The 288,358-nt window shown below is 48.6% G+C and overlaps 1 protein-coding gene and 1 long non-coding RNA gene across 11 annotated transcripts; one reads left to right on the top strand and one right to left on the bottom strand.

Annotated features, from left to right (window-relative positions):
* Window positions 1-61,837: 61,837 nt before the first annotated feature.
* On the bottom strand, window positions 61,838-151,822 carry ST3GAL1 (ST3 beta-galactoside alpha-2,3-sialyltransferase 1). Of its 10 annotated transcripts, none has more exons than XM_060419993.1 (10): window positions 151,605-151,822; window positions 134,540-134,691; window positions 103,728-134,333; window positions 91,164-103,548; window positions 80,093-80,997; window positions 73,304-73,500; window positions 72,150-72,329; window positions 70,965-71,010; window positions 68,941-69,060; window positions 61,838-66,226 (listed from the first exon to the last, which is right to left on the bottom strand). In XM_060419993.1, the coding sequence occupies exons 5-10, from the start codon at window positions 80,390-80,392 to the stop codon at window positions 66,053-66,055; spliced, it is 1,017 nt and encodes a 338-aa protein (XP_060275976.1). In that variant the 5' UTR covers window positions 80,393-80,997; window positions 91,164-103,548; window positions 103,728-134,333; window positions 134,540-134,691; window positions 151,605-151,822; the 3' UTR covers window positions 61,838-66,052. The 10 variants fall into 10 exon arrangements, with proteins under 10 accessions (XP_060275976.1, XP_060275975.1, XP_060275978.1 ...); XM_060419992.1 differs by having other exon boundaries at window positions 103,494-103,548; XM_060419995.1 differs by lacking the exon at window positions 103,728-134,333.
* Window positions 151,823-152,104: 282 nt separating this feature from the next.
* On the top strand, window positions 152,105-169,645 carry LOC132660282 (uncharacterized). The gene is made up of 2 exons (XR_009601705.1): window positions 152,105-155,076; window positions 167,648-169,645. It is a non-coding gene; the product is annotated as an uncharacterized LOC132660282 (long non-coding RNA).
* Window positions 169,646-288,358: the final 118,713 nt, after the last annotated feature.

Genomic DNA, 288,358 nt, shown 5'->3' with positions numbered 1-288,358 from the left:
TGTCAGTGCAGGAGACACAGGTTCAATCCCTGAGCTGGGAAGATCCCACATGCCTTGGAGCAATTAACACCACACACCACAACTATTGAGCCTGTGCTATAGAGCCCGGGAGCCACAACTACTGGGAGCTTTAGGGGATGGTTCCGGTCAAGGCCTGGGGAGGGACTTCAGGGAGTGAGCTTAGGTTCCAGATCCCAGGTGCAAGACTGCTAGAGCCAGGTGTGAGATGACAAGCTCCAAGGGTGATGCCGAGAAGAAAGGGCATAGAAACAGTTACAGAGTCTGGCTGCGAAACCAGCTTATCAGATGGGCATTGGGCCAAAGCAGGGGACACAGCAAAGTCAAGACTCTCAGGTGGCAGCCACATCTGCGCAGGGTGTTATTAGAGGCAGAGACACCCTAGGGGAGAGCTGGGCCTGTGGGAGGGAGCCCACTGGGGAGGGAGGGAACCCACTCACCATGCGGTAGGGGCCCTCCTAGGGGACAGCTGGACAGGAAACTCAGGGACAAGGGGTTTACCTTCCAACAAACCAGAGTTTCAATACAACCCTGCCTCTCAGTGGCCTCAGGACCTTGTGCTTATGGTTTAACTCTTCAAAGCTGCTTTGGCAGCGTCCCAACCCACCCAGGATGCCAAACACACCAAGTCACAATGTTTTAACTAGACATGGCACCAGGGAAGGTGTCTCCACCCAGCCTCTTCCATGGGCTCCCCCAACACTAGATTTTAGAGAGGGACTGAGATCCTGGAGGGGAGCAGGCAGATGACTGTGTTTGTAAAAAGCAGACATATGATTAACTCGGAAGAACGTGTAAACACAGCTTTATTGGGTAGCAATAAAAATTCTGCTTACTTCAAGGAACCAGTTCTTTAAAACTGTAAACCACCCACATTCCTTGTGCCCTGTTCTTCTTTCCTAATTCTCTGTTACACTGATCACAGTATAATATTCAGCTCTGGGTCAGCTACGAATTTATTTTGCTGAAAAACTATCTCCTCCAATTGAAACGTAAGTTCCATGAGAGGAGTGAAGTTTGAGACTGTTTTGTTCATTGGACTCACAGTGCCTGAAAGAGCCCCAGGAACGTGGTACTACTTACTAATAGTAAGTAGTGTCTGACTCTTTGCGACCCCAAGGACTGTAGCCACCAGGATCCTCTGTCCACAGGATTCTCCAGGCAAGAGCAATGGAGTGGGTTGCTATTTGGTGCTTGAAAACCGTCTATTCAATGAGTGAATGGAAGTGCCTTGACAGTAAAACAATGACTAAGCATATAAAGCGGTGCCCCAGGCCAGAGGGGAAGACGAGGTTCGGAGGCTGCCCATCATAAGGGCCATGCATTTGGAGCTCACTATGGGCCAGGCTCTCACCCAGGGGCTTTAGAGAAAGAATATCACCTAGGAGGGCTGTTAGGAAAGGAGAGCATGATCCACTAAGTTCAAGTATCTGGGTAGTGCAGCCCAGGTCTCAGGGAAGTCATCTTAAGCTCAGCTCAATGCCAGGTGAGCATAACTGCTACCTGGCATTGAGCTGGGGAAGAAGGTGCGGGGGGGGGGGGGGGGGGGGGGGGGCCGTACTGGTGAGAGGTCTTCTGGTTTATCTTGTACTCTAGGTGTCTCCATCTGCTTCTCCCCACCTCACCCTGATCCCTTGTTTGGCCTGGAGATAGTCACCGACACTTTGAAGCTGGCTGGTCGCCACAGGGAAACTGGAAGCTCTTCTAGGAGTTCGGTCCATAGGGACTTGCTGAGCTGGAAAGAGGCAGGCAATGCCAGGCGGGTCCTGATGGACGCAGAGTCCTAGACAGAGCAGCTCAGGGCTGCCCGTCTCCTCACTTAGTGCTCCTTGGCGTGGACTGGAACAGTGGGAATCCTCTGGGTTCTAGAACTGCCAGGACCCTGTTCAAAGGACCCTGTTCACCTCTTAGTGTGTGAGCTCAAGCCAGGTACTCTCTCTCTAGACTGGTTTTCAGTGCTCGCACACACACACACACACAAACACACATGCATTTTTTTTTTTCCTTACAGGGTTAATTTGACTATTAAGTAACATGTATGAATGTAATGCTCCCTTTGCCTGCTTTAAACTTGACTTTGAAATATTTTTTTTTTAAATGATCCATACTCAAGTGCTTGCCAGTGATCGTAGGTACTGAATAAATGTTAGTTGGGTGAATGAATAAAGAGTTACTAAACAAACTTGAGCTAACAATATTCATATTTTGCTGTATAAAATTGCAGATATTTTTCCAGGCACTTATAGCTCACATACATACTTTTTTCACTGAAAAGAGACCGTTCCATACACATGATTTTGTAATCAGTTTTATCTTGTAATCTGCAGTAATCATCACTCCAGGGCAATAAATAGAAATATTGTTTAGTGTCATTTTAACAGCTGTGCGATGCTCTTTTATTTTGATAGACCATCATGTATTAAATTGAGCTCTTATTTTGACCTCTTGATTAGTTCCATGTTACCACTTACTATACAACCCAGCAGCAGACATCCTTATATGCCTGTCTTTTATGATATAACTGTTTGTCAGAACCAATTTTAAAGTGATCTGGACAGAACAGAGAAGGAGGGTGGTGAGGATGTCACCTGAGTTTCTGGTGACAGAAAAATAAGGCTTTCTCTTGCCTCAAGGAGTATTTTGGTGACAGGGCTCTCTGTATCCACCATCTCCAAGAAATATTCCTGTGAATACACCAGAAATGCACTCCCCTGTGTCAGCCCCACAGTCAGGGTGGCTGTCTTACCAAGTCCTTGTGGGTGGGGGAGCAGTCAACAAGGGCAGGGAGCCACTTCTCACGTCACCACTGACCACCTAGTGATAAAGCCACTCAGGCCTGAGTTGGAGGCCTGAGGTTGCCAACTTGCTAGCTGTGTGTCTTTGGTGATGTGAATCAATCTCTCTGAGTTTTGATCACCTTATCTGTAAAATGGACGCAATAATAGCACTCCCCTCCTGGGTTGAAGATTCATAGAGACAATGCAGTGATACCCACAGAGCGCTGTGCAGAGCCCTCAGCACGGGCTGAGAGTTTATCTAGAGTGAGCAAGGTGTTACCATCACGAACCAGCTTACAGCCATCACTGCATGCCTCCCACAGTTCTAAACATCATTCTGTTGTAACTCATAGCGTTTTCAATTGGTCTTGAAAATTTGCCAACCTGAGAGAGCAGACCCTGGGGCTGGAGCATCTTTTGGAAAGAAACACTGTTTCTCTCATGGGGATGTCCTCAGGGAGGGCAGAGAGCTTAGGCCTGGACCCTGGTGATGGAGCCACGTGCCCCAGGAACTCAGGGTCCTGAAGTTACTTCACTCGCTGAGCCTCAGCATCCCCATTCATAAATCAGAAGAGCACTGCCTTAGGCCCCAGGCCCTCCTAGCTCTAGCAGCCTAACATTACTTCCCCAAAATGTTCAATAAAATTATCTGTCCCAAAGGCTTGCAAACTACCACCCACAGGCGATATCCGGCCCACCAGCTAAGGATGGCGTTTACATTTTTAGGCAGAAAAAAAGAATAACTTTTTCAGGACAGGGGAAAATGATGCAGAATTCAAATTTTAGTATCTATAAATAAAGTTTTATTGGAACACAACCATGCTCCTTCATTTACATACTGTCTATGTTCTAGCTTCAAGTTACTGAGGCAAAGTTGAGTAGTTGCCATGGAGACGATGCCACAGGCAAAGCCGGAAATATTTACTATTTGACTCTTCACACATAAAGGTTGCTGTCCCCTGGTCTAGAGTTGACTTTTCAGATAACTCACTGTTTTTGGAATACTTTGCATTTTTCTTTCTTTCTCCAAAGGTCACTGCCTCCAAAGACCAAGACATATAGAGAACAAAATAGCACGCATAGACAACTCCTTTAGCTTGCTGCAGCTGCAGGGGCAGGGCCCACAGGAGCAGAGAGCCCACTGGGCAGGTTTTGCAGGCTCTGCCCAGGGTAAAAGCACATGAGCATGGGATGGGCTTGGTGCCACCACCCTCCCCTGACACGCTCAACTTGCAGAGATGCAGTTAAAAAATGCATCTTTGCAAGGCCCAAAAAAGAATCAAAGAAAAATCTGCCCAGTACAGTGGCTAAGCACATGCGCTTGGAATCAGACAGAAGAGAGTTCCAACCCCATTTCTCCCTCTTCACTGTGTGATCTTGGACAGATTATGTAACCTCCCTGAGACTCAGCTTGTGTATTGGTAAGATGGGAAAAGTAGTGTCTACCCATATGAGCCTTTTAGGAAAGCCGTAACAAAGTACCATAGCAGCCGTGAAATTGAAAGACTCTTACTCCTTGGAAGGAAAGTTACGACCAACCTAGACAGCACATTAAAAAGCGGAGACATTTCTTTGCCAACTAAGGTTCGCCTACTCAAGGCTATGATTTTTCCATTAGTCATGTATGGATGTGAGAGTTGGAGTATAAAGAAAGCTGAGAGCTGAAGAATTGATGCTTTTGAACTGTAGTGTTGGAGGAGACTCTTGAGAGTCCCTTGGACTGCACAGAGATCCAACCAGTCAAACCTAAAGGAAATCAGTCCTGAATATTTATTGGAAGGACGGATGCTGAAGCTGAAACTCCAATACTTTGGCCACCTGAGGTGAAGAACCAACTCACTGGAAAAGACCCTGATGCCGGGATAGATTGAAGGCAGGAGGAGAAGGGGATGACAGAGGATGAGATGGTTGGATGGCATCACCGACTCAATGGACATGAGTTTGGGTAAACTCCAGGAGTTGGTGATGGACAGGAAGGCCTGGTGTGCTGCAGCTCATGGGGTCGCAAAGAGTTGGACACGACTGAGTGACTGAACTGATTTTCTTATGACTTTGGAGGCTGTAAGTCTAAAATCAAGGTGTTGACCGAGTACTCTCCTGAGCCCTCTCTCTTTAGCTCATAGGTGCTGTCTTCCCCTAGTGTCTCTGTGGTTTTCCCTCTGTGCCTGTCCGTGTCCTAATCACCCCTTCTCACAAGGACTTCAGTCATATGAGATTTGAATCCACCCTAATGGCCTCTTTTCAGTTTAATCACCCGTTAAAGGTCCTATAGCCAAATATTGTCACATTCTGAGGTTCTGGAGGTTGAGACTTCAACATACGAATTTGGGAGGGACAAAATTCAGCCCATGACTCTGACTTATAGAATGCTGGGAGGACTGAATGAAATTAGGAATGTTTAGCACAGTTTCTGGAATATTACTGAGTCTTTAGTAAATGTTAGCTCTAATTTTCGTTAATGTTAATTCCTATTTTTGCTGGCATGGTATTGGCTCTCATTGCCAGCTCTACCTTGGCAGCAGCAGAGCTATTCCATTGGTTGTGGAGAAGGAGCCCTAGAAGGACCTCCTTAGGGTCAGAGCATCTCTCCAATGGCTACCCAGCAGCCCCACTGAGTACAGACCTACTTGTCCACTTACTGCACACCTCTAGGGGGCACTGTTCACATTACTGTTACTAATGACTTGCGTGTTGATTAGGACAATTTCAGGGCTTCTTTAGTGGTTCGAAGGACTTCCCTGTTGGCTTAGATGGTAAAACGTCTGTCTACAATGCGGGAGACCTGGGTTGGATCCCTGGGTCGGGAAGATCCCCTGGAGAAGGAAATGGCAATCCACTCCAGTACTATTGCCTGGAAAATCCCACGGACAGAGGAGCCTGGTAGGCTACAGTCCATGGGGTCGCAAAGAGTTGGACACAACTGAGCGGGTTCACTTTCACTTTCTAGTGGTTCAGATGGGAAAGAGTCCACTTGTAATGCAGGAGATGGATTCAACCCCTGGGTTGAGAAGATCCCCTGGGAGAAGGGAATGGCTACCCCCTCCAGGGTTCTTGCTTGGAGAATCCCGTGGACAGAGGAGCCTAGCGGGCTACATAGTCCGTGGGATCGCAAAGAGTTGGCCATGACTGAGTACACACTGTGCCAGGTTTTCTGACAGGGATCGGAGGACAAGGCGCTTTTTCTCAAGTCCTCCTGAAGTCACCATGTGGCCCAAGGCACCATTGCTTTCTAGCCTGACAACATTTGGTGGAAGGACACGGCGCAGAGACCAGAGCCTGGTGCGCTAGCAGGCCCTTGGCACATTTGTGTTGGATAAATGCACGTCCAGAGCACCCCTCCCTGACATTACACAGCGTCTAAACAGTAGGCGGCCAGGGACGTTTTCACATTTCTGTCTCTGCCCTGATGTATTCCAATCACTACACAGTTTCTGGCACACAGTAGGTGCTCAGTAAGTATTTGTTGAATGAAAGAAATGAACTAATTAAAGCAGCCATTCTTTCGTTTCACTGTATACAAGTCTTCGGCTCATGCCATAGGGTCTAGCGATGGGGCTCAGCATGCATGTATTGAACACCTACTGTGTGCTGGCTACTAACTCACTCATTCCAGCCTTTCCTCTTCATCCTGGTTCTCACCATCACAGCCCTGTGGGGTGGATTATGTGGAAAGAGAGCGGGTTGTCAGACAGTCCTCTTCAGTCCTCTGAGCTCCAGCTCCTTTTCTGCCAAGACTAGTAGATGATGACTTAGCTGAGTGCCTGGCACATAGTAGGTGCTCAATAAATATCATGTTCCTTTTCCCCTGCCCTAAGATGGCTGGAATAATTCTACCATTTGCCCCAGAGCTTCCTGTTTGCCCCTGGAGCTTCAGAGATGATGAAAGAGCAGAGCAGGGAAAAGGGGAAGTGAAAGCGAGACTCCACCCTGGCCCATGCAGCTGGACCGTGGTCCCTCAGCCTCCCAGCCGAGTCCACCCAGGAGTGTCTGGAGAAGAAGGCAGCTGCTTCCACCCCCCTAAACTCCAGGATGTGTCAGGCCTCACCAGCAGAGCCCACCGCGTGCTGCAGCCGGGGGTCACAGGTGGCTTTTGGGAAGCCAGGCCCCAGGGCCACTGTGAGCACTGCCCGGAGCTCTGGCCTGGAGGAAGCACGGGGCGCCCAGGGCCCAGAGCTGAATGGGCCCTTTCTCCTTGGTAACAAATGCAGGCCTTGTTTGCAGGTTTGTTTGTGTATTTGTTTCCCCAGGCTGTTTCTGTTCTCCGACTCTTCCCACAGGCTCCGGCCTGGGGCAGGCACCTCCCTGAGCTTTGAGATTTCCAGAGCATTGCTCATCTCTCCCCAGGCCGAGAACACCTGGGGGTCCTAAGAGGAAGGGGGGCCTTTCCCCTTCGTTAATGGGCTTGAGAAGACAGTGTGCCCACGGAGGGAGGCCTGACCTCTAGGAAGCCCTGACCGAGGCCGGGGCGCCATTCTGGGGGTTTGGCATGAATTCTCACTCCAGCTTCCCACCCCCTGTGTTGGGCATCCTTGGCCGTAATTCATGGACTGTGTCACCACTTATCTTGAAACCCTTCAAGGCTCCGTTTTTTGGCCAGAATGGGGAGCTCAGAGTACAGAAATTGAAACCCGGTGGGGCTCCTAGGCAAGGGAGGTATTCTGTTCAGACTCCATGACCTTCCTTGAGTTCCAAGGAGCAGGTTCCAGCAGTTGCTGGTGGCTGAAGGGAGGGGATGTGAGGGGGAGGGGCAGCCTAGAAACAGTAGCGCAACCGTGAAGCAGAGTTCTGGTTCCCCCTCAGGGACACACATAATATCTTTGAATTCTTCTACACAAATAAAACCCAGCAGACGGAAGACGTCAGCATTCTTCAGTCCAGAGAAGACCACATGAGGTCATTTTAAAGGAACCAGAGACGTTCATCAAGAGACCATCTGAGGGGCACTTCCCGGGTGGTTGAGTCCACCTGCCAATGCAGGAGATTCTGATTTGATCCTTGGTCCAGAAAGATCCCAGTAAGCCCACATGCCGCAACAACTGAAGCCCATGCACCCTAGAGCCTGTGCTCAGCAAAAAGAGAGGCCGCGGCGGCGAGAAGCAGGTTCACTGCAGCTGGAAGGAAGTCCTCACTCGCTGCTACTAGAAAAGGCACACAGCAAGCAGCGAAGACCCTGAGCAGCCAAAACTAAAAGCTAATATTAAATAAAAACTGTCCGAAAAAAAAGAGAGATTACCTGAGGCCAGATTAAAAGAGCGCAGGCCCTGCACACACTCTAATCTCATCAACGATCCCACCCTTGCTGTTGCTGTTGCTGCTAAATTGCTTCAGTTTAGTTCAGTTCAGTTCAGTTCAGTCGCTCAGTCGTGTCCAACTCTTTGCGATCCCATGAATTGCAGCACGCCAGGCCTCCCTGTCCATCACCATCTCCCGGAGTTCACTCAGACTCACGTCCATCGAGTCGGTGATGCCATCCAGCCATCTCATCCTCTGTCATCCCCTTCTCCTCCTGCCCCCAATCCCTCCCAGCATCAGAGTCTTTTCCAATGGGTCAACTCTTCACATGAGGTGGCCAAAGTACTGGAGTTTCAGCTTTAGCATTATTCCTTCCACAGAAATCCCAGGGCTGATCTCCTTCAGGTTGGATCTCCTTGCAGTCCAAGGGACTCTCAAGAGTCTTCTCCAACACCACAGTTCAAAAGCATCAATTCTTCAGTGCTCAGCCTTCTTCACAGTCCAGCTCTCACATCCATACATGACCACAGGAAAAACCATAGCCTTGACTAGATGGACCTTAGTCGGCAAAGTAATGTCTCTGCTTTTGAATATGCTATCTAGGTTAGTCATAACTTTTCTTCCAAGAAGTAAGCGTCTTTTAATTTCATGGCTGCAATCACCATCTGCAGTGATTTTGGGAGCCCCCCAAAATAAAGTCTGACACTGTTTCCACTGTTTCCCCATCTATTTCCCATGAAGTGATGCGACCAGATGCCATGATCTTCATTTTCTGAATGTTGAGCTTTAAGCCAACTTTTTCACTCTCCTCTTTCACTTTCATCAAGAGGCTTTTTAGTTCCTCTTCACTTTCTGCCATAAGGGTGGTGTCATCTGCATATCTGAGGTTACTGATATTTCTCCCAGCAATCTTGATTCCAGCTTGTGTTCCTTCCAGTCCAGAGTTTCTCATGATGTACTCTGCATATAAGTTAAATAAGCAGGGTGACAATATACAGCCTTGACATACTCCTTTTCCTATTTGGAACCAGTCTGTTGTTCCGTGTCCAGTTCTAACTGTTGCTTCCTGACCTGCATACAGATTTCTCAAGAGGAGGTCATGTGGTCTTCAGTGGTGTTCAATTCTGTGCAACTGCATAGACAGCAGCCCACCAGGCTCCCTCATCCCTGGGACTTTCCAAGCAAGAACACTGGAGTGGTTTTCCATTTCCTTTCCAATGCATGAAAGTGAAAAGTGAAAGTGAAGTCACTCAGTCAAGTCCAACTCTTCACGACCCCATGGACTGCAGGCTCCCAGGCTCCTCCGTCCATGGGATTTTCCAGGCAAGAGTACTGGATTGGGTTGCCATTGCCTTCTCCTCCCACCCTTGAGCTATCACTATAAAACTCCTCACCAAATCCTCCTAAGTTAGGACACGCAGTTTTTTAGGACAGGAGCTCCCTGTGTCCCCTTTTGCTTCAAAGCAATAAATTGTTTTCTGTTTCACCCAAAACTATGTCTCTGAGATTTGACTCAGTACCAGTGTACAGAGGCCAAGCTTGTGGCATCAAGATCTTAGTGTCCTTCTAGCTGCAGTGGTTGAATATGAAACCAGATCTAGCTGTTCTCCTGCCTCTCACCTCAAGTTAGGACCCAGATTCAGCACCTGGACTGCCCCTTTGAGCTCCCAGCTCCTTCATTTTTTATTTATTTCCACTCCATGGATACTGAAATTCTCCCAGTTTCCCCAGGGCTTCGCGTCCATAAAACGAGGTGGCAACACACAGACCCTGGAGTGTGTGGTCTGGATGAAATGAGTTCCTTCTGTGGAAGCCCTTAGGTCACTGCTTGGGAATAGATTCCAGCTGTTCATGTTTCTTCACCCTCAGAAGCATGTTTCGGGGGGAGACTTCCATTTTATAGATCACTAAAGTAGAGCAATTAGGTAACCGGACCAAGGCTTCACTCCTAGAAATTAAGAGTGCTGGTGCTGGAATTAACTCCTTCTTAGAAATGCTCCACCCCCGGCCCAGCCTGGATGGAAGCAGTGCAGGGAGAGGGAGGAGGGATGAGTCCCCAAAGCCCAAAGCTGCAGAAGGCCAGAGGGCAGAGGGCTGCCAGATACAAGGGCATTTCCAAGGAAGAGCTGCTGTACTCGCTGACTAGTGAACTCCAAAGGAGTGTGTAGGAACTGCACCTCCTCTCTTGGTTTCCATCTAAAACCCAGGCGTCAGGCCTCCCTGGGTAACTCAGGGGCCACAGATCCTTGTGAAGGGCGTGGGGAGGGGTCACTGTGGCCCAGACAGAGCAGCACTGGAAACTCTTCCCCTACATACCTTTCACTTCCACCCAGGGCCGCAGAGCTGACTCCTATCAGTCTCTTCCCTAGCCTCAATCCCAGCCAACAGTGGAGCGCGCAAAGCAAAAGGCCTCCGGATAAAGAGTGATCCACCAGGGCCAAGGCGGTGCCTGTCCTTGAGCTCGCCCTGAGGTCTCATCCAAATCCAAAGGTGGTACCCAGGGAAACAGATCAACCAGCCAGGGTCTCCCCAAGGGGGTTCTGCAAGTGTGATAACCCTTCTGGGGTGAGGGATGGGGTTAAAGGGTGGAGAATATGTGTGATGGGGAGACCAGATCAGGTCAGCATAAAGCACACCAGACGGAATCCTTGGACCTCTGCTTGGTATTGTGGCAGGTCTTGGGCAAGTCAACGAGCCTTTTGAGGCCTCTGCAGCCTCCTCCATGAAAGAAGGCCAAGATGCCCAATGGGCCAGGCTCACTTTCCGTCTTTCTCCAGATCACACTCAGCTCAGAGCTGGGCACCTTGTCTCTATCACCGCTATCCCCAGGGCCCAGGCCACCCTGGCTTCTGGGAGCTGGCATTCATTGATGCTATTGAATACACTGTGTATACCAAGCATTCCATGTAGACTTTCCAATTTCACACTCCCAGGCACCAATATGACCTCCATTTCACCAGTGAGAAAGATGAAACTGAAGAGAGGGAGTCGCTTGCCCTGGTCACCAAATCAGTTAGAGGTGGAGTCATAATTCAGCCAAGCAGAACAACTCCAGAATCTGCCAGCTTCACCAGCATGCTACTCAAGGGCTGCATGTGCCCCATGACTGGAACACTCAGCCCAGGCTGTCGAAAGGATTGAATATATAAAGAGGCTAATATAAGACCTGGTATATAGGAGAAGCTCAATAAATCAGATCTGCTTGAATGAAAGCAGTGCCTGGCCCTGAACTGCTGGATGCTGGATATATTCACCAAGTCCATGCATCCTGAGGGACCTCGGATCCAGCCAGATAACATCTTTCCCACTGAGAAAGTGGTTGGCTGCCTCCTCTAATTGATGTTTTGTCTGAGTCTAAGGTAGCTCCTTGGAAGGAAAGTTATGACCAACCTAGATAGCATATTCAAAAGTAAAGACATTACTTTGCCAACAAAGGTCCATCTAGTCAAGGCTATGGTTTTTCCAGTAGTCATGTATGGATGTGAAAGTTGGACTGTGAAGAAAGCTGAGTGCCAAAGAATTGATACTTTTGAAGTGTGGTATTGGAGAAGACTCTTGAGAGTCCCTTGGACTGCAAGGAGATCCAACCAGTCCATTCTGAAGGAGATCAGCCCTGGGATTTCTTTGGAGGGAATGATGCTGAAGCTGAAACTCTAGTACTTTGGCCACCTCATGCAAAGAGTTGACTCATTGGAAAAGACTCTGATGCTGGGAGGGATTGGGGGCAGGAGGAGAAGGGGATGACAGAGGATGAGATGGCTGGATGGCATCACCGACTCGATGGACGTGGGTTTGGGTGAACTCCGGGAGATGGTGATGGACAGGGAGGCCTGGCGTGCTGCGATTCATGGGGTCACAAAGAGCTGGACACGGCTGAGTGACTGAACTAACTTAACTAACTAACTAACTAACTAACTAAGGTAGCACCATAAGCACAGCCGGGAGATGAAGGCTGAATTCTGGCAGCATTTGCTGATCTCAAAAGAATTGTTTCCTGATTTACCTTTGGTTCATTAGAATTCCATCTTCTGAGCTCCACAGCTGCAGGGGACAGGGACCAGGGAGCAAGGAGCTTAGAACTCTGGGAGGCTGGGCGGGGTGGGGGGTGGAGCAGTAGGAGTGGTCTCTCTGGGCTTCGGCCACAGAAAAAAGCAACTCTGTTTCCTAGATGTGGCTACCATCTTGGGGGAATGTGATGAGGTGAGGCCCTAAGCTTCCCAGAAAAGCTCTAGGAATAATAATTTGTTGTTCCTGCTGTTTAGTTGCTCAGTTGTGTCTGACTCTTTTGTGACCCCATGGACTGTAGCCCCCAGGCTCTGCTCTCCATGGAATTCTGTCCAGAATACTGGAGTGAGTTGCCATGTCTTTTCCAATGAGTTGCCATGCTATTTCCTTTTCCAGAGGATCGTCTTGGCCCAAGGATACAACCTGCGTCTCCTGCACTGGTAGGCAGATTCTTTACCAATGAGCCTCCTGGGAAGCCCCAGGAATAGTAATAATAATAGTCAATTGTCAACGTCTATTGAGCCTATATTACTAGGCTGTTCTAAGCACTTTGCATGAATTAATTCATTGATAAGATCATCACTATCATTATTCCCATTTATAGATGAAGGAATTATGGCACAGAAAGGTCAGGTCATCTTCTGTAAGTCACATAACAAGTAGGTGATGGAGTTGGATTTGAACCGGGACTTTGGGGTTTAGGGGTGTTTTATCAGAGGAGCCTAGTAGGCTACAGTCCACCGGGTCACAGAGTTGGACACGACTGAGCGACTTCACTTTCCCTTTCACTTTATCACATGTTCTCCCTTGCTGCCTCTCAGTCTTTGAGCCAGGCTTCAAAGAATTTTTCAGTGGTTAAGGGTACAGTCTTACATGGTACACATAGAACAATCTTTGCTGGATTTTTTTTTTCTGAATTTTTCTGGCAATGTTAGATTAGCCCAGAGATGAGAAGGATAACTTCCCCAGCTGTTGAAGGACACGGAGAGGAAAAGCAAAGACCCATCTTATATTATCAGACTTCCCCAGTGGCTCAGACAGTAAGGAATCTGCCTGTAGTGCAGAAGACCAGAGTTCTATCCCTCGGTTGGGAAGATCCCCTGGAGAAGGGCATTGGCAACTCCATAGTATTGGCAACTCTCGAGTATTCTTGCCTGGAGAATCCCAAGGGCAGAGGAGTCTGGTGGACAATAATCCGTGGTGTCATAAAGAATCGGATGGGACTGAACGACTAACGCACTTTCGGCTCCATTATCATGAATTTACAGGTGAGGAAATTGAGTCAGAAGAGCTGAGGGATCAGCCTGAGTTTCCAGCGCGAGTGAGGACTGAAGCTGGGGTTCCTCCCCAGGTCCGGCTGACTCTCCGCCACATCCCCAGGCAAGTGTAGATGCACTTTGGCAGAAACACCAGGCATGTACCAGTATTCAACAGACCTTCCAGAAAAGAAAGCTCCAGCTCATTCTCTGTGCTTCCAGAGGGCAGGGCTAATCCCTTCCTGGAATTTATAGGGAGAAAACCAGAACCCACCATGAAAAAGACTCTCCATGGAGGACAGTTCATTTTTCTCTGGGAAAAGCTTTTATTTCAGGGACAAAACTCTACCTCTGGTGGGATCAAGAGTCCAAGCTTTGAACCCCTGTTAGGGGAGGATGGAGGGATACAATGTCTTCTTTTGTGCTTGTTTCTGTGCTGTCTAAAATTGAAAGTGCTTCAAGGAAAATACCCCCCGGTGTTTGTGTTTTCCCACCCAGCAGGCAGCAGACAGCATCTTGGCTGGAATAATATTATTCTGTAGATTCACCTCCATAATTCCCTCATAAATTCATGTCAATAAAAATCCGAGAGGAGCCCAGTGTTTATGTAAGGCTCTGGTCTTGTCCTTCTCACTCTTAAGAAATTAGATGTGTTAGGAAACAGGAAAAAAATGAAAAGGTGCTCTTTACTTTTCACCTCTGTGTGTTTGTCTAGATGTTTGTGTGAAAAATTAACAAAAGGAACAAAAAAGAAGAAAAGAAAGATTTACGTTGCCAGGAATTGAATGTGTCCTAAAAGGTTGGTGAAGTAAGCCTTGGTCACTAGATAACGCCCATCAAAGGTCTGGAAGTTAAAGAAAAGTCAGAACTCACTGTCTTCTTCTTCGCCTAATGATTTGATTAGGGAATACAGCCCCTCTCAGATCTAGGGTTCTAGAATCATACATGAGTTGTGTTGGGGTTTTTTCCCCCTCCTGAAAGTGGTCTTAGATTACGCAGTGGTCTTGGCTCTGCCACTCGGTGACAGGGACACTTTTGGAAATTTGTGTCACCTCTCTCCATCCTGGACTGCTCCTCTTGCAAAAGAGGAGGAGGAGCCCTCCTGTCCCCTTTGGGATGACTGAAGATGAAATGAGGTGACAGGAAATGCTTGGCGGGCTCATGGTATATGCTAAGATAAGTTAGCTCCTCTCTCCTTTAAAAATCTTTCCCACTTGGATTCTTTTAAATTGTAAAGCAGTGAATTCTCATTATATTTAGCCAGAGAATACAAAAGTCTATTTCAGAGAAAAAGTGAATAATCCTCTTGTGGCGGGGACCATGAGTTGGCTTATCCAATATCCATTCTCCATTTCTTAGTAATAAAGCTTCATATTATTGGGGCTCAACAAAATAAAATACCATACAGTTATTATAGCCAGCTAAAAAACTTCATTTCCCAGCCTCCTTTGCAATTAGGTATGGTTGGTGGGACTTCTGAGATAGATTCCTAAAAGAGCGGGGGGCCATCAGCATCAGCTGCCATCTTGGACCACAGATGGTCTTGGGGGTAGAGGCCCCCAAGGATGCTGAAGCGAAAGATGAAACGAAAGATGATGCCTGAATTGATGACCACACACCTACTGCCACGTTAGTTCTGGACCACATATTTCTGAACTTCTTTTTGGAAGAGCAATGAAACCTATTTACTTAAGCTGATGGGTTTTTGTTTGTTTTCCTTTTTTTTTTTTTCTTCCAGTTTTCTATTGTATGGACCTAGATCTAACTATAACTAATAATTTGTCTTACCTTTCCGCATCTTGACACGAGTGGTACTAGCAATCACATCTTCCTACAAGTTCACTATCACAGCAAAGATGTATGCTTACGCACGCCATACATAGTAATTGCTTAACAATTATATTAAGGTCAAGTTTCCAGGCCAGGGCACACAGAAGTCTAGCATAATTTTTTTCATACTAGGCTATTAAATTGTAGTATGGCTATATCATAATTTATTTAACAATTTTCCTGTTGCTATACTGAGAAGGTTTCTAGCTATTTTTTATTCTCTTAATTTCAAAATAACTTTAAAAGAAAAGAAAAAAATTTTATTTATTGACTGACTTTTGGCTGTGCTGGGTCTTGGATGCTGTTCAGGCTCTTCTCTAGTTGGGGGCCACTCTCTAGGTGTGGTGTGGGGGCTTCTCATTGTGGTGGCTTCTCTTGTTTTGGAGCACCGGCTCTAGAACAAAGGCTCAATAGTTGCCATGCACGGGCTTACTTGCTTCGAGGCATGTGGGCTCTTCCCAGATCTGGGATCAAACCTGTGTCTCCTGCATTGACGGGCAGATTCTTTACCACCGAGCCACCAGGGAACCCCTCTAGTTGTTTTTCAAATAACATAAACCTTGCTGTAATAGATATCTGGTATAAATACCCTCACCATGACGCTTTCATATTTCAGCAGACTGCCAGAGTGGGATGACTAGTTCCTATTCTTTGTAAAGCTCCCCACCCTTCTTCCTTTTATAGATGAGGCAGGAGAGGTCTTGAAAGATGATGTGCCAAATATAACAGCAGGAGACAATGACAGCCATGTCTCCGGAACCCTCCCCATCTTAATCCAAAGTCCACACTCCTGTTTAGCCAGTGCTTGGTGGCAGTGACTATTTATTGAAGGAATATCTACATAATCTTTATGGAAATAGTGCTCTACCAGTATTTGCTTGAACATTTCTGGTGACAGCGAGCTCACTATCTTTCTTTTCATCTTTGGAGGGTATTGCACGTTCTTTCTTATATGGTATTATAATCTGACTTCATGAAACTTCTACTTCCTGGTGTCAGTTTTCATATTTGGTTTTTTTTTTTTTAATGTTGATTTTATTTATTTATTTGGCTTTGCCAGATCTTTGCTGCGGCATGCAGGATCTAGCTCCCCAACCAGGGATTGAACGTAGGCCCCCTGCTTCGCGGGTGTGGAGTCTGAGCCACTGGGCCACCAGGGAAGTCCCCTGGTCTAGGTTGTGACTCCTAGAGAATCTGGTCTACTTCCTTAAAGGACAGATGAGGCTCGCCAAGGTTGCCTTGAGAAAGGAAGTCAAGGTTATCTACCTGGGGCTCCTGATACTCAGATATGCTCATATGTAGCGCTTATGCCATTGATCTAGAAGTGAGCATGGCTTTGAGGGTACAAAGAGGAATGGACATGACCCTGACCTTGACCTGAAGACGGTCGCTCCCCAGGGCTGTGTGGGGTGTTTCTCAGCAGTGAGCCCCGCCCTCTGACAAACAGCTTGGGGATGCTGTGAAAACCCATAGTGCAGGCAACAGGGGCCCAGTGAGGAGCATTAGGAGCTGGAGAGCAGAGCGTTTAGGTGGAGTTGAGGACTCATCTGGGAGAAGCAAATGGCCAAGTAAGTGGGCAGCCTATTCTCAACCAATGGAAGAAATCCCTTCCTCTATAAATGCTGACTTGTTTATCCTGGACAGGTCCCTTTCTCTTAAGCCATCACATTCCCATGAGAGCCTCCAGCTTGCTCTCTCTCCTCCTATTTCTTTCCCTTTCTCTCTCTTTCTGGAAAAGACAACATTGAGAAAAACAGGCTGAAAAAACATGCTCTTTAGGAGCTTTTCCCCTCCTGACATTCCAAGGGAGCCTGTTTGACTCAGTCATCTCAAAGTGGAATCATAGCAAATAAATTTCACTCTAAGATACAGTATAATTCAGTTGCAAAATAAAAGGTAAAATTAATCATTGAAGTCTGTAGGAATTAAAATTTTGTAATTCAATTTATTTAGGCTGTGCTGAGTCTTTGTTGCTGCACGGCTTTTCTCTAGTTACAGAGTGCAGGGTTACTCTCTAGCTGCAGTGTGCAGGCTTCTCATTGTGCTGGCTTCTGTGTTGCGGAGCTCGGGCTCTTGGGCAGGCGGGCTTCAGCAATTGCAGCTCCAGGATCTAGAGCACGGGCTCAGTATATGTGGTGCACACGCTTATTGCTCTGTGGCAACTGGAATCTTCCCAGATCAGGAATCGAACACGTGTCTCCTGCATCGGCAGGTGGGTTCTTTATCACTGAGCCATGAGGGCGGTGATAACGAATCTGTGCCAATACAGAAGACTCAAGAGACACAGTTTTGATCCCTGGGTCGGGACGATGTCCTGGAGAAGAAAATGGCAACCCGCTTCAGTATTCTTGCCTGGAAAAACCCATGAATAGAGGAGTCTGGCAGGCTGCAGTCCATGGGGTTGCAAAGAGTCGGATGCAACTAAGCATAGCATACAGCCATCAGGGAAATCCCCTAGGAATAAAATTCTAGGCAATAAAAGGGGCTGGCCATACTTTCGAGTAGAAAGAACATAATGTCCAAAGTCAACAGGAAGAGTTCTTATATTGGAACCCTACCTTCACTCATGGCTGGGGGTCCTGTCATATCACTTCCTATAATTTCTTTTCCTTGTTGCAGACAGAGGCTAGAATGGAACATATACAAAGGAAGTCTGCAAGAGAGTAAATGAAATAAAATCAACAAAATAACCTCTGTAAGGTACTTGGCTCACTGGTCAGTGTCTATGGACTTTTCCCTTCGTATTCTCATGTGATATTCAGTCCAGTTCAGTCGTTCAGTCGTGTCTGATTCTCTGCGACCCCATGGACTGCAGCATACCGGCCTCCCTATCCATCACCATCTCCCAGAGTTTGTTCAAATTCATGTCCATTGAGTTGGTGATGCCATCCAACCATCTCATCCTTTGTCGTCCCCTTCTCTTCCTGCCTTCAATCTTTCCCAGCATCAGGGTCTTTTCCAGTGAGTCAGTTCTTCACATCAGGTGGCTAAAGTATTGGAGTTTCAGCTTCAGCATTAGTCCTTCCAATGAACACTCAGGACTGATCCCCCTCAGGATGGACTGGCTGGATCTCCTTGCAGTCCAAGGGACTCTCAAGAGTCTTCTCCAGTACCACAGTTCAAAAGCATCGATTCCGGTGCTCAGGTTTCTTTAAAGTCCAACTCTCATATCCATACATAACCACTGGAAAAACCATAGCCTTGAGTTGATGGACCTTTGTTGGCAAAGTAATGTCTCTGCTTTTGAATATGCTGTCTAGGTTGGTCATAGCTTTCCTGCCAAGGAGAGTTCATGTGATATGGCATAGGCACATATGCTCAACACCCTCCCTGTTCTTGCTGGGTGGTCGAGGATGTGTAATGGTCTTAAGAAGGTAATCTGCAAAGACAATGGGTCAGAAAAGGCACCAGACTGCACAGCCTCAGGGGTCTCTTGAGCCTTTGTTCAGATCCGGGGATGCATAGCTGTCCTATGACATTACCAAACCAATGGGTTTGGACTACAGGTTCACTTCTCCTATCTAATGTTTGGCTGGTTGCACCTTCTGTAAGCCAAATGATGATAGGATAAATGCAATCAGTATAGTGTAAAGAAGCCTGAAGTCTTGTCCTGGTTTCGTTTCTAACCACCTGTGTGACCCGGGGCAAGTCAGTAATGTCTCTGAGCATCGCGTTCTTGCAGTGTAGAATGGGGGTTCAAAGCCCTTCTTGGCCCTAGGAAGAAGTCTCATGGTGTCCAACCAGGACTACAAAACACTTCAAAAAATTACTTAGCGATGAGGAAGGGACAGCAGAACATAGTGATTACATTTGTTAATATATCAATTTGGCTGCTGTAACACATAGCCCCAAAGTAACAACAACTTAATGCAGAAATTTAAATCTAATTATCTTTCCCATAAAAGTTTGAATAGGTGGTCCAGGGCTTGTATGGCAACAGTAATCAGAGCTCAATCTTCTTCTGTCTCACTGTTCTGTCATTCTCAAGGTCAAGCTTCCATCTCATGTTCCAAGATGGCAGCTCCTGTTCCACCAGCCCCATTCTCATTGCATTCAATCAGCAGGAAGAAATAAAGGGTTACACATCAGCTTTGCTTTCCTATCCTATGAACCAGAACTTACTCCCATGGCTCAGTTGCAAAGGACTCTGGGAAGTGAATACTTTTGCTGGATATCCTGCCCAGGTAGAAATTCTATACCTCCAAAGAAGGGAAGCATGGATGTTGGAAGCCTCAGTTCCTTGCTTCATGCATCTCCCTGGGGCAGGGCAGGCGGTCTTTAGGGACTCTGAGTCACCTGTGGCTCTCCCCACTCTCCTCTGCCCCGTGAGCATGACCGTGCTACCTCACACAGCCTGGGCAGGTGCCAAGCAGAAGTTCTGTCTTCCCCCGTGAGCTTGGTAAGAGTCATAGCGTTCTCTCTTGCCTCCTCTCCTTGGGTCCGGGGGTCCTCAACTTGAGAATAGAGGGGTCTTTGCCACAGCTGCCCTCAGGGCCCCTGGGGACAGAGGAGAGAACTGAGACCCCTAGGGACAGACCCAGGACCGGGAAGTCGCTGACCAAGCTGCAGACCAGGCCAGGCCATGGGCTCTGGAACTTTCTATCACCTGGGAAAGGACTCAGAGGTGAGATAAGATTTGTCTGGTTCGAGAAACAGAAAGGAGAACAATGCGGCCGAGGTGACCTGGGCACGGAATGAGGTTGGCAGGGGCAGGGGAACAGCCCTGATGGGGGGCTGCCATGGTACCCATAGGAAGATGGTCAGAGGAGGGCCTGCTCCAGGACTGCTGTCCACCAGCGATCTGTCCCTCGGAGGACAGACCCCAGCCACCTTCCCAGATCAGAACCCTCCTTGGAAGGAGATGCAATGAGCCTCTTTCTTCTAAGACACAAAGGGTCACAGGAACTGGCAGGTTAACCTTTTCAGAGGCACAGCCCTCTTTGGACCAGGACTCTGAGAGGATCTCTCCTATAAGAGCCCCCTTCAGTCCCTTCTCCCCAGCAGACAAGGCAACTAGATTCAGCAAGGGAACTTGATTTGCCCAAAGTCACATAACAGCTTAGTAGCAGAGGCCAAGCCCCCATTCTTGGATGTGTCTCCAGGTGTTCGAGCTGTGTGAGCCCAGCATTCACGCTCTCCTTGAAATTCTCCCAGTTCTAAAGCTCTCATCTTAAAAATGAGCAAGCCAGGGCTACCCACCGAGTGTTACTTTGTTGGTTTGGGAACAAAATAATAAAACAATATGTTACATAGACCCTTGTTTTGCTCACAAGCTGAGGTCTCCTGGGGCAGCTTGCTGGGTCCCCCAGAGCTGGTAATTCTGTGCATGAAGCTTCTCTTTGAAACTTCAGGCCAGCAAAAGCCAGAGAGAAGGACAAAACTTTTTGGGGTCTAGGGTATAATGAGGGTGTCTTCTTCCAGCCCCTGAGGAATAGTCTTTGGCTCATGACCCTTGGAAGTCAAAGGAGAAAAGGAAAGATATATCCTTCTGAATGCAGACTTTCAAAGAATAGCAAGGAGAGATAAGAAAGCCTTCCTCAGTGATCAGTGTAAAGAAATAGAGGGAAATACTAGAATGGGAAAGACTAGAGATCTCTTCAAGAAAATTAGAGATACCAAGGGAATATTTCATGCAAAGACAGGCCCAATAAAGGATAGAAATTGTATGGACCTAAGATAAGCAGAAGATATTATGCAGAGGTGGCAAGGATACACACAAGAACGGTGTGAAAAAGATCTTCATGACTCAGCTAAGCACAATGACGTGATCGCTCACCTAGAGCCAGACATTCTGGAGTGCACAGTCAAGTGGGCCTTAGGAAGCAACACTACGGACAAAGCTAGTGGAGGTGATGGAATTCCAGCTGAGTTATTTCAAATCCTAAAAGATGATGCTGTGAAAGTGTTGCACTCAATATGCTGGCAAATTTGGAAAACTCAGCAGTGGCCACAGGATTGGAAACGGTCAGTTTTTTTTTTCTAACTTAAAAAAAGGGCAATGCCAAAGAATGCACAAACTACCACACAATTGCGCTCATCTCACATGCTAGCAAAGTAATGCTCAAAATTATCCAAGCCAGGCTTCAACAGTACATGAACCAAGAACTTCTAGATGTTCAAGTGGAATTTAGGAAAAGCACAGGAACCAGAGTTCAAATCACCAATATCCATTGGAGCATAGAAAAAGTAAGAAAATTCCAGAAAAAACATCTATGCCTGCTTCACTGACTACGCTATAGCATTTGACTGTGTGGATCACAACAAGCTGTGGAAAATTCTTAAAGAGATAGGAATACCAGACCACCTTACTTGCCTCCTGAGAAATCTATATGCAGGTCAAGAAGCAACAGTTAGAACCAGATATGGAACAAAAGACTGGTTCCAAATTCGGAAAGGAGTATGTCAAGACTTGTATATTGTCACTGTGCTTATTTAACTTATATGCAGAGTACATCAGGGCTTCCCTACTGGCTCAGATGGCAAAGCATCTGTCTGCAATGCAGGAGACCCAGGTTCGATCCCTGGGTTGGGAAGATCCCCTGGAGAAGGGAATGGCAGCCCACTCCAGTATTCTTGCCTGGAAAATCCCATGGACTGCGGAGCCTGGTAGGCTCCGTGGGGTCGCAAAGAGTCGGACACTACTGAGAGACTTCACTTTCCTTTACTTTTCCTTTCCAGAGTACATCATGTGAAATGCTGGGCTGGATGAAGCACAAGCTGGAATCAAGATTGCCGGGAGAAATATCAATCACCTCAGATATGCAGATGACACCACCCTTATGGCAGAAAGCAAAGAAGAACTAAAGAGCCTCTTAATGAAAATGAAAGTGAAAAAGCTGGCTTAAAACTCAACATTCAAAAAACTAAGATTGTGGCATCCAGTCCCATCACTTCATGGCAAATAGATGGGGAAACATTAGAAACAGTGAGAGACTATTTTCTTGGGCTCTAAAATCACTACAGATGGTGACTGCAACCGTGAATTTGCTCCTTGGAAGAAAAGCTATAACCAAGCTAGGCATCATATTAAAAAGCAGAGACATTAATTTGCCAACAAATGTCTGTCTAGTCAAAGCTATGGTTTTTCCAGTAGTCATGTATGGATGTGAGAGCTGAGCTATAAAGAAAGCTTAGCGCCGAAGAACTGATGCCTTTGAAAAGTGGTGTTGGAAAAGACTCCTGAGAGTCCGTTGGATAGCAAGGAGATCCAACCGGAAATCAGTCCTGAATATTCTTTGGAAGGACTGATGCTGAAGGTGAAGCTCCGATATTTTGGCCACCTAATATGAAGAGCCGATTCACTGGATAAGACCTTCATGCTGGGAAAGATTGAGGGCAGAAGAAGGGGACGACAGAGGATGAGATGGTTGGATGGCATCACTGACTCGATGGACATGAGTTTGAGCAAGCTCCGGGAGTTGGTGATGGACAGGGAAGCCTGTCATACTGCAGTCTATGGAGTCACAAACAGTTGGACACAAATGAGCGACTGAACTAACTAATATGATTCTTGATTCCAAGGCTGCTTCTGTTCTTGGAGTCCCTTCAGGGGACTGTTCATAGAGGGTCTGTGTCTGACAGAATGAACTTTGGATCCCAGACCTCTACTTCTGCGCTGTGTGACCTCAGGCAACTTGCTTGACCTCTCCTGCATGCCTGGCTCCGGCCTGCACAGGAGTGAAGTCCTTGGGAGCCTATTCCTCGCTCCCCTCTGACCTAGAGGCGGGCCCTTCCCAGTGGTACAAACAGGAACTGAGCCGGCCGGGATGGCTGTGGAAAAGAACTTTCTGGCTGAGAGGGTGTGTTTGTACAGTGTGCTTCTCTGCCCCCAGGGCTCTGGGAAAAGTTCCAGACCTGAGAAAGTTTATCAGATTCCTTTCTTTACCCACCCAGCCTTGAATTTCATGGAAAACAAAACAGAAAAAAAAAAAAGAAGCAGTCTAACATTTGAGTCAGTTACTGCATGGAGCTTAAAGTCTTTCAACGCTGAGTTTCTATACTTGACCATCCACTAAGTGGATATTCTTAGACCATATATTTCAAGCTCTTTGAGCCTCATTTTCCTTGCTTCCTGGGTGCAAAATGGGCACAACAACAGCGAGCCTGCAGGGTGTTTAAGGATGATCCTTCATTCCTACAGAATATGCCACACAGCCCTTGGCCTGGAGCCCATGATCGCAGTGTGACTGAAATACCTGGTGCTGCTCCTGGAGTCCCTCTCCACACTCAGCCTCACCACCTGCTCCCAAATATGTCCATATTCCTTCTGCCCAGAGATATTATTTCATATGGCCAAGGGGACTTTGCAGGACTTCCTTGGTAGTCCAGTGGTTAAGAATCTGCCTGCCAATGCAGGGGACATGGGTCTGATCCTTGGTCTGGAAGGAGAGTCCAGATGCTGTAGGGCAGCGAAACCCATGTATCTCAACTACTGAGCCTGTGCTCTCCATAACAAGAGAAGCCTGTGCACCGCAACGAGAAAGCAGTCCCTGCACGCAGCAACGAAGACCTACACAGTCAAAATAATAATAATAATAATAATAATAAAAGAAAAAGGACTTCAGACAGCATATTAAAAAACAGAGACATTACTTTGTCAACAAAGGTCTGTCTATTCAAGGCTATGGTTTTTCCAGTGGTCATGTATGGATGTGAGAGTTGGACTGTGAAGAAAGCTGAGCACCAAAGAATTGATGCTTTTGAACTTTGATGTTGGAGAAGACTCTTGAGAGTCCCTTGGACTGCAAGGAGATCCAACCAGTCCATCCTAAAAGAGATCAGTCCTGGGTGTTCATTGGAAGGACTGATGCTGAAGCTGAAACTCCAATACTTTGGCCACCTAATGTGAAGAACTGACTTACTGGAACAGACTCTGATGCTGGGAAAGATTGAGGGCAGGAGGAGAAGAGGGCGACAGAGGATGAGATGGTTGGATAGCATCACCGACTCAATGGACATGAGTTTGAGTGAACTCCGGGAGTTGGTGATGGACAGGGAGGCCTGGTGTGCTGCAGTCCATGGGGTTGCAGAGAGTCAGACACGACTGAGCGACTGAACTATATGTGATTAAGCTAAGGGTCTTGAAATGGACTGATAGAATCCCAAGGGTTTTTAAGAGAGAGGGAGAGGAGGAGGATCAGAGTCAGAGATAGGAGGTGATATGACCACGGAGGTGGAGAAAGAAAAGGTGATGCGATTCAGGGCCAGGAGCCAAGGAATGTGGGCGGCTCCTCGGAGCTGGAAAAGGCGAGGGTCAGATTGTCCTGTGGAGCCTCCAGAAGAAACACAACCCCGCCGGCACCTTGATCTTAGACTTCCGAGCTGCAGCGCTGCAAGACCATCAATCTGTGCAGCCTAAAGATAACTGAGATTGTGGTGCTTGGCTACCACAGCCATAGAAAACGAATAGCAACCTTCAAGAGACAAGGATGCCGAGACCCTGTTGCTCCTGGTTTCTGCCCTTTCCCGGTTCTGGGCCTCCAGCCTTCTCTCTGGTTCTGTGAGCTCCCTGACATTCCACACGGCTCATGCTTCCAGCGCCAAGCCTGGCTCTCCGGGGCTCCACCCCATGCACAAGCTGAACGTGTTCTCTGCCACGCGCAGTGTTGTTTACACTCCTGTGGATGATGTTTCTTTGGCCATTTATTTATTTCACATTCTGGTTGACGGCTGTGACTCATAACAGCTGATAAGACATGTGCAGATGAGGATTTGTTGGGACTTGTCTCCAGGGCCAAAAGGAAGAATCCGATGCTAGATGTAACAAAGGAGAGTTTTCAAGTTACTTGAGCTGCCCGTCAGAAAACATTGGCGAAAAACCACAAGATAAAGATGAGTTGGGCAATTTGGGTATGGAAAAAATTCCCCCTGCAGGCTGGGAGGGTTGACTCCAGCTGTCTGAGTTCTGGTAGCTCATGGGTGATGGGGGCCACCCCGCTTGTGACTTTGAGATTTGAAGAGAGCAAAGGAGTGCTTGCAGGTGTGTGTGTGTGTGTGTGTGATATACAATATCCGTGCAAAGACCCCTCCCTCCGGCTCTGAGCTCCTGTTTCCAGGAAGGATTTCTGGTGCTAAGGAGCTGAGCCTCTCAACTCTTGTCTTTGGTTACCTGTTGAATGTTGTATCTCTGATTAGGTGTCTGGTTCCCAGAGGTCAGAGGGAGATTTCCCTTCCTCTTCCAGCCCCCAGCATCTGGCACAAACCATGGACCTGGTGCACAATGAGTAATCAGTAGACATGTACAGAATCAAGCTTTCCTGTCTCTGGCCTCCTCTCCTGAATTCAGCCAGTTCAGTTCAGTTCAGTTGCTCAGTCATGTTTAACTCTTTGTGACCCTATGGACTGCAGCACACCAGACCTCCCTGTCTATCACCAACTCTAGGAGCTTGCTCAAACTCATGTCCATCAAGTCGGTGATGCCATCCAACCATCTCATCCTCTGTCATCCCCCTCTCTTCCTGCCTTCAATTGGGCAATGGCAATCCTTTACATCTCCAGCACTTTCCATTCACCGAAAACTCTTAGGAGGGTCCAGAGGAAAGAACACGTGTCTGAGTTCAAGTTCCCATGTAACCTGAAGCTTGATCTTTGCGAAACCTCTCCCAGTCTGGCTCCCTTCAGCCATGGAGTGGGGTAATAAGACCTTCAAGGGTGGAGAGGAGCAGATTTCAGCAGATGGACCTTGCATTATTGACTCTGCAGTGCCCAGCACTGGGCCTGTAGAGTGGGCTCGGTGAGTGTCCGTTTCTTGAATTTGGGGGACTATCTCTAGAAGTCAAGTCCCCTCTCTTTCCCCATGACCTTCATTTCTTATCTGCATCCTTCTCCCTTGGCCTCCAGTGTCTTCCTCTGAAGCAGGAGGGATCCATCCAGAAGGTAAGGCTGAGCACTTACCCTTCTTTATACCTTGAAGGCTCCCCACAGACCCCAGCCTAAAGGCCCAAATCTCTCTCTTTAAAAAAAATTTTTCTTTCTTTCTTTCTGGCTGTGCTGAGTCTTTGTGGCCATGCACAGGCTTTCTCTAGCTGTGTCGGGGCTACTTACTAGTTGCAGTGTGCAGGCTTCTCCCTGCAGTGGCTTCTCTTGTTGTGGAACACACACTCTAGACTGCATGGGCTAAGCCCATTAGCTGCCCCATGGCATGCGGGATCTTTCCAGACCACAGATTGAACCTGAGTCCTCTGCATGGCAAGGTGGACTTCCACTGGGGAATCCCCTTAAATTTTTTTTTTTTTTTAGTTTACTTAGTGATTCATTTGCTGTGCTGGGTCTTAGTTGCACCATGTGGGATCTAGTTTCCTGACCAGGGATCGAACCCGAGCCCTCTGCACCAATGGTGCAGAGTCTTAGCCATTGCACCACCAGCGAAGTCCAGGGCCCATCTCTTCAGCATGGTTGGCAAGGCCCTTCCTGCTCTGGCCCTGCCTTTTCCCTCCATCAACCTCTTTGCACCCCTACCTCCAGCCACATGGAACACATCTACCTTCCCACACACACTGCGGTGTTTAGGCCTCCATCCCTCCCCTCTGCCAGCCGTGCCAGGCTCAGGCAGGTGGTTGAGAGCAGTGGTTATGGGCTGAGCTCTATTGGAGTCATAATCCCAGTTCTTCCACCTCCTTGCAGGGTGGCCTTGGGTGTGTGACTTAGCTTCCCTGGGCCTCTGCTTCCTCATTGGTCTGATAAGGAAATTAAATACTTCCTCCTGAGGCACAGTGGATGATTTAATGACTTTTTGCAGGTAGAATTTGGAACAGGGCTTGGTATATATACATATATATTATATTATATTATATTATATAATTCCTACTTTACTGCTTTAGCTTGGAGAAGATGTTTCGAGTCTCAGCTCAGATGTTAATCCTTCCATGCAACCTTCTTTGAAGTCTCCTATTATTTTTGTGTTGCTGTCTCTTCCTCCCTTCAATTCTGTCAGTGTTTGCTTGATGTATTTAGGAGCTCATATGTTTGGTGCATAAATATTTATAGTTGCTGTCTCTTCCTGGGGAATTGACCCATTTACCACTATGTTACACCCTTCTTAGACTCTTATGACAGTTTTAACTTAAAGTCTAACCAAGTCTACTCTATTTTGGCTACCATTCAGATGGAACGTCATTTTCAATTCCTTCATTAAATACTTTTCATTTAGAAATTGAGTTCTATTACCAAAATGATGGATTTCAGCAGTCAGAAGTCATCTCTAATCTACTTTTCCATCATTCATAAGAGAATATGTGAAAGAAATTGTCAATAAGCACAAACATTTTTTTCCTTTCTCTCAGTTTATCCTGTCCCTAACAATATTAATTAATTTTAAAAATGAATAAAATGGGTTGATGTAACATCCCCTTGTTCTTGGGTGGTTTTCCGGTAGACTTTGCCATGCATTTCTGGCTTCCTCCCCTCTCTGTCCTCTTGCAGGTTCATTGGCACTGCATCACAATATTCTCATATCTTGAGAGTTCACATGAGGGGTAGACTCCTAAGGAAATAATCTGAGATGAAAAACTAGCCCCGGGTCCCATGTTAGTCACAGAGTGCTTGTTATAATGCAAACCTCTGATGCAGTCTTAATGCCCAACTCTTACGTGCTGAGCAGGCAAGACACAGCTAAACCACAGGTTGAAATGATAGGCAGCCGTAAAAGGCAAGTTTGCAAATATTTGTTCAACACCAAATAAAAGCTCAGGATATGTTAGGTTGAAAGGGAGGATAGACAACTGTAAATATCTAAGTTCAATCACCGAAAAATACATATATCATAAAAATAATCTGAAAGGTAAATTACAGAAACATTAACAAAAATGTTTATCACCCAATGATGGCAGTTCGGCTGTAATTTCTTTCTTCCACATTTTTGTATTTTTTTAACCTTAATGTGAAAGTATGATTTCCAGAGTTGTAAAAGGGAAGAGAAATCTCTATAACCACATGAAAAAGCAGGAAACACAGTTTTGCCCGTTTTCAATTGCGTGGGTGGGGCGTGGTGGAGGTGGCAGCTGGTTTTATGGTTCCCTTTGGTTGAGCTGAAAATGGACATTCGTTCCAGAAAACCCTCAATGGATGGAGAGGGAGGGGCCCTGAGCCTATCAGACCAGTGTGTCTCTTCCTGCAGCCCCCAGATGATCAGAAATGGACATGTTGGCCTGGGGTCAGGGTAAGATCCTATGTAATTCATTGGGACGCACTCAGCCAGCTCTCTCCCCCTGGGGACTCAGTGTGGAGTCAGGCTGTCTCCCAGAGCACCCCCTAGGAGCGAGCCTCAGGGATCCACAGCCATGACCCCCTCACGGATGTGGGGGCACTGTTGTCCCTCCCTCCTCTGCTTCACTCTCCCACCCCTGTGTTTCCTGAGAGCATTTCCCCAGCAAACCACCGACGTGCAAATCCCTGTGACAGTCTAATTCTTGGGAAACTCAACCTGAGACTTGGCATCTCCTGCTGGCTCCCCTGGCATTTTGATCATTCTTTGCTTCTCATAGATCCTACACTAGGGACACATGAAAGGTCAAGGTCTTGTCCCCAGCACTCACCCTAATTCCAGATCTCTGGTGTGCCCTGCCCTCCAGGTGGGGCTAGTGGTGAAGAACCCGCTTGCCAATGCAGGAGGCATAAGAGACATGGGTTCAATCCCTGGGTTGGGAAGATCTCCTGGAGAAGGGCATGCCAACCTCCTCCAGCATTCTTGCCTGGAGAATCCCACAGACAGAGGAGCCTTGTGGATGACAGGCCATGGGGTAGCAAAGAGTTGGACATGACTGAAGTGCCTTGGCACACATGCACACACCCTCTGCCCTGATGTTTGCAGAAAGACCCATCTGTGTTTTCTTTTTTGGTTTTTCAAAACTGGCAGCTAGTATGTCCTTGTTCCCTTCTGCAGTCATTTCCCTGATTCCTCAGGCACTTATCTCTCTGCAGAAGAGGCTCTCAGTTGCTGTCCTCTGCTCTCATGCAATGCCCTCTCCTTTAAGCCAGATGATAACTGTGGGAACCCTCATGGAGTTTGCTGGAATCATTCAGTGTGATCATGGGTAGAGGGACCACACAGAGTGCTAGCATCCACCAGGTGCTTGGTTGGTACCCCCTGGCTGGCTGCACTTCAGCAGTGTGCCAATGTACCTTGCATAGAGTTCCGCAGCTTATTTAGGGCCTGGGAGCAAGAGGGTGACTCAAGGGGCAGCTCAACCTGGTTCTTGTGGGTGGGGAAATATGTGTCACAATAAATTCACAGAAATCATACCATTGGGTGGGTTCCTGTTGGCCCAGAGAAAGGGTCACATTTCACCCACTGGTGGTCAACAGTCAGCTTGGAGAGATCCATGGCTCAGCAGCCATCTTGCTAACAACAACATCAAAGGCAACAATAATAATAAAAACAGTGATTTCTTGACCTAACGACTTTCCATCTCTCATGCACGGGCTTGTACTTCATCTCTCAGTCGTGTCCAACTCTTCACGACCCCATGGACTGCAGCCTTCCGGGCTCCTCTGTCCGTGGGATTCTCCAGGCAAGAATACTGGAGTGGGTTGCCAGGCCCTCCTCCAGTGGATCTTCCCAGCCCAGGGATTGAACCTGGGTCTCCTGCATTGCAGGAGGCTTCTTTACCATCTGAGCTACATAGAAGAAGCCAATACTTTGACAAAGTCATATGTAATCAGCTCTCCTTTCTTTCTTTTCTGATCCTATCTTTTCCTTGTTCCAGGAATGTGAAAAATAAAGTAAAAATAGAGGAGAGATAAACAAGGAAGACAAACAGAAAATATCTAACATTCATAATTAGGGTTTCTGAGAAAGAAAACAGGAAGATGGGGGAAATCATTCACATATATACTAGGCTGAAACTTGCTTAAAATAAATATGCAGATTCAATGGGTAAAGTCTCAGAAAAAAAGTGCCAGAAAATAATCAATGTCAAGATATAGTTACTGAACTTTAATTCTAAGGAAAGGACCTCAAAGACATTCAGGTAGAAAAAGGTATGAGAGGGGCTAAAGCTAGGCTGACTTCTGATTTTTTTTTTCCAGCAGTTTCAACTGCCAGAAACAATGGCAATGAAATTTTGAAGGAAGGAAGTGGAGTTCAAATCCAGTGTAAAATCCAGCCACACTGACTTCTGTGTATAAAGGCTACAGACAGATATTTGCAGTGAAGCAAGAAATTAGAAACTAGAGTATGCATGAACTCTTCTTGGGGGGGAAAAAGAAGAAAATAAGAGAAAAACTGGTTGATATAAATTCCTGTCCCCCGGGTGATAAGCACAGGACACTGACAGGGAGAAGCTCCATAAACAGACCGATGATGAACCTCAAGTTCATTTAAACACCCAAGTGATTCAAAACAGATGCAAGAATTATAGTTCTGAAATAGAATGCAAGTTATATCAAATTTAATATTGAAAACATCACTAATCATATAATAACCATGCAGTGGAAAAAGGAATATTAGAAACATACATAAGGGCACAGACTTCCTTTTTGTCATTTATTCATTCAACAAATATTAGCTGAGCACGTACTATGTGTCAGAACGAGGCAAAGCCCCTGCTCTCATGGACCTGGCATTCTGCTGGGCCCTGGGACAATATTTCCTGCTACTTGCTTAGTTTGGGGTCGTGTTATGAATCCCTTAAGGAGCTGCAGAACCTACCATGCTTGTTCACGCTTTTAATGTCCTCTTTACCTGAAACACTTTTCCTACCCTTCTTCTGCTTTGCTTCATTGGCTCCTACTCAACTTTAAATCCTCGATTTAGGTGTTAACCTCTTCCAGGAAGCCTTCCCTAATCTCACACTCTGGTTGTTTTAAGTGTCCTTCAAAACTGGCTTCCTTGGCCACATCTCCTTCCCCAGCTCCTGACAGTTTTCGTTATCTTGATATTTATCACACTTAATTGTAATGAGGTTTTATTCATCTATCAGTTTTTCTAGAAATTGAGCTACTTGAGACATAGATTATATCTTCTATGTCTCTGCATTCTGACTGCAGTGCCAAGCAGGGAAATAAGTAGTAACTAAATGTTTATTAAATAGATTAGTAGACAAACTGATGGATGGATGGGTGGGTGGATAGATGAATGGCTGGATAGGTTGATGAATGGGTGAAAAATAAAAGAATGGCTAGATAAACAATTCAATGGCTAGATGGAGGGATGAATAGTTGTATGTATGGATGAAAATTTAAGAGTGGATAGAAAAATTAGTTGTATATAGATATGTATGTATGTATGTATGTATGTATGAATGAATGAATTAATTAAAGAAGGGGTGGATGGATTAAAGAAGGGAAGACAGTTGGCTGTATATGTGGATAGAAGGATGGCAGTGGATGAGCTGGTTTCCCCTCATGCCACATCAGGCTTCCCCGGTGGCTCAGATGGTAAAGAGTCTGCCTGCAATGCAGCAGACCTGGGTTTGATTCTTAGGCTGGGAAGATTCCCTGGAGAAGGAAACAGCAACCCCACTCCAATATTCTTGCCTGGAAAATCCCAAGGACAGAGGAACTTGGCGGGCTACAGTGCACAAGGTTGCAAGAGTTGGATATGACTTGGTGAGTACACCACCACCACCATGCCATATCACGCTCTATGACCACATCACATCTTATCGATGTAAACTAGAAACCTACCCATGCCACACAGCGCCTCAATCTTTCTCTTCCATTCTATTGGCTACTTAATAAAGTCTGGGCTCTACAGTGAAGAGCACAGTGAGCCGTATAATGCCCTCTATGATCTGGTTTCTTCTTGCCTCTCTAGGCTTGTGTCTCAAAGTCGCGTCAGCCCCTGACTCAACCAGCACATATTACTTGTGAGCAGCCACCTGCTCTAAGCGAGGATGACACTCAACCATTGGCATGGCCTCTAACTGGCATCTTTCTGCTTTTGCTTTTCCTGCTTCCTCTTCTTGGAATTTCTCAGGATTCTTTTTCATCTCGTTTGTCCCACCACTCCCTGTATAGAATTACACCTCTACATCTGAAACTCTCTAATTTGCTGATTTGTTTACTTGCGTGTCATTTGTACTAGGCTGTGAATTTCTTGAGAAGACAGACCTAAATCTTGTTCAGTTTAGAATAAGATAATATGCTGCTGCTGCTGCTGCTAAGTCGCTTCAGTCGTGTCCGACTCTGTGCGACCCCATAGACGGTAGCCCACTAGGCTCCCCCATCCCTGGGATTCTCCAGGCAAGAACACTGGAGTGGGTTGCCATTTCCTTCTGCAATGCATGAAAGTGAAAAGTGAAAGTGAAGTCGCTCAGTCATGCCTGACTTTTCGCGATCCCGTGGACCGCAGCCTACCAGGCTCCTCCACCCATGGGATTTTCCAGGCAAGAGTACTGGAGTGGGGTGCCATTGCCTTCTCCAATAAGATACTATATTTGGCAACAAATAGATACTCAATAAATATGTGTGAAAATATAACACTGTGATAGACAGACTAATGGCCCCTAATGGTGTTTGGGTCCTTATCCCTGGAACTTGTAAATATTTCACTATACATGGCAAAGGGAAATTTGCAATTGTGATAAAGTGAAGGACTTTTAGACAGAGAGACTATTTATTTTATTTTATATACCATAGTGTGTATACATTAATTCCAAACATCTTTATCCCTCTCCCTGGGCTCTTCAGGTGGGACCAAAGTAACCACAAGGCATCTTGTGGAGATGGAAGAGGCCACAAGAGTCAGAAAAGGAGATGTGATGATAGAAGCAGCTGTCACAGTGAAGTGATTGCTGCCTTTGAAAAATGGAGGGGGGAGGTGGGGGAAGGGATAACTTAGAAGTTTGGGATTAATACATACACACTAGTGTATATCAGATAAAACAGATAATCAATAAGGACCTATTGTAAAACACAGGGAACTCTACTCAATATTCTATAATGACCTATATGGTAGGTTTTTCCAAAAATCATGTACAGATGTGAGCATTGGACCATAAAGAAGACTGAGGGCTAAAGAATTGGTGCTTTCAGATTGTGGTGCTAAAGAAGTCCCTTGGACTGCAAGGAGATCAAACCAGTCAATCCTAAAGGAAATCAAGCCTGAATATTCATTGGAAGAGTATGAAAAGGCAAAATGATAGGATGTTGAAAGAGGAACTCCCCAGGTTGGTAGGTGCCCAGTATGCTACTGGAGATCAGTGGAAAAATAACTCTAGAAAGAATGAAGGGACGGAACCAAAGTAAAAACAATACCCAGCTGTGGATGTGACTGGTAATAAAAGCAAGGTCTGATGCTGTAAAGAGCAATATTGCATAGGAACCTGGAATGTTAGGTCCATGAATCAAGGCAAGTTGGAATTGGTCAAACAGGAGATGGCAAGAGTGAACGTCGACATTCTAGGAATCAGCGAACTAAAATGTACTGGAATGGGTGAATTTAACTCAGATGACCATTATATCTACCACTGCGGGCAAGAATCCCTTAGAAGAAATGGAGTAGCCATCATGGTCAACAAAAGAGTCCAAAATGCAGTATTTGGATGCAATCTCATAAACAACAGAATGATCTCTGTTCGTTTCCAAGGCAAACCATTCAATATCATAGTAATTCAAGTCTATACCCCAACCAGTAATGCTGAAGAAGCTGAAGTTGAACAGTTCTATGAAGATCTACAAGAGCTTTTAGAACTAACACCCAAAAAAGATGTCCTTTTCATTATAGGGGACTGGAATGCAAAAGTAGGAAGTCAAGAAACACCTGGAGTAACAGGCAAATTTGGCCTTGGAATATGGAATGAAGCAGGACAAACACTAATAGAATTTTGCCAAGAGAACGCACTGGTCATAGCAAACACCCTCTTCCAACAACACAAGAGAATACTCTACACATGGACATCACCAGATGGTCAACACTGAAATCAGATGGATTATATTCTTAGCAGCCAAAGATGGAGAAGCTCTATACAGTCAGCAAAAACAAGACCGGGAGCTGACTGTGGCTCGGATCATGAACTCCTTATTGCCAAATTCAGACTTAAGTTGAAGAAAGTAGGGAAAACCACTAGACCATTCAGGTATGACCTAAATCAAATCCCTTATGATTATACAGTGGAAGTGAGAAATAGATTCAAGGGACTAGATCTGATAGATAGAGTGCCTGATGAACTATGGACTGAGGTTCATGACATTGTACAGGAGACAGGGATCAAGATGATCCCCATGGAAAAGAAATGCAAAAAAGCAAAATGGCTGTCTGGGGAGGCCTTACAAATAGCTGTGAAAAGAAGAGAAGCGAAAAGCAAAGGAGAAAAGGAAAGATATAAGCATCTGAATGCAGAGTTCCAAAGAGTAGCAAGAAGAGATAAGAAAGCCTTCCTCGGCAATTAGTGCAAAGAAACAGAGGAAAACAACAGAATGGGAAAGACTAGAGATCTCTTCAAGAAAATTAGAGATACCAAGGGAATATTTCATGCAAAGATGGGCTCGATAAAGGACAAAAATGGTATGGACCTAACAGAAGCAGAAGATATTAAGAAGAGGTGGCAAGAATACACAGAAGAACTGTACAAAAAAGATCTTCACGACCAAGATAATCACAATGGTGTGATCACTCACCTAGAGCCAGACATCCTGGAATGTGAAGTCAAGTGGGCCTTAGAAAGTATCACTACGAACAAAGCTAGTGGAGGTGATGGACTTCCAGTAGAGCTATTTCAAATCCTGAAAGATGATGCTGTGAAAGTGCTGCACTCAATATGCCAGCAAATTTGGAAAACTCAGCAGTGCCCACAGGACTGGAAAAGGTCAGTTTTCATTCCAATCCCAAAGAAAGGCGATGCCAAAGAATACTTAAACTACAGCGCAATTGCATTCATCTCACACGCTGGTAAAGTGATGCTCAAAATTCTCCAAGCCAGACTCTAGCAATACGTGAACTGTGACCTTCCAGATGTTCAAAGTGGTTTTAGAAAAGGCAGAGGAACCAGAGATCAAATTGTCAATATCCACTGAATCATTGAAAAAGTAAGAGTGTTCCAGAAAAACATCTATTTCTGCTTTATTGACTATGCCAAAGCCTTTGACTGTGTGGATCACAATACACTGTGGAAAATTCTGAGAGAGATGGGAATACCAGACCATCTGACCTGCCTCTTGAGAAATCTGTATGCAGGTCAGGAAGCAACAGTTAGAACTGGACAATCCAACAACAGACTGGTTCCAAATAGGAAAAGGAGTACCTCAAGGCTATATATTGTCACCCTGCTTATTTAACTTCCATGCAGAGAAATGAGAAACACTGGGCTGGAAGAAACGCAAGCTGGAATCAAGATTGCCGGGAGAAATATCAGTAACCTCAGATATGCAGATGACACCACCCTTACGGCAGAAAGTGAAGAGGAACTAAAAAGCCTCTCGAGGAAAGTGAAAGAGAGGAGTGAAAAAGTTGGCCTAAAGCTCAACACCCGGAAAATGAAGAACATGGCATCTGGTCCCATCACTTCATGGGAAATAGATGGGGAAACAGTGGAAACAGTGTCAGACTTTATTTTGGGGGGCTCCAAAAATCATTGCAGATGGTGATTGCAGCCATGAAATTAAAAGATGCTTACTCCTTGGCAGGAAAGTTATTACCAACCTAGACAGCATATTCAAAAGCAGAGATATTACTTTGCCAACAAAGGTCCGTCTAGTCAAGGTATGGTTTTTCCAGTAGTCATGCATGGATGTGAGAGTTGGACTGTGGAGAAAGCTGAGTGCCGAAGAATTGATGCTTTTGAACTGTGGTGTTGGAGAAGACTCTTGAGAGTCCCTTGGACTGCAAGGAGATCCAACCAGTCCAATCTGAAGGAGATCAGCCCTGGGATTTCTTTGGATGGAATGATGCTGAAGCTGAAACTCTAGTACTTTGGCCACCTCATGCAAAGAGTTGACTCATTGGAAAAGACTCTGATGCTAGGAGAGATTGGGGGCAGGAGGAGAAGAGGGCGACAGAGGATGAGATGGCTGGATGGCATCACCGACTCGATGGATGTGAGTTTGAGTGAACTCCGGGAGCTAGTGATGGACACAGAGGCTTGGCATGCTGCAATTCATGGGGTCGCAAAGAGTCGGACATGACTGAGCAACTGAACTGAACTGATTCATTGGAAGGACTGATGATGAAGCTGAAGCTGAAGCTCCTCCAGTACATTGGCCACCTGATGTGAAGAGCCAACTAGTTGAAAAAGCCGCTGATGCTGAGAAAGATTAAGGGCAGTAGGAGAACGTTCTCAGAAAATTAGATAGTTAGATAGCATCACCAACTCAATGGATGTGAATTTGAGCAGACTCTGGGAGATGATGGAGGACAGGAGAGCCTGGCATGCACAGAGTCACAAAAAGTCAAACATAACTTAGAGGCTGAAAAACAGCAACAAATATGGGGAAAGAATCTGAAAAAAAAATGGATTATATGTATATGGATAACTGAATCACTCTGCTATACACGTGAAATCATCACAACATTGTAAATCAACTCTTCAGTTCAGTTCAATCGTTCACCTGTGTCTGACTCTTTGCAACCCCATGGACTGCAGCATGCCAAGCCTCCCTGTCCATCACCAACTTCCAGAGTTTACTCAAACTCATGAATGTTGAGTCGGTGATGCCATCCAACCATCTCATCCTCTGTCATCCCCTTCTCCTTCCTAGCATCAGGGTCTTTTCCAGTGAGTCAGTTCTTCGTATCAGGTGACCAAAGTATTTGAGTTTCAGCTTCAGCATCAGTTAGTTCAATATAAAATAAAAATTAAATTCTTTATAAAGGAGGAAGAGGCCAAAAGCCAAGGAATGCAGCTTGACTCCAGAAGTTGGAAAAGAAACAGAAACAAAACTACCACCCCCCAGGAACCTCCAGAAGAACACAGCCCTGCTGACACCTTGATTTTAGGTCATGTCGCACTTAGGGATACACTGTCTTCTTCATTCACCATGCTTACCAAGTGGTGACTTTGTGATCAGTACTAATAATCGCAGGCGTTACCAAGATGCTTGGTCCACAACGGGCGAGCCTCCATGGAGCCCTCAAGTTCATAAACTGTAAGATCCTCAAGTGAAGTGAAGTCGCTCAGTTGTGTCTGACTCTGCAACCCCATGGACTATAGCCTATCAGGCTCCACCATCCATGAGATTTTTCCAGGGAAGAGTTCCAGAGTGGGGTGCCATTTCCTTCTCCAAAGCTTGTGTAAGATCCTAAGCTTGTGTCATTTTAAGGCACTGACTTCTTATTACAGCAGCAATAAGGAAACATCAGAAAAGGAACGGCTAATACATGGGGAAGGCTCCCTGTACCTTCCCCTGCGCTTGGCTCACTGCATCTGTTGTGTCTTTTAGCCCTGGGAGGCTGAGAAGTGACGTGACTGTCACGTGGATACTAAGTGGCTGGAAGGGGTTGGAACCCAGGCAGTCTGGCTCCAGAACCCCAGCTCTTAGCTGCTCCCTTGAATTAAAAGATGCTGGACATCTTCACTGCTGTGACCCCCAGACACCGCAGCTGACCGTGTTAGTGTGGATTCTAAGGAAAAATCTCAAAGGACCTCAGTTCCTTCCTCAATCAGACCCCAGAGGCTGGAATCTCTCTTTCCTCTTTACTTTTCACCTTCTCTTTGCCTGCTTCCGCGAGGAGGAAGCCGATGGCACGAAGGAAAACAGCTGGAGCGGTAGATGGACCTTGCTGTGAGCCAAGCGAGCTGGGAGGCGGTTTGGAGAGCTCAGCCAGGCTGCACCCCTGCCTCTGCCCTGGGGGCCCCAGTCCTGGCCTCCCACTGAGAAGCTGAGGTGTTCAGGTGCCAAGTCGGCCTCGGGCTCCGGCCAGGTGGGCTGTGGCTTTTCCCAGAAATCGTTGCGCTGTGCCAGTCTCCTCCTGGAATCCACGCTGCCCACTGTGCGGGGCGGAGTCTGGCTCTGCTGCTCCAGGCGGCCTGCGTGGGGGCGGGCAGCACAGGGGCTGACGGCGCTGCACCCAGGCCCTGGGTCATCAGGACCCTCTCCTGAGGGCCCTGCACCTAGGCCCTGGGTCATCAGGACCCTCTCCTGAGGCCCGATAGAGGTCTGTGCCCACAGACCCCGTGAGCTCTAAAGAGCAGGGCCAGTGGAAATGTGGGCAGTGGGTATACGGAAAACTCAGCTCCCCTCACCAGCAATCAAAGAAGCATACATCGGTTACCTGTCACACTCATGACGTTAAAAAGGCCAATACTCACGCTTTCAGAGGTCCTGAAACAGATTTGCTAGAAATCAGTATAGGCTTATAATAATTTGAAAGTACTTTCCCAGGTTTCTCAGTAGTAAAGAATCCTCCTGCCAAGCAGGAGACTCGGATTTGATCATTGGGTTGGGATGATCCCCTGGAGAAGGGAATGGCTACCCACTCCAGTATTCTTGCCTGGAGAATCCCATGGACAGAGAGGAGTCTAGAGGGCTACAGTCCATGGGGTCACAAAGAGCTGGACATGACTTGGGGACTAAACAATAACAACAATTATTTTGAAAACTTCATACTCTCTGGCCCACTAATTCCATTTCTAGGGACCCTTTCAAAAGGGAAAGAAGACAAAACATATGAATCGTAATTTATGTAGAACCATTATCATTGCCAGGTTAGATATAAGAATTAAAAAGGGAACAATGCAAAATTCAGATTAGGGGATCAGTAATATTTTGGTAATTCTGAATGATAGCTAGGTAGAAAATCAAATGAAAGTTTTACAGGACTTTAATGGCATGAGAAACTTTTTCTGATGAAGGATTATGTGATAATGAGAAAATACAAACTGAATACATATTGTCTGATTCAATCAGGGTGGACACACACATGCACACACATTTTTAAAAGGATACCCCAGAATGCTGAGCGAGGTTATCTCTGTAACTAGTAGGTATAGCTTTTACTTTCTTTCTTAAAATTATTTTTCTCTTCCAAATTGACGTTATATTAAGTTTCAGCTACTTTTAAATCAGAATAAACACAGGTGTTAGTTCTTTAATCCACATCAGAGATACACTGTCTTCTTCATTCATCATGTTTACCAAGTGCTGACTCTGTGGTCGGTACTAATAAGCACAGGTGTTACCAAGATGCTCAGTCCACAGCAGGCGAGCCTCCATGGAGCCCGCAAGTTCACAGAGACTGTGAGATCTGGGCAACCCAGGGACAAAGAGCCTTCAGGAGCCACCTCTTTTTATAAAAAGAGGCAGGTCTGTCTGTGAGCTCCACTGGCAAACCCATGTTTAACCAACCAGCCCCAGGATGTATCAGCTGACCTCACCTCCGTCCTCTTCACACGTGCCTGCCTGGGAAGGACTCCAGGCACCTTAGGCGGACATTTATATTTTTAGAAACAAAACTGATCAACAGCAGGCAAAAGCAGTGTCTGCCTCCAATTTCAGAAACCCAACTCTGACCTCCCAGGGCGGCATCTCAGACTCCCTCCCTGTCTCATCAGGCAGCCCCATGTCCGAGCCCCAGGCCCTCCCCCTCCTCCTTCCCGCAGTGCAGACGGTCCTCTTTTCCCCAGAAGACCCGACTGCTCAGAATGGGAGCCCGAGACCTGAGTCTGAAGTCCAGCTTCCCCACTCACAGGTTGTATGACCTTGAGCAAATTACTGAGCCTCTTCAAGCTCAGTTTCCTCATCTGAAAAATGGGCGCAAGACCACGCCTCTTTCAAAGAAATGGATTTTGAGTGTTCATCAATTAGAGGAAGTACTTCATGAGTTCTCACTGTGTCCGGGCCCCCTGGTACAGAGGGCAAGAGGCCGTGCTGATAAACCACACTTTGCAAAAGAAGAGAAAGGCCCTGATATGTAGCTTTTCCCAAATGCTGTGCTGTAAACACGCCCACCATCAACCATTTCAAGCTACTGATGGCTTAACTGGTTGGCAAGATTCCTGCATCTTTAACAACCGGCTTTTAGGATCTCGTGAGCTTCTGTACTCTGTCTGTCCTGGGAGGACCCACTGAATCCTGATCTTCATGGGCTCACGGTTTGATGGGGGAAAACCAAGAACAATTACTACAGTAATGTAATATCTTTCTGTCCCACCTGTAAGCTTTGTGATGGCAAAGAATTTTTATTTTTAGGAAACGTTTTCTTACTATGTGATCTTCAGTCCTGGCAAATAGGAAGTTACCTAATAACACATGTTGAATAAATGAACAAATGTCTCCAACAAAAGACAAAATGATTGAACGTTGGGTTAAATGTTGAGATGTAGAGTAATAAGGAGAAAGTCTTTTCAACAGGTGGCCTCTCAGAGAAAAATATATTTAAGAGTTAAATGAAACAGCAATTCTTTTTTTTTGGCTGTGCTGCATAGCTTGCAAGATCGTAGTTTCCTCACCAGGGCTTGAACCTGGGGCCACGACAATGAAAGCACCAAGTTCTAACCACTGGACCTCCAGGGAATTCCCTCAGTCTTTTCTTAATATTTCATGTGTGAAAGTCCAACCTCTCCTGGAACGCTTCCAGCCACGAGGAGCTCCCTGCCATATAGAATGAGGTTTTCCATTTCTGGGGGGCTCTGAGAGTGTGGGGTGAGGTCTGTGGAGTTGATAGGAGAGAAGAGACTCCACCTCTGCTAAGCACCTGCTATATATATGCCAGCCACCCAGGGCACAGCATTCTGTCCATCACCTCCCTGAGTCCTCCTAATGCGGGCATGACTCACTCTCCTCATTTTACACCCAAGGAGACTGAGGCTGGGAGACACTGAGTCACAGGCTTGAGGACACACCACCGGCATGCTCAAACCTGGCTCTCGCCTCGGGCCGCCTGATGCCTGGCGCACAGAGCCCAAGCCCAGCACCACTGGAGTGGGCACTTCCTATGCCACGTCTGCCTGGACAATGCCCCTCACCAGTGGGACGTGCCTCTCTGAGAGGCCCTGACGGCAAACTCAAGCCACCTTGGGTGATATCCGGGGACTGAGGCGCTTATTAGGTGCCCCAAATGCCCTCATCTCTTGGCCTTCTATCCTGTCGCATACTCCTCAGCACAGGCAGTAGAGCTCATGGTTAATGACCGGTCAGTCCTAAAGGAAGTAACCCTAAGTGTTCATTGGAAGGACTAATGCTGAGGCGGAAACTCCAATACTTTGGCCACCTGATGCGAAGAGCTGACTCAAGTGAAAAGTCCCTGATGCTGGAAAAGATTGAAGGCAGGAGGAGAAGGGGACGACAGAAGATGAGGTGGTTGGATGGCATCACCAACTCAATGGACATGAGTTTGGGTGAACTCCGGGAGCTGGTGGTGGACGGGGAGGCCTGGCGAGCTGCAGTCTATGGGGTCGCAAAGAGTCGGACACGACTGAGCGACTGAACCGCAACAGCAAGCACTAGTTGAATGCACACAGGCACGTCCGTCGCAGGGGCAGGTAAGAAAAGCTGGACCCAGAACCTGAGACCAGCTCAGGTCCCAGGAGCTCAACCCCACAGGAAGCCACATGTTCTCAACCATGTCGGTTTGCCCCCAGCCTGGACACAACTTAGCCACTGAATAATGAACAAAGTCCCCAGGGAGACTGGGCCCAGTGAACTGTGTTTAAAAAAGGCAGATATGGAAGCCTCGGGACCTGGGTTACTCATTACATTTTATTAAATGCTGATATCGCCAACCCTCATACATTGGCCAAGGGTGCTAAGTCATCAAAAGGCTGAGGCAGACAAACAAGAGCCTTACTGATTAACCAAGCCCTGCTTTCCAGGCCTGCCAGCTGCTCAGCCTCCCTGGCTGTCTCTCCTCCCGCTGGTCCTGGGGCCTCAACTGCCATCTCTGACCTGGCCCTCACACTGGCTCCAAGTTAAAGACACAAACATTCAACCTGCTGTGCTTAGTCGCTCAGTCATGTCTGACTCTTTGCGACCCCATGGACTTTAGCCCTGCAGACTTCTCTGTCTATGGGATTCTCCAGGCGAGAATACTGGAGTGGGTTGCCATGCCCTCCTCCAGGGGATCTTCCTGACCCAGGGATCAAACCCAGGTGTCCTGCATTGCAGGCAGATTCTTTACCACCTGAGCCACCAGGGAATCCCGCATTCACTGGTAAAATCACAGGTCTTCAAAGTTTTCATGAATAATACCTGCAGAGAAACAGTTAAGTGGGAAGGGAAATGACTGTCAAGAAAAGCAAACAACAGAAACTGGAACGAAATTCTGGAATCTTCTAAAGTCCCCAGGGCTCTGTCTTAGCTGACGGGTGTATGAGTTTACTGTGACTGCTGTGAAAAAGTGCCACAAACAGGAGCTTAAGCTTCCCACGTGGTGCAGTGGTGAAGAACCTGCCTGCCAATGCAGGAGATGAAAGAGAGGCAGGTTCGATCTCTGAGTTGGGAAGATCCCCTGGAGGAGGAAATGGCAACGCACTCCAGTATTCTGGCCTGGAGAATTCCAAGGATAGAGAAGCCTGCCAGGCTATAGTCCATGGGGTTGCAAAGAGTCAGACTTGACTGAACACAAGGCAATCAAATTAACAGGGGCTTAAAGCAACGGGACTTGGTTTTATTACAGTTCTGGGGGCTCAGATGTCCAAAATGGGACTGTGTTTCTTCTGGAGGCTCGAGGCGAGAATCATCAGCTTGAGACTGCCCAACATTTCTCGAATCAGAGCCCACATCACCCTGCGGCCCACATCTCCATCTGGGACTCCGTCCCTCCTGCCTCCTTCTTCTCAGGACCCTTGTGACCACCTGAAGCCAGCTGGATGATGCAGGATGGTGTTTCCATCTCAAGGTCCTTAACTTAATCACATTTGCAAAGTCCCTCTCACATAAGGTAACGTGTTCCCAGATTCTGGTTGCCAGCATGTGGACCTCATTGGGGAGGGGGCCATTACTGGGGGGGTGAACAGTGGGCTTCCCTAGTGGTTCAGTGGTAAAGAACCTGCCTGTCAATGTAGGAAACATGGGTTCGATCCCTGGGTCTGGAAGATTCCCTGGAGAAGGAAATAGCAACCCACTCCAGTATCATTGCCTGGGAAATCCCATGGACAGAGGAGCCTACAGTCCTCAGGGTTGCAAAGAGTCAGGCTTGACTTAGTAACCAAAACAGCAACAAATATCAACAGTGGGTTTGCACTCTCTTTGCAATAATCACATTGTCCTAAGGACATCAGGCTTCCCACTGACCCACACACAGAGGCATCCCAGAATTTTCTTGCTTAAGGGATTGTGTGCCAGGGCTGGGAGGAGCCCTCCCTCAGGGTGACAAGGTGCAGCTTGTTCTGGGGGGTGACACTCATGCTGCCAGGCATCACCGCCTCTGGGCACATTCTCACCCTTGGATGCCGATGCAGCTCTGGCTTCTATTTTCAGCCAGGGCTCCTCTCTCAGCCTTGACTTTGGAACCAGACTTGGCCATGCCAAGGTCAAGAATAACTGGACAAATTACTCCTGCCTCTGACTCTCTGTTAATGAAACACCAATGCCATCCCCTCCCCAAAGCTGTTGTGAAGACTGGAAATGGCGAACTTCAGTTCAGATCACTCAGACACCCGTAAAGGTCTCCTTGGACTTTGGAATGAGGATAAGATCTCTGAAGAACAACTTGGATTCTGGCATCCCCTACCTGACATGCTCCAGAAGCTTCCAGAAGCACTTAGATTAAGATCAAGCTCTCTCCCAAAATCTCCAGGAACCACGTTGTCCAACCCCTGCCCACCTCTCTCCTCTTGACCCAAATCATCCCCACCAGCCCGCTTCCGTTTCCTTAAATACATCAAACCCACTTCTGGGATTTGTCTGTCTTCCCTAACTCTCCAGCACAGTTTTCCCCATCTCTCCAGCACAGTCTTCCCCAGCTAAGTGAGCCACTGTCTCTCGCCTTTGGCACTTAGCCCAGATCCCATCTCTTAGGGCAGATCAGAGTCGTGTCCCGCACTTCCTCCCCGTCTGAGCACCATGCTTCTTTCCTTCATCACACGTGTCATGTTCCTCCTCCTCCCGAGCACCGAGCTGGACCACACCGCCCGCCTCCCTTGCAGTGAGGCATGGTCACGTGACCGTCTTTGCCGCCAGTGGCACGTGTGTGGGAGTGATGCCCTCGGTTACATCACTCAGTTATACAAACCTCCTGCATGATCCTCGCTGCTCTCTCTGTCCCCGGCTGTAAGGCCAAGTACAGAGCATCCAGTGAGGACTAGGAGGTCCTGGCAGATGGGGATATAGGGGTCACATGCTAGTGAAGACTTCACCTGCTAATCGGAGGAGCCCTGATAAACACCCACTCCAGATTTCTCCATGAGTAAGAAAGAAAGTCCCATTGTTCTAAGCTGCTGAGATTTGGGGTTGTTGGTCAACCCTGACATTTTTGTATCTGCTTCCTTGCTGATTGCCCATCTCACTGAAAGGTCAGCTCCAGGAGCACAGGGTCACCGGCTGTCCTGGTGCCTGTTGTCTCAGCTCTGAGCACAGGGTCTCTGACACAATGTAGGTGCACAAACTAAGCTTTTTTGGGATAAATAAATACATGAGTTGTATTTATGTTGAGTTGTCGGATATTATGAGTTGTCAAGCTGCCCTGACTCTGCTTTCTAAACACTCTATGGAAATCCAATGCCCACCTCAAGCTTTTGCAAATTCTCATGGACTTGGGCTCAAGGGTTCAGAGTTTTGGCATTTTGCTCCCCTTTCCACTGGCCTATTTAAGTCTGAGTGTCTTCATTCCCTCGTATTCAGTTTGATAAGTCAAGCATGGAACCCCGTCTCTTCTGTGCACACACACACACACACACCAGCCCAGGGTGTTTGTGGGTACAGGATATTTGACTAAAGTTAGAGGGGGACAGAGGACGACATTCATCCCAGGGCAATGCATGCAGCAACCAAATGAAGTCAACAACCCATTTTTACCGCCCAGGTACCCTCCCTGCCGTATCTCTCTATACGCTATTCTCACTGCCCGGCCCTTTCCTGGTTGCCTTTCCCCTCTTCCTCCTCCCTTCTCTGTCCTTGGGGCAGATTGTGCTTTTATCCCCAAAGCATTGCAACACCATCTTTTGCACTCCCTTCAACTCTGTGACTCACCATCCTCCGGTCGAGAGGTGAGGTCTCTCTCCATGCCCTCTTGACTCTGAGCAGGTCTGTCTGTAACTGCTTCATCCTGATACAAGAGGGAAGTCATCTTCGTGACTTCTGAGTCCAGGACCTTATAGGCAATGCAGCTTCTGCCTTGTCCCCTTGGACGCCTGCTTTTAGCAACCTGCACTGATATGTAAGAGATCCAGCTCCCCTGGGGCCACCATAGTGTACAGAAGCCCTGCCCACATGGAGACGCTGTGACGCTGGCTCTGGTCGCCAGCCCCAGCTGAGGCTGCACCGGTCCCAAGTCGGGGAGCAGAGGTGCCTTTTGATGTTCTCGGCTACCTGATGTTGAGACAGCCCATTCAGCCGAGTCTTCAGCCACTTTTCTGTGCTCCACCCCACTTTCTGACCCACAGAATTCATGAGCATAATAAAACTGTGGTTTTCCCTCATCAGGTTTGGGGGTGCTTTGCGCTTCGGTAATAGAGCAGATCTCCCTTCCCAGGTCTCCCAGATGCTTAAGGCTTTTCCTAAGCATCCTATTATGTGCATGCAGTTATTTCTGACTCTTTGCGACCCCATGGACTGTAGCCCACCAAGATCCTCTGTCCATGGGGTTTCCCAGGCAAGAATACTGGAGTGGGTTGCCATTTCCTACTCCAGACAATCTTTTCAACCCAGAGAGCAAACTCATGTCTCTTACATTTCCTGCACAGCAGGCCAGTTCTTTACCACTGAGTCACCTGGGAAGCCCAAACATCCCATTAGCCAAGGCTTTTATTGTCCTAGTCTCTGCCCTCGGGGTCTCTGATTCCACCCTGAGTGGCTTGTTAAGGTGTTTTCGTAAACAACACATATGGGATGTGTTCTGATGCCAGCAATTAAGATAGCAAAGTGTTTTTATCTCTGCCAAGTTTCTGAGTGCTTGGCATCTAGAGATGCTGAATTAATGTTAGTTTTGAATTCAGTCTTCTTTGAACTCCTGGGGAGCTGGAAGAGGAATGGAAGGCTAGGGTAAGGCGGCAACTTCAGAATTCCAGAAATGTGCCCCTGGGTCACGCAGGATTCAGCATTCAAATCAAGCAGGATATAGCAATGAAAGAGCCCTTACCAGGAAGTTTAGTAGAGGACATTTAATGCAGCCTGCTAGGTAAAACAGTGTAGGAAGATTTGAGAGGCCTCACATACAAGGCTGCCAGATAAAATACATGACGGCCAGTTACATTTAAATTTTAGGTAAACAAGATTTTTTTTCTCCATATAAGTATGTTTCATGTGATATTAGGGAAAACTTACTTATACTAAAAAAAAAAAAAAAGATGTATTGTTTATCTGAAATGCACATTTTTAACTGGGCTTGCTGTATTTTCATTTCTTAATTCTGGTGAACTCTACTCACAGGGGACTTTGAGGCCTCCTGGAGGTTGGCAATAGGAGGAAGCGTTCCTTCCTGGGGCTGAGGCATAAAAAGGAGGGGCTATTCCCAGGGCCCAGGGGTTGATGCTGCCCCCTGGAGCTGGCACCCTGGCAGGGACTTCCTCGCTGGGGCTGAGACCAGAGAGGGCATTTTGCCTCTGCAAAGATGCTGCTGGAAGCAGAGGGACAAACAGCATAGCTTCCTCCTTCTTCCCCTCCTCCATCCCCTACCAGTGCCTCCTGTTGGCTGAACCCAGCTGGAAGTCACTGGCAAGTGAGCCTGGGAAGTGTAGTTTGCAGGGGTCAGCCCTCTGGGCCACAAGCAGAGCTGACAAAGGAACAGCGTCTACACTCTACAGTTCACCATGTTTATCAAAACACGTTAGGCTTCTTTTACCATTTCTCGAGCTCTCACAATGTTCGTGGCACCATATTAGGCAATTCTTAGACCGCATATCTTTCCATTCCTGAGCAAATTATGAGGAAGACACAATTCTTTTCCACATTTTACGTATGAAGACATCGAGGCTCGGCGAGATTAAGAAATTGGCCCTACGCGACAGGGTCAGATCTTTGCTATATCAGCAGGAGGCACTTCAGTCCTGTGGGCAGGTTGGGGGAAGGATGGGAGTCAGAGAACCAGAGCAATATCAATTCATCATAGACTCTATGGGTCTGGAAGGGGCACCATCTTGATTTACATCCATTGGCTTTGGTTAACACTGTACCTGAAACATCTTATTGTTATTTGTTGTCTTCTAGTCACTAAGTCAAGTCTGACTGCAGTCCCATGGACTATAGCACAACAGGTTTTCCTGTCCATCACCAATTCCCAGAGTTTGTTCAAACTCATGTGCATTGAGTCAAAGATGCCATCAACCATCCCATCCTCTGTCATCCCCTTCTCCTCCTGCCCTCAATCTTTCCCAGCATGAAGGTCTTTTCCAATAAGTCAGCTCTTCACATCGGGTGGCCCAAGAATTGGAGTTTCAGCTTCAGCACCAGGCCTTCCAATGAATATTCAGGACTGATTTCCTTTAGGATTGACTGATTTGATCTCCTTGCAGTCCAAGGGACTCTCAAGAGTCTTCTCCAACACCGCAGTTCAAAAGCATCATTCTTGCTCTTCCTAAAGACGGCTAACCCATTAGTTCTTCAACACCCCAAACTCAAATGTTGGCAGCCCAACATAGTAGAAAACAGCAGAATGTCATAATTAAAAGTCATTAATTGAACTTGGAGTCAAAGGGCCAATTCAAATCCTGGCTCTGTCATTTATTAGCTCTGTGACTTTGGGCAAGTTACTGAAGCCCTCTGTGTCTCTCGTTCTTCATTTATAAAATGGGGCTAATGATGATGACAAAGACAGTGGTGACAATGATAATGATGTTGTCTACATTGCAGATGGCATTGCTGCAGGAAGAGTCAAGACTGCCTCTACGAGTAACTTTCCAGCAGCAACCCTGCCTGTAGATATGAATGTTCAATGAATTTATCCACGAGGGACACCCATATAGCATCTAGTCCGTATCTGCACCCAATAAACACTGGCTATGGTTATATTTATTATAGAATCAACTAAGTGTGGGACAGTACAGAAAGCTAAAACGTGAAAGTGAAAGTCAGTCCTGTCTGACTCTTTGCGACCCCATGGAATATACAGTCTTTGGAATTCTCTAGGCAAGAATACTGGAGTGGTCAGCCTATCCCTTCTCCAGCGGATCTTCCTGACCCACGAATCAGACTGGTGTCTCCTGCATTGCAGGCGGATTCTTTACCAACTGAGCTGTCAGGGAAGCCCCTAGAAAGCTAAAGCCCCTGTGAACTGTGTGGTGAGCGAGGTGAGAAGTGGGGGGGAAACACACTGTGTTAGCAAGCTGCCCTGCATGCTAATTAGGGTCCCGTTGTTATCCCTGGGGGGGTGCAGAGGACAGAAAACACCAGCTCTGGCTGGAAAATAAACATGAGGACTGGGAAGGAGTTAGTCTTACAGGAAAGGACCCCAGAGGAGGGGATATCCAGGGTGTGGGCTTGGAGGAGAAGCAGACGTAGGAGCTGTGGGGCGGGGAGTGGGCGTGGGGTGGGGTGAGATGTGGCGCAGGAGGGCAGGCAGCAGAGAAAAGGGCAGAAGGGCTGATGCAGTGGCAGAGGCTGGAGAGGCGGACAAGGAGCATGGGTCTCACAGGAACTCTGGCTGAATTCACGGGAGGAAGACTTTCCAGTTGACAGCTTGCTTGGGCAGGGAGGGCAGGAGGGTGGGAGGGAGCAGGCTTGGTGCCAGGTCAGTCCCTGTTTTCCATCCCCGCTCAGCCATCCCTGGGTTGCACTGAAGCTGTCAGGACAGGTCACTTACACAGAGGGTCCTGGGTCCTGGTCCTTAATGAATGCCTTCACTTGGATCCATTGTGCACATGAACAGAGACATCCAAGCCTAAAGAAGGAAAGTGATGTGCTGTGGGGCCCCAGTGAGTCACTGCGTGTCCCTAAATGTGGAGCTGGTGGCCTCTCCTACTGGCTCTATGCAAGGATTTTGACGTGTGATTGTGGACGTGAACGTATAAGCAAAAAGAATCTCATTGGATAAGACCCTGATGCTGGGAAAGACTGAAGGCAAAAGGAGAAGGGAGGGACAGAGGATGAGATGGCTGGATGGCATCACTGACTCAATGGACATGAGTTTGTGCAAACTCTGGGAGATAGTGAAGGACCGGGAAGCCTGGTGTGTTGTAGTCCACAGGATCACAGAGAGTCAGACACGATTTGGTGACAATTTAGACCCTATTCCAGGATCTGGAATACTGCACAATATTCCTGGGGGCCCCTGATCTTAGCACAAAGTGTCCCCCTGTTCTGTCCATCCCCTCTCCATCCCAGGTGGATCCTTCCAGGTGGTGTGTCTTGGTCCACAACTCTGCCAACCTGAGTCTTTGGCCTTGGGACAGCCCCGTGCATCCCTCAGTATGCCGTGGGCTCTGAGTCTCATCGAGGGTCAGATTAGGGGAGAACTTCTGGGATCCGGACCCCCAAGGCCTTTTACTTTATAGCCAAGAGGACCAGGGTCAAGGGAGAGACAGGGGGATCCTATGGGGTCTCCAGTGGGTCGGGAATGATTCAGGGAGGGCTCTCCTACATTCTCACTTCTCACCCATCCTCCACCTTCTGCTTCATCTCTGCCATTTCACTGCCCACCCGTCCCACCAGCATTCTTCCATTCAGCCAGCACTGACCAAGCACCTGCCAGGCACAGTGAGAACACGAGGAGCCCTCTGCCTGCCCCTGACCAAGAGCTGCCCAGGGGGCGAGGTGGACAGGAAGGCAAAGAAGCAATTTGCTGTGGAGTAAGCATGTTCCTCTGAGAGCAGAGGTCATCCTGGGGGCTCTGGAAGCCTGGTGAGACATGAGATGTGGACGCCAGGAGGCAGGGGGCGATGGATGCTCCAGACAAAGCTGAGAGGCCAGCTCATGACTTTCCAGCAGCCCAGAGGCGATGCATGGCAGCCCTGCCAGGAGGCTGCAGAGCTGGAGGTCGGGGGCTGGGCTGGGACTGGGCCTGGGTCATGGGGCAACCTGGTTTCCCAGGGACTCAGAGCCCCAGGAGTATGAATCTGACCAGAGGCATTGCCTGAGCAACCCGGCTCTTTCTAAGCTTCCCACTCTCAGCTGTGCCTACGTGCGTCAGGACAGAGAAAATTCCACAGTTGACTCAGCGATGACCTGGAGAGGCTGCGCTGTGCGTTTTCCACCTTGATTCAGAAAGTTCAGCTGGTAAGGGGAAGCCATGTGTGGGGACAAGAAGTCGCATTTCCAGGACATGCCTGGAGTCACAGCTCTATTTCTGGAACAATCCACCGGGCTCCAATTTCTTTAGGAAATTCAAACGAAACCCTGCAAAGCCAGTTTTCTCTCTCATTGTTCCTGGTCCTGACGAGCCCTCCCTGCTCCTTCCCGTCCCCCATCACAGAGGCCTGATTGTGGAGAGTGTGTGACCTGGCCGCCTTCCTTCAGGGCTTCGAGAGGAATCCCTTACACTCTGAGGACACGGGGCTGGAGGGCTTCCCAGAGACTCCACCCAGAGGGAGATCCTGTCTCCCTAATCTCTGGCCATGGGCCCAGCTCTGCAGACACAAGCCCCTACTGTGTGTGTGTGCTCAGTTGCTCAGCCGTGTCTGACTCTTTGCGACCCCGTGGACTGCATCCCGCCGGGCTCCTCTGCCTGTGGAATTTTCCAGGCAAGGATACTGGAGCATGGTGCCATCTCCTCCTCCAGGGGATCTTTCCAACCCAGGGATCGAACCCATGTCTCCTGCATTGGCAGGTGGCTTCTTTATCACTAGCGCCACCTGGTAAGTTCCCACAAGGCCCCAGAGGCTCCCGGAAAGCCAGACAGACAATCAGGGAATCCTGCTCTGATCTTCCTCCTCCTGCCAAGACCCTCTCAGATGCCAAGCAAACTTGAATACCCACACCCTGTTCCACATGCATAAAAAGGGGTTATTAACTCATACTCTGCCCTCTTCCTAGGACTTATCAAATGAGAAAATATAGGAAAACAATTATTGATGACTATTTTAAATGATTTCTGCATTTAATTTTTTAACTTCAGTGAAATCCAGATTATACGTAAGTAACCGTTTTAAATTATACCATCCAGTGCCATGTGATGCTTTTGCCATGGTGCGCGATTACCAGTAATGAGAAGCCGATGCACCACAACCAGGGAGCAGCCCCTGCTCACTGCAACCAGAGAAAGCCCGCACACAGCCACAAAGACCCAGTGCCGCCAATAAAAAAATAATTAAATTAAAAAAAATTTTTTTGTAATTAAAGTACCCATGTTACAGAGGCAGAATGGACAGGGTGTGGGGACATCAGGGTGGCTGTGGTGGGTGAGAGACGGGGAACCCCAGGGAAGCTGCCTTGCACGTCTGTTTTGCAGACAAGAGAGGCCAACGGAGTCCCTAAGAGCAGAAGCAAGGAAGGAAAATGAAGGATTTGGTTTGGGTCTGTGGAAGTTGAAGGGCCATAGCAGAGAAAATATGCAGAAGACAGGTGGCTATGTGGGTCTGGGGGAGGAGAAAGAAAAGAGAGCGGTGGCTCGCATCAGCGAGGAGCGGCATGCCTGTGATTTGTAGGAAGAAGACCAAAGAAGTCTTCTCAAAAAGCCCAGATATTTGAAGGCGAAGTGAGGGATGTGGACCCTGCAAAGGGCCGAGACGGAATCAGAGAGGAATGGGGTGGGCCACAGCCGCCGCGCGAAGAGCATCGGGTCTCCCCCTGCTTTCCCTTTCTGGAAGGCTTCTATTGTGCCCTCAGGACCCAGCTGGTGTGACCATCTTCTCTTTTTGGAGCTGCCCCAGTCCTGCTGCACCCCTCCAGCTCAGTCTGGTCAGCAATCTGGCCCAAGGTGGAAATTAACCTTCTGGCAGCCCCAGCCATTCCCCGAACAGGGCTGGCTCTTCTGGGACGAATCAGCCCACCAGGTTCACCTCCAACACGCTTGAGTGAGTGAGTGAGTGAAGTCGCTCAGTTGTGTCCGACTCTTTGCGACCCCGTGGACTGTAACCCAGCAGGCTCCTCCGTCCATGAAATTTTCCAGGCAAGAGTACTGGAGTAGGTTGCCATTTCCTTCTCCAAGGGATCTTCCCGACCCAGGGATCAAACCTGGGTCTCCCGCATTGCAGCCAGACGCTTTACCATCTGAATCACCAGGGAAGCTTAACATGCCTGCTTTAGAACAAAACTGTGAATCCCTTGTCCCCACAGCTTTGGTGGGAGATGGAGCACAAATAAGTCTCAGTAATGACTCATTTCATTCCCAGTATAAATCATCTCCACGAGTTTGTCCTCTCTATACCCCCACGGTATAGAGGGTCTCGAGGGTGTTGGACAGCTATTTCGGGAGACACTGCGAGGAGCTTAGGGGTTCCAAGCACAGGCTCAGAGCCTGACCACCTGCTTTACATTCAGGCTCCACTGCTGAGGAGCTGTGTGTACCTGGGCAAGCTGGTTTACGTCTCAGAGTTGTTTATCTTTAAAACGTACATGCCAGGAAGGGTACCTATCTCCCAGAACTGCATAGCAGGTAAGTTACATCTTGCAAACTGCAAACAGACTGGAGTTTGAGAGACACTTACTATCTGTTAAAGTGAAGTCGCTCAGTTGTGTCTGACCCTTTGCAACCCCATGGACGGAGAAGCCTGGCGTGCTACGGCTCCTCCGTCCATGGGGTTTTCCAGGCAAGAGTACTGCAGTGGGTTGCCATTTCCTTTTCCAGTGGATCTTCCCAGCCCAGGGATTGAACCCAGGTCTCCTGCATTGCAGGCAGACTCTTTAGCATCTGAGCCACCCCGGGAAGTACCTAATGCATATTAACTTTCCTTCTATTCTTTTAACTAAGTAAGTAATATTTATTTTTGGTGGAACGGGGTCTTTGTTGCTGCTCGTGGGCTTTGTCTAGCTGCGGCAAGCGGGGGCGATCTTCTCTGTGGGGCGCCGATTCGCCACCACAGTGGCTTCTCTTGTTGCAAAGCATGAGCTGTAGGGAGCATGGGGCAGTGGTTGCAGCCCTTGGGCTCTTCCCGGACCAGGGGTCGAACCTGTGTCCCCCGCATTCACAGGTGGAGTCTCAACCACTGGACCACCAGAGAAGCCCCTTTCATTCTGTATAAATAGAATGAATTCCCAAAGGCCCACATGGTCAACCAACACAAGTTTTAAGAGTCTTCTCTGTACCTGGTACTGTGCTTGTAGTTTGGAATTCCAAAGAGAAGAAACAGACTGCGTTCCTGGGCTTAGGGAACTTTTGTTTGTGACTTTGGGCGAGTGGCATCCTTCGGTGTCGAAGCTTGAGACACATCGATTTTGCCCAGGTCCCCCAGTGTACAGACCTGATAACAGGGATGCGGGACCCCGTGTGTAGCCACTACTGCCATGTTGCCTGCAAGAATGGGAGTGGCCTGGCTTCACTGGCAAAACCCACCCTCTCTTCCCAGTGTGCTTTCCCTGATGCCCAAATTACTCTTAGCATCTCCCTGAGTAGTTCGGTGGACTTGCTGAGGCAGCTGCCAGGAAGAGCTCCCTTCCCCCAGGAGACAGCTGCTCATGCCATCGCTGGGCTGTCTACCCTGGGACGGGCCATCTTGCACAGAAGGAGCCAGACAAAGGTGGCAGAAGCAGCCACCCAGACACACCAAGCTCCTAGTCTGCACACCAGCCCTTGTGATAACAGAAGGCATGGATGAAGACTGGGCTGAACAGCCTTGATTCCACTACCCCCTGTCTCTGGGGCCCCTCCCTAGGCTCTGGGCTGACCTGTCTGCATTTTGCTGAGCCTGCAGAAGGGAGCGCTCCACCCAGGCACCCTCAGGACTCTGGGGCCCTCTCACCAGTCAGCTCCCTGATGTCCATGACGTCGAGGAAGACATGGGTGGACATACTGCTCCTCTGCTATCCCAGATGGTCCCCCACATTCCCAGCCTCCCCGGCAGTTCACATGGGTAGATCACGTTGGCCAGTAGCCTGTGAGTGGAAGTGATGGGTGTGGACTCCAAGTTAAGAACTAGTGAGTCATCTCCACCCCCTCGTCCCTTTGCCAGTGACCTTGAAGACTGTGGATTGAAGTTGAGGTCGGCACAGTCACAAGACGAAGACAGTGGGGGAGCCTGAATGGACGGCCAAACCCACCAGCCTCTGACCCAGCAAGAAATAAGCCTCTGCCGCTTTGCCCTAAGTCACTGGGGTCTGTGGGCTTATTTGTTACTGTAGCACCAGCCTGTCGCATGCTGACTGATGCAGTCACGTCTGATCTTGAACCGTCTAACCCCTCATGGAGTTTGTGACCACAGGCAAGTAACTAACAGGCTCTGAGCCTCAAGTCTTCCCTGGAAGTGGTAGCACTAACTCATCCGTGGGGGCTCTTGTGAGAACTGAATGAGAAAAAGCATAATGAATGCCTGGAGCAGAGACAGGACTCAGAAAATGTGGGGCTGCCCTCTTGCCTTTCTGTAGACTTTGTCTTTTGGTACCCATTCTACAGATTGAGAAGCTGAGGTTCTAAGAAATCAGGTTTATCCTGTAAGTTACAAGGCTAATGAGTCACAGAAAGGGCGGGAGTCTTAAGCTAGCGAAATCTGAGGTCCAGAGGTCCAGCAGACCATGGGGAGAGCTAAGCTGTGTGACAATGTGACATCATTTAAAGCTTTTTAGCCAGTCCACACTTGCTGGGGTTTTGACCTTTTCCGACTGCGTCCAGCCTTTTCCTCTTGACCCAATTCTCTTGGCGAAGTGACAGAGATCTCAATGTCCTTATCTGGAGGGTGTGGACTTGATAATTCTCAATGCCAAGTCTTTTTTTTCCAGGCAAAGCTATATTGGGGCCACTACCGAAGCAGGGAGGGAAGCAAGAACAATCAACAGTTTCCCTTGCTTGCTGGCTCACTCCCTGAGGAGGGTTGAGCTGGTTCCTAAGATGGGGTGAGGGTAGGGGTGTGTCCTGGGGTCAGGCTGGAGAGGTGGTTTGCCCACCCCTTAGGAGGTGGTGTGTATGTGTTGGCAGGGGCGGCGAGAGGTGGGTGGCGGGGGGTGGGGTGGTGGCATGCATAGCCACTTGCTTTTGCCTCTGTCTCTTCAAAAGTGGTAATTGGTTTTGTTGTTGTTGTTGTTGTTTTTTTTTTTAGTGTCTTTGTATCTTTTGTCCAGAATTTGTCCCAACTAATCAATGCCAAGTCATTTTAAATCCTGACCTGGGTGTGTGTTTTCTCATACCATTTTCAGACACTCTGTGTTGACGATCTGGCCGAAGGCGATTCCACTGCGCCCTCTGGTGGCCAGTGTCTCTCAGTGTTCGGGTCCAGCTCTTGACCAAGGTCACCGTGGAATGTGGGCAGCTCCCAGGTCAGGGCAAACCAGGCTGTTGGGGGGCGCATCTCCAAATTACTTCATTTTGGAGCAGAGCAGACAGTTCCCTGTCCACACACTCTGGTGGGGATCTCAGCACCTTGCTTTTGGAGTCCTGGCTCTCCCCGCTCCTTCACTGGCAGGCGACTTCATCTCCTGGAATCTGTTTCCTTGTTAAATTCTCTTCTTCCAGAAACAGTGCCTCTTGGCAGGATTGCTGGCGGATTAAATGAGACTAATGTAGGCAAAGCCCTTAACCCCCGTTGACAGCATGTGAAAGGGAGTTATGATCATCATTAAGAAGCTCCCATGTTTTCTGGCGTTGCTGTCTCCCTGGCATAAGACTGTGACCTTCCGATGTCAGGGAAACTGTCTTGCCCATCCCCAGCCCCCAGTGGCTCTTGGTACATATTTATCAAATGACATGTATATATAAATATATATATATAACATTGGGCTTCCCAGGTGATGCTGTTGATAAAGAATCTGCCCACCAATGCAGGAGACATCAGATGTGGGTCTGATTCCTGAGTCGGGAAGAGCCCCTGGAGGAGAGCATGGCAACCCACTCCAGTATTCTTGCCTGGAGAATCCCATGGACAGAGGAACCTAGAGGGCTATGGTCCATATGGCTGCAGAGTCCGCCACAACTGCGTGACTAACACACACATACCTAACATCAGGAATCACGGTTCCCACTTCGCAGAAAAGTCCCTGTCTGAATCCAGGTCTTTGACAGCAAGGACCTGTGGACATCATGGTGGGGCGGAAGGCACCCTCAGGGCTCTCGAGTTTCTGCAGTAACAGGTTATACGTAGGCACCAGTACATCATGAGAAATGCTGGACTGGAAGAAACACAAGCTGGAATCAAGATTGCCGGGAGAAATATCAATAACCTCAGATATGTAGATGATACCACCCTTATGGCACAAAGTGAAGAGGAACTAAAAAGCCTCTTGATGAATGTGAAAGAGGAGAGTGAAAAAGTTGGCTTAAAGCTCAACATTCAGAAAACTAAGATCATGGCATCCGGTCCCATCACTCCATGGGAAATAGATGGGGAAACAGTGGAAACAGTGTCAGACTTTATTTTTTTGGGCTCCAAAATCACTGCAGATGGTGATTGCAGCCATGAAATTAAAAGACGCTTACTCCTTGGAAGAAAAGTTATGACCAACCTAGATAGTATATTCAAAAGCAGAGACATTACTTTGCCGACTAAGGTCCATCTAGTCAAGGCTATGGTTTTTCCTGTGGTCACGTATGGATGTGAGAGTTGGACTGTGAAGAAGGCTGAGCACCAAAGAATTGATACTTTTGAACTGTGGTGTTGGAGAAGACTCTTGAGAGTCCCTTGGACTGCAAGGAGATCCAACCAGTCCATTCTGAAGGAGATCAGCCCTGGGATTTCTTTGGAAGGAATGATGCTAAAGCTGAAACTCCAGTCTTTGGCCACCTCATGCGAAGAGTTGACTCATTGGAAAAGACTGTGATGCTGGGAGGGGTTGAGGGCAGGAGGAGAAGGGGACGACAGAGGATGAGATAGCTGGATGACATCACTGACTCAATGGATGTGAGTCTGAGTGAACTCCGGGAGTTGGTGATGGACAGGGAGGCCTGGTGTGCTGCAATTCATGGGGTCGCAAAGAGTTGGACATGACTGAGCGACTGAACTGAACTGAAGCACCGCTTCTCCAGGACTGGAGAAAGGATGCTCTGAATTGATGGTTATCAGGACCCCCTGCTGTGGTCTTCCACTTGCTAGGTGTGTGGCACCCAGGTGGACCGCCAGCCCTGCAAAGAAGCTGGCTTGTTCCCTGACTTGCGGGAAGTGCCTGGGGGCTCCTGAGGACCCCGCCATCCCCCCAGCCTGTGGCCGCTCCCGCCCAGCTCCCAGCAGCAGCTTCCAGGGTGAGGGTCATGTCTCTGTTGGCTTCGTAGATGGTTCTGGACTTCACACACCCCCGCTCCCCTAACTCTCCTTTGCTGTGGGTGCCACCTGGGCCGTGGGTGCCAGATGGCACCTTCCCCTTTTCCTGTCACTGGTACCCACCGTCCTGCTGCGGATGCTCCCCCATTCACGGCAGACAGCAAATCGATGATGTGTGTCTCTTAGCAACCTGCTCCCTTGGCTTGCAGGCTTCTGCCCTCCACGGTCCAGAGCCTGACAAGGCCCAGGTCTCTGATTCCAAGTGGCTGAGATCTTAGTGCTTCAGGCCCACCTTTCAGTCCTGGCCTCTGTGTTCATGGAGAGATTGCTTAAGGAGCCAGTAACAATCCTTTGCTCACTGTACTACGAGTCAAGCTGAACTGGAGCGTGTGGCTTTGAGTTGGAGCAAAACATGCAATTCCCTTATTTGTTTCATCCAGTCGAACTGACTTTTCCACCCCTGACTGCAGCATCCCGCCTGCAGCAGCCGTGAGAGCCGATGAGGTGAGCCCTGCGGAGGTCTGGAGATGGGGGCGGGACTGAGGGAGGGACAAGCTTCCCGGATGCAGCGCGGATGTGGTTTTGCTGGGCTGCCTTCTCCCTCTGTCTCTTCTTTGTTGTTGCTGTTATTCAGTCGCTAAGTCATGTCCGACTCTGCAACCCCATGGACTGTAGCCTGCCAGGCTTTTCTGTCCATGAAATTTTCCAGGCAAGATTACTGGAGTGGGTTGCCATTTCTTTATCCAGAGTATCTTCCAGATCCATGGATCGAACCCGCATGTCCTGCATTGGCAGGCAGATTCTTTACCACTGAGACACCTTTGAAGGCATGTTTCTTCTTATAAAGGCACTAACCCCACTATGTGGCCCCACCCTCATGACCTCATATGAACCAAATCACCTCCCAGAGGCTTTGTTTCTGAATACCATCACATTGGGGTGAAGGCTTCAACATGTGGATTTGGGGCAAAGACAATTCAGGTCATACCAGGGGGACTGGAATTGAGCATAGCCAATCTCTGAATTCTCCCCTGTGCCCACAAATAAAAGTGTGGCAAGGTGCCCAGAGTCTCCGAGAAACAGGTTACCTGGAATTTGCCAATTCCAACGAGGACCTGGTGTTTCAGTTGAAGATGACCAAAGGGCTGTGACTCTGACACGCGGAAGGAACATCATTGTGTCCTCCGGGGCTCCAGAGTTTGGAGAGGCCCAGTGGTGCGTGTTAAAGGGAGAGGGTGAGAGGGGAAAACGCACCATCATCCTTGTCCCATGGACGGATGCTGTTGAGGGAGGGCTGCCAGTGCCTGAGCCCCAGCCGTGTTCGGTGGGTGCTGAGTCAGAACAAAGCAGAAGGAGAGGCCAGCCCTTCCCCAGTGGACTCAGAAGGACCCACGGACCAGTGCGCGGCTTTCTTCTCAAGCCCCTAGAGCACAGCTTCCTGTACCTCACACAATGTCCTGACTTAGGAAGGGATAGACTTTGGGGACTTGACTTTAGTGAGTGCTGGTGTGAACAAAACATCTTCCAAAGGCAATTGGAGGATGGGGCGCCAGAGGGCCAGGGACACCTCCGCTTGGTGAGTGACACGGCAGACAGATGTGACAGGCACGTTCCAAGAAACCCACTCGCTCATGCACAAGGCCAGAGCAACGCCTGAGGCGAATTCCTAATCACAGGGGGCCATGAACAGTGACAATGAATAAGGAAGAGAAAGAAACAACGAGGGGGGGCGGTATGTAGGAAGCACTGATGCTCATACACTCTCTGCTGTCAATCCTTGTGTATATGGGCAGATCCTTACGATATAAAGTAAAAAGAAATGAGAAGCCCACCTTCTTTTTTGGTTGGCTTGTTTTTTTCCTACTTTCAAAATTTTTCACTGTTTTTTAAATGTTAAGATAACTTTTATGCAATTTTTAGAGGTACTTTCCATTTACAGTTATTACAAGATAGTATCACTCCAGTACTCTTGCCTGGAAAATCCCATGGATGGAGGAGCCTGGTGGACTGCAGTCCATGGGGTCATGAAGAGTCGGACATGACTGAGCGACTTCACTTTCATTTTTCACTTTTATTCATTGGAGAAGGAAATGGCAACCCACTCCAGCGTTCTTTCCTGGAGAATCCCAGGGATGGGGGAGCCTGGTGGGCTGCTGTCTATGATGTCGCACAGAGTTGGACACGGCTGAAGTGACTTAGCAGCAGCAGCAGCATCTATATTCCTCATGGTGAGCAATACATCCCTGAGCCTGTCTTCTTCACCCCGCATTTGCACCTCCCATTTTTCCACTTCTATATTGCACCCCCCCCACCTGACTCCCCTGCACATAGCCACTGGTTTCTTTTTTGTTATATTCCCTCGCTGACTGTATTTTTTAGGCTCCACTGTGAGGCCATACAGTATTTGTCTTTCTCTGTCTGACTTATTTTGCATAGCATCATGCCTTCCAAGTCCATCCATGTTGCTGAAAATGAGAAATTTTTGTCTTCTTTTCTTATTCCGTTAACCCTTTGTGAAACAGTCAAGCATGTGCTTGGAGCAGCCTGCGGGATGCTGCTGGGTGTATTTCGTCAGTGGGCCCACAGCCAAATCCTGGGGGACCGGCTTCTGCGGGAAGGGTCAGTGGTGCAGAGCAAGCTGGCTTTGGCTTGTACCCAGCGGGTGCCTGAAGGGTCCCAAAGAAATGCCTTTGCATCCTCGGGACCACCTATGGAGGATCCTGGCTGATTCTGTCCCCTGCTGGCAGCTCCCGCCTAGGACAAGGGAGGGTGAGTTCCCACCTGGCTGAGCTCATCCGGTGGGGCCTGACTTCGTGTGTCGCCACCTTGTGGCCGTGTGCCCACATTACAGCTCCATTGTGATAGAATGGTTGTGGGAGTGTTAGTAGCTCAGTCTTGTCCGCCTCTTTGCAACCCCATGAACCCCACCAGGGTCCTCTGTCCTTGCAATTCTCCAGGCAAGAATACGGGAGTGGGTAGGCATTCCCTCTGCAGAGCTCTAATGTGACACCAACCAGGAACATACCTAGGGGAACATAGGTCTCTGATGGAAGGTCAGTAATTTTTTCAGTCAACAAATGATAAGATCAGGGCCCAGATATGGTATAATTCATTTAACTCTCAATGCATGTTTACAGCTTCCTGGGTGGCTCAGATGGTAAAGAATCTGTCTGCCATGCGGGAGACCTGGGTTCCATCCTGGAAGATCCCTTGAAGAAGGGCATGGCAACCCACTCCAGTATTCTTGCCTGGAGAATCCCATGGACAGAGGACCCTGGTGGGCCACAGTCTGTAGGGTTGTAAACAGTCGGACATGCCTGAGTGACTATCACTTTCACTCACGTTTACATGGATGGTACTTCAACACTCCAACTTTGTTTGGTCTCTAAGTCTTGTCCGACTCTTTGTGACCCCCAGGTCACATGGAGCCTGTAGCCTGCCAGGTTCCTCTGTCCATGGAATTTCCCAGGCAAGAATACTGGAGTGGGTGACCATTTCCTCCACTGGGGGATCCTCCCAATCTAGGGATCAAACCCGAGTTTCCTGTATCTCTGGAACTGGCAGATTCTTTACGAGTAGCACCACCTGGGAAGCCCCGTCCCAACTTTATTCATAAGGAAATATGCACAGAGAGGTTAAGCGACGTGCTCAAGTTCACATAGCTGATACGCAGTACCCTGAGCAGCCTGACTCCGGAGCGCCTGTGCTAATCTCTGCACCGTCCCGCCTCCTGAGCTGCCTTCAGGTCACCACAAGCTTGTCAAGAGACTGGGGAGGTGTCACTGAAGAGAACAGGGAGCCCCAGATCTGGAGAGGGAAGGAAGTCTTGGCTTAAACATCACCTCTGCCCGCAACTGCCTGCTGCCATTCGCCAGCCCTGCAGGGTTGTTGAGAAAGTTCAAGATCACCCCTAGGGAGGGAGTGTGCAAACTGTAAAGCGCTGTACCAACTGGGAGGTAGTATTATTGACACCTACTTTCCATTCTGTAGTCCCGTGATTGGATTGCTGGAATTATTCTAAAACCTGGGAGATTTGTGCCGACTCTGGATCGCACTTGTACCCATACATGGATGTGCCCATCTCTTCGGGAAGGAGGGACACGAACTCTGCCCACATCAGGCTACTTCATTCAGCAAATGCTCAGTGCACTGAGCGGGCATGTATCTCCTCCAGCCTCCTAGGATACATTTATTCTAGACCTCACACCCCGTCTGACAGCTCCTGCGGTGGTGCGCATTGGATAGATGAGAAAGCTGAGGTTCAGAGGGCTTGGGTGACTGGCATTAGTCACACAGCAGGGAGAAGGCACAGTTGCATCTGAGCAGAGGCTAGCTCTTCATGTCCTGAGCCTCTGGGTACCTGGTCAGGATGAACACTAACCCCGGAGGTGTCTTTTAAGACTCAAAGCATCTCTTGCATGGAGACGTTGAGAGGCCGCAGCAAGACACGGCCCTTACAGAAAAACGACGGACACACCTGAACGATAAAATAGCTCTCTTTTATTCATTTTGATTTGGATCATTGGAAATATTCAACAATAAATTAAAAATTAAAAATAGAGCAGAGGCTGTGGAAAGCAGACTCTTGCCAACTTCATTCAAAAAAGCATCCAGATGAACACTCAGCTGCAAAGCACGGGAGCCAGGCAAGGAGGGGCGGACGAAGAAAGCAGACTTTAAAACACCACCAACCAACCCACCAACAGGACTGCAAAGAGGGAAAAAGTGCTCGGGGAACTTTGGCTTTGACACGAACTGGGTTAAGTGCTAGCGCGACGGTGCACCACGTCCATGCTACCGGGGCCCAGTGGGGGCTCCTGACACAGACCCGGGTTAAAGCTAGTGTCTGGACCAGGATATTGGGCGGGTGGGCGACGACGGCAGATCAGAAGCTGAGCAACAGGGTCAAATTCAACATAAGTACAGATCTCTGATGGGCTGGGAGGGAAACAGGAGGCTGGAGGCAGGCTTGGAGGAAACGCGTTGCTTTGGGTAAGGACAGACTGTGTGATGCCACCTTGCCTGGTAGCCGTCCATCACCCTCTTCTGTGCACAGGTGTCATGTACCCACCCACGGCCCCCCAGGGGGGCTCAAAACACAGTAGCCCAGACCCCACAAGAGGATGACCAGCCGATGGCCTGTGGCCAACCCTGCCACAAACCAGATGTCCCTGATGGACGCAGTGACAGCCCCCAGCTTTTTGGAGGGGTGAGAACAGTTGCAGGTCCTGATGGCGCGTGGCCGGAGCCCCAGCCATCTCTGGCTTCCCTGGAGAAAGCACTTCCGACCACAACCATGTGAGGGAGGGTGAGCTGTTCTCAGTCTTCCACTTTTTCTCTGGGTTCAGGCTGCCTTGAAGGCAACAGCTGAAGCAAACATCACAGTGCTCAGCGTTCTGTGACTCCATTCCACCCTGGACCCAGAGGCCCAGTTTGCATCGAGGTAGGTTTGCCCTCTCCCTGGCCCTTCTGGCCACAGCCGAGCCTTGGGGGGGCGGTCTCCTGTGAACCTGCCCCCAACTCCCACCCACCATAGTAATCACCTGCCCACCCCTCGTTGCCTGGCTTCTCCCTTTTATGTCCTATTTCCTTAGATCTGGCTTCTCCCACTAATCCCAGCTTAGGTGATTTTCTGGACAATACCTGATGAAGCTGGGGTTTCCAAATGCATCCATTCAAGAACTTTCGTCTCTGCCCCAGATCACTACCCTCTCGCCCTCCTTTCTTCTCCTTCCCGTGGGTGAGGCCGGGGGCTCCAGGAGATGTGGCTACAGGCGTAGATTTTGCTCCAGCACCAGAGAGCAGCTTCCTGGTTCCCTGGGGGAGCTAGAAGGCTAGGGTGTTTGTTGACATCTTTCTCTCTCATTAGCCCGGCTTCTTTAGCTTCAGGCTCAGCACTGATTACTGCAGCAGGAATGCCTCTAATGCTTGCCCGGGGCTAGTCTCCAAGGAGCTCTGTCTGCGGAATGGGCAGAGCCCTGGGCTGGTATGCTGGGCCCCAAGCAGAGCCTCCCTTTGTGGGTGCTTCTCACTCTCTGGCTGGGGGCCAACCCCCCGTGGAAACATTCTTGTCCAGGTCTCAGCCACTCTTACCCCAGGTATGGGCCCCGCTGGTTTAAGGCAATGGTGTGTTAATCCTGGCCACAGTGGCTGGCTGGATTCGCTTAGGTGGCCATTGGTAAGCCCAGGAGACAGACACAAAGCCGTGTCTGCCCCAGCTGTGGGAAAAACGCGAAGCTATCGCCTCCACTGGAAGAAGGGAGTGAGAAGGCAGAGGTCACAGCTTGCCTCAGGCCCCCGTGGCGGCCTGAGAACGAAGCCGGGTGGTGAGAGGCTTGTAGTCAGAAGCTTACACTGACTACGGTTCTCAGAGGGGCTGGGGAAGCCCACCTCTAGGTGGCCTAATAGGGACCCAATAACACCCTCTTTTAGCTCGAGATCTATTTCACAGTTGGTTCACTTGTGCAGTCCCTTCCCTTCTCTGGCCTTGCTTTGCTCATCTGCAAAAGGGGACCCGAGGACTGAAAGGCATGTCACAATGAACAGCCTGGTGGCGGGGAGAGACGGGGTGGAGGCCAGGTGGCAGCGATTCAGCCAACCCACACACCCAGCAGAGTTCCTCACGTCAAGGACTGCCATGACGTCTAGCCTCAGGATTTATGCTGGGAATCGTGACCTCACAGCAATTGACAAGCATTTGTCAGTCAAAAGGATCTTCGGTTTTGGAGGATTTTAACGCTGGAACATTTTTGTTTGTTTGTTTGTTTGCTTGCTTTTTTTTTTTCTTTTTTTTGAAAAAAGACTTTCTGGATTCTGAATCTTTGAGAATCAAAGAAAAACTGGACCCTGTCCCCAGGCAAACCTTTAGGGGAAGAACCAGCAGGGTGTGTGACTTCTAGGGACACTTGTAAATGACTGATACCCGCTGTGGACCCTCCCTGTTGGCAGAGGGAGACGAGGAGGCGGAGAGCAGGGCTTGCAGAGGGCTGCGTGGCGTGGTGGGGCGGGACCCCTGGCCTCTGAGAGTGGCATCCTTCATCCTCCTCCAGCCCACGGTCACACCTTCTCAAGGCACCCATGGCCCTTCAGGGAATGCCCTCGACAGCAAGAAATTTCTCTTTTTTTGATCAAATGTCAGTGCGTGCATGCTAAGTCGCTTCAGTCACGTCCGACTCTTTGCAACCCTATGGACTGTAGCCTGCCAGGCCCCTCTGTCCATGGGGATTCTCTAGGTGAGAAGACTGGAGCAGGTTGCCATTTCCTCCTCCAGGGGAACCTTCCCAACCCAGGGATCAAACTCACATCTCTTACGTCCCCTTCATTTGCAGGCGGGTTCTTTACCACAAGCGCCACCTGGGACTGAGTCTATTCTCACCTAGCCCCAAGGAGATTCTTAGCCTGAGACTGAATCTAAGCCCACAGTGAGGAAGACGAAAGTGGGGCTGGAAGAGAAGGAGATACATAGCATCCGGCAAACCTACCAACCCGACACCCCAGGGTCTGCCCACCAGCAAGCCCTCAAGCCCTAAACACCCCAGTACCCCACGTCTGAAGATTTCTACAAAACTGGCTCTGAGCGCCCACACCTCAGTTGCCTGCCGAAGCGAGCATAACCGAGTTACAAAGTGCAGGCGATGTCAGTTGAATTTAAAAGACAAAACAATAAATAATTAGGAAGGCTGACGAGGAAGAAAGAGCAGCTGGGACATGAAGGATGAGGTATGACTTCTCGCCTCTGACGGTCACGTTTCTAGGATGTCCTCACACAGGTGGCCAGGGGGGATCTGACCCAGGGGGCAACTGCTGGCTGATGCCCCGTCTCCGCCACAAAGCTCTGGAAGGTTATGGGCACCAAATCCAATAGTCTATGAAAACAAGAATGTATGATCCATGGCTGACGGGCCTCTGGATGGAGCCTAGCTCCAACTGAGCGTTCTTGCAGCTCAGACACTGGCTCCGGAAACTAGAACGCTCTCCCCAGCTACAGACCAAGGGGAGTGCGCTGCTGGGGTCTCTCCTTCCCCAAGTTGGGGCTTTTGCCACATTTCAGTCAATGCATGCGTTTCTCCCCCCAGTACCAAGGCACATGGAAGCACGCAGACCCGTGCTCAGCCGTCATGATAACCACAGAGATCAGTTACTTGAGGAAACTTGGGAAAAAGACATCTCCTGGGCATTTAGAGTCTCTGAAGACCTTCAGGGCAGGGACCCCTCCTGGCCACAGGTCAATGATCTTTGGGCAGAAAGGGGAGGTGGGGTGGCTCTCCTGGAGGTCATCTTCACCCAGAAACTTCCCAGCAAGAATCAGAGTGTTGGCCCCAGACCCCTCGGCAGCGTAGTCTCTGTGCTTCCCCCCGGGAGACCATCCTCTCCTCTAGAACATGGGACTCCTTGGATGGGGCCTCTCCAGAGTCTTCCCGCCTCCCCCAGCCCAGAAGAGCACTGGGGTGGCGGGGGGGGAGCGGTTTCTCCCCTCCCGAGACTGGTTCTGAGACTTGCTCTGCAGCCCTGGCAGGGGTCGGCGACCTTGCTGAGTAGATGCTGCCAAATGTTGGGGTGCAAGAGGCTGTGAGGGGCACCCGGGCACACCCCTGAGGCTGGCCCTCGAAGTTCCTGGAGAAGAACAGCGCCAGTGAGAAGCTGGGGCCGGATGTGAAGTCGCACGTGGCACGCCTGTCCTCAGCCCTTCGCAGCGTCATCTGCCCTTGAAGATCCGGATTTTGTTGATGGACGCCAAGGTGGCCGTCACGTTGGACTCGAAGTCCCCATCATGCACCCCAGTCTTCCGGAAAGCCCCCGCCGACGGGTTGTTTTCCCAGTAGTGGTGCCAGTTCCCTTTGCTGTCCGCCCCGAAGCCGTACAAGTCCACCTGCCGGAGGCAAAGCAAAGGCGAGAGCCGGTCAATGGGGAAAACAGCCTCCAGGAGCCTCCAGGAGCCTCCAGGAGCCTCCAGGAGCCTCCAGGAGCCTCCAGGAGCCTCCAGGAGCCGGGAACTCCTGGGAGCTCAAGGTAGCAAAGGCAAATTGAGTCAAAGGCAAGTCCAAGGCCAGAAGGCATAATAATGGAAGCCTATTGCTTGTCTGTGCCTGCTGGGTCCACCTCCAGGGAGGTACAACCTCTTCTCCAAGGACTGAAGAGCAGAACTTCAAAGTCCAGCAGTCCGCCCCAGGCCCCAGTTCTGCCTTCGGCTGGTATAACCTGTGAATGCCAAACCACTTCTTTGAGCCTCACTTTCCTCATCTGGGAAACGGGGCCAAGAGTGACGACCGTGGAGAGGTGGGTATGATCCACCAAGAAAAGGTACCTATCCTTTTCTTCCCCTGGGCTGATATTCACCTGGTCCAGAGGTCCTCACTGTCTGGTGCGTGGGTGGGGGTAGGCTTCTTACATGTGACAAGCATTTACTGAGCCTTTATTTTGTGTCAAGTGTGCATTAAACCCGTCAGAGTTCAGGGGGATGCTGGAGAAATTAGGGATGAGGGAGTTAGGTCTCAGTCCTCGGAGCTGCTGCTGCTTCTTTTTTTTAATCAATATATAATCATATCTTTATCAACATGCCCTTGCCAGGATGAGTACTGTTTTAGAGGAAAAAAAAAATTGTCTACTTAGACAAAAATATGTATTTTTGGTTATATGATTCCAGGATGTTTTCTTTTTCTCTAGCTTCTATGATCATATCACCATTTAATAAATTTAAACTAGGGTAAAAGACAAAATATATGAGAAAATTTTACTTATACATTATGCAATGTAAATCCTAACTTTTCTTCCCTCAAAACTCTCCACAAAAGTATTTTTAATTAATGTGCTTCTTGGAGAAACAAGTGTTAACACAAAATAATATATTTCATGATCAAATAAGGTAGGAAGTTTAATAGATGGTTATTTTTTTGCTTTTGTTCTGTTCGAAAATCAGCAGACTTATCCTGTAAAGGGTCGAATATTAAGTACTTTTTCATACCCTGTCTTTTAGAAACAAATCACAGTCCTGCCCATATTCGAGAGGAGGTGATGACAAAAAGGTGTAACAGTCCCCTTGAGCTGCTAACTTATGGCAGCCACCAACTGAGCCCTCAAGAGGGGCTGACGCCAGGGCTTCCCCACCGCCCCCTCCCCTGCCTCCCTGCACCGAGGAGGGCGCGGCGACTGGAGCAGGCAGAGAGCTTGTCCGACAAGGTGACCTTCTAACTGGGTCTTGGAAGATGAGTAGAAGATGACCAGGAAGGGTCTGGCATGCTAATTCGCTTTAGTCATGTCCGACTCTGATCCTACGGCTCCTAGCCCACCAGGCTTCTTTGTCAATAGGACTGTCCAGGCAAGAATCCTGGAGTGGGTTGCCATGCCCTCCTCCAGGGGTCCCAACCCAGGGATCGAACCCGTGTCTCTTACCTCTCCTTCACTGGCAGGTGGGTTCTTTAGCATTAGCATCACCTGGGAAACCCAAGGGACTGGGAAAGAGGCTTTCAGGGGGAGGAATAGCCATGTGGGATGCAGCGTGGCAGACAGATTCCAGGGGTGGGGGCCCGCCAGACCAGGAGACAGCTCTGTGCTGACTGCAGACTTTTCAGGAAACGCCAGCACGGCCCTGGCCACCCCAGGGCAGGAGGGAAGGGCACTCCTGAGGCAGAAGCCCATGTGCTCTGCGACCAGCAGACAGGAGGTGGGGGCTGCAGGGGGAGTCGAGAGGCAGATATGGTTTCTGGCAGGGACCCCAGGTTTCTGTGAAGGATGGGGGAGATGGTGACAGAGCACAGCTCCTACCTGCGATTTCCAGCTCTGAGCCGTGCAGGGGCAAGGACGGACCGTAGGTGACAAGAAGGGACACTGGGGGGCCTGCCTAAACCCGGGCCAGGGAGGAAGTTGGGGGGACTGTGGTCCCCTCCTGTTTCACTGCCCACAGGCAGTGAGCACCCCAGATCGCCGATGGAAACATGGGCACAGCCTGGCAGACAGCTAGGTGAGTCCATGATGGGGAAAGGCTGCTGCTGCTGCTGCTGCTGCTGCTAAGTCACGTCAGTCGTGTCCGACTCTGCGCGACCCCATAGACGGCAGCCCACCAGGCTCCCCTGTCCCTGGGATTCTCCAGGCAAGAACACTGGAGTGGGGTGCCACTGCCTTCTCCGGATGGGGAAAGGCATACTTGGCAGAATCACTGGTTCTCAGTCTTGGTGAGCAGAGGGACTCCTCGGTGCTGGGAGATCCCTTGGGTCCCTGGTCCCCAGCCAGCAGTTCCGGTGGAAGTGGGCTGTGGCCTGGGGTCTAGAATCTAGCTGCACAGATGATTCTAATGAGCAAACGAGATGGAAACCGAAGCCCCAGACAGCTCCCCCATTACAATCTGCTGCCTTATTCGGCCCCCAGGTCTGAGCTACCTGATGGGCCTGGCCCTGCCCAGGGAAGCTCCCACACCAGGAGAACACGGCTCCTTCCTGGAAGGTCCTATGGAGGAGACTGCAAGCCCCACCGTGGGGACAGGACCTGAGCTCCCAGAAAAGGCCTGGGGGTGGGGATGGAGGTCCTGACCGCAGGCCTCTCGCGGCCCCCTGGGGAACACGAGGCAGCGGGGGATGGGGTGCCTCCTACCTCATCACAGACGTGCAGTGAGAAGATAACCGACAGGATGCCGGTGGACGGGTACCGCCCGTGGCCCTGCAGCCAGCTGTCGAAGACGTACTTGATGAAGGCCGGGTGGTAAATCAGGATCTGCGGAGGGAAGGATGCGGCCCAGGGTGAGGGGCTGGGGGAGGACCCCAGGCACGCGTCAGGTGGCGCACGCTGCTGCGTCCACGGGGGACAGCAGTGCCCAGAGCTCATATCCCTACATGGGGGGTTGGGAGGGGTACGATCTAGTGGACAATATGGACCCTAACCTAAATCATGAAAGGCTGGGCTGGAGGAAGCACAAGCCTGAATCAAGATTGCAGGGGAAAATATCAATAACCTCAGATATGAAGAAGACACCACCCTTATGCTAGAAAGTGAAGAAGAACTAAAGAGCCTCTTGATGGAGGTGAAAGAGGAGAGTGAAAAAGCTGCCTTAAAACTCAACATTCAAAAAACCAAGATCATGGCATCCGGTCCCATCACTTCATGGCAAAAAGATAGGGAAACAATGGAAACAATTACAGGCTTTATTTTTGAGGGGTTCCAAAGTCACTGCAGATGGTGACTGCAGGCATGAAATTAAAAGATACTTGCTCCTTGGAATAAAAGCTATGACAAACCTAGACCACATTTTATAAAACAGAGACATTACTTTGCCAACAAAGGTCCGTATAGTCAAAGCTATGTTTTTTCCATTAGTCACGTATAGATATAAGAGTTGGACCATAAAGAAAGCTAAGCGCCGAAGAATTAATGCTTTTGAACTCGAACTGTGTTGGAGAAGACTCTTGAGAGTCCCTTGGACTGCAAAGAGATCAAACCAGTCCATCCTAGAGGAAATCAGCTGAAGCTCTAATACTTTGGCCACCTGATGCAAAGCACTGACTCACTGGAAAAGACCTGGATGCTGGGAAAGACTGAAGGCAGGAGGAGAAGGGGATGACGGAAGATGAGATGGTTGGATGGCATCACCAACTCAATAGACATGAGTTTGAGCAAGCTTGGGGAGTTGGTGATGGACAGGGAAGCCTGGAGTGCTACAGTCCATGGGGGTCGCAGAGGACTCACACTCACACGACTGAGTGACTGAGCTGAACTGAACCTAAATCACGGATGCACAGAGGATGCTGGAATAGAGGATGAGACCACAGAGAGAAAGAAAGCAGAGAAAGGTGAGGAAGGAATGGGTGAGAAGGCGGCATCTGAACAACAGTCAAGGAGGCCAGGAGCAGGACATGAGGCTGCAGGAGAAGGTTCCAAGGGAGCAGCATGGGCCTGGGACAAGGACACTGCTGGCACCCTGCAGGAAGACACCAAGCCACCTGTCTGGCCTGGCATGGGCCTGAATGACCTTCAGCCCCTAGAATGACCTCACATGCCAGCTGTCCCTCTCCTGTGTCACAGGTGGGGAAATCGAGGCTCAGAGACAATAAGTAACATGCTCAACGTCACATAGCCACCCCCGGGAGGACATCGGCACACAGCATCAGTGAACAAGCTGTGTGTCTCTGGGCAAGTTGCCTGGCCTCTCTGAACCTATCTCTTCATCTCCACGCAACACTTCACTTCCACCATCCCTTTGCCCTTTGCCCACATTTTACCCAACCCCACACCAGGGCCTACTGGGGAACACAGCGATACAGAGACAGGAGGTGAGGACTGGCTTTGAGATGCTCACACCATAGGGCAGTGGCTCTCAAACAGCGTCAGCATCCTTGGGGGGCTTGTAAAAACCCAGAGCTTCTGATTCAGCGGATCTGGGGCAGCCCAAGGATCTGCACTGGTGACAAGGGCTGGTCCAGGGTCCAGGTTTAAGGGAAACTTTCCAGGGCTCCTCTCTCTGCTCTCTAAGTGGGGGCCCACCCACTGCCGCCAACCCTGGGGGCCCAGGGGCTCTCTGCAGCCAGATGCGGGCAGAGTGGGGAGATGGCTCTCTCTGTCATCAGGCGGACCCTTGAAAGCGAGGCTGAGCTAGAGGGCAAGGCACCTGTGCTTTGACTCACCTTATTCTTTTTCACTTTGATCTTGGCGGGGACAGGAACGTAGGTACTGCAGGAGGAAAAGGCAGGTGCTTAGCATGGGGAGAGGGTCAGCTGCCTGGGCATCGGCTGGGGAGGAGAGGGCTGGAGATGCAGGTGGACCACGGGGAGGGGCGGGCGGGCCACCGGGAGAGGCGGGGGGCCACGGGGAGAGGCGGGCGGGCCACGGGGAGAAGCACTCTTCCACCAAGGGGCTCCACCTCCTGCAGTAGCCCATTATGGACACCAGAGGGCGATCGTGGCTAACTTGAGACCCTTCTGCGGAGGCCAAGCTGAGCCCTAGCTGATACAGCCCCTCCTCTGGCCAAGCCAGCTTCCCTCACTGCCCTGCACCCCGAATCCCTCGGGTTTCCTAACCAGGCCTCAGATAGGGAGGCTCTCAGCCATCTCGGCACTAAGCCCCTTTTCTTTTAGGCAGGAATGGGACCAAGTGCGAGCCTGGCCAAGCCTCCAGGTCTCCCTGGAGGACAGAGGTCATGAGGACTAGTGTGAGCTCAGCGAGACACGTGCCAAGCGGCCGGAACAAATCAGATGTGAACTAACTCGCCGATGGTCCAGGCAGGACCTGTGACTCACACCAGAGCCTACATGCTCCTCACCCAGTCTGCCTAGCAGCCGCTTTGACAGTGTGAGAGGCGGGGGGAGGGGGTGCTGTCATAATAGGGGAGCAGCACAGAGATGAGAAAGCTCAGCAGGGTCCACCTCCTGGGGGACTCGCAGGGTGATTGGGGAAGCAAGGGCAACCCACTCCAGTCTTCTTGCCTGGAGAATCCCCTGGACAGAGGAGCCTGGCGGGTTACAGACCACGGGGTCGCCGAGAGTAGGACACGACTGAGCAACTAACACTTTCACTTTTCACTTTGGGGAAGCAAACCCGAGAGGTCTATTGTGTTGTGGCTGGGGAGTCATGAGCAGGAGGAAGGCCAGAGCTCGGGGCATCGGGGTGATGGGAGGAGGGGTACGGGAAGAGCCGGAGGCAGCCTGGGAGCGGGGCTCTGCTGTCTAGGAGAGCCTGTCTCGGGAGGCAGGACAGCACGAGTGTGGCTGTAGCGGGTGGAGCCCCCACCACGGCAGGGGGCTCAGAGGCCCTCACTCAGCAAGGAGGAGCAGTGACCCCCTCCGCCGTGCAGACGCCTCAAGGGGACTTACTGGGAGATGGTGCCCGTGGTGGTGGCACTGATTACCCACTCCAGATCGACAGTCTTGAAGGGGACCAGGACCATGCTGACGTTCTCTGCCAGCTCCCTGAAGCTCTCCGGGTACACGAGGTGGTGGGTGGTCTTCCTCCCGACGTCGGCCTCAAACCCTGCAGTGGGGGCCTTGTTCATCCTGGGGGGAGAGGGGAGAGATGACAGGTATCATGTCACCATCAAAGGTGACTTAGAGGGTCAGCTTTAGCTCAGAGAGGCTGTGCTGTGTCTCACCTTCCTCATCTGTAGAATGGGCACAGGGAGGGCATAGGTCAGATGCTTTAGCTACTTTTTTCTCACGGATGATCTCAGGTGAGCCTAACCATCCCCACCACCAACAGCTGACTCTGTCCCGGTGCAGCGATGTACCTCATTGACCTTTAACGATAACTGGTATATGTATTTTATGGTCCTAATTTTATGGCCAAACTAATCTGAGCATAAAGAATTTATCCCAGAACATAAGAGCTACCCAGTGGCGGCCTTGAACTCAGGGCCTGTCAACCCTAAATCTGACTCTCTCCCCCTCACCACAGACATTCCCACTGGACACCAGTACACTGAGGCTCCCCGAGGCCAGGTGAGTGGTCTAAAGACATAAAGTCAGAGTCCACAGACATGGGGGACAGTTCTAGAAGGGGTCTGAGGATGGCTGCCTGAGTTTCTCATGCTGGGCACTGGTGCCCCGGGTCTGGCGCCTGGTGTTGGGGTGACGAGAAACCCAGGAGAGAGGTTGGCATCTTCCTGGAACATTCATTTTACTTGGAGACAGGGAAACCTATGTTTGCATTAGAAGCATAGGTTACATTATGGCCTGGATGGCCAAGCAGGGACGGACTGCAAAGATGAAACAAGAATCTCGTTAGTCTAGGCCTCCAGCCAGGCCGCTCCAGGCCGAGTTCCTGCCCACTGGGTGCTTCTCTCTGGGTTCAGAGAGGCCTTGCTGATTCATCCCCATCCTGCAATGCACATGGGGAAACTGAGGCCCTGGGGAAGTCTGGACTCCCCGACTGGAGTCCTGACCTCCTGACCCTGAGCCATGACGCCTGCTGCAGCTCCAGGGGCCCAGGTGGGGGCGGCGGGGTGGGCCAGGGGGCGAGGGCCCGCACTCACCTGAGCACAAAGTCGTGACTGTCTATCTGAGGCCCGTACCAGGACTCCCTCAGGTTGCCCGAGTTGCCCACGACGGCGCAGCGCCGGCAGCCCACGGAGCCCTTCTCCAGCAGGGGGTCCACGTCCCCGGGCACCACCTGGAACAGCTCCTTGATGGTGTCGTTCAGGTTATTAGGCTGCTTCTCCCGCTGGAGCTTCTGTGGGCAGAGGACGCGGGACGCAAGTCAGCCAGGCTGGACTCCGAGCTCCTCGGGGCTGGTGACCTGGCTCCTCCCGAGGCTCCTGGAGACAGAGCTCCACCTCCCCCACAGGAGCCACTCGGGGAGACAGGAAGGCCAGAGATCACTCATTCAGTCTACAAATGCTTCCTGAGCACCTGCTATGCTTGGTGGGTAAAGAATGTGCCTGAATGCAGGAGACCCAGGTTCAATCCCTGGGTCGGGAAGATCCCCTGGAGAAGGGCATGGCAACCCACTCCAGCAGTCTTGCCTGGAGAATCCCAAGGACAGAGGCTACAGTCCATAGAGTCACAAAGAGCGGACACAACTGAGCGAATGACACTTTCACTGTCATGAATGTGGTGCAGCTCCGGCCTCTTGAGACCGGGTGGTATGAGTGAGGCACCTGAAGAAAGGCCAGGTGACCCTTCGTGCCTGCCTCCCCTGCCTCGGCTCTGCTCCCCATCCTACCACTCGGCAGCCTCAGCCCAGGACCACTGGGGTCTGTCCAGACCTAAGAATCAGCGCTTCGCGGGATGCATCAAGGAGCTATTGTCTGCTTAACAAATTATTTTCATGTCCACACCCAAGGTCAACTACCCTGGGAATTCCCTGACCCCCAGGCGCGGGCAAACACTGGGTTTATCCTGAGGGCGACCAGCCACCTGGTTGGCCCAGGGTTAAGGAGTTTCCCTGACTTTTAATAATCTGCCTGCCAATGCAGGATACATGGGTTAGATCCCTGACCCAGGAAGATCCCCTGCAGGAGGAAATGGCAACCCACTCCAGCCTTCTTGCCGGGAGAATCCCACAGACAGAGGAGCCTGGCGGGCTACAGCCCACGGGGTCAGACACAGCTGAGCACTAGCACTGGGGGCTGGGCTCTCAGGGACGAACGTGGGGCGAGTGGGTACCCGTCTTGAGGCCCCCTCTGCCCACCCACGTCCGCCCACCACCTCTTGGGGAGCCTGGCCACACTGCACGGTGACCACACGCTGACACAGACCACTCCCCCATCAGAGTGAAACCTGGAGCGGTCTCCTAAGAAGCATCGCATCTCCCACATCACCAGGTCACGGTGCTGTCAATTCAGCACAAGGAAGGAGGGTCTGAGTCCGCTGAGCACGTGTCCCGAATCCAAAGGGGAATTTGAAGCCAGGCTTTTATAAGCCCACCTTAATGTGTCTCCCCCAACACCACCCCTGTCTCAGAGCCCTGGAACCTCGCCCTGTGGAAAGCCCAGTCCCTGGGGCTGGGTTGGGGGAGGTGGCTGTGGGGTGAGTCCCACCTGTCTCACCAGCCTCAAAGACAGGGGAGGGGTTGCTGGAGAGAAAGGTGAGGTTAGCTGTTGCTCTGGCCACTGTCTAGGAAATCAGGGATGGGGGATGGTGTGGGGAGGTCCCCGGGCACCTGGTCACCACCTGGGATGGGAGGAGCCAGCATCCACAACAGGAGGCACAGCGGGAGACCCGGAGGGTGCTGTAGGTAAGGCCACCGAGCATCTCGTCTAGCCTAAGACACGGCACATGCGTGCGGAGCCGTGCGCAGTGACGTCAGGACCACGGGCACTGGCCTACTGTGAACATCACACAGGATGGTGAACATCACACAGGATGGTAATCATGAAAAGAAAAAGGGAAACTAACAAATGCTGGTGAGGGCCTGGAGGATCCGGAGCCCTCGGGCTTGCTGGGGGGAGCGTAAAATAGTGTAGCCACACTGGCAAACTGCTTGGCAGTTTCTCCGCGATTCCCTCGCCAAGTATTAAAAAGAGCTGATCAGGGACCTCCCTGGTGATTCAGTGGTAAGGACTCGGCGCTTGCACTGCTGAGGGTCCAGGTGCAATCCCTAGTCAGGGAATTTAAGGTCCCACAAGCCGCGACCAAGAAAAGGAGAAAGAAACCTGAAATCGGGGTCCTGAACGAGGTCACTTGTGTTCAGAGCGGCATTGCTCACAATAGACAGAAGGTGGAGACAACCCCAGGGTCCACTGACAACGAATGAATAAATCAAATGTGGAGCATCCATGCAATGGGACATCACTCAGTCATTAAAGAGAAAACAGAAAGAAAAAGGACATTTCAATATCCAGTACCAAGGGGTGAATTTTCAAGCACATATGCTAAGTGTTATTTCACTGACTTACTTGCCAGACACAGAAGGACATATTTGTATGATTCCACTTACAGGAGATGAAGTCACCAGATTCATCAAGACAGAAAGTAGAATGGCGGTTGCCTGGGGGGATGAGAGGGGCGGTATGGGGTTTCGCTGGGGTGATGAAAGTGCCAGGTATGGGTAGTAGTGATGGTCACCCAACATCATGGATGCATTTACTGTCACTGAATTGCACACTTATAAAGAGTTAGGATGATAAACATGGTGTGTACGTGGTGATGGTTTAGTCACTCAGTTGTGTCTGACTCTTTGTGATCCCACGGACAGCAGCCCACCAGGCACCTCTGTCCATGGAATTCTCTAGGCAAGAATACTGGAGTGGGTTGCCATGCCCTCTTCCAGGGGATCTTCCTGACCCAGGGATCAAAGCCAAGTCTCTTGAGTCTCCTCCATTGGCAGGTGGATTCTTTACCACTGCCCATCTGGAGAGCCCATGTGATGTCTATTCTATCACAAGAAGACAAAAAGCACATCCAGATCAAACACTTGCTCCTATAGGACCTCCTGGGGCAGCTCCAGGCTCCTGAATACATGGTCACCTGGGGATCTCGCTAACATGCAAGATCTGGGCACCAGATTCGGCACTTCTTACAGGCTCTCAGGCGATGCTGCTGCTTGTGAAGTGGGGACCACACTCTGACAACCCCTGGGATTGAAAACCACAGCCAAGCTCCCCACCAGGAAGGGCCCGGACGTCATGAGGATGCACCCAAGACCAGAGAGAGTCCTCGGGGAGCATGACGCTGCATGCTGGGCTAAGGAGCCACGTGGCATTCTTTCATCCAGCGCTCAGTAGTTAGTTACTGAGCGCCTCCTACGTGACACACATGCCTGCTTTGTCTCAAGGGACCCAGAGTTTGAAGGCTCAGAGCTGGCACCCGTGTTGGGAGGACAGCCTTTCGTTGTCCCATTCACCTATTAGTGACTCACTCCTTGATTCATTTTAAAAAGCTGTTGTTCAGTCACTCAGTCATGTAACCCCAAGGACTGCAGCATGCCAGGCTTCCCTGTCCTTCACCATCTCCCAGAGCCTGCTCAAACTCATGTCTATGCAGTCAGTGATGCCATCCAACCATCTTGTCCTCTATTGCTCCCTTCTCCTCCTCCTGCCTTCAATCTTTCCCAGCATCAGGGTCTTTTTCAATGAGTTGGCTCTTCTCATCAGATGGCCAAAGTATTGGAGTTTCAGCATCGGTCCTTCTAAGGAATGATCAGGGTTGATTTCCTTTAGGATTGACTGCTTTTAAAGAGTAAGTTTATTTTAAAAGGCAATCTCATATCTCTGCCACACGTGAAAGCCAAGAGTTACTTGGCAGAAGTAAAAAAGTAATTATCCAATATGATGAAAACAAAATCACCTTATTCACTTCCAGCTCCATCCTGTTGCTTGCCCAGGCAAGCCGCCCTGTCTTCACTATTAATAGAACTGAGACGGGCAGGTGTTAAAAGGCTGCATCACGAAACAAGGAGGCACATGTAACCCTTGCAACTTCAAAGATGGAAAGAGAATTAAAGCAGGGATGACTTCCTCCAACCCATGCCTGACGCGATGCTCTTAAAGGCCCTGCCCCTGTATCACCAGGAATCACACCCCTGGGCCCCAGCTCACACTCCAGGAATCTTGGCTCTGTTCCCGACCTTCATTGGCAGGAGAGAAAACTGAGGTCCAGAGATGGAAAGATTCAGGCCAGTGGGGGAGGGCAGAGCGGGTAGAACTGGGGGCAGTGGGGGATCTAGCTGTGTTTCTGGGGATGAGCACCCTAAAGCGTCCCCTCACTGGCCTGGGGAGCTGAGGCCGGTCACACCCTGCTGCGTCCATCCTCCATGGGAAAGGACCTCCTGATTTCTCTGTCTTCTGGAAATGACAATGCAAAGTCCCAGAGGGCTGCTGACAAGCACACAGGAGAGAGTGGGGCAGAGGTTCAAAGTCGCCTCCTCCCCTTCTCCTGACTAGTTTCCAAGGACTGTAGTGTATTTCCCCGTCTGCAGTCAGGGCTCAACCAGGGCCTGCCCGCTGCTGGTAGGGCTCGTGTCCTAGGGCAGAGCCTGGAGGCAGAAACTGAGACAGCCAGCGTGACCTTGATATGAAGGACGTGGGGGATTTTGTGATCCCCAAGGCACCTGGGCTGTCAGCTTCCAGCCCCTAAAGCCTCCATCCCTGGTCCAGCCTCCCTGCCCTCGCTCCCATGTGGGTCTGGAGAGGCCGCAGTGGGCAAGAAGGCAGAAAACAACGGTACCTGGGGGCAGACGGCACAGCCCCAGGCCTGGCTTTGTACTGACTGCCCGGTGACCTCAGTCAAGTCCTTCACCTCGACCTGGAGACAGGAGAAGAGGCAGCAGACCAGAGGGGAGGAGCAGTCTAGGCCCAGCCCCTCTGACTGACGCGTCCAGCACCTTCCGTGGTTGGCCCCCTGCCAGACCCCAGCCTGCAGGGCATTTTCTGCCAGGCCGGGCTCTGTGTTCAGCATCCTAGATCTGGATTAGTCCTGGATGCCTGGGGGCATTTAGGCAGTGCTATGGTGCCTCCCGGGAGCTCTCAGGATGGTTTTGATTCCAGTATTCTGTGTCTCTGCCTGGAGGGACAGAAGTGCTTGTCAGATGTGGTGTCCCGACTCTTTATTCAAAACATGTGGTCTGTGTGTTGTCAAGGAGCCCAGAAGCTCGAAAGGCCTGCTCCTTTCTGTTGATTTCTATTGGTGAGGCCTCTTCTCGCTTCTCCTCCTCCCCTGCAAAGTCCCTACCAAGTGGCTACCAGAGGCTAAACTCCAGCAAAGAAGGACTGCAGACAAGCACTGGGGTAGGGATTAAAATAAAATGGATAAGATGTTAAACAGCCATGTGAGAAAATATTCAGCCTTCGTACATGCTGAAAAAAATGCGAAGTCATTACCCCTTGCCCATTAAAGCAGCGCAAATAACTAAAAATGTTAAAACCTAATGTTTGCAGTGTTATAGCGAAACGTAGTGAGGAGACTATTATGACTTCAATCCGAAACTCAGCAAGATGAAGTTCCTCAGAATCATTCTTGATATAATATAGGAAATTAAGAGCAAAAGTCAGGGACCCTGGGTGCCTACCACCCATCACTCAGTCTTGTGACTGTCCATTTTCCCTTCTCTCCCACCATCCCTAGAAAGGGAAAGCTCTTTTTTCCATCTAAATATATTGGCATCTACTAGATGCTCAATACATCTTGAATGACTGGGTACTTTTCACTCTCCTTCAATCCATTTTGCATTTGACAACCAGAGTGACTTTTCAAACAACTAGGTCAGACCATGGACCTCTCCTGATTAAAACTCTTGAAGTTTTCTGCTGCACTTAGACACAAATGCCACCCTCTTCGCTTTGGGTCTTGCCTGCTCCCAGACCTCCTCTAGAGGCAGCACCCCCCGCTCACGGCCACACATAGCTCCTCTACTCACCTCCCCCACCCCCCAAGACACCAAGCTGATGCGGCCCCAGGGCTCTTGCACCTGCTGTCCCTGTGACCTACCGCACTTTCTCCTGATCCTTCCACAGCCTGTTTCCTCTCTGCCTTTAGTCTCCACTCAAGTCCTGGCTCCTCAGAGACCTTCCCATTGACCCCATTTGTAGAGGCTTCTGCCCCAAGCTCCTCCCTATCACAAACCCCTTTGTTCCTCCTCCGAGCACTTCTATCTGAGCCTATCTTGTTTGTTTGTTATCATCTCTCTCTGCCAGAATATAACTGCATGAGAGGAGGATTCTGTCTTTTTTGCTTCTCAGTAATAGTTAAATAGTGGCCTCTAAACAGATATGTCCAAGTCCTGACCCCTGGAACCTGTAAATGGGACTTTATTTGGAAAAACAATCTTCTCAGATGTAGTTTGGAATTCGAGATGAGGTCCTCTTGAATACAGAGTAGGCCCTAAGCTCAGTGACAGGTGTTCTTACAGAAGAAGGAAGACAGGTGCTCAAGACACAGAGAAGGGGTCTGTGTGAAGACGGAGGCAGAGACCGGAGGGATGTGTGTACAAGCCAAGGAATTTGCAGCGACCAGCGACCCTCAGAAGCAGGGAGAGAGGTGTGAGATGGAGTGTCTGAGAGCCTCTAGAAGAACCAACCCTGCTGATCTCAACCTTGATCTCAGACTCTGCCTCCAGAAACAAGATGGAACCCACGTCTACAGCTTCAAGCCACCTTCTACGTCACCGGTTTCCGGCAGACACCGGAAACGCCTACAGAACCCTCGGCTCTGATTTACATAGAGTGGATTCTCAATGCATAGATGCTGAATGAATGAATGACTAATATTCCGAATCTCACCAAGCGCCTGGCAGGGCCCCAAGTGCACGCCAGGGACTGAGCGTATGGCCGTCAGGAGCCTCCACCCCGCCTCCCACGAGACCCACCCACAGCCCCGGTTCTCACCAGCCACCAGTTGTAGGTGTCTTCCTCCAGGAGCGCGTTCTTGGCCGTCAGCAGGGGCTGCATGGACCGGTTGAACCGCTCGTCGAACCAGGAGGAGACCCTGCGTTGCCCGATGCAGCGAGCACAGGTACAGGGCCTGTTGGAATACATGAGCTTCTTGAAGTTCTCCGAGAGCTCGTGGACCATCTGCTTGGGGAACCAGGTGGTGGCCAGCATGGTGTGAGAATAGCTCAGGAAGAAGGAGGTGAGGAAGATGAACAGGAGGAGGAGCGTGAGCACCTTGAGAGTTCTTTTCCTCATGGTCGCCTTTTCTGCCTTCCTGAGGGGGCGGGGCAGGGATGGGCTGGAGGAGACCAGGCCTAACTGGGGAAGAACTCCCAAGAAAGAGCCCAGAGATGGAGGCTCAGTCGCAGGGCAGGACAAGACAGGGACGGCCAGGGAGATTTAGAGCCTCCTGACGGCCACGTCTGCAGGCTGAGGGCCACCAGGCTGTGCCGGACATCACCCGCAATACTCAGAGGCTAAGTGGACCACTCGTGGTGGGTTGGCTCTGCTGGCGTGCAATTTGTTTTTTCAAGAAATAAAGTGGCCTGTTTCATCAGCAATCTTCAAACAGCCGATAACGTCTCTTGATGAAGCTTTAATCAAAACTTAATAACCGTGATTTCCTTTCCCATCCAAGGGGGTGGCGGGATAATTAATCCTTGTGACAGTCCAGGGTCCCTCGGAGGTGAAGACGTCGCAGGAAAGGCCGCGGGGCGGGACAGAGGGAAGCTGTTTCTGCCACCGCCCTCTAGAAAGGATGGTGCGTGACAATCCTTAATTAGAACTGGGTCTTGCCCATGCTGTCACCAGAGATGTGGTGGGGAAGCAGCTGGCTTGATGAAGGCACTGGGGGCTGTCATCTACACAGAGAAAGAGGAAGAAAACAGGATGAATGCCTAGTCCCTTCTTTTCTCTCTCCACTTCCTCCATTTCTGCTCTGTTGCGACACCACCGATATGGCAGGTGACAATTTTTTAACCTTTTGAGCTTCAGTGCGTGCATGTGTACAGTGGGATGTTAATGCCTATTGTGCAAGGTTGCCAAGAGACACGGAAGGTGTCCCCCAACATCTTCCCTGCAGCCAGAACCCAGTACATTGAAGCACTCAACCAAAGTTTGTGAAATGAGTTAATAATGCATGTACAGTGCTGGGCACACAGAGCTTGCTGGGCACACAGAGCTTGCTGAGCACAAGCTACTTTCTCTCTCCTTCACTCCCTCTTGGATTCTGAAGTTCAACAACAACCAAAATGCTACTCTTAGAGGGTAGCCCAGACTTCTTCCTGGCCCAGGTTCAAGTACTGGTTTACCAGCTGAATGGTTTGGGACAATTTATTCAACCTTCCTGACCCTCAGTTTTCCCTTCTGTAAAATGGGACAATAATACCTCCACTTATGGGATGGGCCATGAAGATAAGACACAAGAGATTCAGGCTCGATCCCTGGGTCGGAAAGATCCTCTGGAGAAGGAAATGGCAACCGACTCCAGTATTCTTGCCTGGAAAATTCCATGGACAAGAGCAGCCTGGCAGGCTACAGTCCACAGGGTCACAAAGAGTCAGACATGACTGCACACACACACACACACACACACACACACACACACACACACACACACTTTCCTTTGCCATTTTCTGTGTATGAATGGATATTCTTGGATGAGCCACTAAGAGCCAGAGAGGATGGTGCATTTATGCATATCTAATTCCTCAACTAACAAAGTATGTTGTCACCCAGATAGGGGTCTCCCAAGTTATCCAAAGAAGAAACTGAGATTCAAAGAGATTAAGTGGCTTTGCCCAAGGTCATGGGGAGAGGAAGAAGTGAGATCTGAGTCTGGATCCCAGACCTTCTGAGTCCATGCACCTGGAGGGGCTGGGGTACCAAGAACAGGGCAGGAGTGTGCCTTGGATGGACACCCTGTCCGTTAATTGGGCCCCAGATGACCATACTTGGAGGGATACAGAGAAAGCTGGGAGCCATTTATTCAGAGAAAGCACACCGGGACGCCTTAGAGACTCATAACACAAGTCCCCACACCTCCCTGGCTTTTGGGCTCCTGCACAGCACAGCTGTGGTCACACCTCTGCACTTGAACCTGACTCCCCTTGGTCCTTGCTGAGCATATGCCCCTGTCTCTATCCATCTGATCAATTACCTTCGCCATCCCAACGTGTAGGCTGTCAACCAGCTGGATTTCCGCCCCCCCCCCCACCCCACACCCCCAGGGAAGTGACAGTGAAAGGAAGATTGATTACTTTCTGGTAGAAAGAATCTGGGGCAGTTCAAAAATCAGATTAAATCCACAGCGCTGTCCTGGAGATAGCCAGGGGACAAGACGTGTTGTTTCTACTGCTTCCTCGAGCCCTCAGCCCAGGGGGCAAGGTCTCCCCATTTGCCTTCTGCTCCACTTTGTACCTGTCGTCACAGCGTGACTTATATGGAGAACCTAGTGGTGTGCAAAGCCGTCCCTTCCAGCCATCCCCTGCTCCTCCGTCCAGCAACCAGCTCTGTCATCTGAGTCAGATTAACCTGCTTATCCTCAAGGGCGGGCTCTGATTTAACTTGGCAGGCAGAGGGTTCCCACCCCTCCTATTGCAGTAATTGGTCTAGGGATGGGCACTCAGCCTAATTCATCTGGAGCGAAACTCCTGACTTTTGCAGAGGAGGGGGGAAAGAGACGTTCTTCGGCTTTGGCCAGTTTGCTGCTTGGATGTGAGGTCTGGAGTTGTACCAGACACTTAGCTCCCTCACTGGAAAAGGCGATCGGTGTTAAGTCCCTACTTGATCATGGCTGCCACCCTCCCTGGGCCTTGACTTTTCAGTGACATCGGAGAATAAATCCCCTTTATTGTGTAAAGCAGACTGCTTGTAACTTGAAGCAACATGACTGATCCACAGGTCACAGTTGTTCCGGCCTCGGCACCCAGCCTGGCCGTCCCTACCATCCAGAAAATCCACCCCACCCTGCTTGGCTCCCTTGACTCTGGGAGGGAGGTCTGCCCACGCCTGGCCCGAGCGGGGGCCTCTCCTGTGCTGCATCCCGGCTCCTCTCTGCCTGTGCTGTGTGCTTGTCTGTCTCCTCCCTGAGCTGGGCGATCGTGAGGATGGACACTCAGTCCCACTCATTGTCCTGGCCCTGACATCGGGAACCCACAGGGTGTAAAGGGACGCAGACGTAGATGAAGGGAAAGAGCCACTGAGTCAGAGGAGAGAGCTGGCCCAAAAAGCACAGGCTGAGTCGGAAGACTGCGATTCTCACCAGGCTGCTCAACCCCATTCGCTGTGTGAGTGTGAACAAGCGCCCGACCCTCTCTCAACCACCCCTTCAACTGGAAAACGGAGCTGACAACACAGATTCTGCCCACTTCTTGAGGCTATCAACCAAGGTACGATCTATCCAACTGATTCACTCAATGCGTATTTGCCAGGGCACTGCGCTGTGCCAGGCTTTGGGCTGGGTGGCAGGGATCCATCATGAAAGATTCTAAAGTGGGAACTTCCCAGGTACCTGCAAGGCCCCAGCACCTCTGAGAGAGAGGATGCTGGTGTCCTGGGATCCAAGAGGGGCATGCATGTGGGTGGGGAAGAGGGTGAGCGAGATTCAGAAGCCAGGATCAAGACTGAGTGTCTCTGAGCAACATGGAGACTCACTGGAGGGTCTGACTCACAAGGTCTCATTACATTTGTCCTTGTAATGAGCAGAGCCCATGATGCTCTTATGAACTCTGTATCCTTATGCCAAGGGCATCAGTTCACTGCAACAGATAATTACTGAACCATGTTGATCAAATACAACTGTGAATGAGAAGCTAGGTCCCTTACAATGTCCCAGCTCCACGAGAGGTATTAACATTCTACCCTGATGCTGGAGGGAGGGGGCAGTGAGCGTTGGGACAGAGGGCAAGGCCCAGCTGCAGAGGCAGGGGGGACCGTGACACCCTCCTCCCATCCATTCATCTGGTACATCCTGGTAGCTGCATCTCCGAGGCCAGGGTGCTGGTTCTAAACCCACCTACCAGCAGACCCTTCCAGGCTGGTACCCTCAAAAGCCCTGGAACAAAACTGCCATGGAAAAGTAGGAACAGCCCTCCCCCCGCCCTCCTCCCCTCCACCTTCTCCCCTGCCCCAGGGAAGAAACAAAGAATGCGTGACTGTCTGTTCTCTATTAAGTGAGGCAGCCTGCAACACACGGGGAACGCCAGCCAGAGCCCCTGAGATGGGACCGAGGCCAAGGCGCCACGGGCCAAAGATCTCCCAGAGCCAAGTGCACAGCAAGGAAGGCTGGCTACGCCTCCCCTAACAAGGACGAGGAGAAGGAAGGGGAGGCGGACCCAGCTCCCAGTGCTGTCTGCAGAGACGCAGTCATGTCTCAGCCACGGACAGGAGTTCTGGGGGACGCACGGAGAGGTGCACAGAAAAAGATGGATAATTTGGAACGGTGGCTCAGAGGGTAAAGCGTCTGCCTGCCATGCGGGAGGCCCAGAGTTGATCCCCGGGTTGGGAAAATCCCCTGGAGAAGGAAATGCAACCCTCTCCAGTATTCTTGGCTAGAGAATCCCAAGGACAGAGGAGCCTGGTGGGCTACAGTCTATAAGGTCGCGAAGAGTTGGACATGACTGATGAACTTCACTGGGGGATGCACAGAGGAGGTGTGTGTCACGGTCCTACAGGGTCACCCCTCAAAGTTGACACAAGTCAGTGCCCCTTCAAGAACTCAGAAAGGATTCCCTGAAGGAGGGTCCCTAATGAAGCTACCCTCCCCTCCTTCACCCCCAACAATAGGGAGATAGTGGTGATTACCAGCCACTAAGAGAAGAACTGCTTCCATTACTTGGCAAACCAAATGAATGGATAGATTGGGTTTGTGAATGTTTGGTTAATGCCTGCTAAACTTCCCGCTTGGGAAGATCCCCTGGAGGAGGGCATGGCAACCCACTCCAGTATTCTTGTCTGGAGAATCCCATGAGCCAAGGAGTCTGGTGGGCTTCAGTCCATGGGGTCACAAAGAGTCAGACTCAAGTGAGTGACTAAGTACAAACTACACGGCAGCTCTCACAAGGCTGCGATGTCATACTAGCTCTCTGCATAGCCTCCTGCCCTATGTTGGCTGGTGAAGTGACCAAGTGAACACTAGGTTTCTGGTAATATTCACACTTCTGATAAGGAGTGTCCTCCATGGGATTCTCAAGTCAACTGGGTGAAATAAGCCAAAGGAGCCACAGGATCCCGAAGTCAGACACAACTTAGACACAACATCAGACATGTTTCCCTGAAATGAGAAACCGAGGTTCAGAGAAGGCATGTGACTCGTCCAAGGTCATACAGCGAGATGCCAGCAAAGCCGGCACTTTGCTCCAGGCTCCTACCTCCTGCTGGGCTGTCCTCCTAAACACAGCTAACTGTTCTACTTCATCGGGACCTGCCCTCATGGCCCTCATTTCTTTTCTTGTCATTTCTGTGGGTTTCAAATCTGTCGTGTTTCTGACTTCCTGAGATGGATACTACCTTGTCCATCCTCTCTTCCGCTGTGTCCACTCCGTTTAAATTATATACTACATTTATTTCAGTTACTGTAGTTTTTTCAGTTTTAGAATTGCCACCTGAGCAATATTTTAAATAAGTTCCAATCTTCAGGTGAAAATCTGCACCTTGTCGCCTGTCTGCCTGCAATGATCCATCACGGTTATTTTAAAACCATGCCTTGCCCTGGTGACATCTGGAGGAGATGAGGGGCTTTTTCTGTTGTCTGTTTTCTCTCCTTCTCTCTCTTTGGTCATTTGGTTCTGTCTCCCAGCATGCCTGGTTAACAGTGGACAGAGCGCAGGCCGGAAGTGTAGCAGCTGAGGACAAGGCGGGCCTTAGACAGGAAGGAGTCTGTTTGTCCCTGGAGGCAGGCAGAGCACAGACACACGCCCCCTGTCCCAGCTGGTGACCAGACAACGAGGCCGCACAGTCTTCATGACGACTAGTTTTTTGGCTTGCCCTTACTTATAAGGAATAGCCTTTCTTCTTTAAAGAAAAGTATCTTATTCCTTTATTTTTGGCTATGCTAGGTCTATGCTTTGTTTTGATAGGCTCTTCTCTAGCTGTGGGCTCCCCTGGCGGCTCAGACGGTGAGTCTGCCTGCAGTTCGGGAGACCTGGGTTTGATCCCTGGGTCAGGAAGATCCCCTGGAGAAGGCAATGGCACCCCACTCCAGTACTCCTGCCTGGAAAATCCCATGGACGGAGGAGCCTGGTGAGCTACAGTCCATGAGGTGGCAAAGAGAGACACGACTGAGCGACTTCACTCTCTCTCTTTCTCTAGCTGTGGCGAGCGGGGGCTACTCTCTGGCTGTGCTGCACGGCCTTCTCACTGCAGCGGCCACTCCTGCTGTGGGCTTCAGTGTTGCAGCTCCCAGGCTCCAGGGCACAGGCTCAGTAGCTGTGGCATGGGGGCTTCTCCCACAGAGAAGGAAACGGCAACCCACATCAGTATTCTCGCCTGGGAAATCCCTAAGGACAGAGGAGCCTAGTGGGCTACAGTCCACAGGGTCCCAAAGTCAGACACAACTTAGCGACTGACTACCATGCGTGGATATTTGAATTGCTTCCACCTTTAGTGGACTTCCACCTTTAGTGGACTATTGAGCCACTTTATTGGTGGCTCAGTGGTAAAGAATCCGTCTGCCAGTGCAGGAGACCCAGGTTCAACCCCTGGGTCGGGAAGATCCCCTGGTGTAGGAAATGGAAACCTACTCCAGGATCCATGCCTGAAAAATTCCATGGACAGAGGAGTTTGGTGGGCTAAGTCTACGGGATCATGAAGAGTCAGACATGGCTGAGTGACTGAACACAGGGGCTTAGTTGCTCTACAGCCTGTGGGATCTTCCAGGACCAGGGATGCAACCAGAGTCTCCTGCACTGAGCCACAAGGAAGCCCAGGGCATAGTCCTTCTTAAAGGAAAGCTGGGAGGCCTATGAGTTTGGAGGCATGCCTCCTCCATGCACTCTCTCACTTCCAGTTTCTGTCTCCCCTGTACTGTGAGACTGTCAAAAGCTCAGTCTAGCTTTTCAATCTCTCAGCTGCTGTGTTCAGCTTGTTTCCTTAGGCTCTGGTCCCATGCAACTTAAATTCTGCCAAATGCCTCAAAAGGAATAAAAAAGGTCCAGAATAATGGCACTCTTCCTGAGGTTTCTGTTGCTTTGCTTCTTGGCCTCTTCATTTCAGCTGACCTGGGAGTCCTGTACCCCATTTTCATTTCGTTTCATTATTACTATTTGTCACTCCTCACCTCTTGAGACTGCTCAACACTGAGCTGCTTCTCTCTGCTTGTCTTCTGGAGCCACTGGTCACTGGACACTTGGAATCCATCTGTTCTGGTTCTGTGCCAGTGGATCACAGCCAGTGGGTTGTTGGAATAAAAAAATGGCCCAGACATACTTGGGTTCAAATCCTAACTCTTCCTATTCCCAGTTAGTTCTGTTCTCAGGGGTAAGGCACTGCAGCTCTCTGACACTTGGTTTCTGAATCCACAAAGTGGGACTGTGTACGTGCTCACTGATTTCAGTTATGTCTGACTCTTTGTGACCCCATGGGCTGTAGCCCGCCAGGCTCCTCAGTCCATGGAGTTCTCTAGGCAAGAATACTGGAGTGGGCTGCCATGTCCTCCTCCAGGGCAATTTCCTCACACAGGGATCGAACCCGCATCTCCTGCACTGCAGGCAGATTCTTTACCCCTGAGCTACCGGGGAAGCCCACAGCGAGACTTGTAAAGCCCGAAGACAGGGCTGCTGTGGGATAAAAGGATTTGCACAGAAGCGAGCAGCTTGGTTTGAGGGCACAGAGCAGTTCTCTTCCCTCCCTGAGTTTCAGGTTCCTCATTTGTAAAAAGTCCAACAGATTCCCTGGCTTGCCTTACTGGCGGGGTTATTTAAAAGACTGAGTGAAATCAGGCATGAAAGGACAAACTAGGGGAATGAGGAAAATGATGATTCCGACTCGCTTCATTAGCTGCTTCCATGCGTTGAGGGATGGGACAACCAGCCCTTCACTTCTTCCTGCTCTGCTGGCCAGGACCTCTGAGGATCTTCAGGGAGGAGGGTCCCAGAGCGATGCATGGGTGAGAGTGTAATGGGCATCTGTGGTCATTCACGGGGCCCTTCTCTCTTCAAAGGGTCAACTGTTGGAGCGTTAACCTGTGTGCAACGCGAGGGCTTTTAGGGTATCCTGATTCTTCCTGCTTGCACGGTCCCTGCCGGCTAGCATCTTCTGGGCTGGGGATTCTGTTTCTGCTCTCTCCTCTGCATCGTAGGGGCTGGAAGGTTAGAGATGACACTTCCCAGCTTCCCCTGACCAGGGGGCTCTGCAATAATGGATAATCAGCATGGAGGTAGGCTTGTCCTCCTTCCTGTGGGGGCGGAAGCTGCTCTGTGGACCAACCCCTCTGTCTCCCTCCACCTTCCAGTTTGCAGGGCATCTCCACACTCTGAGCTGGCATCTTTTTTTTTTTTTTTTTTGAGAGTTACTTTAAAAATTTTATCTGATTTTTGGCCATGCTGGGTCTTCATTGCTGTGCTCCGGCTTTCTCTAGTTGTGGCGAGCAGGGGTTACGTTTTGTCATGGTGCACACGTTTCCCCTTGTGTGGCTTCTCTTGTTGCAGAGCAGGGGCTCTAGGGAGCGGGCTCAGGAGTTCTGGTGCGTGGGCTTAGCTGCCCCTCGATATGTGGGATCCTCCTGGAGCAGGGACCAAACCCGTATTCCCTTCACTGGCAGGTGGATTCTTAACCACAGGACCACCAGGGAATCCCTGTGATGGCTTCTTGTGGCTTCCTGGCCTCTGGGCTCCAGCCTTCAGCATCAGGACTGATATACCTGAGGGCACGGCTCCCATCACCTTTCCAATGACTGTCTAAGCCCCAGATCCTCTGAACCAAATCCTTCTGAAGCTTCTGCCTCAGTGAAGTTTCATCATCACCTGGGGATAAGGCGGTGCCCACCTCATGGGCGTCCCTTGTGGCTCAGCTGGTAAAGAGTCCGCCTGCAATGTGGGAGACCTGGGTTGGATCCCTGGGTTAAGAAGATCCCTTGGAAAAGGGAAAGGCTATCCACTCCAGTATTCTGGCCTGGGGAATCCCATGGACAGAGGAGCCTGGCGGGTTACAGGGTCCATGTGACCACGGGGTCACAGTCGGATGCGACTGAGCAACTTTCATTTCGCTTTACACTTCACACACGCCTCATGGGGCTGGGCTGAGAAAGGCTCCAATCAGTGCAGGCAGAGCTCAGGGGTCTGCGCCCAGCACACAGTGAGCACTCCCTGAATGCTGGGCTTCACTTCTGACATCCTCCAGCGGCTTCTGGCTTCCCGCAAGGAGTGCCATCTAACACTCGCACCCGGCCCTCTCCTTTCTGCCCACTTCACTGAACAGAAGTGGAGACTGAGCTTAGAAAGGGGAAGCGACGCATCCGACGACACACGGCAAAGTCCAGAGCCGAGAGGGGAGCAGGCGCCTGACTCTAAGACTGCCTGGGTCCTTAGAAGGAACCCGCTCTGTTCACGCAGCTGCCCTGGCGTGGCTGTTTCCACACCTGCCGGGGGCAGGAGGGTGGAGGGCGTCATGGGCTGGGATGGACAGGGAAAGGAGCCAGTAGGGGCTGAGGGGGCCGCATTAGGCACTGATTAATCCATCATCAGGGGACAGATGCTTATGGAGGCTGTCCCTTTGCAGACCCTGTTTACCCACAGTACTGGACAGTCACGGCTCTAGGGCTGGGTGCCAGCTCCATCTGTCAGAGGTGGGAACAGAGGCCCGCAGCTGTCAAGAGACAGAATCCTAAGGAGCTGGGGTACTGGGAGAGGGGGAGTGCAGCAGGTGGGGGCCCCGCCCTGAGTCCCCTGTGACATCCGAGTTGAGGGAGACCGACAGTGACCACGCCACAGCGGCGACATGAGGATCTGCGTGCAGCCAGTTCGGGGCCTGGCAGAGGGTAGATGTGACCTCGCCTCTCCCAGCTTTTGCTTCCTCCCTGGTCAGCATCTCCCGGCCAGCCCCACCCTCTGAGTCACACACAAAGTTGGCAGCCAGGCTTGTGTGGCCCAGCCTGGACCTGGACTAGCTCTGTGTATGTCTCTCTCTCCCCTGGCTCAAGAAGGACCAGCATTTGGCTGCAGCCAGACCCAGATCGCTCCAGAACACATCATCAAGAGCAGCCCAGCTTGAGTGAGGTGAGGCCTGAGAGATGGCCTCGGGGAGAGGCAAACAGGCTGTGACGATAAGTAACACAGAAATCCTGCCTGACTTGCCCGCCTGCCAGCTGGCCATATAGAGTTCACACTTACGGCTGCAACATTGACCACAACTACATCATCAACTCCTGCCTGAGTCTCCAGGCTGTAGGTCTGCCACCCAGATTTTGAATCTGCCAGCCCCGCGTTGCGTGTTGTTGTTTTTCAGTCGCTAAGTCATGTCTGACTCTTTGCGACCCCACGGATTATAACCTGCCAGGCACCACTGTCCATGGGATTTCCCAGCAAGAATACTGGAGTGGGTTGCTACTTCCCTCTCCAGTGGATCTTCCCAACCCATGGATCAAACCCGCATCTCCTGTTTTGGCAGGCAGGTTCTTTACCACTGAGCCACCAGGGAACCCCATGCCCCCCGCCACTGCCCACCCACATGGCATGAGCCAATTCCTAAAATTTAATCTCTCAATATACACACACATCTATTGTATTGGATTTTTTCCTCTGGAGAACCATCTGTTACCCTTTGCTTCGTGTGATCGAAGAGAGAGCTGGGGATGAGTCGGGGGTCCCCTAAGAAAGTGGTAACGGCCAGAGGACCACAGGATGGGCCAATAACTGGGCAGAGAGGACAGGGGCCTCCGGGCAAAGGAAGCTGCAGGTGCAAAGGCCTGTCAGGAAAGCAGGTGGGTTGGCAGGAACTGAGAGAGACAGTCAAGCTGAGCAGAAACCCAGAGAGGAAGATGCAAGATGGGGTAGGGGTGGGGGTGGGTCAGGCAAGGGCTGGAGCCACATACCAGGGGCCAGGGGAAGTCTCAGCAGGCTTTGCAGCAGAGGGGAGGTCAGGCTCTGGAGGGTCCCGACTTGCCAAAGTCTTCTGGGTTGGGGCGCCGCAGGGCACCTCCCACGCGCAGCACCGCCCCTGCCCGGCAGGCCCTAGGTTCCTGGAAGGGTCGAAGCTGTGTGGCCCGGCCTCCCGGGGGCTCGGGTGGTGAGTTGGGCACCTTGGCTTTCCTTTCCTCCACTCCTGGCACTCTGCTCTGTGCCCAGGGCTGCCCTGGGGCCTCACCCGTGAGTTCCCATGCTGGTTGGCTCTGGGCCGTGCGGGCACAGACAGGAGACTGAAAGGAGGATGGGGGCTGAGGCCAGACGCTTACGGCTCTGGCCCCTCCCGACCCCCGTGGGGTAGCCAAGACCTGGCGGCCTCTGGCTCCTGTCAATGGCCCTCTTCATGCGATGGCTCTGTTTGCAGGTCTCAGTCCTCTTCAGCCCCAGGATGAGAAACACCCCATGGGTTTTCATCCCCAGGGGCCACACCACGCCCTTGAGAATCACGCTGGCATTCACCTGCCCTGGATGGCCCACTCTGAATGGACCCTGTACGTCCTGCAAAGATCATCCCCTGGAGGTGTGGTCCGCAGGAAGCCCCGCCCCCTGTAGCCCCGCCCCTACCCTGTCTCTCCCCAGAGAAACAGCTGCTTCAAGAACAGCCCTGGCAGCTCGGAGGGCTTTTCAGGAAGTTGGCTCAGGCTCTTTCTGGAATCCTCCCAACGCTGCTCCCAACGTTGCCCGGGACTCACCCATCAAGAAGCCTCCCTGTCCTCCGGCCAATGAGACAGCCTTGGGCAGGGACAGCACTGGGGTGGGCGTCCCTGTGGGTGCCATGCAGGCTCCAGGCTCACCAGATTCCAGGTTCCACCAGGGGGCACCCTAACAAGCCCTGCCTCCAGGCTCCCGGGGTAACACCCACCAGCTTCTTCCCAACGCTGCCTCCTGCTGGATAACAGGTGAGTCACAGGCCCAGGCCCCTTTAACCCTTGACTGCTCTGGGTGGTGCCTGGGATTTGACCCCACCCACTCCCGAGGCCCTGTCTGTGAACGATTCACCGGCTGTCTCCCACTCGTCAACTCTCTGACTTCTGCTGGACTTAAATATCCAGGTATCAGACAGAATCCTCATTGTTTTTCTTGCGAACCAAGGCTTTTGAGCTGTGGTGTTAGAGAAGACTCAGTCCCTTAGACTGAAGGAAATCAAACCAGTCCATCCTAAAGGAAATCAACCCTGAATACTCATTGGAAGGACTGGTGCTGAAGCTGACGGTCCAGTACTTTTGCCACCTGATGCAAAAAAGCGGACTCATCGGAAGAGACCCCATGCTGGCAAAGATTGAAGGCAGGAGGAGAAGGGGTGACAGAGGATGAGATGGCTGGATGGCATCACTGACTCAATGGGCAGGAGTTTGGGCAAGCTCTGGAGATGGGGAAGGACAGGGAAGCCTGGTGTGCTGCAGTCCATGGGGTCACAAAGAGTCGGACACGACTGAGCGACTGAACAACAACAAGGCTCATAGAACATCCCTAACCAGATCTGGTGGCCACGGGGAGTGACCTTCATCCTATCTCCCCGTCTATTCACGCAACCCACCCACCCAGCTGTGTCAATATCTGACGCTTTCTTTGCTGGACACCTGGCAAGGCACCTAGAGGCTCTCCAGGGTGGATACCCTTCAAAGACATGTGGCTTCTTAGGGACCAGCCCGGGTGTGAGCGAGACAGTCACAAGTTGTCTGCGGAAGGTAGTATTATCATCACCTCCTTGGTACAGGGCAGACCTACGGTCACATGACCATGGAGGAGCTCTTCAATGCCACCCTCCTGGCTTCTCACCTGGGCACGTGAGGACACCTGTAACACCTCACTGAGCACCACCACCTCTCTTCACTGGTAGATAGTGAAACCCGCCTGGGCAGCAGCCCATGAGGGGCCAGCATAACGAAGGAGGGAATCCCAAGGTCCCCAGGGATTTGGAAGTGGCAGGTTGGTAACAACCGAAGGGAGGAGGGACACAGCTTCTGTGGATGAGGTGGGCATGGAGCTGGACCTTGAACACAGCAGGGGCCCTGGGGCTGATGGAGGTGATCAGAGAAGTGGCGGAAACCAAGTGGCTTCCAAACAGTGAGTTGGTGGTGATGGGGGGCACAGTTCTGGAAAACGGGGTACCCTTAGGAGTGGCTGTGGTAGGCGGGGGCCCAGTGATGGAAGTCTTTAGGAATGCAGACTTTGGGATGAAGGCAATGGGGAGCCAGCGATGGTCTGTGAGCAGCAGAAGGCATCCACACAACCAGCACGTGGAGCCCGGACTGGACGGTGTGCACACCACGCCCCCTGGAGTCTGGAGAGCAGCCCTGCCTCCATCTTGGTGCGTTGGGAAGCCCGTTCTGGGGGGCTTCACTTTTCTCCATTCCTTCCTGCAATGACTTTGCCCATTTCCTGCACACCCAAGAAGTGCGGCAGGTCGAGGGAATCCTCTCTAGGACTTGTGAATTCTCCTCACCCTAGTACCTCTTGCTTGCTCCTGTGTTGGGGAGCTGGAGGACAAAGCAGAGGTTCCTGGACGCACCAGCTGGACTTCAGAGCAGGCAGTTTGGAGAAGCACCCGTGAGAAACACGATTAACCAGGATTAGGGTCATATGAGAAGGAGCTAGATCAATTTTCATGCTTTGAGCTGCACAAAAGGGAATTTAAATCCACAAATCTCCTTATGTGTGTAGACTGAGGGATGCTCAAATCGGAGTCCAAAGACATGCACACAATATCCAAAGTGTGTAACGTGGTCAGGAATCTCAGGAGTTGCCCTGTGTAAGCACCTCCAGGCAGACACCAGGTCCCAGAAGAAAGAGGGGTTTCCCTGATTTGGGTGGCGGAGAAGTCACGACAAAGGAAAGGCGATTCAGAAGGGTGAAGCCCCCACCACACCCTCATCTCGGGGGTCTGCCCTTGGTTCTAAAGAGCTGGGGGTTCCCTGACTTCCTCCCAGGCCCCCTGACTTCAAGGGGAGATCTGAATTCTAATGATTAACAAGGGGCATCCAATCAGCTCCTGAAGGGGGTTGAGGGGGTTGATCTCTGGTGATGCCCAGAATGGGGGTTCAGATTGCAGGATAAACCCAGCAGCCAAAGAGGCAAGGAGCCCAGCACCCACCTGTGTTCTGGGGTGGGCAGGAGCCCCAGAAAAGCACGTGTCTGGCACAAACCATCCCTGGAAGTCAAGGGTCGGAGGACTGTCATGGTGTCCAGTGGGGTGACTGGGATAGAACTGGCCCAGCTCCCCACCCCTGGCCAAGCCCCGTTTGGGAAGAGAGGAGGGGCTGCTCTGTGTATTCAACCCCGCAGCGCTTTGGGCCCAAGTCACCCATGTGGGGCCCCCTCCCAAGCCCTGAACTTGGGAAGGAGGGACACCTTCCCCCCTTGATGTAGGGCTGTGCAGCTGTCCACCAGGAGGACTGAGAGCAAAGTTGTCTGAGCAGATGCGCAAGGATGGTGTCAGGGGCTGCAGCGAGCTCCTGGGGTGGCTGAGATCAGGCAGCTTGTGGGCAGCAGAGGCCCAGCGAGCCGGGCAAGAGCAGAGAGACCAGGAATGACCTGCGCACGTAGAGGGCGTGGCAGGCGTCCTCAGAGCCGGGAGCAGCAGGGAGGCTCGGAGCCACGGGAGAGGGGGACCCCCAAGTGAGTATTCCCCATTTGCTCCCACAGCTGGTGAGTCCCAGAGAAACCAGTGCTGGTGGGTGTGTCAGGGAAGGGGCAGGGGACCTGTCTCTAACATCCACAGCTGTGCGTCAGGCACCAAGCTGGGCGCCTCTCCCAGGCCGTGAGGGGGTGATGCTGCCTCTGTCAAGGTCAAGGCTGAGGGCTCTTGTTCAAGGGCACCTGGCCAGGGATGAGCCTGAGATGCAACCGAGGGTCAGAGCCTTCCTGAGGCTGCCGTGCCTGTGGGAGGCCCTGCCCTGCATCTTAATCCCCCTTGGGAGATGTGAGGGATGCCCACAGCCAGGTGGCCCTCTCCCGCCACTGGAGTTTTGGCCCCTTGGCCTTGTATCTCACTCTCTGTAATTAATGAATGCCATCTACTAATAATAAGTGCTCATTGTCCAAGGCCTTATTTGACCAAAGGGGCTCAAGCAGTTAAAGCACACGATCATGGTCAGCCATCGGGCAAGCAGGGGATGGAGACAGAGAACTCAGGCCAATTTCTGTTTCCTGTGAGAGAAGCAGAAAGAGGACAGAGGGCTGAAGTTCCAAAGCATGATTAGCTATGTGACGAGCCACCCTGACTACACTGATCCTTCGTGTGCAGAATCGGAACCGTAAAAACCCAAGCCTTGGAAATGAGACAGAGACGAGCTGTGACCTCCACAGGGGCAAGTAGCCTATCTGACTCCTCCTCTGTATAGAGCCTGTTAAGAGCAGACATACCTTGTGCCCTGACTGTGTGCTGAGTGTACCTCTCAGGATTGGTCTAAGAGCTAGCTTTCTTCCTGTGAACTTACTGAACCTATTAATATGCCCATTTTACAGATAAGGAAAATGGAGGCTCAGGGAGGTTAAGCCATTTGGCCCAAGGCTGTACATGTGGAAAGAGGGACGCTAAAAGGTGATCTAGGATTCAAGAGCCTGAGCTCTGCACCTAAGCGTCTACCCCCCAGCCTGAGCTGCTCTCACAACTGGAGTGCTGGCTGGAGCCCAACACCCCTACCGTGGGTGCATTCATGCCACCTGGAAGGTCACACACCCACTCAGCCCTACTCCCATTCCCACTCCTCCCTACAAAGTGCTCACAGCTACTACCCATCCTCTATGCAGTGGGGGAGGCAAGTCAAGCAGAAAGGCAGGAAAGAGTGAGCTACGCTGACCACCCCCTCCCAGATGGTGAATACTCCCCTTGTGGCCACAGGTGCTTGGGGACAAAGCCGTTCTGCTCCAGCTCCCCAGGCTGAGGGTGGGAGACTGGAGGGTCTGTCCCCGGTTGCCCATCAAAGAGCTTCCCACTTGGGGAGCGTGGCACTTTGAAACCCTCTCGTTCTGCCTAATTTGCTTTAAAGCACAGACTTCCTTTCATCTTTTCCTGAAATGCCATGGTGAGAAGCAGGCTTTAAAGAGGCTGGCTGCTGCCCTGGGGTCTCAGAGGCTGGCTGGGGTGGCGGGTCCAGGCCTGTCTTGGGGTCTGGTGGAGCGTACCTGACACCAGGCAGGGTCTCCATCCGAGAGTCCCAGCGCTTCTGTTCTGCCAGCTGGGAGACCTCACCCAGCCATGGGGCAATGCACATCCTTGTGTTTGAGTATCCTGAGCTGACACAGGGACCAGTGGAGTTTGTGGGAGGGACACTGGGGTAACTACAGCCCTCCGCAGATATACAGTACAGGGTAAGAGTGATGGATAACGAAATCAAGCCTGTTTTACAGCAAGACAAGAAAATTTTCCTCTGGAGAAAAATTTAAACACAAAGGTTATCTTTGTCCATGTGGGCCTGCTCCTTCCATTATAGTGTGGATTGTGCGTCCCTATTAACCAGACCATCTTCCTAACCCGGGGATCGAACCCAGGTCTCCCGCATTGCAGGCAGATTCTTCACCATCTGAGCCACCAGGGAAGCCTGACTAACACTCATTTTAGTGTGTGTGTTCACATCTGTATTGACCAGATCTGCTTAAAAGATGGGAGGTCCTGATGGCTCAGGGGTGAAGAATCTGCCTGCCGTGCAGGAGACCTGAGTTCAACTCCTAGGGCGGGAAGATCCTCTGGAGAAGCAAACGGCAACCCACTCCAGAATTCTTGCCTGGAGAATCCCATGGATAGAGTCTGGCAGGCTGCAGTCCATGGGGTTGAAAAGAGTCACACACAACTGAGTGACAACACTTTCACCTTCTTTCACTTCCTTAGAAGATTTCTCCTTCATCTCATCAAGGGCCACCAGATTCCTCAGGATATAACCTTTCTTCTTAATCTTGTGAGGGTTCACAAAGACCCATAACCCATTGCTTGCTTTGGATGTGTAGATCTGGATTGTGTAAACTGTCCATAACATGTCATCTGACGTAGAACTTTTTGTCTCTAAAACGTGTATAACTGTGCTCTGACTTCTAACATGAGGAATAGTCCTCTGAGCTTTCTGAAAGACTGTCTCCTGGGTTATGATCCTCCTGCCGTGCTAAGTCGCTTCAGTTGTGTTGAAGAAGAGTCAGTTCTTCACATCAGGTGGCCAAAGTATTGGAGTTTCAGCTTCAGCATCAGTCCTTCCAAAGAACACCCAGGACTGATCTCCTTTAGGACAGATTGGATGGATCTCCTTGCAGTCCAAGGGACTCTCAAGAGTCTTCTCCAACATCACAGTTCAAAAGCTTCAATTCTTTAGCTCTCAGCTTTCTTTATGGTCCAACTCACATCCATACATGACTACTGGAAAAACCATAGTTTTGACTAGATGGACCTTTGTCGGCAAAGTAATATCTCTGCTTTTCAATATGTTGTCTAGGTTGGTCCTAGCTTTTCTTCCAAGGAGCAAGCATCTTTTAATTTCATGGCTGCAGTCACCATCTGCAGTAATTTTGGAGCCCCCCAAAATAAAGTCTCTCACTATTTCCATTGTTTCCTATCTATTTGCCATGAAGTGATGGGACCAGATGCCATGATCTTAGTTTTTTGAATGTTGAGTTTTAAGCCAACATGTGATCCTCAGGTTGGCCCAAGTAAAATTTTCCATTTCTTTCTTAGATGGACTATTGATGATGCTTTTTTTTTTTTTTTTCCGTCCACTGGGGCAAGATCTGAAGAGGCGCTGCCTCAGCTGTTTTCTCTCTCGCTCTATTCTTTTGCTCTCTGGGAACCTGACCCTTTTTACCTTCACGTCCTCCCTTCTCCCAGTGAATGACCAGCATCTTTATCAGGGAAGATCCTGGCAGATGAATTCTACATAAGTGTCTGCATGTGTGCTGTGAACTAGAGCTGCAACTCAAACAATTTCAATTTCAGTTAAGAAAGAAATAATCCAAAACCTAGAAGGCTGAATCATCAGGGTGAGTTTGCTTCCTCACATTAATGCAAATAATAAGCACATGGTCTTCTGATTCAACGTATATGCCTAGGTGCTTATTTCCTTCCTATTTTACAGGTAGATAACAGGTGTAGAGAATAAGTGCCTACTGATAAGCCATGACCTAGGAAATGGTACCAAGAACCTTCACTCCCTTTTGTTTCCTGAACTCAACCTCTGAAATTATTGACTAAGTTATGTTGCTGTTATTGTTCAGTAGCTAAGTTGTGTCCCACTCTCTGTGATCTCATGGACTGCAACATGCCAGACTCCTCTGTCCTTCATCATCTCCCAGACTTTGTTCAAATTCATGTCCATTGAGTTGGTGATGCCATCCAACGATCTCGTCCTCTGTCGTCTCCTCCTCCTGCCTTCAATCTTTCCCAGCATCGGGGTCTTTTCCAAGGAGTCAGTTCTTCGCGTCAGGTGGCAGCCGAAGTACTGGAGTTTCAGCTTCAGCATCAGTCCTTCCAACGAATATTCAGGACTGATTTCCTATAGGACTGACTGGTTGGATCTCCTTGCAGTCCAAGGGACTCTCCAGAGTCTTCTCCAACACCACAATTTGAAAGCACCAATTCTTTGGTGCTCAACCTTCTTTATGATCCAACTCTCACATCCATACATGACTACTGGAAAAACCACAGCTTTGACTGTACAGAAGAACCCATCCTGAGATGAGGCTCCAGGCATGAAAGGAGTAGGGTCTCCCCCACTTCACAAGTCTCTTATCTCTGACCTAGGACTCCTCTGTGTTCTGTCAGTATCCCCAAAACACTAACAAGTTAGCTATTAGCTCATAAGTGGAATAAATCAAACCCCAGACCATACACCCATTAGCTTGTAAGTGGAATAAATCAAACCCCAGAGCTTACTTTCCATATCTTAAAGTATTTTACTATCAGCCCAAATCCCTTGTTGATGGAGTGGCTGTTTCCTGTCCCCTCCCGGCTGGTGAATTCCATGTCTCCAGTGCCACTTTCCCAGGAACTTCCCTGGTGCCCTCGCCCCTCCTTTTCCCCAGAATTCACATGAGGCTAGGATGCACTGGATGGAATGGAATGGACCAGAAGAAAATTTGCACTGATTAAAGGGGAGGCAGACATTAGCTTTAGTTAGTAAACAAAGGATGTGTTGCACCAGTGAATTTGGAGTAAACATTGTGGAAAACAGAAAACATAGAAAAGTGAAAGTTTCTGAATGTTCACATTTTTGTGACCTTGCGAGTGAACTCAGTCACAGACTCTCTAGAGTTCGACCAGATGTAGAAAACTGTCAGACTGAGCCTTAAGTGCTCTGAGTGCACAGGCTGTGTCTCTGGTGCCCTGGGCCCTGGCCCCTCACGGGGGCCTGTTATGGGCAGATGGACAGGTCATTAGCCCAGTGACGTGGATGGGCTTGCTGGTCGACCACCAGGCTGCCTGCTCCCTGCGGAGGAAGCAGGGAGGGCTGAGCCTCATGGTACAGGAACTTTTTGACCCTTTCTTATGAGAAACGTTCAACTAACCAGGCGGAACTGCTCTCTGATTATTCTTTTTCCAGCTGAATGAAATTCAGTTCATGGAAGACTTAATAAGTCCTTTTGGGCCCTGAAGAAACAAGACATATTCCTCTGCTCCGGTAAATGAGTTTCTGGCTCTGCAGCCCCGGGTCTCAGATCAGGGGGAGGTGAGGACTATCTGAAGCTCCAATCTGAATGCCTGAGGCAGGACAGCCAAGGTCGTGCCCTCTTCACTGGGCACCTCTTCACTGAGAGCTCCAGGTCTACAGAATCAAAGGGGCGCTGCTAGAAGGCTCTGTCCCTGGGCTGGGCTGCTGCCTGCCTTGGAGGCAAAGGCTTGTGGCATTTCAAGATCGCAGAGGATCACAGGGAGGATCAGGCCTCTCCACTTTTTCTTCCCCCCAGGTGCAGACACGAAGGCTCTAGGAGAGGATGTGACCTGTCCAAGGTGGTAAATGTGGTAGCAGCAGGGAGATTAGAAGCTGGTGTCCCTCACTCCCAAAGCATGTCCCTTCCGGCACACCCGGGCTGTGAGCTGCTCCGGAAGGAGCTAGACAAGCATCAGCACCAACAAGGACGCACAGGAAGCAAACGGAGCCCGGAGGGGACAGGGTCTGCTCAAGATCACAGCCCGCTAATGGCCAGGCCCCCGCCCCCACCCCCACCCCAGGCCTTGCTCCGTGCGCTGGAACCTCCTCTCCTGCGCTCAGCTTGAGGTCAGCAGTGCAGCCCCAGCCTACTTTCTTGCTCTGTTCCTGTGATTTTGGGGTCCAGGTTCCTGCCCTGCTTGGAAAGATGAGCTTGAACTAGTGCACCACAGCATGCTGAAAACGCAGTCCTGGTTCAAACATGCATTATGAGAATAAATGCAAAGCAAGAAGGTGAAACTATCTCAGGTGTCACCCAAGAGCATTGTGCACTGTGCTTCGTAGCTCAGCGGTGTCAGACTCAGGGACTGCAGCCCACCAGGCTCCTCTGTCCATGGGGAGTCTCCAGGCAAGCATACTGGAGTGGCTTGTCAAGCCCTCCTCCAGGGGATCTTCCCCACCCAGGGGTTGAACTCCTGTCCCTGCATGGCAGGCGGATTCTTTACTGACTGAGGCACTAGAGAAGCCACCCAGGAGTGAACTGTGCAAAGAAGATGAAGGGATGAGACCAGCAATTTCTTGTTATAGTCACACCTTCCCTCGGCTCCAGTCAGTTCTGTCTGGTTTTTCTTACCATGCAACAGCTACTCCCTGCCACAGCCCTAGACACGTGGAGGTGGCGGATGGAGGGAATAATGGTGATGATCAGGAGCTGTGTTGCTGGGAAGGTGGGAAGGCAAACACCCAGACCATCAGATGCCAAGGGTGCGAGGTACAGTAAGCACATGCCCTGCCCCAGGGCCTTTGCACATGCTCTTCCCTCCACCTAGACTGTCTTAGGGTGGAGCCCACAGGGCTCGCTCCCTCACTGCAAGCATGCTTCTGCCCAGCCGCTCTCCTTGGAGAGGCCTTTTCCGATCACCCTAAGACAGGATCGCTCTAGGGATCACTCCTGTCACTAGCCCTTTTGTTCAGCTGCATTTTCCCTCACAGCCTTAATCGCAGAAGGACACCCCATTGCATCCGAGTTCCTTCTTTGTCTATCTGTCTCCCCACCAACCAGGGGGGCAGGAACTTCACCAGCGTCCCTCACTGCTGCGTCGATCTCGCTGAGAACCACACTGGGGCCTCAACCTGTCCGTGTGGACTGACAGCAGGGTGAGAGGTGGTCCAAGCTCAGGGAGCAGAGGTGCATTCTGGTGTGTGCACAGTGTGAGTGAGGGGTCTCGGTCACTTCCCAGCCTCGGTGTCCTCACATGGCGAATGGGACGATTCCAATGACAACTCAGTCGGCCTGACCCGTGAAGGGGTGGGAGCAGGTGCCCTCTGATCCCTAGACCTTGTGTCTGGAGGTTTCCGGTCCTCGTTAAGCTCTGCTGGTCCCCGCCCAAGCAGATCGGCCATCCTCAGGGAGAGGAAGTCAGAGCCCAGCCTACACTTCCTTTGGTTTTTGCAAAAGCAGCAAACCCCAAAATACTACAAAACCGCACTGTGTATTTGTACGGCACTCAGAGGTGTGGTCTGCAGGTGTGAGAGCTGCCTGCTGAGTCCCTCTGTGGCTGGAATACGATGTAGGTACACTGCCTGTGCGGAGGCCCCTGGCCCACTGTGGGGCCCACGGCTCTGGTCTGAGCCTCTGACTGACCTCCCTGGAGTGGGGAGATGGCCTCTGTCGGTCACGGGAGGCTCATCCCTGAACCCACGTGTGCATCTGGCTCTGGGGCTGTCTTGATCAGGGTACAGTGTTGTTTTGATCATACGCCACATCTCCCTCACTCCTCTGTCCCCATGGCTCTTCCTTGTCAACCCAGGAATCTGCAAGAGCATCATCAAAGGCTCACCAATGCCGCAGCTGAGAAATCACAGCCGGGGGTCAGTCTTAGCTGTACTTGGTCCATAACCCACTGTACAGATGGACAAACTGAGGCCCCCATGAAGAGGAGGGACTTAGTAAAGTCCACACTGGGTGATGTGGCAGAACCAGGCTTAGAACCAGCTTTCCAGACTTCCGGACAAGCACATCAATTGTGGTTTTCATGTTTTCTTTAAACGGAATCTCACCCAGGCAGAAACGAGCTACTGAAACTCAGCTTTTCTGGGTCACATGGCTCGGGGTGGGGGACCCCTGGCCCAGCTGCTGGGCCTCCTCATTACCACTAAGGGGGTTCAAAAACCAAAACCGTTAGTAGACCACACCCAAGGTCCACACTGGTGGCCTATGAACATCACACCCACTTCCTCTCCAACTCCAGGGGTTTTCTTTGAGGAGTTTGGAGACCAAATCAGGTAGTTTGCATAAGGCCATGCTACTAAATGGGGCTTGTTCATATTCAAAGGGTTCTCAAAGATGAGTTCCAGGAAATCTTCTGAAAAGGCAGAGACTGGTTTCAAGGATGAGAAAGAGGAGATGGAAGAGAAGAGACGTGAGAAGCAGGAGGACCGACGCAAAGTGGGTGTAGTCAGAGCCAAGGCGAGGCTGCAGGGGGATGGCTGGGGGACAGCATCAGTACCCTGTGGGAGCCCAGTCAGATGCGGGGGGAGGAACAGGGGGCTCCAGCCTGCACTCACCGCCCTGCCCTCCGTCCCACCATGGAATCCTACTTTTGGAATCACACAAAAAAGGACCCACTCATCTTCAAAACAGTCTATGGATACAGTCCGCACATAGGGTATCTGATCTTTACAATAAGGGGGTATAACACATTTCTTATTTGTATCTGTTGGAAATGTTGATGAACTTGTGTGTCTTAGACACTCAGTCCTGTCTGACCCTTTGTGACCCCATGGAAACTGTAGCTCCCTAGGTTCCTCTGTCCATGGGATTCTCCAGGCAAGAATACTGGAGATACTGATGTATTTGAACGTGGCAAAAAGTGGAAGTAGTTAACCAGGACAGTTCAGTGATTAGACACACACACCACTACCTGAACACTGTACAACCAAGTAGGGTCAGAAAGGTTTGCCTTCTCAATGCCCTGTAGGCATGGAGAGCCTGCTCTGTCCTGGATGCTGCAGGAAGCACAGGAAGAAATGAAAGTCACCAAGGCACAGATCTCCCACACTCAGGTGGAAGAGGACGATCCAACAGCGCAAGGCACAGAAAACAAGGCAATTAAGAGCACAGATTCTGGCGTCAGAGAGCTGGGCTCAAAGTCCAACTCTGCCACTTACTGGCTGTGTGATCTCGGGGGAGTCCCTTAACCTCTCTGAGCCTCTGTTTCTTCATCTGAAAAATGGCCAAGAGAGAGAAAAAAAAAAAAAAAAAAAAAAAAACGAAACTCAGTCTTACAGAGAGGGCGTGAAGATCTAAGGAGAGAGCCTGCCTCGTGCTCAGCTCAGACACAGAGTGAATGCTGAGCGCTGAGAAGCGATAGAGACGTGGAGGGCAGAGGGGACAGCAGTCACCTTCAGAGTCCCGGGGGTGGGGGGAGTCGGGGGACCTGAGGGTGCAGGCTTCCTGTTCCACACCGAACATGAAAGCTCCACGCTGCCTGATTGCTAAGCTGGCTTCCTGCTCTAGAGGGAAGACAGGAGGGCGGGCTCGGACCCAGCGACCACTGTGCGCCCTGCACTGAGTTTAAGACACTCCACACGTGGGTTAACCTACAGCTTCCTGTGGGACAGAGGAGGAGACCGAGGATCGTCAGGCAAAGCCTGTGGGGTCGAAGCCCTTCTCTACCCAGAGGACAGACAGGTGGCACTTGTGGGTGAACTGGTGGCAAGTCCCAGATCACGCGTGGAGGCGGGGGACGGGGTCTGATTCCGGAACATTCTAACTGGCAACAGACTGCTGGGTGTTTTGGGAAGCGAGAGAGAGCTTGAATCTGAGAAATCAGGAGGCATCATTGCTATTTAGCTGCTTTTCCTAAACATGGGGGAGCAGGGAGGGCCCTCCCTAAATAACAACAACACCCTATGGTGTTATTATTATTACACATAAGCCTGCGGGCTTGTAGCAGCTCCAGCCTCATGCTCCACCAGCTCCCGTCACCTGTGAGGTGTGCAAAGTGCTGTCCCTCCTGGGGGTGGGGGTGAAAAGTCAAACCCCCGGGGCCACTTTCTCTCCCCGTGGCCTGAGCTCGCTGACCTCTGCCCATCAATAATGGATGACCTGTGCACGGTAGTGTCTGCACGGCAGTCGCCCCGGCCGGCATGAGGGAGTCACCGCCTAGGGTGGGGCCAGCCTACCTCCTACTCTCCATGGAAACCATATGAAAGAAGAACTTTTTTTCATTGAAGCCCTAGAGGTAAAGAATCCTCCTGCCAACGCAGGAAGCATAAGAGATGCGGTTTCGAACCCTGGGTCAGGAAGACCCCCTGGAGAAAGAAACGGCAACCCACTCCAGTATTCTTGCCTGGAGAATCCCATGGACTAGAGGAGCCTGGTGCGTTACAGTCCATGGGGCTGCAAAGGCCTGGACATGATTGAAGCGACTTAGTACACGCACATAGTTGATTTACAGGGTTGATACTGGGGGTGAGGTAAGCCCCACCTCTCGGGGTTGGTAGGAGAGGTAGATTTTGAGATCGTACCCTTAAAGCTTCCAGAACCATTTGTGGCATGTAGTAGGGACGTTAAGAAAGGAGAAACCAGTACCTCTTTCCTCCCTGGGGCTGTCCTGGAGGACAGGCAGGAAACCTGAGTGCCTGCAGGGGCAAGCGTTGGTAACTAGAAGCTACTGGCCCTTCTGCAGGTAGCAAACGACTCCCAGTGATCCTTGGAGTCACTTCACCCAGTGGGGCAGGTCTCGGGTTTGAATTTCCTCAGCTAGGGTCAGGCAGGGGGATGGGGCTGGGTCCCCAGAGAGTGGCTCCTCTTGGCACCCAGCCCAGAGAGCCTTTCCTGGGTGGCTGCTGTGTCTATTGGCTGTTGGCAGCTGCCTCTTTCTCCAAAGGGCTTTCCTGGCCAGACAGGAGCTGCCCAGCCAGGGAGGAGACCATGCCTGGCCCCCAGTCTATGACAGAGGGAATCAGAGCTGCTCAACGGTGACCCCCCTTTGCCTCCACTTGGAACTAGCCCTTGGTGGGTGCCCTGTGCCCCTGGGGTCAGGCTGAAGTTTGATTCCATCCCAAGACACCTCCCTGCCCAGCCTCTGTCTTCCCCCTGCCCTGTCCATCTCCCCTCACTGCCTCCTCAGTAACCCACATGCCCCAAATCCCAGCCTCAGGCTCTGCTGGGAGAGACCTGGGCCTCCCTGGGTGAGGCAAGTCAGACGTCAGGAAGAGAAAGCCTCAACGTGAAGTGCTCTGAAGTTCCGAGAACTTTTTTTGCAGAGCGGGGAGGCTCCCAGGGCCACCATCTGGTCCAAACTCCTGGCTTTATAGAGAGCAATAGAATGGTGCTGGTGACCCCACGGTGAACGAGGAAACAGCTTTCTCCTCTGGCAGCTCGGTCATCACACAGAGCGGAGCACAGCAAACACTTGGGTAGCCAAGTCAGGGGGATGGCGTGACAGTGGGGGACAGGGAAGTGGGCCCTGGGGTGAACTCCAAGCTGAGCTCCTGAATGAGCGGGCCGTGAAAAGGCAGGGGTGAGGACAGCAGAGAGCAGGTGGAGGGGAGAGTCTGTGCAAGGTTGTAAGGCAGGAATGAGCCAGGTGTACTCTACCCGAAGCCCAGCACTTTGAGCCAAGGGGTGATTTTACAGGACGAGGAAGTAGGGCCTGATCATGCGACTCACCTCCCCCGGGGCAGGGGGAGTAGAGGCTTGTCACCCAGCAAATTAGCAAAGACGAGCAACTCTTCATGACCCCAACCTAGTCACCTTCTCTAGTTGAGCTCTGTCCTTGGAAAACCAGTGCATGCCTGTCCCACTGGGGTTTCCCAGGCCAAGTCCATCTTTCACATCAAATATGTCAAAGCCAGTGATTAAGGCTCGTGAGTCAACCAATTAGTGGTCCTCGGAACATCAGCTCCACTTTCCAAAGAGTTTCTTGGGCTTTCGTGTGAAGGCACCCGGCAGACATGAGGCTGATAAGCATTTCCACAAGGCCCATAAATCTGCCCCCCTTCCTGTCATCCCACATCAGATGGATGGGGCACAGGAAGCGTGGGGAGCTCCTGCTGGGGAGGAGTCAGGGCGGAGTGCAGGCTTTGGGCGGGGTGCTCGTGGCCACTCAAAGGAAGAGGCAGGTCCTGCTGCTCGCTGGCCAGGCAACCCGAAGCCAGAGCTGAAAGCGTCTGGAGCCTCAGTCCCCTCCTCTGGAAAATGGGGACAGCAGGAACCACGAGAGAGTGGACCGAAGGCTGCAGGAAAGCTGGGGACAGGCGACTGGCCTCCATCACTGACAGCACCACGAGCCTGGTCCTCCTCTGCCCGGGGCACCTACCCCAGCTGGGAGCAGCACGGGGACACGGGGAAACATCCATCATGGGTTATGGACAGAGGCTGGAGTAGAAATCTGAGGGCGCCCACCTCCTATTCTTCCTTTCTGAGTCCTCACGTACTTCACACAAATAACCTCTGACCTTTTCAAACAGGATTTCAAGTGATAAACCAAAGTGTTTGTTGCCACAAGCACACAAAGGGCAAAGAAAGGAAATCCTTGTCATTTCCCTCTTTAAATCTGCAGCCTTAATATCCAGCACCCTGAATTAAATCTTTTTTATATACTTGCACATTTGGGCAGTAAATACTCATCTTGGGTTTTAAAAGATCGACAAACACAATTTGAAAATTCTCATCAAGGCAAAGCTTGCTAAGGGACAGAAAAGCAAGGTTATCTGGGCTTGGAACTTTCATTAATGGTGTATGGGAAGGTAGATATGCAGGAAATCTGCAGTCCTTGTGAGAGTGGCAAAGATTAACAGAATGGAATTGTTCCGGAGCATCTAATAACAGAGAAGAGTGACTGTCTTCAACGAGCACCTACTATGTGTTCGGCAATTTTTACAATAGAACGTTTTAGTGGATGTTTTACTGTGTGAAACACTTTATGTGGATAAAGCTATTCAATCTTCCGAACAGCCTAGTATCAGGTACCTTTTCATCACCCCATATTTGGGCAAGCACAGAGAGGTGAAGTCACCTGTCCAAGGCCACACAGCGAGTCACGGCAGAGTCAATATCAGAAGCCAGATTGAGCTGACAGCAACAGTGACAAACAGTCCTAAGTTCTCTCCCCTCCTCTTTCTACAGACCTTGATGGTGCTCTATCATCGTTTCCATACTTAGGAAAGCCCATTGAGCTGCAGAAGGTGAAGGGCTTTTCCCAGGTCACAGGCCAGCTGTGAATCAACTCAGGGACAGTCCAGGTCCCAAGCCTCATTTCTGCCATGTGTCCCGAGGCTAACCAAACCGGAAGTGGGTCAGAAGTGAGCTGGGAGGAAAGAACAAAACCATTCAGCCTGTTCAAATTCAGAGAACCAAATGGACCCTTTGCCAAACCAGTTTGGGTTTTCACATGAACAATTAAAATTCTTTAACAGGAAATTTGTATCTTAGGCACAGCACAGGGTATAAGGAGATCTTTGAAACTAACACTTTCACTTTTCACTAATTAGAATGATTCAAACAGCAAAGTGACATCATTTCAAACCTATCAGAATCTCAAGGATGACAACATCTGACCTACCCCTGACCTCTAGTTCCTCCCGCCCCGCAAGGCACACACCCAGGGAAACCAACTGCGATTTGGGACTTGCAGACTCTCCCAGAGTGGACCAGAGTCTTCGCACTGGCTCAGCATCTCCCGGGAGCGTGGTGCTCAGAGTGGCCGTGCCCTCCTCGTTGTGGGAGGGGAGTCAGTGGGTGAGACCAGGAGGAGTGAGCCCCGGCTTGTCCCCTTTCTCCCTTCTAACAGATGCCCAGGCTCCTTCAGGTGGCCCCCTCCCCTCCTCCGAGTGCCCTCTATGGGGTGGTGAATACCCAAGCCGCCTGCCTACAACATGAGCACAAATGGTCCCTGGAGACTTGTCAGATGTCTGTGTTCCTTGGGCAGTGAGATGCCCTCCTGGGGTCCTGACCTCTGAGCACATGTGCGAGGCTGGAAGGAATGAGGTTGTGGGGGGTGCAAGAGCCTGCATTCCAGGTCCAGACATCACTTGGGTCTGCCCTCTGAGACCCTGCCTTCCTAGTCCAGGGCTCAGGGCTGTCTCTGGCATCTTGTGGCTCAGCCAGTTTCATAAAAAGGGAGGCCACACTGCTAGCATCCGCACTGGCCTCCGCCCATCCTGTCGGCAAAATCCAAGTCCCTCTCACTGCCCACCTTCCTCACACCTCACCGTCTGGATCACTCAGCCTCCCTTCCTTGATGTCTTCTGGGGTGATCCAGCCTCCTCCCCTCACCCCTCTGTCTTCATTTCCTGGACCTCTTGTTGCCCCACCCACAGTCTTGGCCTTGCGAGAAGGGCCTGTCTCGGGGGTGAGATCTTTACTATTTTCTCAGGGGACAGCACCTCCCATGAAATCCCAGGCAGCTGGCCCCCCTCCAGGAACCACACTCCTAGAGCCCCCAGCCACTCCGTCTGCCTTGCCCTCACACGTGCTCCCCTGCCCTCTCTGTTCTCTTCTGGCTAACTCCACAACTGCACTTGAACCCACCAAGTTCAGCCTGCCTCAGGGCCTTTGAACTTGCTGACTGGGCTGACTCTTACTCATCCTTCCTTCCCCAGCTCAGATGTCACCTTTTGGTGAGAAGAAATAGAAGGGCAAAGAGTTTACATTTCTCCAGCTGTTTCTTTGTCAGTTTACACCCATCCACTTGATTATATTGGCAATAACTCCGCGACAGCAGCAGAGCAACAGTGATGAACACGGGCAGCCCAGGGTCACAGCCGCGACATAGGGAACTGGAACCGCTCATGATCAACTCCAAGCTCAGGTTCACTTCTCAAAGCCATGTGGCTGACCACAAAGGAGAGGAAACATTCCCCTAGACCGCCTGAGATTTCACAGGCAGACTCTAAAGACACCAGTTCAAGGGCAATCAGACTACCCAGGCATTCGGCTGGAGGGACCCTTCAGAATGAGGCCAGAGCTGGTCTCTGCACCCTCGGAGCTAAAAGCATTAGTTCAGCAAGTACACAAAAAGCTCCCCTGGGGGCAGAAGTGCCCCGGCCACCCTGCCCACTGCACACCAGCTGTTTCCTGCTGATTGGTGATGGGTCAGAATTTGCTGTCTGCTGCATTCTTTTTCAAGCTTTTATAGAAACCATTCCAGGGTCGTTTACGACAGCCCAGTAGCTGAACAGTCCCAGGGAGGAGGCCTAGAAGCCCTGGTCTTACCCCCAGACTCTGCCATTACCAGCTATGTGACTTAGAGCTGGTGCCTTTCCTTCTCTGGGCTTCAGGTCCTGCCTCGGAACAAGGTGAAGTTAGGAGCCCGTTGGGATGGGCTCAGTCATGTCGCTCAGCATGTCTGACTCTTTGTGAGCCCGCCAGGCTCCTCTGTCCATGGGATTCTCCAGGGAAGAACACTGGAGTGGGTTGCCATTCCCTTCTCCAGATGATCTTCCTGACCCAGGGACTGAACCCAGGTCTCCTGTATTGCAGGCAGATTCTTTACCACTTAGGCACTGGGAAAGCCCACTGGGATGTCGGACCATGATTTATCTACGCAGGAACTTTGGTTCTGAGCCTGTTTCCCAATCTGTCAAATGTGCTAAATCAGAGGATGTGGAAACTTCTGCCTCACAAAGGTATTTTGTCTGTGCTATACGTGTGTGTAAACACGCTCAGTCGCTCAGTTGTGTCCAGCTTTTTTGTGACACCATGGACTGCAGCCCGTCAGGCTCTGTCCATGGGATTTTCTAGGCAAGAATACTGGAGTGGGTTCCCAGTTCTTCCCACAGAGGATCTTCCCAATCCAGGGACTGAACCCAAGTCTCCAGTGTCTTTGCACCGTAGGCAGATTCTTTATCGCCGAGCCACCAGGGAAGGCCCCTGTGGCGTACAGCCATTGACAAAACTCTGAATTAGCTATAACTTAAAAAAACCAGAAAGTTTATCATAAAAATCTGGCTCTCTAGCTTCTTTCAACAAAGGAGGAGAAAATTATGGAAGTCTGAGCTCCCATTCCCGAGAGCAACAATCCCCTGCAGTGAGCAGCAGCCACGACCTTTGGTCAGAACTTGGTTTCCCAGTTTGCCGCAGGGCTTACTCATCCCTATTGTTTTTGTACCACCCACAAGGTCACTGTGAACAGAGGGGACTAGGACTCCTGGATGAAAGGTCCTACAGGTCCCCTTTGCTCCTGCTTTTGATGACTTTCCTGATATTTTTTATCCTCATTAGTGCTCCCTTGCCATCCCCTGGGGTAGACAGTGGAGGGCCACCAGCTTGAGGCTGTCACCTGTGCTACAGAAGAGGGAGGCCCTGCCTCTTCCAGGATTCCGATCCCCTGGTCAGTGGAAAGATGATCGCCTCCAGAACACACCAACCAGCCATCAGGCCAGAGGGAGCTCCCTGCTGCCACTGCAGCCTCCTATAATTACCTGCAGTGTAATAAAGCCCCGCTGAGAAACCTTAGAAAGGACCCCACAAGGAGAAGTGTTTCCTGAGTAATTTCCTGATCATAGAATTTCAGGGTTAGAAGAGACTTTATAAAAGCTTCTAGACCAACCCACCATCTGATGCTTCAATCTCCTCCAGAGCGGCTGACACAATACCTTCCATCAAATCCTGATGATTTGCCCATCAGGAGCTGAAAATATAAAAAAGGCAGCAAAGGCGGCCCTGCCCGCAAGTCCTCCCAGGCTGGGGAGGCCAGTCTGGCAAACAGACAGTGAGGAGGCAGGATGTGCTCAGTGGTGTCCGACTCTTTGGGACCCCATGCGCTGTAGCCCGCCAGGCCCCTCTGTCCATGGGGATTCTCCAGGGGAGAATACTGGAATGGGTTGCCATTTCCTTCTCCAGGACACAGGATGGCGTGGGCTCTGATTCTCAACAGCCACCACAAACTCAGCCCATACTATACGCCAAACGCTCTGCATAAATCATCTCAGCAAATTCTCAAGAAAACTCTTCCTTGTTTGCAAGTGAGGACTCTGAAGCTCAGAGAGGTTAAGGCCCTTGGTCAAGGTTGCACAATTTATAGGTGTTAGAGCAGGCTGTGAACCCAGCAATATGAGACTCCAGAACTGGGTCTGTAAACACGACCTTAGCCTGCAATTCTGGAAGGGTGGCTGGGGAGAGAGAGGGGAGGCTGGGACCCAGAGCCTGCCAAAGGGACAGATGTCTGTCCTGAGTCCAGAAACACACACAGAGGAGAGAGTGAGCCCAGAGTGGGAGAGGAGCCAGGCTGAGGGCAAGACAGGCCCAGGGGTCTGGGGCCTTGGTAGCAATCAGGGAAATGCCAGTAAAAGCAGAATGAGACATCACTTGACACCTCTTAGCCTGGCAAAAAATTAGCAGGCACTGTGATGCCAAGTGTTGGTGGGTGGATGGGAAGGCGGACTCGGCAGGGGCCCTCAGACATGACCTGGCGGTGCTGTGCCAAAAGTTACACATAGGCATCCTCTATGCCCCAGCAGTTCCGCTTCCAGCTATGCAAAGTGTTCGGGAGTCTATCTGGAATGCTCTCATGCATGGAAGAAAAATTCTGATACACCAAGAATTTTTTAAAACATGCAGAAGTGTTTCTGTTGTAATGCCAAGGGGGCAGGAGGCAGAAAATACATGGGATGAAAACAGAGCCACCTCGTAGGGTAACCCAAGAAGGGCCCGGGATTACATGCTAGGCACGTTTAACTCAATAAATCAATGTGATCAAGTCTTGTTACTATAAATAATCATGTTTTAGGGACCTTTGATCTGAAATTTCCAATTTCCCCTGTTCATTCAATACATATTTACTGAACACTTGTATGCAGGTAATGGATCAGGAGGTAGGGCAATGTGGGTGTTCAGTTGCTCAGTCAAGTTCAATTCTTTGCAAATCGGACAAAGAATTTTCAAAGTCTATCCCATTGACTGTACGCAGCCAAGCTACTCTGTCCATGAGATTTCCCAGGCAAAAATACTAGAGTGGGTAGCCATTTCCTTCTCCAGGGAACCTCAATCCAGGGATTGAACCCACTTTGAACCCACATCCTGCATTGGCAGGCAGATTCTTTACCACTGAGTCACCTGGAAAGCCTTACAGCAAGGAGTAAAATGGGTGAAGAGAGCTTAAGTTCCAGGTGAAAGAGAGAATCGTCAGAGAAATAAATGAGTAACAGGTCAGATGTCCAGAGACCATCCATAGGGAATTACGGAGGATGGGCGGAGAAGGCAGGGAGAGGGTGTGTGCCCACACAGCTGCACTGCTTTGTGAATGAAAGTGTTTGTTGCTCAGGGTATCTGACTCTTTGCAACTTCATCGATGGTAGCCCGCCAGGATCCTCTGTCCATGGAATTCTTTAGGCAAGAATATGGGATTGGGTTGCCATTCCCTTCTCCAGGGGATCTTCCCAACCCAAGGATTGAACCCGGGTCTTCTGCACACTGCAGGCAGATTCTTTACCATCTGAGTCACCAAGGAAGCGATATTCGACAGTGAATCCCATCTTGCTGGAGGCAGCCCCTTATGCCAGCAGCACAAAAGCTTCAGTGTCCTGCCTCATCTGCCTTCTGGGGGGTTCTAGTCTTTCTCGCTTCAAGTGAAACTTAACTGAGCTCATCAGGACGCCTAGAGCTGCTTCGCATTCATCAGAAAGAGAAGCTGAGTCTCGTCCAGCTGGTGCCTTTCCTTTGAGTCGGGTACAGGTGGTTTCAGATTCTTTCAGCAGCAGCTTGAGCCCCGCGCAGCAGAGGCACGGTTCCTGCCAGCTCTTCTCACCAGTCTCCAACAAGAGGACCTACACGTGCAGCATCCAAAGCCTCAACAAGCGCTCAGCTTCTGCCCCTGGGGTCACCAGCCAGGAATCTTCTCTCAGAAACGACTCGACGTGTGGACAGAGTTTTGTACCCGGAGAGGCTTACCATCGTGTTATTATTTTTTTTTCTTTCAGTCTCATTGAGATGTAACTGACAAAAAGCACTGTATAAGTTTAAGGTGTACGACATCATGGTTTGACTTACATACATCAGGAAATGATAAGTTTAATGAATATCCATCTTCTCATATAGATACAAAATTAAAAGATAACAGAATAAAACTTTGTGATGAGAACGTTTAGGATTGAGCCTCTTAACATTTTTTATATCAGTATATAATACATGGGCTTCCCAGGTGGTGCTAGTGGTAAAGAACCCGCCTGCCAAGGCAGGAGACATAATGAGAGGCGGGTTCGATACTTGGGTCGGGAAGATTCCCTGGAGGAGGGCATGGCAACCCACTCCAATATTTTGTCTGAGAAAATCCCATGGACAGAGAAGCCTGGTGGGTTACAGTCTATAAAGGTCACAAAGAGTCGGATACGACTGAAGTGACTTAGCATGCTTACATATAATACACAGCAGTGTTAATTAAGGCTTCCCCACTGGCTCAGCGGTGAAGAATCTGCCTGCAATGCAGGAGCTTCAGAGGAGGGTTTGATCCCTGGGTCGGGAAGATGCCCTGGAGGAGGAACTGGCAACCTGTTCCAGGATGCTTTCCTGAACTCCCATGGACAGAGGAGCCTGGTGGGCTGCAGCCTGTAGGGTTGCAGAGTCAGACACGACTGACCAGGAACACAATGAGTGTTAGTTATATTTATCATGTTGCACATTACATCCCTAGGACTAATTTATCTTATAACTGGAAGTTTTTACCTTTTTCTTTCATTCAAGTCTCTCTCCCTTACCTTCCCATCTCTGGTAACCACAAATCTGATCTCTTGTTTGAAGTGCAATTTTTTTTTAATTTTTGAAATGTAATTGACCTACAGTGCCATGTTAGTTTCTGATGCATAACATGGAGGCATTTTTCTTTATATTTCAAAATGATCACCATGATAAGTCTAGTTTTAATATGTCACAATACAAAGATATTATATAGTTAGTGCCTATATTCCCCACACTGAATATTTCATACCTGTGACATTCACTTTGCAACTGGAAGTGTGAACCTCTTAATCTCCTTCACCTATTTCTTTTCTCCCTTCCCTCTTTCTCCTTGGCAACTGCCAGTTTGTTCTCTGTTTTAATTTCTCTGCTTCTGTTTCATTATGTTCATCTGTTTAACGTTTTTAGATTCCACCTAAGTGAAATCATACAGTATTTATCTTTCTGTCTGACTTATTTCACTTAGCATAATACCCTCTAAGTCCGCCCACTTTAGGTGGCAATATTTCATTTTTTATGGCTGAGCAATATTCCACTGTGTGTGTGTATACACCACATATAATATGTATATATATATCACATCTTCTTTATCTATCATCATGTTATTTTTAACAGTAAAATGCCACAGAGCTCCAACATGCTCCACCTTAAGAAAATTACTAAGTGCACCATAGTCTGTGCAAATATCTGTTATACTGTGCAAAATTCTGCATCTTTAATAATGCTCATGAAGAATTTAAAGCAAGAGGAAACATTTGCTATACTCTTAAATTGTTAAAAGACAATGGAAGCAGTATTAGAATCAGATGACAGGTTTAACACTAGAGGAACCGAAACGTATACAGTGAGAGAGAATTCTCTGAAATGCTAAAATAGGTACTTTCCTGGAGGAGTTGTTCTGTGGGATTTTTTTTTTCCCCCACATTTTCTTCTCTTTTCAGGATTCTCTTCACTGATCATGGCTACTTTTATGATCATGAATGAGAACTACCAATGCTCCCCAACCCTAAAAACGGCTGGTACCTTCAAAACTTTCTCCAGCCACCCAGTGCTTGGCCCCGGGACCCTGACCTAGCGATCTCCCGAGGCTGTATTTACTGAGAAGATCTCCCAGGATTTGGGATTTCATTCCCAGCAGCTTAGACCTAAAGAAGAGAAGGAAAGATAGCATGCGATATGCGGTGTCAGCAAAGGTCTACGAGAATGCAGGCCCAGCCAGGGTGGACCTGGCTTCCAGGAAGGAGGACTTGGACACACCATCCCTGGATCCTGAGGCTCCCTAGAGCCCACCCAGCCCCCAGAACCTCTCTCCAATCCCAACTGAAAGCCCGGGACAGCGTCACTTTCACCCAGGAGCACAGAAAAGTCCTTCCTCATCTTTCACAGCTTCATCAGGGCTCCACACGGGTGAAGCTCCTTGCACTGTCCTTGTGGGGACACATTACGGTGTCATGTATCGTATGCCCCAGCAGAAGTTCCGAGGCTCAGAGAGGTCTATCTACTTGCCTGAGGCCACACAGCTGGTAAGAGACAAGACCTGGGATTCAGGCTTCTGCTCTGACCCCTGGAGGACTTCACCCCACGCCATAGCTGGCCCAGGAGCCCAGCGCTGGCATCCAGGAGCCTGGGTTCCACTCCCAGCAGAGTCACTCAGCAGCTGTGGAGGTTGTGCTAGTTAACCCCAGGGAGACCAGGTTCCATCTGTAAGCTGGAGGCAAATCTGATGCTGACCCTAGGGCTTAACTGCTAAGCCGCTGGTACATTGTAAGCACATGATCAATGCTGTTGCTCTTGTTGTCACTTTCATCCTCCCTGGAGTAAGGTCACTCTCTAGCCTCATGGTGTTCGCCAGTACACTGCCTCCTGCCCTTCTAAGACCCCCACCCCAGGCCAAGGAAAGAGCATGCCTGGATCTGTCCCCAGTCCTGTTGGCTCATCTTGTAAAGAATCCGCCTGCAATGCAGGAGACACAGGTTCAGTCCCTGGGTGTGGGAAGATCCCTTGGAGAAGGAAATGGCCACTCACTCCAGCATTCTTGTCTGGGAGCGCTGCAGTAAAGAGACCGGGACAGAATCACAAGAGGAGAGTCAACTCTGAGACATGAGCAGAGTGTTTCCAAACTGTTTCTTGGCTCAGTGTGGCTGCCTTCTGGCCAACTGTGCTCCGTTCCCGTCTAACTCCAAACAGATGGGCCGGGGCCCCACCCCCACCCTGCTCAGTCATACCCCCCTAGGGGCCTCCAGCCTTTGGACCAGAACCGAAGAGAGCCGCCCAGCTTCCTGGGGAGGGTGTGGTGCAGCGCTTCCTGGGGGTTTGCGCTGTCCTTCGTGTGCCCCGGGCGTGCCTTTGCACCCAGCACATGGTGACAACCAAGCAGGTGCACGGCTGTTGCTCCCTCCATGCTGAGAGGCAGGGAAGCCTAGCGGTTAAGCAAATGAACTCCTGGGCCAACTTCCCCAAGTCTGAATCTGGTGCTGCCAAATCTTTGCTGGGCACCCCCGGGAAAGTCTCTCAACCTCTCTGTGCCTTTTTCCCTCTCTGTGTAAAGAAGGGGTGGTGATGCTAAAACTAGCACCTACCTCAAAGGGGGCCCTGCAAGGATGGAACGCCTGGCCGGAAAGTGGTAGAAGCAGGACACAACCCAGCAGTGTGCCCAGGACAGCGCTTTAACCACCAGACAGCACTGCCGCCTCCAGCTGACATCACCGTTCCGCAGGCAAGTTGACCCCCCAGCTTCCTTTAGTCCTTCCAAAGGTAGCCTTACCTTGCTTGGAAGGCAGGTCAGAGCTGTGAGCAACATGCTTTCTGACAAGTCCCTAAGCTGAAGATTCTACCACCTTTGCAGACACAACAACTTCCCAGCCCTGGGCACCAGAGACCCTCACCCTCCTGTTCCCTCTTCATCACTCATTGCCTAGCAAGCACCCAGGGTCTGGGCTCCCGCAGATCGTCCAAGATCAAGGGGAAGGAAGCTGGAAAGAGTGGATGATGACTTGAAGGCTCACCAGGCATCCGGAGCCAGCAAATCCATGCAGAGGCTTTATGAAAGGCTTGGTCTAATCACAGAGTTCGCTTCAACAAGCTAACGTCTTCCTTTCCATCCAGACATCTGTCTCCACACAAAGAGGGCTTCCACCCAGGGGCTGGGGGCCTAATTGCTGTGGGTTCCTGAGATACAATTACTTGTCAAAGAGAAACAGGGCGAATCCTGGGACTTGCAGGCAACAGAGAAACCACTGTAAAACCCTGCAATTAAAGGGCAGGAACAAAAAAGGGAGCTGTCACAGCCCCTGGGGTGGAAATAGCTCAGCGTGGTTTCCTGGGTTTGCAGTACTGCCCAAGCCGAGGTCAGATTCCGGGAGGAATCATGGGAGAGGTTCTGCAGCAGAGCAAAGTGGGAGGGGTGCTCGCAGCTCCCTGGTGCAGAGGTGATGAGGGAGGGAAGAGCAGGGAGCAGATGAGGACGGGGGACCAGAGGGCACACCTGCTGAGGACCAAGGACTCCGGGATGGCATGATATTCATACACGTCATTGCACTTAGTTCTCAGAACAACTCAGCCACCTGGAGCCTTGTAGCACCAGTTGCCAGATGAGAAACCAGAGAGTCAGAGACGTGCTCCAGCCTATCAGAGTACAGGAGCAGTATCAATAACCTCGGATATGCAGGTGACACCACCCTTACGGCAGAAAGTGAAGAGGAGCTAAAGAGCCTCTTGATGAAGGTGAAAGGCAAGAGCTAAAAAGCTGGCTTAAAGCTCAATATTCAGAAAACTAAGATATGTCACCCAGTCCTATCACTTTATGGCAAATAGATGGGGAAACAGTGGAAACACTGACAGACTTTATTTTCTTGGGCTCCAAAATCACCGCAGATGGTGACTGCAGCCATGAAATTAAAAGACGCTTGCTCCTAGGAAGAAAAGTTAAGACAAACCTAGACAGCATATTATAAAGCAGAGATATTACTTTCCCCACAAAGGTCCATCTAGTCAAAGCTATAGTTTTTCCAGTAGTCATGTGTGGATGTCAAAGTTGGACCATAAAGAAGGCTGAGTGGAGAAGAATTGATGCTTTTGAACTGTGGTGTTGAAGAAGACTCTTGAGAGTCCCTTGGACTGCAAGGAGATCCAACCAGTCCATCCTAAAGGAAATCAACCCTGAATATTCACTGGAAGGACCGATGCTGAAGCTGAAGCTCCAATACTTTGGCCACCTTATTCAAAGAGCCAACTCATTAGAAAAGACCCTGATGCTGGAAACGGTTGAAGGCAGGAGGAGAAGGGGATGATAGAGAATGAGATGGTTGGATGGCATCACTAACTTGATGGACATGAGTTTGAGCAAGCTCCGGGAGATAGTGAAGGACAGGAGCCTGGCTTGCTGCAGTCCATGCAGGGTCACAAAGAGTCGGACATGACTAAGTAACTGAACAACAACAATCAGATACTGATTCTTGAGCCCAGATCTGGCTGGATCCAGGCCCAGATACCCATCCATGTTAACTAAGGTGCACAGCCATATTGCCACTGCCTGGAGAAGGGGTTGCTTCTTAATAAAGGCTAAGATGAGAGTTGGTAGTAGTCTGGGTTGTATTTTTCTACAAGTTCCAAGCCAAAGGAGAGGTTTGGGTTTGGTGGATAAAGTACTGGACTGGAAATCAAACCTCAGATTCAAATATTGCCTCTGTCACCAATGCTGTGTCATCTCGGCCAAGTTACTTCAGTTTTCTGTGCAACCATGTTCCAGCTCGAGAAAGGGGGCTGGGGTGGAGGGTGAATTCAATCCACTCTGCTTCCCTCCAGCTCTGTATGCTTTCTCTTGCATTTCAGTTTGCCCTGGGGGTTATGAGCCAGAGCTCGGTGTCAGAACACTGGGTGCAAATTTGAGCTCTGCTCCTGTGTGGTTCAACCTCTATGATGCAGAAGGCCTTGTGTAACGTCAGGAAAATAATATCCACAGCACAGGCAGTTATGACAATAATGTGTGTGAATAGTAAACAGTGTGTGAATCGAACTTGGAACACACAAGGTGCTGTGTGTGCTCCTGCCTAAGTATATGTCGGGACTCAAGCCACTCAGACCCCAGAACATTCTAATGCAGGACGCGATCCGCTTACCTCCTGGGGGGGTCTCACACCTCAATGCCTCCTTTCAGGGACTAACAGCAGACAGGAAGTTCCAGGTGCCCCCAGCCCCCATCACAGCTCTGCAGTTAAGGCTGGGTGTCTCAGAAGTCTGTGGGCTGCGGCCAGTGGGGAGGCATTCCTAGGCTGTCAGGGGTCGGGAGGGCTGAGCTGAATCCTCCCAGGGCCACCTCGAGGGGATGGAATGATCTGCACCCGCTTAAAATCAGTGCAGCAAAGATGTACCTGGAGGAGGGGATTTAGTGACTCGCCCAGGGGTCCCAGAGCCCTTGACCGGCCCCTCCCCAGCATTTGGTGCTGGGAAGGAAGGGGCAGGGTCCAGCCTGGCTTGCTAGGCTCAGGACCTGCAGGAATGTCATCGCCTCGCTTGCTGACCCGGCCTGTGTCCTGGCAGCTGGCCCTGTGTCAGGCACATGCCAGTCACGGAGGGTGCAACACTGGGTGCAAACACTGTGCTCAGGAAGAGCTCCTGCCCAGCGACGGGGGGCCCATGGCAACAGCAAACAGGATGCGCGTGTGCCGGTCAAGCTGTTTCCCTCTGCAGCCAAGACTGAGTTAAGGCCAGGATTCCGTGAATGGCCACCCGTGGGCCCAATCTGGCCGGCCGCCTGTTTTGGTAAATGACGTTTTACTGGAACACAACTATGCCTGTTCATCTCTGTACTGCCTGTGGCCACTTCTGCGTGGCCATGGCATATCTGAGAAGTCACAACACAGACGATCTAGTCCACAAAAACGAAAATGTTTACTATCTCCGGCCATTTACAGAAAGAACTCTCTGCCCCTGCTCCAGACCTCCAAGGGCTCCAAGGGCAGGGCTGCATGAATCCTTCTGACACATCAAAGCTTCCTCTCCTCCATGGGAGGTGAAAATAGCCACCAAGAGGGGAAGGGCCGGCGCTAAAGGGGAGTGAGCATTGAGGACTGAGGACCGTTTCCCCAGGAGGTGGCCGTTCTGTTGAGTTAGTAAGGGCTCGTAAGGGACCTGCTGGGTGAAGAAATAGGAGAAAGGACTTCCCTGGTGGTCCAGTGGCTAAGACTCTGGGCTCCTAGTGCAGGGGTCCCGAGTTCGATCCTTGGTCGGGGAACTGGATCTCACATGCCTCAATTAGGTGTTTGCACGCTGCAACTAAAGAGCCTGCAACTAGGGTGCAGCACGGCCAAATATTAGTAAGTAAGTAAATACATATTAAAAAAATAAATGAAAGAAATAGGGGAAGGGCACTCCAGGCAGAGGGTTGGCCAGTCAAGGACGCATGGGTGCTGCAAATACTGAGCTGGGAGATGGGTGCACGCGAGGGGCACAGAAGCACCGCACAGTCAGGCGTTAAAGGCTCTGGGGGCAAACCTCGCAGTGGTGGGTCCATCTCTCCAGCTGTCTCCAGCCACAGTGAAGATGACACACACAGAGTTCAGGCTGCCATTCCCTGCCTCATGGAATTTAGCATCTTGCGGGGGAATGTGACAGGCAAATGCCAGGCAGAACGTGCTGAGTGCCTGGGAGGGGCACAAGAGCATCTGAGTGGGTTCTGAGGAAGGGGAGAGGTCAAGGTCCATTTGGGGACAGGATGAAAAGGGTCCTAGAGGACAGATGAAATCTGAGAAAGTCCCTAGGGGCTTAGAGGTTGGGGGTGGTGCTCCTGAACAAGGGTAGGAGGTCATGAAACCCAGGACCAGCTGCCGCCCACTTGGTGGACAGAAAACTGAAACACCCAGCTAATGGGCCTTAATCTGGTAGGCGGATTAATTTCCATCTGAGCTGGAGGATGCAAGGCTAGGGGCCAACGTGGACGACCTCGGATGTCCAGAGGAGGGGCTCCAAGCCCAGTCAAGGGCTCAGGGCTGGTTTCCCAGAGGAGGGGAGGCTGGCTAATTACAGGAGGAGGGAATTAACCTCAGGAAGTCATTGAAGTCCATCAAGACAAGGGTCACCCCTGGAGAGAAGTGTCACCCAAAGTCCAAGGTGAGACCCCTATAATCTGCCCTCCCCTTCCTCCCTGGTCATCCGGCCGCTCACTCACTCTGCAGGGCCCCTTGAGTCCACTGCTGGTCGGACCACCAGTCACACTCCTCCTGACCTAGGGCATGGCCACGGTGGCCCCCGGTGCTCAGCTGGGTCAGATCCTCAGGGCCTCCAGGTCTCTGCTGACCTGTCTGCTCTCCGTACGGCCGCCCTTTCACCTCTACCGGCGGTCCCCTCAAGTCCTCGCCTCCCCTTGCTTCTCTCTCTCACAGCACTTCCCATCTTCCTACAAATCTTTGAATCCTTTACCTTTGTCTTTTATCAGAAGTCATATATTATTACATTTCCCAAGGGATTGACTGAAGCAGCCCTGGCTTTCTGAACCCTGCCTGGTACAAGGAGGCATCCAGTCAATATTTGTTAGTAGAATTAATGAAAAAAGCAAGAGCAAAAGCAGCAACCAGCACTTTATTAAAAGACCCTCCGCCCAAATACCTTCTTCCTGTGCTTGAAAGCTGTGGCTGGATAATTCATGCTGACCTATATTTTTTTCCCTCTTTGAACCGATGTGTATTTTCAAAGGCTAAGGGAATGCATATGCCTTGGCAAAGCTCACACTGAGAGCTTCTAGACAAAAAGCATTTCAGGAAAACACTCCCCCTGTGAGCCGTGCTGCTGATAGAGCAGCCCGTGAGCCCCCAGGAGCTGCCTGGGGTTTCTGGGGACTCTCTGGGGCCAGGCACCTGGGACCCCCACTTTGATATCTGCCCCAGCGGCCAGCTGTTCTCAGTCAGGCGGCTAAATGAAGACAGTCACTTCACCAGCAAAGGGAGGAAGAGAAAATGAGAAGGACGGTCTGGAGTTGTCACCAAGCCCTTGATCGGGGCTCCAGGGAGCACGAGGGGGACAGACACGCGGCCCCACAGCTGAGCTAGCGTCTGACCATGCTCCACGAGACAGACCCTGAGCACAGTGCGACGGTCCCTGCAGTGCCCCCACCCGGGTGCGGGGTCAGAAATGCTGCCTTAGGATGCGGTGCTGGGCTGGGGGATGAATCGGGAGATGGGGAGAGAGATATACGCTGCTATGTACAAAGAAGGTAACTAATGAGAGCCTGTTGTACAGCTCAGGGAACTCTCCTCAGTGGTCTATGGGGACCAAAAGGGGAAGGATGTATGCACTCAGATAGCTGATTCACCTTGCTGGACAGCAGAAACCAACACAACCTTATAAAGCCACTACACTCGAATAAAATGGCTCTGTTTAAGATTCAAATTCTTAGAATTGAAGTGAAATGGGCGATTCTTGCTGTGGTGACTTACAATTGTTTTTTGTTCAGTATATACATGTATACACATACATAGTATATGCATGTTGTATGATATGTATACATACATGCACCTGGTATGACATGTATACAAATACATTTAGACGCATATAGTGTTCATATAAAGTATGATATGTATACACATATGCATATACATATAGCGTGTATGCACACCTGTATATGTGGATACATGCATTTAATAAGTACCTAGCTCTGTTCTTTGACTGTTATACATATTCGATCATTTAATTCTCATAATGATCCTGAGAAGTAGGTCCTACTATACCATTTGATAGAGGCTGGAAGCGAGGCACAGGAGTTACCTATCCTGCCTAAGGTTGCCCAGCTGGGTGCAGGCGACCCTGGGAGGTGGCCTCCCCTCCCCTCTCAGCAGTCTGCTTGAAAAGCCAAGCTCTTAACCATGCACTTGTGCTCCGTCAATCATGTCCCAGGGCCGCCAGGGTGTCAATGAGCCCCTTCCAGGGTGTCCATGAGGGCAAAGCCATTTTCACGGCAAGACACCACTCGCTTTTTCATTCTCACTCTCTCAGGAACTGACTGTTGCCTCTGTTCCCCAGAGACAGGCAGCGTGGGATTCCAGCACGGACCGAGGCGACAGCAGACTGAGAGCCCAGCTGCTTTCCTCTGAGCCAGACATGGAGATTAGTAAGACGATGCTACTTTTCTCACTAAATTTCTGTTTCATTTGGGAAAGCAGCTGTTTTTCATTACACTTATATTATCAGGCGATAGACCTATTATTGCCAATTTTAAATAAAGCAATAAATATGTAAAGAATGTCTCCTTAAAAGACAGAAGACACAAAAGCTATTTGAGACCATCAGTAACATTTAAGACCCTGTAAAGAGGCCTTCAAAACCAACGGTTTAAGAACAGCTGCTATGCTACCAACTGCCCCTCGGGGTTTTTGAAGAGCACATCTTGGCATTTCCTGCCCAGCTCAGGACTGGCCATGTAGCAGGATGCACAGAATCCCGGGGCCCTACTTATAGAACATCAGAAGACCCTCCCCTCCAGCTGCTGTGACAGCAACATGCCTCTTCCTATGTGTAGGAGTGTGTGCTGCTACTGCTGCTAAGTCGCTTCAGTCGTGTCCAACTCTGTGCGACCCCATAGACGGCAGCCCACCAGGCTCCCCCGTCCCTGGGATTCTCCAGGAAAGAACACAGGAGTGGGTTGCCATTTCCTTCTCCAATGCATGAAAGTGAAAAGTGAAAGTGAAGTCGCTCAGTCGTGTCTGACTCTTAGCGACCCCATGGACTGCGGCCCACCAGGCTCCTCCGTCCATGGGATTTTCCAGGCAAGAGTGCTGGAGTGGGGTGCCATTGCCTTCTCCGAGGCGTGTGTGACAGTGTCTATTTGTGCGTGTGCATGGGGGGAGGGACACTGGACCCGGTTGAGAGCAGCAGGCCCACTCGCCCTCACAAGCTCTTAACTGTTGCCGCCGCCAGCCTTTGCATGGGTCCCGCTCCCAGTTCAGTGGGAATTGTTTTCCAGCTCCCGTCCCCTGGTCTATCTTCCTCCCTTTCTTCCACGACAAAGTCACAACTGATAATACGTGACAGGAGCAAACATTCTCAGGATCTCTGTCCTGGGAACTTAGCCCAAGGACGCAGTCCAAAAGAAATAAAATGCTAAAGCCACTAGATGTTCCGTGCAGTGTTGTCTACAGTGATGATGATGATGGCGACATACACTAACATACTTCATACAGAAATATGCTGCCATGGAGATGACTGAGTCAGTGGTACTGCCACCTGGCGGGTCATTACACAGCTGTACAGGGTGACAGCCGTCCAGGACAACTCCAGAAACACTCATCGAGTAACCCCTCCTTGACCTGGATACTGGGGGCTCAATGGGGAAGGAGATGGCCCCTGCCCTCAAGGAGGTTTCAGTTAAGTGACTGTCTACCTGCTGAGATTTCAAAGTACAGGGAACCAATTCCAAACATCTACCCACCTCCCTGTCCCAGAGACCTTCCCTTCAGTCCTTGTCCTTTTCTGACAGCCAATCCCCGGCACTGGGGATATTTTTAGTGCCTGTGACAAAGTGTTTATGAGAAGGCCATTGAGCCACAAGGCGGTGTGCCTCTTCCCTGCACAGTGCATGGGATATTTTGGCCAAGTGCATTTCAGACAGGCTGGCTCTGGGTCCCTCCCATGTCCTTCTTCCTCTTTCTCATGATCTAAATCTGAAAGGGCTGTGGTGTGCTGTGGTATCCTGGCAAGGCGTGCTTGCTTAATTTAGGCTGAGCATGTACATCTATAAATAGCAGGTGTTCTGAAGGCAGGCAGGCTGAGCTGTGAACAACAGAGATGGTGGACAGTCCCAACATTAAACAGCCAGAGCCTCTAGACGTGGGATTCCCCCATCTCCAGTTCTCCAAAAGCAGGAGGTGGAGCAAGTGTGGCAGGCTGAGTGAGCCCCAGAGGGTGTCCAAGGAGAAAGAAATGATCCCCAGGGGGGAGCAGGCCTGTGTCCAGCTCAGCAGAGAGGTCAGTGAGCTGGACATCATGTTGATCAAACCAACAGCCAGGGCTGACTCTGTGTGGCTGAGACAAGTGGACAAACCGTGCCCGCTTTCAGCTGCTCATGCTTGGCCCTGGAGATGCAGAGCTGCATTTGGCCCAGCTGACTTCTCAAGAAGTCCCTGCGAAGGATGAATCACACATTCCTGTTCCTCATTGAGCTCCTGGGCCAACAGGGAAAACAGACGCACACACGGGCCAGGCACCATAATGAGTGGAGTCAGCAGGATGAAAGTCAGACACGCACACACGGGTCCACACACACACGGGTCCACACACACACGGGATGTTTGGGGGAATGTACAGGACGCAGGGAGGAGAGATTCCCAGAAGTGGTGCTTGAATTGAGTTTTGAAGGGAAGATGATTGAAGCAGGAAGATAAAAAAAGGGCATTCTAGGTGGAGGGCAGAGCAGATAAACATCACATATTCCAAGTCCTGGAGACAATAAAGCTACTTCATTTAGTATGAATGCTATTTAGGGTAATGAGAACATAGGAAGCATCTGTATCTCTATCTGTATCTATAGCCGTGGTACTGTGTACCGTGTTTAGTCGCCCAGTCGTGTCCCACTCTTTACGACCCCACAGACTGTAGCCCTCCAGTCTCTTCCGTCTTTGGGATTTTCCAGGCGCGAATACTGGAGTGGGTTGCCATTCCATTCTCCAGGGGACCTTCCCGACCTAGGGACTGAACCTGCATCTCTTGCATCTTCCGCATTGGCAGGCGGATTCTTTATTTTACCTGGGTAGATGTAAATGCCTGACAATTAGCTCTTTTGATAGCAATGTAAGTGACTGACATTAAGCTTTTAATTGTTTAGACATCTATATTGTAAACACACTGCCACAGATACACAACTAGAGTCACGTGGCCCCACCCATGAAGTTCCTCTTTCTAGAAAGTCTGGGTGATCTAGATAACTGACCTTTCTGAGTGCCCTTGCTTTCCCAACCTACGCTTGCTTTAATTCCCTCTCTTTTGTTTCAGATTTGCCAATGAGGAGTGACCTTGCAAAACACTAGCCCCCACCCCTCACCACCAACCCTGGCCCCAGTAAAGGCAGAACCCCCGGTCTGTGCATGCCCCCCACCTCCCTGTGTGGCCCTGGGCATGCCATTTACCTCCAGAACTCATCAGCCAAAAACCTTGTTGGTTTTTGTTTTCCCTAAGTTCCCTGATGGCCATTGCTGAGGTGCATCTTGTAATCATAATAAGAACTACAAGGCCAGAGGGTAGTGATAAGGCTGAGGATGTTGGCAAAACACCAGGTCATGGTGGCCTTGTCTGTCCTCTGGTGGAATTTGGACTTGGTCCCTAGACCATAAGGGAAATGGTCAGAGACAGAAGGAAAGGCATAACTCAATGCCCTTCGGGAACAAAGGTTATTGGTGAACACCCAAATGCTTATCAGCCGGGCGGGTCTGCATAGAATAGAAATTGTTTTTGGAGAATAACTCAGTCTGTGGGCTTGGCATCTAAAAGGACGTTATTTTGCTGACAAAGCTATGTTTTTTTCCAGGAGTCATGTATGGATGTGAGAGTTGGACTATAAAGAGGGCTGAATGTTCAAGAATTGATGCTTTTGAACTGTGGTGTTGGAGAAGACTCTTGAGTCCCTTGGACTGCTAGGAGATCCAACCAGTCCATCCTAAAGGAAATCAACCCTGAATATTCATTGGAAGGACTGATGCTGAAACTCCAATACTTTGGCCACCTGATGTGAAGAGCAGATTCATTGGAAAGATTGAAGGCAGGAAGAGAAGGGGACGGCAGAGGATGAGATGGTTGGATGGCATCACCAGCTTGACAGACAAGCTCCGGGAGATGGTGAAGGACAAGGGAGCCTGGCATGTTGCAGTCTATGGGGTCACAAAGAGTCAGACACAACTGAGCGACTGAACAATAACAACAAGAACAACAACAAACGTCCGTGCTTTGGGTGGATGCCCTCCTGTGGCATTAGTGTTGTTAAGGCCTCTGGGCCTGACAGCAGCAGCTACCCCGGGGGTCTGTGCTATAACCAGACACCTTCCCCTGCTACCCTCACAGCTCACCCACATCCCACCAGCACAGCTATAAGTAATAACACTTATAACAGGGCTGTAACTTATCCAGCATTGCCTATGGCCAGGCACTGAGCCCAGCTTTCTGCATCATCGTCTCATTTAATTCTCACAACCCCTTGTAGGTGGGTACTGTGACCATCCCATTTCTTACAGATCAGGGATCTGATCTGTAAAAAGTCTGATCTGATCCCCAAAAGCTGGAGAGGGACAGACGTGGGTGCTGCCAGGCAGGTGCCACTCCAGGCCTTGAACCTGCCACAGCCTGCCTGATGCCAGGGGGGTCTATCTCCCCTGGTGGGTGGGACTGGCCCCATCAATGGAGAGAACAAAGCTCATCAGGTTAAGGACACATGGCTGGCAATCAGAGAGCTATCCTGAAGCTTTTTCTTTGGAATCCAGGGACCCTGCTTCCTCCCTTCCATCCTGACTGTATATGGGGGCTGGATGTTTGAACATTCAGGGAGGAGGGCACTCCCTGCAGCTGTCAGGAGCTTGACCTTTTCTAGAAGATGGTAATGGCGTGAGGTGTGGCTGCTGACGACTGTGAAGAGCCTAAGCTCTGAAGTGCAGGAGGTCTGTGGGTCCTTGGTCCATTTTAGAAATGAGGCAACAGGTGCAGAGGGGGGCTGCATCTGAGGGCTGGGGGTCAATCAGAGTCCCAGGAAAATACGTCCAGGGTCACATGGAGGGAGAAAGCCCAAGCAGACCTTGCAGTCAGAAGCCGGACGATATTTCTGCTTTGCAAATAGGGTCACCTGTACCATTTTCCCAGATTCCACACATACGTGTTAATATACAATAGAGAGAACAAACGTATGGACTCCAAGGGGAGAAAGTGGGTCGGGATAAACTGAAAGATTTGGATCGACACGTATACGCTGTGTGCGTGTATGTTCGGTTGCTTCAGCTGTATCCGACTCTGCGACCCCATGGACTGTAGCCCGCCGGGCTCCTCTGTCCAGGGGATTCTCTAAACAAGAATTCTGGAGCAGGTTGCCATTTCCTCCTCCAGGGGATCTTCCTGACCCAGGGATTGAACCTGGGTCTCCTGCATTGCAGATGGATTCTTTACCACTGAGCCACCAGGGAAGCCCCCTATATACACTACTATGCATAAAACCGGCTTCCCAGGTGGTGTTAGTGATAAAGAACCCACCCGCCAGTACAGGAGGTGGAAGACACATGGGCTTATCTATGAAAAAATCAGTGAACTGAGAACCTGTTGTATGGCACAGGGAACTCTATTCAGTGCTTTGTGGTGACCTAAATGGGAAGGGGATATATGCACATGTGTAGCTGATTCACTTTGCTGTACAGCAGAGACGAACACAACACTGGTAAGCGACTATACTCCAATACAAATTAGTTTAAAAAGAAGCTGGACATAAATGAGCAGCAGGAGAGCAGAGTCCATGGTTGAGTTCGTCATCATCACATGCCCAGCACCAGGCACATGATGGACTAGGGTAAAGCCTGTTGGATGGACGTGTGAACCAATGAGCCATTATGACTATCCAGGAGAGGGTACAGAGGCTGAGAGGGGGTTCAGGCCCTGGAACACTGTCGACAGTGCCATTTCTCACGTGTTCCATGGTTGCACCTCATCAAAGCGTTTCAACGTGCTGGTAAGAATTCTCTGTATGACCTAGACAGGTGGGATGAGGTGGAAGGTAAGAGGGGGGTTCCAGAGGGAGGGGACACGTGTATACCTATGGCTGGTTCACGCTGATGTGTGACAGAAACCAACACAATATTGTACAGCAATTATCTTCCAGTTAACAATAAATAAATTATTTTTTTAAAAAGAACTCTCTGTAAGGATCAATCAAGTATGTGATATCCCATTCTATGGATGTCCTTTAGCCACTCGCCAGTGTTGGACACTCGGGATGTTTCCATAATGTTGCTATAAAAGAGTTAGGCAGTGAGGATCAAGGAGAGGCAATGGAGCAAGCCCTGCCTCCGGAGCCCTGGACGCAGACTAGATACCTTGAAAGCCCAACTCGTCCACTCATTAACTGTGCATCTGTGAGCAAGTTACTTAGCCACCCTGGGCCTTGGTTCCATCATCAACAGAACAGGAAGAATGTGGGCAGCTGGCTTTCAAGGTGGCTGTGGGGGTAAAGTTGTCACTACTCGGGGCAGTCAGGAGAGCCTGGTCAGCCCTCTGTAAGTGCCCACACTCACCCCACCAGCGCTTATACCCCTAAGTCCAGACGATTCCACAGAACATCGTCCTGGAAGTGGGATCACATGGTCAGCCTGCAGAATTCTAAGGAGAGCACCTGTGAAAATCCCGGCAGCATTGAGAAAAGTCTTTAGCCCAAGCACAGAGGCTCAAGGGACCCAGAAGACGAGGCTGCCCTACTGTACAGCAAGTTCCCTACATACGAACAAGTTCCATTTTAAGAGCACATTTGTAAAGTAATTAGCCTCTAATTAAAATAAATTAATTAATTTAAATTAATTTTTTAAAATAAATAAAAACACACATTTCAAATTAAAATAAAAGGGGAAAAAAAAAAGCATTATTTGTAAGTCGAAAGTCCAACTAAGTTAGCTTAGGCACCCAGATAACACAGTCTGCTATCTAAGACTGCACTGTAGCAGGCTTATAGAACTTTTCACACAAATAAGACATATAAACAAACACAAAAAATAAAGAACAGTTTTTTTTTTTAATCTTACAATACCTTGAAAACTACAGTACGGCTACATTGCCGCAGCTTCTATGCTTGCTTCTGGACATCCTAAGCTTGAGATAAAAGGCACCGCACTACTGTTCTCTATACGGTACTGCACAGTAAGGTGCACAGAAGACAACCGCTTGTAAAAGATGCACCTAGGTGACAATGACAATGCAGTCAGACACATGGACTAATTTTCATGATTTACTAACTTGCATTCACATGTCTGCATCTTTGCAAGTTCCCAACTTGAAGGTTCGTATGGGGGGCCTTACCGCATGGACACCAGAATTCCTGCTGCAGGCCTTTCTGCCAAGTGTTCATCCAGCCTCCTGCAGGAAACAAACCCTCGTGCCCTTTCACCTCCCCCACTGGAGGCCTGGGCCAGGCCAACGAAGCCTAAGGATCAGGGACCCTCAGAGGATCCCCATTAAGCTAGGGCTTGTCTTTTAAATTCCTAACCTCATATTCTTTTCTTAAAGAGAACGCCTAAATTCTGTTAGCTTCCAGCCTCACCGAACTCATAATTGCATGTCTACGTATCACTAATTTGTTCATCTGTTTCTCCCATTAAATTATTTTTTTTTAAGTTTGTATTTTATATTGGAGTATAGCTGACTAGCGGGGCTTTCCTGGTGGCTCAGCGGTAAAGAATCCACCCGCCAATGTAGGAGACATGGATTCCATCCCTGGGTCAGGAAGATGCCCTGAAGAAGGAAATGTTAACCCACTCCAGTTACTCTTGCTTGGGAAATAGCATAGACAGAGGAGCCTGGCGGGCTACGATCCACGGTGTCGCAAAAGAGTCAGATGTGACTTAGCGACTAAACAAGAACAATAGCTGATTAACAATGCTGTGATAATTTCATGTGGACAGCAGAGGGGCTCAGCCTTACACGCACAGGTATCCATTCTGCCCTAAACTCCCCTCTCATCCAGGCTGCCACCTAACATTGAGCAGAGTTCCTTGTGCCCTACAGTGGAAACCCACTAAATTATTAACATGTTGAAGATATAGCCCTTGTCTTACTCTGTTATCCCTCCAGTGCTTAGCCCAGTGCCAGGCACCCAGTTGTGCTCGCTGAATGAATGAATGAATGAGGGAGTGAGAAGGAAAAATCTTCTGTGAACAGAAACTTGTGCATTTCACTTTTTCCACTTGGTTCTCTCCTCAGACTCGCCCAGGACAAGCTAATCCTTTTCCACCTGACAACATCTCAGACCCTCAGAGAGGGCTCCTGCCTTCCTGGGACTGTAACGAGCGCTCCTTTCTTAAACGTTATCAGCAACAGAAATTCCACCAGCCTTTCCCTGCTGTCCATTTCCATCCCCCTAACAACTGCCAGGCTACGCTCTTATCTAGCAGAGTGCCTTGGCCTGCAGTTTGCCTGTGGGCTGGTTGATGAAATTTGTTTTGGGAGAGGAAATGCTTGAGTTCTGAGGGAGAGAAAGCACACGTGACTCTTTAGGCCTGAAAGGACTCATGGCAGGAAATGGGCCTGGCTCTGGGGGTGGCGGGAGGCCACAGCCCCCGGGGGAGAGCAACTGAGTCCCCTCACCTGTCCTTAGATCAGCAGCCCCTGCTCACTGCCCCCTTCACTGTTTTATCTGCAGTGGGACTCAGTTCCTTAAACATCTCAGAGTCACCTTCCTGGGCCTCCATGTCTACCCTGGGATCCTCCCGGGGCCCCCTCTGCCTGCCCCCAGCCCTGCCACTCACAGATCCATTTCTTCCTGCTCAAGGCCAGGCTCCTGCCTTCTCCCCCCCCCCCCCCCCCCCCGCCCCCGCCCCTGTTTGCCAGCACGTGGACTCTCTGGATTTCTGTCCGACTAGAACAGGGCCTGGTGCATCAAGAGATCGGAGAGCTCTCTGACTCAGCTCTGATTTGCCTGAAGCACAGGTAAAACCAGCACGGATCCACTGCACACGCTGCATATATTCTGCTGAGAGCTGGGAACACAAATGTATTTACCTTAAGGCCTCTGTGCTTAAGCAGCTCCCTCCCAGGAAACCCCAGTGCGACAGGAAATGCCCGCTCCCCAGAGAGGCCCAGTTCTGTAATCACACCTTCAACCAGATCAAGGTCTCTGCAGGCCCAGGACAGCAGCCACACGCCACCCCCCAGGAAGCACACAGGCACACCGCAATCACACACGGATGCACATTTCCGCCACGTGCATCGTCGCACGTCCTGTTACACGCAACATGGCTCTATCAGTGACGTGGTCATAAGCACAGCTCCGGGGGTGTGAAGCGAAGGAGACAGTGTCCACCAGCATCGTTTGGCTTTCTTGCTGCTGTGAGGGCCTGAGATCCCCTGATCCACGGGGACAAACGCTCCCCCACCTTCTGCTCTGTGTCTTCCTTCTGAGACTGTTCTGTCTCCCAGGGCCATCTGATCAAATGTCAGCCTGCAGACAGGCACTCTCAGCAAGCATGCCACATTCGCTGGCTGCGTCACGTGCACAAGCTAAGGAAATTTTCAGAATCTTGCTTCCTCCTCTGAACTTGGGCCACTGGGATTTTGCGAGCAGTAATGGCCAGGCAGAGGTCTGGACAGGATCTGATCCATAGTTTAGTAAATGTGGTGAGTGGTGGTGCTGACAGCAGGGGCGGGGTGACTCTAGCAGTTAGATGTGCATCAAGAACATTCTGGCATCATCAGTGTGCACGTAAGGTGGTTTTAACACAGAGATAGGTTGAGCTAGAAATGGGCTTCTCAGGTGGTGCAGCAGTAAATAATCCATCTGCCAAAGCAGGACACACAGGTTTGATCCCTGGGTTGGGAAGATCCCCTGCAGGAGGGCAAGGCAACCCACTCCAGTATTCTTACCTGGAAAATCCCATGGACAGAGGAGTCTGGCAGGCTGCAGTCCATAGAGTCATAGAGTTGGACATGACCAAGTGGCTGAGCACACACCCACACGTGTGAGTTAGAAATAATCTAGATGGTGTGTATATGTACATATAGAAACACGTGTATATGATGTGAGTGGATGTATATGTGAGGACGTATGCATATGTCTAAGAACATGGATGTGTGTATAGCCATGCACACACACACACACACACACACACCCCACACACACATTTCACATCGCCCAGCTCCATCTGCCCAGAGGGCCTGGGAGCAATGCTACCCTAGGAATAAAGGACACGCCTTGTCACCAGATGGCACTTCTAAATAACATCCTGCACTGAAAAGCACCAGGATTCCTTGAAAAATGCTAACTCTCAGGCTGGGCAGAGGAAGCACAAAATGAGGCTAGAATATTGTGTCTCACCAACAAGAAAGTGTTCAGAAACCAACAGAGAGATGTTAAAAAGATGCCGCAGCCATCCCTCACTGGATACATTTGGGACAACTTTAAAATATCAAAAGAATGATATTTATAATGATGATGATAACAAAGGATTAAAATTTATTAAGTACAGTTAAAATCTGCCAGTTCACAACCTGCATAAAGAAGGAAAGGAAGGAGGAATGTTCTTTTCTATGCTGGAAAACCAACTAACAAATGAAAAATAAACAATGAGATGAGAAAAATCGCTGTTTGGTAACCATGCTGATAATAAACTGACGCAGGCAAGAACCATCAGTAGATGCTAAAGCTCCTGTGGCAGGTTAAGGAGTAAAAGGATATTTACAGAGTCTTATAGACGCTCCCGGGAAGATACTTGATAATTACAAAGATGAAATGGTAACTTCACATGGAGACACCTCACAGAGGCCACCTCAACCAGGTGACAAACCAACGTCACCAGCTCTGAGACAGACCAACATCATCCTCCTAACAGGAGGCACTGAGGACCCAGCATCAGTTTCGTGAGATTCCTGGCAAGAGCCCACGGTCTCAATCGAATCACAAGGACACATCAGACAAACACAAACTGAGGGATATTCTGGAAAATAATTGGCTTGGATGTGTCAAAAAAGGTCAGTGTTGTGAAATACAAATCAATGTTAGCAGCAAATCAATGCTAAGCTTCTGACTCAGCTGTACGATGTTTATAATAACGCTGTGATTTCAGGAATATATAAAATGCTAACACTGGAGAAATCTGGGTAAAGGGTGCCCATGATTTTCTGACTATTCTTGCAGCTTACCTGTAAATTTGCAATTATATAAAAATGAACTAACTGAAAAAAACCCCATTTTTAATTGAAAAGAATGTTCTGGGTTTAACTTTAATTTTCATTTATTAAAATTTAAATAGCCACAGATGGAGTGGATGTATGTGGACAGCTCAGTTCTAGACCAGGGACCAACACATTTTTTTTTTTTTTTTTGTCTTAAGGACCGGTCTGTAAATATTTCAGCCTTTGGGGCCACACTTTCTCTGTCGCAATGGTTGCTGTGGTGTGACATACCACAGATAGCCCTGATGAATGAGCGTGGCTGAGTGCCAATAAAACTTTATTTGTAAAACATGACCAGGAGGGACTTGTCCTGTGGGTCACAGGGTTTGCTGGCTGAGCGCTCACCCCAGGACACACCAGAGACTGTCACTGCAGCGCTTCTTTGGGATGACAGGCACTTGTCATAGAAGGATCTCCCAGTTTTCAGGAAAGCACAAAGACCTCTAAAAAACAGAGAGGTTGCTTGATACTCTAAGAGGCTCACGTTTCTCCTTGAGGGAGAAAGCCCTCCCCCTTTATGGAATACCCAAGTTGCAAAGAGATCAAGAAACAGGCGCAATCTCCCCCACCCCCACCTTCTCCCCACAACCTGATGTAATCCACAGAAGAAACAGGAAAGAGTTTCTCACTGGTGTTAGTCCGTTATTACCTCAGTGGGCTGAGGGAGAGTCCATCTCTGCTCTTCAGACGACTGTCCTGGACACAAAGCTCAGAGTGTCTGCTCACCACAGCCCCTGGAGATGCTAATCACTTCTACTGGCATTTCCACATCAGAAAGGTTGAATCTGAAACCAGTACCAGCTGGAAGTGAAGACGATAAAAGTTTGTCAGCTTTGACATTTCACTCACTGCCTTTTGGAGATGACTCAACACAATTAAAAGGCATTCACCCACTTCCCCATTCACCCAGCCAATGATTTATACATCAAATATTTTGTAGATAAACCCCTATTCTGCTCCATGCTCAGAGTCAAGTCCCAGAGACAGAAAGGTGAGTATAGTTCATACCCCTCCAGGAGCTCAGCCTGGCAGAGGAAACAAATAGACAGTCCTGGGCAGTATGATATGAGGGTGTGGATGGTATCTGGGAAGAAACAGCCAACTCAGTCTGAAAGACAAATCTGAAGAGGAGATGGTATTTTTAGGTGTTCCTTGATCAGGGTACAAGCAAGATGCTGTTTGGCAAAAGAAAAGCCTTGGGGGAAAATGTCTTTCAGGACAAAGATAAAGAAATAGGTAGGATGTGAAGGCGAAAATTGTGAGATCAAAATTAGGATAAACCAGGCTGAGGCTGGACAGGAAAGGGCTGTCGAAGACCTCGTCTGAGAACAGGAACAGAGACCCTCAGTTGAGTCCTTTCTGTGTGCCGAGCACTGCAATGTGCAGACCGTGGGTTTTCTTAGCTGACACTCTCTTGAAATCCAAAGTGCCCAGACTGATTATTCCCATAACACGGATGGGCAGCTGAAGCTTGGAGAGCTGCCATGAGTGGAGCTGCCCGGCATGACGAAAGCAGTCAGCGGCAGAGAGGAGAGTGTGACCGGACACACCCATCCTGTCTCTTTCCAAAGCCTTCATCTCAGCCACTGCGAGAGAGAGGATTTCGGTGAAGGTCCCCTATTACTCACATCACCTTGCAGCATCCCCTCTGTGGTGGGGCTTTGCACCTCTCTCACCGCAAAGTGAAAACCGTTTCTCCACTCTTGGAGTCTGAACTTGGCCATGTGGCTTGCTTTTGAACAATAAGCCGACGATAACAAACTTGACACAAAGAAAGGCTTAAGAATGGTTAAGTGGAGGACTTCCTCTCGCTTGCCGCTGGGAATCATTCTGCAGTCACAAGAGCACACCTGAGCTAGCCCCTGGAGGATGAAAACCAACCAACATGGGGAAAAGCTTCAGCCCTCCCAGCTGAGCCCCTAGGCTTGCAAGTGAGACTATTACAGGCAGTTGAGCACCAGCCAAGTCGACCAGTCCAAAAGAAACACCTAGTCTACATACCCACAGCATCAGGAAAAATAAGAAATGTTTATTGTTGAAGGTGCTAAGGTTCGAGACTGTGTGTTATGCAGAGAAACCTAGCTGATACAACCACCAAGTTATCCTCACACTGCTGGCAGTGAGACCACATGATTTTTATGTCAGAAAGAAAAGTCAGCCTGTGCTGTCCAGTTCAGCCTGACTGTCAAGAGACGATGAGGGCCAGGGATAAGGCTGGGCTGTGGGCAAGACGAGGAGAAGATTCAGGAACTATTTTACACAAGAAATCAACAGGATTTAGAGATCAACTGACTCCAGATTTGTCTACAGGCATCTGGTGTTGATGATAAACAGACTCTATTTGGAGGTCCCGATGTAGGCGGGATGTTTATACAGAAGAAACACCAAGTGGCCAGAGCAGCTAGGGGAAATTCTGGGAATGAAACTTTTTTTTCAGCCCCAGTTTTCTGGAAGAATGAAGGCGGAGGCTCACTGCCCCCAGCCTCCAAATGGTGTCTGCCACCTCCTCCAATGCCAGAGGGGTCCTTGTACACTGCAGCTCACGCCTTCCTCTCTCCCATTAATGACTCACACCATCCCCACCCACACTCTGCTCACCCTTCGGGTCTCAGTGTCAGCGCACTTCGCGGGGACATCTCTTTCAACAGGACAGACAAAGCCAGGCACTGCCATGACACATTCCCAGATTTCCCTGCGCTCCTGCAGAGCATCGGTCACAGCCCAGTAATTCCACGAGGCAAGAGTGAGGCAACTGTCCTAGACGCCACTCTACAAGCCACCACCCAGCTCCCCCCCGCTGGGAGAAACTCAATTACTATCTCCTGAGTCAGAGAATGAGCAAAGCAATTCATGCACCACACTTCCAAGATGTTTGCTTTGACACCATGCTGTCCTTACCCTGAAATGGGCTAGGGAACCTTACAGGGACTCCATGGTTTCCTGTGCTGAGCTTCCCTGGTTCATTCTATTGTTTAACAAGAATTTACTAAGAGCAAGCCATCACCACAGTTCTATCGCCCATTGTTGTCATGAGACTGAAGCCCTTAGGGGTGGTGGAAAGGACAGCATTTTACTGACTTTACCTATCACTAGATTTCCCCACGCCCACTGGACACTGTATGGGTAAAGCGGGCACTTGCGGGGAGGGGGCACTCAGTAATGGCTATAGAATAAATGAGTGAGTGAGTATAACTATCCACAACAGCCAAGACATGGAAGCAACCTAACCATCCATCAACAGATGAATGGACAAAGAAGATGTTTTATATATATATAAAACAGAATATGTAGCTGTATATATATATATATATAAAACAGAATACTACTCAGCCCTAAAGAAAAGAATGAAATAAAGCCATATCAACATAGCTGGACCTAGAGATTCTCATACCAAGTGAAAGTAAGTCAGACAGAGATAAATATCACATATTAGTTATATGTGGAATCTTAAAAAAAATGAACTTATTTACAAAACAGAAATAGACTAACAAACATAGAAAACAAATTTACGTTTACCGAAGGGGAAAGGGGGGACAGATAAATTAGGAGTTTGAAATTAAAATATACACACTTCTGCATGTAAAATAGATAACCAACAAGGAGCTATTGTATAGCACAGGGAATGATACGCAATATCTTGGCAACTGCATTGGATTTCCAACCCCAACCAGCAAGCCTGCAACCATGAGGCCTTTAAAAACTGGATCTGTGCCCCCCAAGCATCACCCACCTTCCAGAGCCTGGGGTTCTCAGCTGCTCTACCAGGACCCAAGGCACTGATCACACAGAGAAGGAGAGGACCCCACTTCCTAACCTGCTGGCTCAGGAGCAGCAGCCTCATCAGCTACTTTGACTCTCCCTGATTTCTGATTTTAACTGATCTTTAACACCTCCTCTTGTTTTGAATAATTGTATGTATGCTTATTTTTGGCTTTGCTGAGTCTTTGTGGGTGCGCAGGGTTTTCTCTAGTCCTGGTGGGCGGGGGCTACTCCCGAGTTGCAGCGCACAAGCTTTTTGCGGCAGCGGCTTCTCCTGTTGCAGAGCGCGGGCTCTGGGGCTCACAGGCTTTAACTGCTGTGGCTCACGGGCTTAGCTGCTCTGTGGCATGTGGGATCTTCCCAGATCAGGGATTGAACCCGTGTCTCCTGCATTGGCAGGCGGATTCTTTACCACTGGGCTGCCAGGGAAGCCCTAAAAATCTCTTCTAAAATGCCACATCACAACTTTCTTCCCTATGCCCTCCTGCCCTGCATCTTCTTATATTCCTCCTGCTTTCCCAAGGCTTCCACTAACTCGATTCTTGAAAATGGTGAAATGTGTTCATACACAGGGACTACACAGGAAGACGGATCAGATGTAATCCTCATTTTTGGAAAGGGTGCAGAAACGCTCATGTGACTCTCCCAGGCACAAATGAAGAAACTGAGGCCTGGAGAGGTGGGCCCATGGATCACACGGCTGAGAACAGGGCTATGGGAACATGGGCCAAAGGCTTCTGATTCCAGGCTCAGGGTTTGCCCCCTCATTTCTCTCCATCCAACTGGCAGCAACCAGCTACCAACCGGGTCCTTAATGGTAAACTGCTGGACTTAAACCAGGAGACCTGAGGCAAGAAAAATGCCCACAAATTCCAGCCGGTGCACAGATTAGGACAAATTCCAGTCAAACGAATCAGCGAGTTCTCACTTCTCCTAATCTGGATTCATAAATCATACCTTCTTTGCCCCTGTTAGTGCATCTACCACCTGAAATTCCTTTCTTCCGTGCAATAGAATGCAATAAATCTTATAAGAGAGCGTGTTCTCCAATTCTGTTTCTTCTTAGGATAGAGCAGGGAACAGGATATGAAACTCTCCATCACACCTGGAGTATAGCAGTTTGCTTAATAAAGCATAGCCTTTCTCCTCGAAGTAAAAAAAAAAAAAAAAAAGATCATCTGAATAATTATTAACACTGGGCCTAGGTGAAAAAAATACTGCTGTGCTTTTAAATTACAGGAATCTTTTCTCAGAGGCCCATGGTCATATCATGTTCCAAAACAGTGTGGCTGGCTGCTAGGTATGCCAAGCAGAGGAGGCCAGCCACACAAAGTCTAGCTGTGTGAGTTTAGAAAAACAGCCTTTCTCTGAGTCACAGTTTACTTACTAGTAAAATGGAAACTGAACCTCCCTCAATGCTTCACAGGGCTGTACTGCAAAGCAAGAGAATAAGAAACAATATGAATTTGCTTTAATAAAAATTATAAGGTAAGACTAGCAGTAGTGATAGTAGCAGGTACCATTTTTAACTGTTTGTGAAGATTTTGCCAAACTAAGCCCTTTGAACTCAAAAGTTCGGTGGCTCCTCATAATGGTCCTGTGATGTGTGCAGTATTATTATCTGCAGTCGCTGTGTAGGTAAGTGGAGGCTTGCAGAGATGAAGTAACTTGCTCATGGTCATAGCAAAGAGTGGAGCCTGAATGATAAACTGATTTCTAGGTGGACTCCATTTAAGACCAGGACTAACACAGCTCCCTTCAATCAGCGCTTACTGAGCTTCTTCTGTGCTGTGCAAGCACTCTGCTCTGCCCTGATGGGGACGGCAGTACACTTGGGGGCTCTCCCACTGTGGGGAAGAGGACTCGGGCAGACAGTAAGAACCACCTCACTCTGTACCCAGTGAGAGAGGGCACGGGTTAACTGCGTGGTTTCTTAATCTGAATTCCTGGCCAGCATTCAATGGTCATGGAGGACGAGAAAAAGAACTGAGACTGGCTAGATCAGCTTGCAATGGGAACAGATGACGCAGAAGAGCAAGGGTAAATGGTGAGATGCCCTAGAAAAGCCTGGTGTAAGTGCTAGAATGTCCAGAGCAAGACTGAAAGTGGGGTATGAAGGCAGAAATTCTGAGTGTGCAAACCAGAGATGACGGAGCTAACTAATACTGAGAGCGAAAGGAAGCTGAGTTCAGCAGCTTGGCCCTCTCCAGGGTTTCACTGCACCTCCCCCGTCTTGGTGTGTGGGCTGAAGAAGCCAGTCAGAACTCGGGCAAGAAGCAGGTATGTTCACCAGGCTGGGAAAGCTAGCATGCACCCTCCCTCTCTGAAAGGGTTCCACATGCTGGAGTCCTGAGAAGGAGTGGATTTCTGAAGCCGGTGCCTGACTGCTGAGTTCTGGCTGCTCTGCCAAGGGAGATGTTATTATAACAACAGCTACCACGGGATGCATCTGGAAAGCAAGGCCAGAACCACAGTCACATTCCACGTGTGTGATTTCATTCAACCTGTGCAGCCAGCCTCTTGAGGGTGGTAGTCTTATCCCCACTTCACGGATGTGGAAACTGAGGCTCTGAGAGAGTTAGGTATCTGCCCACAGCCATACAGTTAGAAATCAGCAGAGATGTGATTCAGAGCCAGGGCTGTCTTGAGCCCTAGGTTTCCTCTTCACCCTCCAGCCTGGCTGGGCTCCAGAAGGGTGTCCTCCTGCACCTCAGATCCCACAGGTCTGGGATGGGAGGGACAGCATGGTCCCTTGGTTTGTCCAGTTGCCATGCTCTCTGTGGTCATCCATGGCCCTCCAGTTATGGCTTTCGCTTTCTAATTTCTCAGCATCTGAGTACAATCAGCTCTTGAACCTCAAAGAGATAAAGTCACCACTTTTCACACTGGAGCAACGCAAACACTCCCACGTGGACTACCCAGGAGCTGCTCAGGCCTCTACCTCCCACCCACTGCAAACCTCAGTCTGCTGGTTCACCTAAAATGTGGGTCTGCCTAAATCTCTTTCTGCTCACAGGAAAAGACACCTTGATCACGGCTGGAAGAGGGCAGAGCGGTTAGGAGCACCAAGCGGGTGCCTTGAAGTTTTCCTCTTTCTCCTTCTACTGATCACATGGCTGGGGAGATGTCCTTGGCTCCAAGTGTGGGTCCCACTCCAGGGCCCCCCATGCCCTGGCTCTCCCATCTTCCAGCCTGAAGACCGTCTGTTCTCTGGGCCTTTCCCACACTGCCTGATTTATCTCAACTCTCAGCCAGAAAGATGGGTAGTAGTGTCCCCAGAGTACCGGTGGGGAGACTGAGGCTCAGGCATGGTAGGCACTTGCCCCACACTCCACAGCTAACAAACAGTGGACCTGTTCTCTCCCCCAACCCCAACCCCAGCCTTCACTGACCTCTCTGCCCCCGATGGTTTCCAGGGCAGGAGATGCCCTCGTGGACTTTCTTGTTGGGTACCCTGATTTTGCCTAAAGAGGAAGGAGATGGGAGGCTGGGCAGCCCCCCCGGGGCCTGGTGGGCACTGCTTTGTGTCTGTCAGAACTGGGAGAAATCGTGACATAGGCATGTGTTTGTTTTCTCGGCAACCACGGCCAAATGAAGGAGGCTGAACTATGTACTTTGGGGCAAGACAGTGGATGAGGGGAAAAAAAGAAGGAAGAAAAAGAAAGGAGAGTGAGAGAGAGGCAGGGAAAAAAACCCAGTGCTGACCGTGAAAACCTTGGGCTGGAGGACATGCTGGCATCACTCAGCGTCTGTCCTGTCCATGGCGAATGTGACCAAGTGCCACCACTGGGTGTCCTATTTATAGTCCTCTGAAGTATCATTTGGTGAAGGAGGGGCTTCATTCTTTTCGGCCTCTTATCTGATTCCTGGATTTCCCTGGTAGCTCAGCTGGTAAAAAATCTGCCTGCAATACTGGAGACCCCAGTTCAATTCCTGGGTCAGGCAGATCTGCTGGAGAAGGGATAGGCTACCCACTCCAGTATTCTTGGGCTTCCCTGGTGGCTCAGCTGGTAAAGAATCTGCCCGCAATGCGGGAGACCTGGGTTCGATCCCAGGGTTGGGAAGATCCCCTGGAGAAGGGAATGGCTACCCACTCCAGTATTCTAGCCTGGAGAATTTCATGGACTGTGTAGTCCATGGGGTTGCAAAGAGTCAGACATGACTGAGCGACTTTCACTCACTATCTGATTCTCAGAACGACTAAAGGGAAGTGGAAGGAAGCTGCTGTCACATGGGGGTGGATGGGACACGTGGAGCTGTGCTGGCAGGGGACCAGTCCCCACCTAGAGGGCCTGAGGTCAAGCGGCCCACTTCCACGAGCCTCGGTGTTCTCAACTGTCAAAATACTGATAACAAGAAGGACCGAAAAGCCCTGTTTAGAATGTTAAATGAGTGCAGAGTGTCCAGAAGTGGTATTTCCTGGGAACGGGACTTAGGGAGGAGAGAAGGGCAGAATTCACAAAAACCGACACGGACTTGCTCAGAGGGAGGTCTCAGGGAGACTGGGGGTCAGGAGGGAGGTCTAGGAGACTGGGGAGAAAACACGATGGGGATCACTAGAGGAGAAGGCCTGCCCAGTGGGGTTACCTAGGAGCCCTTGGCACCCGGGTCAGTGCCTGCTGCCGCGTCCCGTGCTCTGCACATTGGAAGCTCGCCTCCAGGACACCTCGAGGTGCCCAAGTCAGCTGTGACAGCCTTGAACTCAGGGCTGGTTTCTCACTCTGGCTCCGCCTGCTAATGAGGAATCATATGGGTCAGGCCTCCACCTGAAATCTCAGTGGTGAAATACAGGGCAGGGAGCATCTAAAATGTCATGTCTGAAGCCTCAGGAGGACTCTCTCTACTACTAGTGTCCAGGAGCCACACCATAGCTTCTTAAGCCCAGAGAACTTTCCCAGCCTTAATTTCAGACAGCTCCAGAGACGCCCCACCCCCACCTTACCACCTCCTTCAGGAAGTCCTCCGTGGATGGAAGCTCTGTGTGAGGAGGAGCTCTCTAATCCACAGAGGTGTCCAGAAATCAGAGGGCCATCACTGGCAACATTCAAGCAGAGGACCGTTAACCTCTTGGTAGAGACGAAGTGAGGAAACAATTCAGGGGAAGCTGAGCAAGGCATTGCTTAACTCGAAAGCTGATGATGAGCACGGCGTGCACTCTGCAAGCACTTATAACGCAGGCACTCGGCAGGGTCCTGTTCTAAACACCTTCCAAGTATTAACTCATCTAGTACCTACCAAGTGCTAGGTGCCATTATTATCCACAGTTTTAGAGATGAGGTGATGGAAGCACAGAGAGGTTATGAAACACACTGAAGGTCACACAGCAAGCCAGTGGCACAGCCGGTACTTCCACTTAATGAATCAATGAGTGACTCAGTCAATGAATAATTGAAGTCTGGGAGTAGAGGAAGGTTGAACAAGGGCACGGCTAAGGATCTTTGCAAATGCTCAGATTTGACAGTTCTTCCTGACTTCATGCTCTTTAAAGGTACCACCTTTGTAACTTGTTATCATTCAATCAACTCACGCACAACACAACTTATGTTCTGAGAAAAAAAGAAGCCCCTTCACTCCATTCCAGAGGCAGGTTTCCAAGGACACAGGGGCATTTCGATACTCCAAACTGCCTCCAGGTCCATCACATCTTTTCTCCTTGTTTGGACGTTTGGCATTGTAGAGATATTAGGGGAAACACACTGACTGAAGCCCCTCACCCTGGCCAGGCGTCATAGTAACCGTTCACGTGAGTTATTTTACCACTGGAGGTCGTGGTAAGGAACATGGAACTAATAAGCCACCACCAACAGGAAGAATTCGGGAAAGATCAAAAGGAGACTCCACGTGTCCTTCCATCTCCCAGAAGCCTTCTTGCCAGCATCCATGTTTGCTGAGCTATGCGTGTACCGCCAGGAAGGACTCTGAGTCAGAGTGATTGGCCGAAGACAACCCGGAAACTAACCGCATGACTATAAAACCCCGGACTGTGAGCCTCGTGTCAGAGCAGTTCTCCTGGGTCCCCTTACCCTGCTGCTCTCCACGCAGGCACCCCTTTCCAATAAAGTTTCTTGCTTTGCGTGTCTCCTTGGCACCTGTGTCTCCTCAGACAATTCATTTCCAAGCGTTAGACAAGAGCCCACTCTCGGGCCCTGAAAGGGCCCCCGCCCCCACTTTCTGCAGCGAGGACATCAGTTTAATTTCTATAATCCTATAGTTCACGATGGATTTTTGCGTAGCTCGGTTTGTTTCCTGTCATAGATTACAGACAGAAAATAGAAGCGGCCCTTATGCTGGAACCGATTTTTCAAACCATTCTGAGAGGTGTGTTTTCCATTTGAAATTACCCTTAGGCAGTGGTGCACAGCCTCACTATCTTCTAACCTCTCCTTTTCATTTTAATTTCCTTTCTTCACCAAGAATATGCTTCAGAAACAATGAGGAATACCCCCCACTAAGACATTCTTGTTGGTGGCAGCTAACGTTTCAAAGCAACAGTTTTGATTCATCAAACTCTCCACCAGGTGGTAGGATTAACGGTGTTTTCAAGGAAGAAGAACAGCAAACACTTTCTCCATTGTGAAGGTGTTATTAGTGTGAAGTAAGGCAGGAAGAGACAAACAAACACCGTATGTGAATGCATCTATATGGAATCTAGGAAAATGGTGCTGATGAACCTATTCGCAGGGCAGGAATGGAGACGCAGACGTGGAGAACATACTTGTGGACACAGCAAGGGGACGCAGACAGTGGGACAAGTGGAGAAAGTAGCATCAGCATAGACACACTGTCATGTGTAAAGTGGACAGCTGGGGAGAGCCCAGCCTGGCCCCCTGTGATGACCTAGAGGGGCGGGGTGCAGGCAGGGGAGGGAGGCTCCAGAGGGAGGGGCTATATGTATGATTATGGTTGATTTGTGTTGTTGTGCGGCAGAAACCAACACAACATTGTAAAAATTAAAAAAATAAATATATAAAAAGGGGACGCTTCTAGCGTCACAACAACAACATTTACGGTTCATTTTTCTTGCAGCAGACTGCCCGAGAGACACCTGTCTAGGAACCTGGTTAGGTCTACATGCCTGGTGACAAACTTTATACCAAGCCTTCCTGCCCAGTCCTTCTTCAACCCCTGGGCACTGTGTGGGCTCTCTGAATTCAGTTTGTGTGGAGGAGCCAAAGGATGAGAGCTTGCAGTCAGCAATGCTGGGATCCAAGGGGAAGATCAGAGACTCCAACCAGACTGCGTGTGTGCTAAGTGACTTCGGTCGTGTCCGACTCTTCCCACCAGGCTCCGAAGTCCATGGGATTCTCCAGGGGATCTTCCTGACCCAGGGATCAAACCCACGTCTCTTCTGTGTCCTGCATTGGCAGGCGGTTCTTTACCACTAGCACCACCTGGGAAGCCCACTCATGCCATGTCACGTTCAGCCGCAGTCGTGTCTGACTCTTTGCGACCCCATGGACTGCAGCACGCCAGGCTTCCCTGTCCTTCACTGTCTCCCGGAGTTTGCTCAAATTCATGCCCATCAAGTCAGTGATGCCATCCAACCATCTCATCCTCTGTTGTCCCCGTCTGCTCCTGCCTTCAATCTTTCCCAGCATCGGGGTCTTTTCCAAAGAGTTGGTTCTTCACATCAGGAGGCCAAAGTATCAGGAGGCCATTTAGGAGGCCACCCTCTAAAACGTGCAGGCAAGCTTCCCTGTTCCCAGACCGTCTGCAGGCATCTTCTCCCCTATCGCCTTTCTTCTGAACTCTGTTCACGTTATTGTTCAATGACTTTGACGCTATGCACTCGCTAGCTGACTCTCTCTCCTGGGAGAAAATTATTTATGGGCAAAATAACTAAACAGTAGGGAAATTATCTAGCCACATGCCTGAGTGGGTGGTTGAGAGCTCCTTTCTGGAGGTTCCACTGTCATCTGCCTACCTGAGTCTCACCAGCAGACCCCGCTTGGACAACCCCTCCCTTAAGGCTTCCCTTGGGATGGCGCTCTCTGGCTTCCTGCTGACACTAAAGCTGGCTCTCGGCCTAGTCTGTTTCCGCTCCGGTGGATTCATACACTCTTTGCATGGTCTGTGAGAGGCAGTTGTGGTTGCTATGTGGTGTTGTGTTACAAAGCGCTGTGTCATATTGTGTTGTTACGAAGTTTTGTTCCTTCAGTTGACTGTAAGATCTAATAAGGATGCTGAGATCCAACTTAGGGGATCTTCTGCCATTGTTCTCAGACTTAGCCGAGCGGAGAGAGGGAGCAGGCGTTGAGGGGGAGACAGCAAAGGCCGGGATGCAGGGAGGTGGCACCACCAAGGCTGGGGGTCATTTCCACGAGCCTGGTCACCCGTCTGACCTTCAGCTTCCTCATCTGTACAGCTCAAGGTGGAAAGAGTGAAGGTGGGGGTTCCAGAGGGTGAGCAGAGGAAAACATGTGATGGGGATTCAAGGTGGCTGGATGTGTGGGCTTATTATTCCTTGGCCCACCTATAGGAGTCACCTATTTTCCCATGAGGGTAGTCCAGGCACACAGAAGATCTGGGCGAGAGTAAGACTGTGTGACCTTGAGTAAGTCACTACATCCATAAAATGGGGAGGACCCGTGTCACAGTGAAGCACACAGAGGGGACGGACTGAGGTCCATGCAAGGTAGGAGCTGCAGATGTTGGTGTGCAGAGGTGGGCATTTCAGAGAGCGTTTGCTTTCAGAACACTGGGAGCTCTCTGAGCTAGACCAGGGTCGGGAGAGAGAATGCAGCTCTTCATGATTTGGCCAAATTCAGGGGATTTATTTTGGGCTCCAGTCTGGTCTTCCAAGGAAAAAGGTTTTTTGAAGGGTTGTTTTTTTTTTTTCCATTTTCTTTTCTTTCTACTGAGCCTTTTATTTCTGAAAAGGTAAATGCCCAATTAGAAGGATTTTCATCTTTCATGCAGAGTTGTCTTAGGCTTTTTGAACATGAAACGATCTTTTGGAGTCATTCCACCCTCTCAGAGAAGTAGCCAGGTTTGCTTTGGTTGTGTTTTTCAGTTGGGTTTTTCTCAAGAGCTTTCTGCTAAGTAAATATGCATGAAGAGAATTTTTAGCCACTCCGGTCTGTTGGTTCTATGTGGATTCAAATGGATGAATATTTAATGCAGCACAATCTATTACAATGATATCGATATTGGTTTGATTTTTTTTAAGGTATCTAGCGAAATTCGGAGAATGTATTTTCTTTGTACACCCAAACAGGGACTTTCCAAAAGTCATTTGCAACTTCTTCTTTTTTTTTTTTCTGCCACATAATTTGGAACTAATGTTTTCTTCTCAACTCTGAATGACTATAAATAATTTTTAGTTTGTACTTTATAATCTTGTATGGGTTCCAGAATCAGGCCTAGTTAGATAGCTTTTATGTATCTTAGAGGAGAAAAAATATATATGTATACATACACATAGAAGCAGATGAAATGGTCCAAACATCCTCAGGTGTTTTTGGAAGGGAAAGAATCTTTAAGAATATTCAAATAGTATTCCTTGAATATTGAATAGGTTAAAAGGACACGATGGCACACAACCCACTCCTATACCAACAGGTCTGGGTCTAGACCTTTTCAGGAAAAAAAGCCAGGATTTGTTGAGAGACTCTCATTTATCTTTCACATCAACTATCCGGAGTATCAGGGCTTCCCAGGTGGCACAGCGGTAAGGAATCTATCTGCCAAGTAGGAGACACGGCAGACTCAGGTTCAGTCCCTGGGCTGGAAAGATCCCCTGGAGGAGGAAATGGCAACCCACTCCAGTATTCTTGCCTGGGAAATCCTATGGACAGAGGAGCCTGGCGGGCTACAGTCCATGCGTCTGCAAAGAGTCGGACATGATTTAGCGACTGAACAACAGTAACTATGCATTCAAGAAAATACCTTTGCTCTCCAGCAGTCTGACTTATGCCTAAAGGAATTCCCCAAGGTACTCCTGGGTTGTCTCCTCAATGAATCTTTCTGTGGGTCCCCCAAAGCAGAAGAATCCTTTCTTCTCTGTCAAAACCCTGCCTCAGCCCATGCACATTTCCACTCCAGTGAAAACCCCACCGGAGGGTAACCCTTCACGTCCGCATGTAGGGGACAAGGATCAACCACGTGTCCAGCACGTTGCATGGTGTCGGGGACACAATAAGTTCCTAATAAATGTTGGTTCAACCAAAATCAAAATAATCCAACAACAAAACTTAAAGAAATAAGAAAACCCTATTTCTGATACCCAGCAGGACCCTGTGGGGCTCTTGGGCATAAAAGATGGACTTTGCCATGAGAGTCTGCTCCTCAAGGATCCAGGAGAAAGAGCAGGAGGCACACAGTAGGCATGAGGTGGGCGAGCCTTGTCTGTGATGCCAGGGAGGCCTAGAGGGTACTGAGGATGAAGCTGGAGGCAAAAGCTAATGATGGGGTGGGGGCTGCCTTCACAAGGAAAAGGCTCAAAGGGCCCCAAGGTGATGTCAGCAGAGCTCCGAGCCTCTCATTTCCCACAGTGAAACTGAGACCCTGAGCCTGAAACTGTCTGGGTGCCAAATGGTCAAGCCATTGCTCACTGGCCCTGAGGCCAGAACACAGGCTCTCGCTGGGGTCCGAGGCTGGGCTCCTGGAACCAAATTAGGGCGGGGCAGGGACACCTAGATCCTCTGCTCGGCCAAGGCGGGGGTGAGGTGGGGGCCAGTGCGGCAGGATCCAGAGGGTTCCAGAACCGGAAAAAGTGCATGGAAGCCTTACCCTAGAATAATTCTTAGTAACCAGGCCAGCTCTTTCACCCGCCCGTGATAGGTGTGTGCAGACATGCACGGAGGACTCGCTGGGAAGCTGTGCAAGGTTTTAAGTGGATTTTATTTTTTGCTTTCTTGGCTGTTTTTCGTGATGTGGGAGGGGACTTCAGGGGGAGGGTTAAGGTTTAGATACTATAAGGCAAAGCCTGTTCAGATACAAATCCTCTGAGTCAGCAACACACTCAGGCAAGGTTAACTGACCAGAAGATTAAGAGGCCCCTATGGGGCCTCTATGGGGCTCCCACGGGGCTGCAGACAGCTGGCCTCCAGCTGATGCTCCTGGGGTTGGCAGTGGAGAGAGGAGACAGACACCCACCTGCACAAAACCCTCCCCGCTAGGCCCACAGATGACCCAGCCCACTGGGTCATCTGGCACACTGGCACACGGCACACGGCACACTGGCACACTGGCACACGGAGAGCTCCAGACGGCCGGTGCTAGGACTTCAGGACCTTAGGTCTGGTGAGCCCAGCCTGTGCCTCCAAGTGGAAACAGTCCTGAGGTGAGCAGGAGACCACTGCTGATAAGAGCCTGGAGGAGCAGAATGTGCACCCCCTAGAAAGAAATTCCTCTGCCCAACACTTTCTGTTTTTTTCTCTTTTTTTCATTCTAAGCCCAGTGTTCCAGGGGAGTGCTGGTCCCGCCACCAACGGAGGAGGGAAGTCAAGGCAAGACTCTGCTGGGGCCCAGGCCCTAGCCTTGCCGGGGAGGCAGACCTGGGGAGGCAGACCTGGAGAGCAAATGCAGGCCTTGCAAAACACAGGACGGCATATTCCCACCCACGTGGGATTCTTCAAAGCAGGGGACGGCTCCCCCCCTACTTATTCTGTTATTTATTCCACAAAATAAATTTTTCATAGGATGAAATTCCTTTCATGTCCAGACTTGAGGTCAAGGCATATGAATATATATACACAAAAATAGTGTGTAAACATATGTATGTATATATACTTATACACACACATTCACATAATTCATATAATATTTAGTCTAACATATTTGGAAGGTAATAGCCATGACCTCATTTTACCCCCCACTTGGCACAAGATCGGGACATGTTAAAGTGGGGGATTCGGGTTAGTCTCTTCAGCTACCCGCAGGATTGCAGAAAAAGGCCAGGCCATGTTTGGGGGCAGTAAGGAAGGTGCTAGAAGGTGCAGGCAGCAACTCCTGGCACCGAGTCTCCAGCGCCCCTTCCCATCCCTGCAGCCAAGCGGCAGTTTCCATAGTGGTCGGCAGGGGGCAGTGCACTTTGCCTTTTCTGAACCTGAGGAACGCAGTCGCTCAGCTCCCCAGGGACACACACACACACCCACACACACACACACACACACCCACACACACACACACACACAAACTGATGGCTGCGCCTGCATCTTCTAAGAATAGCCCATCTTTGAGCCCAGCGCACAGTAGGTGCGCAAAATACGTCTAGAAGTCAAAAGCTCTGGACAGGGCAGATGGATGCGAATTCAATAATAGTAAATGTGGGGAGAAAGAGGGAAGAGACACCGTGGCCTCCGCCAGCGCCTTCCCAGAAAGGGACCTTTTCACACCTTTCGCACCTACTGTGTGCCGGACGCGACAGCTGGACCACCCAGTCCCCAGCGGACCTCATTTTCCTTTCCCAGCTGGCGAATACCGCTCGCCCAACACACACAGCCGCAGAGCGGGAGTGGGTGCTCACTGTCTCCCCGGGGAACCATCTCGGCGCAAATCCACGTGGCGTGGGATCCAGGAAGGGGATGGGCCGGGAGAGGCGAGGGGTTCCCGGAGGTGGGCACGTGAAAGCCAGGCGGATGCCCCATGCGGGGCCGCAGCCAGGAGGTCACTGCCCTCAGGGTCAAGGCTATCTCCCTCTGCGGGACACGCAGAGCCCGCGAGACGCAGTGACCCGCCCAGCCCCCAGCCACGCGCACACTTGCGAGCGGACTCTCGTCCCCTCGTCCAGCGCCCCCACCGAGCTCCACGCTCTGTAGGCTCTGTCCGCGATCCTCGCGTACGAAGGAGGTGGGACTTGGGTCTCTGGCGGACAAGCAGAGCCCAAAAGATCCCAACACCCTTCCCGGGAGACCAGGCCACGGGATAGAGCGTAGGCGCCCTGGGGCATAACTGCGCCCCGCTAGGGAGCAGCCTCAGTACCCATCTCAAGTTCAGCCGCGCTGCCTCCCGCAAGGTCAAGCTCAAACACACTCTCGCTTAGTGAAAGAAGGAGCTCAAAGTTGCGCCACCGTCCCGATTTCGAACAAGGCTGTGCCCCCATCTGGGCACTCTGCCCCAATGGCACTGCTGCCCGCTCCCGCGCCCCCCGGCGGAGCTGCTCCTGCCCCGCGCAGGTCACACACCCCAGACGCAGACAAGTTGCTAACTTTCGTCAGATTATTTCGCGGCAGCTGTGGCGCCTAACGGGATCCCGGGCAGACTCCGTTTCGAGTTGCCGCGGGCACCACCCCCGTCAAGCTCCCCTTCGCCCACCTCAGTCCCTCCCTGTTCAACACGCCACGTCCAGCTGGCCTGCCCCGGTTGCCAACCTCTCCACCGTATCCGGAGCAACGCGGGCCTGCGGTGTCCCCGGGGGCGAAGGCCACCTCCCGGATCCGCGCCTGCTCGCAGCGGATTTGGACGCTCGACTGGGATCACTGGGCTGCCTCCGCGCGCCCCCGCACCCCGGATTCCGCTCTAAAGGGTCGCACGGCCCCGTCTCCTCGTGGGGTCTTAGCCCACAGGCGACCCCGCGGGGCATTTCGCTTTTGGCGGCCCCAATCGGCGGGATGCCAGCTCCGCGCGCCGAGTGCAATGTCACTGGGGCCACCCCGGGGACCGCTGCCCCAGACCCGGCGTAGGCTCCCTAGAGCTCCCAGCAGCTCTTTTTGAAACGGCTGTATACCCTTGAGCCCGACCCTCCGCTCCGACCTCCTTGCTCTCCCAAAGACCCCGACGACGCCGCTGCTAAGGAGGGGGGCTCCCTGCGTGTGCCCTCCTCCCTCCCGGCGCCGGGGTCCTCAGTCCACTTCCACGCCCCTGTCACACACTCCCAGATCCTTCCCCATCGCCTCTGTCCCCGGGTCCGGACCATCACCCCCTCCACTCGGAGAACACACACGAGACTGCCCGAGCCCCAACTCGGGTGGATGGAGCCCCCCGCGCACCCTCGGCTCCGCGCGCTCACTCACCGCGGCCGGAGACACGCGGAAGTTTCCGGGGCTCTGGGGCTAGGGGTGGGTACGGGACGAGGAGATCCGGAGGAGAATAAAAACGGGGGTGTCCCGAACACCCGGCCCGTTCCCTGCTCACATCGCCCCTGCCTGCTCTCTCTCCGCCTGCTCTTCCTCCCGGTCCTCCTCGTCCTCCTCGCTCTGGTCTTTGTCTTTGCAAAGTGTCGAAACTGTCTGGCATAGTGGAGCTCCGCCGGCGGAGGCTGGAGCCGGGGGAGCGGGGAGGCGGGCTGAGCAGGGGGGCGGTCTCGGGAACACCTTCCCCCGGGTGGAATGGGAGGGGGAGGCAGGCGGGCCGGCCGGGGAGGGGCCGGGGCCGGGAGCCGGGAGCCGGGGCGCGCCGGAGCCGAGCGGGTGCCTCTTGCGCGCGCCGCCCTCCCCTTCCTCCGCCCAGAGCCCGCCCCTCGCGGCCCCGCGCTCCCCCGGCGGCCGCCCCACCTCCCACCCGGCCTCGGCTCAGCTTTCCCCGGGCTCCGGGCTGCCGGCGAGCCGAACCGAGAGCGCCGAGCCACGTGGACTGCAGCCGGGTCGGCGGAGGCCCGGCGGGGGAGACGCTGGAGGCGCGGGGAACGGATCGCCGCCCAGAGCGGGGCTCTGCGGGGACGGCCGCCGCCGGCGGGCTGGCAAGGCTGGGGAGGCGCGGCCTGGGGGGGTGGCCCGCGGGCTAAAACCCGCGGAGGAGGCGGCGGTGCTCCGAAGAGCCCGCGTGGGTGCGCGGTAGCGGGAAGGGGCCGATCCCCCTGCCGGCGGTGGGGCCAAGCCACCTACTTCCTCTAAGGGCGCGCGAGTCGCGGGGGGACTGAGAGCGGGGGTGGAGGGAGCGGGGCTGGGCGGCTGGTGAGGCCCCGGGGCGGGCGCCCAGATGAGAGCCCGGAGGGGCCACCGCGGCCCGGCTTCCCGCCCTGGCCCTGCTGCCCGCTGCGGCTTCTTCCCTCCCACCCGCCGGGGCTGCGACGTGATCCAGAGCAGGGCGCGCCAGCCCGACTGCCAGGACAGGCCCCCTTTCGGGGTCAGCTTTGCGGATTTGGGCCCTTCCTCCCGGGGATTTTCCAGGCAAGAGTACTGGAGTGGGGTGCCATCGCCTTCTCCGTCCTTTATAGGAAAGTGGGGCGGTGCTGGCGTCTTGCTCTGTAGCAGAATGCCAGTCCTACAGGCTAAGTGCTGGACACAGGATTTAAGAGGCATTACCACAAAAAAAAAAAAAAAAAAAATCTAGTTTTACAGCTCTTAACTCCTTATTGGGGCTTTTCCTCTTTCACAACTTTTTGGAGAAATGCTACGAGGAAAACGGCCCAGCTTGGCCTAAGGGGTCAGTCAATTCTTGCAGTGCCCCTGGCCCCAGTCGGAGAGGCCAGCCTTCTGCAATGGAAGGCGAAAGAACAGTCTTAGCTCTTCATCAGAAAGAGATGTAGTGGATGCTCCAGAGTAGGGCCCGTAGGACCAGACTTCTTGGTTCCAATCTGCAGTGCCACTCCTTGGATGTGTGAAATTAGGCTAGTTTCAGAATCCCTAAGCTTGCTACCTCTGTGCCTCAGTTTCTCCATCTGTGAAAATGGGCATAATGCGATCAGTCCCACAAAGTCACTGTGATGACTAAGGGAATGCATATATGCCCAATACTAAAAACTCTATACAGCATATTAATAAGTGCCCAGTAAGAGTGTGTTGTGCCAGTGGTGGACTTCTCCAGCCCCAGGTCCCTGCCCACAGCTGGGGAAGGGCTGGCCTAGGGAATGCGTTGCTCGCATTGGTCAAGTCCTTCTGGGACATGAAGGAGAAAAGGAGAGAGATTTTGAGCTGCAGAAAAGATAATGATTAAACAGGGCAGGGGAGAAACTGAGAAGATTCTCTGCTAGAAAGGGAAGGAAAAGAGGAATAAAGATGTACAAAGGGCAAGAGAGGCACTGGAGGTAGAGGATCCGAAACAGAAAGCATACATACGAATCTGCAGGAGTTCTTCAAGGAGTCCTGCCAAACTGCACCAGGGCACTGCCATCTGGCTATGTTTCCTGGCCTCCAGGGTTTGCAAGAAAAGTTTGGGGTATTTTATCACCTGAGGCCTCTTGCTTGAACCTATTGGCTTTTGGTTCAGTTCTGGGTGGGGTGTGGCGGGGGTGGAGGTGAACCTTCTGGCCTGCAAGGAAGCATCTTGTGGGCTTAGCTCTTCCTGAGATGAGTGCTCTTGGCATTCCCCAAAATGCTTTCTCGTACGGGATGAGGGGAGCAGAGGTGTTGCCTAGAACAGCAACATCAGCTGCTGTTCTCGGCAGTGGCAGCATCTTTGGGTCACAGGAACCTTCTCACATGGACCTCTGGGACTTAGCAACTGGGAGCATGGCTTGGAGCTTCATCCACATCCAAGTCATCGGAAATACAAGAGCGGCGAGGATCATCTTGCTACAGGGACAACTGCCTGCAGTGCCCTGTTGGTTTTCCTGATTATATAGTTGGTGACTTTGGCCTTCTGATTTGATTCAGCTTGCTGGGGGCAGGGAATACTATGTGTACTGCTCCCGGCTGACTGCAACGCCCATCTCTGTGCCCAATAAAGAGTTTCTAGCTGAATTAATAAAGGAATGTTTACTGCAAGGATCAAAGAGTATAATGTACAGAAAAGCACTTTACAGAATGGAAAATGCTTCAGTCATTAAGACTATCCTGTTATCTCCTAGCAGGGAAGAGGATCAGATTGGGCAAGTAAGTGCCCAAGATCATCCAGCTGTTCTGCCCTGCAGCCAAGAATCAAATTTGGCTCTCAGTCGCAGCCCTGGGCTTTTGGCAGTTCATTTAGATGACTCCACAGTGAGATGGAAATTTCTTATTAAGTGATTCTGATGAAACATGCATATATCATCAGCTTACTGCTATAAAAAGATGCTCCTCAGACGCATCTATTGCCAGCCTCTGATGGGTTAACCTGCCAAGGCTTTTTCTGACCCTATTTCCTTTCTTTTTACAAGGGTTTTCTTTTTCTTTTTTTTTTTTTTTAACCAGGTAGCTGAGAAGGGCTCTCTCCTTCTCCCTTTTTTCCTACAGTCGTGACATTTGATGAAAAGCACTTCTGACGCCCTGGCCAGTTTCCAGGAGCCCAGATCTGGGGCTGTGTGTCAGGAATGTGTGTCTGTGAGCATTCCAGGTTCTCAGCCTGTGTGTTTCCCAACACGGCCTGCCGGTAACAGTCATGACTAGAGTGTCTGCACAACGAGCTCCCGGGAGAGACCCGTCATTGATTGAAGCTCGCCATCACCCCATCCACCCCCACAATGGCTTCAGAGCAACAGCAAAGCTCTCAGTAATAATGGTTAAGAAAATTGATTCCATCCTCTCCCGGTCCCCTTTCTTGGCACATCAGAGTGGAAAGATCCTATTGGGCTCTGATGCCATCCGGGTGATTGTGCAGAAAAGGAAAGAGCTGCGTTGCTTGTCAGAGGTGAGTTCAGAGCTGCTGGGAACTTGGTGTTTGGTTTTGGGCAGCGTTTTGCTTTGGGTTCTTGGGAGCTGTGAGGACCTAGCCCAACTTTTCCTTAGGTATTAAAAAAAAAAAGTTAGGGATGTACACACTGATGCTGAAAGTGAGGCACTAGAAGGGGGAAGGTAGCCTGTGCTTCTGCTCTGGCTTTCTCTGTCTCTCTCCTTCTCTCCTTCTGTTTCTCTCTGCTCTCTCCCCTGCCCATAGACTTTCTCTGTTAAGTCCTGGGTTCACCCCCCAAAAAGCTTTATGTTTGTGACCCCAGCCCATCCACATTGTGGCAACTATTCGACCACTCCAAGTTTTAGTTTTTCCAGGATAGAAATCTGTTGGCAGGTCTCACTCTGTTATAGGTCAACTAGTCAACTGAATAGGCTGCTAATGCAGCATTGATTCAGGAGTCAATGTGTGGACGGAGACCTGTATAGGAGATTGCAGGGCAGGTAGGACCCGTGACTCTTAAGTCCCGTCCCAACCCTGAAAGTCTCAAGGCATTTGAGTCAACGAGAGTAAATAGCCATACCCTAAACCACTCATATGTATTAGAACCAACAGCTAAGGCAGCTGATTAGTCTTGTCCAGTCATGACTCCCCTAATCTCTTTGCAGAATTTGGCTCAGGAATAAGTAGATTTAACCCCTATTTGGATCAATAAGATAGAAACATACTTGGGTCTTACAGGGAAGAATTTCTTAAAAGTATGTCCTAGGAAGATTCTCTTTATTCCAACTGGACTGAACAAGAAAGTGTTTTGTTTTTTTTTTTTAATGATTTACTTATTTGGCTGTGCCACATCTTAGTTGCAGTGTGCGAGATATTTAATTGCCGCATGCGAACACTTCATTGTGGCGTGTGGGATCTAGTTCCCTGACCACAGATTGAACCCAGGCCCTCCGCATTGAGAGCACAGAGGCCTAGCCACTGGACCACCAGCGAAGTCCCAAGAAAGTATTTTTAACTCAGTTTCTCTAGAAGACATCTTCGGCCCCTGCGTGCATGTATGTGTGCTAAGTCACTTCAGTCGTGTCTGACTCTTTGCAACGCTTTGAACTATAGCCCACCAGGCTCCTTTGTCCATGGGATCCTCCAGGCAAGTGTACTGGAGTGGGTTGCCATGCCCTCCTCCAGGGCTTGTGCCCCTGAGGAAAACGAAACTGAAGCTAGATAGATCCATAGACCAGATCACACTGTACCTGAAGTCTACATTCTAGCTTTTCTTTTGTATGAGTAAATACAGCTATTTCGTTTAAGTCACTTTAGGCCATGCTCCTGTTACTTGCAGCCAACCACTTGATAACCTATATACAGCTACAGCCAGAGTGATTTTTCTGAAGTCCCCCTTCAAGGTAGTCACCCCCCCAAGTCAGTCCCAAGCTTACAACCCTTAAAACTTCAATTGCTCCCATTGCCTTGGAAAGTAAATCCAAACATCTGAGCCTAGCAACTAAGGTCCTCCTTGATATGGTCCTAGTGTATGTTTCTTACTTGTTTTCCATTCTTCCTTTTTATGAACCCCATATAGCAAACACGAGTCAGCCCAGAAGTCCTGCCATGTTTTGGACCCTTGAAATCAACATAGATCTCTGCGTTGCTGGGCTGGTAAAGAGTTCCCTAATAGCTGTCATAGGGCTCTTCAACTCTGGAGGTGTTTAAAGGTCCAGAGTTCTAACCAGGGCCTGGTGTGATGAGGGAGCTCAGCTTTTGAGCTGCACTTGCTGCATCGGCCCAGCCTCCTGCTCTTCTAAGCTGCCTGACCCGTCAGGGACCAAGGCTCCTAAACAACCCCCGTCCTGCGGTCCAGCCTTCCTGGATGTGTTGGTTTCCTAGGGCTGCCAGTACAAATGACCACAAACTGGGTGGCCAAAAACAGCAGAAATTTATTTTCTCACAGTTCAGGAGGCCAGAAGTCTGAAATCAAGGTGTCAGCAGGACCAATTCCTTTTGGAAACCCTGAGAGAATCTGTCTCCTGCCTCTTGGCTCTGGTGGCTTCTGGCAGTCCTTGGCCTTCCTTGGCTTGTGGAAGCTTCTGTCTTCATATGGCTGTGTGTGCGGAGTCGGTATGAGTCTCTCTCTCTTTCTCTGTGTGTGAGTCTATGTGTGTCTCTGTGTGTGTCCGTATGAGTCTGTAGGTATGTTTTGTGTGTGTCGCTTTAAGTCTGCGTGTGAATGTCTGTATGTATCTTCTCCTCTTGTAGGGACACCAGGGTTTAGGGGCCCCACCTTAACCCCCTATGGGCTTCCCAGGTGGCTCAGTGGTAAAGACTCACCTGCAAATGCAGGAGATACAAGAGATGTGGGTTCAGTCCATGGGTTGGGAAGATCCCCTGGAGAAGGAAATGGCAACCCACTCCAGTATTCTTGCCTGGGAAAATTCCATGAGCAGAGGAGCCTGGTGGACTATAGTCCATGGCGTCACAGAGTCAGACACAACTGAAGCAACAGAGCACACACATCTGACTAATCCAGTATGCCCTTCTCTTAATTTGTTTAACGCTTACTCCTGGGAAGAAAAGTTACGGCCAACCTAAAAAGCATATTCAAAAGCAGAGACATTACTTTGCCACCAAAGGTCCGTCTAGGCAAGGCTATGGTTTTTCCAGTGGTCATGTATGGATGTGAGAGTTGGACTGTGAAGAAAGCTGAGTGCCGAAGAACTGATGCTTTTGAACTGTGGTGTTGGAGAAGACTCTTGAGAGTCCTTTGGACTGCAAAGAGATCCAATCAGTCCATTCTAAAAGAGATCAGTCCTGGGTGTTCTTTGGAAGGAATGATGCTAGAGCTGAAACTCCAGTACTTTGGCTGCCTGATGCGAAGAGTTGACTCATTGGAAAAGACTCTGATGCTGGGAGGGATTGGGGGCGGAAGGAAAAGCGGACGGCGGAGGATGGGATGGCTGGATGGCATCACCGACTCGATGGACATGGGTTTGAGTGAACTCCGGGAGATGGTGATGGACAGGGAGGCTGGCGTGCTACAATTCACGGGGTTGCAAAGAGTTGGACGCGACTGAGAGACTGAACTGAACTGAACTGAACTGAATTTATTTAACTAATTACCTATGCAATGGACATGAGTTTGAGCAAAGTCTGAGAGATAGTGAAGGACAGGGAAGCATGGTGTTCAGCAGTCTGTAGGGTTGCAAAGAGTCAGACATGACTGAACAACAACAACATGTGCAAAGACCTTATTTCCAAATCAGATCACATTCAGAAGTTCCCAGGGGAACATGAATTTGGGAGACGCTATTCAAGCCATTATACCAGGGATGCTCAACCTTCCTGCTCACCCCTCTTCAAGGCCCTGCCCTTGAGTGCTGGTTCCCCTCTGCACACCTCCAGCTGACCTCCAGCCTTAGAGATCCTTTTTGTCATTTTTTTCTCCTAGTGCTCTCAGAAGCACACCACTGTCTCCTTTTTCCTATGCAAATGGATTGAAACAAGATTTCAAACAATTCCTACTTCTGATTTCCCCTTTGGCAAAAGTCTTTGAGTCAAAAACTGTCAAGGCCTGGTATGAAAAGGGAACACATAGAGGACAAAAACCACAAGTAGTATATAATAGAGGGTCTCACCTTGCCTGTCATACCTGTGTTCTCACGCAATGCCAGTCCTTCTAGAAAACCCACCACCAGGCTCTGCATATGGACTATCGGTGCCCTTGAAAGCTCTCCATCAGCCTGACCCCTGCGGTCTCACTGACCCCCTCCATGAAGCTGAGGGGATTGTTACTTCCTCTGTAGCTTTAGTCCCTTCCCTTCGCGATATCCTGCTGTGTCTTTCTTAGACTCTGCCATTCCTTTGTGCCTTTGTAGTTTATTTGCATATTAAGCTACATTTCCAGTGAGATGGGAAAGTCCCCAGAGAAAAGGAGCACAGTTCATCCAATGCAAATTTACTGGGCACCTGCTAAGCGTCAGATGCAAAGTGCTGGGGATGAAGAGGTGGACACGGCACAGTTCCCGTCCTCCAGGAGCCCACACTGTTCAGGGGACTGACTGTGGCTGGTTATTTCGCCATGTTTGGGCAGTGCCATGATAGGCTGATAAGTGGGTGTACTGAGATCACGAACAGGTTGTTGGTTTGCCGCTGTAGGAGTTTTGGGGGTGAAATCTGAAACCACCCCTGTACATGGAGCCAAAGAGAGACCAAAGAGAGAAGAAGGCACTCCAGATTGGTAGTTGGCAGGTTTAACAAAGAAGGACACTTACTCAGGACTTACTTCAGGCAGTGAGAAAGTAGATCTCTGCCCCCACGCACCAGAATCTTAGGAGTTCATCATCAATTAGTTGCTCAGTTGTGTCCGACTCGATTCTCCAGGCAAGAATACTGGAGTGGGTCACAGGTTCCTTCTCCATAGGAGTTCATAGCCTTAAAGGAGCTCGGTGACGTACACCATTCCGAGGGTCTCAACCACACGTGGTCTCTCAAGCCTGCATCCTTGAGAACAGATGCCATGGTGGAGATGATGGGCAGAGTGTACATCCCTAGGACAAGCGATGCCGAAAATTCAGCTTCTCTGTACACTGATGCAGAATCAAATCTCAGAGACGGAGCTTTGGATGAAGTAGAAAAAGACAGTTTTATTGCTTTGCCAGGCAAAGGAGAGTATAGCAGGTTCATGCCCTGCAAACCACGTATCCCCACTTGGAGAAGATAGTGAGAAGTTTAATATTAATTGTCCTAAGAAGGCATAATCAGCTCTTGGACATCCTTTTGCTGGGCTGGTGGTGAGGTAAGCAGGAGTCCACATCATCAACCTTAAGGTCCAACTGATCTGGAGTCTACATGCGTGTGGGCTCCTGGAAGGGGCTTCAGTATCTGCAAAATAGCTCTAAGACGTTATCATGTGCATCCTTTGATGGGGAACCAGGCCCTTGCCCCACTCTCCCACTCTCTCCCTTCCCTAATTAACAACTGCTTGAATCTGCCCACTGGAACTCGGGGAAGGTCCCGGAGGCTGAATGAAGGCAGTTTCCTATAATTGAAGAAACGGGGGACACAGAAAGGCCTTGTGCCTAGGACCCCCACAGTATCACAGGGGAGGGGTGAGGAGCCTCAGATGGCCTGGGTCCGGCCTTCCGGTCCACTGGAGGTCATGTCCTGGCCATGGCCTCTGCTGACATTTTCTTTTTTGTGTGCCTGGTTTTTACATTTTTATACGTTCCCCCCCCCCTTTTTTTTTAATGTGGCCTTCCCTGGTGGCTCAGATGTTAAAACGTCTGCCTGGAATGCAGGAGACCCGGATTCGATCCCTGCGTCGGGAAGATCCCTTGGAGAAGGAAAGGCAACCCGCTCCAGTACTTTTGCCTGGAGAATCCCATGGAGGGAGGAGCCTGGTGGGCTACAGTCCATGGGGTCGCAAAGAGTCCGACATGACTGAGCGACTTCACTTTCACTTTCACTTTGAGTGATCAGCAATGAGATTTCCTAGCATGAAAGTGACCTGTTTGGTGGCTCCCTGACTATACTGGAGGCAGGTACATGTAAGACACAGTACAGATTAAGATAATGATTTTTTTTTTTTTTTTTTACCCATGCCATGTGGCATATGGGATTTTGGTTCCCAAGCCAAGAATTGAACCCATACCCCTGCAGCTGATGTTCAAAGTCTTAACCACTGGATCGCCAGGGAAGTCCCAATAATGATTTTAAAAATAAATAACAGTTGTTTTTTTTTTTTAATGGAATGTCCCATGATCTGAACCATTTTTTTTAGGCTGCAGAGTGAATCACTGAGGGCCTGTATTTGTGTTTTTATGTAATTTAATAAAGATGATGCATTAGTAGACTTGGGACTTCCTAGGTGGGTCAGTGCTAAAAAGAATCTGCTCATGATACAGGAGACAAGAGTTCAAAATCCCCTGGAGAAGGAAATGGCAACCCACTCCAGTTTTCTTGCCTGAAGAATCCCATGGACTACAGGAGCCTGGCGGGCTACAGTCCATGGGGTCACAAAGAGTCGGACATGACTTAGCAACAACATCCCATTAGTAAACTTATCAGATATGAACATATAATATTTTGTTTGGATAATGCATAGGTAACTCTTTGTGCGGCAATAATAATGTTTAAGGCCATTTTATTTGGGAGTGCTGCTTTTTCTTATTAGAGATGTTTTCAGTTCAGTTCAGTCTCTCAGTCGTATCTGACTCTTTGCAACCCCATGGACTACAGCATGCCAGACCTTCCTGTCCATCACCAACTCCCAGAGTTTACGCAAATTCATGTCCATTAAGTCGGTGATGCCATCCAACCATCTCATCCTCTGTTGTCTCCTTCTCCTCCTGCCTTCAATCTTTCCCAGCTTCAGGGTCTTTTCCAATGAGTTAGTTCTTCACATCAGGTGGCCAAAGTATTGGGGTTTCAGCTTCAACATCAGTCCCTCTGATGAACACTCAGGACTGATTTCCTTTAGGATGGACTGGTTGGCTCTCCTTGCAGTCCAAGGGACTCTCAAGAGTCTTCTCCAACACCACAGTTCAAAAGCATCAGTTCTTCAGTGTTTGGTAAGTGCAGGCTTTGTTGACTATCACTTCAGGGTTTTTCGTGAATTTAGTAAAAGCTTTCATATGTATGATAATCTTTCCCAAACCAATGGAGGGAATAAAAAAGGTGGCCAGGCCAACTGACTGCATGAGTGAAAAATAAAATCTGTCCACCTGGCCTTAAGGAGAGGGAGGTTGGCTGCTTTAGGAAATTGAGCTGGTTTCGAATATCATACATGTTGGCACTAGTAGGAATTAAAACAATTATTTTTTAGGATGTAGGGGCCACCGTAGGAATACAGGTAGAGCATCTGGAGGGTCTACGTATTTTGTAGGGCGTAGCAGCACTCACAGTTTAAGAGCTAGCAGGACTGGTGGGCAGTGTGTTCCTTTGCTGAAAATAGGCATGCTGCTTCATCAAGTGAGAGTCTGAGCCGTGGCAGAAGTGGATCAATGGAACATATTTTCAACCCACTCCTTGATAAGAAGGTTTTATGGCATATTGTTTATTTCTGTGAGGTTTTCTCTGGAGGAGTGTTGTGTATATTGTTAGGAGCTGTTGCTCTAAGCGGGTATATCCAATTTCTGTTCCCTTTTAGCATTTAAGATGTATTTTGGGGTATTTTTGCTTTCTCTTTTGTTGTCTTTTGCCACAGTGCCCCATTTTTAGCCCCTGGGTTCTGAAAATGAGCATCCCAGGAGAGACAGGTAGAAGCCGCATGCCTTTTATGACCTAACTTCTGAAATAGCATAGCATCATTCATCCTGCACTATTTCAGAGTAGTCACACGCCTATCCAGACACTAGGGAGGGGCTCTAGACCTGCCCCTTGATGGGAGAAGTGTCAGAGTTTGCAGCCTGCTTTAGAAGGGCACACAGCCTCAGGCAGCTGCATTTTCAGGACTGATTTGCACAACCCAGGTGATGCCAGATTCACAGGCAGCAGGGGGTGATGGAGACCAGGCGTGGATGAGATCCCCTGGGGACATTGTGGAAAATGAAAAGAGGGATGAGGACAGAGCCCTGAGTTCATGGTTATTGTCAGTAAATGATTCTGGCATGAATAATTTATTCAAGAACATGACTCTCTACAGGTAACCCCCCTGGTTGGTGATTCTACTGTCTGTCCCCAAGCAGGAGAAGGACCCCAGTTATCTGAGTCTCCAGTGATCTCCTGGAACCAAACAAAAGATAACTAGGGTCCTAATTAGAGTCTGTTTCCCAAGCTTCAGTGTGCACAAGGCTAACTTCAGGAGGCTTCTACTAAGCATAGCCTCCTGTAATCCATTCCCAGAGGTTTGGAATTCAGCAAGCCTGCAGTAGGGTCCAGGAACCTGCCTTTAAACTTCCATCTCTAATATGGCTGCAGGGCCTGGGCAGGCATTACAGTACTTAGCCACTCAGCCACAAATCCTGAAAGGGTCATGGACAGTCTTTTTGATAAGATGTCCTGGTTCCAAATTCTGGCTTGGCTACTTTGTAGCCATCTGACTGCTGCCAATTTCCTTCTTCTGATTCCAGTTTTCTCATCTGTACAATCAGGAGGCTGAGTTAACCAATGCTCTCCTACTGTGCTGTAGGGGACCCAAGGGTTCCAGATTGGGTCTGCCATCTGCATTAATCCATTTAGTGAACATTTGCTGTCCGCTGGGCCCTGGGCTGGATACTGGGAATATGGCCCAATCAATGGCTGATTATCACTATGAAAGATACTTCAAAAGAGAAGCCCCAGGGGTCTTCCCAGCGGGTCCAGTAGTTAAGATTCCATGCTTCCACTGCAAGGGGCACAGGTTCGATCCCTGGATGGAGAAATAAGACCCCACATGCCCCTTGGCACTGCCAAAAGAATAAAAACAAGAGAGAGAAGCACAAGAAGAGAGGGAGCTGGCCAAAGGAGTTTAAATTGCTATGCTTGTGCTTCCCATTGGATTGCCTTTTGGATTGCCCATTGGCTTCCCATTGGATTGCCTTCCCCAGGACTGAAAGCACTGGCTTTGAAAGCACTTAGGTGATCTCTAAGGGTCCATGCAAGAAGAAATCTTTTGTTCTATGATGTTTTTCCATGATTTTACTTCTGAGTAAAGTCAAAACAGGCAGAATGCAATTACTGGATTTGAAAGCTGTCTTAAGACCCCAAGGTTATCACCTTTATTCTTGAAAAGAAATTGTGGGGCTCTTTAGGGATCAAAAATGCTCTGTATTGTGGTTTTATGGCATGTAAAAGTCAGCCTTGACCCTGGGAAAATGAGTGAAAGAACAGACAGAGAAGGATGACATGTAGGCCTGCCTTTTGGAGGAAGCAGTCAGCACAGAGGGGCAGGGGGCGGGGCTCTAGACTCTGCCGAAGCCCTTGTCAGATGAGTCACACTTCCTCAGTCTGCTGGTTTCCATCTGCAGAATAGGTATATTGTTCCTGCCTCTCAGTGCTCTTTGAAGGAGAAAGATCATATGTAAAAAATTACCGTTTCACTGCCGGATACTTAGTAAGCACTCAATAAATGATGGCCATTGTTAATTTAAGTGTCTTTCTAATCCATATGGTCCTGTTAACATTTCTGCAGATGTTTTATAAGTGAGAATAGAATAGAAAGTCATGCAGGGTAAGAGTTGCCCAGTATCTGGGTTTTGCTAGGCCAGCAGCGTCTCTCTGGGGGAAGAAAGCCTTGTGATTCTTCCTTTTTAAAAATAAATATATAAAACAGATAACTAATAAGAACATACTGTAGAGCACAGGGAACTCTGCTTAACGGAGGGCAGTGACCTGAATGGGAAGGAAGTCCAGAAAGAGGGGTGTATGTATACATGCATGGCCGACTCACTTTGCTGTACAGTAGACACTAACACAACCTTGTAAAGGAACTATGCTCCAATAAAATTAATTGAAAAAATAAAATACATGTCCATGGCGGTGGCCTTCAAACTTTGAGTTGGCCTATTTTCCCCCTCAAAGAAGAGCAAGTTATTTTTCCCAGTTGGAACCTAGAATATTCAATTTAGGATGTAAGCGGTCCATGTTTAAAAAGAATGAAGATGGCATCCATATGTATTATTAAGAAATAAAAAAGAGGCCCTGAAATTATTTCTTTGTATTTTTTATCGTTTAATTGGTTAACTTTTCTGGAGACTAAATCCACAAACATCTTTTCCCCCCCTCTTTTGATAGTTGGAACAATACAGAGGGTGCATAGAGCTGGAACCCCATGAACGGTATGAAAAGCAAAAGGGGATGACACCTCTATAGCTCAGTGGTTTATAGAGTGGAACTGCATGTATAAACTTGTGCAAAACGTTTAGCTTCAGCTTGCTTGTGCCTAAATAAGGATAATGATAGGGGCAACCTGAATATGCCATGCACACAGTAGGTGTACAGTAAGTTAGCTATTGTTACCTCTGTGTGTATTGATGTCCTAAATAGTTTAGTGTTGACATATTTTGAACTGCAAACTCATAAAATATAAATTAATGTTAGCTTCCTGCACTTAATGATCTGCATTTAATGATTCTGGAGGCAGATATATCTACCTTGAGATTGTCCTGGGCACCATGGCATCAGTTTTAAGAGATGTGACATCTGCTGCTAATTCCAGGTGTCAATCTGGTAAAATCATTTAAGTCATTAGGGTGCTTTCGGATTGTGGTCTACAGCCAGATAATTCCATTCAGCAGTAAAATGACTGACTGGTGAGGAACCCTACTCATGAAGGAAAGATTCAGAATTTCATCTATACAAATCAGATGATAGTAGCTATAGCAGTTAGGATTACGCTTGGCTGCAGAAAACCCAGTATAACAATGGCTTAATCATGTGAAATGCTGGGCTGAATGAAGCACAAGCTGGAATCAAGATTGCCAGGAGAAATATCAATAAGCTCAGATATGCATATTACACCATCCTTATGGCAGAAAGTGAAAAACTAAAGAGCCTCTTGATGAAAGTAAAAGAGGGAGTGAAAAAGTTGGCTTAAAACTCAACATTCAGAAAACTAAGATCATGGCATCCAGTCCCATCTCCTCATGGCAAATAAATGGGGAAACAATGGAAACAGTGAAAGACTTTATTTTCTTGGACTCCAAAATCACTGCAGATGGTGACTGCAGCCATGAAATTAAAAGATGCTTGTTCCTTGGAAGAAAAGTTATGACCAACATAAACAGCATATTAAAAAGCAGAGACATTACTTAGCCAACAAAGGTCCATCTAGTCAAAGCTATGTTATTTCCAATAGTTATGTTTGGATGTAAGAATTGGGCCATAAAGAAAGCTGAGCACCAAAGAATTGATGTTTTTGAACTGTAGTGCTGGAGAAGACTCTTGTGAGTCCCTTGCGCTGCAGGGAGATCAAACCAGTCAATCTTAAAGGAAATCAATCCTGAATATTCGGTGGAAGGACTGATACTGAAGATAAAGCTCCAATACTTTGGCCACCTGATCTGAAGATCTGACTCATTAGAAAAGACCCTTATGCTTGGAAAGACTGAAGACAAGAGGAGAAGGGGACAACAGAGGATAAGATGGTTGGATGGCATCACTGACTCAATGGACATGAGTTTGAGTAATGTCCAGCAGTTGTTGATGGACAAGGAAGTCTGGCTTGCTGCAGTCCATGGAGTCTCAATGAGTAGGACATGACTGAGCAACTGAACTGAATCAGGCAGAAGTTAATTTCTCTCTTCTACAAGTCCTGGTAGAAAGGCTGATATGGCATTCTATTGCCTCAGGGGCCCAGGCTTCATCTTCCTTGCTGTTCCAGGAGAATGTACACCATCCATCCTTACGTTTACTTCCTAGTCCAAGTTGGCTGCTATTGCTCCAGCCAGCCAGCAGATCTTTATTACAATTATTAATTATTCTAGGCATTTAAAAAGAGATAAGAGCATGTTCTTTACTTTTCAAGACACCTCCAACAGTTTGCCCACACTAATATTTTCTTACATCTCATCGGCCAGGTCACTTTCAGCTGCCTAGCTACAAGGGATGCTGGTAATATGGTCTTTATCCTGGGAATGTGTGCTGAGAGAAGTGTGTATTTAGGGACAATTAACAGTGTGTGCTGCAGGGTTAAAAGGAGACAGATCACTCAATTTTGACCAAGGGCAAGAGTGCAGAAGCTAATCCCTTATGCAAAGTATGGATTCAGAGTTGCTTGTGGCCATAGTAACCATGAAAAGACTGAATATGCCAAACACCATGAAGAAAAAAATTGTCCTTACATCTCAGATCCTGTATTCTAGCCAGAAATCTCTGGTTGATAAATTCCTAAGTTTAGGATGGTACTTGCTTGTGATGTTTATTCTCCTAGTGCTAAACATTTTTTCACCCTGGGAAAGTTTAGAAATACAGAGTGATGGGGAAGTAAATCACAAAGATAATACTTGTGGGCAAATCAGCAGATGTTTGGTATCTGAAATATGTGATATAATAAGGGAGTATTTTTCTCATATTAAAGACAGATTAGCCTGATAATGCCACTTTAAAATGTGAGTAGCAGTTTAATTTAGATATGTAAATTTTTATTGGAAAATTTAAAAAAAGAAAATTTGCTACATTTGATTGTTTAGAAGAATCTGCATATGTGTGTGTGTTAGTCACTCAGTCATGTCCTACCCTTTTCAACCCCATGGACTGTAGCCCGCCAGGCTCCTCTGTCCCTGGAATTTTAGAAGAATCTAAGAGTCTTTAACTTTGATTTTATCAATTCACTAGATGTTTTGAATACTTGGAAGGCTTTTGCTTATCAAACCAGTATAAATATCGGAAGAGATTTAATGTATTGAGGTTTGTTATCTGGGCCCATTGTTTAAAGCTATTTTGGTTTCTTTAAACATTGACTAAGAGACTATGTGTCTCCCTGTTAAAATATAGTCTATGTTTAAAGAGACTTGTAAGTTGAATTCAAAGGCCTAAGGAAAAAATGGATTTCTAAATTATTTTCACATTAACACATTTAAAAAATCAGTCTTAAATATTTTTCTACATGCAAAAGCAGCCTAGTAATAATAAACACTGACAGCTTCAACTTTTATTTTGAATTTTTTATTTTGTACAGCTGCTGCTGCTGCTGCTGCATCGCTTCAGTCGTGTCCGACTCTGTGCGACCCCATGGACGGCAGCCCACCAGGCTCCCCCATCCCTGGGATTCTCCAGGCAAGAACACTGGAGTGGGTTGCCATTTCCCTCTCCAATGCATGAAAGTGAAAAGTGAAAGTGAAGTCCCTCAGTTGTGTCCGACTCTTCACAACCCCATGGACTACAGCCCACCAGGCTCCTCCATCTGTGGGATTTTCCAGGCAAGAGTACTGGAGTGGGGTGCCATCACCTTCTCCAATTTTGTATGGAAGTATAGACAATTAACGATGTGATAGTGTTGGGTGAACAGCAAAGCAACTCAGCCACACACATACATGTATCCATCCTCCTCCAAACACCCCTCCCATCCAGGCTGTCACATAACAGTGAGCAGAGCTCCCTGTGCTCTCCAGTAGGACCTGGTTGGTTGTCCATTTGAAATATAGCAGTGTGGACAGGACCATCCCAAACTATTCCTTTCCCCATCGTTCCCCCCTGGCAACTATAAGTTCATTCTCAAAGTCTGTGAGTCTGTTTCTGACAGCCTCAACTTTTTAAAAAACTATTTATTTACTCATGTACAAATAAGAGGGTTCTGGTGATAGTTGTTTTTTCTTTTAGTAATAGAGCTCTTTTTCATTTGTGTCTTTATTTGTTGCTTCATATTACAGCCTTATGTGGAATCCAGTGTTGGCTGTGTTTTGAGAAATGGCTCCTTTCTTTCACATAATCCAGGAAGACTTTCAGTCCAGGGACCCTCCCCTTCCTCATTTACAAGATGGCAGGCATCCAAAGCTGGGCCGGTCACATGTGACACTTCTCTGAAGACATCAGTCCTTCTTTATTCCCTTCTGTTTTTACCTTCCTGAATCCTGTTTCTTAGTGTAGGAGTAAGAAGCACTGACTCAGAAACCAGATTTTGTGTGTTCAAATCATGGCTCTGGTGCTGCCTCACCCAGTGACTTTGAGTTCATTACTGAACCTCTCTGAATTTCAGTTTCCTTGCAGCCATGAAATTAAAAGACGCTTTCTCCTTGGAAGGAAAGTTATGACCAACCTAGACAGCATATTCAAAAGCAGAGACATTACTTTGCCAACAAAGGTCTGTCTAGTCAAGGCTATGGTTTTTCCAGTGGTCATGTATGGATGTGAGAGTTGGACTGTGAAGAAAGCTGAACACCAATGAATTGATGCTTTTGAACCGTGGTGTTGGAGAAGACTCTTGAGAGTCCCTTGGACTGCAAGGAGATCCAACCAGTCTATCCTAAAGGAGACCAGTCCTGGGTGTTCATTGGAAGGACTGATGCTGAGGCTGAAACTCCAATACTTTGGCCACCTCATGTGAAGAGATGACTCAGTGGAAAAGACCATGATGCTGGGAGGGATTGGGGGCAGGAGGAGAAGGGGACGACGGAGGATGAGATGGCTGGATGGCATCACCGACTCAATGCACATGAGTTTGGATGAACTCCAGGAGTTGGTGATGGACAGGGAGGCCTGGCGCGCTGCGATTCATGGGGTCACAAAGAGTCGGACACGACTGAGTGACTGAACTGAACTGAACTGAACTGAATGTATAAAATTAGCATTATAGTAGTGTCCTGTTTAGTATTTAGCATTGTGGTTTTAAATTTATTTTTTTAACTGGAGGGAAATTACTTTACAATGTTGTGTTGGCTTCTGCCTACAGCAACGCAGATCAGCCATAATTACACATATACCTGCTCCTTCTTGAGCCTCACTCCCCTCCCCCCATCCCACCCATCACATCCCACCCTTCTGGGTCATCACAGAGTGCCAGGCTGGGCTCCTTGTGCTATATAGCAACTTCTCATCAGCTGTCTATTTTACACTATTTTTACATATTTATGTATGTCAATACTACCTTCTCCATTTGTCCCACTCTTTCCTTCCCCCACTGGGTCCATGAGTCCATTAGTATTTAGCATTGTTGTAAAGATTAAATGGATTAATAATACGTGCAAAGCTCTTGAATGGTGACTGGCATAAAATCTGTGCTCAATATATGTTTATTATTATCATTACTTAATATTACTGGGATTTCTTTGGAAGGAATGATGCTAAAGCTGAAACTCCAGTACTCTGGCCACCTCATGCGAAGAGTTGACCCATTGGAAAAGACTCTGATGCTGGGAGGGATTGGGGGCAGGAGGAGAAGAGGATGACAGAGGATGAGATGGCTGGATGGCATCACTGACTCGCTGGACGTGAGTCTGAGTGAACTCCGGGAGATGGTGATAGACAGGGAGGCCTGGCGTGCTGCGATTCATGGGGTCGCAAAGAGTCGGACATGACTGAGTGACTGAACTGAACTGAGTATTACTGAGCTTTCCTTTCAGTTATATGAATGAACCCACATTTTCCCATTGGATTCCTTTTTCCTCCTTACTTTTTAACTGTGAATTATTTCTATTCCTTGCAAGCAACATTTTCTGGCTGAAATAACCCCAGTGGGGGGAAAAAATATCCGAGGTGGAGGTGGGCAGCCACCTGGGCCCTCTACCTGCCGCAGCTGTTTTAGGTCACCTGCATGTGACACAGCCAGTCGTGGGCCCGCTGGACCCATTTGTGGTAAAGGCTCCTCCTGGTTTGTGTGCTCAGATCCCCTTCTCCAGACATACCTACCATCCTGGCTATAAGGATCATGTACTGAAGAGTGGCCTCAACTTCTGGACAAATATCCAAGGAGGGTCTATGATTGCAAGAGTCTCTTCTTGTTAAGACAGAGGAACAGGGACCTCCCTGGCATCCAGTGGTTAAGACTCCATGCTTTCACTGCAGGGGCGAAGGTTTGAGCCCTGGTCAGGGAACTAGGATTGCACAGGCCAAGCAGTGTGGCCAAGAAAAAAAAAAAAGATGGAGGAATAAATTCATAACTGTACAACGTATTCAACAAAGGTCAATTTTAGAAGGAGAGGAGAAAGAGGAGGAGAAGAAGTGGGTGGAGAAGGGGAGGAAGAAAACCACCACCCCATCTCAGGACTGCCTGGGGGTTCCGCGGAATTCTTCCTTGTGTTCCTCTGTGAGCCCCTCATCTATGGGATAAAGGTGACAACTCCTCAGCACGGCGTGCAGACCTTCTGGGGGCTGCCTCTCCACCCCCCGTTCTGTTCCGTCTCTCCTCTTTTCATAGTATTTTATGTTTCATAAGTTTCAGACTCCCACTACGTCTTATTTAATCCATGCTCTCTCATACCTCCACTTCTTTGTGTATTTCCTTCCCTCTGTGCCATCTTGTCCAGCTGGCACTGACCCGCCACCTTCAAGCCTCAGATCACACTTTGTCTTCCCTGAAACAGTCCCCAACTTCGCCAAGCATGTGGCTGAATCACTGCCCTATGCATCTTATTGTTGGTGCTGTTGTTCAGCCACTAAGTCATGTGACCCCATGGGCTGTAGCCCACCAGGCTCTTCTGTCCATGGGATTTCCCAGGCAAGAACTGGAGTAGGCTGCCATTTCCTTCACCAGGGGATCTTCCTGTCCTAAGGATCGAACTTGCATTTCTTGTATTGGCAGGCAGATTCTTTACCACTGAGCCACCTGAGAAGCCTCCTATGCATCTTAGACATCTCCCCATTTGTGCTGGTCAGATATGACCTCTTTGTGGGCAGGGTGTGTGCTTGCCTCCATTATTTTGTCCCCACTGCCCACCTAGACCCTGACCCAGAGCTGGTGTTCCTGAATATGAACTGAGTGTGGACTTCCCCAGACCATGCTGATCTTCTGAGATGTGCTTTCCTTCCCTGAGCCCAGCTCTTAGGGCACCATCCCTGTTGGAAATGTGATTCATTTTCTCAGTCTCCTCTTATATGATGAGAACAGAGACTATTACCCATTTTCCTGGCTGGTTCTCCAGTGCCTAATACAACAGGCTTTAAAAGGTTCTCAAATAGGGATTTCCTTTGTGGCGCAGTGGATAAGAGTCTGCTTGCCGATGCAGGAGACATGAGTTCAATACCTGGTCTGGCCACATGCCACAACTACTGAGCCTGCGCTTCACAAAGAGAGAAACCACTGCAGCGAAAAGTCTGTGCACCTCAATGCAGAGTAGCCCCCACCCCCGCCCCCAGCTAGAGAAAGCCTAGCTGCAATGAAGACCCTGTGCAACCAAAAATTAAATAAAATAACAAATTTTAAAAGCACTCAAATAACCATGCACTAGATAGAATAATAAACCCATCCACCGATCATTCTAAACATCTGAGTCCAAGCCCACACTGCTCTTAAATAAAGTAATCTCTGCCAAACAGATGGCCTGTCATGTCCTGCTCACCCCAACTCCAGGACCTGTCTGAGCTTCCCCGTGAAGCAGAAGTGTGTTTCCTGGAATCTGTAAATGCCAGGGTTTGGTGTCAGGATGAAATGTTTCTGATACCCATGAGCAATGAGTCTGGTCCTGAAACACCAAAGCGAAAAGAAAAGAAAGCCTGTCAGTGCCACTCTCTGGGGACAGTGTGACAATGTCAAAATAGACTCACAGCAAATGCTATCAGCTTCGACTGAAGGGAAACACTGGGACTTCTGTAGTGATGAGACCCAGAGGACAGAGATGATGTGCTCCACTCTCTTCCTCATTCCCCCAACTCCTCCATCCTCCAGTGACTCTTCACCCTTGTCCCCCTTCATGCCCACGGAGAAAGTTTGGGGCTCTGAGTTCCTGCCATTGCTACTCTTCTAAGAAGGTGACAAAGGAACGCATATCTTATTTATTTTATGCAATCATTTCTTTAATAAAATATGAAGTGTTTTACAGTAACATAGAGAAAACATCTTGCAAAAGAAAAACACACACACACACACTTTAAAACACCCAAACCAAGCATTCATCTATCCAAGTTTATTGGAAAAGCTGAAATAGGCTGATGGACTCCTGTGCTGGGCGGCCACCCTGGCTAGATTCAATACTGGGTCTGGGAGACAGAAAGCAAGCAAGGCAAATCTAATCCAAATGGTATTTTCCCTCCAGAATCTGTGCTCCATTCCCTGGACCCTTGTATTCCAGCCCACAGATCAATCCATCTCCTCTCATAGTCACCCCCAGACTGCTGGGCAGTTGTCCCCCTTTTTCTTACAAGCCATCAGGTATGCAGAAGCACACAGTCAGTCATCTACAAATTGCCAAGATGCAACCAGCTCCCTCTTCATATCTTGAACAGTAGAGCTTAGATCTCTATAGTTGCAGTTGTTCAGCTCTAAAAAAGGACAATTATTACCTGGTAGGGCTTTAGATGGGGAAACAGTGGAAACAGTGTCAGACTTTATTTTGGGGGGCTTCAAAATCACTGCAGATGGTGATTACAGCCATGAAATTAAAAGACGCTTACTCCTTGGAAGAAAAGTTATGACCAACCTAGATAGCATATTCAAAAGCAGAGACATTACTTTGCCGACTAAGGTCCATCTAGGCAAGGCTATGGTTTTCCCAGTGGTCATGTATGGATGCGAGAGTTGGACTGTGAAGAAAGCTGAGCACCGAAGAATTGCTGCTTTTGAACTGTGGTGTTGGAGAAGACTCTTGAGAGTCCCTTGGACTGCAAGGAGATCCAACCAGTCCATTCTGAAGGAGATCAGCCCTGGGATTTCTTTGGAAGGAATGATGCTGAAGCTGAAACTTCAGTACTTTGGCCACCTCATGCGAAGAGTTGGCTCATTGGAAAAGACTCTGATGCTGGGAGGGATTGGGGGCAGGAGGAGAAGGGGACGACCGAGGATGAGATGGGTGGATGGCATCACTGACTCGATGAACATGAGTCTAAGTGAACTCCGGGAGTTGGTGATGGACAGGGAGGCCTTGGGTGCTGCGATTCATGGGGTTGCAAAGAGTCGGACACAACTGAGCGACTGAAATGAACTGAACTGAGGGCTTTCAAGTTAACCAGATCCTGGTCTGCATTCTCCCTCTCAGCTCACTCTGCAATCACGCACAAGTTAAATTAACCTCTCTGAGGCTTCTCTTTCTCATCTACAAAATACAGGGAACTCACTGCAACCTCATAGACCTCTTGTGAGCATTGTGTTTGTGTGTGAGTGTGTTCAGATTAGGGAATCTCTGGGCTCTGGGATCCATGTGGCGATTCTCTATAGGTGGGAGCACATGGCCCAAGCATGTGGATTCTGGAGCTGCCCCACCTGGGTTCATATCCTGGCCCTGCCACTGTGATCCCCAGTATTCATATGGTGAAGTCCTAACCTCCAGGGTTTCACTGTGGGGCTGTATTTGAAGACAGGGTCTTTAAAGGGGTTGTTGTTCTTTAGTTGGTAAGTCATGTCCAACTCTTTGCAACGCCATGGACTGTAGCCCACCAGGCTCCTCTGTCCATGGGATTTCCCAGGCAAAAATAGTTGAGTGGGTTGCCATTTCCTTCTCCAAGGGATCTTCCCAACCCAGGGAATGAAACTGCATCTCCTGCATTAGCAGGCAGATTTTTTTTTTTTTAACCACTCTGCCACGTCAGAAGCCCCTTGTGAGGATTAATTATGGCATAATTTATATAAAACTCCAGACCATCTGCGCAAGATCATAAGACCATCCCTGCCCCACAGGGGCGCTGGATTTGCATGAGTATCTGGGTTATTTTTAAAATATACAAGGTCAGAACTGCTCAGACACTCGATTTTAGCTCAAGCCTTCTGTTTTACTGCTCAGGAAACTGTGGCCCAGAGAAACTCACAAATTGCCTTAGAGTCCCACATGCCAATTCAAGGGAGAAGCATTTGTTGATTTGTACATTTAATAAACACCGTGCTTATGCTGTATCAGACACTGTTCCAGGTGTTTTGCAAATATCAGAATATTGAATATTTACAGAAAGTCTATAATGTAGGAATTATGGTCATCTAGGCTTTATAGACGAGGGAAAGAGAAGGGTCAGTGACTTGCCCAACTACAGGCTTGTAATTAACGAAAGAGGGGTGTAACCCAGGCAGCTGGCTGCAGAGCCTGTGCACTGAACTTTGAAGTATGGTACTGATGGTTCAAGTTCTAAAGAGCTTCTAAAGAAGCTTTTCAGGCTTCTTTAATTTTCATCTGCAGCCAGTGCTGCCTCTTCTTTCCGTCCCCTCCCCTTCTTCTTCCCTCTCTTTCCCTCCCTCCTCTTTAGGCTTTTATCTTTCCTAATTAATAATAAAGAGAGTGAAATTACTTTTTCTGAGAATTCCCCCTGAGCAGGGGCTGAGCAAAAGCCTGTGCGTTACTACTTGACTGGAGAGAATTCCAGAGAAGATGGAGGGAGGAAGAAGTGGCAGGAGGATCGGAGGAGGGGAGATCCATGAGAGGGCGCCTCCCTGAGCTGGCCTGCAGTCCGTATTGTTTAATCATCAGGAACTGTCTCTGAGAGGAACCGGGAAACAGACTGCTGGGGAAGGGAGAGGTGGGAGGAGGAAGAAGGCACCCATTGGCTCCCACTTCCAGGAGGTCAAATCTTTGCTCCCTGGGGTGTTTATGCTTCAGAATTGCCCAGGCTACGGATGTGGATTGCATGCGGCCAGGCTCCAGCTGTCTCTCACCTCAGCAGCAGCAGAGACCCCTGGTCGTAGTAGGAGGGGCTACAGCTCTGCAGAGTTGGAGTGGAAAGGTGACCCACGGTGAACGGAGGGGGTGCCTGGGGACCTGGTCCCCAGGGAGGGAAGGGTGTGCGATACCCCTGCCTCGAGGAGCTGCTGAATTCTCTTGACCTCCAGATCTAGCCAGGAGTCCCCAGTCTATGGTCCTGATTCCCATTCCATCCTTAGTTGTCTGAATAATTTGGGGCGGGCCTCTTAATTTCTATCACTTTCCCATTTATTAAATGAAGATCAAACAAGCAAAGGGAAAGGAAAAGGACCCCTCCAGGAAGACACAGTGGATTGGTGGTAAAGCCAAATGAAACATCTAGCTTTGGTGGTGACTTTGGTGTGGAGTCCTATCCCAAGGTCACAGGTGCAGGGCCTTGCACCAAGGTCACCTCCAGAACCAACAGAGCCCCTTTACAACCATTGCCAAAAGCCTCGCTTATCATCACTAGCCAGCTTCCTGACCCCGTATTAGGTAAGAATGTCTACCTCAGTATTCACCCTATAGCACCCTAACCCTATAGCACCTTAATGTTAACATTCCGGCAGAAATTTTCTTTGTCTTGAGGTTATAAAAATTGCCTCAGTTCAATTGAGCCAATTGACTGGCTCAGTCACTTAGTCATGTCTGACTCTTTGTGACCCCACAGATTGCAGCACGCCAGGCCTCTCTGTCCATCACCAACTCCCAGAGTTTACGAAAACTCATGTCTATCAAGTTGGTGATGCCATCCAACTATCTCATCCTCTGTCATCCCCTTCTCCCCCTGCCTTCAGTCTTTCCCAGCATCAGGGAATGAGTCAGTTCTTCGTATCAGGTGGCCAAAGTATTGGAGTTTCAGCTTTAGCATCAGTCCTTCCAATGAATATTCAGGACTGATATCCTTTAGGATGGACTGGTTGGATCTCCTTGCAGACCAAGGGACTCTCAAGAGTCTTCTCCAACACCACAGTTCAAAAGCATCAATTCTTTGGTGCTCAGCTTTCTATATAGTCCACCTCTCACATCCATACATGACCACTGGAAAATCCTTGACTAGATGGACCTTTGTTGGCAAAGTAATGTCTCTGCTTTCAAATATGTTGTCTAGGTTGGTCATAGCTTTTCTTCCAAGGAGCAAGCGTCTCTTAATTTCATGGCTGCAATCACCATTTGCAGTGATTTTGGAGCCCCCCAAAATTAAGTCTGCCACTGTTTCCACTGTTTCCCCATCTATTACCATGAAGTGATAGGACCAGATGCCATGATCTAAGTTTTCCTAATGTTGAGCTTTAAGCTGACTTTTTCACTCTTCTATTTCACTTTCATCAAGAGTCTGTTTAGTTCCTCTTCATTTTCTGCCATAAGGGTGGTGTCATCTGCATATCTGAGGTTATTGATATTTCTCTCGGCAATCTTGATCCCAGATTGTGCTTCATCCAGCCCAGCATTTCTCATGATGCACTCTGCATATAAATTAAAAAGCAGGGTGACAATATACAACCTTGACAATATACAGTACCCCTTTTCTTATTTGGAACCAGTTGGTTGTTCCATATCCAGTTCTAACTGTTGCTTCCTGACCTGCATACAGCTTTCTTAGGCAGGTCAGGTGGTCTGTATTCCCATCTCTTTAAGAATTTTCTACAGTTTGTTGTGATCAGTCAAAGGCTTTGGTGTAATCAATAAAGCAGAAGTACATGTTTTTCTGGAACTCTTTTGCTTTTTCTATGATCCAACAGATGTTGGCGATTTGGTCTCTGGTTCCTCTGCATTTTCTAAAACCACCTTGAACATCTGGAAGTTCACGGTTCACATATTGCTGAAGCCTGGCTTGGAGAATTTTGAGCATTACTTTACTAACATGTGAGATGAGTGCAATTGTGCGGTAGTTTGAGCATTCTTTTGCATTGCTTTTCTTTGGAATTAGAATGAAAACTGACCTTTTCCAGTCCTGTGGCCACTGCTGAGTTTTCCAAATTTGCTGGCATATTGAGTGTAGCACTTTCACAACATCATCTTTTAAGATTTGAAATGTCTCAACTGGAATTCCATCACCTCCACTAGCTTTGTTTGTAGTGATGCTTCCTAAGGACCACTTGAGTTCACATTCCAGGATGTCTGGCTCTAGGTGAGTGATCACACCATTGTGATTATCTGGGTGGTGAAGATCTTTTTTGTATAGTTCTTCTGTGTATTCTTGCCACCCCTTCTTAATATCTTCTGCTTCTGTTAGGTCCATACCATTTCTGTCCTTTATTGAGCCCATCTTTGCATGAAATGTTCCCTTGGTATCTCTAATTTTCTTGAAGAGATCTCTAGTCTTTCCCATTCTGTTCTTTTCCTCTGTTTCTTTGCATTGATCACTGAGGAAGGCTTTCTTATCTCTCCTTGCTATTCTTTGGAACTCTGCATTTAAATGGGTATATCTTTCCTTTTCTTCTGAAAAGCCTTGGCTCTCCTTGAGTAGGCCTGCTGTTCTAACAGCATCCTGTCCTGCCCGTCAGGAGGTGTAGGCCCACAGCACTCTCAGTGTCTGCATTATCTCTGCTCTTTGTCCTTCATAAACCTCCTCCTTTCTGCAGTATTACTCTGTGTCTGGAAAATTCTTTCCCAATCCACATTCAGATTGCCACGGAAAACAGGGATACTTTTCAAGCAGCATTCTAGAAAAAGAAGCTTTTCACTAGCTTCACAGCAGCCACCAAACAGACCCTCCATTACAAACTTGAGCAATCTATGAACGGCCGTGCAGGCCCTTGCATCACAGCCATATAGCCAGACAAAGACTCATCTCAAGTCAAGAAAGTGAGTTCTCCAGGTCCTTAACTTCTGAATCGTCCAAAAAGCTTTACTCTCAATTTGTAAACTATGCCCAGTAGTCCCAGAGAGCATCAGTAGTTCACCAATAGTCCCTTTTTTTAACTTAATGTGACACAGATCAATCAAGTAGTGTAGATGTTTCATATAAAACATGAGGTTAGAAAAATGATCATTTATGAAGCACATTTTAAGTACCAGAGACTATGCTAGGTGCTCTATTTTCATTTGAATTGTGAACATACATTATGTGCTTCTGTTTTCTGGGCACCGTTTCTCACAGGATAACATGTCACTCATTCATTCCTCCCAGCAGCCCAGGGAGAGGGGAATGGGTGTGAATATTTCTAATTTACAGATGAGGAAATCAGGCTCAGAGAAGCTGACTCTCTGGCTCCACAGCACGCAGCTGGTGTGAGGTGGAAGTGACAGTGTCCATCAGGCATCTGGCTCTAGACTTCATGCTCTGCGCTTCTGCTCGCTGCTATTTCAGACTCACCGCGACCCTGAGCTGCCAAGCAGCGAACTTGTCTATAGGACAAAGTGCAGACTCTCTGAAGGATGGGCTATCCAGCCCTCCTCCCCAAACCCAACAACCCTTTCCATTCTGTGTCTCTGACAGTGCTGGGAAAATTACCTTTTAAACCCTGATCAGCTACATTCTAGTTCTCTGACCTTGACTGGTCATCTTCACCTCTCTAAGGACACTTCTCTGCGTCCTTATCTGCAAAAGGAGGGGGGAAACCTCTTCCTTTGCAAGAGTCTTGTGAAATACAACCAGACAGCCTACGTGAGAACGCTTCATTCCATGCCAGGAACACAATGGAGTTCAGAGTGCCTGTTTTCTTCCTTTTCCTTTCCTGAACTTCTGAACTTCTGAACTTCAGCAGACATTAGTTTGCAACTTACCTGAATGCCTCCTACGTACTTCCAGCCAAAACACCCTGTCTGCAGGAGCCCTAGGAGTGAGCCCATTCTGTTACATATATCACTGGAATGGGTCCTCTTCCTGAGTTGAGGGTGAAGCTTCTGAGTTTACTTCTTTGTAATTACCCCCTTGCCCAGCAGTTTCTGACAGAGGCAGGAGCTTATTAGATAAAACCCTTTCATTGAATCCATAAGTGCATAACCAAACACAACCTTTTCTGGCCCCTCACTGGAGCATGATAGTGACTCAGTGACTTGAGGCTTGACTTGGCTTACCTGTGCATGCCTGGATTGATCTCCAGGGGGACCTAGTTGGGAAGGATTGTTTCTCAGCTTCTCTGCAGTCAGTTCAATTCAAGGAATGTGTCATTAAGAGGCAGAACCTGACGCGCTCGGAAGACACCCTGCCTTGTCCTCATTTCTGGGAACATCATGTTAGGTCTTCCACACCCCTGCCCAGATTAGCCACTTGAGAAGCATTTTGAATGGGCAGGCGTTTGCCCATGTCCTTTGTCCAGACTGACGACTCAACAGGAAAAGGAAGTGCACAGGCTCCAAGAGCAAATAGAATTTGGGGTGCTTGCCTGCCACGCTCTTGTTCTGTCTCTCACACACGCTCATGTAGATAGATGCTGTATTTTCTAGGATTAAGAGGAAGCAATCTCACTTTTAACTAGCATGGAAATAGTGAGTTTGCCCTGTCCTTCCAGCTGTTTTTTTTTTTTTTTTCAATAGTTTTATGGCTGCTTAATAGAGGTTTGCCATGGAACACTTCACACAATCAGGAGGGACGTGCCCTGTGCACCCTTCTAAGTGCTCAAGTCAGTTTCAGCCTAAGGAGAAGTAGTGTAATAGGTAAGAACAAATCTGACTCCATACTGGATCTGTTTCTTTCTCTTTTTTCATTTCATTTCATTTCATTTATTTTAAACTTTTAATTTTTGTATAGGGGCTTAACAGATTAACAATGTTGTGATAGTTTCAGGTAACAGCGAAGGGACTCAGCCATACGTATATAAGTATCCTTTCTCCTCCAAACTCCCCTCCCATCCAGGCTGCCACATGACATTGAGCAGAGCTGCCTGTGCTGTGCCGTAGGTCCTTGTTGGTTATCCATTTTAAATGTAGCAGTGTGTACATGTCGATCCCAAACTCCCTGACTATCCCTTCCCCCTATTCTCACCCGCTCATCCCCCAGCAACCATAAGTTGGCCCAGAAAATTGCAGGTGGGACCCAGCAGTCTTATCTGCAGGGCAAGGGCAGGAGCCAAGGTTGCTGTGGGGATATAGGGGACTTCCAAAGAGAAACACTGGGATGTTGCCTAAGAGTCAGTGTGGCTCTGGGGTCAAGCTAAGTCAGAAATTCAGATAAACCAGACAGAACTGAAAGAAGAGGGGCAGTTTTACATGACATAGGGCAGAAAGGACAACTAGATAAGTACACCACCAGAAACCGACTATTGATCTCATAGGGACAGCAAAACATCTTATCTTGCCAAAGGGTTTGAGTTCAGCCGTTCGTTGCCTGAAAAGCAAAGCAGATCCTAATCTTTTCTGGTTAAACGACAGTTTAAAAAGTTTGGGGAGGCCTATGGTTGGTTCAGGATGCAGAACTGAAGTATGATGGTGACTTTTACTATTATTTTTATTTCTAATGGCAAAAATTCTTCTTGAAAGTCTGAATGATATATCCTCAACAAATGTTTCTCAACGGTTACACAGGTATCTCAAGGGCTCTTGTTAAAATGCAGAAATCGGAGTCAGCAAGTCTGGGGCAGGGCCTGAGACTCTGCATTCCTAACCTGCTCCCAGAGCATGCAGACACTGCTGGACCGCAGACCACACTTTGAGTAGCAAGCGTCTCCACACCACACCTATGTGCGCAGTGGCCTGCATCCAGACAACTTCTAGGGTCTACTTAGGGTCACTTTGTGAATGTGTCTGCAGCTGGGTTATGGCAGAAAGAGCCCCAAGCTAGGGAACAGGATATCAGAGCCCAAATCTTGGTCTTGAGGTAATATGACCTTTGGAGAATTATTTTGGCTCTCAGCGTCTCAGTTTCCTTACTTATAAAACAAGGCTAGTGGGAGGCTTCAATGAGCTCACATGTGTAGAGACAGATGGCACTTTTGTACACAAACCTGGGTCTAAAAAAAAGGCAGTCCCCTGCTCCCTCAGCACCAGGCTCATGTGGGGCCCAAACCAAGTCCTTCTCACGGCCCCTCCAGAAGCACTATTGGACCGAAGGGACCTCAAAGGCAAGCCCGCACTCCAAGCCCTTCTGGGGTGCCCCTGGTGGCCATGAGCTGGAGCCCCTGGTGTCCTGTCTCACTGATTCTCCCAGGGGGAGCGCTGACTTGGTGCTTGAGGGTTTGGCAAAGCAGTTTCTTTTCTCACCCTTCCCCACCTGATGTCCCCCTTTTCTTCCTCCGGGTGTCCTTTCTCCCCTCTCCTCTGCCATCACCGCCTCCCCCACGAGACCGCGTGACTGCCCGCCACCCCAGGTTCCGCTTGGAGGTTTGCCATCCAGTCCGAGCAAGGACCTTCCAAAGTTCTGCTGCTGCACAGCCCCCTCCAGCATGTGGAGCTGGGACCCCTCCCGAGCCCAGCAGAGAGGGAAGGATACCCTGCAGGGAGTCCCATCTTAACCTCCATCTGTCTGTTCAAAGAGCTTTTCTCACCAGCAGCCCCCTGCTCCCTCAGGACCAGGCTCATGTTGGGTCCAAACTAATTCCTTCTCATGGCCCCTCCAGAGGCACTGAATTGGATCAAAAGGACCTCAGTTTCCTGCAAAAGGACCCGGGAGCCCGATGATACCATGAGTTATAAAAGAAAACAGAGGGAAGAAAATCCAAGAAAGAGTGGCTATAGGGACTTCCCTGGCAGTCCAGTGGTTAAGACTCAGCACTTGCAACACAAGGGGCACTGGGTTCAGTCCCTCATGAGGGGACTAAGATCCCACATGCCTTGCAGTGCAGCCAAAAAGCTGATTCACTTTGCTGTACAGCAGAAACTAACGCAGCGTTGTAAAGCAACTATAGTCCAATAAAAATTAACCTTAAACAAGATATACAATAAATCCCACTTGAAGATAAAAACGAAGAAAACAGGGAAATTGGACTTCATCACAATAAAGTACTTTTGTGCATCAAAGGACATGATCAAGGGACTTCTCTGGCAGTCCAGTGGCTAGGACTCCATGCTTGCACTCCCGAAGGCACAGGTTGGATCTCTGGTCGGGGAACTAAGATCCCACAGTTCTCACAGCATGGCAAAAGAGAAAAAAAAGGACATTATCAAGAGAGGAAAAATACGAACTCTAGAATGAGGGAAAATATTTGCAAATCACATATTGGTGAATCTAGTATCCAAAATATGGAAAGGACTTTTACAGTGCAATAAACACACAGGTACAAAGATAAACAACGCAATTAGAACATGGGTATGGGAGTGGAATAGATATTTCTCCAAAGAAGGTAAGCACATGGTGAACAAGCACAGGAAAAAGTACTCCATGTCGTTAGGCATTAGGGAAATGCAAATCAAAACCCATGATGGCACTTTACATCTGATAGGATGACTGTTAAAATTGCAAAAAAAGGAAAAGAGCCAGAATCATCATGAATGTGGAAACATCGGAATCCTCACATACTGCTGATGGGACTATAAAATGATTCTGCCACTGTGGAACGGCTTTGGGGGTTCCTCAAAAAATTAAACATGGAATGAGCATGTGACTCTGAAACTCTACTTAGATAGATATCCCAAAGAACTGAACAAATTCTTGTACATTAATATTTACAGCAGTATAGTTCACAATAGCCAAAGGCGGAAACGACCCCAATGTCCATCAGTGGATGCGTGGATAAACAAACTGTGGTGTACACACGCAATGAACGATATTATTCAGTGATAAAGGGGAATGAAGTTCTGATACATGCTACAAGTTGGATGGAACTGGGCAACAGTAGCTAACTGAAGCTAACCAATCACAAAAGAACAAATATTATATGATTACCTTTATATGCAATATCTAGAATGATAAATCATACCGGCAGAATACAGACTCATGGTGGCCAGGAGCTAGGGGAGAAGGCAACAGAGGATAAACGCTTCATAGGAAAGAGGTTTTATTTTGAGATGATGAAGATGCTTTGGAACTAGCTAATGTAAAAGGTGTAGAACGCAGTGAATGAAGTAAATGTCACTGAATTGTACACCTTAAATAAAACGGTCAATTTCATCTCAGTGGGAAAAAAATATGTGAAGAACTAAAGGATACCAATAAAAGGTCTTTATTCATTAGAGACAAAGCTGAGTGTGTCTAACTGTGTGCCTTTGGGCAGGCCCCTTGGTTTCTCTGAGCCCATGTCCTCTGCTGTGTAAAATGGGAATGTTTGCCCGCCTCGCTGAACTGCTCTGACAATTCCATGACAATTCATCTACCATCGGGTGAAGCAAGAGATATCTCCAATAAGAAATAAAATTATGTCAAATGTATATTTTATGTCAGTCTGAAGTGAATCCTATGCAGTTCCTCCTTCTCGAAGATAAGCTCTGTGTTACTGTCTCATACATAGTCACTTAATTACACCCTCCCTGACATCCGCTTCTAACTATCCATCCCCAACTCTAAATCTTAGCTCTTTATCATAAGCCCCATTAAGGGAGAGATCTTTCACCTGCCCCAAACTTCTCAGTGCCTGGCCAAAACCAGAACATGATAGCTGTCATTTGGGGGTGCTTCCAGTGAGCGGGGTTCTAGGCCAAGCACATTATTCACAGAGTGTTTTATGAAATTCTTGCAACATTTCTTTAATGTAGCTAGGTATCACCAAGCCCATTTTATGGACAAGAAGAAGGGTGCAGAAGGTGGGTGGGCTCTCCAAGGTCACACAAGGTGAGTGGTGGAGCTGAAATCTGGTCCAATCCAGAGAGTTCAGTCCTTCAGGACCACAGCCTGAAGATTTTTAAATGCTTCACTGGACTGAGCTGGGCTTGCTTCCAGGACTAGATCTTCGCTTTGAGTGACTCTTGGCAGAAAAAGAAGACAGCAGGCTGACATGAAAAGGCACCCAGTGGACAGCTGAGAGACTTGTACCCTTGACCAAACTTTGCCGTTTTTCTTCCTGGGCTTTGGCTTTTCCGTCTGTTCGATGGAAGGGCTGGGTTTCTGTAATGCTATGAATGCCTGTGAGACACTCACTATTGAGGGTTGAGAACTTCAAGCTTCCCTGGATTTTCTTGGAGATCCTCATTTTGTTTTCATTTTGTTTCAAGAGTTTTCAAGACTTAGAGAGTCATTTCACCATCTGAGAAATGGCCCCACTAACCCGTGGAGTCATCTAGTTGTCAGGCAAGAAATATGACGAGATTCCCTCGACTCAAAGTGGTGGGCTCATCACGGTACATCTACCTCTGTGCTCCGCCCAGCACTCCTGAGCTGGTGGAGGAGTTCCATTGCCAGCTGTCTAGGACCTCTTGAGTGTGACTTGTCACTCAGCTCATAGCTGAATCCCTCCCTAGGAGCTACCCATGGACAGGGGAACCTGCCTCCCCCAATATCACACCCCCATCTGAAGGCTGTCTGCTCCAAATAACGAGCCTGTTGCGGGAGGGGGGTGAACTGCAAAGTCAAGCTCCTGACCCCACACTCAGCTCGTCCTCACAGGACCAGGCAGCACAGAGCCCGTGCCACAGACTGCATACATTACACACGTCTTGACCCAGGGGCTCTGCAACGGTCAGAAACCATAGCTTCATGCACACACAGAAACACATGCAGGCACATTGAATGGGAATTCTTAAAGCTTGTGTCTTTGAGGGTGAACAATGTAAGTATTAAAAAATGAAAGTATCCATTGCTCTGAGAGCTGCTTGAGATTCCTGGAATGTTAGGAAATGTGTTTACAGTTTAGTCCTCGGTTCTGATATGACCCAGAAATAGGGTCAAGCAGAGAACCTGGTTTGTAATGGGTGTCAACATGCGTCCATCAAACATTTACTGAGCACCTAACCTTCACTGAATTCTCCAGGCAAGAATACTGGAGTGGGTTACCATTCCCTTCTCCACGGGACCTTACTGACCCAGAGATTGAACTCGGGTCTCCTGCATTACAGGCAGATTCTTTACCATCTGAGCTACTAGAGAAACCTTATTTTATATATTATATATAGGTATTAACCTTGGCTAGGCATTGAGCTGGGTGCTGAAGAGTATGAAGGTGAGCAAGACAGAGTCCTGGTCTCCATGGAGATTTGGAAAGACGCACAACGCAGGGGCAGACCATTCCCTGGGAGAAGTGCTCCGTGTGCATCAAAAGCAGAAACTCTACGAGGGCAGAGGCTCTTGTCTTTCCTGCTCACCACTGCGTCCTCGTACATGCTATGGTCCCAGGCACAGAGCAGGCCCTCATAAACCTGCTGGATGGTGAGCACGAGGGTGGCACTGACTCTGCTTAGGGAGTCAGGGAGGTAGAGGAAGTTGGCTAATATAAGAAACTGGGTTCTCATGCATTTAATTATTGGTCCACTCATTCATGCATTCCTGCATTCATCCCTCCGTCATTCTTTATCCCTTCAGGTGTTAACTGAACCATTTGCTTTTGTGATGGGAGGGAAGATGAGTCACAGCTAAACAGCCACAAAACTTGAAACATGTTGCAACAGGGCCAGAGTCCAAAGGGCCCCAGGGGAAGAAAGGTCAAACAGTAAAGGGAGGGTGTGAGGCTTCCCAGAGCTGGTGGCGCTCAAGCTGGCTTTTTAAGGGAAAATGGAAATTTTCAGAGTCTCAAAGGGGCTGGTGTGAGGCTGTCAGTGAGAATGTGGGGCAATTAAAATGGAGATTCCCAAACGCTGAAACTGCACTCTTGGTAAAACCGACAACACACCACAATATGACCTTGTGCATGAATGTGCTTTACAAACTGTGACACACCCTGGGGAGGACCAAAGAGAAGGCTAAGCAGCGTATAAGAATGTGTCTAACACGTTGTCTAACATGCTGTCTATTCAATCGCTAAGTCTTTGCGACCCCGCGAACTGGTAGCCCACCAGGCTCCACTGTCCATGGAATTCTCCAGGCAAGGATACTGGAGCGGGTTGCCATTTCTTCCTCCAGGGGATCTTCCCAACCCAGGGATCGAACCTGCACCTCCTGCATTGGCAGGTGTGTCCTTTACCCCTGAGCCACCAGGGAAGCCCATAATAAAACCGTACGTGCTGGTCCATTTTGGCTCGACAAGTCCGTGGGAAGCGCTGGTGGTGGTGTTACTGCTTTTGACATTGCAGTCATACGCAGAGCTTGCCATCGGTCAACAAAACCCCGGGGTATTACACTTGAGAGAGATGGAACCGCAGAGGCTTCATAATTGTCTGGCTTTGTGGTTTTCTTGTGCCTTTACTCTCTTACACACTCATTCATGCATGTCCGTGGATCTTTCTTCATAAGAACTCCAACGTGTAATTGCCACGTGTGAACCAGCCAGTGCGGAGTTAGGACCTCAACCCCTGGCCAGGACGCACTCCCTTCAGCTACCTCGAGCTCCCATACAGTCTCCACGGTGATTCGAGACTTCCCAGGAACGTCGTCAAAAATCTTCAACTGCAATGTTGAAAGTAGGATCCAAAGAGAACCAATGACTTGTCCTTACACTGAGCAGAAAGCCCCAACGTCCTGTTTTAGGGAACAGAATTTTCCTGAAAATACCCAGGAAATCTGGCCTCACAACTGGCAAGGCAAGAAACCGGTCCTGAGAAATCAGGCAGGGCCCTGCCCCTCACAGTCAGGATGGGGGCCTCTGCTCCAGACCCTTGTTCCCTGACCCCCAGCCCAGCTGAGATACTGCTGGTGGAAAGCCCACAGGCATGAGGCATTAAGCAACCAGCCTCTAAACCTGCTGCTGTTGGGTAACAATCATATCATCTTGAGAAACGAATTTGCCTCCCAAGCCTCAGTTTCCTCATCCATGAAATGGGAGCATTTGAGAGGCTTCAGTGAAACAGCATGGGTCAATCCCAGTGGGTCTTGGATAAATGCTTGTTTCTTCTTCCTCATGGCATCAGAGGTTTGCCAGAGATAGTTTCCATCTGACCTTGCAGTTTCAGACTTGTCATGAAAGAATTAGTCACAGGCATCTCTATGGCCAAGGAGCAGCATTTTCCTTTCTTAAATTATTACCTCCATAAAAAGAGTCAGCCTTTTAAAGTTACCCAATGGCTCGGTGGCTGCTGTCCTTCTGTTGGCCTCTGGATTCCATGAGGGGACGGTTTGTGGGTACTGGAACCTCCTGGAACAACAGGAATAGAAGAAAGACTAGGAACAAACAGTAGAAAGTCTCCCAACATGCCCTCTGCCCCTTCATGGGGACTGTGAACTGGCAGGAGAAAACTGGGCCCAAGGAATGATCACAATCTTTTGTTTGTGTATTTTTATGTCCCTTTATTTGCTTTTGGCTCTGCTAGATCTTCATTGCTGTGTGCAGGCTTTCTCTAGTTGCAAAAGTTGGGCTTCTCATTGCAGTGGCTTCTCTTGTTGCACAGCACAGGCTTCCGTAGGTGCAGCGCCAGGCTCCAGGGCACAGGCACAAAAGTTGTGGTGCATGGGTTAGCTGCTCCAGGCATGCAGGATCTTCCTGGACCCAGGATCAAACCTGTGTCTCCTGCATTGGCAGCAGATTCTTAACCCTCGGACCATCTTGGAAGTTCCAAGCTGAGTCCTGAAGGTCAAGGAGGAGCTGGCAGGTGATTGTTGGAGCTGAAATCTGGTCCAAACCAGAGAGTTCAGTCCTTCAGGACCACAGCCTGAAGATTTTTAAATGCTTCACTGGACTGAGCTGGACTTGTTTCCAGGACTAGATCTTCGCTTTGAGTGACTCTTGGCAGAAAAAGAAGACAGCAGGCTGACACGAAAAGGCACCCAGTGGACAGCTGAGAGACTTGTACCCTTGACCAAGCTCTGCAGTTTTTCTTCCTGCGCTTTGGCTTTTCCGTCTGTTCGATGGAAGGGCTGGGTTTCTGTAATGCTATGAATGCCTGTGAGACACTCACTATTGAGGGTTGAGAACTTCAAGCTTCCCTGGATTTTCTTGGAGATCCTCATTTTGTTTTCATTTTGTTTCAAGAGTTTTCAAGACTTAGAGAGTCATTTCACCATCTGAGAAATGGCCCCACTAACCCGTGGAGTCATCTAGTTGTCAGGCAAGAAATATGACGAGATTCCCTCGACTCAAAGTGGTGGGCTCATCACGGTACATCTACCTCTGTGCTCCGCCCAGCACTCCTGAGCTGGTGGAGGAGCTCCACTGCCAGCTGTCTAAGAAGACCTCTTCAGTGAGACTTGTCACTCAGCTCATAGCTGAATCCCTCCCTAGGAGCTACCCATGGACAGGGGAACCTGCCTCCCCCAATATCACACCCCCATCTGAAGGCTGTCTACTCCAAACAATGAGCCTGTTGCGGGAGGGGGGTGAACTGCAAAGTCAAGCTCCTGCCCCCCCCACCCCCACTCAGCTCGTCCTCACAGGACCAGGCAGCACAGAGCCTGTGCCACAGACCGCATACATTACACACGTCTTGACCCAGGGGCTCCGCAACGGTCAGAAACCATAGCCTCACGCACACACAGACACGCATGCAGGCACATTGAATGGGAATTCTTAAAGCCTGTGTCTTTGAGGGTGAATAATGTAAGTATTAAAAAATGAAAGTATCCATTGCTCTGAGAGCTGCTTGAGATTCCTGGAATGTTAGGAAATGTGTTTTGGGAAAAGAACCGTGGTGGAGGTGAAGGCCCGGGGGTTGGAGTGAAGACAGGCGTTCAGCATTGCCCCGAGTGGTGCATGCGTGGTGAGACAGGACTGGAAACAGAGGGGGCGGCCCATCATGGCGAGTCCTAGAAGCTCTGTGGGGAGCTGGATACTTTCTTTGCAAGTTTGAGGAACTGTTGGCAGGCTTTAGTGAGGGCATGGTAGTATCCAAGGTATATTTCTGAATGAATATCTTGGAGACAGGGGAGCTTGTGTTTACAGGGCCAAACCAGGGGCAGGGCGGTTGCTGAGGGAACATCACTAAAATCCCATGAGCATGGAGGTAGGGAGCTGGGCCCTCCCAGGTACAGTGGGAAAGCACTGGGGTGGGTTTGTTGGATTTGGGGGGAACGAAGGAGGCATGGGGCAGACCTTAGGTGTCTGACTGGGTATTTGCCGGGATTAGGGGGCCATTCTCTGAGAGGGAGAGAAGACAGGAGCTGGATCCTGGTGCCGCATCCTCCCAGGTCTCCCAAACTCCTCTTGGTTTGGATGGAAACACAGAAATTCAGTTCCCAGAAGGTTAGTTTGACACCTGTCATCGTTGGAAGGCAGAAGAAGTTGCATTTAGTATTGAAGAGACTGTGCTGCAAGTTTTGCTGAGAAACATCAACTCCTAACACATCCACATTGACCCTTAGGATGTGTGTGCGTGTGAAAGTCACTCAGTCGTAACCGACTCTTTGCAACCCCATGGGCTATACAATCCACAGAATTCTCCAGGCCAGAATACTGGAGTGGGTAGCCGTTCCCTTCTGCAGGGGATCTTCCCAAGCCAGGGATTGAACCCAGGTCTCCCGCGTTTCAGGCAAATTTTTTACCAACTGAGCCACCAGGGAAACCCAGGTTTGACCCTCAGAGACAGTCCTGATTAAAGAAGCAGGAGGTGGTCAAGCATTCAGACCCCGTACCTTTTCGGATCAGCCCCCAGGTGGTCTCCACCACTTCATTCCCTGTGACAGCGGACTTGCTGCACCTCCTTGCTGGTTTCTTTGTTGCTAAAATGCAGACACTCCCTCAATCTGCCGGGTGATCATAAGTATCGGACGAGATGGTGAACCCAACATGTTTAAGACCACGGTCGGCTCCTGTGAGCTCAGACAGTATTTTTCCTTCTAATAAATCACTCTGGTGGACAGATATCTCACCCATGTCTTCCCCTCACTGGGAGAAACCCAGAAGGAAAAGAAAATGGTTTTTCAAAGCCAAACAGTCACTTATTGGAAGAGGGAGTTTTCTGTCTCAGTCACCCTGCCCCTGGTCCCGATCTCCCAACACTCAGCTTGGGGCCCTTTGGGATCTCCTTCTTAGCAGCAGCCCATCCACTGGCACCCGGAGAATTCTCAGGTGCCTTCTGGGATTCTGGCCATGGAGTTTCTTTGTGGATTCAAAGCAAGAGATACAAGCCAAGAACATACATCACCTGCCTGACCCAGAGACAGCTGAAGCCGCTGCAAAGTTGGCTTTTACGGGGGCTCTTCTGCAAACATGGACAGTCAAGGATAGAAAATATATATATGTATATATGTTTGCCTCCTTTTTTTACCTCCCCAGTGTTAATGGCTGCTTGGTTGCATACGCGTTCCCCCACGAGCTAACAAAGTTCAGTGGTTGCATTCAGACACAGCCCGTGTATTTAGTGTTTGCTGAACACGCACCATGAGCACACGGAGAGCCTGGGGCTTTCCTGTGTCTGTCCTCTCTGAGGCCTCATGGCCTTCGTCCTGGTGGGGTGCACAGTCGAGGGAGCAGTTTCAGTAACTTGCCCAAACAGGTAGGATGACCAGGGTGCGAGTCAGGGGCCCCAGCTCTGTCTGCTGTCTGGTGACCTTTTCACCCCAGTAAAATTCCCCTGTCCTGACAGAATCGACTGGTTGTTCAAGCCGTGTTGGTTATACCCTAACTTGCTGCTCCTTCCCTCCACGCTGCCCGTCAGCTGTCGTTTCCTCGACTGACGCTAGACCCATTTAGCGGCCCTGTGGTCAGACTGGTCATGCACGGGCAGGTGGAAAAGTCCTGATGATCTCAGTCCTCCCAGGATCTTTCAGGTTCTGGGGGTCCTGGTGCGAGTCAAAGAGCCGCAGTGGGAGTCGGGCTGGAATTTCCCTTGCTCCCCACACGGGGTCCTTCAGGGATGTACCCGTTAGTCTCTCCCAGAGGGGAAGAAGAGTCAGGATGTATTACGGTGAACAGATGCGTGCTAAGTCACCTCAGTCGTGTCCAACTCTGTGACCCCGTGGACTGTAGCCCACCAGGCTCCTCTGTCCATGGGATTCTCCAGGCAAGAATACTGGAGGGGGTTGCCGTACCCTCCTGCAGGGGATCTTCTCCACCCAGGGATGGAACCCATGTCTCTTGTGTTTCCTGCACTGGCAAGTGGGTTCTTTACCACTGAGCCACCAGGGAAGCCCATGATGAACTTTTAGCAGGAGACAAGTCCTGTGGGGGCATACAGGTTCAGTGAATTGGAGCTGAGCTGGATTCAGACCCCACTTCTAACACCTAAGTGAGGAAGCCCTGATATCAAGGTTGGCTTAGTATCTCCAAGTCTCCACCTCCACATTTGAGAATGGGACTCTGACAAAAATTTTCAGGGACTGCAGCAAGGATTAAAAATAATCTACTAATGCAAAGCCATATTCACACTCAACTCTTGACCTCAGATGCCAGGCACAGAGCCGGTGGTTAGGTGTGGCTTCCTAAACTAGGCTGCCTGGGGTCACGCCTGGGCAGTGACCTTGAAACAATTTATTTATCCTAAGTCTCAGTGTCCTAAGCTGAAGACAGGCATAGTAACAGCACTTTGCAGGCTATTTCGAAAATTAAAGATACATAGACCAGCTCTTAGTCCAAGAACAGAAGCTGAGAAAGCCAGTAGAAGGAGGTGCACTAGGGAGTGGCCAGAATTTTAAGACAAGTCCTTGTCACCAGAACCCTAACGTCATGTAGTTCTGACTTAATTCTCACTGCACAGGGTTGCTGTGAGTGAGAGAATTAGTACAGGAGAAAGCATTTTGCTACACTGTGAAATGCTCTGCGAGTACAGAGTGTATGAGCTCATGATGGTCGTCTTTGTCGTGGTTGTCTGGGTCCATCTCTTCTGGCTCTAAGACCATCCTGGTACGTGAGAGAAGCCGGGTCAGTATGCACCACAGTGAAGGGGTTCCCTTTGTATTTGCTGAAATGCATAAGTGTCTTCCAGGTGGGACTAATTTCCTATGACTTTGAGCCCCCGCACTGGGTGTGGAGTCCAAGTCCATTACATTTTCCATTACATTCCAGCTGCTGTGCTAATGATCGCTCCGGTGGACAGTGCTTTGCCAACTTTCCAGCTTCACCCGTGTTCACTAATATTATCATCTGCCGAGGGGATCTGGAGAAGGCAATGGCACCCCACTCCAGTACTCTTGCCTGGAGAATCCCAGGGATGGGGGAGCCTGGTGGGCTTCCGTCTATGGGGTCGCACAGAGTCGGACACGACTGAGTGCCTTCACTTTCACTTTTCACTTTCATGCATTGAAGAAGGAAATGGCAACCCACTCCAGTGTTCTTGCCTGGAGAATCCCATGGACAGGGGAGCCTGGTGGGCTTCCATCTATGGGGTCGCACAGAGTCGGACACGACTGAAGCGACTTAGCAGCAGCAGCCGAGGGGATCCCAAATGTCATCTGCCCTTTCCTGGAAAGGAAAAGAAACGATTGCTGGCAATATCCTTTATCTAACATTTTTAATAGGCAGCTTACTGTATTTTGAAAAAGATATGGAAATTAAACCACCTCCAAGAAGCATTTCCCACCTCCCTCTCTCTAAATCTCTGCATTTGCACAATGCCCTTCAATTAAACCTGAAGTCAAATCAAGTTCCCCTTGAGTGGTCATTTTAATATCTGCAAGTTTCCCAGGAAGGAAGATTAGGGGAAGTGATTGATTCCACTGTCTCTGCAGAAGCACTCTTGAATGTCTACATTGCTCAGTGACGGGCCTGGAGGACAGCCTCAGCCGCCGTAGGTCCCTCTCCTGCGGTCTGACTCATGCGTAGTCTCTCTCTGAACATTCTCGCCTACATGATGGCTGGTGCCTTTTATGTCTGTCCTTGTTCCGAGCCACTCAGGGGGCAGTCTATCCTCCACGTCTACTGACACTCCATTCTGGATTCTGGGTAGGGCGTCTCTTGTCCTCTTTGCTCAGGATCCCTCCTCAGTCCTCTGATCGGGGAGCCCTGATCGTCAGGGGGCACCACCTGGCACACAAGCTCACTCCATGCAGCCCCCACTGCCCGTGACACAGAAACCAAGGTCCTAACAGAGGTTTCTCAGTTCCTGCACCCTCCTCTGACGGGCCTGCTCCGCTATCACTCATCTGGGGCAAGCAAGCTAGGGGATCTGTGCTGCCCCTCACAGTTGTCAAGTCCATCCCTGCCCAGGGCCTTGGCTTGGCTCTTGGCACTGCTGTATTCCTTCTGACCCCAGAGACCCACTCAACTCAGTCTTTAATAACTTCAGCTTCTGCACAGTGTTGTCTCTTTTTGGGGTGGAGGTGGCCTCCAAACAACCTTTTTAATGTAGCAACTGCTGCCCCCTCCCCACGCCCCACACCCCCTTTCTTTGTTCATTTTGCTCCCCAGCATTTACACTTTTGCATCCAGAACCTGGATATGTTCTTCTCATTTGTAAGTTCACGGAGGCCAGGGAGTTCTGTTTTTTGTTTGTCTGTTTTGGTCCTGATGGATCTTTACCTGCCAGTGTTCCTTAATGAAGGTTCTGCAATGAATACAGTCTATAAAGGCCAGATGGATACATCTCTCTGACTCTAGGGATGACAGATAGCCCAAGGCTGCCTGCATCTGCTGGAAGAAGGGATAAGCCCAAGGAGGCAGAAGGCTCAGGCCACACCAGTGAGAGTCAGCCCACTGGCTAGCTGGAGAGAGGCTCTTCTCTTCTCTGGAGCTGCTGAGTGAATAGTATGTGGGCTCCCAGCTACAGAAGGCCATTTTACTGTTACTCAGGGCAATGTGCCCAAGGAGGAAGCCTGGTGAGCAACACAAAACTGAGAGAGGGAGAGAAACCTGCCTCAGGCCTTTGAAGTAACTCTTCCTTCTGTTAGCTCTCCTGGATTCATCCATACCTGAAACTCTGCCTCTATTTGTATTTCAACTTGTTTACTTCAGTCAATGAAATCTCTCTTTTGTTTAAGCCAAGTTGAGTTGGGATTGAGCCCCTTGCACCAGAAAGAGCTGTGACTAGTTTCAGTTCAAGTGCTGTCTTGTTCCTCCTGGATGACCAGATGTTTGTTTGCTCTCCTCTCTTGCCCTGCATGTTGCAGATTCCTCCTTGGTAGCTCTCCTCATTGTGTTCTCTTGGATTATCAGCCCATCTGCTCTTGACCAGTCCCAGCCTTCCTTGAGGGCAGGGCCACATGTAAGTCATTTTTAAGCATTCTATAGCTAGAAGAAAGGCACATTTAGGCATCCCACACCTAAAACAAAGTCAGGTACATAGCTGATGCCCAATAAATATTTGCTGTGTGAATAGCTGAATAAATGAAACCAGTTTATTCCATTCACCTGGGTAAATTTCCTTTAGATAATCTTGTATTTTCAAACATAACCCAAACACCTTTTCTGGCCTCAGCAGACTTGTCCAGTCCTGATATCTTTCCAAGTGCCTGTAACTTCTCAAAAGACTGATGCAGGACAAGCTGAGATGGCTGTTTTATTCTCTACCAGACACCAGCATCCATCATTTAGAGAAGTGGTGTTTCAAACAGATTAAGTTCAGCAAACTGAGCCCCTCAGTGAATTAGAAATTCCTTTTGATTAAAAAAATACCTTTTATTTCAAACACGCAGAGTCGAAGAGTGAGTTTATGTTTTTAATAAGCTGTTCCATATTCTGGATTTGATTTTATTTTTCAAAGCATAATGAAAGGAAAACTAGGAGTGGGGGAATAATTTATTAATATTTGTCCACATGACCTGAGTGTTCATGAGTGAATTATATTTGGATGGGAGGAGGTTGGTGTGAGCATGGGTATTATTTAATGATTCAGGGGGATGCTTCAATCTCCTAACTCTTAGATCAGTGAGAAAGTGATAGGGAAGGCTGTCTTGTTTTGAACAACAAAATGATGGCCAACTCCTGGTTTGGAAGCCTCCAGTTCTTCCCCTGGCTCCATGGGCAGGTGGCCCCATTGTCAGTCTCTGACATCCTGGTTCCCAGCCTGGTCCAGCAGGGGCACAAGAATATCAACAGCCTCCAGAGGAACTTGAAACCTCCTCTGTCTTTCAGACTCCTGATGCAATTTCCTATAAAGCATTGGCAGAATTATCACAGTGGGCCATATACACTTATTTGTATAGCTGTTTGAATAGCATCACTCTCCTTCATGATTGGTGCAGGGGTCACATCTGTTTAACTGTTGCCATTTTTGTTTCTATGCTATGTTTGTCCAGAGTTTATAGAACATGATGTGCATAGTAAGTTTTCCCAAGTATTTACTCTGCACTGAATGAATGGAAAGGGCAGCTCTGGGACTGGGGCGTGGGTTGCCTGCACCTGGCTTCTGTGTGGACAGTGATAGATGTCCATGGTTCTTTTCGCTGACACACAGAGGCCAGCGGCTAGGATGAGCTGACCACGGGGTGCTGAATTTCCTTCATTTCCTGACACATACATTGACAGCAGACAATGGGAGTCAAAGTGGGGGTAGGGTTGAGGTAGAGATGGGGTAGATGTATCAAGTTGGTTTATTTTTTGCTGTGCTAAGATTTTTTATTTTTAAATTAATAAAAATAAAATTAATAATTGCAGATATGCAGATGACATCACCCTTATGGCAAAGAAGAACTAAAGAGCTTCTTGATGAAGGTGAAAGAGGAGGGCTTAAAACTCAACATTCAAAATAAGGATCTTGGCATCTGGTCCCATCACTTCATGGCAAATAGATGGGAAAACAATGGAAACAGTGACAGACTTTATTTTCTTGGGCTCCAAAATCACTGCAGATGGTGACTGCAGCCGTGAAATTAAAAGACATTTGCTCCTTGGAAGAAAAGCTATGACAAACCTAGACAGTGTATTAAAAAAAACAGACACTGCTTTGCCTACAAAGGTCCTTATAGTCTAAGCTGTGTTTTTTCCAGTAGTCATGTATGGATGTGAGCACTGGATCAAAAAGAAGGCTGAGTGCTGAAGAATTGATGCCTTCAAGCTGTGGTGCTATAGAAGACTCGTGAGAGTCCCTTGCACAGCTAGGAGATCAAACCGGTCAATCCTAAAGGAAATCAATTCTGAATATTCATTAGAAGGACTGATGCCGAAGCTGAAGCTCTAATACTTTGGCCACCTGATGCCAAGAGCCAACTCACTGGAAAAGATCCCTGATGCTGGGAAAGGTTGAAGAGGATGACAGAGGATGAGATGGTTGGATGGCATCATCGATTCAATGGACATGAGTTTGAGCAAACTCTGGGAGATGGTGATGGACAGGGAAGCCTGGCATGCTGCAGTCCATGGGGTTGCAAAGAGTTGGACACAACTGAGCGACTAAGCACATCATAGTTGATTCACAATGTTATGTTAGTTTCAGCTGTATAGCAAAGTGATTCAGTTATACATATATCCATTCTTTTTCACACTTTCCTTGAGGAGACATATCCCAGAAACCGCATGCATACAGCTTAGTATTAACTCATTTGTAACTAGGCACTCTAAACCTATGTATAGAAATAATGCATATATGTATGTTTCTATAATTTATTTCTACTAACTAGCCATTGAGAGTACTATTTGCAGCCACTGAAAATATAGAAATTATTTGTTTTCCTAAATTATACATGGTGCATTTATAACAAGCACACATAAACTGAGAGTGCATGTTATAAATACATAATCCTGCAAGGAGATCCAACCAGTCCATTCTGAAGGAGATGAGCCCTGGGATTTCTTTGGAAGGAATGATGCTAAAGCTGAAACTCCAGTACTTTGGCCACCTCATGCGAAGAGTTGACCCATTGGAAAAGACTCTGATGCTGGGAGGGATTGGGGGCAGGAGGAGAAGGGGACGACAGGATGAGATGGCTGGATGGCGTCACTGACTTGATGGACGTGAGTCTGAGTGAACTCCAGGAGTTGGTGATGGACAGGGAGGCCTGGCGTGCTGTGATTCATGGGGTCGCAATGAGTTGGACACGACTGATCGACTGAAATGACTGACTGACTGACTGTCTTCTGACATGTATCAGCTCTTTGCCGTGTGCCAAGCTCTGTGCTAAGCCCTTTATAAACATTATTTCATTTCATCTTTATAGATATCCCACGGAGAAGATATAAGGACGTGGTTTTCAGTGCATGCATACTCAGTCGTTGACTCCAACACCCGTCATCTTCAAACTCTTCCAGGGCACTCTGCTCTGTTTGCAGACCAACCAAGTGGGTTCCAGCGGTCTCAGGACAGCCATCCAAGAAGGTGATAGAGTGACAGATGCTGTTGGGAGTAGAAACTTGCTAGGAGCCAGGTGACTTGAAATGGTAACATTTCCCTGGGGAACGTGGGCAGAGCTCTGGCTGCTACAGAATCACAAAATGTGATGATCGGCAGAAGATCCTGGCACAGTTCAGAGGTGGGTTTCATTAATCATCTATGCGTTTGCTGGACCAAATCAAAGAGCAAAATCCAACCAGTATCCCACTGGCTCTCCTCTTAATGTCTGGTACTTCCTTCTTGGAGAGGCTCCTCTGGCAGAGAGATGGAAGACTTCTGATTCCTGCAGCACGGAGACCCAGCCCTTGGGCACTGGAGACATGCCTGCTCATTCTGCTGTAGATTAAAACTAGCAGGGAGAAAGTTTCCAAAGCAGGTAGGTCCAGAAGACAGTAATGGAGCCACACTCAAGAGTTGGCCCATTGAGATAAGACTTTCCCCAGGTCCTCCTCTTACTGAGTCCTTGGTCCTTTGATCCTCACTCCAACTCTATGAGACACCATACACCTCCCATTCCCCTTTTCCACCCAGAGAACCTGAGGTTCAGAGAGACTGTACAATTTCCCTGAGGTCTTAGAGCTACTCAAAGCCAGAACAGAAATTCCAGAATTGATCTTCAAACTTCACTTCATCACTTCGTCCTTCATTTAACCTAAGAGATCTGGGAGATGGGAGGGAAACTCTCACATTGCTAATTGGAAAGAGACCATGAGGATATTACTCAATCTGGAGAATGCACTCTGAGATCCCCAGGTACTACCGTTGGAACTTGTCCAGCTGCCCCACCCTGGAAGCAAATGAGACTTCAAGAGGGAGGATAGTCTCTCTTGTTCACTGAATTAACCTAGGTCAACTTATTTCCCGCTAAACTCCAAGCTGCCGTTCAGAAGCTCTAATTAACACTCAGAAGCAAGGATGTGTCCAGTGGGAATGTTTCAAGAACACACGCACGTAAGCTTGTCCTCCAAACTCATTCCTAATACTAATTAGCCCCACAAGTTCTCCATGGGGCTTGCATGTTCATTTGGAACCGGTAATGAACTCTGTCTCACCCCAGCCTCAGAGAACAAGGACACACATCTCTTTGTCTCCACTAGTAGGGTCCCGCCAGTGTCTAGAGGGGGCTGTAGAATTGTCAGTGGCTCCCCATGGCCTGGCAGGGCAAGTTCAAACCCTTCACAAAGGGGTTCTGCCCAGTGGGCTCCCCCACATTCACCTCTGACATGATGGGCCAGTGCTGGGACCACTGAGGCCCTGCACGCAGCGGCCACTGTCACAGTCCACAGTGTGTCATTGAGCTCCAGCCCTACTACACTAGGCTCAGATGGGAAAGTACATTCTGGAAGCTTCATGCCCAGAGATGGAGGTCTTCACAAGAGTGTGAGGTTGGCAGGTGGGAAACCAGACATCTCCTCCCAGCAACACCCCAGTTTGTCCCCCTGGAGCTTGTCATTTCTTCTCTGGAGCTCAGTTTCCTTTGCTGTAAAATGGAAAATTAATCCCCACAACAACCTTGTTTCATAGGGTGGTGGTGAGAACCAAATGAGTTAAAAACTATCAAATGCTCAGAAGTGTGCCTGACACAGAGTGAGCATGACAGAAAATGCTAGCCCTTGGTGCAGAGATTTCCCCAATTCCGTCCATGTTTTCACCTCTTATTGCGCTTCTTACAGGGACTGTTACCTACAGCTATCCGCCAGGGCAGGCTGATCAAAGCTCCCAGGTGGCCACCGGCCCAGGGTCTCCTGTTCATCTCTTACTTCTTCTCAAATCTGTTCTCATCCTTCAGCCATTGTGATCTCTTTAAAAATAAATCTATAGTGTCACTCCCATTACTTGCAATTTTATCCCAGGTTCTTATCTACCAGTAAAACCTACTTAGACTAAGCTCTCACTGCCTCTCCCACTTCATTTCTTCTCTCTCTCTCTCTTTTTTCTTTTTTAGCAAAGCAGATTGAGCAATTTTACCTTAAACATATAAATAAACATTCATTCAGCTATCTTTTGTTAAAGGTCAAGATTCTTTTCTTTGAGACTGTTTCCAATGATTACAATTTAGCTTACCTTTCTCATATAAAACCACATGTATTACATAACCCCAAATCCCCATGTATAATTTTTCTTAAAAAAAAAAAAAAGTGTATGCAATTAAAGAGAAATCTGAATTTGAAAACTTCCTAGTTAATGATTTTCTCCAGTCTTTTAAAAAGCTCTCGAGTGCTAGTGCTAAGTTGCTTCAGTTGTGTCCAGCTCTTTGAGACACTATGGACTGTAGCCCGCCAAGCTCCTCTGTCCATGGGCTTCTCCAGGGAAGGATACTGGAGTGGGTTGGTGCGCCCTCCTGTAGAGGATCTTGCCCACCCACAGATCAAACTCTTGTCTCTTATGCCTCCTACATTGGCAGGCAGGTTCTTTACCCACTAGTGCCTCCTCCAACACCTAATTTGACTTAATTATCATTATTTTTTAACAATTTGCTTTTATCAAGTCTGTAAAAAAAACATTCATTTTAGCTTTATAGAAACACGTTTGTTCTCTAACATTTTTCATTGGCTAATATCATGTAAAGTAAATTGCATAATTAGTAAGTGTGTGCTCAGTCACTTCAGTCATGTCCAACTCTTTACAACCTTATGGACTGTAGCCCGCCAGGCTCCTCTGTCCATGGGTTCTCCAGGAAAGAATACTGGAGTGGGTTGCTATGCCCTCCTCCAGGGGATCTTCCCAACCCAGGAATCGAAACTGCATCTCCTGTGGCTCCTGCATTACAGGCAGATTCTTTACAGCTGAGCCACCAGAAGTCCAGAATCAGAATAATGGACAAAACTGGCACATTAGTATGAGAGCAAAGACGACTAAGTCTTTGTAAGTGTATTATCCAATTGATGTGAGCCACTGGTGAGCTCAGCTTTCAGGGACACCTCCCGTCTCATTTCTAACTACACTCCGCTTGGTTCCTGCTCCTGCAGTGACCTGTGACCTCAGGAGCTTGCTGCTGTCTCAGGGCCTTTGCACCTGCCTCTCCTTCCTCCTGGAAGCTTCAGGTCTCATATGAAAGCTTACTTCACTAAAAAGGCCAATAGAGATGTGTTCGCAAGAGGGAACAGGGTGATAAGAGATTCAAAATGCTGATTTAAAATAATAGTTTTATGTATTTTATGGCTGATTCATGTTGATATATGGCAGAAACCAATAAAATAGTGTAAATCAATTATCCTTCAATTTAAAACAAATCCACTTTAAAATAAGGTAAAATAACTGTTGATGAGCAGAAGCACTTTAATCCAGGGACAGGCAGCTGGAGGTGAGGGGAAAGGACTGAAATTGGGATGGTCAAGCTTCTTAGGGGCTGTCATGTGGGAAAAGGAACAGATTGGTTTTGTGAAACTTTGTGAGGCTACCTAGGAAACCAGGCTGAAGGACAGGAAACCACAGGAAACACACTTTTCAGTTTAGCCTGGGGGAGACCATTTCCCATCAGAGGTGTCTAGAGCTGGGTGAGCAGCATCAGGGAGCTTGGAAAATTCCAAACGGAAACCTCTAGGTTTCCTGACTTTGTTCTTGGGTATTGTGTTTCTGAGTATTGAACTGTGGTGTTGGAGAAGACTCTTGAGAGTCTCTTGGACTGCAAGGAGATCCAACCAGTCAATCCTAAAGGAAATCAACCCTGAATATTCATTGGAAGGACTGATGTTGAAGCTGAAGCTCCAATACTTTGACCACCTGATGCGAAAAATCAAATTATTAAAAAAGACCCCAGTGTTGGGAAAGATTGAAGGGAGGAGAAGGGGATGGCAGAGGATGAGACAGCTGGATGGGATCATTGACTCAATGGACGTGAGTTTGAGTAAGTTCCCGGAGATGGTGAAGGACAGGGCGTGCTGCAGTCCATGGGGTCAGCCATGACTGAGCAACTGAACAACAACATTGTGTGCCTAGAAGTCACTGCTGGGAACATAAAAGACCCTGAAGAGGGTATGGGGGTGGGGTGGGGCCCACTGGCCAGTCCAGGATTCCTCATGTCCCCTTCCTTTGCTGCTGCTACAACATGAGAAGTGTGTGGATGAGGCTCCAGTGTTCTCTAGGATGCAGGGTCTTTCTGCCCTCATTACACGGACGTAGGAATATGTGGCTTCAGAGTTTTCCAGGACATGTTATGAAACAGAAACTTTGTGACGCAGGAATTGCCCCTCCTCTGCCCTGGGCTCCCACAGCACCTTGCACATAGGGGAATCACCAAGAAATAGATGATATTTGCTCCATGAGTCTTGAGGCAATGTTTGGCCCAGAATAATATCAAAGCCAGGATTCACCATTGTTTTTATTATTATTTTTTCCCCACTTCTTTGAGGCTAGAGAAGCCAGAGTTGACTGAGTCTTTTGGGTAGATTAATCACCATGGGTTATTAGACATATTCTAGGAGGTGGGAGAGTAGAAGAGTGTGTATGTTTTTCACGAATAACTTACAGCTGTTTTTTAAAATATCCATTTATTTATTTGTGCTGGGGTCTTAGCTGCAGCATGCAGGATCTTTAGTTGCAGGATGTGGGATCTAGTATATGCGGTTTTATATGAGAAAGGTTAGTCTAAGTAGGTCTTCTTGGTAGATAAGGACCTGGGATCTAGTTCTCTGAGCAGGCATCAAACCCTGGGTCCCCTACATTGGGAGCACAGAGTCTTAGCCCCTGGACCACAAGGGAAGTCCCCAGCTTAGAATTATTGAATGACTGGGTGAACCGTCTTCTGCAAGGCAGTCAAGGGGACCCGTTCCTTGTTGGCAAGGCCATCTCTTCTCCTTGACAGTGGCCCATCCAGGGCAGGAAGTGGATCCTTGTACCCCGACTGCCCAGGGTAGGGCTGGCACAGAACAGAGGCTGAGCCTACACAGGCTGAGGGCTCCGGGCCCAGTACGCTCCCCATCCTGCTGACCCTGCCCTCACCTTGACTTTGACCTGGCTGGAAAGGCAGGCAGGCCCTGGCAATAACCAGCAGGGATTTTTTTCCTGGGAGAAAGCTTTCAGCTGCAGGCGACTGTCAGGGCGGAGGGAGAATGACTCAGTGGTGTTGAAGATGCTCGGCCACCGGGAGGATTTTGTAAAGTTGCTGAGGTTTTTTTGGGATCAAAACATCAGATGGTGATTCGTGGTGATAGGAGTACCTGGAGTGGGCGCTCCACACCCGACACCCCATCAGAAGGAGCCTCTCACACACCCGTCTGTTCCCGAGCCTGGGGACCTGCGAGTCTCCACGTCTGGATGCAGGGCCAGCCTCGGCCGCTCTCCAGTGAGGCTGCTCTGACACCTGTTGTGTTTTCCCAGCAGTGGGGATTGACAGTTTTGTTCTCCGATGAGCCTCATAGGCACCGTGTGGAAGGTCAGAGCGTCCTGAGGCTTAGGTAACTTTTCATCACCTTCTCCTACACCCACTAGGCATGGTGCTGTGGGACACACAAGTGCCTTCAGTTCAGTTCAGTTCAGTTCAGTTGCTCAGTCGTGTCCAATTCTGTGACCCCATGAACTGGAGCACACCAGGCCTCTCTGCCCATCACCAACCCCCGGAGTTTACCCAAACTCATGTCCGTCGAGTCAGTGATGCCATCCAGCCATCTCATTCTCTGTCATTCCCTTCTCCTCCTGCCCCCAATCCCTCCCAGCATCAGGGTCTTTTCCAGTGAGTCAACTCTTCGCATGAGGTGGCCAAAGTATTGGAGTTTCAGCTTCAGCATCAGTCCTTCCAATGAACACCCAGGACTGACCTCCTTTAGGATGGACTGGTTGGATCTCCTTGCAGTCCAAGGGACTCTCAAGAGTCTTCTCCAACACCACAGTTCAAAAGCATCAATTCTTCATCTCTCAGCTCTCTTTATAGTCCAACTCTCACATCCATACATGACTATTGGAAAACCATAGCCTTGACTAGATGGACCTTTGTTGGCAAAGTAATGTCTCTGCTTTTTAATATACTATTTAGGTTGCACCTTGCTGCTGCTGCTGCTAAGTCGCTTCAGTCATGTCCGACTCTGTGCGACCCCATAGATGGCAGTCCACCAGGCTCCCCTGTCCCTGCGGTTCTCCAGGCAAGAACACTGGAGTGGGTAGGTTGCACCTTAGAGACCTCCAAACCTGGATTCAGTCCTAGCATGGCTTTCTTCCTTTTTTTCTCTTTTAAAAATGTATCCTTTATTAATTTCTTTGTTTTTAAGTTTTTGGCAGGACAGTGAGACATATGGGATCTTTGTTCCCTGACCAGGGATCGAACCCATGCTCCCTGCATTGACAGCACAGAGTCTTAGCCACTGGACCACCAGGGAAGTCCCTTGGCTTTCTTTATAAGTCAATCAATCTCTCAACCTTTTTCTTCCTCTGGAAAAAAAAGAAAAGAAAAAAAGTTGTTAATATCCTCATGGGGATGCAGTGAAGACCAGATGGAGAAAAATGTCAGAAGTCCAGGTCTAGATGAAAAGAAAGCTCAGACAACACCATTCTTTTTCCTCATCTCCCAGGACTTTGAAATGTACCCCGCATCAACCAGCTGCTCTTATGTTTCTTTCCCTTGACTCAAGCTGGGTTGGGGCCTGCATGCTCTTTTGTCTCTCCTTGCTGGGTCTAGAAGTCCCATCCTCTTTATGAAGCCTTCCTACCTGCCCAGCTCAGGCAGGGTCATGACTCCCTTCTTTGTGGCCCAGGACCTGGCGTTTTCTGTATTACTAATATTTTTAGAGTTTAGGCATTTTTAACTGCAATGCAACCCAATGGTACTAAAAAAAAGTCTTCAACACATTAAATAGATATCTGTGTACTCATGCATGCTTGCAAGTACAATTCAATTTTTTAAGTTCTTCTTACCCAAATGGTTCTTATGACTGACAAATGTCTGCCACCCCTGAGCATAAGACCACTCACAATCTCACTGCTATGGGGAGGCTCCCATCCTTTCTGTCTATAGGAATCCCAGGCATGGGGCCCCTGTGACATCATGGGCCAATTTTTGTAGCTTAGTAGAACGTGCTATCATTATGTGCCAGTCATTAAAACAAACCTCTTGTCTGTTTTTTCCTTGAGATGTGATTTATAATAGCGAAATAAGTTTTTTTCCTTCTGTCTCAGAATTTGGATGAAATCCTAGCATCGAGGATGGTCAGGACCCTGACATTCTATACAGAAATGCAAACTCCATCAGTGGAAGGTGGGAGGACCTGTCCAGTGATCCAGCGATTAACAGTAGAGGGTCAGTGGCAGGAGGGGTTTTGAGGATGGGAGATCAGAGTTGGGCTCCAAGGGAGCCTGTGGGGAGCATGCAAGATCTGGGGAGAGGCAGCTTACCCTCTGGACAGATGCTTGAGAAGTTCTAGCTGCTGAAGCAGGGAGCTCAAGAGGATCCAACTGATGGCCCAAGGTGCTGGGGTAAACATGGGACAAAACAGACACAACCCTTCTCCTCGAGAAGTAACAGGGTGGAAGACTGGAAGAAGAGGACAGGAGTCCTTTGGTGGCCTGCACATGGCAAGGACGGATGGCTTCCCTAGGGGAAGTTAGACGGACTTGAACGGCCCACTCAAGAGACCCCCCCCGGTAGGCATGTGGAACCCAGAAGAAAGTGGCTGCGGGCATCTGTCCAGGAGATGAACGGCTTGACTGGGTGCGGGAGTGTCCATGTGGGTCTCTACAGAACCAGTCCCAGAGCCAGCATTTTAATCCCCGTGGGGCAGAGAAACACGCACAGCATCAGCTAAGTACAAAGACTCCTGCCTCCCTGTCTGTCTTCTTTCCTCTTGGCTGCTGACCCTAAGGGCCAGAAGCAGCAGAGAGAGTGCAGAGGGGCTGCCTAGCCTGCAGAGTCCAAAAATTCATTAGGTCCATTTTCTTACTACACGTTCCCAAGTCAGGGCGCGGCCTTGACTAATCAGACTGGTGTGAGATGGAAGTTTAAACGTCACTCTGGAACCATAATTATTCCTGAAAGTGACCTGAAAGCTCACAGTTCTATCTGAGGTACCATTCAGGCGTGGGGAAGGGAGAGATGATAGACCGTCTGAGGCAGGCTCTTTTGTAATTGTACCCTACCAAATTTAGCTGTTGAATAGAGTAATTACCAAAAAAGAGTGATGCTCATAAAAACATCCTCCCAGAGTTCATCTGTTGTTTGCTTCCAGTTTTAGACATGGAGATATTCAATCTTCTAGTGTATTTCTATTATAGCACGAATCATTTTGCAAAAGGTGTGTTTTTCACTGCTTCCTGAACCATAGTTCACAGGGACTCACTGTACTGCATTAGACAATGGGATTCGGAGTTGGATGAGGCATTGTCTGACCCAGTGAGCTCTGGCCAGCTTGAGAGACCTGCAATCCAATGATGATGGGAGCCCCTGGACACCTACAAGGGCGGAGTGCTTTTGAATACTCCAAGACAGGTCCTGAGCCAGACTTTGGGTGAGCAGGGAAAGCTTCCTGGAAGAATAGGTTTCTTTCTTTTTTAAGCTTTAAAATTTACTTTTCGAAAGTAAGTAAATTTGAAATAAGACATTCAAATCTCCTTCTATGGACATTGTTTAACAAAAATAGTGAATGGTTAAGAGTAACTTCTATGAACATAATAAAGACTTTAATTTAGTTCTCCCCTGGTTTTCCCTATTCATCTTTGTTTTTTAAATGCATTTATACATTTATAAGTATATATTGCATTACACACAATATATGGTCTTATACATGCTTATATTTTTTTCATTTATTGCCTTTCCATTTCCCTTCCCAGCAGTCACACTATTTCCCTCTATTTTTTAATTATATATATACATATATGGGCTTCCCTGGTAGCTCAATTGGTAAAGAATCTGCCTGCAATGCAGGAGACTCCAGTTCAATTCCTGGGTTGGGAAGATCCCCTGGAAAAGGGATAAATTACGCACTTCAGTGTTCTTGAACTTCCCTGGTGGCTCAGATGGTAAAGAATCTGCCTGCAATGTGGGAGACCTGGGTTCAGCTCCTGGGTTGGGAAGATCCCCTGGAGAATGTAGGAGAAGTAGGCATGGCAAGCTACTCCAGTATTCTACTCCTCTGTCCCCAGGGACAGAGGAGCCTGGTGGGCTACAGTCCATGGGGTCGCAAAGAATCAGACATGACTGAGTGACTAATCACATATACATATATATATATATACATATATATATACACATATATATACATATATATATATTCTTTTTCAGATTCTTTCTGGAAGAATAGATTTCTAAGCTGATTCCTCTTCAGCTAGTAGAAATTATCAGAGAAGACAGCAGAGCACAAGAACAGACTGGAGGTGCAAAGGCCAGGAAGGTTTGGGAGAAGTGTACTGTGTGGCTGGAAGGGGACTCGAACCGGGAAAGAAATGAAAAGAAGCAGGAATGATGAGTTACGGGCAGACAGCTGATCTTCTCTTAGGTTTTGCTCAAGGCCTCTTCCTCGTGCAGGTAGGTGAGTCCCTTCCACTACAGACAGATACGTAAAGGTGTATGACATGGTCAGATTGTGTTGCTGGAAAAACACTTGTAACAGCTTGGAGAATGAAGGGTGTGGGCTAGTGGGATAACAGTGATGCTCATTCTAGAGAGTGGGAACAAGATGGGCTGCAGCTGCCTTAATCCAGAAGAGAAAATGGGCCTACACCAAGGAGATGGTTGTGGGCATTAAACAGGTGAGGTTCAGGAGCAGACATTACTTGTCCCATTTGCAGAGAGGAAAAGTGGTCTTCAGAAAGCATAAGAAACTTATGGTCCCCAAATTAAATTAGATCATTGCACTCTTATCCCTGTGGTCTCTAGAGAGGAGGAGGTGGAGGAAAGGGAGCAAAGAGGCAGAAAAAATTAGAACTGAAGGGAAAATGAAATACAATGTCATCAAGATAAGCATGGATTCACCAGTGAATTATCACATTGGCTGAGAACCTTCTCTGTGTGTACTAATGAAATGAGGGAGACCCAGGCATGTAAAATGGAACCCTGCCTTTGGTGTTCTTATTGGTGACTCAGCCTCTCCAGTTCCCTAAGGAGTGACTAGTCATTTCATGTTGTCAGATTTCCACCCTGATAAAGGGCAGGATACGGTCTGTGCAGTTTTCATGTAAATGTGTTTTCCTAATCACATAGATCATCCCTCTGCCCCATGGCCTTCAAATGATCCTGAACTGTAAAATCTTAATGATATTCCCCTGACCCCAGAAATGTGTTTTTCACCCCTCACAGGCTGCCGTCTGTGGGGTCGCACAGAGTCGGACACGACTGAAGCGACTTAGCAGCAGCAGCAGCAGCAGCAGCAGAGTTAGATACTTGGAAATGAGCTTCAGGAGCATCAAGCTGGTTGTCAAGAGGGGAAATCCACTGTTCATTTTGTTAGTCATTACTTTTTAATCTCAGTATACTCACACTTCTAATTGGCATCATAAAATGTCTCTGGAGAGAGAGACACTCAAAACACTTAATAGCTATAATGGTCCTGGATAAAAATAATGAGGTGAAAAAAAAACCCTTTAAGTTTAAAAAATATGCTTTTCCTTAAATGGTAAAATCCATTAGAAATAAGTGGAAAGGGGTTCACATTCAATGCATATCTTTTATGGGCCGGTTGTGTTGCATATATCACTCTCAAAATAATTCACAACACAGGATGCTAAGTTAGGTAATATTGATCTCATTTTAAAGAGGGAGAAATGGAAGCTTGAGAGATTTTAGTGACATGCCCAGGATCAAGCTGTTATGACTCTGGAGTAAATGCCCTTTCTGTGACACTGGACTCTGATTCCAGACCAAGGTCAATACCACTGGCAGGTGGTCGGTTTATGGGTTTAGCTGCAGTGGAGAAATTTAGGTTTGATGTCAGGAAGAACCTCCTGATTATCAAATGGTGGAATATATGAATAAAATTACAGATAGCTTTTACTTATTATTTTGATTATGATTATACGGGTTTACCAGAGCAATTTCTTTGAGAAATAGTTTGCACCATTGTGCCCATTGTGGTGCCAGTACAATTCTATAATTATAATAATTACTAATCATCTTCTGTGTGCTTAGTCACTCAATCATGCCTGTCTCTTGGTGACCCCATGGACTATAACCCACAGGGCTCCTCTGTCCATGGGATTCTCCAGGCAAGGATACTGGAATGAGTTGCCATTTCCTCCTCCAGGGGATCTTCCCAACCCAGGGATCGAACCCAGGTCTCCTGCATTGTAGGTGGATTCTTTGCCATCTGAGCCACTAGGGAAGCCCAAACATCTTCTGGGCATCTTCTGAGCATTATCACAGTAGATGTTTTCAAAGATGACCTCTTTCTATTCATACAAACTCTTTGGAGTAAGTATTATAATTTCCATTTACAGAATGAGGAGCCTGAATATCAGAGTGACCAGGAGACTTGCTCAAGTTCACACTGATTAAATATAACTGTCTTCCCTGAGGACGTGTGTTCTTTGCAGGGTCAGGAGGGCCGGAATATGCACTTTTCTCCCTTGACGACAGAAGGATGAATGGTGTGAATTCATCACTTTTCCAATCAACAAGATGGCAGCTCTGCAATGATGATTTCCGTATAATAAAACAACCTATGAGGATTAGATGTTGACCCACTTTACCAGGAAGAACCTCGGTGAGATAGTCAAGCAATCCCTGCAGCTTTTGCAGGGAGCCCTTGCAGGGGTGTGTCCTTTTCTTTTGCAGATCAGAAGAACCTCCACATCCCTTGGTGCTGACCCAAGATAAGTGCTCAACAGAAGCCTCCCTCCCTACCTCTTGGAGTCTTCAGTCTCATTACATCCCAGTTAACTTGACCTTCTCCTCAGTTCCGATGGCCACTGCCTTGTTTCAGCCTCATATCTCCCCTCCTTGAATTCCGGCCTTCAGAATCTCTCCACTGAAATTTGTCCTCCACTTTCCTGCCAAACTAATCTTTTCATTTTTTAAAAAATAATTTATTTTTAGTTTCTTTTTAGATAAATGCACATTCATTCTAGAAAAGCTTGAAAAAAACACAAACACACAAAATCATCACAGACAAAAACCAAAATTAGATTTTGGACTATTTCCTTCCAGTTGTTCTGATGTGAAAATCTTTACAATAGCTGGAATTAAATATCGGTTGTTACTAGGGTGGGTGGGATACTGGAGTCCAAAGAGATTCAACATCAAAGGAAAGAACCAAATGGGAGAGACCAAGCTGTCCTTCCCACCTCCTTACCCAGAGGGAATCAGGACCTACAACAGTAAAGTTAAATATGGATATTTTTCCGCATATCCAGCCAGAGAGTCTCTAAGACCAGGTGCAGAACCTTCCAATAAAAAAACAATTATTTTTTTCAATATTTTCTTAAATTCATCCATGTAAGAAAATGATTCTTCCCACTAATGGAAGGTTTGGGTATGTGATTTGCTTTGACCAATAAAATAAAAGTGGAAGTAATATGCACCAAAGCTATTGAATGTTTTAAGGTTTTCCCTGATCTCTCTTTTCTCTGTTTTGAATCGGTCTGTCCTGGGTAGGGGCTGCTCCTTAGTCTTGGCGTGAATAGGTGTGAAACAGAGATGTGTCTTACTCGTAGCTTGAGGTGAAGATGATTGTGAGCAAGAAATGAACCTTTGTTGTTGTAATCCACCAAGATTTTTTGGGGGTGGGGTCATTTGTTACTGCAGCATAAACCTAAACTGATTGATACACTTCTGTTATGTCATGCAAAATAGACACATAAATCCAGGATAAATTTAAAGCTGAAAATTGGGAAAGTCATAATAAAACATTTGAATTATGTTCCAGGACATGTGGCAGATGCGAGTGTAAGACATGCTGGGAAAAAGCACACTCTTGTTAAAGTGGAAACTGGTCTAAGGGAGGAACCAAGAAGATGAGACACACTGTTGACAGCGTGAGCTGTGGGTTATCCAACGCTTCTGGCGCACCAGCAGCTCCGCTAAGTGAGGTCCCCTCAAGTTCCAGAAGGCTGATGCCCATTATTAGCAGGATTTTAAAGATCAGGATTTTGAGGGTAGGGACGTTAGAAACTAACACATTCACAAAGCTCATGCATAGCAGAACTATAATTCACGCACAGGTCTCTCTCACGCCAGCATCTGCCCACTCTCACTCGTGAGAGTGGATTCCGGACCAGGTTACCTGCAGGGCTGCTGATCAAAAGGTAGCTCCCGACTTCGCTCCATGTTATGTTACTTGGATGGAAGGGGAGTTTGGGGAAGAGTGGGTGTGTATACACATGGCTGAGTCCCTTTGCTGTTCGCCTGAAACTGTCACTGCATTGTTCATCAGCTACACTCCAGTACAAAACAAAAAGGGAAAACACAAACAAACAAACAATAAAAGGCATCTCTTGACCTGGGCAACTGAGGGAGGTTGATATGGAAAGATTCATGATAGCAACTAGCAGACCCTGAAAGCGCTGGCCTCTTTTTCATTTTGAGGGAAATCGCTCAAGGAAATGTTTGATGGGTTTGTCACAGTTCCAAAGTATAGATTTGAAATTAGAGGCAGAATAAGAATGTAAGGTGATGAAAATTATATCTGCTCGCATCCTCAGGATTTTTTTTTCTGGTTGAAAAAGTAAAACAAATCCTAATAATCATAATTAGTTAGAAAGTGAAAGTGAAGTTGCTCAGTCATGTCCAACTGTTTGCGACCCCATGGACTGTAGCCTACCAGGCTCCTCCATCCATGGGATTTTCCAGGCAAGAGTACTGGAGTAGGTTGCCATTTCCTTCTCCAGAGCATCTTCCCAAACCAGGGATGAAACCTGGGTCTCCCGCATTGTAGGCAGACACTTTACCATCTGAGCCACCAGGAGTGTCTAAAATTAGTTGGAGGGCAAGTGGAAAGAATCCAGTTGGAACCAGCTTATGCAGGAGGGAGAATTCCTGGGAAGAGACTGGGGCCGTGGCCAGCACCAGGAGGTGGGAGTATGGCGGGCCTTTAGGGACAGGAGGGGCAGAGCCTGACACACAGCAGGATTCTTTCCAGCCGCCTCTTGGCTCTGCTTCTCTTCAGAAAACAGTTCTTTCTTCTCTGTTCTGGCCTTGTCCATGTATTCATGCTCAGCTGCTCTGTTGTGTCCGACTCTTTGCGACCCCATAGACTGCAGCCCCCCAGCCTGCTCTGTCCATGGGACTATTTTTGCAAGAATACTGCCGTGGGTTGCCATTTCCTTCTCCAGGGGATCTTCCTGACCCAGGGAATGAACCCGCGTCTCGGGCTCCTGCATTGGCAGGTGAATTCTTTGCTCCTGGGCCACCTGGGAAGCTCAACAAATTTCAATAAAGACTTTAAAAATGGTCCATATATATATATATATATATATATATATATATATATATTTTAAAAAGCTTTAAAAAATGCAGTGCATGTACACATACAAAGTGATTTCTTTAACACAATAAACTTAACATGCCACCGCCCTGGTTAATTCTTGGCTGACTCTTGACTCTTGAGTAAGACCCAGACTCTTTGACACAACAAATGTGGCCTTGGGCTAGCTGGCCCTTGTCCTTTTGACATGTTTCCATCTGAAACTGTCAGCAGACTCATCTGATTGAAGTTTGTTCAGATTCATGTATTTACCTACTCATTCATTACACATTTACTAAGGTAGGCACTGGAAATACAGAAATGAGTAAGACTTCTCTTTTTTTTGCTCAGGAAATTCACAGCCTCCCAGCAGAAGGAAATGAGTAAATATCCAGAGGGCAGGGACTGCTGTGATAAAGGGAAACCCCTCTCAGGTACCTGAAGGCGTGCAAACCTTAAGGACTTTGCAGAGTTGAGAAGTCAGCCACGGGACAGGCTTGTTGTAACTCGATTTGGCTCAGAGAGCAAAGGGCTGGTAAATCTCATTCTCTTCCAGTTTCAACTTTTCCAGGAAATGGGCACCTAGATCTTTATGCCAAGTCTGCCACGCCCTCTCCTCCTTTTTGCTGTCCATTTATTTTAGCTTCCCCCAGGGCCCAGGAGAGGAAGGGTGGAAAAAAGGAGTCCATGTCTTTGCTGCGTGGGAACCCTGCCCGCTGCCCTCCAGCTGGTGCTGCCAGGGGACGGGTGGGTCCCCCTGCACCGCTTCCTCCAGCCCCTTCTGCTCCGTTCCCGAAATCCACCAACATCGTGAGACTGAATAAATCAGGTCTGCCTGCCATGCGTCTGGGCCATTATGCCCTTGTCAAATTGACATGTCACTTTTCCAGTTGTTGAGTTGTCTTCTGTGTGTGTAATTGCAAAAAAAAAATTTTAAAGGACCTTTTTCCTTTTGGGTCCATTGCTTCTTTAATAATGGAGCCACAGGAAGAAAATTTGTCTGGTAAAATTAACTGTGGAGAGAATTCAGTGCCTCTGCTCCAGTGCTGGCACCCAGGTCATTCTGATAGTAGCAGACCAAAGAGGCTCCTGCTCCTCAGATGAGCGGGGGTCTGGGGGATCAGGTCAGGAGTGAGGGAGGTTCATGGACTCTGGGGTGGGTGTGTGTGTGTGTGTGTGTGTGCGCGCGCACACGCGCATGGGTATTTGTGCATTCACACCTGTTCATGCCTGTCTTTGGATGTGTGCTCTTATGTCCTTTCGTGTGTGTACAGATATGTTTACATACAGACCTGTGGGCCACAGGATGTGCTTGAATGAAGGTGATGGTCCAACACAGGTTTCAGGAAGGCAAGAACTCATTTACACATACATTTATTTACCAACTGCCAAGTATATTGCATTCTGACTCTTGTGCCAGTGTCTGAACTAGCACTGGGAAATTTAAAAAGGAGTAAGTTCAAGTTTCTACCCTCAAGCAATACATGCAGAGAAGAGCAGGGTTTCTCAACACCCACACAATCACTGGGGGCCAGTTAGTTCTCTGTTGGGGGACAGGGCTGTCTTGAACACTCAGGTGTTCAGCCGCATCTCTGACTTCCACCCTTCACTCCCAGTTGTGACTATCAAATGCCCCCCAGGCAATGCCCAGTGTCAGCTGTGGGGGGCGCGATTGCTCCCAGCTGAGAAGCACTGCTGCAGGTAAAGACAAGCAGGTAATTTTGCCAGGCATAGAGGGAGTACTTTATTTCTTTTTAAATTTTTATTGGAGTATAGTTGCTTTACATTGCTGTGTTAGTTTCTAGCGTACAGCAAAAGTGAATCAGCTCTACGTATATATATATACATATATGTTTAGTTCAGTTCAGTTCAGTTCAGCTGCTCAGTTCAGTTCAGTTCAGTTGCTCAGTTCAGTTCAGTTCAGTTGCTCAGTCACATCCGACTCTTTGCGACCCCATGAATTGCAGCACGCCAGGCCTCCCTGTCCATCACCATCCCCTGAAGTTCACTCAGACCCACATCCATCAAGTCGGTGATGCCATCCAGCCATCTCATCCTCTGTCGTTCCCTTCTCCTCCTGCCCCCAATCCCTCCCAGTATCAGAGTCTTTTCCAATGAGTCAACTCTTCGCATGAGGTGGCCAAAGTACTGGAGTTTCAGCTTTAGCATCATTCCTTCCAAAGAAATCCCAGGGCTGATCTCCTTTAGAATGCACTGGTTGCATCTCCTTGCAGTCCAAGGGACTCTCAAGAGTCTTCTCCAACACCACAGTTCAAAAGCATCCATTCTTCGGCGCTCAGCTTTCTTCACAGTCCAACTCTCACATCCATACATGACCACTGGAAACGTCCAACTCTTTGTGATCCCCTGGACTGCAGCACCAGGCCTCCCTGTCCATCACCAACTCCCAGAGTTTACTCAAACTCATGTCCATTGAGGCGGTGATGCCATCCAACCATCTCATCCTCTGCCGTCCCCTTCTCTTCCCACCTTCAATCTTCCCCAGCATCAGGGGCTTTTCAAATAAACCAATTCTTCCCTTTAGGTGGCCGAAGTATTGGAGTTTCAGCCTCAGCATCAGTTCTTCCAATGAAAATTCAGGACTGATTTTCCTTAGGATGGACTGGTTGGATCTCCTTGCAGTCCAAGGGACTCTCAAGATATATGTAATCCCTCTTTTTTGGATTTCCCTCCTGTTTACATCACCACAGAGCGCTGAGTAGACTTCCGTGTTCTATTCAGTGGCTTCTCGTTAGTTCTCTATTTTATGCGTAGCAGTGTATATATGCCAACCCTGATCTCCCAGTTCAGGGAGTACTTTAAACGAGACTTGGACGAATGCTCTGGGAGCAGAGAGGGAAGGACGAGGCACTCTGTCCTTATCAGTGAAAGGGGATAAGGAAGAGCAAGGACATTTGAAAAGGGAGGTCTTATTATCCCAGGTGACTTGAGCACTCAGAGTACGACTCTTCTGTAAGGCAGGGCTGGATGGCTCAGGGTGTGGAGGGGCTGGGGACAAATCAGCCTGCAGCCAGTCCACTAGATGGTGCAGGGTTGGGAGACTCCAAGACCCTGTGCTTCTGTCCAGGGTGGGGCCAAGGGTGGGGTTGGGAGTGCATGGGGCCAGCCTCTGGACCGTGGCTTCAGATGGCGGATGGCACCTGCTTACCATGGACAAGTGAAAACCCGTGGCTCATGGCACTTTGGTCATTGAATGGAAGGCATGGGCACATCCCAGCTCTCTCAGCCTGGGTCTGGTGGGGGTGGTTCACTTCCTCTGTGAGTGGGGAGATACATTTGCCCAGTTACTGGGGGCTGGCTAGTGGCCATCACTGCCCTCTGAGCATTCATTTTCCTCCTCCGCAATACATGCAGAGAAGAGCAGGATTTCTCAACACCCACACAATCATTTGGGGCCAGTTAGTTCTCTGCTGGGGGACAGGGAAATAGAAGTTTCTATTTCAGGTTCTTTGTTTCACATCCTGTTTCCACCATGAAGCCTTAGGGCAAGCCCTTCCCTTTGCTTTGCCAATTCCTGTTTTCCAAATGCTCTGGTGATGATGTCACACTACAGGAGCTTTGCTCTCAGGCCTGTGGGGAACAAGGTCACCAACAGGGGTCGATGGTCAGGTGTCACCTCTCTGTCACCACAGGAAGGTATGGGCCCCAGGGAAGAAGGACTGATTTGCCTTGCTCTGACTTTCCTTTCTTGTATCTGAAGATATCTGCAATTATAAAAAGAGGGTAATGTAATGACCACTCCCTGTACCCAGCCCCACCTTTGCAAATGGACCCCTGTTATCTAAATAAAGTATCGCTTATGATTTTACACAAAGTAGATGGATGCGGTGGGTGGAAGTGGATTACTCAAGGAGACCCCCGGAGTCTTGGGGTAGAGATCCCCGCTTCTTATAGTCACCGTGACCCAAGGAAGACAGAGGAGGGTGCAAGGGACCCTGGGGATGATCTCGAGGGTGGTCAACTTTGAGGGGAAAACTGATCCCTTTGGAGCTTCCCTGGTGGCTCAGGTGGTAAAGAATCCACCTGCAATGCAGGAGACCCAGGTTCAATCCCAGGGTCAGGAAGATCCCCTGAAGAAGGGAATGGCAACCCACTCCAGTATTCTTGCTTAGAGAATCCCATAGACTGAGGAGCCTGGTGGGCTACAGTCCACAGGGTTGCAAAGAATTGGACACGACTAAGCAACTAACACTTGGAGCTGCTGAGAACTGTATGGTTCAGCCAACCCAGGACACAGAAGGGGAAGGGTACCCAAGGACTTGGGAGAGACCCTCTCTATGCCTGGTGCATCCACATAGCCTCATGTCTGTGCCCCTGCCAGCACCAACACCTTGCCCAGCACACACAAGGTCCTCAGACAATGCTGTGGTTCATAGAACATGCTCGTTTAGTCAGATCTATGCCTCTGGCTCCCTTTGTGACCTTGAAAACTCCTCACTGCTCCCATCTGTAAAGTGGGGATTTCAGTACTGACCTTGAGTGTTTTGAAGATTGAAACTTGAAAAGGATAAAAGGAAAGAACTGAAGGGAAAAGGACTGCACCTCTGTTACTACTTCTCGAATATTCCAAATGTTAATTCAGAGGCTGAAAGTGCCATTTTTCCCATGGGCATTGCTCAGTGCTAATAGTTATCTCTGCTGTACCAACAGGCGTCATCCTCTGGGGCCCAGGGGAGTTCTTTAAATCTGGAATTTAAAAAATACAGCCTGTAAATATTTAAAAATTTTCCTGAATTTGTCTTTGCGTCAATCAAGTAGTTCAGAGCCTGCAAGGATTGGAGGTCATGGTTGAGACAGAAGCTAGGTGGTCCTGGTGGGAGCAGATCTTTGGCCCTTGTGATCAGACTGTTTCTTTCCCCCTTTTCTCCCTTAGTTCTTCTTTTCATAACTCTTTTCACTATGCATGTGGGAATCTTAGTTCCCTTACCAGGAGTCAAACCCATGCCCCCTGCACTGGCAGCTCAGAGTCTTAACCAGGGACCCCAGGAGAAGCCCCTCCCTTAGTTCTCGGTGACTATGTCCCAGCAAAGATTGAGGGGAGCAAGGACAGGATTCTGAAGCTTTTCCTGAGGCTGACCTGAAGATAGGGGGCAGGGAGTGCTTAATAATTTCCAACGGCTGCTGTAAGAAATTACCACAGACTTAATGGCTTAAAACACACACATTCGGCAAAGTTATCTCCAATTTATTTTCAAACAATTTAGAAAAAAAGTCATAAAATATATAGGGAGAAATGTAAAGAATTGGTGAATCTGGATAAAGAGTTCTTTGTGTGATCCTTGCAACTCTTCTGTAAATTTGATACTAGGAAATTCTTTTTTAATTTAAATCAACCATATTTCTAAGTCAAACCCCCTAAAATGAAATTTTAAAACCATGTTAATATACCAAGTTGTAAAACACTTAGAAATGGTGGCTCAGAGGTTAAAGCGTCTGCCTGCAATGTGGGAGACCTGGATTCCATCCCTGGGTCCGGAAGATCCCCTGGAGAAGGAAATGGCAACCCACTCCAGTATTCTTGCCTGGAGAATCCCATGGGCGGAGGAGCCGGCTGGGTTACAGTCCACGGGGTCACAAAGAGTCAGACACAACTAAGCGACTTCACTTTTCTTTCTTTCTAGAAATATATTTAATAAAAGATATACTACATCTAGGCTTCCCAGGCAGTGCTAGTAGTAAAGAACCTGCCTGTCAATGTAGGAAAGGCTCTGTTTTGATCCCTGGGTTGGGAAGATCCTGTGGAGGAGGGCATGGCAACCCACTCCAGTATTCTTGCCTGGAGAATCCCCCATGGACAGAGGAGACTGGCAGGCTACAATCCATAGGGTTGCAAAGAGTCAGACACAACTTAGTGACTGAACAACAAATAAATGTCAGTGCACTGGGTGACGTGTTGGTGACAGGCATCATTAAACCCTTCCCTCCCTGTCATTATATTTCGCCTCCTACAGACAGTGGCCCCTGGTCCTTCCCACGCAAACCCAACTCCATCCCGCCAGCCCATCCATCCTCCGCAGAGAGGTTCTTCCAGACCACAGTCTGACTCTGCCAGGTCTTGCTTCACGTAGTTCACGGGCTCCTCATTGAGGAGGATGTAGAGGCTGTATTCCCACCCATGCCGTTTAAGGTCAGTCTTGGTTTGATCTCTGCATCCCTCCCGTTGGTCTCGGTGGTGCTGGCTCTTCCCTCTGCATCCTGAGGGCCTTTTGCATGTATCTCTGTCACTTCCTCTTCCTGCAGCAGCACCAGGACCCCCAGTGGCTGATATGCTGAGAGGGCTCTTGGATGGATGTCAGCATCTTGGTTGTCTTCCGGTGGCAGGTTTCTGCCACCGCGCCCCTGGGCTGCAGGAGGTGTGCCTGCGGCACGTGTTTGGACCCTGGAACTACATCATGGGCTAAGTGCGCTGATGAGGAGTGACCGACGCAGCAGGGGCTGGAGGTGGCGTGATCTGATACAGGGACCGCATGCCATCACTAGCTTGCTCTGGGGTGACCACGGACAGTGACACCTGGGAAAGGGCACCAAAGGTCCCCACCTGCAGAGAACTGCAGGGACACTGGATCAACCAGTTTTCCAGTTGTTGGAAAAAGGGCTCAGCTTCTTCACCTCTGCAGTGGAAACGCAGCGGTTATCGTGCCACGTGGAGCTAATATGTACACAGTCTTTGGCACGTGGGGGGCTCTGTATCTACAGGAATCGTCATTGCGTCACTGTGGGTTGGTGTCATCGGCATTTTGCCTTCTGCCATTTGAGCCTCCACCACCTCTCAGCCCTTCAGGCCAGTCCTGTCCACTTCTCTCCGGGTCTCTGAGGGATCCAGCAATATGGCAGGAGCTACTCTGGTTGTGTCTGAAGTAACAGGACAACTCAGCCTGGGTCTGAGTTAGAACTAGGTGTAGGCATATGTGTCTTTTTGTATTTTGTAAACTCTGGGGGACGGATTTTTCCTTCATGGGCTGCATCCAAACCATCACAAGCTACCCAGAATGTGCCCTGTTCCTGTTCATTAAACACATACACTCATTTTCAAGATCCATCTTGATTTGAATTCAGCTATCACTCCTAGCCCCACTCCGGGGCTCCAGGCTCTCTGGTAGACTTCACATGTGTGGGGGTTTAATGGTCATGACCACCCATGGGTCAGATGTTATTATCGTCACCTGATGGAAAGGGAAGTGCAGCCTAAGAGAGATGCTCCTTCCAGAGAGGCGGTGGGGGAGTGCAGCCCCCTCCCCTGACCTTGGTCACTGCCCTGAATGCAGCCCCCTCCCCTGACCTTGGTCTACAAGTCAGGGGCACACGGAAGGCTGGAACAGGAGCCATAGGAGCATATTTTCTGGATGGGAATGATTTGGTTCTCCTCATTTCTGTAACCGAATAAAATGCATTTGTTTCCTCAGCCTGGTGATCACGATTTTCATTTCTTCTTTGAAAATGCTTCTGTAGCAATAGCCGGTTGAGAAGATTTACTGCTGGAATGAAAACTCCAAGAAGGTGAAATTAGAAAGAAACTGCTGGGGTAGAATATTGTTTCTTCTAGTAGAGCAGGGCTGCTGCTTGGGAAATGCTGGGGCCTATGGGGTAAAGAGAGCTTCCTGGGTGGCGCAGCAGTAAAGAATACACCTATCAATGCAGGAGACACAGAAGATGCGGGTTCCATCCTTGGGTTAGCAAGATCCCCTGGAGAAGGAAGCGGCAACTCGCCCCAGTATTCTTGCCTGGAAAATTCCATGGAGACAGAAGCCTGGTGGGCTACAGTCCATGGGGTTGCAAAGAGTCAGACGTGACGGAGTGACGGAGCACACACACACATGGGGTAAAGATAAGGAAGGAGCCAGGGGAGCCCCCAGCTCCAATCACCACTGTTACTGGCAGGACTGTTGGTCTCTTCCGGGCCTGTGACACCCCCCTCACACACAGACATGTTAGGAAGGCTACATACTTCCCTACCTATTCTCCAGCTTTTGTTTTAAGGGACAATGGAAGACTGCAGTTGTACGAAGATAGTAGGCAGCTTGAAATAAGCACGCTGCACTGTGTAATCCTGAGAAGAGAGACGGTGGTTGGCATTTAAGAGAAGGGAAAAAGCAGAGCAGAGGGCATCTTCTGGGAAGTGAGCAGGTGGGTGGAAAAATAAGCAGAAAACAAGGATGTGTGATATAGTCCCACAGGAAGAGCACAGGCTCTCAAGCCAGATACAAGTCCTCCTCTATCCCTCCTTAGGTGCATGGCCTCAGTTAACTCATCTGTAAAATGGGAGGAGATAATAGCACCAATTCACCAAGTTATCATCAGGATCCAATAAGAGGGCATTTAGAACATTCAGCCTATTAGAACAATGCCTGGTGTATAGCAAGGCTTCAGAAAAAAAAAAAAAAAAGCCAGTTGCTATTCTAAGTGAATTAAAATATCTGAGTAAGGTTGATAAGAGTTAAGCATGCTTAAGCCCAGAATGGTTTGTCATTTGCAAATCATCATCAGATTTTTTTCAAGGAATGTTACTTTGTATCTCAAATTCTGGGAAATCACAGGAAAGCATAAGAGGGAAAAATTTTGTGTATTTTAATTGTATTTATTTTTGACTGTGCTGGGTCTTCACTGAAGTGAGGGAGCTTCTCACTGCGGTGACTTCTCTTGCTGCAGAGCATGAGTTCTAGGTACTCGGGCTTCATAGATGGGGTACACAGGCTTAGTTGCCCCATGACATGTGGGATCTCCCAGGATCAGGGATCTAACCTATATACCCTGCATTGGCAGGGGGATTCTTAACCACTGGAGCAGCAGGGAAGTCCGAGGAAAGACTTTTATGTGTTTGAAAGGAGGGATCAATCACCCACTAGGTGGGGAGGATATGGTGTTATAGTTTTTAAAAGAACCCTAAACTCACATAACATGAGACCCAAGTCATGGCGTTCAGTAAGAGGATATCACTTAAATCGATCTAGAAGGGGCCTTTGCCAGCCTCTGAGCTAACCTCCTTGCTTTCCATTGTACAACTGAGGAAACAGCCTCAGAGACACAGAGACAGTTAAGACGCAAAGCCAGTGGGGTCTGAGCCAGGCCCTGGCACCTCCCTTCCCGGAGCACAAGGCATTCAGAAAGTAGGGAACCATTTTCCCCCTAATTAAGCATGTCAGTGTAGTATCAGCTGGAAAACAAAATAAATCCATTTTCCAGATGTCTCTTGTTCCTGGGTTCTTCCAGATATACATTCAGATATCAAACCAGAAAGGGCTTCCTTTGAGGGCTCAGTGGTAACGAACCTCCATTCCAAGCAGGAGATGAGGGTTTGATCCCCTGGTAGGGAAAGTCTCTTGGGGGAAAAAATGGCAACCCACACCAGTATTCTTGCCTGGAAAATCCCATGGGCAGAGGAGCCTGGCAAGCTATAGTCCACGGGGTCGCAAAGAGTCGGACACGACTTAGTAACTAAACAACCGTGACAACTGACCCAGAGAGAGACAAATAGAGCAAAAGAAAGACAAACAGAAAGCTTTTTCTTCTTTGTCAGTGAAGTTCCTTCCTGCTCCAAGCCTTGACTAGGTCCTGAAGCATCAACGGGTGGATTCTGAGCATGGTCGTGTCCGTGGTCCAGATGCAGAGAGAGAGGATAAGGGGGTGAGATAATGACTCTACCTGACCCAGCAAGGGGAGGGGGGCGAGCGTCTGAGGTGGATTCCAGCAAGGCATCACGGGGCTGAGACCCTCTTTCCCCCAGGGCGTGGGGTTCTGCCTCGGTGCCCCCTCCAGAGAACCCCCTGGCCCCTCTGGTCCTGGCATTCGTGTTTCCAGGAGGGGGGGCCCACCTGAACCGTCAGCGCCGAGTTTCCAGTGAACAGGAGGAGAAGGATTAAGGCTGCAGCGGAAGACAGATCTGCACGTTCCAGTGACTGTTCTGAAGCTTCGTGGCCTCGAAAGGCGGCCTTGCTCTTCAAGCTTCTTCCCGCATCCTGGTGAGGGGGAGGCCCTGGGACAGGTGGGGGGCCTGGGACAGGTGGGGGGCCTGGACAGGTGGGGGGCCCTGGAACAAGTGGGGGCCCTCGGACAGGTTGGGGGCACCTGGGACAGGTGGGGGGGGTCTGGACAGGTGGGGGGCCCTGGAACAGGTGGGGGACCCTGGGACAGGTGGGGGGGCCTGGGACAGGTGGGGGACCCTGGGGCAGGTGGGACACCTGGGATAGGTGGGGGGCCCTGGGACAGGTGGGGGGCCTGGGACAGGTGGGGGCCCTGGGACAGGTGGGGGCCCTGGGACAGGTGGGGGGCCTGGGACAGGTGGGGGCCCTGGGACAGGTGGGGGACCCTGGGACAGGTGGGGGGCCTGGACAGGTGGGGGAGCCTGGGACAGGTTAGGGGCACCTGGGATAGGTGGGGGGCCCTGGGACAGGTGGGGGACCTGGGACAGGTGGGGGCCCTGGGACAGGTGGGGGCCCTGGGACAGGTGGGGGGCCTGGGACAGGTGGGGGCCCTGGGACAGGTGGGGGACCCTGGGACAGGTGGGGGGCCTGGACAGGTGGGGGGCACCTGGGACAGGTGGGGGACCCTGGGACAGGTGGGGGGCCTGGACAGGTGGGGGAGCCTGGGACAGGTTAGGGGCACCTGGGACAGGTGGGGGGCCTGGGACAAGTAGGGGGCCTGGGACAGGTTGCCCCTCACCACACCGTCTCGCCTCTGTCCTCTTCCCTCTCCCCGCTGTGATGCTGACCATTTTGGCTCTTTCATTCTTGATTCTTGCTCCCCACCCCCAACTTCTAGTCTTTGTTTTTCTCCTTGGAAGTGATTCTCCACCGTATTAGGATTGTGGAGTCAGATTTCAGTGATGGAAAGTATGGTGGTCCTTTCCAAACACCAGAAGAATGGGTCATAAAGTTCTTTAGGGAATCATACAAGTGATTATAGAACATAGGGCTTTATAAGAAGGAAAAAAGAAAAAAACCTAGGGTGGCTGAAGTCCTCAAGTAAAAAGATGAATGCTTTGGTATCAAAACTAAATAATAAAAGAAAAATTTAAATACATGTAGTTTATATATCCACATATATGTAACAAATGTTGGTAAGTATTTAAATATATAACATATGTACTTATGGAGCTTCCCAGGTGGCTCTAGTGGTAATGAATCTGCCTGCCAATGCAGGAGATGCAAGAGATGTGGGTTCGATCCCTGGTTTAAGCAGATTCCCTGGAGTAGGAAGTGGCAACCCACTTCAGTATTCTTCCTGGAGAATTCCATGGACAGAGGAGCCTGAGGTGGGTGCTACAGCCCACGGGGTCCCCAAGAGTCAGACAGGACTGGGTACATGCACATGTATGTATATAATTATAGTAATAAAACATTGGCAAGATAATAAGGATGAGACCTTATGTAACCAAAATGTTGATATTTATGATACCTGAAAATAGCAAAATAAAATTTTACAAATATTGATAACATCCCTTTGGCACCCCTAGTGTCCTGCAAACAGTTCAGGGCCTCCATCTCTGAGGTCTGGGGGAGGGCTTCATAATGTGTTTTGCAGCAGTTCACAATCTTTACCAATAACTTCCAGCTGCCCCCTGATAAGACTGCAGTCCTAACTTCTTTCAGTGTGGCCGTGTGATTGGCCTTGGCCAGACACGTGAGGAGACATGACAAAGCTACATCTGGATGCAAGCTTTACGGGCCAGTGAGCAACTCACCAGGTTCCCTTCCCCGCGGTCACTCACTCACCGTGACTTGCACCGTGGCTGCTCTACCCGCCTAGTCCAGAGTGAGGACAGCACGGGGCAGAGCCCCAGCCAACTCTTGAGGGACACCTAGTGTAAGTTGGTGCTGTTCACTTGCTAAACTGTGTCCCACTCTTTGTGACCCCATGGACTGCAGCACACCAGGCTCCTCTGTCCTCCACTGCCTCCTGGAGTTGGCTCAAAATCATGTCCATTGAGTCGGTGATGCTATCCAACCATCTCACCCTCTGCCGTCCCCTTCTCCTGTTACCTTTGATCTTTCCCAGCATCAGGGTCTTTTCCAAGGGATCAGCTCTTCCCATCAGGTGGCCAAAGCATTGGAGCTTCAGCTTCAGTCCTTCCAGTGAATATTCAGGATTGATTTCCTTTAGGATTGACTGGTTTGATCTTGCAGTCCAGCAAGTGTATAAGAGAAGTAAACCTCGGTGGTTTTACGCCGCGAAGAGTTGGCTTTGTTACATTATATGACCTAGTCTACTCTCTCTTGTTTTTGGCCACATCTTGTGGCTTGCCAGCTTGTGGGGTCTTAGTTCCCTGACCAGGGGCTGAACCCAGGCCGTGGCAGTAAAAGCCGTGAGTCCTAACCACTGGACTGCCAGGGAATTCCTGACCTAGTCTCTTTTGACTGATGCTGCACATGATGTTTCTGGCAGACCCCTTTCTTCTGTTTTGTGTGTCCGGCTCTTGACTGCATATTTATTAGCCTTTGTGATCCTCTCTCCCTCCCACCCAGGGAGCAATCTCAGCTCATGGTCCTAAGGTGCTTTATGCACATTTTCCTCCTGTCCCCATCCTTGAAACTAAGGGGAAACAGACCCTAAGCCTGGGTGAGCTCTGCGCCATTGCCTTCCCAGGTGCCACTATGAAGACATCTCCCCTCTGACCCTGCCAGCCCCCAGCTCCAGCTCTTAACTGTCATCTATGTCAGTAAGTTTTACAAGCACCGTGGTATTGTAAATGTATTCCTCTCAATACTCTTGACCTCCAACACTGTTGAAAATACAGAGAGGGAAGGGTGTACGTATAGTAATTTCCCCTATGAGAGTTCAAGTTTGTAAAGGGATGACTATGGTTTGTTAATTTCCCAGAGATGTGAATCCCCCAGGAATATGTTGCATTTTCACAGCCAAGTTTATCGACCTATCTTTTTCACCACAAAGGTTATTCCAGTTAAGTCTGGGACATAGAGAGAGTCATCAACAGTTCAGTTAAGTTTTGAGCCAAAGTTGGGATCTTTAGTGAGACGATACCATTTCCAGAGATGTCCTTGCTAAGACTCCCCTGAAAACAGAAGAAGCTGGAACAGGGGATTGTATTTACATGGTTTATTTGGAAGGTGATCTTGAGAAGCAGGAGTGAGAATGCAGGGCGAGTGAACCAGAGACGAGAAGCATGAAAGGAGGACCATGAGGCTGCTGCTGCAGGCAGTGGGGGCTCCCTTCCTCCAGAACCTTCTGTGAAACATCCAGGATGCTGGCTGAAATGGTCAGCATAGAGGCCAGGAGGCTCCTGGCTCTCCTGGGGTTACTGCGCAGGGCGGCCCACATCCCTCCAGGGCTGAACTGCTCTTGTCCACAGGCCAGGAGCATGTCCCTGCAAAAGCAGCATGCCTGCCAAGTGTGGACCAGGTCTTGCTGGCACAGAGTGAGCCAGAGACCCCAGAAATGTCCACACCAGCTGCCAGATGAGATCCAAGCTGAGGCTGACAATGTGAGTCAGAATGACGGTCGTATCTGCTTTGATGCTCTGACGCAATTTGCAATAAAAACATGCGTGCCCAGTATTTTTAGACAGCACCGTCTTCTGGGAGAGGCAAGTTGGCTGTCAGACCCGTGTCTGATGTGAGTGAGGTGGGTCGTACAGATGCCCCAGAAGGTGGCATCCACTTCCTACCAGCTCCCACGTGGGACTCTCCCAATGCAACTGTTCTCCACGACTGGGGAAACTGAGTCAGTGCAACCCACTTTTCAGGTACTGTTTTCCTGGCATTTTTTCTAATTCTTTACTCCAACCCTTCAGGCCAGCGCTCACTCCTGGCTTCACCTGGACTTGAGTCCCTTTCATCCTGTGTGGCCCTCCAAGACCGTGCTTCTGCTCAGCACAACTTGTCCCTGAGACCCAGTAGAAGGTGTGCCCAGGGAGGCCCCTGCTGTTCTGGTGCAGCAGCCCTCTGCCCTGTGTGTGCGTCCTGGCATAGCAGGTCTCAGCCGCTAGGAGACGAGTGATCGCAATTACCGCTGGCAGGGGTGCTGCTGTGTTCTCGTGGCTTTTTGCAATTTGCCATCTGTAGGAGAGAGATTGATTTTTTTAAATAAACAGGCTTTGTGTAAAATGTATACATATGTATGGTCCCATTAATAGGTTTTGCAAAGGCTTTTTTCCCCCCTTGAAGGGTTGTTGGAGCTGGTGCCTCTTTGCAGCTGAGATGCAGGACCTTACGACTAGGGTTCCACATGAGGGGCGAACCTTCTGAACCCCTCTCTCCCCCATGGAGGACACAGTCTTGGGTGATCATCCTCCTTGAGAAGCAATTAATAGGGCTTTTCCATTAAATGGGCTGTGGATGCCTGCTCTCAGACAGACATACTGTATCCCACCAGGCTCCTCTGTCCATGGGATTCTCCAGGCAAGAATATGGGAGAGGGTTGCCATTTCCTCCTCCAGGGGATCTTCTCGACCCAGGTGTTGAACCTGGGTCTCCTGCACTGAAGGCGGACTCTTTATCATCTGAGCCACCAGGGAAGCCCACAGCATCACACATGCATATTGAAATGTACGAACGTGACAGGAACAGCAGCAGTACCTATGTCTGTGGAGTCCCGGTTGACAGACTGCAACATGAGTCAGGCTTCCCAGGCGGCTCAGTGGGTAAAGAATCCACCTGCAACGCAGGAGATGCAGGAGACATGGGTTTGTTTCCTGGGTGGGGAAGGTCCCCTGAAGGAGGGCATGGGAACCCACTCCAGTACTCTTGCCTGGAGAATCCCATAGACAGAGGAGCCTGGCGGGCTGCAGTCCACGGGGTCGCAAAGAGTCAGACACGACTGAGCTACTGAGCACAAATGCACACACACAACACGTGTTATAAGTGTGACACAGGCGCTCCTGAAAGGGGAGGAGACTGAATTCTAGATGAGGCCCCTTGTTAACAGTTTTATGTGTCCACTTGGTGAGGCTATAGGCTCCAGCTATTTAACTAAACCTGATCTAGATGTTTCGGGGAGAAGGAGCCCCTAAGTCTATCCCAGGCTCTCTCTTCACCCTCTTAGGGTCACCCCATACCATCATCCACAGTTGTGACTTCAAATCACCTTTCATTGACTATTTATATCCGGTCCAGACATACCCCTGATGCTCTGACCAGGGGCTGGCAAATTGTAACACATGAGCCAAACCCAGCTTGTTACTTGCTTTGTAGGTAAAGTTTTACTGAGGCACAGCCATGCTGATGGCTTTACGTGGTAGCTGGGGCCCCTTTCTAGCTACAACAGCACAGCTAAGAAGCTGTAGAAGGGACTGCATGACCCAAAAAGCTGAAAACTGCATTACTTGCCCATTTACAGAACAAACTTTCTGATCCCTGTTGGGGACCCAAACATCCAACTTCCCTGCCGAGTTTACCTGTCCCTCCCAAGAGCCAAGCCCCCGAACTACCTTCTCATCCTTTTTTCTCAGACCTCCCCCCACTCGCCTCCATCCATTTATCTATGTCAGAAAGCCCAGAGTCACCTCTGACTTTCCCTGCTTTCCTCCTAACCCATGACCCAACTCCTCCTTGTAATTGGTATCTTGCCTGGTGCCCCAGCACCCACCAGGGGGCCTCTCTGGCATCATCCGCATCAACATTTTCTTGCTCCAGAGGATCCCCCACCCCCAAACATCTTTAAAAGGGACCTGGGCGACTTACAGCTTCTCTCTGGAGGGCTTAAGTTCTCATGTGCTCTCCGTGGTCCCCACTGACATTTTTTGAGTCCATGAACACATGCAGAGGTGGAGCCCCGTCCAGGAGGTCGGGGAAGCAGAGGCAAGGATGACTTCCCTGTGCTGTAGAGAAGCTCTCATGGTCCTCAGGGGAGGGATGTAGGATCCCAGACGAGAGGATGGTGGAGTGGCCCCCGGTCCTGGGAAAAGCCCAGGTGAGGTGTGGGGTTCCCCTCTCCCAACTGGTGCTCTGGTGTAGTGGCCATTCTTTCTGTTCAGATGCACGGTCCCTTTGGGTTGGCCTCTTCCCATCTTTCCTCACTGTTCCTCGTCCACACACCTCTTCATTCCCTGCCCTTCCCCAGTTTCCCGAGTTCCTCCCCTCTCTCTCTTAGTGCTTCTTATTCCTTCCTTATCCCCTCCCCTCCTCTCTGACTGCCTCCCCATCCATTCTTCCATCTCCTCCTCTCCCTCTCCTTCAGGTGGGTGGCCCTGAAATATGAGGTCCCATTACCGCACAACCCTTTGCAGTTTTGTCCACCTTAAGCAATTTGAATCAAATCAATACACTTCCACAAAGCACACACCCAGCCCCTGACTGCCATGGTTGAGCCTCACAGGCACCAGGCACTCGCTGAGCGGTGGATACGCGTTGTCTGATACATTCACAGTATTTCCTTAAAGTGGATATTATTATTGTCATTTATAGATGAGTAAAGGAATCATATGCAATGCAGTGTATGCAAGCCACTGTGGAGAATGAAAAAAAAATTTTTTTTTCACTTGGTCTGTGGCTCTCCAATCCGAGACACATCACTCAGCAGAGGGTTAAGACAACATCCCAAAGCATAAAATGTACTCTAAAAATGGGGCTTCCCTGGTGGCTCAGCTGGTAAAGAATCTGCCTGCAACGAAGGACACCTGGGCTCCATCCCTGGGTTGGGAAGATCCCCTGGAGAAGGGAACGGCTACCTACTCCAATATTCTTGCCTGGAGAATCCCAAGGACAGAGGAGTCTGGCGGGGGGTCGCAAAGAGTCTAACAGACTGAGTGACTTTCACTTTCACTTTCATGCATGCCTTAACCACATTTCCTGCTGTTCCTCCCCCTCCCCCGCCTGCCCCCATCCTTTGGCCTATTAAGTTTTTCCTTAAGGGCACTGAGGGTCTTGCAACTTTGACTACTAAATGCTCAGCGAAATCTCCAGCACCCACCTGCACACCAGATACTTTGGGGGTAAAACTGGTTTTCTATCCAGTTTTATTGAATCTCCACAAGGCATTTCAGTTCCTTTCATAGGAAGTGGGTATACAGAAATGCATAAATAATGAAAACAATCCTCTTGGCATCTGGGTGCCAAGCATGATGCCTGACTAATAGTGCTCTGGGGCAGTGAAGTAGGAGGGACTGGGGAATGGATGTTCGCGCCTCTCACTTCTCAGGGCATCAACGTGACAAGTCACTTCACAGCCCTGAGCCCTGTTTATAAAAGGGACTAGTACTGTTTCCGAGCAGGTTGGTTGGAGAATGAGGGGCATTGTAGAGTGCCCAGGGGTGTCTGGAATATGGTTAGCTTTCAGTTTATGTTAGTAGCCTCCTTAATGAGCATTTTGCTACCAGTTTTTGTCGAGCCCTTCTTTCTTTGGAAAATCTCAGTGAATCAAAGGCAAACATTAAGTTAATGAGATCACAGTCATATGGTAATATTCCCCTTATTTCCAGCAAACACCCTGTTGAAGGCAAAGTGACTCTGGGCTATGCTGAAAAAAAATAGCATCCTTGGTCCCTGCTTGATTGGTTCCCCGTCGACATTAGACAGACAGACTAAATGAACAATTAGCACTGGACACCTCCGCACGTGGCTGAGGATGCTTTCAATTAGCAGGCAGCTGCCGCGCTCTCATTAGTTAATGTCACTGTTCTTGCATTTATTCTGAATGGTAATTGCAGTATGTACCAATGCATATTTTTAACTGTTCCTTTTTTAATGGAAGGGATGTCATTTTCTTTCTACAGATGCTCAGCTGCAGCATTGTTGCCTCTATAAAGAAAGAAAGAAAAAAATAACATGGCACAATTCTCCCCCAACCAGTGACTAAGATCAACCCCAGTATGTTTGCAGTCAGTTTTAGCAATCTGAAGAGTGCGTGTGTGCGTGCGTGTGTGTGTGTGTGTAGATAATCTATATTCGGGCTTCCCTGGTGGCTCAGATGATAAAGAATCCATCTGCAATGTTGGAGACCTGGGTTCAGGCGGGAAGATCTTCCTGGGGTGGGAAGATCCTCTGGAGGAGGACATGGTTACCAATTGCAGTATTCTTGCCTGGAGAATCCCGTGGACAGAGGAATCTGGCCGGCTACAGTCCACGGGATCGCAAAGAGTAGGACATAACTGAGAAAATAACACTTTCACTTTCAATCTATAGTTTCAGAAAATCCACCTTGTAAGAATAATAGCTATAAATTCTCCCCAAATATTCTTTTGGACTCCTCTTTTGAGGAGAACCATAAGCTATAAGGGAATCCCCATGAAACAGACAGCTTGGGTTTAAGAAACCTGTTTGTTTTTATCTTAAACTTTTCATTTTAGAATATTTTTAGATTTACAGAAAAGTTGCAAAGGTACTACAAAGTGAGGGTTTTTTTTTTTTTTTTTTTTGGTACTTTTTACCCAATTCCCTCAGGTATGTATGACTCTGGATACATAACCAAGATATATATTGAAAGTAAAGGTGTTAGTTGGTCAATCGTGTCCAACTCTTTGCAATCCCATAGACTGTAGCTCACCGGGCTGCTCTGTCCATGGAATTCTCCAGGCGAGAGTGCTGACTGGATTGCCGTTTTCTTCTCCAGGGGATCTTCCCGATCTAGGGACTGAACCTGGATCTCCTGCATTAAAGGCAGATTCTTTACCATTAGCACCACCTGGGAAGCCCTAAGCTATATATCACTTGAGTGCAATTATCAAAACTCAGAAATTAATATTGGCAGAGCATTCCTAACTCACAGATTTCATTTGGATATTGACTATTTTTCTATGCATGTTCTTTTTCTGTCCTGGATTGGATCCCACTGCATTTAATTGCCATGTCATTGGTCTCTTCTGATCTGAGACAGTTTCTTAATCTTTCTTTCTGTTTCATGCTGTGGATAGTTGTAAAGAATACTAGTCTGGGCTGGAAGAAGTCCCTCCATGTGGAACCATCTGATTTGATCAGAGTCATAGATTTTTGAGAAGATATCACAGAGGAGAAGTGTCCTTCTGGCTACATGATATTAAAGATATGTGATGTCAGTGTAAGTGATCACTGGTGACGGGAACTTTGATCACCTGATCAAGGTGGTGTCTGCCAGGTTTCTCCAAGATAAACTTACTATTTCCCCCTTTCCATACTTTATTCTTTGGAAGTAAGTCACTAAGTCTAGCCCACAATCAAGAGGGGAGGAATTAAGCTCTGCCTCCTGATGGGGGTGGAGGTCATAATACATCATTTGGAATTTTTGAAGGATGTTCCAGGGAGTCCGGCCTGAATGGCAGAGCCATCATTGTATGATCTTAGTAACTCAAGTGACTCAAGCTTTCTTGGTTTCAGGTTTTCCTTCTATAAAATGAGAGGCTTCATGAGCTGCATCCCGTGGTTTGCCCAGCTTGAAAGTCCAGTGCTCAGACTGTAATTTGAACTGTGTCCTTTGCAATTAGAAAGATGAGTTTCCAACTTCAGCATATGCTACCAGGATGGCCTTGGACAAGTTTCTTAACTGCTCTAACCTCCAATTGCCTTGTCTATAAAATAGAATGATGGTGGCACTGAGACTGCACCCATAAGGTGTTCAGCACAAAGCTTGTTATAGGGACGTACGACAAGTTTCAGCTAACGTTTTGACCAAACAGAAGCTCAGAAGTAGGATAGACAACGTCACTGTTTAACGGTATCAGACGAGTGCATAGAATTATTTCCCTGCCCATGTGCTTGAAAAATGTCTCAGATCCTTTTCCAACTCTGTTGAAACAGGACACCTTTCAGAGAAGCATAAGAACATTGCTTGCAACCAGCTTCTGCAATGAATTCCACATAATTACAGTTTTGGTGAAGAAAATAGAACTTGCATTGAATGTCAAATGGAAAGCTTGACCCTGGACCAGCTCTTCCACTAAACTGCAGACTCTGCCAGTTTGTGCTTCGGTTTCCTCATCTGTCAAACAAACATGACCCTTGCAGCTCCCAGCATGGTGAACAGTATGTGGTGAATTTCCTGTTCCTGAGCTCAACATATGGCTTACCCACCATTAACTGCCTATTACAAAGGGATAGATGTACACACGGCCTTAATTATTAAAAGGCATAAAGGACCATGACATCCAAAGCGGGTAGCTGAGATCATGGCAGTGGTTTGATTTCCGATAATATAGTTCATGTTCATGCTAACAATAGACATGAAGCCTTTGCAAAGGGATTAGCATTTCCCTGTACAAATTTAATACCTTATTTGTGGAATCTGAAAAAATGGTACAAATGAACCTGCTTACAAAATAGAAATAGAGTCACAGGGTCACAGAAATAAAGTCACAAAAATTATGGTTTACATAGGTGGGGATAAATTGGGAGACTGAGACTGACATATTCACACTACTCTATGTAAAATAGATAACTAATAGGAACCAATGGTATAGCACAGAATGGGTGTGTGTGTGTGTGTGTGTGTGTGTGTGTGTGTGCACGCATGCATACACACTCAATCATGTCTGACTCTTTGGAACTCCATGGACTGTAGCCAGCCAGGCTCCTCTGTCCATGGAATTTTCCAGGCAAGAACACTGGAGTGGGTTGCCACTTCGTATTTCAAGGGATCTTCCTGACCCAGGGGTTGAACACTTGTCTCTTGCATCTCCTGCACTAACAGATAGATTCTTTGCCACAGTACCACCGGGGCAGTCCCATAGCAGAGGGTACTCTGCTCAATATGCTGTAATGATCTGTATGGGAAAAAATCTAAAAAAGGGTGGATATATGTACATGTACTCCTGATTCACTTTAGGGCACAGCAGGAATTAACATAACATTGTAAGTTAACTATATTCCAATAAAAAAATTAAATAAATATATAAAGGCAAGACCATCAGATAAAGTTTGTTATTTAGGTATGTATTAATCATTTGGTGTTGGTAAAACTGGTGCACTCTTACATGCTGATGTGATGTAAATCGCTAAATTTTGTTTAAAAAATGCATATATAAATGTAGTCAGCAAGGCATAAAACTGTTCACATACTCTATCCCACAGGCCCATCCAGTGGTGGGGGGGATGGGTAGGAGGCAAACCTAAAGAAATAGCTTAACTGAAGAAAATAGCAGTGTACCTGGAGTTATTCATAGTTATCTCATATTTAATCATGAAAGAAAGGAAAACAATAGGAATTGTTGAGAGCTTCATAAACTATTTTGTAGCCAGATGCCACTAGGAGTGAAGCAATATATTAGATATGTAAGACAGACTGTTTCGTGGAAGTAATAGTAAGAACATGACGAATAGATCATGCTTGGAACCATGAAAATACATGCTCATGTACACAGATTCTAGAAGGGAACATACAAAAGCGAAAATATGCTTTTGCTAAGAGGGAAAGAAAGTAATTAGGTAAGAGCTAAACCAGTGTTCTTCCATTTTAAGTGTCCAAACAAACCTTTCAAGTTAAGGAAAACAGACGTGACTGTTGTTTGAATTTCTCAATGCTTTGGCATAAACATACAAAGGCCCCATGAACACCTTCTGCTGTGTGTAAATATTTCCCCAACCTCCTTCTTCCCTTATGCGCCTCTCAAAGCTCCTCAATAAAATTAATACAGTCAACAGAGCCATTTTTAAAGGACGGAGAGAAACAATTTCAGGACTCCACAGAAGGAGGGAATGAAAGGGGTTTTATTCTTTTCATTCTTCAGTGCCTTGTTAGAGTCTCAGAGCCTGTGTTATTGAAACCCGAGGGTGACAAGCACTGAGGTGGATCTATTGCTGAGCCTGGATCTTTAATGAGAGCATTGATCAGAGAAGAGACGCAAGAAAGCGCAGTGCAGTGGCACCTGAATGAATATAAATTTAGCCCCGATTGAAACTCTTCCACAGTCGGCGTGTTCCCTGCTGACAGTGTTAGGGAGAAGAGAGAAAAGCAATTTCGGTCTTCTGTCTTGATTCTCCTCACGCTGTTGGCAGTTTTTAAGCAGAGCAAGTTAGGACTATTTTACCTCAAAAGGCAATGAGAACTTGTCAAAGAGTCCCTCCCTGGAAGCGACAACGGAAATGTTTCCTTGGTGCTAATTTTGAATCCGAAACCAATCTGCCTGGAGGAGGAAGTGCTTTCAAACCACGGAGTTTTCTGGGAACCGGACAGGCTGCCTCAGCAGGGAGTGAGTGCCTCGTCACCAGAAGAATGCAAAAAAGACTGGGTTGACCAGGTGGCAGTGTTACTCAGTCCAAACTCCTACTGCTCACCAGATGACAGGCCAATAGATCAAGAAGTGAGGCATTAGGGCAAACAATAGTGACTTTATTCAGAAAGTCAGCAGACTGGGAAGATGGCGGACTAGTGTCCCAAAGAACCATCTGAACTGAGTTAGAATTCAGTTTTCTTTTGTATTAAAAGGGGGAGGAGAAGTGGTTGGTTGCTGCAAACTTCCTGGTACCAGAATCCTTTGTGTTTGCAGCTGTCCACGTAAGTCAGGTCGTGATGTTCCTGCGAGCTGCCAACAAGACAAATGTTCTTCCGTGTTCTGCAACTTTGTATTCCTATGTCAATGAAACAGTGTGATACCTTTAAAGGTAAGAGCCTTGAAAATTGGCTATCCTGTATATTTGAGTCTACAGGCAACATTCTTAACTAAGAACTTAAGTAGCAAAAATAAGAGACTACAAAGGTTAAAGACAAAGAAGTGGATACAATATGGGGTCAGATTTGATCTTCCCTATTACAGCAAGATATTTCAGAGGGGCTCAAGCACGAAGAAGAGATCTGGGGAGTAGAGGACTGGGGTTACCTTTTAGATTCCTACAACATGGAGATTTGTTATTCTAGAAAGTCAGCAATGGAATGCTGAGGATCACAGGACTTTAGGCCCAGATAGATGGCATTTTGGGTTTTGGCTTCCCTATGTACTGTGTGATGTTGGCCAACTTCCTGTCCTAGTGACATGTACCTCAACCTATCAATCAAATGGAGATTAGAATATTACCTAACTCACAGATTTCTCACAATCAAATAATGCAGGGTGTCAACTGTTCATCACAGTGTCCAGAGTGTAATACATTCTGGGTAAATGTCATCATGATTATGGTTATTCAGGGAATTTTCTTTGCATTCAGCTACCATACCTAGAACCCTTTCTTGGGTGTTTGGCATTTTCAACCACGACACCTCTTCTACGAAAATTATTTGTTTATATTTTTTGGCCATGCTGGATCTTAGTCTCTGCACACGGGCTTTCTCTAGTTGCCGTCAATGGAGACTGCAGTCTAGTAGCAGTGCATGGGCCTCTTGTTGTGGTGGCTGCTCTTACTGTGGACCACCGGCTCAAGGATGCGTGGACTCAGTAGTTGCTGCAGGGCCTAGAGAAGCTGGGACACATGGGCTTGGTTGCCCCATGGCATGTGGAATCTTCCCGGACCAGAGATGGAGCCCATGTCCCTGCATTGGCAGGCAGATTCTTAACCACTGGACTGCCTGTCAAGACTCAATCATGACATCTCGCTTAAACTTCTGATATGGTCTGAATTGTGTTCCCCATCAAAATTAATATGTTGAAGTGCTAAACTCTAGTACCTCAGAATGACGGGAGAGAGGCGGCTTTTAAAGAGATAAGTATGGTGAAATGAGGTGCTATGGGTGAGCCCTAGCCCAGGATGACTATTGTCCTTGCAAGAAGAGATTAGCATGTGGACATGTGTAGCGGGAAGACCACATGAAGACACGGAGAGAAGATCGCCATCGGCAAGCCAGGAGAGAGGACTCAGGAGAAACCCGAAGGTGCAGACGTTTGGTCTTAGACTTCTGATCTCTGGAATTGTGAGACAATTAACTTCTGTACTTTAAGCCACCTGGTGTGTGGTACTTTGTTACGGCAGCCCTAGTGAAGTAATATGTTCTTCTTGGGGGTTATGGATGGTTACCGTCACTTTTCAGGAGAAGAGACTGAGGTTCAGAGAGGGCCAGTGATAGCTTCAAGACCACAGGGCTCCCTCATTTTCCCTGAGTATCATACTGAATAAGCATCTTAGTAAGTACCTAAGTACGCAGTGGGCTTCCCAGGTGGCGCTAGTGGTAAAGAACCCGCCCACCAATGCGAGACATGAGAGACACTGGTTTGATCCCTGGGTTGGGAAGATGTCCTGGAGGGCATAGCAGCCCACTCCAGTATTCTTGCCTGGGGAATCCCATGGACAGAGGAGCCTGGTAGGCTACAGTCCATGGGGTTGTAAAGAGCTGGACATGGCTGGAGCGACAGCACACACACAGCACTTAGCACAAAGCAGAAGCTCAATAACAGTGAGAGCCTGCCTGGTGACTGAGCCAGGTCTCCAGCTCAGCCTCCCCAACTCGCCCTCTTTTCACCATCAGCCTCTGCTTCCATCCTGCTCTGAAATACTATTCCCTGCTCATCTGCTTCCCCTACACGGTAAGGCTCCCGTTTCTTCTCTCTTTCTCCCCTCTCTCCCCCTCCAGACTCTGGCGCATAGCAGCACCTTTTGATTTCTGCAGCCTCTTCAGAAGTATTTTTGACACAAACAATAGTCCCCATTTCTGCCTTTTCAAGAGGCACTCGCATAGCCCGAGCAGACCCTGGCAACTCATTTTCATCATCGCCTTAAAGCAATTCCCTCTGTGAGCCCAGACCCGGCAGGCCTCTCTGTGCTGTGAAATCTAATACTATTTTTATGCCTTTTAATCTATCTTTTAACAGCCTCCTTGTTTAGAACTCTAGGCCCTGGATTCATGGAAAGCATGTTTTTGAGATTGGTGAGGACAAAGCTGGCCAGTCTCAATCAAAGCTTCAGGGAGCCTGGTCTGGGGTCCTTCTCAACCCCCAACTTTCCAATGCTTCCCCCGCACCGCTCCCCTTTATAACTGCCTCAGTGGGAACTCCCTGGCCGCTTGACAGAACAGCTGACTGCTTTCTTTCATCTTAATGACTGACGGGCTTTCTGAAGCAAGAGGCTGTCAGAAGGTTTCAGGGTTGCACAACTGAGTCACTGTTATTGCAAAGTCCTTACCAAGATGACGTTTCAGGATGGACGTGCGAGGGGGAAGTCAGCCCCTTCCTCAGAACCCCTCCCAGATGCCCTTAGTGGGGCAGAGCTCTCTGGCTGCTCCCGGAGTTTAAGAAAGCTTGGTGCAGTTTTTAGGGCTCTGTCCCATTTAATGCAACAAGCACTCTTGAAGGGGTTTTCCAGGTGGCAATATTGGTAAAGAACCCACCTGCAAATGCAGAAGATGTAGGAGACATGGGTTCCATCCCTGGGGTGGAAAGATCCCCTGGAGGAGGAAAAAGCTACCCATTACAGTATTTATTCTTGCCTGGAGAAGCCCTTGGACAGAGGAGCCTGGCGGGATATAGCCCATGGGGTCACAAAGAGTTAGACACAACTGAACTGACTTAGACGCAGAGTTCCTTGTGCTGAGTCTCATTTAATGTAACAAGCACTCTTGAAGATTTAGCAGGAAGTGCGCCTTATGCTCACATCAGTGTCTTTCTTTTGCACTGTTGTGCTAGTAGGAGTTTAAGGTGGGGACACAGCACCCTGACCCTGAGTCTCACCCCTCCTGCCCTCTGGAGATCCAGACCGAGAGAGCTGTACAGACAGCAATGATAGCCAAAGGGGAGATTAATCCACTTTATTCACAGAGTAACTGGGCAAATAACTCGTATCCTTCACCTCACAAAGCCCTGGAAGACTGAATGGGAAAAAGGAATGAGGGCCTGGGTCCCCTGCGGGACTTTAACTTCCCCCAGGACCCTGCCATAAGACCCAACAGGGGTCCTGAGACCTTGACCATGAGCAGCAGGGTGGACAAGCCGTGTCCTGGATGGCTTACTGCATGGGAGAGGAAGTAAAAGAGAGAGCCAGCCCCGGATCTGGGTCCTGATGCACCCGAGGTCACAGCCTATCAGCTGAGCATTAACTCGTCCCATTGGTTGGTAGGTTGCCAGAAAATCTCCCTTTTCTTTACGAGAAGAATGGGAAGAAATATTTCCTCTTCCCAAATATAACAAGAATAAGAGAAACGTCAGCAGAGAACATATTAACAGAAGGCTTCCAAACTGATCACAAACATGATAGCTGGATGGAAAATGTGATTTCATAGTGATTTTTTAAAAAAATCAGTTAGTAGAAACCAAATCCAAGAGAGTGCACATGTTGCAATTGCAAAGACTTTATTATTTTATTTTTTTAGGGCAATACATTTTTAACTTTGTTAGAGGCCAACACACGTTTTTCCATGCGTTGTACAATTTTATAGATCCAGCAATGGTAAAGGTGCCAATTGCCAAATATTTTTAGAAAAGTCTTTAAAATGACCATTGGAAAAAACTTCACATAAGGGAAATTTTGAGGGAGCAGATAGAGAAATTTAACAGAAAAATGTAAGCTATGAAGAATTCAAAGAAAATTCTAGAACTATAAAGAATGAACAGAAATGAAATGTTTAATGAACAGATTTAGCAGCAGATTGGGGATGAGAGAAGAAAGAGTCAGCAGACATGAAGATGGGTCAATAGAAATTGCCCAGTTGAGGGACAGGAGAGAAAAAAAAAGATGGAAACTTAATCCTCTGCCTGTGTGTGTGTGTGTGTGTGTGTGTGTGTGTGTGTGCGCGTGTGCGTGTGCATGCAGGCACATGTGTGCATGTGTGCATGTGTGCACACACCTGTGTGGCTTTAAAAGGCAGTTAGCAAGTGAGGTGGGTGGGTGTCAATTCTCTGCTCACAGACTTCCAGCCAATCCCCATCTTAGCCTTGCTCTTTGCTGGTATCTGGTCCCCTGCATGCGGTACCTTTTGGAGATTTCACAGGGCAATTTGACGCATTTCTCATTGCTCTGCTCCACTAGTGGCATATCTGTTTTCTGCCCTTGATCTCGCCTTCTCCTTTATAACCTGAAGTTAGCAGCGCTCTCACTTTACAGGAGTGAAATGAGGTGAATCTGGGAAGGGGCCTGGCATAGTGCTTGGCACACCGTTTCTTGATGACAAATGGTGTCTGTTTTCACTGCCTCCCACCTTGCTGCCCTCCCCGCACTTTCTCCCTTCTTCCCTCCTTTTCCTCTTTCCTCCTCCTAAGCATTCTGCATTCACATATTTCAACCAACTCAGGCCGCTTTCAGGACAGCGGTTTGTAATTACTGCCACGTAGTGTATAATTTCTGTGGCAAATTTATTTCTTCTCATATTTCTTGTAAGTGTTGCTGATGCAGAATGAACATCTCAAATCACTCAGAGGCAAACAAATGAGATGGAAAACCTGCCTATAATCGAGCTGGCACAGGAGGCGTGTCCATCTTTTAAAATACTGTTTCTCTATCTTAAACTGTGGGGCCAATTAGAGGCTTGTCTGGAGAGATAGCAATCCAGCCGCCTCCTGGGGGCCTGTTTCCTTGTGGGCACAGCTGGCCCTGAGCTAAGGGAAGATAGGAAGGGTAGTGCCTGACCTCAGCCAACGGCCTGCATCCACAGAGTGAGTCAGCAAAGGAAGGGACCTTGGAGATAAGCCAGTCTGGCCTTTCCCAGGGAAGGTGAGCTGAGCTCTGATCCAGAGAGTGGGCTGAGTTCTCCCAAGGCCAATGCAGTTAGTGCTTGAGCCTGGAGGAGAAACTAGGTCTCACCTGGCCTAGGTTCCTTTCCAGCTCACCAGGTACAAAAAATGATCCAGCCTATGACTGTCCCTAGCACCCAGCCAGCCAGTTTGGATTCTAGTCTTATTTGCAACATGAACTAAGAACTTCCAGATGTATACAAGCTGGATTTAGAAAAGGCAGAGGAAGCAAAGATTAAATTGCCAACATCTGTTGCTGTGCTGTGCTAAATTGTGTTTGACTGTTTGCAACCTCATGGACTATAGCCCGCCAGGGTCCTCTGTGCACGGGGTTATCCAAAAAAGAATACTGAAATAGGTTGCAATTTCCTTCTCTAGGGGATCTTCCTAATCCAGGGATTGAACCCAGGTCTCCTGCATTGCAGGCAGATTCTTTACTGTCTGAGCCATCGGTTGGATCATAGAAAAAGCAAGAGAATTTCAGAAAAACATCTACTTCTGTTTCATTAACTATGCTAAAGCTTTTATGTGGATCACAAGAAACTGGAAAATTCTTCAAGAAATGGGAATAACAGATCACCTTACCTGCTGCCTGAGAAATCTGTATGCAGGTCAAGAAGCAACAGTTAGAATCAGGCATGGAACAATGGACTGGTTCCAAATTGGAAAAGGAGTACGTCAAGGCTGTGTATTGTCACCCTGCTTATTTAACTTATATGAAGAGTACATCATGAGAAATGCCCGGCTGGATGAAGCACAAGACAGAATCAAGATTGCCGTGAGAAATATCAATAACCTCAGATATGCAGATGACACCACCTTATGGAAGAAAACAAAGAGGAACTATAGAGCCTCTTGATGAAGGTGAAAGAGGAGAGTGAAAAAGCTGGCTTAAAACTCAACATTCAAAAAACAAAGATCATGGCCTGCAGTCCCATCACTTCATGGCAAATAGATGGGGAAACAATGGAAACAGTGACAGACTTTACTTTCTTGGGCTCCAAACTCACTGCAAATGGTGACTGCAGCCATGAAATTAAAAGATGCTTGTTCCTTGGAAGAAAAGCTATGACCTACCTAGATAGCATATTCAAAAGCAGAGACATTAGTTTGCCAGCAAAGGTCCATGTAGTCAAAGCTATGGTTTTTCCAGTAGTCATGTATGAATGTGAGAGTTGGACCATAAAGAAGGCTGAGCTTGGAAGAATTGATCCTTTTGAACTGTGGGGTTGGAGAAGACTCTTGAGAGTCCCTTGGACTGCAAGGAGATCCAACCAGTCAATGCTAAAGGAAATCAACCCTGAATATTCATTGGAAGGACTGATGCTGAAGCTGAAGCTCCAATACTCTGGCCACCTGATGTGAAGAACTGACTCACTAGAAAAGACCCTGATGCTCAGAAAGATAGAAGATAGGAGAAGAAGTGAGTGACAGAGGATGGTTGGATGGTATCACCGACTCAGTGGACGTGAGTTTGAGTAAGCTCCAGGAGATGGTGAAGGACAGGGAAGCCTGGCGTGCTGTAGTCCATGGGGTCGTGAAGAGTCCAGCATGACTGAGCAACTGAACAACAATAACAACTCGAGCAAATATTCATGGTTACACTTCATGATGCCAAACATCATTCCAGGCACCGCAGACTCAGATGAAGGAGCCTCTATCGATCTCCTCAAGATGCTCACAGAGGGTTGGGATGACTGATATTGAACAGGCTCTCTCAACTCCCTGTGGCTGGTGACAGAATATAGGATAGTCTTGGGACAACAGAGTAAATAGCCCTAAGCCTGCCCGGCAGTGGTGGGTGCTCAGAGGGCTTCTGGGTAAGAAGTTGCTGGAACTAAATTCTAAGGAGAGGGGAAAAGAGAGCTTGTCCAAGAGGACTCATGAATGAGATGGTAGAAGCCACCAGTCCATGTGGGGAAGAACCCAAGGTGATGCTGGGGATTGCACAGTGGTGGCGGGCTCAGACCCCGCCTGGGGGTGCTGCAGTCTTAGAGGTCTCTGACGATGGGCCAGGCTGCCTGTGAGCAAGTGAGTCCCCTGTCCCTGGGCTTGTGCAGGCTCGGGCAGATCGGGTGCTTGTCAGAGAACTGGCAGAGTGGATTCCTGCCCTGGATAGGAGGTGGCTGGGCAGGTGAGGGGAAGCTCGGAGAGAGGAAGGGACTGTGTTGAGGCCCCACGATGCCTTACGGGCAGGATGAGGGTTAGGTGTCTACCTGCAGAGTCTTTTTTTTTTTTAATTTAAAAAATTTATTTATTATTTGTTTCGTGCTTTGGCTGTGCCGGGCTTTTCTGCACTGACTTTTCTTCATTGCTGCATAGGCAGTGAGCAGGGGCTGCTCCCCACTTGCGGTGCACGGGCTTCTCATTCAGAGGCTTCTCTTGTTACAGATCATGGGCTCTAGGGAGTGAGGGCTTCCCCGATTGTGGTTCCTGGGCTCTGGAGGACAGACTCAGTAGTTGTGGCTCATGGGCTTAGTTGTGCAGCAGCATGTGGGATCCTCCCGGACCAGGGATTAAACCTGTGTCTCCTGCATTGGCAGCGGATTCTCTGCCACTGAGCCACCAGGGAAGCCCCCTGCAGAGTCTTAATAGTGTAAGGAACTTGGGGGGAACAGTGGTGTGAAGGACACTTAAGCCCAAATGGCCCAAGACAGAGCACCACTTGGCTGAAGAATAGCGTGCCCACAACACCATGCCCACTGTTACCAGGTCAGATCAAGGCCCAGGATTTAGGAGGCAGGGGAATGGACATTATTATGCAGCAGGGTTTCAGGGTGCCCTTCACATGGTGAGCTGTGTGAGACTCAAGCCTCTGTTGCAGAAACCCTGGATCTCCAGGGACCATGAGCCCTGAGCTTAGACTCAAGGCCCACACCAGCCTCCGTCAACTTCTCTTCTGGTACTGCACAAGGCTCTGGTTATTGCACGAGCCAAATGCTGGGTCAGCCTGACTGACTGATGGGGCAGTGATAAGAGGCACATTCCTGGGACGAAGGAATGTGCTTGGCCTGGCAGAAGTGTGTTGCTGGAAAGGGGGTGCTTACATGAAACAGCTCCTGCAGGGATGGGAAGACGTCATAGTTGTGTGAATAAAAATACCTCTGTGTTCAGGCTGAGAGAGAGGCAAAGATTAGCCGCACCTAACTCCAGGGGAGGGCAATTTGGAAGGGTCAGGAGTTACAGTCAGGTTTCTTCCCCTTTGTAGTGATGTTTTTTGGAAACCACATCATTCCTGCATGCAGCATGAACACATTCATACTGTCCATCAACATTTCTCAAATATCTACCGTGCAAGACACTGAGCTTTGAAGAGGTATGAGAAAAGGTCTTTCACCCCAAGCAGCTCACAGTGTAGAAAGGGGTGGGTTTGGGCAGGTAGGTGATCATGGCACTGTTTGGGTGATATGAGAAGCAGAGTAGAGAGCTACAGAAGGTAAAAAGGCTGTGAACCCAGCCACAGGGTGAGGGGGTCATCAGAGGAGAACTTCCTGGGAAGAATAGGGGATAGTTGCTTGGGCTGGGGGTGGGGGCGGTGCATCACTTCTCCCACCCTGTGGCAGCCACTTCAGTCCTTGTCTGGCTCCCGTCCCAACTATCAGCTCCTGACTCCTGAGATCGTGTCTCAATTGTGATATCTGCAGCAGACAGGAGCTCTCAGTGTGTTTGTTTCATGACTGTAAGCAAAGGGCAAGGACGTCAGGTGAACATTCTCTGCAAAAGACCTTCTCTCGTGTCATGTGACTACAGTCTCCTCCAGGACAGGGACGTGATGGGATTGTCTCTAGGACTCTAGTCCTTGCTTCAGAGCTTGGACTCAAGTAAGAGCTCAATATAGGGTTTTGAATTACGGAATCAGTGAACAATGAATGAATAAATTAAACAGGGATGACCATGAGAATGAACTTTGTTGCCTTCTTCTTTAATTACTGATCTGATTTTCCTCCATGGCTTTCACCCTCGTCTCAGTAGAGGAAACTCTCCATCCAGGGCTGCTGTATACAGTTGTTCAGGCTGTACACTGCACAAAATTGCCAGCTCTAATAAGATGCAACTCACATTGCAGCCATGCAGTAACTTACATAAGAGTTGAGCAGAAATTGTGGATCTCACCTCTGAGTCCTGGAGCAGTGGAGGGAGGGGCCTCTTATTCACAACCATGTGCGCACTTGGGCCCTGCCCTGTTGCAGCTGTGCTGTGTGCTTCCCTGGAAGTCCCTGCCCTCACCCACCTGCACTGGCCCTGACAGGGTGGCCTCACCTGGGAGGCACCTGCAGATGCTGTCCTGCAGGCAGTATGTGTCCTGGTTTTGGGGTGAGCTGGTGTCTGTGTGCTGCACCCAGGTCTGTAGCCTCCAAAGGCCTCTGGACATCCCCTACTCCTGCAGAGCTAGGCTGAAGCCAAAGGGAAGCTTTTTACCCATAAAAACCTGGAACATTGCCCTAGCCTCCCCTACCCCCCTGCAAGTGTGTTACCTTTGGAGTCACTCAATTTGTCCAGAAGGGCATCTACTCACATCCACTTTGCCCCAGGTCAGCTTGACCATAATATGCTGACTTTGCAAAATGCATTTTAGAAAATAATTGATTATTTGGGGCTGTGCTGCTGTTTTTCCTCTGCTTGCAGTGCGTGGGTTTCTCACTGCAGCGGCCTCTCTTGTTGTGGAGCACAGGCTCTAGCGCATGGAGTGGTTGCGGCGTGTAGACTCAGTAGTGGTGGCACACAGGGTTAGTTGCTCCAAGGCAAGTGGGATCTTCCCAGATCAGGGATCGAACCCATGTTTCCTGCATCGGCAGGTGGGTTCCTTACCACAGAGCCACTAGGGAAGCCCTGCAAAATGTGTTTAGGAAGGGAAGTACCTATATAAAACATTTCCCAAATGTCTAGTACCAGCCTTCGGTGGATTGGTGTCAGGCTTGAGAAGAACTGAATGTCTGCCCTCCCATTCGGAAATCCTGCGTGGAGTTAGGAATGAGTGTGCGGAGCACAGGGGCAGGTGGCTGCAAAATTGAGGAGGCCCCCTCCCCGTCCTCCCCCACAGCATTCCTACAGGCTAGATGGAGGACAGGTTCCACATCAGACCCCAGAAAGTGGGAATGGGGAGGGGGTGAGAAATGGATGGCTGTCACAGTCTTTCACGCTAAACACTGAATGAACTATCCCTCCCTTTTAAAACTGCCCCACCTGGGACTTCCCTGGTGGTCTAGTGGTTAAGACTCCATGCTTCCACTGCAGGGGTTCGATCCCTGGTCAGGAAACTAAGATCCTACATGCCTCGCAGTGCAGCCAAACAAGAGAAAAGAACCCAGGCCGCTTGCTTGCTCCTTGCAGACTGTCCATAACGTCTCCCCCACAGCCCAGCTCCATTCCCCCCACCAAACCCTCACCAAATGGTACTGTCTTGGCATCCCTTTTTCTTCTCTAAAACTGACTCCTTTCCAGCACCTTGAGCCCCTCCTGGAATGTAGCTGATTGCAGACGGGTTCTCTGCCCCAGGCTCGGGAATAAACACCTGCCTTCACTTTGTCTCAGATTCAGCTACATGGTTAGCACTTGGGACTGTATAATAGAAGATTTTGGATAATGATAACACTGAGAATCACTGAAGTTTACTGCAGATTTACAATGTGTCCACTACCGCTTTCACGACTATTGACACAGAAAGTGCTGTGAAGTGGACACCTTTGTCTTCCTCATGCACATAAAGTACAGAGAGGAAAACAGACTTGTCCAAAGTGACTCAGCTGTTGAGTGATGGAGCTGGGATGTGAACCCAGGTAGTCTGACTCTAGGTGATTCTATACTCTTGCCCGCAATGCTGAAACGTGAAAGTGTTAGTCGTTCAGTCGTGTCTGACTTTTGCAAACCCATGGACTGTAGCCCACCAGGCTTCTCTGTCCATGGAATTTTCCAGACAAAAATACTGGAGTGGGTTGCCATTCTCTTTTCCGCAGGATCTTCCTAACCCAGGGATCAAACCTTGGTCTCCTGCATTGCAGGGGTTTCTTCACCCTCTGAGCCACCAGAGAAGTCCACAATGCTATGTGGTTCTGATTCCAAGGAGAGATCTTTGTTCACATTTCTGAGAGATGGTAGCACTTTTGAGTAGGGAACCCATGGGCTGGAATTTGACCTTTGATGGATGGCTTTGGCATTCCTGAGAGAGATGGTAGCATCAGAGGAAGTCTGAGCCCCGGTGGGAGTCTCTGAGCCGGCCAGGCTGGAGGTAAGTGTTAGACTTGAGACCCCTCATCAAGGGTATGGTCACCTCTTCAGTACTGAGCCTTTAATGCCTTCAATGCCAACCGCAGACCTTGGAGAGGTGTGGCATTTTATAGAGGATGAATACACAGAGGATGAAGAAAGGAGTCACTCAGCTAACCTGTGGTAGAACTGGGTGTTGAGAAAAGGTTGGATGGCGCTTGATGGTGGACACACAAGCGGGGGTCACAGGGGTGTAGCTGTCCCTCCTGCCTGTGACCTGTTGGAACAGCCCAGGTTTTGTCCCATCTGTGGCTCCTAGTGGTAGATCCTGAAAGAGGCATTCTGCTTTGAGTCTGAGAGGCACTTTTGTACAGCATCCTTTGTCCCCAGGACAATAGTGAGCCCAGGGTCCTTATTTCCACCTTGCAGCTGGAGAAGTCAGTTCTTGGCCTCCATGTTTAGAGCCTATCGATTACACAAGTTGCCTCCATCATCTGATTACACAAGCGGCCACCACCATCTGCTTGCCTCACTTGAAAATCTGGGCAAGGTGGTGAAATCAACTGTAAGCATGTGTGTGTTTTCCTTTTAAAATAAAATTAAAGGATAAGCTCGAAGAATCGCAGCAATTGGAGAGTGGAGGTAAGCTCTAAGGCAGCCTTTCTGCTCTTCTGAGAGGCCACTTGACGCTGGTCTGATCTGCTTCCAGGCCCTGGGAGGCATCAACCTTGCGTTGACCGGAGCCCTCCACAGCTTATAGAAGTGGGAGTGCTATTAGGATCTGAAGTCGGTCACTGGCCATGGCTGGTAAATTGAAATCCAAAATGTGTGGAAGATGCCTTTGTTTCTTAGGAAGGTGACATCTTCTCTGAGTGCCTTGGGCTTTGGGAAAGTGTTATTTGCTAAGAAGAGAAGAAATCACACACAGCAGGTGATCAGTCTTCACGTGTTTTTTTCAAAACACCTTTCTCAATGACCGCCGTGGGGCGTAATAAATCTTCTACACTGAGGGAAAGCTGGAGAATTCACTTCACCAACAATACAGAAATGCAGGGAAATCCTCTGTTATCCTCTGTTTCTGTGTGGACACGTCTGTGTGTGTAGGCACACGTGTGTTTGCACACATGGGTTGATATATACACAATGCATCTCCAGGGTTCATAGTGTCTCAAGGAGGAGAGATCAAATGGCTCCTTAGAAACAGCTACTTTCAAGGACTTAAAGAAGTGGCCTTGCCCTGGGAAACTCAGAGCATCAGAACGTGGAGCAAACTAGTACATTGTGGCCCTTGGAAGGGATGAGGAGTAACGGAAGGAAGACCGATCTAGGAAGCAAAGTACTTAAACTTGGTTCTGCCCCCAGCCTGCTGTGTGACTTCATGAAACTCATTGCCCTCTCTGAGCTGTGATTTCCACGTGAAGTTGTAAAACCCAGACTCCTTGCCAAGGCCTGTAGTGGATGCTGTGGTGTATGGTCCTCCTTCAGGACTGAGCAGACTTTCTCCCAGCTGCTGGGAGTGCTGGCAGCTTGTGGCTTCCCAGAAATGAAGAGAGTCCCCTTAGACATGGTCACACTATCCACCCTGGGATCAGCTGGTCAGTGCAGGGGATCGGGCCTGGTTCCCTGTCCTTCAGGCAGGGCAACTTTGCAGGACCTTTCCGCTCCAGAGTTCCCTGGGGCGTTCAGCTGAGGGTGAACCGCATTGCATGCAGCCCAGCTTCTCTCTCCTAGAATCCTGCTTCCTTTCCTCTCCCTTCCAAGCTGTGTTCCTGAGAGCACCCTCTGAAGAATCCCCTTGCATGCTGATCTCCATCTCAGAGAACCCAGACCAAGGCCCCAGTGTTCTGCAACTGCGTGATCTTCTCCCTTCCCCTACCCTCCCCCCACTCTCTGCTCCAGCTGTACAGCCCTTGTTCTCTGCATTAAACTCACCGAGCTTGCCCCTGCCTCAGGGTCTTTGCACATCCCTTCTGCAGGAAAACTTTTCCCTCCACCTTTTTTTGGTGGTTTTTAAGTCATCTATTAGTTGTTGTTCAGTTGCCAAGTTGTGTCCGACTCTTTGCGACCCCATGGATTTCAGCATGCCAGGCTTCTCTGTCCCTCACCATCTCCCGGAGTTTGCCCAAGTTCGTGCCCATTGAATCGGTGATGCTATCCAATAATCTCATCCTCTGTCACACACTTCTCCTTCTGTCTTCAGTTTTTCCCAGCATCAGGGTCTTTTCCAATGAGTCAGCTCTTCAAATCAGGTGACCAAAGTACTGGAGTTTCAGTTTCAGCATCAGTCTTTTCAATGAGTATTCAGGGTTGATTTCCTTTAGGATTGACCAGTTTGATCTCCTTGCTGTCCAAGGGACTCTCAAGAGTCTTCAGCAACACAGTTGGAAAGTATCAATTCTTTGGCACTCTGCCTTCTTTATGGTCTAGTTTTTAATCACTTAAATCTCAGCTGAATGGTCATTTTCTCAACCAGGCTTTTCTTGACCACCCAGTCTAGGTTATCTTCCCAGGGACTCTAACTATACCTCCTTGTTTTATTTTCTTCAAGGTCCTTAGAAGGAAATGGCAACCCACTCCAGTACTCTTGCCTGGAAAATCACATGGACAGAGGAGCCTAGGAGGCTGCAGTCCATGGGTCACAAAGAGTCGAACAGAACTGAGCGACTTCACTTTCCTTTCCTTATCACTCTCTGATAATGTATTTTTCACTTATTCAATTGTTGATCTTCTGTCACCCACTCCATTGAATGCAAGCTCCTGAGACGGCATAGACTAAGGCCAGCTTGCGCACTGCCCCGTCTCCAGTGCCGGTAGCTACAACCTATAAAGTGATCCTTCTGCAGAGACCTACGGACTGAATGTGTCAGAGTCCCGCTGGAGCAAGGGGTCTTTATGCTAGAATTTGAGATGTCGGTGAACTTAGAGGATGTGTTGGTTTCTTAGAGCTGTTCTAACAAACGACCGCACACTGGATGGTTTTAAGCAACAGAAACATTTTCTGGGCACATGGGGAGCAGCATCAGAGGCAAGAAGTGAACCCTGAAGCACTGAGACCCAAGAGCAAAGACCTGGGTTTGGAGGGAGAAAGTGTCCAACCCTCGTGATGTTTTATGTCTCCCGAGGATGGTTACCTGTCACCTCATGGTCCTGGCAGAGGGCGGGGCAGCAGAGAGCATGGAAAGGGCTCAGGGCTTGGGGGCAATCCAGAAAAGGCCAGCCGAATTCCACCTTAGAGCCCCTGAACCCACCGCTGGCTGGTGAGCATTCACAAAATGAATAAACACATAAAGCATGTTTAGAGCTCTGGTTCAATAAAAACCCCCTCTGTAGACAACTGAAACCAGCTCTGTCTCTAAAAAAAGCTTCTTCCCAGCAACCAGGTGCAAGTTGAGCCTGAAACAACTCTTCAGACACAGAGTTGCTGTTGTTCGAGCACCTTAACCTTCGGCCGCTCCAGGCCTCCCTGGATCAGGCAGCCGTGGTCCATTAAAACGGGTGATAAATATTTCATGCTCTGAGCTGGAGGGTGCTGTTGGCTTCTGCTCACTTCCTCAGATGCCTGAAGCCGTGATGGCTTTGTTTCTCCATTAACTCTGCAGATTGTGTCAAAGCCACCTAGATGAGACCTGCATGCTTACCCTGCCTGCAAATCAGATGAGATGGCTCCAAAGACCTCCGTGTATTGCCCGGAGCTTACTGTTCAACCTGATTTTTTTTTTTTTCTTGTTTTGTTACCTACCGGTTTTTTAAGGTGTTTCTCTTTTTTAATTAAAATTTTTATTTATTCAATTTTTGTTTTTTATTTTTGAAATTTTTATTTTATATTGGGCAATAGTTGATTAACAACATTATGTCAGTTTCAGATGCACAGCAAAGTGTTTCAGTCATACATACACATGTCTGTATTCTTTTTCAAATTCTTTCCCCATTTAGGTTATTACAGAATACTAAGCTGAATTCCTTGTGCTATATAGTAGGCCTTTGTGGGTTAAGGTTACTTTCCATTCACAGCTCTTTGGTGTCTCAGTAGGGAAAGAATCTGCCTGCCATGAGGGAGACCCAGGTTCAATCCCTGGGTGGGGAAGATCCCCTGGAGAAGGGCATGGTTGCCCACTCCAGTAATTCTTGCCTGGAGAATTCCATGGACAGAAGAGCCTGGCGGGCTGCAGTTTATGGGGTTGCAGAGTTGGACACAACTGAATGACTAACACTTTCACTTTCATTTCCATTTACAGTTATGACAAAATATTGGTTGTATTCCCTATGTTATAAAATACATCCTTGAGCCTATCTTCTGTCCAATGGTTTGTACCGCCCACCCTCCATCCCTGTAATGCCTACCCCGCCCCCCCGACGTTTAACCACTTGTTTGTCTTCTGTATCTGTGAGTCTGCTTCTTTTACATTATATTCGCTAGTTTGTTATATTTTTTGATGCCACATATAAACGATCTCACAGAATATTTATCTTTCTCTGTCTGACGTCTCACTCAGCATAATGCCCTCCAAGTCCATCCACGTTGCTACAGACGGTGACGTTTCATTCTTTTTTATGGCTGAGTCATCATATTCCACTGTATATACACCACATCTACTTTCAGCCTGAAATATTTTGAAGACAAGGATGTTAAGCTTTAAAGAGGAACAGTATGTAATTTCAGATAAGAGTCTGCTAACCCTTGCCCTTATGTTCACACATGAGCCTCACTTGGAAGGACTTGAGTGATGGGTGTGCCTGCCCATCTAAAGCCTGGAATGGGGCTGATAACCTTGGACTTGGGGTGAGCTATCTCTGGCTGATAAGGACCCCACTAAAATGTCAGAGTCTCGGCTTTCTCGTATGTGAAATGGACAAAAAGAATCCCTGATCCTTCCTGCTTCCTGGGTCCCCAGGGACCAGAATGAGAGAATGGATGTGAATTCCTGTGTGAACGTGAAGGGCTACAGATGTAGGAGGGGTGTTTTTATCTGTGTTTCTCATGGCCCTGGGCTTAGAAGTCACGTAAAAAGTGAACAACATTGCCATTTCCTAAACAGCCATCATCATCCTGCTTATTCCCTGGGGGCAGCACTGACTGGTCTGTGCTCATGGGTCATCCTCCCACCTCCAAAAGGTGACCCTCCTCCCCCAGCAGAAACTCATGGACATTCTGCTCTCTTGCTGGATGCCGAGTTTGGTAGGGCCATGTGATGGTTCCAAAGAATGAGATGCCAGGAAAAGCCCATGTGGATGCTTGTGGTCTTGAACAAATAACCCAAGATGGTAATTCTTCTCTCCTTGCCTTTGGACATGTCATGTGAAGACAGTTGCCACAGATGTCTTAATGCTCCGAGGATGGCATGTCCACTATGTGTAGATGACAGAGTGGACAGATGAAAAGTCTCAGGCTCGTGATGAGATTGCCGAACTGGTTGGTTCACGTGGAAACATCTACCTCTGATTTGCATCACCTGTGATGTTATGGCCTTTATCGTCTATGCCATTTTGGTTGCATAATTCTATTTTAGTTGAATATTCTTTTACATGTACCACAAAGCATTCTAACGGATACTGAAGTCTATCAGAATTATGAGCAAATTGGGTCAGTATACTTAAATAGTAAAGATTTAGTGCATGGCTTTTGTGATGGCTATTGGGTCTTTCTCAGAATATTTTCCCCTTCCAGTGTGGTCTGGATGCTGAGCCTGGTAGCCCAACCATGTGGCATTAAATAAACAATAGTGGCTAAGGATTTCACCTTGACCTCCTGAGGCTCTGCCCAATACAGACACAACAGTAGTTCAAGGACTGTGAAGGGCAGACTACCTGTGTTGCCATTAAGCCCCAGTTTCCCCACTACTTTGCTCAGCCCCTAAACTGAAATCATTATTAATTAATAGGTGTGTGTGAGCATATGCTTTCAGTCATGTCTGACTCTTTGCAACACCACAGACTCAGCCCGCCAGGCTCCTCTGTCCATGGAATTCTCCAGGCAAGAATACTACAGTGGGAAGCCATTCCCTTCTCCAGAGGATCTTCATGACCAAGAGGTCAAATTCGTGTCTCCTGCAATGCAGGAGGATTCTTTACCATCTGAGCCACATGGGAAGCCCAAATATGACCATGCAAAAAGTACAAAGGCAAGCAGGAGGAGAAAGGGACGACAGAGGATGAGATGGCATCACTGACTCAATGGACATGAGTTTGAGCAAGTTCCAGGAGATGGTGAAGGACAGGGAAACCTGGTGAGCTGCAGGTTATGGGGTCACAAAGAGTCAGACACAACAGAGCGACTGAACAACTACAACAAAAAGTCAAAGATGTATCTCTTCTTCACACCATACAGCATGATCTCAAAATGGATCACAGACTCAAATGTAAACTAAAACTATAAAACTCTTAGACTAAAATACAGTAGCAAATACTCATGGTCTCAAGTTAGGCAAAGCCTTCTTAGATATAAGACTAAAAACACAAATGACAAAATAGATTAATTAAGCTTCTTTTAAATTCAAAACTTCTATGCTTGCAGGATGCCTTTGAGAAGGTGTAAGATGATCTATGGAATGGGAGAAGAGATTTGCAAATCGTTTATCTTTTAATGAACTTTTATTTAGAATATAAAAAGAACTCTTGCAAGTTAATAATAATTTATGTCCACACAAAAACTTGTTCATGAATGCTCATAAAATATTATTCATAATACCCAAGCAATAGAAACAACTCATATGTCCATCAGCTGATGAAAGGATAAATAAAATATGGCATATGCATACAGTGGAATATTATTTGGACACGAAAAGGAATAAAGTACTGATGCCTGCCACAACCACATGCATGGCATACGGATAGAGGAACTCTGAAGACTTTATGCCAAATGAAAGAAGCTGGTCACAAAGGACCACACATTATATGAGCCCAACTTTTATGAAATGTCCAGAATTGGCATATTTATAGAGACTAAATGTAGATTAGTGGCAGCCTAGGCCTGGGGGGAAGTGGGTGGGTTGCAGGTTATATGATGACTAAAGCGTGTGCGTGTGTTAGTCACTCAGGTGTGTCCGACTCATTGCAACCCCGTGGACTGTAGCCCACCAGCCTCCTCTGTCCATGGGACTCTCTGGGCAAGAATACTGGAGTGGGTTGTCGTTTCCTTCTCCAGACTGGTCATTTTTAGAGACAATGGAAATGTTCTAAAATGGATGGTGGTGATGGTTGAGCAATTCGGAACATACTAAAACCCGCTGACTTGCATCATTTAAATGTGTAAGGTGTATGGTTTGAAAATGACATCTTAATAAAACTGCTAAAAATAAAAACCAGCCCTCTAGATTCCAAAGGGCTTGCTCCATCCTGGTGGTGGGTGGCACCTGGAGGTTGGGGTCCCCTGAGACCAGGGCAGGTCCCCTTAGTTCCAAGTGGGCAGGAAGGGGCTCTGGCTTAAGTGCAAGGGCAGAAGTGGCCTCTCTGGGGACCCTCCTTTGAATCCTCACTACAGATCTGCCTCCTGACCTCATTTTGGGCAACTTTAGGTCTTTCCTGGGCTTCTGTCTTGGTGCTTACTCTTTGCACACCTAGGGGTTTTGAATAGAATGGAAATGGCTATCCACTCCAGTATTCTTACCTGGAAAACCCATGGACAGAGAAGCCTGGTGGGCTACAGTCCATGGGGTCGCAAGAGTGGGACACTACTGAGTGACTGAGCACATACACAGACACACACACACAGAGGAGTCTTGAAAAGAGAGGTGGGCATTAGAGGTAACACACAATCGTCTGTGAGCTCTGGCTCAGCTCTGTGGAAGTTCCGAGGCACTGGCATGTCACCCAGTGTCTATGGGATTCCATCTCTTCCTCTATAAGTTCAAGAAGAAAAGATGCCACTTATGTCCGCTGGTGAGAGGGTGAGATGAATACTCTAGGATCAAGTTTGGTGTCTGGTTCCTCACGAGTGTTCAGTGCTTGGCGACAGTCTCTGCATCCCATCTCCTACATATAAAAGACACTGATGATAAAGGAATAGCCCTGTCCCTTTTCGAGGGCTTTTCTATCTCCAAGAAGATTTGCACATTTCAGCTGTTCAGTGCTGGCTCTGCTTCTAGCAAGGAACCTGGGACGAGGGGGCAGGAGGCGGCAGGGGCCTTTGGAGGGCTGTGGGGACCGCTGAGTTGGCCAGAGGAGCCCAAGTCCTTCCTGCAGCCCAGGCACGGCTCCCTGTCCTCACTTTGGTCTCCAGCCTCCCTCCTAGATCCAGGCTGCTTCCTTGTGTTCACGGCACATTCATCTGGCTTGGAACACAGAGTTCTGATAAGTCAATAGATGTGCAGGGTCCTTGAGAGGTCAAGGAACCTGGGGCCCAAACGTCATCTGTCCAGTGATGAGAGCCAGACGCTGCGGAGGCGCTGAAACCAAAGGGAAAATAAGAAGTTAAATGGAAAGGTCAGGAGGCCGAGAAGCGGCCACCAGCTCCGTGGAGGCTTGTCATCTCACCATCACTTTCTCTGGGCCCTCTCGGCGGGGAGGCAAGGCTGAGCCCCTCCTGCCTGCATCCCTGCCCTACCCTGGGTGGCAGCTAGGGACGGCGGGCCGAGGCCTGCTCTCAGGGAGAGGAAGACTGTGTTTACATCTGGGGCAAGCCCCTTACCCTGTGGCAGGTAGATGACAGGATTTATGGATTGGTGGCACGCCATGGACCCCACCGAGAAGCCACTCTCTCAGCCATCAACAGGGGAAACAGCAGCCCAGTGTAACAAAGGCTGTCATATATTAAGTTTCTACTATGTGCCAGATATTGACCTGGTGTTTATATACATGATCTCATCCAATCCTTAAGTCAAGGTTATGTTGCCCTGTTTTATTTTTTGCAAATAGGGAGATTGAGGCTCTGAGGGTTGAGTGACTTGTTAGTTAGTCATACTCTGATAGCTCAGTTGGTAAAGAATCTGCCTGCAATGCAGGAGACCCTGGTTCGATTCCTGGATCAGGAAGATCAGCTGGAGAAGGGATAGGCTACCCACTGCAGTATTCCTGGGATTCCCTTGAAGCTCAGCTGGTAAACAGTCTGCCTGTAACGCGGGAGACCTGAGTTTGATTGCTGGGTTGGGAAGATCCCCTGGAGAAGGGAAAGGCTACCCATTCCAGTATTCTGGCCTGGAGAATTCCATCGACTCAAAGAGTTGGAAACGGCTGAGTGACTTTCACTTTCACTTTCAGGTTGGGGGTTAGGGAGCAGGGTTTGAATCCGCTTCTCATTTTGTTTCTTATTCTATACGCCACCCACGGTAGCTACTATTGCTCCATGAAGAGCAGAATCAACAGGTCGTTCCCAGGCCCCCTGACTTGCTTTGGCCAGTGAACTATGAGCCGAATGGAAAATTTAAGAGCAAGTACCCGGTCTGCCACGTTTCTGGCCACAGAACAGTTGGAAAGCGGGCGAGATGAATCTTGAAGCCTCTATCAAGCCTTCCACAGGAGCTGAATCTTTCCTCTTGCGAGAAAGCGGAGCTATGAAGAGTTACTTATTAGGGCCTTCTCTGGTGGTCTAGTTGTCAAGACTTTGAGCTTCCAATGCAGAGGATGTATGTTTGATTCCTGCCCAGAGAACTAAAGTCCCACATAACCAAAAGAAGAGAGAGAGTTACGTTTTAGAAAATTCACCTTCACTGCACTGTGGATACAGCTTGATACAGGGAGGCTAGTAAGGAGGCTGTTTTAATAATATAGGTAAGAGCTGAGGTGGACTTGAGTTAGGGCCATGCCATAGGGGTGGAGAAGAGGAGATAACACAGAGAGAGCATTTAATTGAGTAGACTCTGTAGGACTTAGTGGCTGACTGCACATAAGGGGGTGGGAGAAGAAAGGGCAGCTTCATTCTGAGGCCTGTGTTCTCTCCTCCTTCTGAGCTGGCATCCTTCTGATAAACGCTTTTACATTCATCATCTAATTTGCTTCCCCAAAGTGTTCCCTAAATTCAGTTGAGCAGATACTATTTCTGCTTTACAGATGAAGACACCGAGCCTCAGAGAGGTGATGGGATGGGCTGCCTAAAAATCAAAGTGCTTGAACGCAGGTCTCCTTGTCACCAATCTGTTCTCCTTGCTTGAAATCACCCTGGCCTCGTTTACTTAGATATTTTAGGGGTGGAGGTGGTGGGGAGTAAGTAGGTGAGAGGGGGCTGGTAGGAGGCGGAGCTGTGGCTTTTCAGCCATGGTTATCCTGCTGATTTATCTCCGAGCATTCAGGCATATGCTGCACACATAAGGAGCAATATGCTCCGAGGAAGCGCCTTATAGCACAGTCTGGATTTATAAGACTCAAATGAGTGATTTTTATTCCATTGTTAAAGGCTTTTCCCCACTCCTACTCCATCAAAGGATTTCTCCTAGGGTTTCTTAAAAGAGCAATCTCAGTCTCCCAGGATGCTTTTAAAATGCAATTTCTCGAACACATTTTATTAGCATTCCACGAATGCAGAGCATTTTCAAAGTGGCATGCATCCACCCACCGAAGGATGCCAGCGTGTGATGTCATGAGTTTGGTATTTGCAGTTGTTTTCATGGTGGTTTAGGAGAGGTGCCCAGTGAGTCCAGTCTGTGGGGAAGTTTAAAATGGTCTAATTTCTCCAAATCAAACTCAGGGTGAAATATTCTATGGGCACTCCCAGGCAGAGGGGGGATGTGGGTCTTGGAGAGACGGCAGCTGGAAGACTCAGCCTCTGGTGCTGTCCTTGACATCAAACTACATGGCCTCTCCCTTCTGAGTCTCACTTTCCAGAAAAGGAAAGCTAGGAGGAGGGGAGAAGCCAGTGACCTGACACTTCTGTGGCTTATTCCTTTTGTTTGTTTATTTTTCAGCTGCTGAACCCTTTCCCCCTAAAACAAAATATTATGCAGAAGCCCAAAATATGAAGCAAATATAAGCAAGCAGCTCTTGGAGCCCTATGCTCCTGGCCAAAGTTTATTTCCATGGAATGTTTTGGGAAACCAGGTTACAGGGAACTTTTAGGGATAGATGCTCACTGGTCACTCAGGTGCCTTCTAGCTGGGTGTATGCCTGGGTTTTTCTCTAGCCTACTTTAGCCATCCAGTAGCTCTGAGCGCTCAGGGGATCACACAGCTGCTTCCCGTTTCTTTTCTCATCTAAAGTAGGGCATTCGTAATACACTTCATGGTTCTGATAGAGAAAAATTCTGGGATGTTGTTGAGACGCACATGGATGCTTATTGCGGTGTGTGTGTGCGTAAATGCTGACATTTACTGAGTACTGCATACATAATGGAACTAATGAAAACACTTTACATGTATTAACTTATTTAAGGACTTCCCTTGTGGACTGAGCGACTTCACTTTCACTTTTCACTTTCATGCATTGGAGAAGGAAATGGCAACCCACTCCAGTGTTCTTGCCAGGAGAATCCCGGGGACAGGGGAGCCTGGTGGGCTGCCGTCTATGGGGTCGCACAGAGTCGGACACGACTGAAGCGACTTAGCAGCAGCAGCAGCAGCAGCAGCTTGTGGTCTAGTGGTTAAGAATCCACCTGTCAGTGCAGAGGACACAAGTTCGATCCCTAGGCAGGGCAGATTCCACGTGGCTCGGAGCAACTTTGCCCATGCACCACAACAATTAAAACCCACACACCCTGGAGCCAATGCTTGCCTCAACGAGAGAAGCCACTGCAATAAGAAGCTCACACACCTCAACCAGAAGGCAGCCCCAGCTTTCCACAACTGGAGAAAACCCTCATGCAGCCATGAAGACCCCGTGCAGCCAAAAATAAATAAATAAACTAGAAAAAAAAAGGTATTTAATTCTTGAGCACTATAAAGAAAGCAATTTTATTCTCCCTCAATTTATAGATGAAGGAATGGAAACTCAGAGAGACTGGGTAACATTTTTGAGGTCAAAGAGCAAGTTATGGATAGATAAGAACATTGGCAGTTTTATATATATTTGGTGCAGACCTTGTCTGAAAACCTAATCCAATTTTTAATAACCTGAAACTCAGGTTATTAAACCAGAACCCTGACCCCACAATTCTGCCACAAAACCTGTGCTTTCTGCATTTCTGTAGCATAGCCCCTTTGCCAAATGTTTATTCTTTTTAATAATTAAAAAGGCAATTTTTCTGACTTTTATAGGAATTTTACTAGGTGAGATATAAAACACCTTTGGAAGTTTCAGAATCAGTGACCAACCAGCTCAGAAACTTGGACTGAGGGTGCTGCTTCAGCTCTTTGTCTTTGGTGTGAACTGTTTCTTCAAGGCTGCATTTCAATGAGTCAATACTGTGGTTTTACTTGCCTATTCAATCCCTTTCAGATAAGAGTGTCTTGATAGTGGATGTGATAGCCGGACTGACAGCAGCCACATTCCAACCATGAGGCAACAAATATGAGGCAATATGGCAACTGGTAAGGAAGGCAGAGAAGACAACCCAGAGTTAGTTGGGTGTCTGATGCCATGGTCAAAGTGGCCCAACCGAAGTTAGGAGCCCTCTGTCTCCAGACCTTCCCCCATGTGCAAAAACAACAAAAGTTAAAAAAAAAAAAAAAGGCAAGCCTTATTTGTTTAAGCCACTATTGATCCAGTTTTCTGATTTGCCTGTGAATATATTCCTAACGGAAACATCCTTCTAAAAGTAAAGATAGTGGTTGTATAGCTTTAATGGTGCTTTTGTGAGAACACCTCAGAGCACACACTTAGTACTCGCTAACGCCCATTATCAGCTTGCCATGTGACTCTGACTCCAGTCCGAGAAGCTTTCCTGTTTCCCAGGCTTATCTCTACCTCAGGGCAGCGGCGTTCTGTAGGGGTCTCCTGCAGTCAGAGTTTATTTATCTCAACCCAATTAGCCTTTGGCTTTTGAACTCTTTTCTTTCCTGTCTGACATTCATCATCTTGTCAGCCTCCCCCAGAGGCTCTTCAGACAAGTCTGGGAATCTGAGGAGTTCCTGGAGCATGTGTAAGGGGTGTCTCTTCTCATCACAGCCCTTCCTGGAGCCTCTGAGCGAGCTGCTGGTCCCAGGGAATCTCATATTCAGAATTCATTTTTGCAGTGATGTCAACCCTGACTTTTTTCTTTGGGAGGATGAGGGGTGGGTAGTGGGTTATCATGGGGGCAGAGCTGGACAGTATTGGAGCTGAACAACGAGGCTTCCGCATCATACCCTCCAAGAGCATCATTCCCCTGTGGTTGCCGTGATGGTGCCAGTGGAGTTGTAAAGTGCACACCTAGCACCGTTGGTGGACTGCATGCAAGAATCTTGCTGGCTGCAGAGCTGCAAGGCCTCTGGACATTGCCCTGTCCCATCAGCTCTTTATATAGAGGCCACTAAGGACCAGAGAGGTTGAGTAACTTGCTTGAGGTCACACAGCCCAGAAGGAGAGGAGCCTGGATTGTAAAAGAATCCGATTGGCTCAAAAGCCTTTGACCTGCAAGGTTATGTCTGGCTTCTGCCACCTGCCAGGACACATTGTGCTGTGGTCACACTTGTCTGGTCTCTCACTTTTTCAGCTTGTTCTGCCCCAGACCTTTTGCACTGACTCTCTTCTCTGCCTGAGACTTCTTTCCTCCCTTCTCGTGATTCAGGTTTCAGCTCACATATCAATTCATCGAAGAGGATTTCACTGATCACCCTGCCTCCCCCAACTCTGCAAGCCACTTTCTTACACATTTTTCTATTTCTCATCTGTCTGTAGCCACCTTATCTACGTGTTATGTGACAACACAGACCACATAAAAATGGACTGTCCACTTTCTCACTGTTATTTTGCTGAGACCCAGCACTTATCACATAGTAGCTGTTCAATATTATTTTAGATTTAGTGAATTAAATAGTTGGCACTGGGATTCTCATAGAGATAACATCCAACTATAATGTAAGAGGTTCACAGTAGGAAAAATGGGGTGTGAAGTCTGTTCTATCTTTCCAAGTTCTCTGTAAATCTAAAGTTATTCTAAAATCAAAAGTTTATCAGAAACAAATAAGCAACAACAACATTCAAAGGGAGCTACAGGTGTTCACCCTTGCAGCTGGGCTATGGAAGACCGTGTTATGGTTTGCACAACACAGAACCCCTGAGCTCAGGAGAGATGGAAACTTCTACAAAGCATCCCCACAAGGTAATGGGACCACGGAAAGGAGTATGTACACCCATAGGAGCCGCCTTTTTCTTATGCATCTAAAGGTTGCTTAAATCAGGGGCAGCCCTCCCTTCTCCCATCCCATTCTTCTTTCCTGCTTTCCTGCTTTTATTTCTGCCTCTTGCTGTGTTCAGTCTCCTTTTAAAAATGTTAAACTTTTCACAGATCGTTACCCAGGCTTCTTCTGATTATCACTGTTTCTGAGATGGGTTTCATGCCGGAAGGGTCCCTTCTGCTGTCTAATTGCCCATGTGCTCCTATGTTTGAGCTGCTGGTATCATGGTTTGCCCTGGATTGCTTTGTTTCTCTCTGCTTCCTTGTGGCAGTATCTGTGGTGCCCTTCAGAGGTGCAGTGGGAATAACCCTCGACCAGAATGCGCCGCCTTAGGCCGCCATCCCTTTTCCCACTTCAGCAAATCCTCCCCCATCACTGGCCCTCGATGTCTAAGTGCAGAGCCAGATGAGCTGCGTGATGCTGACCGTGGGGCTGTGTCTCTCTGCGCTTAGTTTCCTCGGTGAGCCTCGGCTTCCTTGTCTGTGAGCTGGGGATAGTCATAGTTCCTATTTCACAGGGAGGTTGTGAGTTAGCTCTTGTACAGCTCTTAGAAAATTTCCTGGCAAATACTGAGTGATCAACAAACACTAGTGTAATCAGCCCTCCACATCTTCAAATCGACCAATCACAGATTGAAAATACTGAGAAAAAAGTTCCAGAAAGTCCACCCAAGAAAAACTTGAATTTGCCAAGTACGAGTAACTGTGTCCCTAGCACTGACATTGTATAAGGTGCTATAGGGTAATCTAGAGATGGTTTAAATGAGGTCATGCTTAGGACGCACGCACGCTGTATGCAAATACTCTGCCATTTTATGTAAGGGACTTGAGCAACCTTGGATTTTGCCTTCCTTGGGGGAATGGTTCCAGGGACCGCCCCCCAACCTTGGATACTAAGTGAAGACTGTAATAATAATAATAATTGTTTATAATAGCTAATAATTATTACTGGCATTAATTCTTATTATCAACATGAATGCCAATTAGATAAAGCAATCGTATGAAAATACAGTTCTAAACAGAGTTTTCACTGTGTATAACGTCCTATCACTGTACGAGTGTCCACTTGGTGCCTTTAGTCATGAACTTTGTAACATGAAGCAACACAAATCAACACAAATCAAAAAAGTACCATCTTACAGTTTAAGGGGTCAGAGGTAAAAGTGAATTTATGGGACTAAAATCAAGATACAGGCATGGCTGCTTTCTTTCCAGAGGCTCAAGGGGAAATTCTCCAGCTTCTAGAGGCTGCTACCTACATGCCTCAGTTCTTCATGGAATCACTGTGACCTCTGTTTCTGCCACACATCTTCTCTGACCTTCCGGCCTCTCTCTGATAAGGACGCTGATGACTGCATTGGGCTCACCCAGATAATCCAAAATAATCTCTGCATCTCGAGATTACTAATGTAGTAACACTTGAAAATCTCTTTTGCCATGTCAGTTCACATCCTCACAAGTTCTGAGGGTTAGGAAGGTCTTTGGGGAGCTGTCTACCTACTACAGACACTTTGAGGAATTATTCTGCCTGCTACAATCCTCTTTAGTATAAAGCTTGAATATTTCACACTGGCATCAGATCTTCTAAAATTTGGAGTCACTCCAATATTCTGAGCCTTCAGTCTATTGAATCTCCTTTCCATCTCATTTGCTGTTTTCCCCACAAGCTTGAAATCCCCAGGTTCTTGCCTTTATCTTCCTGTTTCCATCTGGCAGCCCCCCTACCTTCTCCCTAATCCAAATCATATCCTTCCTTCAAGATCCAACTTATCTGTGTTAGACAGCAATTGCCACAAAAATGCCGCACGACACACCAGCCCCAAACTCAGTGGCTTAAAGCCACAAACGTTCATTCTCACTCATGCTTCTCCAGGTTGGCTGGAGATCAGCTGATCTAAGCAATACTTAACCAGGATTGGCTCCCAGTAGGAGGCTGGATTTGGGTCTGCTCCACACATCTTGCATCCTCCCTGGTCCAAGGTTATTTTGGTCATGGTGACAGGGGTACTGCGAGGAAAAATAAGAAGCTTTGCACCAGCAAGCACACTCAACTCTGTTCTCTACCATGCTCACTAACATCCCGTTGGCCACAAGTCACACCTCACATCAGTGGAACATGGAAATATACTCTGCTTATAGGTGAAGAGGAAGGAGAGCAAGTGATTTAAATTAGGATAATGTCTCCTCCTCCAGGAAGCCTTCTTTGAGTTTCCCAGCTTCAAGCTCATTTTCCTTCCTTTGGCAGCTCAGAGCCCTCTGTGCTTTTCTTATAGCCCTGTGTTTCATCCAAAGCATAGTTTTCTTTACCAGAGTAGAGACACCTTCTAAACCATGAATTGCTTCAGATCTGGACTTGAGGCTGATTCATGCCTACATTACCACTAATTGCCACCCTCCACCCCACCCCAAATGCCCACTGATTGCTCAGTGAAGGTCTTTTGAATAAGAGAGCAACACCATCCATCTCGTTTCATGAAGATTAGAAGTAGAAGCCCCCTCAGACTCACCATATTGAAAATTCTCTTCTCAATGATGTCCACAAGCTCACAATATTTGGGGTACTAAGTTTGGGACTGAGAACACATTCAGGACTCCCTGACATTATATTCTCTCCTAGTTACAAGAGGGAAAAGAAAAGTCTGGTCATTTGATGAATGACTTTAGGACACATTCTCAATGGACATTTTCAACACAAGGGATTTTAAACCAAAGAGGACACCAGGACTCAGACACTAGGAATCTGCAGGCACATGCTTTATCAGATCTGAGCCAAACTTACTGGGCCGTGGAACTCCCTTCTCCCGCATCACACATATTAACATCCTGTGGAGCTCAAGGAGGAGGACATTTACCCATGGGCCTATCCACAGGTGCACTTAAATCTCAGTTTAAAAAGTTTCTTTATTGAGGGGGAAACACACCACTCCACCACCAGCAGGACCAGTTCATAAGACTCTATTCCAAGAGCCTGCTCCCTGCTGGGATCTGGTTTTATTCCTCCTCAGTTGAGTGACCTCAAGCAGCTTAAGCTCTCTGAGCTCCAGTTTTCCACTTGATAAACAGGAGTGATGGTCGTCCTTTGTCCGGAGGAGCTGCGCGCACTGAAGCGTGAGGTTTGCAAGTGCACAGCCCGTAGCCGGCTTGGCAGGAGGGCTCTGTGATGGCCGCTGTGACCTTGCTGTGCCCCCTGGCCCAAAGCAGGATACGTGGCTTCTTTCCCCGGCCTGCAGGAGTTGGCTGGGATGGTTCCACGTTTCCTCCTTGCGTGCTGGCAGGTTTCTTCACTCCCAGCTGGTGTCTCATAAACCCACAGCTCAGAGTGGGTGGGTCAGTGCCCTGGAAGTGTCAGCTCACACACCCTTCCTGGCAGGGTGGTGTCTGCCCGACCCAGAGGGAAGCCTGGAGATCCAGGGTCAGGAAGGGGCTGGGGACTGTCCAGATGCAGCCAGGACCCAAACATGGCCAGTGTGTTTCCTGGTAAAGTGGAAGGTAATATCTAAAGGGCTACGTGGCTACTACCAGTCTGTTCTCTATGTCTGTGACTCTGTTTTTGTTTCAGATACATTCATTCGTCTCATATTTTATAGAATCTTATGATAAACCATAATCAAAAAGTATGTTTTAAAAATGTATATAACCAAATCACTTTGCTGTCCAACAGAAATTAACACAACATTGGAAATCAAGTATACTTCAATCAGTTCAGTTCAGTTCAGTTTAGTCACTCAGTCATGTCCGACTCTTTGTGACCCCATGAATCGCAGCACTCCAGACCTCTCTGTCCATCACCAACTCCCAGAGTTCACGCAAACTCATGTCCATCGAGTCTGTGATGCCATCCAGCCATTTCATCCTCTGTCATCCCCTTTTCCTCCTGCCCCCAAACCCTCCCAGAATCAGAGTATTTTCCAATGAGTCAACTCTTCGCATAAGGTGGCCAAAGTACTGGAGCTTCAGCTTTAACATCATTCCTTCCAAAGAACACCCAGGACTGATCTTCAGAATGGACTGGTTGGATCTCCTTGCAGTCCAAGAGACTCTCAAGAGTCTTCTCCAACATCGCAGTTCAAAAGCATCAGTTCTTCAGCACTCAGCCTTCTTCACAGTCCAACTCTCACATCCATACATGACCACTGGAAAACCATAGTCTTGACTAGACAGACCTTAGTCAGCAAAGTAATGTCTCTGCTTTTGAATATGCTATCTAGTTTGGTCATAACTTTCCTTCCAAGGAGTAAGCGTCTTTTAATTTCATGGCTGCAGTCACCATCTGCAGTGATTTTGAAGCTCAAAAAAATAAAGTCTGACACTGTTTCCCCATCTATTTCCCATGAAGTGATAGGACCAGATGCCATGATCTTCATTTTCTGAATGTTGAGCTTTAAGCCAACTTTTTCACTCTCCTCTTTCACTTTCATCAAGAGGCTTTTAGTTCCTCTTCACTTTCTGCCATCAGGGTGGTGTCATCTGCATATCTGAGGTTATTGATATGTCTCCCGGCAATCTTGCTTGTGTTTCTTCCAGCCCAGCATTTCTCATGATGTGCTCTGCATAGAAGTTAAATAAGCAGGGTGACAATATACAGCCTTGACGTACTCCTTTTCCTATTTGGAACCACCAGTCTGTTGTTCCATAAAAAATATTAAAAACTGAAAAATTTTTTAAACAAAAATGAACTACTTGGAAAAGAAAAAGAAATATTGATGAAGCTGGGATCCATTTGTGTAGAGGAAAGAAGGTTGAAGGAAATTAGACTAATACTAACGTAGTAAGGAAGATTCACATAGTTCTCTCCCCACCACTCAGTCTTTCCTTCTTTCTTCCATTTTTTCCATTCATTCACCCATAGAACATTCACTGAACAGCGCGTGTCTCCACCTTAGTCCCCCAGGGTCCTCAGCTACATGATGTGAGTCCACTAACCCTCAGCAGAGTTCAGCAGACAGCTCCTGAGCAGCTTCTCTGCCCCAGCATCAGATACGCCCTGGGATCCCATGATGGGTGAGACACAGTTCCTGTCCCACAGGTCTCTGTCTAGAGCAAGAAACAGACATACAAACCAGGAATTACAGTGCCCTGAGATAAGTGTTAAAAGAGCCACGCACACATCCCTCAGGACCTCATTTCCTCATTTAGTAGAAGAGAGAGAATTTACTTCCATGCTGATTTCCAGTTTTGACACCCCTGTGCACCAGTGCTTTCAGAATGAAAAGTCAGAACAAGCTGTTCTGCGTCTGCTAACCTGCTAATGCCCAGATCAAGCACTCACGGTCTTCATTGTCTGCCTTTAGTAATTACTGATGAACAAGGAAAGGCTATGAAAAGTTCATATTTTAAGTCTTAATGCCCTATGAAATAATAATGGGTCTTGCACAGAAAACCTCATTTGAAATTATGAAGTCCTCCATGTCAAAACGTCAAAAGATGTTTCTCGATGTGCTTAGTGTCTTACAAGATTGAATAATAAAACATGTTGAGACAGGAGGTGGATATTTATTTATATGAGGTAGTAAAAGCTGGATTCATCCATAAAGGAATTTGAAGAAAAGAAAATTAATAAGTATTGACATTGCATAGACAAAAATAAATATTAAAGAGATTTAATAAAATGTCATAGTTGTCTTTGGGAGATGGAATTATATGTGATATTTATTTTCTCTTCCACATTTTTATGTATCTCCCCCAAATTCTGTAATGAGTGTAAATTTTGTATATTTTTAGAAAATAAGCATTACTTTCAAAAAAACTCTTGGTGACTTGAAGATTGGATTGTTATGGGGCTGTATCTGCCCTGAATTTTCCTGGAGGAGATGATGAATAGCCTAGTGTGAAGCTCTTTGTTTCTAAAATGAAAATTAACTAGGTTTAAAATAACTTTATGAGCTGACCTCCTAAGTAGACTGGGCTGTCTTCACGTTTGTAAGGTGAGCGGGAGGTGCTGAAATGCCAGCCTTCTGCAGAGGAACCCTGTCCACTAAACAATTAAGGGACTTCACAGGAACAGGGTTCGATCCCTGGATAGGGAAGACACCTTGGAGAAGGGAATATCTACCCACTCCTGTATCCTTGCTTGGAGAATTCCATGGACAGCGGACTACAGTCCATGGGGTCGCAAAGAATCGGATACAACTGAGTGACTAGCACACACACACGTACACACACACACAAAGGGACATGACACTTGCTTCAACTAAGTGTGTCAGAAGTGAGCTGACGCTTGTTATTAGAGATAATAGCAATAAAACCGCCAACAACAATGACAAATGCTTATTCTGAACCGAAGCTTTGTTCCACGCCATTTTGTTTATGTTCCTCATATGTTAATTCCTTTCAATGATGATGATCAGCGGAGCAAACCAAGAGAGAAGGTTTCGGAAAAATTGGGGTCTAGTCGTTTTAATTCCTTGGGCTCAGTTTTTAAATCTGTAATAGGAGCATAATGCTATCTTTTGAGTTGAGTTCATCAGAGGGGTGATGTGGAGGGTGGAGTGATATTAGTGAGTGAACCAAATTCCCTCACAGACTCATTTATTCATTCAACAATCATCATATATTTTAGTTTAAACTTAATTTTGAAGAGAGATGGAATTCTCTTTGCCCAGTGGTCATTTTGGGGGTCATATAACTTCCTCATTTCACAGTAACCCTGCAAAATTCCCCCTGAAGGATGTATCCAAAGTCAGCCAATCAGAGACTCCTGGGAAGGCAGGAGGGCATTGAAGGGCATCAGCATTAAGTTCAGTCCAGTGCCCCAGGTCAAGGCTGATACGGTGTTCCAGGACCTACCTCATTACAAAGCAGACTAGGGTCTCCAGTGAGTCCAGTGTCTGACCTCTTCTATACAATAACCTTTTGTTTCCATGTCAACAAATGCTAGATTAAAATAATGCTTTTGGGTAAATCTTGAAATCCTCCTTGTTATTGAATGAGCCGTTAAGTACTTAAATTGCAGAAATGAGCTGTATCCATTTAAATGTGCAAGCTCAGTTGTTTTCAGCTCGACTCTTTGTGACCCCATGGAATGTAGCCCACCAGGTTCTTCTGTCCATGGGATTTCCCAGGCGAGAATACTGGAGTGGGTTGCTGTTACCTCCTCCAGGGACTCTTCCCAACCCAGGGATCCCCTTAGACAGTTCATCCCTATTATGCCAGTGAGGCAACTATGGCACAGAGAGGGCTATATTTACTCAGGATCACACAGCAGCTCGCAGTAGAGAGGAGCCAGGGTTCTGATGCGCTAGCAACAAACGCCCCCTATCTCCATCCCCACCAGGATAGTCTACTGAGCACTCACCAGGACAGGGGATGGATTTGGGACATGAGGAGCCTACCGAAAAGATTATCTTTACCTCCCCACAAAGGAGAGAGAGTGTTTATACAGCGACCAGTTATCTAGAGCTTCCCTGGTGGCTCAGTAAGTAAAGAATCCAGCTGCAATGCAGGAGACTCAGGTTCAATCCTTGGGTAGGGAAGATCCCCTGGAGGAGGAAATGGCAACCCACTCCAGTATTCTTGCCTGGAGAACCCTATGGACAGAGGAGCCTGGCGGGCTACAGTCCACAAGGTTGCAAGAGGCGGACACAACTTAGCAGCTAAACCTCCACCACAGTTTGTTGATCTAGGGATGAGGACAGAGAAAGGCAGCAGATTGGGTTGTGAATAATCAGAATCCACAGAATTCTTGAGGGTTTTCTAAGTGTTGCACTGTTTCGTTCTTTGCTTGGTCCTCCTCCAGCTCTTTGATTCCTGGGCTGGGAAGATCCCCTGGAGAAGGGAAAGGCTACCCACTCCAGTATTCTGGCCTGGAGAACTCCATGGACTACAGTCCCTGGGGTTGCGAAGAGTCAGACACGACTGAGCGGCTTTCACTTTCACTTTCCTCCAGCTCTGTGCAGTTAGGGTAATCAGTGCTCCTCCTTCACAGACGCAGAAGTTGCTGCTCAGAGGGTCAAGGCCTTGATCCAGCATCTCTTGGCACTGAGCTACCACACAGGGAAGATCCCTAGGAAAGGAATAGATCCTTCAGTTGAGAGCCTGGGAACAAGCCTCAGGACACAAGATAGGAACACAGGGGGCTAAGTGGCTCTACAGTGATGCAATAGTCTACAGGGTGCATAATTAGATTTTGAAAATCAAAATCTCCTTACCCTATACAGTCATGGTTTAGATTCAGAGGGATTCTGTCTCCGTTTTTAATTGATCCTGGAACAGCTGAGCTCTGCCTTTTTTTCTTATTTCGTTCACACCCTCAACCTCCCTTTTCCTATCTCTGCTGAGATGTTCTACTACTAACAGTCACTCGAGTCAGGGAAACTACAAAAACCCAAGTCCTTTTTGTAGAATGCAATGAAAAATTTTAAAACTTCTGACTGCCAGTCCAAGGTAGTGTTTCTCTTGGTGTGTATATCTCAAAATCTGAAGATGCATCTGTTTATTTTCACTTTTATTTCCTTTGCCTTAGAAGACAATCCAAAAATGTGTCCCTATGATTACGTCAAAGAGTATTCTGACTCTGCTTTCTTCTAGAAGTTTTATGGTTTGTGGTCTCACATTTAGGCCTTTAATTCATTTAGTTATTTACTTAAATAATGTATTTATTAATAATTATTAAGTCATTTAATTCATTGAGTTATTTTTGTATGTGAGAAAATGTTCTAATTTCATTCTTTTGCGTGTAGCTGCCTGGTTTTTCAAGGACCACTTGCTGAAGACATTCTTTCCCCCACTGTACATTCTTGCCTTCTTGGGATTAAAATATACAAACTACTATACATAAAATAGATAACCAACAAGGACCTACTGTATAGCACAGAGAGTTATACTCAATATTTTGTAATAATCTATAAGGGAAAAGGATCTGAAAACGTGCGTATATGTGTGTGTGTGTATGTGTGTGTGTTTTTATATATGGATCACCATGCTGTACACCTGGAACTAACACAACATTGTAAATCAACTATACTTTAATTTAAAAAAATGAGATGCTTAACAAAATGTTAAAAAACAATCTGAAGATGCAGAGTCTCGAGAGACAGAGATGACTTGCCAAACACACACAGATGAGCATAGGCAAAATCAACATGTTTTCTCTACATTTCTTCACAACGTGTGTTCTATGAATATGTTACCACGTGCTAGGCATCTCGAACATACTCATGTTATTGCCTAGTTAAAGAAGGTAAATAAAAGAAATGTTGCTTGGTTGGGAAGTCCACTTTCTTTTTCTCTAGGTGGCCACAATGTAGTCTAACACATCCTAAGAAACTTCATATGATTTATTTTTTTATGCAGCGTGACTTTCTGACTGGACTGTAGCCCACTAGGCTCCTCTGTCCATGGGATTTTTTTTTTCAGGCAAGAATACTGGAGTGGGTTGGAATTTCCTTCTCCAGGAGCTATTACGGGCCCAGGGATCTAACCACCATCTCTTGCATCTCCTGCACTGGCAGGTGGATTCTTCAATACTGAGCCACCTGGGAAGCTTCTGAAGACACTTTGTACAAATGCAACATCAATTTCCTTTTCCGTCCGCCTAATCCTCGCATTTCCTGGACATCACCAGTGTTATTGATTTTTGGCCCTGTGCAAATGTAGATGGGATGCGTCACACTCTAACGAAATGCCATTTGAGGCAACAGATCAATAAGGCTGATAATTCACGTTACAAAGGCATCCGGAAGAGTGTATTGGAATAATTGGTTGCCGAGAATGAACATCTGTAGAGGGGCAATGTGGTCCAGTGAGAAAAGTCTCAGGCTTCTGACCCAGCTCTGTCTCTTTCTCTTTGGAATCTCTCTCCACTCTCTTTACACAGGAATGGTATAAATGGCAGGGGTAGCTGTGGGAGTAGAGATGGTGACAATGACAATGACGAAGTCAGTTGAAACTTATGGGTTTGCTTTGTAAAGTAATTGAAATGAATAATAATAATAATAATAATAAAAACCAATTGCCCAAACAAAGAACAGAGGGCTAGACCACTGTCATGGAAATAAATAGCAGTGTTATTGTTGTTGCTTAGTTGCTAAGTCATGTCCGACTCTTTTCGACCCCATGGACTGTAGCCTACCAGGCCCCTTTATCTATGGGATTTCCTAAACAAGAATACTGAAGTAGGCTGCCATTTCCCCCTCCAGGGAATCTTCCTGACCCAGGAATTGAAACTGCATCCACTGCATTAAAGGCAGATTCTTCACCACAGAGTCACCAGGGAAACCCCCAAAACAGTATGGATTATGACAATAACTCTGGGAAACCCTCAACCAAGAAGAAAGAGGAAGCGCTTTGAGGAACAGATATAACATGGGAAGACCTCACCCTTGGAGTGTGAGCCGGGCAAGACTCAAGGGAAAGTATTTGACTTGGAAAATTTTCTTTCCTGCAAATTAGACCCAGGCTCTGTCCATCTTCGCCCCCTTTGGGCGCCAGCGCCTTATTCCTGGTGGTCCAGGTAGATGCAAACTTTGGGGGAACACTCTTCGGTCCACCACCCCCTTCTTCTACCTTTCTTGGACTCACCATTGTCTGAGAGAATCTCCATTCAGTCATTTTCTGACTGCCATTTCAAGAATGCCAGCTGTGAAACTCTAGGGATCTGAGTCTGTCTGTCCCTGCTATTGCTCCTTTGGTGGTCCTGATGCCTAATAGGGGCTCCCTCACCATGTGTGTGCTGGAAACTAGAGTCCTGGACCACTTCGGGGCAGCCTCTGCCTCTGTGAGGGGCTCCCTGAGTCAGCAGCACTCCTTTAGGCTGAGGATTCTCTCGGTCCCTGGAGTCTGAGCCCTGGTCCCTATGGGCACTGCGCCAGGGAGCAGCCGAGGGGGAATTTCCTAGGGTTGTTCCACCAGCCGACCCAGCCCAGCAGGCAGAGGTGCAAGTGCTCCTTCTGCACAGCAGTTTTTATAAGAATTACCTTCTCTCTCTTTGCTTACTCTGATTAAGAAGGGAAAGCATGGCATGAACTTGATCAGCTGGGTGGGCCATTGTTAATGGCCTTTGCTGTATTTTAGGATCTGTTACTTGCTTTTACACTGCTTCTGGAGTTCTAAAGGGCCAACCAAATCAAATAAAAGAATAAGCAAGGCTTCCCCGGTGGTCCAGTGGTTAAGAATCCACCCTGCAGTGTAAGGAGATGGGGGTCCAATCCCTGGTCAAGGATCTGAGATCCCACATGTGGTGGGACAACTAGTCCTGGGCACTGTAGCTGGAGAGTCCTTACAGGGCAACGAAGATCCCGCATGCCAAAACTGAACCTGATGCAGCAAAATAATTTTTTTTTTAAAGTAATGCATGCTCACTGAAGAGAAAAAGAAGCCAAAGATGGAAAAGTAAAATGTGAAAAGGAAAAAAATATCATCTGTTAGTCTACACCCATAGGCAACCGTCTTTGGTTTCTTCCCAAATAATTTTGTATGCTATATGAATAGTGGTTTTGATCATACCCTACACTCAAGTTTAAATCATGCTCTTTTTTCCCTTAAAATTAGGCCCTGAGCATTTAATCCCACATCATTGGAAGTGTTAGTTGCTCAGTCATGTCTAACTCTTTGTGACCCTATAGAGTGTAGCCCGCCAGGCTGCTCTGCCCATGGAATTCTCCAGGCGAGAAGAGCAGAGTGGGTAGCCATTCCCTTCTTCAGGGAATTGTCCTGACCCAGGGATCAAACCTGGGTCTCCTGCATTGCAGGCGGATTCTTTACCAGCTGAGCTACCAGGGAAGCCCTTCCACACCATTAGAAATTAATACCAGTTATTGATTGTGCAAGTGGTGCCCTGTGCTGGACTCAACATACTCCTTTAATTTTCACAGCGGCTACAGGCGCTGAGACATGGGGCAGCAGCTGAAGGGCTGGGCTTTGGCGCGAGATGTCATTCCCAGGGTTAAGGTCCCAGAGCTGTGCGAGTTTGGCAAAGCAGGTATGTTCACCTTCCATGGGAGCTGTAGCAAATTACTGGGTCTCTTGAAACAACAGCAATGTATTCTCTGATGGTTCTGGCCCAAAGTCTGAAGTCAAGCCAGGCCCATGTTTTGTTGACAACCGTCACTTTGTAAGGTAGTTCAGTTCAGTTCAGTTCAGTTGCTCAGTCGTGTCCGAGTCTTTGTGACCCCATGAATCGCAGCACACCAGGCCTCCCTGTTCATCACCAACTCCCAGAGTTCACTCAGATTCACATCCATCGAGTCCGTGATGCCATCCAGCCATCTCATCCTCTGTCGTCCCCTTCTCCTCCTGCCCCCAATCCCTCCCAACATCAGAGTCTTTTCCAATGACTCAACTCTTTGCATGAGGTGGCCAAAGGACTGGAGTTTCAGCTTTAGCATCATTCCTTCCAAAGAAATCCCAGGGCTGGTCTCCTTCAGAATGGACTGGTTGGATCTCCTTGCAGTCCAAGGGACTCTCCAGAGTCTTCTCCAACATCACAGTTCAAAAGCATTAATTCTTCGGCACTCAGCCTTCTTCACAGTCCAACTCTCACATCTATACATGACTACTGGAAAACCATAGCCTTGACTAGATGGACCTTAGTCGGCAAAGTAATGTCTCTGCTTTTGAATATGCTATCCAGGTTGATCATAACTTTCCTTCCAAGGAGTAAGCATCTTTTAATTTCATGGCTGCAGTCACCATCTGCAGTGATTTTGGAGCCCCCCAAAATAAAGTCTGACACCGTTTCCACTGTTTCTCCATCTATTTCCCATGGAGTGATGGGACTGGATGCCATGATCTTCATTTTCTGAATGTTGAGCTTTAAGCCAACTTTTTCACTCTCCTCTTTCACTTTCATCAAGAGGATTTTTAGTTCCTCCTCACTTTCTGCCATAAGGGTGGTGTCATCTGCATATCTGAGGTTATTGATATTTCTCCCGGCAATCTTGATTCCAGCTTGTGTTTCTTCCAGCCCAGCATTTCTCATGATGTACTCTGCATAGAAGTTAAATAAGCAGGGTGACAATATACAGCCTTGGCGTACTCCTTTAGGCAGGGTTTAAATTATTGTGTTGGTCAAAAAGGTCGTTTGGGTTTTTCATAAAATCTTACAGGAAGACCCAAATGAAATGTTCGACTACCCCAATATACTGATGTGCTTCTATGATGAACATGAGTCTTTCTCTTTCATATTTCCTTCCCTCCTCTATTTTATATATGCTTATTGGCAACCTAAGTAGCTCTGCGAATTCTTATTTTTCAGTATTAATTTCAAGGAAGTAAATTGATATTGCTTTACATTAGTTGATTTTCAGTAAGTTTCAATGGTTTTGGAGAGTGTTCATTTCTCTTATTTAAATCTTGTGGTCTCAATATGCTACATTTCTTGCCAATTTTCATGAGTTCAGTGCTGAGTCAAGAAGTTAGTCACCAAAAACCTTAGCTGTGATTTTTCCCCAAACTCATTTTTTGTTCATAGTAGTTATGTGCCTATTTTGATAAGTTTTGCATTTTTACATGTTTTACAGTCATTTTACACTCTTTTTTTTTCTTTCCTTGAGACTACTTCAAAAACTAAAATTTAGAAGGTCCTCACTGTTAAAGAAATTTGACAATAAGGTAACCTAACTTAGGATAGAGTTTTATGTTTTAATTCTGATAGTCTGCTTTGTAATTTATCTGGAGGTTATTCTGATATGCAGTGAGAGTCCAAGCTTACTTTTCTGCCCAAATATTAAAATCAGTCTTTTAATTTCCACTTGTTGGTTCAGAGACACATAGACACACTCAAATTCCTGTATGTAGTTCTACAGATAAAAACACTGAGACATGCAGAGCCATAATAATTTTCACGGAGCCCCCTGGTTAACGGAAGATCTAACAGACCGTCCCATTTCTGAGGATTCCAATTCAGTGCTGTTCCATCCATCCCATAATACTCTGTCTCTTATCTCATTAGACGCCACAGTTATGATGTCCCTCATTTCCACTATCCTTCCAAGTAGACCTGTGCCATATGGCAACCACCAGTCGCATGTAGCTACTGAGGACTTGAAACGTGGCGAGTTCCACCTGGGATTTGCTGCAACTGACAAACACACCCTGGATTTTAAAGACTAAGTGTGAAAACAAGATTGTAAAATGCCTCATGAATAAGCTTTATATCAGTTACCTGTTGAAATTAAAATATATCAGAAATATGGGATTAAAAAATATATCATTAACTTTAATTGTACCTATTTCTTTTCACTATTTTAGCAAAAATTTTATTGGAGTAAGTTCACATGCTAGTAAAGTAATGCTCAAAATTCTCCAAACCAGGCTTCAGCAATACGTGAACCGTGAACTTCCTGTTGTTCAAGCTGGTTTTAGAAAAGGCAGAGGAACTAGAGATCAAATTGCCAACATCCGCTGGATCATGGAAAAAGCAAGGGAGTTTCAGGAAAACATCCATTTCGGCTTTATTGACTATGCTAAAGCCTTTGACTGTGTGGATCACAATAAACTGTGGACAATTCTGAAAGAGATGGGAATACCAGACAACCTGACCTGCCTCTTGAGAAATCTGTATGCAGGTCAGGAAACAGCAGTTAGAACTGGACATGGAACAACAGACTGGTTACAAATAGGAAAAGGAGTATGTCAAGGCTGTGTATTGTCACCCTGCTTATTTAACTTATATGCAGAGTACATCATGAGAAAAGCTAGACTGGAAGAAACACAAGCTGGAATCAAGATTGCTGGGAGAAATATCAGTAACCTCAGATATGCAGATGACACCACCCTTATGGCAGAAAGTGAGGAGGAACTAAAAGCCTCTTGATGAAAGTGAAAGTGGAGAGTGAAAAAGTAAGCCTAAAGCTCAACATTCAGAAAACCAAGATCATGGCATCTGGTCCCATCACTTCATGGGAAATAGATGGAGAAACAGTGGAAACAGTGTCAGACTTTATTTTTTTGAGCTTCAAAATCACTGCAGATGGTGATTGCAGCCATGAAATTAAAAGATGCTTACTCCTTGGAAGAAAAGTTATGACCAACCTAGATAGTATATTCAAAAGCAGAGACATTACTTTGCTGACTAAGGTCCGTCTAGTCAAGGCTATGGTTTTCCTGTGGTCATGTATGGATGTGAGAGTTGGACTGTGAAGAAGGCTGAGCGCCGAAGAATTGATGCTTTTGAACTGTGATGTTGGAGAAGACTCTGGAGAGTCCCTTGGAGTGCAAGGAGATCCAACCAGTCCATTCTGAAGGAGATCAGCCCTGGGATTTCTTTGGAAGGAATGATGCTAAAGCTGAAACTCCAGTACTTTGGCCACCTCATGAGAAGAGTTGACTCACTGGAAAAGACTCTGATGCTGGGAGGGTTTGAGGGCAGGAGGAGAAGGGAATGACAGAGGATGAGATGGCTGGATGGCATCACGGACTCGATGGACGCGAGTCTGAGAGAACTCTGGGAGTTGGTGATGGACAGGGAGGCCTGGCATGCAGCGGTCCATGGGGTCGCAAAGAGTCAGACACGACTGATCGACTGAACTGAACTGAACTTGCTCTGCTGTGTTAGTTCAGGTGTACAGCAAAGTGAATCAGTTATACATATACTTGTATTCACTTTTCTTTTCTTTTTTAGATTTTTCTCCCATATAGGCCATTACAGAGTAGTGAGTTCCCTGCGCTGTACAGCAGGTCCTTTTTAGTTATGTTTTATCTATCGCAGTGTGTATGTGTCGGTCCCTGCCTCCCAGTGTATCCCTTTTCCTCCCCGTCCCCTGGTAACTGTAGCTCTTTTTCTACATCATGTCTCTACTTCTGTTTTGTAAATAAGTTCATTTATACCCTCTTTTCATATTTTCAATATGGCTATCAGAAAAATAAAAAATTACATGTGTGACTTGTATTATGTTTCCTTTAGAAAGTATTAAGACTAGGTGGTCAACTCTATGCAGGGACTGCATTTTGCTTGCTTTTTCTTACCATCTTATCATGAAACCAAGAAGGATCCTGTGGGGTCTTCCTAGGGACAGACTCCCATCTCTCCTGCCTGCCTCTTGTCTGTAGAAAACATTTAGCCTCCTAGGTCTCCCCAAGTTCCAAACAGCAACTTTAATCAGAGCAGTGAGAAAATGCAGAAACAAAGGCAAACAGTTAAGCAACACAAAGCCATAATAATTTAGCTATAAAACAAAGTCTAGGACCTTCAATTCCTCCTTAAGGGCTATAGATAATGTCCCAAGACACATCCTTGAGTTGTTTTGCAGATAATAAAATCCGCACCATGTGGAAGAAGTTAATTGCTGACCACGAGCAGGTGGACTCTAGGTGGGTTGGAACTAGAAGGTTGATGATGTTGACTCTAGAAATATCACCTGGTTAATTCACCACCAACCAGTCAGAAGAATGTCCAAGAGCTGATCAGGTACCCTGCAACCCTCTCCTTGCCTTTCAAAACCCTTCACCAAAGCCACTGGTGTGGAGTGTGAGATGTCCATTCTCCTTGGTTAGCCTTGCTTAACACTGTACTTTCCTTCACCACAACCTGGTGTGTATAGCGTGGAAGGCCGGTTGCCTGAGGTGGGGGAGGGCAGTGGAGAATGGGGAGTTAATGTTTAGGGGGACAGAGTTTCAGTTCTCAAGGATGAAGAGTTCTGACGTGGATGGTGTTGATTGTTACACAACAATGTGAATGTACTTCATGCCCCTTAAAAGTGGTTAAAATGGTAAGTCTTATTATGTTATATACACTTAACCACCATTTTAAAATTGAAATTAAAGTTAAATAAAGAAGGGGAAAACATAGCATTGAATATTTATCGTGTATCTCCAGAGGGTAGGACATCATAAAGGACCAAGGCTCACGGGATCTCTTCAGGGCTGTGCCTACCTTCTCATGGGGAGGACCAATTAATGGGTGAAGCTTTGTGATACCGGAAGAGAGGTGTTCTTGGACAGACTCCCAGGGGCTGGGCAGACACAGACATCTGATTTTGGGGGGGTGGTTTTCCTGAAACAACTCCTGATCATCAGCCAGGTGGGGCGGTGAGGGGTGGATTTGGTTCCAGCAGAGAGCAAAGCAGGCCTAGAGGGTGAAGGATGAGATAGCCCAGGACACACGTGGGAGCTGGAGACAGATGCAGGTGGGCAGCGGAGGAGAGCATGAGAGATGAGAACCGGATGGTGGAGCTGGAAAGTGAGAAGCTGACAGATCAGCAGGGCTGGGTGAATCATTTCCTCCAAGGGCACCAGAGAGTTTTTGAAGGGCTCAGAAAAGGGAGTGACACATTCAAGTGAGCCTTTCTGACAGCAAACTGGGGCAGCAGCACAGAGGATGGGTGAGGTGACAAGAGGAAGATGGGAAACGGAGAGAACACTCAGGAGGGGCTGCGATGTCAAGGTGGCTCCCTCTGCAGCCGTGGCAGTGTCCACAGAGCCAAGTGAGCAGATGGCAGAGAGTCCACGGGTGAAGGACGGAGGAGGAGTCACAGATGGAGCACAGATGCCTGGCTTGGACAAGTGGGTAGATGGGCAGCTGAATAACTATTGGCTGCCTGGATGTTTGGTGGATGGATGGATGTGTAAATACTGTGATTCCTTTGAAACTCTGCCTTTGAACACACTGTTCACTTCCAAATGTTCTAAATCCTTTTAAGTCCTTGAAAATACATCTCAAGTCTCCTCTGAGCCCTTCCTTCCAAGCTCCTTCCTTTAGGTTCCCATGGCATCCTGCAATTTCCTTTTCTAAGCACTCTATTAAACTTGTCAGCTTGGGTCTCTGCCTCTATACACGTTAATAAAAAGAGGGACTCTATCTCCCTTCTCTGTGCTCCCAGTGTCTGCCTAATAGAGGATGTTAATTAATGCATATTGAATGAAAGGACATGTCCCACAAGACTTCCGATCCACCAGATCATAAGCCCCCTGAGAGCAAAGTAGTGCCTGTCTAATTCTCTACCTCGTTCTCTAGTCTCCTGAGACTCAAGAAGCATCTGATCGTGAATAGTTGGTCCATTTCAAGGCTGACCTCATGCCGAGGTAGAATATGGATTTTCTTAGAGGATCAGATATGAAAAATGTATGTAAATAAATCTTCGCTCCTAGGAAACTTGCCTAATGTGTGTGTGTGTATGTGTATTAGTTGCTCAGTTGTATCTGACTCTTTGTGACCCCATGGGCTGTAGCCCAGCAAGCTCCTCTGTTCAAGGGACTTCCCAGGCAAGAATACTGGCGTGGGTTGCCATTTGCTTCTCCAGGGTTATCTTCCCAACCCAGGGATTGACCCTGGGTCTCCTGCACTGCAGGTGGATGCTTTACCATCGGTGCCAGCAGGGAAGACTTCGTAGTACCATAGGACTACAGATCGTAGCATTCTTTCCCTTTCTTATATGTATCACCTATGAGGAGGAATTTTTCCCTTCAGGGCTTTAGGGCTTAGCACATAAACGTATACACTTTTTCACTCACTCATTCATTCATATAATCATTCACTCATTTATTTATTCTTTCAACAATGTCTTTTGATCTGCTCTGGTCACAAAAGCCTGGAGGTGGGCTTGCTGTTTCTAGGCACTGTTCTTTAACAGCGAAGTAAAGCTATGGCAAAGATGAGGGTTGTCTTAAGGATGTGGTCCTTGTCCAGATATTAATTAGGAAAAAAAAAAAATAGGAGGTCCAAGATCTTTTCCTTCATACTCTAATGATCTATGTGAGAAGGAATAGTCTAGATGAGTTATGGGAAGCAGATATCAGCTCCTCAAGAAAGTGGCCCAACCCAGCTGAGAGTGGCTTCCTGTGAGCTGGGGCCCTTGCTTCCTGTGTGGACAGAGCATCCCAGTGGCTGGGTGTGAACCTGGCTGAGATACTGTGTGGTCCTCTCCCAGGTAGAGTCACAGACCTAGACAGGTGAACTCCAAATTTCATTTTAAGTTCCTAGAATCCATAGACTGAGTCCCTTGCCATCTTACTTTCCTTTAATCCATCCGCGATGTTTTTCCAACTAATTTGCTCACATCTTGAACAGAGGAACCATGTCATTAAGCCAGGGCCATGGCCCTAAATATAGCCAGTTTGAATTTTGCTTGACTGTCCATTAGCTGTGTGACCACAGGATAGCTACATAACCTCCGACTCTCAATGTCCTCCTATAGTAAGGAGCTCTACACCTGCCTCGTGGGTTGCCATGCAAATTACATGCGATAGTGTATGTGAAACTCCCAGGACCACCTCTGGTATAGAATGTAGGGAGAGGATCATCATTCATTGCTATTTATTGACAACCAACTCTCATTTTTGGCAAGTGACCTTGGAAAACTGCACAAAGAGCCTCATGTCAACACTCTTATGGCCAAAGAGAGCCCGCCTTCATGATTCTGTTAGTTCATAGACACAGGGCTCATAGAACAGCAGCTGCCATATGTAAAGCACTGACAGCATTTAAATGTTAGCAACAATGATTACTTGTAGGTGCCCTCCAAGCAACCTGCACATCCTCCAGCCTAGTTCTCATTTATGGAGCGTCTTGTAATCACCAGTCTTGTCCGCCCCTTACAGTAGTATCTCCCTGCTCCAGCCCCACCTCGAATCCCACCTCTGAGCAGAGCCTGTGCTCAGTCCCTTCAGTCGTGTCTGACTCTTTGTGGCCCTGTGGACTGTAGTTCGCCAGGCTCCTCTGTCCAAGGGATTCTTCAGACAAGAATACTAAGTGGGTTGCCCTTCTCCAGGGGATCTTCCCAACCCAGGAACAGAACCTGCATCTCTTAGTCTTGTGCATTTTTGGCAGGCGAGTCCTGTATCACGAGCGCTGCCTGGGAAGCTCCAGTGGGTCATAACAAAAGTTCAAGTCATGCATGGAAATGAAAGAATGCAGAGCCCACTGTGGCCTGATGCTTAGCTCTGCAGCTCTGTGTTCAGCTCACTGGCTGGGTTTCTCAGGAATACAGAGGAGTCCTGCCCCCAGGCCAGGGCTCCACACTGCACAGCGCGGGGGTACCAAGTACTTTGGTTTCTCTGCCGATGGCCCCACTGGGCACACTGCGTGTGTCTGCTTTCCCTGGGATCTCAGTGTGCCAGGGGCACTGGCACGCAACACAGGGCCTGGGTAATTAGCACTTATCTGTGAGATATGAGGAATTCCTGGGAAGCCACAACCACTTATCTGAGTCTATGAGTTGATAAAGTATTCCAGGAAAATGTAAAGTGCTGACAACCATGTCTCATTCTGACTCTGCAGCTATAGAGAGCCTGGTGTTAGGACAGATAAGAAAGGGAATGATTGGGGAGTATCTGGAATTCCAATTAGTTCTGGGCTTCTCCCAGGCTAGACTTCACAACTCAGGATGAGTCTGTTGTGAAATATTTGGTGACATGAGTGTTGACGTGAGGCTCTTCATACAGTTTTCCTGCGGTAACCAGGGCCTTAAGGCAGGTCTCAAAAGGGTTATTTCTTCTCCCTCGTGTGACATCTCATGGTGGGAAACAGTGGACCTCTTCTGGAAAGAAGCTGTGAAATACATGTAAGAGTGCATTTGGGGTGGGGATGTAGGGTGGGAGGGGGCCATGTATCGGAAGTCATTTGGATTGAATGCAATATAAACAGACCCCAATTTGCTTAATTGAGACTAAAAGAGACCCATTTGTGGGAAGAATCCTGACCAGCTCAGGAACTGAAAGAAGAAATGAATAACAAAGATGTCCAAAGGAAGAGTCTAGAGTGCTTCAGGACACCCAAGCCCCTGGTGTTCGGGGTTCTCTCAGAGTAGAAGGTGGGCAATCTTTCTCTGCAAATATCTTCTGTTCTGGGAGCCACACTCAGCTTCGACTTTGTAGAGCAAAAGCAGCCACAGATCGTATATAAACGAAGGAGCATGCCTGTGTTCCATTATTTAGAAAAGCAAGCACGTGGCAGATTTGATCGTCAAGTAGTACCTGGTGGGTGGGGGGCGAAGGGAACATGGCCTGTGAAGCTGTAGAGAGGGGCGTGGCTTTCTTCTCCAACCATTCCCACCTCTGACTCTCCCAGTGTGCTCTCATCACTGCAAGGCTTGGTTCTCATCCCTGCAAGGCTGATCCTGATTAGTTCAGTACCCCAGGGCTAAGTCAATAAATTCACTGATGCACAGCTGGACCTCAATGAGTGGGCCAATCAGAGTAGAGCAGGGATTTTTTGCTCACTGAAAGGAGAGATGGTCCCTCATCTTTCCCTCCATCCTTGCTACTCTCCATTTCCCCTCCTCTGCCTCCTCTTCCTCTTGCCCTCCCTCATCTCTGTACTTTTTCTCTCTCCATATTTTTACTCTCCTTCTCTCTATTTTCCTCTATTACTCCTGTACAGAAGCAGATACTGACAAAGAAACTTATGGAATTTAAGGTTTCCATTAGCCCAGGATCCAGGAATTCTTCCCCACCTCACTTTCCAGTTCAGGTTAGATCAAATTAAGATAATTTGGTGTCTGGAGTCATAACTATGTACCAGGTGGTAGTGAGTCCTAGGCCCTGGGGGTAGAGAAATGAATAAGCCATTCCCCACTTATGAATAAGCAAGCTCATGGCTGGTAAGGGGGGTGAACATGCAGTCAATAAAATCTCAGTACAATATGATGCAGCAAACGTTAGCATGAGCACCAGGAACTGTCATTATGCAGAGGGTGGCTCATGGTTGAGAGAATGCAGAGGGTCCAGGCCAGAGACTGGAGGGATCCAAAGTGTGATGGGGAAATACAAACACACACACACATATACAGGGGCAAGCAAGTGCAGTCACAGAAAGTGGAGAACCCAGGTGTGCATTGGACTGAGTGAAGTGAAAGTCAGTCACGTCCAACTCTTTGTGACTGCATGGACTGGACTACACAGTCCATGAAATTCTCCAGGCCAGAATACTGGAGTGGGTAGGCATTCCCTTCTCCAGGGAATCTTCCCAACCCAGGGATTGAACCCAGGTTTCCTGCATTGCAGGCGGATTCTTTACCAGCTGAGCCACCAAGAAAGCCCAAGAATGCTGGAGTGCATAGCCTATCCCTTCTCCAGCAGATCTTCCCAGCCCAGGAATCGAACCAGGGGTCTCCTGCATTGCAGGTGAATTCTTTAACAGCTGAGCTACCAGGGAGTATATTGGAGATAACTCTTCAAATATATCCTTCTCCAACTGCCCCATGAGACCTGGGCCTCTTTAGAATGGTAGATCCCTAGAGGAGCCTCAACATCATCACTTAGCAGCAAGTGGAACCCCTAGTTGGCAGAGCAGAGCCCAGAGGTGGCAAAATAAGGAGCTGGCCCTCTAGCGCACAGGTCTCCAGGCCTATCCCTGCACCACTGCCATGCATATTTGCAGCCCCCTGAACCCTTTAATGTGCAGTCTGAAGCTTGATTGAGGTCACATAGACTTGCCTCCCAATTCTGGCTTGGAAACCTCCCCCCACTGTATCTCTCTGTGTGTAGTTATCTTGTTTGTTCACTGGATCTATTTTCCAGGAACTGCTAGTGTGTTCGGTAAGCATGGATATAGAGTGTCTGGCACTTGGTAGGCATTCAGTAGACATAAGACTAACTGTATTATTATCAGTTCAAAAGGCAAGTTCCAGGATGCAAAGTGGACCCATGGAAGCAGAGGATGTTGGAGGTAGGCAGGGGTGCAGTGAGAAATGTGGAATGAAAAAATAGTGGCACAACCTCAAAGTTGAGAATTATGTTTTATTCATCAGTCTTACTGAGGACTATAGCCCGGAGACGGCAACTTCTCAGATAGTCCCGAGGGACTGTTTCAAAGCATTAAGGGAGGAAACAGGATCTATAGGAGTTTTCTTGAAAAAAAAAAAAAAAATGTAGTCAAAATCAAAAGATGACTGCTAATTACAAAACCAGACACCTGAAGTTAATAGTTTTAGTGCTTTTCCATGTATGATAAGTTGCACTAGTCTGTTCCTTTGCTGTTGATCTTGACTATCTAAGGCCAGTATCCTGCTTATACCTTGAATGCCCCGTGGGGTACAACCTTAGGGGCAGCTGCAGTGGCTGAGTGTTTTATACTCACAATATCCTTTGTTTACTGGTATGGTGGGTAATATTCTTTGTCCCACAGAGGATAGACCATGTGGAAAAAAATAGAGATTTCTGTCTACCTCCCTGGGCTGCTCAAGTCATCATCAGTTGACCCAGATGTGCCCTCAACTTGGTGATTTTCTCTTCACAAGTCAGGACCAACCTTTGACATCTGGGCTCTTGTCCATGCCCTTTCACCCACCCAAAGGCCTCAGCACTGGAGTTTCACCCACTCACTGTGTATATCTGTTTCAAAAAGAGATCTGTTTAAAGTTTTTAATTACTTATTATAAGGATATTAATGAACATATCTTTAAAAAAAAATAAGCCTGATACTATTTTTAAAAACAGCTTAGTGGGCCCAGGAGGGTCTGTGCTTCACAGGAAGACTTTGTCATGCGGGATTTGGATGGCAGTTTTCACCAAACTTTAATTTCCTTTTCTTCCCACTGCATCCAGATTGTCAGTGAATGATCCCTTGGAACAGACATGTCTTGAGCCTTTTTGGGCGCTGATGTTTTGAGGATCAAGAGCGTTATTTGATGTTTGGAAGAGGAGAGCTCCCAGATGGAGATTTGTTTGCATTGCTGAATCTGACTCCTGTACTTGTGGGTGATTCATTTTCACAGCTTTAGGCTTCCCAGCAGCCTTTGCAATTGACAGGCCCCTATGTTCCTTCTAATGAATGAGCCCAGAAAGGGAACTAGGCCTCAGCTGCCCAGGTGGATTGGAGCAGAACGAAATATCTTCATCAAAACCTTTGGCTTATCATGGAGGGCTCCCTGGGGAGCATTGAGAGAACAGCCTTGGGTGACCTTGTAAGCAGCCTTCCTTCCCTCCCCAAGTATTCATTCAATGTGCAGAGCCCTAGACAAGGCCCTGGAGACACAAAGAGGAGCCAGCCACAGCCCTTTCTCGTACAGGCCTCTCAGTTCAGTGGTTGCCTTACTTTAGCTCTCTGGGCATCTGAGAGCCCAGAGTAAAGTACCCCCTGTCCTAAATTAACCAGTGAGATGAATACTCATGCGTAATAGATACTCTTTTGGGCACTAGTTGCTGTTGTTTAATCACTAAGATGTATCTGACTCTCTGTGACCCCGTGGATTGTAGCCCGCCAGTCTCCTCTGTCCATGGGATTCTCCAGGCAAGAATACTGGAGTGGGTTGCCATTTCCTTCTCCAGGGGATCTTCCCAACCCAGGGATTGAACCAGAGTCTCCTGCATTAGCAGGTGGATTCTTTACTGCTGAATCACCAGGGAGGCCCCCTTTTGGGCATTAAGGCCACAGTAAATAAGGTTCACTCCCTGCCCCAGAGGTGCTCACTTTTCTGGGGCACAGGTGGCCACTGCAAAGGAAGACATTCTCCTGGGAAGGACGAAAACCATCCCCGAGAAGAGAAGCTTTCTGCTGCGACACCTGCCGTGAGTTCAGCTCTGGGTTCAGCCTTTCAGATCTAATTAGTGTTATTAGATGGTTCATAAATGAGGCAGCATCTGATCTAACAACTAGAAGGGTGCTCCAAGAGGCTGTGCAAAATGGAAGGTTTTCATAGGAAGAATGGGGAGGCATGGGAACTATTAGCGTGATAAGAGAAATGAAGTGTGTTTAAGGTCAGAACCTTTGGGGGAGGAGGAAGGAACTCCATATTATTATTATTATTAATGTTTAGTCTTGCAGACTACCTTTTCTTCCTCTAGGGGATGGAAAGGCCCACATGGCAGATTACTTCATTGGTGGTGATTTAGTCGCCAAGTCAGTTGTGTCCGACTCTTGCAATCCCATGGACTGTAGTCCACCAGGCTCCTCTGTCCATGGGATTTCCAAGGCAAGAATATTGGACTGGATTGCCATTTCCTTCTCCAACTTCACTAATGCTGAGCAGAAAATTCCAGACTGGCAGATTAAGGCTGCATTTCAGGTTCAGGTCAAGACTGCAATGAGTTTGGATATTAAATCTAGGTTCAGTAACACGGGCTTTAGCACAGGTGACATCGCTTGGGGCCTGTGGTTTCTCTCTTTAACAGGTATCAAGCCAGTGACCACTGGGAGGGCCAGGGACTCTGCCTGCTCAGGGCCTCTGAGAGGTGGTGGGGAAGGGTGAGGAAGGTTATACAGGGGACCACAAAGGGCTGGATACCCTTTTAGATGTCTGCTCTCCAGAACTGTAAGATGCTCCATTCATGTTGGCTTAAGCCACTATGCTCGTGGTAACGTGTTACAGCCGCTGTAAGAAACCAGGACAATAGGTGATGCGTTCCCATCTGCCTAGTACGTCTGGGTTCCCCACATGACAGATGGAGGGGCAGATGCTCCGAGGACAGTTCCACTGCAGTGAAGAGAGCCTTGAGCGAGACGGGAAGGTGAACAGAGCAGGGAACTGCAGGAAGCCTTGTAGAAAGTAAACTCTCAACCTTTGGGCACCATGTTCAAGGTCCTTAACCATTTGGCTGAACCTATACTTCCTGTCTTCCTTGTCTCAGTCTCCCCCAGTCCCCACGCTTTGGCTCCGCCGGATCGGCCCTCACTCTCCCAGGCCTGGAATGTGCAGCCCGAAAGCTCTGTCCTGCTGGTCCCTCTCCTGGGGGACAGCTTCTACTCAGATTCATCTATTTCCCAGTCTCCATCTACCCTGCTCGTTCTTGCTGTTCAAGGTCAGTGGGGGATGCAGGGGCTTACTGTGCATATAGTACAGCGGGGCTCGGTCCTTGGAGAACCTGATCTGTGATAGGATTTTTGAGCTTCCACCAGTATATGGGGACGTAGAAAAATGTGTTCCTGTCCAGCTAGTGTGCTGGCACACACCTGAATGTTTTAAAAACTTATTTATTTTAATTGGAGGTTAATTACTTTACAATACTGAATTGGTTTTGCCATACATCAACATGAATCCGCCACAGGTATACACGTGTTCCCCATCCTGAACCCCCCTCCCTCCTCCCTCCCAGTGCTATCCCTCTGGGTCGTCTTGTATTTTAATTAGAGTATAATTGCTATATAATGTTGTGTTCATTTCTACTATATATAAAGTGAATCAGCTGTAAATATGCATATATTGCCTCCCTTTTGAGCCTCTCTCCCAGAGCCCCATCCCACCCTTTAGGTCATCACTGACCACTGAGCTGGACTCTACAGCAACTCCTCACTAGCTATCTGTTTTATACATGGGAGTGTATATACTGTCAACACTACTCTCTCAGTTCATCCCATTGTCTCCTTCCCCCGCATGTCCACAAGTCTATAACACCTGCACTTTAGATTCAAAGTTAGTCTAGGATCTCCGCGGCCAGGGTGGGAGGCAGCTAGGAGGGGGTGGGAAAAAGAAGGACCTCACTTTCATTGAGTACAATCTTCCTGCAGACACTGCAGGAACCCTTTTCCTTTTTATTCTTCAGAGTCACGAGGCCTTTCCAGTGTTTCCAAGTGTGAACTCCAGAGCCAGAAAGCTCAGGTTCAGATTCAGGATTTGTCAGCTTTTAGCTATGTAACCTTGGGCAATACCTTAAAATCTCTATTCCTCCGTCCCTTGGTCTGGAACGTGGGGAGAACAGCAGCAGAGGCCTTGTGAAGATGCATTTTTAACCTTCCTAGAGGTCTTTGGCACCTGGAAAGAGTGACAGAGGTGCTGGCCGTTATTAGAACAATTGTCAACTTCATAGCGTCCTCATTTTTCACTCCTCTAAAGATGTTGCTTCCCTCTGTTTTGCGGCAGGTAATACAGGCTCATAGAGGCCGGGCACACGTCCAGAGTCTCACGGAGGGCCTGGCAGGGCTGAGCTTCAAAGCCAGAGCCCTCTGTGCATTGTGACACAGACCGCTCAGCCTGTCTGTTCCCCGAGTCCAGCTCCTGTGCCCTCGGGCTCTGTCAGTTCAGATTCCCCGCTTTGCTCCCGGCTCTCACTTCTGTAATGAGCTCTCTGTCAATTACCAGCTCCTGCCCCGGCTGTCTCCAGGGCAGTGGAACCTGATTGTTCTGTCAGGCCGGGGTCTGGGCAGGGCATCTCAATTTGGGCAGCTATTCAGTGGTCAATCACCATCTAAAACAGAGACAGCAGGGTGGCCTTCCATCCAGTGATTTCTGGAATGCGGCCAGCCCCTCTCCCCAATAAGGCACTCAATTTCTCAGCATGGAATTTCCATCAGACATTTCATGCTAAGCCAGGCTAGTCCTAATTATAATTGGTTCTGGCGAGTTTTTGTCGGAGCTATTAAATTCTTTATTTGCCCACCCTCTGAGGCTGTTGTTTTGACATTGGGGAAAGAGCCCCGTGTGTCCCTGAAAAACAGTGTTCTCCCCCAATCTTTGCTAAATCTCACTTTTGCTCCACTTCACTCCGGCCATCAGCAGTCTCTTTAAGTGGACTTTTTTTTTTTTTTTTTTTGCTAGAATATTGGTGCTGGTTATTTCTGCAGTAGTTGGATGGTGTGTCTCCTGATTTCCTTGATAGACTTAAAAAAAAAAAGTTACTCAGTCATGTCCAACGGTTCTCTGTAGGGAATAAAAGAAAAGTAAAAGAGAAAGTGAAGTCGCTAAGTCATGTCCGACTCTTTGTGACCCCATGGACTGTAGCCTACCAGGCTCCTCCATCCATGGGATTTTCCAGGCAAGAGCACTGGAGGGACTGGTAAATCAACCTTCTCTTCAATAAGGACTAGCCAGTGGAAGTCTGGACAAAGTATCCTTGTGGTTTCTAAGTACACATTAAATCGGAAGTAGATGGGGTTCAACATGTGCCATCACTAAGTTTAAATGTGTTGATTTAGGATTTACCTTTTAGCTGGTCATGGTTTGTTATCAGCCAGGATTTTAGTACCCATGGGGCAGCAGAGAGGGTGGGCGGGGGCAGGGCTCTCGACAGTTATAAAACACAGGGCACATCCATTATTCTTTTTGGTCCACCTGAAACCAAATCTAAAAACTGATGATTATTACTTTCTCTGTCTACTGGATGAAGAAATGAGGCTCAGAGTGGTTAAATACTTTGCCCCAGGCCACACAGTTGGCACAGACCCAGGATAAGAATCTCATGTCAGTTGGATGACGAGCCTCTTCCTTCTGCCCACTCTCAGTTGTTTATTCATTCATTCCAAACCTATTTATTGGGAGCTTGCCAGACAGTGATCTAGGTACTTGGGAGTCCAGCAGCAATGAAGCACATTTTGCCCGGGGGGGTGGGGGTGGGGGGAGACAGCCACCAACAACAAACACTCCTGAAAAGTGGTGATTGCTCTGCAGAGGATTAAACTGAAATGAGGCTGGTGGAAGTGTGACCTGGAACGGCTTCTATGGAGGGCAAGGAACAGTAGCTATGAAAATGTAAAATGCACATTCGCTTTGACTGCTGGTTTGATCCCTGGGTCAGGAAGATCCCCTGGAGGCAGAAATGGAAACTCACTCCAATATTCCTGCCTGGGAAATCCCATGAACAGAGGAAATTGGCAGTCTACAGTCCATGGGGTTGCAAAAAGTCAGACACAACTGAGCATGCACGCACAATTTATCCCACAGGCATGTTAGTGCATATGGAAAACAAGGCTATTCATGGCATCATCGAGCTAGCAGATGAGTGGAAACAACTTCTATGTCCACCAATAGAGTGACGATTAAATAGAATGGTGTGTGTCCCGACAGTGGAGCATTTTGTAGCCATTAAAAAGAGGCAGACAGTTTACAGATAAATGATTGACAGATGCCTAGGTGAAATGGCATCGAAGATATTTTGTCAAGAGAAAAAAGCAGCTTGTAGGGGAGTACATTTAGTGTGCTGCCATGTAATTATGGGGGAAAAAATCAAACCAAAGAGTATGTGTTCTTAACTGCGTAGAGCACATTGGAAAAGCAGGAACAACAGTTGCCTCCAGGGGAAACTGAGCTGCCTGGAGAAACAGGAAGAACACTTTTCTTTTTTTTTCCTCTGTAGACTTTTGTATCATTTAAATGTACATATTCACACAGTCTGGAAAATCATTTATTTTTTAGTTATTTTT

Source organism: Ovis aries, chromosome 9 (genome assembly GCF_016772045.2).
Source record: "Ovis aries strain OAR_USU_Benz2616 breed Rambouillet chromosome 9, ARS-UI_Ramb_v3.0, whole genome shotgun sequence".
NCBI classification, from domain to species: domain Eukaryota; kingdom Metazoa; phylum Chordata; class Mammalia; order Artiodactyla; family Bovidae; genus Ovis; species Ovis aries.
This window is presented reverse-complemented; position numbering and strand designations above follow the sequence as displayed.

Excerpts from the sequence above, each read along its gene's own strand:
- ST3GAL1 (XM_042254068.1), bottom strand. The coding sequence starts at position 80,392 with ATGAGGAAAAGAACTCTCAAGGTGCTCACGCTCCTCCTCCTGTTCATC. Across the intron at positions 72,330-73,303 it reads AGTCACGACTTTGTGCTCAG|GATGAACAAGGCCCCCACTG; the intron begins GTGAGTGCGGGC and ends CTCTCCCCCCAG. Across the intron at positions 66,227-68,940 it reads CACTGCACGTCTGTGATGAG|GTGGACTTGTACGGCTTCGG; the intron begins GTAGGAGGCACC and ends TGCCTCCGGCAG.